The sequence below is a fragment of the Tribolium castaneum genome, chromosome 2 (genome assembly GCF_031307605.1).
Source record: "Tribolium castaneum strain GA2 chromosome 2, icTriCast1.1, whole genome shotgun sequence".
Classification (NCBI taxonomy): Eukaryota; Metazoa; Arthropoda; class Insecta; order Coleoptera; family Tenebrionidae; genus Tribolium; species Tribolium castaneum.
Window position 1 is genome coordinate 4,942,296 of NC_087395.1, and position 263,709 is coordinate 5,206,004.

At 30.6% G+C, this 263,709-nt stretch overlaps 9 protein-coding genes, 2 long non-coding RNA genes and 5 other non-coding genes across 22 annotated transcripts; 8 read left to right on the forward strand and 8 right to left on the reverse strand.

Annotated features, from left to right (window-relative positions):
* Positions 1-3,540: 3,540 nt before the first annotated feature.
* Positions 3,541-57,446, forward strand: stw (straw). Of its 2 annotated transcripts, none has more exons than XM_008200998.3 (8): positions 3,541-3,784; positions 33,851-34,154; positions 37,366-37,650; positions 43,359-43,837; positions 47,097-47,281; positions 52,433-52,628; positions 56,407-56,850; positions 56,900-57,446. In XM_008200998.3, the coding sequence occupies exons 1-8, from the start codon at positions 3,685-3,687 to the stop codon at positions 57,046-57,048; spliced, it is 2,142 nt and encodes a 713-aa protein (XP_008199220.1). In that variant the 5' UTR covers positions 3,541-3,684; the 3' UTR covers positions 57,049-57,446.
* A 5,727-nt stretch (positions 57,447-63,173) lies between these two features.
* Positions 63,174-73,330, forward strand: LOC659043 (protein cortex). Of its 2 annotated transcripts, none has more exons than XM_008201047.3 (6): positions 63,174-63,298; positions 63,343-63,688; positions 63,736-63,950; positions 70,228-70,701; positions 72,897-73,047; positions 73,106-73,330. In XM_008201047.3, the coding sequence occupies exons 1-6, from the start codon at positions 63,182-63,184 to the stop codon at positions 73,237-73,239; spliced, it is 1,437 nt and encodes a 478-aa protein (XP_008199269.3). In that variant the 5' UTR covers positions 63,174-63,181; the 3' UTR covers positions 73,240-73,330. The 2 variants fall into 2 exon arrangements, with proteins under 2 accessions (XP_008199269.3, XP_064211124.1); XM_064355054.1 differs by having other exon boundaries at positions 63,201-63,298; positions 63,372-63,688.
* Positions 73,331-78,648: 5,318 nt separating this feature from the next.
* On the reverse strand, positions 78,649-78,740 carry Mir3843 (microRNA mir-3843). The gene has a single exon (NR_038673.1). It is a non-coding gene; the product is annotated as a microRNA mir-3843 (primary transcript).
* Mir279c (microRNA mir-279c) lies at positions 78,740-78,851 on the reverse strand. The gene has a single exon (NR_038672.1). It is a non-coding gene; the product is annotated as a microRNA mir-279c (primary transcript).
* A 142-nt stretch (positions 78,852-78,993) lies between these two features.
* On the reverse strand, positions 78,994-79,100 carry Mir9c (microRNA mir-9c). The gene is given in 1 exon segment (NR_038664.1): positions 78,994-79,100. It is a non-coding gene; the product is annotated as a microRNA mir-9c (primary transcript).
* A 141-nt stretch (positions 79,101-79,241) lies between these two features.
* On the reverse strand, positions 79,242-79,336 carry Mir3841 (microRNA mir-3841). The gene has a single exon (NR_038670.1). It is a non-coding gene; the product is annotated as a microRNA mir-3841 (primary transcript).
* A 39-nt stretch (positions 79,337-79,375) lies between these two features.
* Positions 79,376-79,471, reverse strand: Mir3889 (microRNA mir-3889). Its single transcript, NR_038746.1, has one exon. It is a non-coding gene; the product is annotated as a microRNA mir-3889 (primary transcript).
* A 172-nt stretch (positions 79,472-79,643) lies between these two features.
* Positions 79,644-106,800, reverse strand: Mtr4 (Mtr4 helicase). Of its 2 annotated transcripts, none has more exons than XM_008201046.3 (14): positions 106,589-106,800; positions 106,425-106,526; positions 106,134-106,376; positions 101,911-102,085; positions 101,545-101,859; positions 101,249-101,495; positions 100,904-101,196; positions 96,786-97,062; positions 96,558-96,730; positions 89,424-89,630; positions 89,097-89,338; positions 88,809-89,045; positions 88,580-88,742; positions 79,644-79,995 (listed from the first exon to the last, which is right to left on the reverse strand). In XM_008201046.3, exons 1-14 carry the CDS (start codon positions 106,693-106,695, stop codon positions 79,675-79,677), a joined length of 3,102 nt encoding a protein of 1,033 aa, XP_008199268.1. In that variant the 5' UTR covers positions 106,696-106,800; the 3' UTR covers positions 79,644-79,674. The 2 variants fall into 2 exon arrangements, with proteins under 2 accessions (XP_008199268.1, XP_008199267.1); XM_008201045.3 differs by having other exon boundaries at positions 89,097-89,341.
* Positions 106,801-109,898: 3,098 nt separating this feature from the next.
* LOC103314607 (uncharacterized) lies at positions 109,899-111,553 on the forward strand. The gene is made up of 2 exons (XM_064354857.1): positions 109,899-110,220; positions 110,280-111,553. Exons 1-2 carry the CDS (start codon positions 110,026-110,028, stop codon positions 111,480-111,482), a joined length of 1,398 nt encoding a protein of 465 aa, XP_064210927.1. The 5' UTR covers positions 109,899-110,025; the 3' UTR covers positions 111,483-111,553.
* Positions 111,554-115,384: 3,831 nt separating this feature from the next.
* LOC658754 (MAP kinase-interacting serine/threonine-protein kinase 1) lies at positions 115,385-156,328 on the forward strand. 3 transcript variants are annotated; one of them, XM_008201042.3, is made up of 7 exons: positions 115,385-115,464; positions 130,482-130,536; positions 145,012-145,209; positions 148,889-149,130; positions 149,194-149,463; positions 151,846-152,406; positions 155,056-156,328. In XM_008201042.3, the coding sequence occupies exons 1-7, from the start codon at positions 115,435-115,437 to the stop codon at positions 155,170-155,172; spliced, it is 1,473 nt and encodes a 490-aa protein (XP_008199264.2). In that variant the 5' UTR covers positions 115,385-115,434; the 3' UTR covers positions 155,173-156,328. The 3 variants fall into 3 exon arrangements, with proteins under 3 accessions (XP_008199264.2, XP_064210691.1, XP_970209.2); XM_064354621.1 differs by lacking the exon at positions 115,385-115,464 and adding an exon at positions 121,320-121,452; XM_965116.5 differs by lacking the exons at positions 115,385-115,464; positions 130,482-130,536 and adding an exon at positions 138,147-138,470.
* On the forward strand, positions 115,471-116,856 carry LOC107397566 (uncharacterized). The gene is made up of 2 exons (XR_010332902.1): positions 115,471-116,681; positions 116,742-116,856. It is a non-coding gene; the product is annotated as an uncharacterized LOC107397566 (long non-coding RNA).
* Positions 156,329-159,915: 3,587 nt separating the features above from the next.
* Positions 159,916-166,143, reverse strand: Sec61alpha (Sec61 alpha subunit). The gene is made up of 5 exons (XM_965057.5): positions 165,989-166,143; positions 165,778-165,845; positions 165,542-165,607; positions 165,278-165,488; positions 159,916-161,359 (listed from the first exon to the last, which is right to left on the reverse strand). Exons 1-5 carry the CDS (start codon positions 165,993-165,995, stop codon positions 160,281-160,283), a joined length of 1,431 nt encoding a protein of 476 aa, XP_970150.1. The 5' UTR covers positions 165,996-166,143; the 3' UTR covers positions 159,916-160,280.
* Positions 166,144-174,280: 8,137 nt separating this feature from the next.
* LOC658613 (uncharacterized protein) lies at positions 174,281-184,207 on the forward strand. Its single transcript, XM_964989.4, has 5 exons — positions 174,281-174,510; positions 177,608-177,686; positions 177,772-178,296; positions 178,362-178,750; positions 182,214-184,207. The coding sequence occupies exons 1-5, from the start codon at positions 174,328-174,330 to the stop codon at positions 183,999-184,001; spliced, it is 2,964 nt and encodes a 987-aa protein (XP_970082.1). The 5' UTR covers positions 174,281-174,327; the 3' UTR covers positions 184,002-184,207.
* A 29,222-nt stretch (positions 184,208-213,429) lies between these two features.
* LOC103314561 (uncharacterized) lies at positions 213,430-221,485 on the forward strand. The gene is made up of 9 exons (XR_511695.3): positions 213,430-217,192; positions 218,158-218,302; positions 219,026-219,260; positions 219,320-219,594; positions 219,909-220,125; positions 220,400-220,582; positions 220,632-220,882; positions 220,934-221,006; positions 221,062-221,485. It is a non-coding gene; the product is annotated as an uncharacterized LOC103314561 (long non-coding RNA).
* An 8,395-nt stretch (positions 221,486-229,880) lies between these two features.
* On the reverse strand, positions 229,881-259,879 carry LOC103314564 (uncharacterized protein). 2 transcript variants are annotated; one of them, XM_064354851.1, is made up of 6 exons: positions 259,766-259,879; positions 257,039-257,375; positions 246,874-247,023; positions 235,474-235,845; positions 231,829-232,114; positions 229,881-231,777 (listed from the first exon to the last, which is right to left on the reverse strand). In XM_064354851.1, exons 2-6 carry the CDS (start codon positions 257,367-257,369, stop codon positions 230,163-230,165), a joined length of 2,754 nt encoding a protein of 917 aa, XP_064210921.1. In that variant the 5' UTR covers positions 257,370-257,375; positions 259,766-259,879; the 3' UTR covers positions 229,881-230,162. The 2 variants fall into 2 exon arrangements, with proteins under 2 accessions (XP_064210921.1, XP_064210922.1); XM_064354852.1 differs by lacking the exons at positions 246,874-247,023; positions 257,039-257,375; positions 259,766-259,879 and adding an exon at positions 246,600-246,833.
* On the forward strand, positions 249,968-254,729 carry LOC135265430 (uncharacterized). Its single transcript, XM_064354919.1, has 8 exons — positions 249,968-250,450; positions 251,264-251,352; positions 251,612-251,746; positions 251,806-251,856; positions 251,907-253,621; positions 253,671-254,065; positions 254,117-254,206; positions 254,398-254,729. Exons 1-8 carry the CDS (start codon positions 250,402-250,404, stop codon positions 254,598-254,600), a joined length of 2,727 nt encoding a protein of 908 aa, XP_064210989.1. The 5' UTR covers positions 249,968-250,401; the 3' UTR covers positions 254,601-254,729.
* Positions 259,880-263,709: the final 3,830 nt, after the last annotated feature.

The window sequence follows — 263,709 nt, forward strand, 5'->3', positions numbered from 1 at the left end:
ATTATCTTTTTCTATATTTTTGTTTTTATCACTAAGGTAGACAGCTAACTAATAAGTTGAGAATAATATTTTTTTATGTTGTGATTTATAATAATTTAAGATTCTATTGCTTCGTGTTGGTTTTTGGTAACAATTTGTTGTTAAGCTATCAACACTATTTCTAATAATTAGAATGTCTAAAAATGGAATTTAGTTGTTATTTTCTATTTGAATAGTAAATTGAAGTTTAGGGTGATTGGTTAAAAATATTTAAGTTGGTATAAGCTTTGTCATTTACATAAATGTAAAGAAAAGGTATTACAAAAAGCTTTTTTCTACAACCATTATTACACTAGTTTCTAAAAAAATCATCTTCTGTTACTTTTACCAAGAGATAATTATTTATACTGATTTTGTTTTCTTTTTGCTCGGTGATCACTAAAATATAATGTCACATTTGTCTATCACGTCTAAGTTTTTTAATATGTTCACCAAAGATTTTGAAAATTTGTTTCAGGTATATATAGTTCGGCGTTCGTTATTTCTGTGATAAATTAATTGTTAAACATTTTATTTGCTTTAAAATATCGTCAAGTGAATGTAGATTAACCCCAAACAACATTTGTTGTGTTTCTGGCAAAATTATCCCAATAAAACCTGGGAAAATTAAGCTATCAATATTTAAAGTCTTATGAAAAGAGATATATTAAGGTTTTTGAAATAAAAATTTACAAAAATTGAGGAGATGACAATATAGCACCAAGATTTGTCACAATAGTTCAGACATTTAAAACAATCTCTCATAGAACACCTCTTACAGTTAAGATTTTTAATCCAATCGTTCCACTTTGAGGTTTGATTATATTTTTCTTCACAGCTCGTACAGCCCACTTTTACCATCATGTTCAACTATTACTAAAATCTTGTGTCTCAAAACTGATTAAAGATTTTTCTGAATATGAATTAATTATCCATCTATTTTTTTAGATAAGTTGTCTTACATTTCGTTTTATTTGTTACATCATTCACATTTTATTTTTGCTTTTAAAATCTTATATTTTTCTTCTCTGAAGAATTCAGTTTGTTTTTTTTTTGAAAGCTTGGTCTAATTAACGATAGTAAATTTTAAACATGTGTGAAAATTTATATTAGGTATAGCTTACTCTCTGGTTGCTTTTTACACCGCATCTTCATATCGCTTTTGCTGATGATGTGATGAAGCTATTACCAGGAGCGTAATTTCATTGTTACAAAATAATTCTACAACCATTATTACACTAGATGGCCGCTGGGCCATCTCTACCGGAATTACCCTAACTATCATTACACTTTTTTAAATGCAACGCCTTATATTTTTTGCATTTTAGGATGTAGCTTTTAACAGTGACGATTTTAAGCTAAAATACTATTGGTCGATTTTGCTTGGTCTTTGATATAATTTTACATTTTTGACAAAAACATTCTTTTATACTAGAAGTCCTAAAAAAGAGGACTTTCACCAATTTAAAGAAGAAAGCTCAAACTTTGAAAATATTTTTTAACTCACTGCATTCAAGAAGATAAAAATTAAAGAAGTTTATTTCAAGTCGAATAACTTAAAAATTTAGACAAAACATCTTATCTTTAACATTATAGAGTTTGTGCATCACAAACGTTATAAACTTCGTTACATTATAAGCTTCTTGCTCGAATTTGGATTGGCTAGACTAACACGTTGAGAAGAGAAAGAGATTGTAACGTACGGTATAATCATAAAAAAAACGTTTTGCTCACTCTATATTGTTTTAAATTCTCCCTAAATTTTACGTTAACAGTTAATTCTCTCTTCTGACTGCATAAAAGATATTTAACTAACATCAAAAAAATTAAATTAATTAAAGTAAAATAAGTAGATATGTACTGAAAAATTCGAATATCCCTTTTTGAGATAACTTGATAAGAAAATTTTCAATTTAGTTTCTGCGAATTCTGCTCTGTTACAACAAAATCAAATTGCTTCCTCTCAGTACTTTTTTTTTGAAAAGCAGGAGAAGCTATGGGCTTGTTGGCTGTTATATAGGGAAAAAACTAAACTAGAATCAAATATTTTTTTAATTATTTACGTAAAAGAGTTTAAAATTTAGGACACAATAATAGTTTTCTAATTTCTAATTACAGTTACGGCTTATTCTGAGGTGGAATACAATTATAATTATTCTGAGTTTAAAATTTTAAAACTTACATCAGATTGGTATGTTTATTCCACCCTAACCCATTTTAAAAGCTAAAATTTGTAAAAAAAAATGTATCTTTTGACATCTAAAATTGAAGTTATGGTACCCAAAATGTAAAAAAGATGACTTTTTTTTTATTAATTTGTGTCTAACAAAATGATAATATTTTGAAATGAGTAAATTTTTATTATATACGTTAGTTAGCGATTGAATTAGGTAGATTGGAATTATATGCATTCCGTCTCTTGATAGAATATAAAAAAATTATTTCTCATAAACATGATTATTAACAAAACAGTAATTAGTTTAGTAATTACTATCATCGGTTTAAAAAAAATTAAATAATTAAAGCATTTTTTTCGTATCTAGTGTTTTGTGATTTTTGTATACTTGGATGCGTACATTAAGCGAAGGACGCGTAAAATTATGTGAAACAACCTGTATACTCAAAATTTAAAAAACTTGACTTCCTAAGTTTTTTTAGACTTTAGTATCAGCCTTAGAGTTAATTATTTTATGTTATCATAGCACTAATTTTTCACAAATTTGTCCAAATTGTATATAAATACACCAGAATAATAACCACAGAGTGTAATTTCGAGAAAGATGACCTACATTTATAAAGGAACAAAAAATTGTTTTTGACATGAGAAAGACTATATTTTTTGTCTAATTAAAGTAAATACATAACACCAGTTCTATTGAGTACAGGTAAATTAACATATTGTCGAAAACATTTCTTAAAAAAAAATAGGAGTTGGACCATCTGTACTGTACCATGGTGTCAGGGTACTATAGTGTAAAACATAGTAAGTGGTACCACAGTGTACCATAGTGCCCATTAACTATGATAAAATGGTCCAAAGACATTTAAACGGTTTTAAGTCGGTATTATTTTTTTTACATAAAACTAAGCCACTTTCGTCAGAAAAGCTCAGAAATTTGCGATGCAGAAGGTTAGTGTTTGGAAATTTTGTAAAAAAATATTTATTGTTTTTTACTTCAAAAGTCAATAATAAACTTCTTCAAATCGCTAGTACAACCTGAAAAATTGAAGACGAATCAAACCGTTGGGTACAAAAAAATCTAAAAATTGTTATTATTTTCAAAAATTAATTTAATCTTGCGTTTGAAAAGCTACTTAATTCACTATTTCGCTGAGAAGAGCTTTCAAAAAAAATTCAAGCGCAAAGCGTCTCCGTTTTCGGTGCAATTCCGTGTCCACCCGGAGGAAACGTCCGCCAATATCCGGATTCCGGGCAACCGGACGCGACCTTGACGCTGTCGGAGTCTAGAGACGGTCGCCTGAAACCCCCGCCACATCACCGTAGGCACTCTCTTTAAAACCAAGTGGTGGAGCACAAGGTTTTATAAAGTCCGGTGAACGCTTGCGGTTGTGGTAAACGCGCTGTGGTAAAAATAGGGCAGTGCGAAAGAGTGATTGTGCGAGAACGGACGGATTGCTGTTTGGTTAGTAGTGTTTGCTTGTAACATGGACGGAACACAACGGTACCTTCTGATCGCGACCGCGGCACTCTTCCTCTTCTTTGACCTCTGCCATGGAGTGCGAGCACCAGGCGCCAAGAAGAAAGGTGAGTGTGCTGCCAAAGGATAACACAAAGTGTGATAGTGACACAGTGATACAGTGTCGGCCCTTTTGTGCTTTTTGTGTCCCGTTATATCACATCTTTACTACTTTTCTTTGCACAGACGTTCAAACGAGCAAAATGTTGCTATTACCACCTGCTGCTCGATTTAGAATTAATTGCTTTTATGCAACAATATTAATTATTAAATTTCAAATACAGGCCACAGCTCATAATGTGCTGAAATTAAATCTCAAGTACTTGCACAAGAATTAATTTTAGAAGCTGAAATTAATAAGGACTCAAAATTCTGTAGGTACCTTTTTATCTAAGAAAATTTTTCCTTAAGTTCATTTAAATTCAGCTTTAGTTTTCTATTTCTTAGGACCCTTTTTACTTTTTCAGAGCTTCTAACATAGGAGTTATAGATTCCTTACGGTTGTAACGCAATTATTAAAAAAAATAAATTTGACTCCAATAATTTGTTATTTTTTCAAACGAGATGCAAATTTAGTTTAACATTTAAAAATTTTATTATTATTATTATTGCACAATACAAGAGGTTAGTTCAATTTAAAGACCAAAATTTTTATTGTCCAAAATGCAACTTAAGGGATTCAAAATGAAAAAAAAATTCAAATTAAAAATTACTAAAAATAAAAAATTTAAATGAGTAGATAAAAATTCGGATATATACGAACTCGTATCTTTTCCGTGATAAGTCAATTTTTCATTAAGTTCCTTCGAATTTTGCTTTATTTTACCTACAACTAAATCATATTCCTTCCTCAAAATATTTTCCTGAATACGGGAACTAGGAATTTTTTTGTCGCAGTGTAATGAAATTTTGGGTTTAAAATTCAAATATTTACATACAAATTTGGTAAGCAAGTCTATTATGTCACAGTACCTAATGTATTTTAAAGCTAACATTTGGCAAAAATCTATCGCTTGATATCGAAAATTTAGATTATAAGGGGCCCAAAATTTTTAAAATTTTTTCATTAAGTTTTTTTGAACTCTGCTTTTTTCGACCTCTTAGAAGTAGTTTTTCATTCTTCTGATTTTTGATAACAGAAGCTATACACTCCTCACGATTGTACCGTAGTTTCTGTCATTAGAAAAATTAATTTAACTTCAAATTTTTTTTTATTTCAAACAGGATGAAAATTTAGAACAATACTGAATGTGAAATATATTTAGTGAAAAAATAATAAATTACTGGTAAAACAAGTAGATATGTATTAAAAAATTCAAATATCCCTTTTTTGAAATAACTTGATAAGAAAATTTTTAATTAAGTTTCTCCGAACTCTGCTCTGTGTACAACAGAATCAAATTGCTTCCTCTCAGTACTTTTTTTAAAAAGTAAGAGCTATGGGCTTGTTAGTCGTTATATAGGCAAAAAAACTAAACTAGAATCAAAGATTTTTTTCAATTATTTACTTAATAGAAATTAAAATTTAGAACGCAATACTAGTTTTCTAATTTCTAATTCTAATTTCTAAGATGACTTTTTTCTTAGTAATTGGTGTCTAACAAAAAATAATATCTTTAAATAAGTAAATTTTTATTATATACGTTTTAAAAATAAGAAAAAAATTCATTAAGTTAGCTGCACACAATAAATAAAACATAAAATTAAGATTTTTTTTTAATTCTAAAAGCAGGAGATTGTGGTTGTAACGTAGTTTCTGTCTTTAGATTAAAAAATGGAAGTAGATCCAAGTCCTTCTGATTTGTTTAAAAATCATTATTTAAAACAAAATTTTCTAATTCAGGACTAAGCTCGTAATGTGGTGAAATAAAGTTGGTAAAATTATTCTGAATTTGAAATTTTAATAAGTTTTATTTTACAATACATGTGTTTTTTTGACGCCAAAAATGTAACTTTGGAACCCAAAATCTAAAAAAGTTGATATAAAAAATTTTCACTAGCTTTATTTTATTCTGCATTATTGTATAACAGCTTAAAAATTTTTTTCAAAAAAACATCTTCGTTTTTTTGAGTTTTTAAAACAGAATTTTTTAAAAATCGAATGTTTCTTGGTTTGTTCAAAAAACATAAAAATGCAGAACAAGAATAATTATTATTACTAAATTTCTCCTACAGACTATAACACACAATTTGTTGAAAATTTTGCACAAGTTTGGTAAGTTCATTTCAAAAATAATCCATTTTTAAAAACAAAAGATTAATTAAATTTGTCCAACACTCAATAAAATACAAAGTGTGCTATAAGTGTGATTCAAAAAAATCGTCTGTTTTTAGAGCAACTTAGTTAGTTATTCCCAAAAATGCTAACAAAATTTTACTAACAGTTCTTTAGTCTTCACAGAAATCATTTATTTATTACTTTTTTAATTATTTAATATGAGAAAAATGTTATTAATAATACGAGAGTGAAAACACAAGCTTCAAGTTTGTGGGCTTGTGTATTAAATTTTTTTGTTGAAACATTTTAATTTAAAACACGTTGCTATGGGAAGTGTGTTTTAAAATAGTGTTTATACTCTAAAATTCAGATATTAAAAAAATTTTAACAATAAAATAATGTTAAGAATAGTAAATGTTGAAAGTGTCTTAAGAGATAAGATTTCAAGAGCACAAAAATAAAAGATAAGGTGTCATATGCTTTAAATTGAGTCACCGTGTATGTATTTGGTTTAGAAAAAATTAATAACTCAAAAGCCTAAAACAACTATGTACTATTGGTTAATTTTTTGTTTAATTTTGACCAATTCTGTTTGGTTTTACAACGCGAAAATATTCAGCCTTCTTATGGTGTTAGCGTATTTGCATGTAAGTAATATCGCAAGATTTCTTTTTAAGTACTACTTACAATATTGAAAGAGATGAAAATTTTTAAGAGCGATACTTTCCATTGCATCCAAGAACTAGAAAAATTACCGAAATTCCTCCAGGCTGACTAATAACAAGCAGCCAAATGTTATTTTCTTTAATCGGATCCTTCACAATTTCTCTCGGCAAAAAGTCTAGGCTAGGCTTTTAGATAAATAAACAACCACGAGGGAAATTTGAAAGTAATCGGCCCGGGGCCGATCACAATCGACTCTTTGAATATTTAACAGGGTTTGCTAATTGTCCCAAAAATAAACCGATGTCAAGTTCAACAAGCTTTGTATTGGGCAAAAAGAGTACAAATCAATTAAAGTCTTTAATTAGCAGCATGTCAAAATAATTTCCAAATCGTAAAACTAATTAGTAAAAATCAATTCGATCCAGTTTGACTTACATAAAACGGAGGAATTTCAGTGGTAATCTCTTGGTGCTTTTGAGAAGTAGGTGCAAAGAGCCGACGACATTTAGGATTGTATAACAACGGTAACCTCGTTCCGGTGATCTCGTCCACGGTAAAGCAACGAAAGTGAATCGTTTGTTATTCAAAAATTGAAAAAATATTGCAATCTACGGGGATAACATAATTGCGAGCGAAAAGCAATCATTTCAATTATGAACTGATAGGCACGTACCTAATTAGCCATACTTCACAAGTCACAACTGATAAACATTTTTTTAAATTATAATTATTTTTTTAATGGTCGTTTTTATCAACAACCGTGCGATAGTTTACGCAATAATTAATGTATTTTTTTATTTATTATTTGTACCAAACCTTTTTCTTTTTACACCACCCTGTAAAACAATAACCCACTCAACAAAAAACAGAGAAAACTCGAAAAAACTACATAAAAAACAGAGACTTAAACAACAAAAAAATACAAAAAGCTAAAAAAATGTTAGAAAAATATGTTTTTATTTTATAACGAAAATTGTTCACCGAAAGTTTTTTAAACAAATAAATCCTTTTTTAAGGACAATTTTTAGGGCTCTACTTTAAACTAGAAACTGTAAATAAATCTGTTTTGTTAAAAATGTAAATATGTGACACAAGTTTTATTTTTCCAAACTTGACCCGTTGTATCCTAATAGGTTTTAAACATCATAAAGTTATGTTTTATGTTCTTAACTTAAAATAGAATATTTTTCAATTTTTTTACGAGAATTTACTTTTAAAATCAATAAATCTGGTTTTTCGGTTTAATGGATTTTTAATTTTACATCTAGAATTTTTTTTCTCAAACATTCAGCCTTTCAGTCTCATAGTGTTTCAATCATACAGTTTAAAGTTTCTCAGTATTTCCGATTTGTAGTGTTTCTGTTTATTTCCTAAATTTTTCAGTTTTTCGTCATTTCATTACTCTGTAATTTCAGTTTCCCTTTTTCTTAATGTTTTAACTTTGCAGTTTTATAGTTTTTTGTCTTTCATTTTTTAGTTTCTCCGTTTTTTAGTCACTTGGTTCTTTAGAATTTCAATTACACTATTTTTTAGTTTTTTTGTATCTCAGCTTTTTTTCATAAATTGAAAGTTACTTAAAATGTCAATTTTTAAATTTTTCATTTTTCTATTTTCGGTTGGAAATACTAGCTATACAGGCTGGTATATCTCAGCTACCGTATTTTATAGCTCAGTTGACTTCATACAAAAATTAAAATCGGTTCAGGGATTATTGTTAAAATAAATAAATCGAAAAAAAATTATCCCCTTTAGTTTTAAAAATTAATAAAAAAAATACAAACAGTGCTCTTTTAACAACGTTATGACTAGGTGCGTATTGAGAAAGCCGTACTTATTAATTAATCTTATTGCTGTGAATTACTACAGGGTGTTTACAAATTACTTGCAATCCTATTAAATTTTGAAGCTTTTTATTTTGTACACTCTGTAGTAATTCAGATTAATTAAAATTCATCATTAAGTCTTTTAGACGTTGTTCAACATGCGCCTACTAATAATGGTATTAAGAAAGCACAGTATATGCTTTTTAATGATTTTTAAAACTAGAGATGTAAAATTTGAACATTTTTTTAGGGATATGTAAGGAACTAAAAGGTATCCTTTTAATGGGGTACGAGAACAAAAAAATAATAACATGTTATTAAAAAAATATTATTATAACGTCATACTTCTTTGAGACACTGTATAATCAAAAAATGTTTTCCAAAAATTTGGCATAACATCTACAAAATATCAGTTCAAATATCAAATCCAAATTTAATACTAATTAAACTATAGAAGATGGGAGCTGTTCCGGACCACACTGTATATTAAATTATTTTTAAGGCTGCACTGTGTTTCAATTTTAAAAGACACATCATTATTATATTTATTTTATTTGAACCACTTTGAAAAATAACTTACTCTCTCACTTTGAAATCGTAGTAAATGGCATAAATAGTAAGCCTGTCACTTGTTGAAGCTATTGAATTCGTGAAAAAAACTGCAATCTTTTATAAAAATTGTTCTAGAATTTTTGGCAAAATTAGTGACAAACTAAGAGCACAAAAAAAATTTAGATAGAAAAATCTATTGCAAAAAAATGTTAATTGATGAAAAAAATATTGGTTATGTAGAGATTAGCATGAATTCTTACAGAAAAACGAAGTAATATTACATCAGCAAATTTAGAACAACGATTCTTTTTAGGTTTTTTGTGCAATAGAAAATTTTTAAGTGTTTTACAAAACTTATTACGTTTTATTTGTTTTTGTAACGGAACTTATTACAATAAAAATTTTGTTTTTATTTTTTATGCTGTTGGAACTAATAAAAAATTACCAGATTTTAGGTAAATTAAGGTAAACTACCAGGACTTAGATTACTACCTAATTTCTGTTTTTTAGATTTTTTGACAAGTAAATAAAGTTGTTAATCTCACAAAAATCCGGTCTCTATTAATAAAATGAGAACACCAATTTTATGTTTTTTTTTAATTGATGATATTTAGATCAATAATCTAGACATCAATAAAAAATAATAAGATCAAAGTTCAAAGAAGTTTCAAACAATTTAACTCAAGTTGACATATTCACTAAATCTCGAATCCATTATGATTCAAAAATTTTTTACTTTGTTAAAAACACCCATTTTTATTACCAATTTTCAGATTAATTTTTGAGCTTATTTTTGTGCTTCTTGAGAAAATATACAAATTAATTAATTGATGACTTGATTTGCTCACTTTTACGATCAAAATGATAAAATAGCTGCCTATCATCTGCAAATGTTTGTATATTTACATAATTTTCATATTCTATAACATATCTGCGCTGTATGTTAAAAATAGAAGTGGTCCCAAAATTGAGCATTGTGGAACACCGAATAATAATAAGAACTTTATTGCCAAAATACTAAATATGTACAAAAGGCAACTTTAAAAATTTAAAAACTTCTAAGGTGCCAAACCACTTTTATACCAAGCTCCAAATATTGACAAAAAGTAATTAACATCATCTACATTAAAGTTTTCCTGATTCCTGATTTGATATTTATATTTCTTTTTTATAGAATTTTTTACTTGTAGCAGCCAAGTAAAAGCTTTCTTTTCTTGATTTATTGTATTTGCAGTAAAATTGCGTAATTATTTATAAGCTATCTCATCGTTGGTGTTTTTGGTGTTTTATCCAATATTTAAACTGTCAATAACCAGTTTGGATCTCAAATTACTATAAAATCAATAGCAGAACTTTCTGTTTCGGGTCCTATTTACCTACATTTAGTTACGGAAGTACATATTCTCGAATTACACGCACTTGGTATGACTGCAAAAAAAATTGAGGTTGCAAGATTGAAAACCGATCGAGCTTTCGGATGAGCACGCGTTTGAATCGAATAAAATCGACCTTGTAATAAAATCGTTGCGCTTTTTGACTGTCACACTCTGAATAAAGTTGTGAAGTATTCCACACACAGTTTCAAAATCAGATGCATCTATAATACGTACACAACCAAACAAAATGGAAAGTTATTCGACTTGTGGAAAATGAATGTGTTTGTAGGAAATGAGAAAATCTTGCATAACCCGGTGCATGGTATGCACATTTCGTGTCCGACAACTGGTTGTGTTGAAAATCTGGCTCAGAGTAGCTTCCGGTCCATTTAAACAAAAATCTGTCAGTTGGATGAGGAAAACTGCAGTTACTTCCTCATTCCAAATGTGTTCCTTACTGCCTCATCACCATAAAAGTGGATTAAAATGAGTTCCTTGTCAGTTATTGATACAATTTGGATGGAGAAAGTCAATTTTTGCCGAAACATGTGCTAATGAAAAACTACTTGCATGTTTCTTTCGCCAAAACTTTTACCCACTGATTTAATAAAACCGCATTGTCTTGCTTGGACAAACTTCCTTTTGTGCATAAAATTTTAATACATGGGGAAAAAGTAGTGCAATAACAAGATCACAATGTGAAAGTACGTCTTTTGGTCAAATCAAACGGTCCACAAGATGATCCCTAATGGCAGAGAAAGTTGACGAGTGTTATCATCGGAAGATGTTGTACGTCCGTTGACAGTTGGTGTACTTGAAGCTTCAATAAATCATTGCTTTGCTTCACAATACTAATAACGGGTTAGAAGCGTAATCTCGGCATCTAGAAACCCCGCGAAAGTCGTCGACGAATGCAAAAATAAACAAAAACAACCGTTCATTACAATAATTACTAAATTAACCCGTTTAGCAAAAGTGCTTTTTGAAAGCCAAGGACAAGCAATTTCCTTGCGTTTTCTGGAGAGGGCGACCATAGGTCAAGGCAGGTGCTGAGTGATTTTCAACGTGCTTGCAAATACGAGTCAAAGTTCAAATACTGTGGCACACCCTCGCGACAGTGCTTTCTACACTTTGTAAAAAACATCTTTGTATGGCATGCTAATTTCGAAACTATTGTAGTAACTATCTTACAATTTTAATCAGTTCAGTGTGGTTAGTTTCCTTCTTCATATTTTGCCTTTTAAACCGATTGAGTTAGAAGCTTTGGTCTGAAATCATAAGTGCTTAACGATATCTAACACTACCAAATTTTTTTGTATTATTGTATTTATAAACGGAAGGTTGTCGCAATGAAAATAAATCACAATCTCAGAATGTACATTACCTGATTCATAAAATTACAAGGTGATTAGGCACATACTGTGATAGTTTATTATTGGTGTTTTACTTAAAATGCAATAATTGTTTTATAATTTGTTTTACATTAAGTCCAATTATTGTACTTACTGTAAATCATAAATTATAGAGTTTGCTCAAGATTGTGAAGTTAAGTGTTCTTAGTCTAAAGCAGTGCCGTTAGGTTTTTTTCATATAACAACAGTTAAGTAGTAGGTAGTTTTTTTGTAAACTTATATAAAAAAAATTAATACTTAGAATTCCTACCTCTTATGATTTGGAATCGATAATAATTAAATAAATTACTCAAAGTTCAAAAATCAAAATTCGATTTTTAAATAAGTTAGTAAATCATTTATTTACTCGTGAAAAAAAACAACTAGGGAAAACACTCATTCACTAATAAGTTAATTAATAAGATTTTTTATGACGATTTAATTTTTTCAAACAAATATGATTATAAAATTTTATTTTATGTGACCGACTACTGTCAGTTGTCAACAATAATAACTTTTTAATAATTTTTAACTGATGAAGGGTAATTACCCAAAACTAGTTTTCCAAAAATAAAAATATATACAAGTCTGGGAGAAAACGTGTTTTCCTTACATAAAGTGTTTTAAACTCAAAAATCAAAAACAAAAAAAATAAAATTTTATGGCAAAATAGTTTAGCTACTGAATTTATAGATTTTTACAATCATGATATTTAAAATATCAATTTATTTTAACGAAAAAAGTACCGGAATTTACGATCTGCTATGTTTGCTATGAAATTATTTAAACTAAACTACTTGTTGAATATTCTTGGCGTGGTAAGAACTAACAAAAACACTGTTTAAAAATTCAATACACTTAGGGCCGGTTTATAGAAAGCTTTGTTAAAGTTTAATTCGTTGTTAAAAGTTAACAACGCGAATGGGCTAATCACATTTGTTGAATTTGGTCACGTGATCAGTTAATCACTTATTTAAATGCGAATTAAATTAATGACGCTGTTATAACCCGGTCCTTAACGTCCATTTTAAATACAACCACAAATTAGTCATCCTCAGGTGGTAAGTAAGAATTAACCTAGTTTATATTCTCAGTATTCTCACCTGAGGATGACCACTTTATGATTGAAACGCGTTGTATTTAAAATAAAAGTTTGGTGTATCGTTTGTTTTGTTTTTGTTAATATAAACTGAATACTAACAAGACTTAGTTTTACGGAACTTGCATTTTTGTTAAAGTATTTGTGAAAGAGGAAAGGTTAAAATAAATCAACGTCACAGAAAAATAATTTAACGCGTTTTAAGGTATTCTCTGATGATTGGCTCGTGTTTAAGTAAAATGTTTTTAAAAATAAACTTATTGAGATGTCCTAAGGCAACATAACCCATTTTAAGTGACTTGTTAAATCTTTATTTATTTTAAACAACTTCAGGCCAAAATAACGCAACTTTGTTATTCTTAGATGACTTGTTTGTTTATACGAAAAAAGTTCCAAAATAAGGCAATTTGATTCATTCTTAAGCAAGAAATTCTTAAAAATCAACTCAAACTAAATAAGTACTTGTCCAAATGAAGCCATTTTTGGGATATAAAGTGATTTGAAGTAATTCCAGTCGATTGTTTGGCGAAAAATTGCTAGGAATCGACTTGTATTAAAAAAACGAAAACCTAAATGTGGTAATTTTAACTTTTCTTTACTATTTGGTCTGTTTTTAAAGGCGGAGAAGCAAAAGTAAACGTAATTAAACAAAATAAGTGCCAAAATAACATAAACTATGATATTTTTGTCGCTTTGGCTCAATTTTAGACAACATACAATAAAAAATTAAATAATTTTATAACTGTTATATATAATTAAGTTATTAAATAATAATTAAACTAAATACCTGACAAGTTTCTAAGCAAGAAATCTCCAAAAATTATATATTTGATTTAAATATAACAACTGCTACAATAGGATGATTTCACAGTTTACACACAACTTGGATTTTATTGGCGAGAATTAGTTAAAACATAAGTTATTTAAACTAAATACATGCCAGAATAAATCAAAGTTTAAACTAAAATTAAACCATTTATTAGATTGCCAAATGTATTAGATAGTTTCTAAACATAAAATCTCTAAAAATCAAACAAATTGAAGGAAAAATTACCACAATAAGAAGTTATAACTATTTCCAGGCAGCATAGATCTTTTTAAGTGGGAACTAGTTAAAAAATAAACTATTTAGACTAATCAAATGCAAAATTAGGCGATATTTTAGATTTTCTAACGAATCAAGTGCTCCAATAAGATAATCTTACTCTTTGTAAATAATTTGGCACTTTCTAAGCGGGAAATAATAAAAAATCATATATCTTAAACTAAGCACGATTTCTTGGAATCCACAAAAATTCTGAGTTGTTTCTTAGAAAGGTCTAAAAATTAAGGTAATGAAACGATACAAGTGCCAAAATAACATTTTTTGAGTTTCTAGTCATTTAGGTTGTTTCTAAAAGCAAGAAATCTACAGAAATTATTTTATTTAAACGAAACTATGTTACAATACGACAATCTCACGATTTCCAAACAACTTGGCTCTTTGTAGGTTAAAAATTAATAAGTTATTTAATGTACACACGTGCCAAAATAAGGCCAGTTTCTAAAAACTAACATTGTTAAAGGTAACATGTGTCACAAAAAGACGAGCCAACTATTTCTAGAGAAATTGACTTGTTTAAAAAAAATAAATGCGTGCCTTCTAAGCGAGGAATTTCTAAAAACCAACTTAGTTAAATGAGAAAAAATGCTAAAATAATTTATTTATCTCCATATAATTGGTTTAGTTTTAAAAGAAGATTTGCTAAAACTAACTTATTTAAACACAAGATAGGTATGTGTTAACTTGATAACAAATTGAAATGAGATATGTTTAAGCAAAATAGTTGATAAAATAACACAATTTGGAATTCTCTCAACCACTTATTTAAAGAAAAAAACAACAAATTATTGGTATGTTTTTTTAGTAAAGATTGGTCAAAGGGCGACTTCTCATAATAATAATAACAATAATAATATAAGCCGATTATCTAAACTACCTTTTTAAGGTAGAAAATCTTTGAAAATTAATATTTAAACGACACATATTTTGTGCCATATTTAAGCTAATGCAAGCATTCCTAGGCGATTTGGTGGTTCATACTATCAAGAAATTATTCTTTTTTTTTATTGTGTATACTTTTTTACACTATATGTAGATTTTACAAAAATGTTAAAAATACTCCTTAATAAAAATTTAAAAATTTTAAATGCGTCTAAAGTCAGACTTGACTTTTTTGCAAAATTGTAGAAACACTAGCTTTCACTTAAATTTCTAGCATGATTTTTCAAATTTTTATTTGGGTTTGATAATCAAGTGGACAAAATGCTAATTAGGTCATACCTGATTTTTTAATAAAATAATGGTATAAACCTTCAACAATTCTTTGCGTGTTAAGAATTTGAAAAATCAGTAATTTTTGTGCGTGTCGATTGTCTTCCTGATCGTTTAGCTGTTCAACCTTATTAACAAGAATAAAATACCGTAATTAATTCACTGATATTAATTAACAATAAACTGTCAGTTTTATTATAATAAACATTCCATTCTTTTTTACAAGTGAAAGTACAAATACCAAATAATGCTGGGATTTTCAATCAGATTCTTTCAATGAGTACAGTTCGTTACATAACTGTATTAGAACAAAGTCATGCAGATTATGGCACAAACCCCACCCTCGCCTCTCGAAAATATTTAATTCCAACTTTCAATATTGAGGACCGTGAAAGAACAATAACATCTCAAACACCTACTCGATGAAAAGGACAACTGATCGGTTTTTTTTCTAAATCAGCTTGGGTAAATAATCGTGCACTGGCTCAGGGCGAGGTTGAGTTGCTATTACTAGCTCCACACATTCAATAGAGAATGTAGAAACATTATCATTACGCCGACAAGAGCTGAGTAAAGGAGGTTGACGCCAGGTGTTTTACTCGTTCGTTGTTGTAGATTTGCAAACGGATACAGCGTGTTGCACAACAACGAAAGGTTTGACTCCAAATTTTACAACCTTCATGGCTTTAACGCAAAGTTTAGCAATTTCCACGTGGTGTTAACGTGTGTGGAGAAGACCACACAGCACCAAGGACTAGATGTTGGTTGTTTATGAAGCAGTTAGGCGCAGCGGATATTATTTAAATTATCAGCGTTAATTATTGCGAGTATTGACATTATTCGCGCGCTTAATTGAAGGTTAACTGCATTTGCTGATGAATTCGAAATTTGAAATTATGTAATTAAGAAGAAACACAGTTTCGTTGGGTCAATTATTTCTATATTATCAGTAAGTAAGTTTGGCTTAATTGTGGTACAATCATCCAATTTGCCGAAAGATGAAGGATAAAATCAGGAACTTAATTTTCTTTTAAATTATTCAATCCGTTCTAATTCATGCCGAATTAGCTTTGGGACTTGGCAAGATTTCACCGATTTTTTGCCAGGAGCTAGGTGTATTTTAATAATTACGGGCATTAAAATGGGTACTGGAGAACTAAACATGGTAGAATAGTGCAAAAGAAGCTGCACGAAATGATTGCCAAAATACAGGAAATTAAATCAAATAATATACTCGGCTACACAACAGCAAAAAAAAAACAATTATGTATTGAAAAAATAATCTAATTTCGATTTCTCTTAGAGTTCATTGTCTTTAGCTTCGAGGCTTCATTAACGTGTTGTTTTCCTTTCAATGCTGCAAAGAGTAGTTCATTGATAGCAATAATTATTACTGCAAGCTTCACAGTTGAAGTGAAACAAAAATTTAGTAGAAAAGAAAAAATAGAAAAAGAAACTAACAATTGTAGGTTTTAAAGCACATCACAATACAGTACTGTAACATAAGAAATACTATCACAATAACTATGCAAAGTGTATTTTTATAAAATTACAAACTCAGGAGTTGATCGTTCGATTAAAGTATTATTTGTAAAATATATTTTTACTTTAGCTACTTATTTGATTAAATCTATCGACTCCATAAAATACTGTAGTAAAAACGCTGTTTGATTATTATTTCTTTGGAATTTAATTTAATAATTTCAAAGTTTTTAAGTTGTCGATTAAATTTTATAAAACTTTGGAATTTTCCAAAAAAAGAAGCAATAAATGCTTATGTGAATCCTACTGACTGCACCAATTAAATTTGCATAAAGGTAGGAATTTAAGTACCACTTTTAGAAATAAAAGAAATGAAATGAAAAGAAAAGAAAACAGAAAAGATCATAAATCAGCTTTTGCCAGATCAAGATATGGCAAATGTGCGATAGATAAGATTCAAGACTAATATTTTTAAATATATCTTATATCTTAAAAACTAATGATAATACAAAAGTCAGCGTTTGCAGGTAAATACTTTAAGCATATTTTTCACTATGCATTTATTTTTTTAGATTTTTTTACATTTTTTATAATAAAAATTGAGCTTCTTAGATCGTTGCAAAAATAGTGTCAATATAAGAACATTAGGCAATTTTAAACCATTTGAATTTTTTAAACGAGAAAACGGTAAAATTTTGCGTATTTAAATGTGTAATGTGTAATAGGTGTTCTCGAATGACTGGGCATATTTTTAGGAGAAAAATTTTTAAGAACCATCTTTTCAAACGATACCAAAGCTAAATTAACTCAATTTGAGTTATTCTCAAACAGTTTGTTGCGACATAAAGTGATTTTTGAAATGTTTATAAGACTTGGATCGTTTTCAAGGAAAAATTTTAAATATATATTTCTGGTACCTCAGCAACTTGGCTTTTTTAGGCAAACAATGATTAAAATTTAATGTACGAGGAGAGTTTAATTATAAACCGTCACTTCTTTTTTGAATTAGATTTTTTTTTGACCATTTCATCATAGGTAATATTTCACTGAAAAGTCTTGCGTGTCTGGCTCGTTTTTAAGTAAAAAATAAACAAAAGTCAAACATATTTAAACTAAAATAAAAATTCACGTTTGTTTAACATAATAAGTGCCAAAATTAGGCGATTTGGTTAGTTTTAATTGAATTATTTTATTTAAACTAGACGAAAAACATTCGAAGATAAAAAAACAGCATTATTTAAAATGTGTAAAGGTTTGTATTAGGCCTTTGAATTTTTAATCAGGTTGGCCTAGACTTTAAAATGCAATGAGTGAGATTAAATAATTGTCAATTTACATGTCAATGTTACCAACTTGATGAAAAATTTAGATAAATACATGATTCACAAGGTTATACTCTATTAAAGTATATTTTTACCATAAGTATTCCAAAAACTAATAATTACACAATATTTAGCGTTTACTATTTTATATTTTATAATATTTTTCTCTATACAGCGTGCTCAAAAACTGGCGCACCAACTCAATGGTGTGTGGTAGAGAAGTGGTTACATATAAAGGTAAAAATATTTAAAAAATTCTTTATATTAAAGTTACTGATAAACAACGGATTTTAGATAAATGATATGTGGCAACGTTGCCTAACAGTCATGATCGCAATCGAATTTGAGCAACAATAAAAATAAATTATTTTTGAAACGGTTTCCTTAGAAATAATTCCCAGTGTTGGCACATCTACATATTGTGATTTTTTTGATGAATTTATTTTTTTTTAATTAAAAAAACTGCTAAAATCTGATAGTAAATTTAAAAATAATTATTTATCGTTTTGTTACGGAACGATTACCTGGTATAAAACAAAAAAACATAAAAAAATAATGAAAACTAAAGAAGTTAACACAATCAGTTTGTAGCTCCAGATTTTTTAAAATATGACTTTAGGAAATTTTTCAACATTTTTCCCGAAATATGCACTTGCTTCTCAAAAACTTACCACTGAGTTGGTGCGCCAGTTTTAGAGCACCCTGTATATACTTTTTTTCCAAATTTTTTTACAATTTCCTTTACTTATAATTAAAGTTAATTAAAACTATTCAATTATTGAATTAATTAATTAAAGTTAATCATTATAAAAATTATTGTTTCGTAAATCAATTCAAAAAAAAATTATTCAAAGAAATAATTTTGAATGCAGCAGCATTTTGTTACGTATCTTGTTCTCAAAGTATGATCAAAAATCATATTTCGATTTTTTTTACATTCTGGTTTCATTTATAAAGGTATTATAAAAAAATCAGAAAGCATTCATACGCATAGACAGGGTGGTCCAACCCAGTACACGTTTTCTGTAGGTCAATTATTATTTCAATTAAAGTTTTGATATTTTGTAAATGTTATTAATGTTCTAGGACGCATTTCAGGAAAGCATTCATGATTTTACAGAGTGTCCCAAAAAAGTATGAAGTCAACAAAATATTTTATAAAGGCATGTTATTAATTTTTCTGCCTATTAGGATGCCTTCTAGCTTCTTATGTGCCTGAAACTTTTTTTAATTAATTTAGAGATTACTGATAAAAAAGCAAAAAAATCGGTTTTACACCTTTAGTTATTATTATATATTATTATTATTATTATTATTATTATTGTGGATAGTCATAAAAAATGGAACAGACATCCAAACTTTTAAAACTTTAGAGTCTTTTATTTTTTATTTCAAATGTCAGAAAAAAAATCATTAAAAAACACCTAGTACTTTTTTGGGACACTCTTTATAATCAAAAATATTTCTTTTAAATTAACTAAAAAAGTGTATAAATAACGTCTACAAAATATCAAAAGTTCAAATTTACTAATAACTAGTAACTGATCTACAGAAGAGAGGAGCAGAGCTGGCTGGACCACTCTGTAGAAAACAATATAAAATATTTAGCAGCAAACGGTAATTTGTGAGTGACATGTTAGTAAAAAACATTTACACAGACTAATCTTGTATATTTGTTAATGATTTGAGAATTGAAGTGAAACTGAATGATTGCATATCCGAGTGTAGTATCTGGCTAATGGATAGTTTATTATTGCAAAAATCACAATCATCACGTTTGAAAGTATTTAAACGACCTTCATTGGTTTCCTTGACTGTTTTACCCTGCATTTCATTCAAAATAAAACTGAGACAACATAAGATATTTGAGCTATTTATAGACAATGTTATAAGGAAATACCTACATGTAGTCCCTTTTTTGGAAAAACGGTTCAATACAAATATATATTTTTTTAAATTATTGCAACATTGAGGGGGTGATTGTCATGATTTATCCACTTTTCTTGAAACAGCCAACTCAAATACCTGCATACATTTTTCCATATAATTACCATATTGTAAGCACATGGCATATAAATCAGAGGTATAATTAATAAACCCGAACAAGTCAAACAATTGTGATTGATTTATTAAAGTGATATTATAATTGGTGCAATTTGTTATCGTTATGTGAAAATTATATACACACGGTAGCCTTTAAGACCAACCAGGTAAACAGCAGTCTTAGCTACACACCAAGATAATGGTAATTACGATCTAGCGATCTATTACAACAACAAAAAAAACGGATTAAATAATTTCAAGCGGTGAAGCTTAACTAATATGAGAAAATGCACTTGATCGCTTTTAGAGCAAAAGTGTGTACTAGTGTGATAATGTCCAGATTAAGACTTTTCACATGCTACTGTTTAGCGTCGAAAGAAAGTACCGTAAATAGAACGTAACCAAACGTATGCATAAATCAACGTGAAATAGAGATAGATCTATTCCAGGTCAATATTTATGAGGATTTCCCGTTTCCGAAACTAATCGTAATTATGTGGCGATTGAAGGAAATAATTATGACAATAGAAATCTGATCCATCAACAGACGTAATGTTAATTAATCCAATTATTATTTACTTTCGCGTTTTATTTGCCTTAAACAAACCATGTTTCTGCATTACCATCTGTCATTATTCAATGTCGACAATTTCTCCAAACGACAAGTGGAACTTTCATCGTGCGTTACCACTTTTATGAAACAATCTTGCTCTCCTTGTGATCTAATTCCAGTAGCAGAAGAAGCTGCAAAAGCCACTTGTAAAACCTGCTTATTGGTTCAACACCCGATTAATCGTTTATTTACTTATAGTCAAAGTCAAGGCTAGATGAATCGGATAAATGCCAATGAATTTTTGTGCTTTCTCCGCTAATTGTGATACAAATCCTTAAAGCTATGCATGACGTGGTGTTATTAATTTATTTGTAAAAAAGATGCCCAAGGGCGAAGTTTCATATTTTCACTTGCGGTGTTCTAACGGAATTTTCTCCTCGGTGACAGTGGTATTAGCCACTGTTTGACCTTTTTTTCCTACGTTGTAAACCGCATTCTGCAACTGTTGGTCAAGATATATGCTATGTTGTGCTCATACACAAATAAAAAATGAATTTATTTCATTTTATGTAAGAGTATTGCAACTGGAAGTCTATTTTACATTTCTAAGAGCAGAGCAACTTGACGTTTAATGTAATTATAATAAGATAAAAATTAATCAAAAGTAAAAAATTTGAAAAGTCGCAAGGTAAACCACTACAACAAACGCCTCTATACTTATCATATCAGCTAAAGCCAACTTTTTTCGAAATGTATTCGCTAAACACTAGTACTTATAAAATAACAAATAGGATTTTCCTTCCAGCTCATTTAAAGTACTGGAAAGTAGAGAGCCCTAAGGATACAGGTTGTTTCAAGTTATTTTGGTATTTTTTTAATAAAATTTGAATTTGAAATTTTGGTTTGCGTAAGAAACAGCTCTTTGTGCAGAAATTATAACTTATATTATTTTGTCTGAATAAAAGTTCGTAATAAAAATAACAGGATAACAATGAGTGTCCAAAATTATATATTTTTGTAACATGATTATTGACGTCACAATCGAACGTATTGGCCTTCTAAACATTTACCTTGAAAGTGCTACAATTCAACTATCGGTAAAATAGTTTAAATGTAAGACATTATCCTTCAAATGAAAGTTATTTTTATTAATATCCTGTAAACAATTACTGCAGCTCAAAATGGTATGGTGAACATTTACATTTTTTATTTGATTTTTTTCCATACTTGAAGTAAATTCTGTTACACGTTTATGAATATTTTTTACATTTATTATTATTAGCTATATTTGACATTAAAACAATTTGACATTACCTTTTTTATAATTTCATGTAAAAGTGCAAGGATTTTTCAAAAATCTAATTTGAATTAAATGTTGAAGATGATTAAACGTGACAGAACTGCCTAGACTGTAATTTTATTTTTATGTTTGTTTAAATGCGAGTGGAGTCATTAATATTAATTTATCAATATTTGACACCAAACATTTTTTACATTATTTCTTTCTGTTTAATTATGCCACAACATGACATTTATTCGAAATTATTTCTGTTTTATAATAAATCTTTGAAATCTCTTTATAGTCATATGAGTCTGAGTATGTTTTACTATGTCTCAAAAATTAATAGTCGAAGAAACACTAGCATTTGCTATTAGACTTTATATTTTTCTCTCTACATGTGTATTTTTTTAGGTTTGTGCTGAAATTTTGTTATAATAAATATTAATGAATTAATAGTTATTGAAATATTAATGGATTCTAAACGATGCTGGAATTAGGTTTCGAGCAAAGATTTCTTAAAAAAAATGTAACAAGCACCAAAACTACGTTTATTTGATTTTCTATTTTTATTTATGAATTTAATTATTTTTTTTGGGGCTTGTGATATTTTTCTAACAACATTTCTATTCAAAAAAGCAAACTCTTCATTCTGTGTAATTATTAACTTTTGAGATACAGTAAAAATACACTTTCAGCAGATACTTACCATGAATGAAAAGAGATATAAAAAAACTAGCTACTCAGCAAATAATGTACCAAAACTGAAGTTCTCATAAAAAAGTGAACAAGGAGATAAATATGATATTGTTTTCAAAATTTTCAAATGAGAGCTACAGATGTTTTAGTAACAAAAAATAACATATCTAAACTATAATCAGTCATTTGAAACGTTTTGTTTTCCTTAAAATTTTTGTAATATAAAAAAATTAATCTTAACTTACAAGTTTTATTCTCCAATATCAATACCAATTAGTAGCAAATTTACAAAATTAAATTCTTTTGGTTTTAAATTCAGCTTTAACAAATGATAAAATTAAAAAACATTTCTTAATTTGTGTACCTCTTGCTTTCACAAGATGAGTCGGCTAAATATATTTTTTACTAGAACTGTATTTGGAAAACTAATCATAAGAAAACTGAGTTTGTTTAAAAATACTTAATGTTTTTCTCTGAATAAGAAATTAATAAGAGTATTAATTAAATAAAAAAATGTATGTCAATGTAATTAAAGATATTAACGTATTAATTAATCGAAAAATTCTTAAAAAAATTGCATGTAGCTCCAAAATTATCATTTGAGGCGAGCTTCCTTTTTTGCGGATTATTTTGAACAGAAGGTAACATTTATTAATGTACATACACTTTTGAAAATACATAATAAGTGAAATGTGTTCAAAAATGGGTATTCAAGTCATTTAAAATAAAACTCTAGCTTAAATTTTAGATAATGAAAAACAAAAAAATGAAAAAAAAAACAAACTTCAACTAATTTGAACAAAAATAAAAACCACTTTTTAAAAAATAACAACACATTGTCTGGAAAACTAGAAAAAAATTTATTTGATGTTTAATAGTTTTTAATACACTAATAATACACCATACAATTGTTAATAATGAATTTATTCACTAATTTATATAAACGTCCAAGGTCATTTTTTGTGGACAAAGGATCCTTTGTTTTATTAGAAGACATAAGAAATAATATTTTCTATTGTAACGATTTAATATTAAACAAATAAAATTTTTAATACTTATCAACCCATTATGCATTCAAGAAAATTTCAAAAATTATTTTCTGAAAAAAACAAACGAAATGTTTTAATAAGTTCAAAGACGTCTCTGTTTCCTACAGATTCTATATTATTTGTAAAAAAAAGAAAAAATGTAAAGAAGGGAAAGAAGTGGAAGAACTACAAAAAATCATCTTGGAAAACCTTATATCCAGAACTCAAAAGACATTAGAAAGGTAGAAGATTTTGAGAAGACAACACAAATACCTAATTAGCCATTCCGTTTTTTTTTCAGTCAAATATCTATTTAACTCAAAATTTTAATTGCCAAGCTAATTGACAAAAACTCCAAGTCGTAATACCTTAACATAAAGTTGTTAATTTCGGTCATTAAATTTATGTATGGGTATTTCAAAGCAATAATTGCGAAAATTATTGCAAGCTGGTTTAGGAAAGCACAAAATTTAGAAAGTAGGAAAAGAAGTTATCGAGTTTTTGCCAAAAATTTATCGCTCCACATTAACTGCCATTTATTTCCTGAAGTTTGGCGTGAAATTAAATTTCGGCAACACCACAATTTTTAGTTTCTGCCTCAATTAATTGCTTAATTATCTAGTTTTGCTCGATGATTCCATTTTAATTACGTTATTACGTAATTAATGTGCGTCGTATTTTGAAAATTTTCGATAGTGTGGGCACATTTTACGCTCGAGATAACACAAGAAGAAAATTCTTTATTTAATTGACTGTTTGGTTGCACTGTGTGCAACACCAAAAAATTGTTGCGGTCGTTTGAGTTTTTAAGTAATTGACGCCTTCACGGTTAATATTTCACAATTTACCTTCACTGCATTAAAAAAAAGGAAATTGAAGGCACCCCTTTCACAGTATTATTTCAAGTTAAGTAAATAAATATTGTGAAATGGTTACGTAAAACATTTGTCTCAAAAATGATTGTTATCTTTACAATAAATTCAAGAATTTATCGTTGAACCAATCAAGCATTTGATTTGTAGCCGTAACAATTATTGTCTTCCTGCTGAATGTTGCAATAAAGAAAGTGCGACAAAAGTTAAACAAATTTGGCGATTGCAGTAAATTAGACGTAATTACAAACATGAAAATGATCCGTTGCATAACAATTTCGTGTTCAAAAATTGATGATATTAGTACACCATTGTTACAATAATTTTTTATAAATATTCCAATGTTTTACGTAATACACCTTGAAATACAGTTTAATCAAATTAAAATATGTATCGTTCTGTATTGCAACACGCAAACAACACTTTCTAGCTTAAATCACGCGTTCATTTTTTACACAAATTCGCGTTCCTTGTAATATTAATTATGGCACTAGCGTATTTTAGTTGAATTCCATATCGGAACGCTTTCACTGTTCTAGACCTGATAAAGTAATTCAGTTTATTATCTTGTGTAACACTGGTAGTCTCGATTAAATTGGGACATCAAAAAAGCGATTTAATTCGTTGAATCGGAATGCTAGGAATTGGAACTCAGGAAATGAAAAAATACTCCATTTAATTTTTTACAGTTTCAAGGTTTGTACGTTGCCTGAAGACAAAGTTTCTTTGGTTTTTTCAGTTATTTTAGGGTTAGTAGGTGCCACATAAGAAAAAGTCTCGCAATTAGCTACACCAAAAAAAAAACGTCAAGTCAATTGTAGACTTTATTGTTTTCTAGAAAATGAATAAAATTTAAATATAATTTGACATTTATTGGAGATTACTACTAGTTTATTGCAGTATTAACCCACTAACAGACAGTCTATGACTAAAATTACATCAATAAAATTATTGTAGCTTATTATTTAATGTTTCAGATAATTTTTATAAAAATAAAAAAATACTGACAAAAAAATTCAATATTGCAAATTTTTGTCACAAATTAAGGATTTTTTTGTGTATTTAGTGCTTTTAAATAGAGGCTATGTTTCCCAAAAATATTTAACCAGGATTTAAATTCTTGACACAGTGATTTGAAAAAATCAATCTACGTACCTACGTATTTAGTGCGTAGGGAGAAAGTAAGGAACAAAACAATTTCTAATTAAACTGTTTACTTTGTGGAAAAACCAGCGTTCAATTGAAAAAATGCAATAAAAACATGATTGTGTTTAAGAAACTTTTTACAGAATTATTGTATTCTATTTTTTCCCTTTTTCTAAATTCTTGTCCTAGAGTACCAAAAAATTAGTATTCTTGCTTAAATTAGTAAATAAATAGTTATTAATGATACGAGTGCAAAAATACTAGCTTAGATAGTTCAAGGGCTGTCGTTATGCAACGAGTGTATGCGAGTTACATACTTAAGACACCCGACAACTTTAAGGGTTTTCGCATCAGTGTTATTCAATTTTTTTTTGTTGGAACATTTTAATTTAAAACACGTTGTTATGGGAAGCGTGTTTTAAAACAGTGAAAACACGTTGCTATCGGAAACGTGTTTTAAAACAGTGTTTATAATTTAGAATTCAGATTTAAAAAAAACGCTTAAAATGTTACCAAAAAATATACAATGTGTTTTTTAATGATTCTCATCTAGTCTAGAATTTCTCATGTAAAATCAGAAAATGCCGCTTCATATAACTAATGAAAGGTATTTAGACATCAAATATTACCATACTCCAATTGGTAAATTTGATAATAAGCTTCGATAATAAAGGTGTTCTTGCCCGATATAACAATTTTGTTGCATTTTAACGAACTTTTCAAAAGAGATTAATTGAATTTGTCAACTGACAGATGTGACATTTATTGACAGAGGATTCAATTGAGCAGAGCGGCACAAATTTCTTTACATGGAAACCAATTTCAAAGTCAACTAGATGAGAATTATTTAAAAACGCATTATATATTTTCGTTTCCACCAAGCTCTTCTCTATCCAAAATAATTTACATTTTTTTAATTTTTTCTATTTGTTTACTAGCGTCATATTGACACATGTTTAAAATTAGAATTAAATTATCTAGCAAATGGTGCAAAAATTTATACAAGGTACCTACCATTTTAAAAAAAGCTAAATTAATTATTCTTTTTAAAAGATTTTGTTATTTCATCCAAAACTATGTAAGATTTGAGTTATTTAAAAAAAAACAAAAAAGTTACAAGAGTGCAAATACAAAACTGAAACTACGTTGGATTATAACTTAGGAGACAAAACGAAATACAAATTTGCAGAATTTTCTGAACCCAAAAATATAGTACCGCAAATTAAAAATGAGGGCGCTTTCAGCGTTACACCGTCTCGTCGCAAAATCATTTCAAATTAACTTAAATTCAACCAATTCCCTAATTACTTGGAAAAAATGCAGAAATGTTGAGCTTTGCGTTCTGAACTGACTGAGGAAAAATAACAAGTAAAATTTTTATGAGAAATCTCATAAAAAAGTATTTAAAATTCAAAATTTGTGCCCCGTCTCCTATTTTTTAAGACGGTTAAAGAAACAAGAAAAATATTAAGAAAAAAATTTTTCCAAATATTTTGCTTGCATCTGTAACCGTATCCACAGCGTTTTGAAAAATATGGGGCAGTGCGCAAAGTAGTAAAAGTTTGAAATTTTATTAAATACAGTTTACGATATTTTTTTGCATTATGTTTATCTCTTACTGTGTGCTACCCCTTATACTAATACAATCATTTTTTTTTAAATTCATTCTTCTGAAAACTTAGACTGTAATGAAACAACTGCGCTCTCTGGTGGCATTAACGGAACTATAGAAGACGGAACGTTTTATTTGTACGTTGTTTCATATTCTAACCTTTAGATATCCCTAACTGAAACACACGGTATAGAGCAATGACTAGGTAAAGAAAATTAAGAAAATATAAAACACCAAAAACTCAATTCAAAGTTTGTATTTCTTGAATCCCAGGAATTCAGTAAGAAATTTTCATTAAACAAGCTGTAATTAAATTGCACAGTTTAAGAATTTTTTTGTTGCGAGGCGCAATTATCTAGATTTATTTCATGTAGCAACCCAAAGGTTATTTAATCATTCCATATTAAACATAATTCCTATTAATTAGCTACCCATATCGTACGCACAATATGTTAAATCGTTACATATTATGTAAATGTACTTTTAAGGTATGTATTCGTAATTAAATAATGAAAACAGAAATAATTTTCACGTTTTTTTTTTCTTGAGACGAAATAAATGATACATAACCGACAATAAGGAGCCAAAATTTCGAAAACAAGATTAATGATTTCCCACTCAAAAATAATCTCTCAATGTCAAGACTCAATCGATTTTCACTCCGAATAAACGATGAAAATTGGAAAGTGTTTTACAGAGAAAATTTCTCTGTTAACGAGAGTTACAGAATTAAAAATAAACGTAAATAAATGAAAAATAAAAAAACCGGAAACAAGTGATGTGTCAGTAGATGCATTAATTTGTTACAATTCCATAATCTCGGTTGTTTTTCAGAGATCAAAAGTGACCTACTCTTATTTCCGATACAACCTACTACGTATGTATTATATAAAAGTCAAACATTGCTAATTTGTAGCCGGAATTTCCGTAAACTAACGCTAATGAAATGAAGCTCCGTATAATTATTTAAAAGATAATTAACACTTAAGTCGCAGTTAAACGAAATGTGTGCCGCATGGTTGAATGGCCCTGTTTCGCAGATTATACCATATAAGGTCGCTATTTAACAGACATGGTATAGATAAGAACGTTATAAAAACTGAATCCTTATTTTTAACAACTGACACAACATCAGCCAAAAACTTACTCAAAAGTTAACTCAAAAATCCTTAAATTAACACTGTTTAAGAGTTGAGGCATATTTTTAAACGGAAAAAAATCACCTAAACAGGAGTATAAAATAACTAAATCAGCCTCTGCTTCCTTTTTAATACGTGTTTTTACGTGGCTAAGAAATCACTTAAAAGTTGTTCTCATATTATCATTATTTGACCTCCATAAATGAAATTATTTCATCAAAAAGTAATAAAGTATTGATGGTTAAAAAAGGTAATATTTTTGTTGTTTTCATCCAGATATTCAGATATTTTGCAAAATTTCTTAAGAATTAGCAGAAAAACACTAAATTGTTACTCAAAGTTGAGGCATATTTTTAAACTTGAAACTCAGTTTTATTTTGTAATCTGTTGCAGTTTTATCACATTTTAACACATTTTTCACTAAAAAGTCAAAATGTTTGATAAAATCATTTTAAAAATAAATCGACAAATCACAAAATTAGTTTCGATTAAAAACGCGTTTCTCTTGAGTTTTCCTAAACTTCACTGCAAGATATCATTAAACTGTGATAAAAATAAACATGAAAAAAATTCAAAGACTTGCCGACTCAAATTGAAACGGGTGTTAGTTTTGCTTTTTTTAAACATTGCAACACGTTTCAGCACATTTTTCAACTATCATAATTATTTCCCAAAAAAATCCTCGAATTTGGTGGAAAATCATATTACTAGTAATTGTACCTTTTTGAGCATAAATGTTGTCAAAACGAAACAAAAATTAAGTCAAAAATTGTACTATTTCCGTTCCTTATTTCAGCCATAGAAACCTAATGATTTTGGAAAAATTCAAAAATTAACCAAAAAAACAAAAACTTTGTTTGAAACTGAATACAAATCACGACCCACCGTCTGTTCTTTTTAAAGCGGTTTAACACATTTTTCAACAAATTAACAATTTTTTTGCCAAAATTTAAAAAAAACAACAAATGACCACATTAATTTTAAAATGAAATTTTTTTAATTTTTTGAGCGTTACGCACGCTCTTTAGTTAAAAACGTAAATTTTGTAAAATTTTGCTAAACCTCTGTGAATGAGGTTCGACCTCAGTCGAATGAGGTTGAAAAAAGTGCTATTTTTTTTGTACACTGAAGTGTGTTTCCGAACGTTGTTTGTCTAAACACTTAATTATTTTTGCAAAATCTATTCCGAATTAAGTTGAAAATTATACTATTGTCCACTCTTCAAAAGCATTTAAAAAGCTAAAAATTAAATTTTTTAGCGGAATTGTTTTTCGCAAATTGTTGTTCAAAGGTGGAGATTTTTTCATTTTTCGAGAGCTTAAGCACGTTTTTGAGTTAGAACCATGATTCTTAAAAAATTTGTGTAAACCTCACTAAAAAATTATTAAATTCAGTCGTCTTTGCATTAATTGGTAAGTTTTTCATTTTTAAACACAATTTATTATTTCGTAAAAAACGACAAATTGTTGAATGGTGTTGATAGAAGTGTTATTTTCGATTTTATTTAACTTTGAGCACGTTTCAGTAAGTCTTTCATCTCACACTCAATTAGTTTGCAAGATTTTAAAAAAAATATATATAAAAAAGCTTTAAATGATGTCAAAAATTTTGATATTGTGTCTTTTTCAGATGCTCAAACACGTTTTTGAGCTACAAAATAACTTTTTGGTGAGGTTGTGTTAAAATGGAAATCAGGAAATTGGCACAAAAAACTGTATTACTTCGTCTCAGTTTTTCAGCCAAAAATGTACAAATTAACCGCATCAGAAACTCAGTTTGAGCCTTGAAGCATGTTCTTAAACTTGAAACTTAAAATCTAGTTAAGTTAAACCGACAAATCGTCAAATTAGTTTCAAAGTAGATAACTTTTCATTTTTGTCTTTGAGTTTTTATCTATGAACGCAATTATTTCGTCAAAAAGCCGAACAAACAATTTTTTGCAGAATAGGATGTTGCTTTATGTATTATGCTTTAGCACTGAGACATGTTTTCAGCTAGATGCTTACGTATATCGCACAAAAATTATCCAAAAAATGTAAACTTTTTGATTTCTTAGACCATATCCACATTTATATATGAAAATGGTTCTAAATAAAAAAAGTCTATATCGAGATAACTTTTAATGACGTATGAAGAATAAAATTTCCCTTTTCTTCAAATTAAATAAGTCTAATACAGAGACTTACACAATTCAGTCTTCCTTCCACCACTTAAGTGTGTAAGTCTTTGCATTATACTTGTTTGAACTGAAGAAAAGAGAAATACCTTTGAAACAAATCTCAATATAGACTCTTTTTATTTACAACCTCTTCCACTTATCCAAAGAATGTTTAAGTTAGACACAAAGAACGTTATTTTTTAAGTCACCCAAAATTTTCGCGAGATGTTGTGAACACGGAATGATAAATCCGAGAATAAATCAGAATAATAAATCAGACAAATAAAAAACAAAAATAAAAATAAATCAGATCAATCAGAAATTATTACGTAGAAAACGTTGTTTTTCAGTTTTTCATTAAATTATTTTGAGACAATAATAATTAGGTGAAAAATCACAAATTGGTAACACATGGGTTTTATTAACTGAAAGCTGATTCTTACATTATTTTGTTATAAAATGTTTTATTTTTATTTAGCCTCACGTTGTTAAAATTTGAATTCAGTTTTAATTCGTTGGTTAAGTAGTCCCATTTTAGAAAATAAGCGTGTAATAAAAACAGACTTTTCATGATTACGAAAGAAATTTTATTTTTGGGAACCGAGTACAAGTCGTGACACCAGCATCGTAATGATATTATGTGATCACATTGTTTAACTTGCGCAAAAGTGCTGGAAAATCAGGTCCGTGATGCGATATTCCGCCCGCAAGAATTCTCGTTTTTGTTTTACCTTCATCAAGAGAAATTTCCTGTGGGTGTGACCCTATTAAAATCAAAATCCATCTAATTAGTGAATGTTATTATGCTTTCTCGATCCGTAGCTAAATATCCTTTTTGCAAAAATAATTGCATCTGATCAAGACCGGAAAAACTCTTTTCTTATTTCTAAATTCCATCATGTTCCGTTTGATTGGCGTATTAATTATTTTCAACCACTTTAATGTGAATTAAGTGTATCTGTCAGTTCGCAGTGAAAGGAGAAATTATGCTGCGTTTAAACCTTATATTCTGGCCGCCCAACACGACAATTAATTAATTTAAGAACAATGTCTAGACCAGTAAAAGTGATCAATTTACATATCGTGATTGGGCGTAAGATGCGTGATACATAAAGCATATACAGCGCTAAATATCCTTGAAGGTACGGTGTTTGTTTTCTGTTCTTACGCACCGTTGAAGTTTCCACTGAACATTCACCTGAATTCAATATTCTCGTTGATACTTGATTCTTAACAGATGTTAATGAACATATTATTGAAGTAGATTGTTGTATAAATTTCGATGGGAACGAAATTGCGAAAACTCATAAATCCAAATAACTGCACTGTTTGTTTAAATCGACAAAATCGTGTCAGCTTAATGGTCGATTTTCGAACAATCGAGAGATTCGTTGGTGATGCAATATTGTAATCTGTAATCTTCACTCAAATTTATAACGGTTTTATTGTCACGATGACGAAATGCAAATTTCTATTCAAATAAAACACTTTTTCAAGTATATAATTTGGTTTTAGTAACACAATAAAAAATGTACTGCTTTTCACTTACTTGAGTCATGAGTTGCAGTGAAACTTTTCTCAAGATTGATTTGCTTGCTGTAAAGCCTCATTGTTATTTCCAGCACTTGCTCTTACAAGTTCTTCATAATTATTGTGGTATAATTACAATTATAAACGTTACACTAAGTATTGTCCTTGAGGTATGAGATTGGTCCTTCGAGCCGGATACATCCATTCACTGGATTGAATCGAATAAGAAGAAACAACTTAAAATTTTTACTGATTCGGTGAAGGTATTATTATTTATCTTGATAAAACAAAAACTCTGTTGTCTCGTTATACAGCAATTATCTATTTTTAGGCAAGCTTAGTTTTTCATAAAACCAGTAATTATACACGTTACTTTTCAAAATAATCCATTTCTCCATCAAGTACTCGTTATTTTGTTTACCATTAAGTATTGTCGTTGAAATATAAAATTGGTCCTTCGAGCCGGATACATCCAGTCATTGGGTTGAATTGAGTATGTAGAAACAACACAAAATTTTTGCTAATTCGCTGAAGTTTTATTATTTATATTGATAATACAAAAACACCAAACGTTTGGTGTATCGGGTTTATAAACTTTGTTTTAGTTATTATGTTATACAGCAATTACTAATTTTTAAGCAAGCTTCGTTTTTTATAAACCGAAATTATAATTATTACTCTTCATAATAGTCCATTTTCATTACTCATTAGTGATTACATTACTTTGCTCAAGGGCGAAACCAAATTTCGATTTTAATTTTTTTATAAAAAAAATAAAAGCCTAACATTAACATTTATTAAAATAAATAAATTATTATTACTTTTTAAAGTATGTAGGAAGTTTCTTGAAATATAAAACAAGGAAGTTGCATTTTATGTTTAGACGTTCTTTTTACGTCCAGAAATGTTTATTACTTAAAATTACTTAAACAACTATAGGTAAACATTCCCTGTTGTATTTTATGTTGTAGGTTTTTTTTTCATATTTTTAAAAGAATGTTGTTCATCTGCTAGTAAAAAACATAATTATAATTAACCACTCTGTATATCCAAAAATGCACAAAATATAAGGTGTTTTATAAAAAAAAATATAAATGTGCCACATTATACAGGGTGTCCGTTTTTCGAGCTTCACCACGAAGCTCTCAGTTATTAGACGAGATACAAGGTTGGTTAAATGAAGGCAAAGTTACACATTTTTATGCTAAACAATTATCTCAATGAATTAAATTATTAGACAAAAAACGAAAATTTGTAATTTTTGTTTTAATTTTTTTTTCACATGCCTAAAAATTTTTGAAAGCCTCCTCTCCTCAAAACTAATTTCTGGATACGCCCCACTTTGACATTGCTTACTGTGCTGGATCACAATTATTAAGTTATTGTCCTTAAATTGGTCCTTCGAGCCGGATACATATAATATACCCCTGAGATTCTAAATTTATTGTAGTTGCATTTAATTGGTTTAAACAAAATTGACAGCATTTGCTTTCTCAGTGTTAAAAAACAAGTTAGACCACCAACTTCTTTAAACAACTGTGGAATAACGTTGCATCATTTATTTACAGCAAAAAGCTTTGATTGATCACAGGTGTGCATTGAAAAGCCGCCGTCATAACAATTGTAATTACACATTTATAACTCACATATAGTAAGTAAGGTAGTAAAAGTAACCTTATCGGAAAGCAATTAGTTATGAAAGTAAACGTTAAGCGTGAGAATAGCTGCGTTCTACTCCAAATAACTCATGGTTACATTTTTAAAGTGCGCGTATTAATCATAAGTGAAACCGTTTTATAACTACTACAAGTTTTTTCTTCTTTCTTTTGCAGTGGGACCAATAGACCAGTCTGCAGCCGCTGCGTCTTGGCATGATTTCGACAACTCAGATTTTTTCCAATCTGAACATGCTGTGATCCAAACTCACCCCTCGATAGGAGGAGGGCCCAGATTTAGTTCAGGGGGAGGGAGAAAGGCGTGGAAACATTTAGATTTTCGAAATTCGGCGACTGCTGAATTATTAAAAAATCCCTCACTGTCGTCACCTGATGAATGTGCGAGAGCTTGTCGAGAAGGAGAACCCCCAAGAATTTGCTATTATCATTTCACGCTGGAATTGTACACCGTGCTTGGAGCGTAAGTAAACATTTTCTATAATGAATAATGATAATAAAATTGGAAATACTAAATTATTTTCAAGCATACAGAAATAAGGGTAAGGAACAATAAAACTTGCGTTTTTTCAAAAAAAACATTTAAAATTTGTTACCTTGCATGAAATTTTGCTTAATTTTTCAAACAATTTATTTTGTGTAGCTGCAAAATAGATATTTTTTCTCATTGACATTGATTTCTGCAAAAATGATCGAAATAGATGCACTAAATTTTTGAAAAGAAAAAATACATTGCGCGGAAACAAATGGATTTTTGTGACGAGTTTTGGCAATTTGCGGAAGAAATTTTCCACAAAATATTTTGACAAGAGCTTAAGAATTCTTGTTAGCTGAAAGGCTTGACTTTGTTACCAATAATTAATAAAGCTTATCAAAATCAATTCACAAAATCATACTTCAAATTTGTGTCAAAAATTTTTGAAAAAAAGGAAAAGTTACTTACTTTACAATTGTTAGGAAGTACTAAAAAAGTTTTTTATTGACTTTGTTTGGTGCAAGAATTATCAAAATAATTTATGGAATCGCCCTATTTCGAAAATAAAATTCTACTAACTAGTAACTGGTGTAACTAATGGTTTCTCCCAACGAGTTTTTTGAAAATTAAAAAACTTTGTACAACATTTTGTAATATGGTTATTTAAATTTTTTATTTGCGTAGCCTTTTATAGGTTGTTAACTTGTATGAAAACTTGTATGAAGAGTTAAAAGTCATAAAATTTCGACTATTGTAATTAGTAAATTGTTTCCTTTCATGTTTTTATCAGTTAAAAGTTTTTTCAATAGAATGTAGGCATTGTTTCCTAAATGCACTGAAAGAAATTTTGGAAAGTCAGGAACTTTTTTGCAATAAATCTTACACTAGAAATAATGTTCTAGTATCCTTGTTGCTGGTAAAAATTATTACCATTAGTTCACAAAATTACACAAAAAAAATAGCTGCAGAAGACAATCTTGAAAAAAATTGCTCAACACTATAGTGTTTTCTGAATGATTTTTTCAGTAATTGTATTCTGTAAAAATAAATTTTTAAATGCAAAGGACATTTTTAAAACAAAACATACTTTAACACTCACAAATAGTGGTTGTTTTTTCAGGAATATTTGTTACATTACGTCGGATTTTTCATTAAAAAAAAATATGTTCCGAGGCAGGAAGTTTCTCTAGATTGTTTCCTCTAGATTTTTTGGCTAATAAAAATTTAGTTCATTGAGTTTACTTTTTAAAAGAATAATCGAAACAAATTTACAGAATCAATTTACGGAATTACAATGAAAAAACTTGCGATGCTGTTTGATGTTGTTAACAAACAAACAAACAAAACATATTTTTTTACGTTTTAGTGGTTATTTTCTAACGACTTTTTCACAGTTCTAAGGCCCTTCCCTATAAATCATTACTATAGTTTTGCGAAATCATTAAAAGAAATTTGAACTTCAAGTAGTATTTTTTTTAATTAAAAATAAATCAAAAACAATTATTTTTGTAAAAAATTATGGTTTTGCAAAATCGCATAAAAAATTGATCTGCATAACACGTCTTATGAGAGAAAAATCGTGTTTTTCTGAAACTACTGGCAATTTCCTAACAATTTTTTCACAGCCAAAAATTTTTACAACGACTTAAATTGATTTGTATAAAAAAGAAAAAAATAATCATCTTTAATACTATTTTAAACTCTCAACAAGAATTCTTGTAGCAATCGTCGCTATGGATTATAAAAAAATATACCTTGAGCTACAGAACGCATTTAAAAAAAAGTTTATCTGAAACCAGTAGTGATTTCCTAATATTTTTTTCACAATCTACAGGTTTTTCCAGCGATTTTGTTGTTTGTAAAAATTGTTATTTCTAACCAATTTGAGAAAACTCAAAAGGGCATTTTTTGAAAGTAAATTCTTACATCCAAACTAGTTTGTGACACTTATTAGAGATCTGTTTGTCCATAAAAATTTTAGTTTCGTAGAATCAACAATTTTTCCAATAAATTTATTGTTCCCTGTATTATCACAATCGCTTATCAAAATCAGATAAAAAACATTTTTGAACTAAAGAGTTCATTTTTGCAATAGTAAGATGTTTTACAAAGTACAGTAGTTGTTTTCTCACAATTATTTGGTATAGATGTTGCGCTAGATAAAAAAATACATAAAAGTTGTGTTGTTTCCTGTAAATTTTTTAGCAGCAAAAATTTTAATTTATTGACTTAGTTTTATGTAAAATTGGCCGAAATATATTTACAGAATTATGCTCAAATGAAGACTTTTTGAAACAATATCTTACCTCTGGAACTAATAAATGTGTTTTTTTTCACGACTTCAATTAAAAAGTTTTTCTCTTGACTTTGTGTCTTAGAAAAATTATCGAAATTTGTTGACAGAAACACACTTAAATTTAAATTGTCTTATGGCCAAGATTAGCAGTTGTTTTATTTTTATAATCAAAAAAAAACTTTTAAAGGCAACTGTCAAAAAACGGCACTTTTTTTTCTTGATTTTGAGGCGTGAAATAGTACATTTGTTCATAGCAAAATAAAGCGCTGACAACGTAAAAAAAGACTTTTTTTACCGGCCCACAAATACTTTTTTACGGGTCATGATTTTGAATAAAATTACCTTGTATTAGATGATTCGAACGTTATTTATTAATATGTGATATTGTCCTTAAAAACCACAAAAAACAGCACCTCTCAATTAAATAAGAATGACAATCCTAGATGACAATAATATACAGCAACTAAGCCCTAGTTACCATACCAAAACACACCGGTAAATTTAATTTTATGAAAAGATTCGATCGAATCTTTAATTTTGGTAATTTTTTACATTTGCACACAAAATTTTGTATGTCACATGGCCGTGAACTATCTTTTTTTATTCGAATGATTAATATTCATTCTCAAAAAAAAGTCTTAATTCACGGCCTTGTGACATAAAGAAGTATTTTTTAATTAATTTCTGAGACATCCTTGTATACCCAGAAATTGTAACTTTATTAATATTTATTTAAGAAATAAGTATAGTTTCAAAATTTCCAATGTCAAAAATCGTAATTAGAAATCCTGGTCATACCAACTATCAACATTTACACGTGTCAGACACGAAAATAATCATTACTTGTACACAATGAGCATTGATAATTTATTTCGGCTATAATAATGAATACAAATCTTTCAGAGCCTGCCAAGTGTGTACACCTAACGCCACCAACACCGTCTGGTCCCATTGTCAATGCGTCTTAGCCGATGGTGTCGAAAGAGGCATTCTAACAGCAAACCGTATGATCCCAGGACCCAGCATCCAAGTCTGCGAAGGTGACAAGGTTGTGATCGACGTCGAGAACCACATCGAAGGCAACGAAGTGACCCTCCACTGGCACGGAGTCTGGCAAAGAGGAAGTCAATACTATGATGGAGTGCCTTTCGTTACCCAATGCCCCATTCAGCAAGGAAACACCTTCAGGTAACCACCCACACTTTTAGAAAGGGGCATCCGTTCAGGAATTTTCTCAACGAACCGATTTATCAAAATAAAGCCAAGGATACATATTTTAAATTTAATGAAAAAAGCAACTATCACCACTGCAATTTCCGTTTTAAATGTCAGTCGACACATCTTTTTTTTAATAACCCTTAATTACCACAGATTTCTCGCGAAAATGTCAATATTACGATTTCTTGCTAAAATATTTTAAAAACGGAACGTAATCCAATCACAATGAAAAGAGAAAATTATAAGTTTCTTCAAATTAACCTCAAAATGTACCGTAGTAATAAGAGAATTAGGGAACGCTTGACATGCAAAGAAATAATTTTACTGTCGTGAACATATCCTACATTGTGTTCTGCTGCCACAATTTTAATAAATTAATGGAACGCAAATTACTCCGATTTCTCAGCGTTCTCGTTGACATAAAAATTACTAATTAAAAAACATCGCAAGGTTTATGAAGGTTTCAAGGTTCAAGAACTTATGTAGATGGCTTCATTTTAATTTTTATTAGTTTTAAAAAAATCTAACTTGCGTCGTTTCATATTTTGCGAGTCAAATTTGAAATGGTTCCGGTTATTATCCAAACAAGCTGCATACACACATAATCTCACATTTCAGAAATATTTACTTTGTTCTAACAATTATATTGTTATAAACAATTTTCAATATCTTGGCTCCTAACTGAAGTATAAGCTGTTGTGGTTTTTAAGGGCGCAATCAATCCCCATCTCGCACAGGATTGGAGATATTAAGAAATAAAAAATTTAAAGTTGCTATTTGGGACAGTATCTCTGTTAGCCTAATGAGCTGAAATTTTACATACATACGTAATTTCAAAAATAAAATTCCAAAATTATAGTTTCAAAATGTTTGCCAACTGAATTATCTCAGAATTAAAAAATGAGATGCTTGTTAAATTGTTAAAGTGCATTTTAAATTTGTAAAAGAAAGTACGTAAAATTTAATTAATAATAATAAGAAACACATCTCATTCATTATTATGAAAAATTTCACCACCAATCCTGATTTTTTCTATTGAAAGTTTCTATAACAGGTTAGAGAAGCATTTGATTCTTTAACAAATCAAACAACAAAGATATACAGAATGAGTAATGAGTATCTAATGAGTATCTTACTTCTCAAAAACAAATAGGAACACAAAATTCGGTATTTGTTATTTGGTACATTTTTTATATTTTTCTCTATAGGTACATGTGATGTTTTTCATAATTTTTAAATATTGTTTCGGAGAAAATGTCACTAACTCCAAAAAATAATTACAGTAGAACTTTGGCAACCCGAATAGAAGCAAAAATTACAAAAATTCATGTTAACACAAAACAAATCTGAAAAATACAAAAATTAAAAACGTTTTAATACACAGTAAGTATACGAAATATTTTTTTAACAGAATATTTTTCAACAGAAAGTGTAATTTGACTTCACTTACATAGCACGCTGCAAAAAAATTGTTTGTATTGTTTCATGTCATTCCAAGAAAAACGTTGCTTAAAACTTGTATTGGAAAAAATACGTAAAAAAAATATCAATTGTCAAAAGGGTTTAAGATATCAAGAAATTCGACTTATCTCAAAATTTACCTATTCGAATTATCGAAGTTCGAATGTAATTAAGTAAAGAAAAATCAAATAAATATAATTTTGGGGCTAGTAACATATTTAACATTTTTCCTTTTATTGATATTACCTAATATTTTTAATCAATTAATATTTATTAAAGGAATAAAAAGATTGTGAAGAACTTCACATGCACATAGAAAAATATAAATATTTTAATATTTTCCGATATAAATAGCAAACATACCTTTAGCAAGCTCATCTTGTATTTGGCCTTAATTGACTAATTGACTAATTTAAAATCTTGTGAATTCTTCTTTTACGAAAATATTTAATACATGAGTTGAAAGTAACATTTTTTCTAATTTCCTAAAAGCGTCAACTAAGTGTATAACACCTACTTTTAAGCAATAATTATTTTTTGTTCACTGTTAATATAAATAATAACAAATAATTTAGTGTAAAGACAAAGATGGAACCGGCACTTAAAAAGTGCAGAAACTACGTCTCACACGTTACATTTTATCACTTTTCAATTATCGAATTTCCACCTTTTTTCTTGCGTTCACAGTAAATTTTAAGTTGTAAAGTTCTAGTTTCGTCACCAGAACACTTTGTGGACAACGAAAAAATGTTATATTCAAGTCGTTTGTTAACGCCCGATAATTATCTCAACTATTAAATTTACACTTTAAACAGTGTAGATTATTAATCGCCTTCATTAACAAATTAATTTGTGACATACTTATTATTAAACATAATGCAAAGAAAATAAAATTATTTTTGTGTCAAATTTTTATTTTTTTGCACAAATGGCATCTACTTTTTTTCAAAAATTTAGTGTTCTAAACGGTTTAGGTATACCATATCAACATCAGTTATGTCTTTATTACACAATATTATTAAATGCTTTGAACAGAAGAGTCTATAGGTAACTTTTTTAATTAAATCTAAATCAAAATATATAATTGTGTGTCAATCTTACCCCCTAAACAAACATTCTTCTCTGATAAAAACATTACCTTGTACTGTTTATTTATTTAGTCTTTATTTATTTGTATCAAAGCTGCTCAACTTAAGCCAATACAAAAGTAAAATACAAGGAAAATAAAATAGTTTTAATAATAATTGAATAAGAAAAAAAAAGAAGTGTAATAAACAAACATAAATACAAAACAAGAAAAAAAAAGAGGAAAGTAAGTAAACGAGGAAAAAAATAAATGTTTAATTGTCTTGTTTATGTCCCTACTTAAAATTATGTGAGGAGAAAAGAGCCAATAATTTCTCTTCAAAAACTGTAGAGGTTTAAACTGAAATTAAACTGAAAGACAAAAATTAGGAAACCTTAAGTTTGAATTATGGATATTAATTTTATAATAATTATAATTATTTTTAACAAAGATAAGATGGTGTTGAAGATATTTGTATTTTGTGAACGAAAACTGATAAAAAGTACTGTAGAAACGTTTTTTTCAAATAAAAGCTTCTATTTAAATACTATTAGTACAATAAAACGTCTCAAAAATCGGACACCGACTGGGAATCTTTAATTGTCCGTTGTGAAGATGTGTCCGTTAAAGGAGGTTTCACTGTATATTATTTTGTTTGGAGTATAACTGTATAAGCGTTATCTGTTGAGGCCGATAATCCGATTAACTAAATTAACTACTCCTAAATACACGGTGTCTCAGCTAAGAATTTAGAGCTTAATATCTCAGTTATTTGTCAACGGATTGTTATGAAATTTAGAATGCACATATTTTGGGAGGTGGGCTTTCAATTAGGGGCAAAAAAATGACTTCAAGTTAAAAAATGAAATTTTAAAAAACATTTCTTTTATTTAAAATTAGGACAAATTACCGTTGGATCATTAAACCCCGAAAATTGGATGTCCACACAAAAACTTAACCAAATCGCTCGGCTAATCCAAGAAAAAAATTAAATTTTGTTGTTAAAATCTTAATCCCAATTTTGGTAGTAATTTGGGCAGTCACCTTTTGAAACAATTGATGTAGCATTTCTATGCGGCATTTTGTGTACCACTGAAAAAAACTGTCAAAAGTATGCGCGCTGTCAGAAAAGTAATATCGTTTTAATTTGGTGAAATTACTTTAAAAACCAACAACAGTGGCTGAAATTTCTGTGTTGTTGAAAAAGGAATCAATATTCGCCTATAGAAAGTGTCGTTGGACTTTTTGTGAAATGTTATTTATAAAATTTAAAGTTCAAAGAATCGTCAATAATTTGAAGACACAGGAAGCGTACCTAAACTAAATCGAGTGAGAACAAAACACGTTACTGGAAACGAAGCAATAGTTGGGTCTGTAATGCAAGCTTTGGAAAAGAATCCAATCAGCAGTATACGAAACATTTCCAAAGTTCTGAATGTTCAAGTGTCTAGAATTGTTCAGTTGTTGTTCAGTCTTTTAGTCCTTTTTGAAAGAATCAAAGCATCCAGTACCAGAAATAAGTCAAAAATATGGTTTTTTAACTTTGTATGGGTGAGAGATAATTGTGAAATGTCGCTTGCGTGACAGTTACGTTTCTGCGAGTAGGGGTGACCAAAATTCAATGGTAGTGCTCATTTGTCTCATAGAGATCTACGCTTTTGCATCTGTACCCACGTTTAACAGTTTGTTTTACATTTTTCTCGCGTAACAGGCGTCTTCCAAGAACGAGTTTTTTCTGACAGCATTTTTCACTGACGATAAATTTTTTAATATGTCTTAAAAGACTTAATATTTTAAAAAGGCATGTAAAAATTACGTTTTTAAGACTTGAGTTGCTGCATTAATGGAGTGTTATACTAAAAAATGAAAATTTTTATACGGATAGCCAACAACAAAATAGGCGACCCATATTTTTTTATTTTAACCAAAGCTCAACCGTTTTGGAGAAAAATAATTGAAAAGGTGAAAATTTCTGCCTGCCGTCAGCAATGTTCCTTTTTAAATCAGCCAGTCACAGCACTTGAGATAGAAAACTGGTCCAACAAAGATAGCTTGAAAGACGTACGTTTTTTTTTAATTCCTGCCTCTGCTGTTTTACATACGACTTCAGATGCGCTGCAGGAGCAGTCATTTTACCAAAACACAAAGTCCTGCAAAATATTAGCACACAACACAGTCACAATCGACAACGCACGGTTTTGACATTTGTATTTGACGTTTACTTTACCAACCCAAACGTAGGTCGTAGCGTTAATTGTATGCAGCGAAAGACTGACGAATCATTAGTCGAGACATTGCTACGTCACAGCGCGAATTTTCTATTATTACTAAAAACGTACCGATTTAAAAAAACTCAGACCGATATTACTAGACGTCATTTTGTGTCTACTTTCAGAATCTGCAATTTCCAAAAACTTTTACTTTCGTGTAAAACACTCCATAGGATTTTAATCTTTATTTTCTAAAATATCTGCATTTTAAATTTCATAAAAAATCCGTTGACAAATATCTGAGATATCAGGCTCGAAAGTCTTAGCTGAGACACCCTGTAGAATTGCATTGTTAGGAAGATTAGGTGTAAATGAAAAATTCCAGTTCGTTCGAAAAACAGGAACCCTCTGAAATTTGATTCAGAATATAAGAAACAGATAGGTCAAAAGATTTTTGAGAATTGTCTGACCGTAGATATGTTTTATCGTAAATTACGCATTATTTGGTGATTTGAATTTGAAGAAATCATGATGAATATCTAATTCGGGCTTAATACAACACTGATAAAAAGTTATATCTACTTTTTCCTATTTAATCAAGTTACTTGTACTTTACTTTATTACTTAAGCATGCTTGAAACTGTACCTGCTTGATCATATTAATTAAACTTCTAGTAGCCTTATTTATTACTCACCTTTAAGACATTTGGAGAAAAAATAGTATCAATTAACTATTTTACAATTAAAACACTTTCTACACAGCTTGCCAACAACGAAAAATGACTTCTTGCCAAAAATGCTTTAGGCAAATTCGAATGCAAGACCGTGTTTATTTTAATAAGCAGTTGTAAAACAACTTCAACACAGGAAGTATTACAACCCGCTGTTTCACTTCACTAATTCGCCATAAATCAGTGGTATTAAACCATAATTCGTTCCAGGTACCAATGGATAGCCGGAAACGCTGGCACTCACTTCTGGCACGCTCACACCGGTTTACAAAAAATGGACGGTCTTTACGGCAGTGTTGTGATCCGTCAACCACCAGCCAAGGACCCCAACAGTCACTTATACGACTATGATTTGACCACACACGTTATGCTTTTGAGTGACTGGATGCACGAAGACGCTACTGAAAGATTCCCCGGAAGATTGGCTGTCAACACTGGACAAGATCCCGAGAGTTTGCTCATCAACGGAAAAGGACAATTTAGAGATCCCAATACTGGCTTTATGACCAATACTCCACTTGAAGTCTTTACCATTACGCCTGGACGAAGATACAGGTTTAGGATGATTAATTCGTTCGCTTCAGTGTGTCCAGCTCAGTTGACGATTCAAGGACATGATTTGACGCTTATTGCTACCGATGGAGAGCCAGTGCATCCCGTGAGGGTTAACACAATCATCTCGTTTTCAGGTGAATTTTGGTTTTACTCATTTAATCATTAATAAGTAAATATACAAAGTAAGTATTTACAAAATAGATTTTCAATCGCTTTTTTTTCAAAAAAATTAACAACTTCCGAAAAAAAGTTTCCAAAAACAAGGCCATATTTACGAACGACAACTTTGACTTGACGAAGACGTTCTTCTTCAGTCTATTCGAAAATTAAAGACCTACAATACCTTATTTTTGAAATAAAGTTAGAAAGCTTATTAGAAAAGTAAATTGATTTTGGGCTCTCTTAAGGGATTTTAAGGTGCTAAAGGATGATAAGTATAACAAAAAACAAGAAAATTACAAAACACAAGAATTCACAAAAATGCTAAAGTAGAGCGTCAGAAAACCTTCTTCTTTAATAATAAATATGTATCAAAAGATGGGGGTCTATCGTGATAATTTAATAGTTTTAGGTAAATTTAAAAAAAGTTCTAAAAAAAAATGAGAGTCTTTATTTCTTTAGCAAATCACAAAATACCTTCATATTTTTTCTGCTTCCGAAATGTTGCTTGTGGAAAATAAAGCGATTTTTAAATAAGACAAAAGTCAAAAAGTGGGACTGCCATGACTGAAAGAAGTGTATCGCCATCTTTTCTGTAAATCCTCAAAAGGCCTTTTTTACCAATGTTTCCAAAGATTCATGATCTACATTACTATGTTTTTGAGAATAATCTGCTCAAGTTTTAACAATTTTTGATAAAATATATAAAAAAACTGAAGATGTACAATTTTCTTGATTTAGAGATATAATGTGCAGAAAATTTACAGTTTGTTGATAAATAAAAGTAAAGCGAGATCAAACAAATTTGGACGAGAGTCTTTCTTTCTTCAGTATATCTTCAGAATACTTTATGGAGAGATTAAAAATTGTTGATGTACCTAATTGGCGTAAAATTTTAACTGATTTTTCATAAAATGTAACATACAAAGCTGAAGTTCTTCTGTAAATTGGCAGATGACCTTCTTCTTCAGTGTTATCAAAAATTGAACTTGAACTACATTATTTTATTTGTCAGCTATAGTTTGCTCAAATTATAACAATTTTTGCTAACAAATAACGTATATAACAACGATGAAGCATATCATGGTCAAAATGAATTAAAAAAGTAAAAAAAAAACATGCATCAAAAAAAGGCACTGTGGAGTAAAATCTTCAAGTGTTCGGTAGATCGTCACAAGACGTGTTCATACATATCAAAAGATTAAATGAAAATCAAGTCTTTAGGGTTTTAAGATCTAATTTGCTGAAAATTTGGCAGTTTTTGATAAATTAAATTATATAAGGCAAGACTTTTAAAGTGGAAACTGCAGGGAATAATCTTTCAGTAAATTGTAAGGCCTTTATTAAAGAAAAATCTAATTAATTACGTTGTGTTTTAGATAATTGTAGTGTGTTTAAGTTTTAGTAATTCGTAATCTATTCTGTAAACAGATCTTATAATTTATTCGTTTTTAATAAAGTCTTCAGTTACTTTATTTTCGGATGTAGTGTTGAAAATTTGGCAATTTTCGATAAATAAAATTAAAATAAAACAAGATCACTAAAAAGTGCAAGCATCCTTTGACTGAAGAGAGTAGGTCTTTTCAGTAAGTGCCTTTCTTTATAAGATATTAAATAATAAGGATCGCTATATTAGTCACAGCTAGCTTGCTGTGAATATACATAGAAAGTAAGCCTCCATTGTTTTAGTAAATCGTAGATCGATGTCTTCAGATTTTCTTCCTTTTTATAATTACTAAAAAATTCATAATTTCAGTAAATCGTTTGTGTTTTTCTTTTTCTGTTTTCGAAAGTGTTAAAAATTTGGCAGTTTTCATTTAAATTAAAATAACACAAGAACCCTAAGTGGCACGTTTCTCTGTCTTTATCGCTTCAATAATTCGTCTGACTGCGTTCTTTTTTATAATATTGAAAAATAGAAAATTTCCACATTTTTTTCTTTCGAAATCTAAACTAGCAGCAGTCTTCCATCAAGCTTGAAAGTCGTTAGGTCAGAATCTCTTTCTTTTTGTAACATATTAGTCTGCTGAAAATTTAATAGTTTTCGAGACATTAAAATAAAGGAGAAATATTTTTTATTTTTTGTCAGTTTTATTGTTTTTGGGCCGGTTTACAAAAACATCAAATTAATTGTAAGTTAAAATTTTGGGAATTAAACTGGTGAAGATTTCACAATTTTTAATGAAATAAAAAAACAGTCTCAAAAAGTAGCTGATTTGTCATAACTTAATAGAATAATAGCCTTTATTTTCTTTAGTAAATCATTAAATCTATTTTCTTTAACCATTTTTTTGGTCATTTGTTATTTATTAGTTTAGAATTAATTCTTTCGTGTATTGATAGTTTGGTTGGATTTATTGCTTTTGGTTTGGAGTATATTTTTCTTCAATTAGTTGAAAGTATTTTGAAAACGCTCAAAAGTACTGGGAAACACGGAATGTTAAAGAAGAGCTATATTGAAAATTTAAATTGTTTAGAAAGTTGGTTGTTGGTTTGGTTTTACCAATAATCATTCCAATAAAAGTGAGAACATTAAAAAACATTTGGAAAAAAACAGCAAGTGCCATTTATATTAAAAAAAAATAATTTAGGTGCCAAGTTTTGACAATTTTTTCAAAATTAACGTCAAAAAATTGCAAATAATCTACAAGCAAGATGTTACAAATTTCTGAACTTTAGCCCTATATAAAGGAAATCACTTGAAACCGAAATGTTAAAAAATAAGAATACGTAATTTCTTGTAATTTCTAACTGTTACTACAATAAAGAAACAAGATAATCTATGAAAAGTGCAAAAAATGCGAAAAAATCTAGAAGAGAAAAAAATACCGTGAGGTAGTGACTCACATTTTCAGTGTATATAGTATGGCGAATGATTTGATTAATACGAGTATAAACAATGACACATACCGGAATGAAAGTAAAGAGTTTTGGTGGGAGATAAAAAAATCTCCCAGCCATCAGTTGTATTTGCTCAACATTCGGCATAACCAGCAATTAGAATGCGGTCAGCATGCAAATGTACACACATTCAGGCTCACAAATTACATACAGTCATGAATATTAATAAGAGCAAAGAGTTAGTTGTCACGTTCTCTTTCGGCTAATTCCCCACAAAATTTAAAAGACATTCTTGCATAAATCGTGCGTTAAAAATTAACCAGGTCATTCGTCACTCTATTTCTTGCACAAATACTTTTTTCATGTGCAATTAACAAAATTTTCACCAAACAGGTGAACGATACGATTTTGTAATCAACGCTGACCAAACACCCGGTGCTTATTGGATCCAACTTCGAGGCTTAGGGGAGTGTGGCATAAGAAGAGTACAACAGTTGGGTATTCTGCGGTATGCCAAAGGGCCATACCAACCCAGCCAAGCCCCGCCCACTTATGACTACGGTATTCCCCAAGGAGTGGTAAGTACATTTCTCAAATAAAACAGAATCCGCAAAACATAGAAACAACAAAACACGCTTCTGTACATATTACTTTTGCTGTTTTGTAAAGTTTGGGGCTTTGGTGGGAATAGATTATAGGTAAAAGATTTGTACAGAACAGATGTAAACAGAGCGGAGCAAACATGTACAGTGTAAATAGATGTAAAAAGCGACTCCCCACAGGTTTTAAATCCTTTGGACGCAAGATGTAATGAAATTCGACCAGACGCCATCTGTGTAAGCCAGTTAAAGAATGCCCTCAGCATTGATAAGGGTATTCTGCGCGAAAAACCAGACGTTAAAATTTTCTTACCCTTCCGTTTCCATATCTACACGCCTGAGGATCTTTTCGCCCCCAATACATACAACAGACATTTAGGTAGGTTTGAAGTAGTTTAAAAGTGGGACACTGAACGTCAGATCGAACCTATTTGGTATTATGTGGGTGAAGAAGTACCGGGTTTTCAATTTAAATTTCAATAAATAATAGATAAATCACAGGTCAAAACTTAATCAGTTTTCAATAATTCGTATATAACCTTGCAATTTGTGTTCAAAATGAATCAAAAATTTCTAAAAATGGTACGTATAATCAAAACATCGTAAAAATAGTAATTTAACTTTTAAAATTTCACTGAATGAAACACTAGGAATGATTTGAAATGCGCTGACTTTTAAAGTTACAAAATAACTGATAAGCCCAAAAGATAGCTAAACTAATTCCTGAGGATATTCGTAAAGTTACAAAAGAACTACTCTAATAACTTTCAAAAACTAGGAAAAAATGAAGAGAACAGAAGGAAAAAAGTGGAATAGTAAAAAATAAAATTTAAAAAGAAGAGATCCGGCTCTGAGAAGTTGAAGAAAACTAAATTTAACGACAAGAAACAATACAGTGTAACAAAGAAAAAAAGACCATCTTTATTTACTGATTGAATTGTTGAAAAAAAAGAAAAAAGAAAAGGAAGACATTTGATATAAGAAGGAGAAAAAAGGAGAAAAAAGTTATTAAAGAAGCAAACCAAAATTTAAAAAAACAGATACTCTAGAATACCAGATATAAAAGGAATTCCTGTACTGTACTACTGCAAGGATTCGACGACGCGAAATGTTTTAAGACAAGAGATTATAAGAAAAAACGATTAAAGAGAAAAGAAGAATTGGACCGATGACAGCGTTCGGTTGGAAGAAGAAAAGAAAGCATAAAAAAAGAAGGAAGCTGAAGAAATTGCTTTAAAAAGAGATAAAATGGTAAATGTAAAGAGAATCAATAAAGAAAAAATTCAATGAATAAAAAAATTAAAAATGTATTTGGAAGAAAACACCACAGTTAACAAAGAAAACAGAAACAGATGTAACATATGTACTTATTGGTGCAGAAAAGCAAAACAAAAAAAGAAGAAACTCAGAATTATTAAAAAAAATTAAGGTAGAAATGAAGAGAAAGAAAAGATTCAACTCAAATAAAGGAAGAAAAGTTGTAAACCGAAATTTAAAAAACACAAAAAATGTTATGTACGTGATGTGATGATTAGTGATAAGGAAATTCGTATCGACAAAAAAAACATCATAAAAAAAACTAATACAAAAAGATAAAATCGAAGAAAACTGAGAAAAACACAAGTAAGAAAAACTTTCATATAAAAAACAAAGAAAAGTTTGCAATAAGAAACAATCAAAAGTACAACAGGAAAAATATAAAGTGCGAAAAACTGAATTGACTGTTGATGGAAGATAAAAGAAGAAAGAAAAAGAAGACAAAAAAGAAAAGAAGAAAACTCTTTTAAAAATAATAAAACAGGAGAAAGCAGAGAAAATGAATGTAAAGATTTGACTAAGAAAAAAAAAACGCGAGTTAAGATAGTATAAATAAGAAAAATATATCAGGAAAGAAGACAAGAGTTGACTATAAGTCTAGAAACTGTAAGAACAGACGAAAAATATCCAAAATTAAATAGAGAAACAGATAAAAGAATGATTTAAAGAAAAGAACAAACAGCAGAAAGTATAAGTTGCTTTAAAATAGTCTAAACCACGAAGTTAGAACTAAAAAAAAATAAAGATCTAACTAAGAATTCCACAGTATTCTTCCATTTTTAGTCTTAGTTATAGTAATCGTCTTAATTAAAAAATGAACATTAAGAAGACAAAACCTCCGGACAACAACTGGAAAAAGGAGGTAAAGAATTAAAAAGAGAAATTGAACAAAAAATGTTAAGAACACAAATATGCAATTTTGAAGAAATAAAGTAGAAAAAAATTAATGATCTAATGAAAAAAGGCTTGTTCAAAAGGAAAACAGATAAATAACTGACAACTGGAAGAAGACAGGTAAATGATTTAAAAAGGACATTGTTTAAAAAAATATATACAGTGAAGATTATACACTGCGGTTTTTATTTTACCAAACATAATCCTATGTTCTATTTTAAAAAATTCTAATCAATGCATTATTAGAATTCTTAGATCTCATGTATTATATGGTGAAGAATTTATTTCGCTGAGCATTACATAACACACATAATACTATTAAAGTTTCCCAAAAGATGTGTCAACGAAGATCATATAAATGTTCAGCTGCTGATCAAATGACACGCAATCAGAACCGTACTAAAAATTTTGTACCTATTTGCAAAGCAGATTTGAATAGCATTAACGACAAGAAACAATTAGAAAATAACTTCTACTAGGTATAATGCGTTAATTTTAACACATTCTGGACTAACCAATGTAGCTGTAGCGTTTTTTAAGTGCCATCGATATTTCATTTCTCTAAATACGGTCCTGGTAAGAAACATCTTTGCATAATTTCCTGTGACGGATTTATTGAAGTGGTAGCAAACCCTGCTATAATCGATCCAAAAAGTTAAATACCCTTAAAGATCATAAAATCGGTATATCTTTTGTGAAACTTTAATTGTATAATCCTCTGCTTAGTTCTAAAAAGTCCATTGCAAACAGTTCCATAGAAACGCCTATATCCAGCAAAATACAACCTTAATGTATTTTAGTGAACATTGACTGCAAAAACTAGAAAATAAAGCAAAAGAAGTGATTATAGTATAAAATACAACGATGAAAGGTTGTAGAAAGGAAAAAAAAATAAAGTAAGAAAGAAAACAGTTACAAAATAATTACATCACAGCATTAGGTTGAAAGAAGAAATACGAACTAGTTTTTTTTATTTATATTTTATTAATATTTGTGTTATTTTTAGTTTGATGTTTTTTTAAATCCTACAAAAAATTAAAAGTAATTTCATCTACTAATACATTCCCTAAAGATATGTAGTAAAATCGTGAATGAGGTTTTCATGGCTTACTTACCCACAGTTTTTGATGAATATCAAGTCGAACTGCATTTAATTTTTCAATGAAAAGATCTCATTCAAAGACATTTTTGAAATTCTAAAGTATATAGTTTTTTGACATAAATAACGCGAGATAAAACGTGTCAGGAATGTCTCAATGCATTTAAAATAGGTGGTCAGGCAAACAAGTTTACCAAAATTTAACTTTTCTGTTCGTAAACTGACATTCCGTGTCCCAACTTTTATACCATACGTTCAGTTTGTGTGATCATTGTGGTCTTTGATTTCGAAACAAAGCCAGTCAGTGTTGCCAACCTAATTTGCAAATCATCGGCCACTTTGATCCAAAATCGACCAAATCCTAACTCGCTTCATTCCCAGTTGCACCAAATGGCGACCACGTCATAAGTTTAATCGACGAAATTTCCTACATGGCCCCACCTGCACCTCTCATATCTCAATATGACGATATCGACCCCCAACAATTCTGCAACGGTGATAACCGACCAGCCGATTGCCAACAAAACTGCATGTGCACCCACAAAGTTGACATTCCACTCAACGCCATCGTCGAAATCGTACTAGTTGACGAAGGTGAGGTCCACAAAAAAGAGGGATAATTAAAATGATAACACTCTCGTTTATTATAGTACAACAACCAAATCTAAGCCATCCATTCCACTTGCACGGCTATGCCTTCAACGTGATCGGCATTGGGCGATCTCCTGACCAAAACGTGAAGAAAATCAACTTGAAGCATGCGCTAGATCTGGACAGACAAGGGCTTCTCCACCGTCAATTCAACCTTCCGCCAGCTAAAGACACGATAGCTGTGCCAAACAACGGATACGTGGTGTTACGACTTAGGGCAAACAATCCCGGATTCTGGCTGTTCCATTGTCACTTCCTCTTCCACATTGTAATAGGAATGAATCTAGTTTTGCAAGTTGGCACCCATGCCGATCTGCCGCCGGTTCCCCCCAATTTCCCCACATGTGGAGACCACGTGCCAGAAATTAACTCGAATCCTAACCTCGTTTAAGATTTAGATCGTTCCTCTGAAACTTTGTTTCGTGGAACGAAACCAATTAAGTTACCTTCACCAAATTCGTTTGTTTTGCTGTGAAAATTGATTATTTTCGATCTTGCCATTCCAAAAATCTTCAATCTAGTGTTACTCAATTTGTAATTTATATTATTTATCTACAAATGGTTTTTATTCGCCATAATTAATTTAGGTAAGTATAAGTAGTCTTCAACCCCTTCCGATACTTCCTTAGAAATTACCATAGGTGCTGTATATATTGGCCGAATGGCGTCTGTAGACTGTAGTGTAAATACAATATGGCGCTTGCATTGCAAATTGTTACCAATCTACCGAATTTGCAATTCGAAGCGAGTCTACCTACTTATAATAATCAGTATTTGATGCTAGAGTTCTTTATTTTTTTATAAAATTTCCAGAAATTTAGGTAATAATCTAACCCAGAATTCACATTGTACAGATTTCGTCTAATGGTGTCACACTAACCCCAGTTATTTAAGATTGTCCTAGTCTTCCGCAGTCTTCAATAACTATACAGAGTTACTGTTATTTTTATAAAATACGTATTATAAAAAAGTTCAATAAAAAATGTTAATCAATTACTTGGTGGTTGCGTATTTGTACAGTTTTGCGCTTGTTGGTGAGGATCGTGTACATAGAAGGAGCACCTCTGTGTATATACAACTACAACATGTAAATAATTGTAAATATAGAAATGGTAGGTATTAGACTATGGACCCTCGTGGCAAACACTTTACGTGCGCACTTTATGCAGGTATTGAATCCACTTGACGCCATCTGTAACAAGCCCAGAAAGGATGCTGTCTGTGTAAGTCAGTTACGAAATGCAAAGAAGGTCGATGAAGCGATTTTAGAAGAACGACCAGATGTTAAAATATTCTTACCTTTCCGTTTCTTATTCTATAAACCCGAAGACATTTTCCGACCCAACACTTACAATAGATTCTTAGGTATGTTCATTTTGACAGTGCTATGGTAAGTTTTTACGAAAACAATTACACAGAAAAAGGTTAATTCATAAAATAGCAATGATGAATAAAATGGAAAACATGAAGTTTTAAGAAATATTGGTAGAAATCACGTCAAGCGGTTTACGTCATTTTCTAACAAATGTCGAAAATTATGGAAAAACCTGAAAAACCAAAATATAAAAATCAACCCAAATGATACTTCTTCAGTTACAATGAAGAATAGTTTTCAAATGATCCAACAATCTCATCCTTTTTGAGTTTTTTTTTTTGAAAATTTTAACAAAGTTCGAGTAATTGATACCTCAAAAAAGACGTACCAGGAGTAGGTAGTACCTGGTTACAGTTTCTCGTTCAATTTTAAAAGAAAACGTCACTCTGTGTTTTTTCAATAAATGTTTCTTGTTTAATTTTAATAAAATCGCTATACTTTTCGTAAATTTCTTGTTTTTTATCAAAAAAAATGTACTGTTCTTGACCAAAATTACACTTCAAAAACAAAAAAAATATGTGTTACAATGAAGTTTCTGGATATAGTTGAGAGCTTTTCAGTTTTTTTTAAAGTCGTAGGTAAAAACTTGAAAAACTTATAAACTCAAAAAATTCAAAAGATGTAAAATAAGCACATAAAGAGTAGCTTTAATAGTTTTCAAATTCTCCGACGATTTTCGATCGATTTTATTTTTTTAACTATAATGGCAACTTCTGTAAAAAAAAATTTGCAATCTGTAAAAAACACCTCGAGAAATAAATACGAGTAGTAGGTATAAGGTCTGTCACTAAATTTTGAAAAAATGTTCAGTTTTCTAATTTTTCAATCCGACGAAAACTGAAAGAATTATGACGAATCTAAAAATTCCAAAAACTCGCAATCATGACTTGAAGACGTAAAATCCTAACCAAATGACGATGTAGTATTTAAACTGCACGACAAAAAAAATTATCAAATGATTTTGTACCGTTTTTAGGATTTTTTATCTGGTTAATTTTTAGATTTTTTAGTTTTGCTTTCTCACTTAATTATGAACAAATATTGCGTTCAGATATTTTTTACAATTTATTAAAAAAAATACAAATTCACACTTTTATAATTATCCAACAAAAAATTTACTCAAATAAACTAAAAAAACATGAAATTTAAATTTATAATCACAAACAAGAAAACGAAACATAAACAACTAGGATATTCAAAATCAACATTTTTTGATAGCGATATTTTTTAATTTTTGAAAATAAATGAGAATTTTTTACTACATAAGTCCCCACGGACATATAGTTTTCGACCTACTTCTAAGTTGAAATTTTTTTTTGTTTTTTGGAATTATAAGGTCCTAATGGTCACAAAATTGCATTTGTATGTATTATTTAAAAACAAAAAACAGGAAATCGGGTTAGTCAGACGTAAAAGTGTCACATTATCATTTCGAGAAGATATTGGAAAACAAAAACTGAAAAACAAAACACAAAAATAATTGAAATATTCTAAATCACTTTTTGTATAACAATTTCTCTGCTCATTACAAAAAAAAAATTATTTTCCTAGCGCTAGTTTTACTGCAAATAAGTTCAATTTGATTTTTTAATAGTAAAACTGCAGTTAAAAAATCATTCAAAGATTGAAATTTCCTCTGACAAATAGTCTTCAAATCTGCAGTCCATTTTGGGTTCTGTTTTTTGAAAATTTTAAAATAAACGGGAGGAATTGAAAATTTCAAAATTCTTTATTCTAATTAAGTGAAGCGTTTACTCAAAATCCGTAGCCACCACAAAATATATAACCTCTCCCGTTTAAACGAAATCGTCTTTTTTCACTAAAATTATCGACAAATGAAATTACATACTTTAAGTCATTGGCAACTTAAAAAACAACTTTGTCTTAAATGAAAACGCTTATTACAGTAGTGAAAACCGTTTCTCTCTATCTAGTCTCTAACTCAAGATATTTCGATTTAAAGTTGAAATTATGACGTCCTAACCGCCTATCGAGCATTTGCCCAATATTAAGATCAAATGGTTTTTGACTTTTAAGTGAGTGATAGAATTTATCAAAACTTGACAAAATTTCTCGGATGTTTTCGCAAAATTCAAGACAAAACTTTGAACACAGAGAAGTTTAGAAAGTAATTAATTTTCGATTTTGTGGAAAATGTGTGAAAAATGTTCAAATATCTGTCAGGTCAGGTCAGAGAGGGTTCAGCGATAAGAGAATTATGTGATGAGATGAGATGTTTTTTTTCTAGAAAAATAAAAAAACAATGAAGTCTTATGAGTAATATCCGTGGTTTTCGAATTATCATATTGACAATTTTGACCTGAATTGAGCGGTTTTTTAAAAATTGGGAAAAATGTCACAGGAAAACTATTTTTTGATTCTACATATTAAAAGAATAAAATGTTTTTCATTTTCGTAAAATACAAAAACCTTTGTTTGTTGAGTTAGAAAAAAAACTACTTCTAATTTATTAAAATAGTAAAAATGGTTTAGGAACTTTTTTAATGAAAAAATCTTGAAATACGTTTTTCATTTCGGAGCAAAAAAGTTTTTACAATCCTGTAAGAGTCTTAGTCACCAGAAAAAATTTATTTACAAAAGTTTCATAAATAGTGTATGTTGGTATTTTTTAACAGTCCAAAAAATCATAAAAACTATTATCGGGAACATTTTTATTAAAAAAAAATAAGCTACGAAATTTGAAGTTGAAGACTTAGAATACACACAGACAAGACAATTCGGAAGTAAAATTACCGTTAAGGGCGCCACTGAACTAGATCTAAAACAGTAATCATAAATGTTTATTTGGATATTTAAAGCGTTGTACGAATAGGCTTCACAATTATTGCCTATACAGAATGACTATTGTATCTTTAGTGCAAGGAACAAATGTTGACAAATTAGAGATCACGAAAAAAAAACAATAAAGAATGACTGTTTGTTCACCTACTTTATTGTAAAATTATTAAAAAAACAATTTATGCTAAATGTATCAACAATTGTTAACCTTAATTGCAATTTTGTAGATTAACCGAAGTAATACATGATTTTTTAGTGGAAAATTCGCACACTTCACTAGTTTATTCGTTTTTGAGCCCAACATGTGTTCGCTATGATTACGCGATTAAATAACACTTTGTTATTAAAAATTAAATCTTTTTCACTTTTTGTCCACTTTCAAATTCCAACACAAAACACTTTATAATCATGAAAAACCGCATAACCAACACCAAGGCTAGTATTTTTTAGAACACACGTTTAAACTTATTGTCTCTAATGTAAGAAATTAACAGCAGACACGTAAAATTGGTAAATAATTCGTTAAAATGAGGAATTACAAAAATTTCGTTACTGCTTTCGGCATAGTACGAAATGTCGTCACCAGAGGACGTCTAGTTAATTTTTCCCCCGAATAGACGTCTTAAAATGTTTCAGAATGACCAGTTTCCCAATTGATTAGCCGGTTTTCAAAGGTCAATTTGAGAAGACAATTTTTTTCTTTGTAAATTATTGAAGGTCTTAGTGGCCCCAAGAATGCACATTTCACTGTAAAGTTAAATAAAAAACGAAAATGGTAAAAATGGTTTTTTTACTGCAAAAAATGGTATATACGGTTTTGTGAATGTAAACTTAACACTTTTCAAAAGAAATTTAAAACCAGGATAAATTCGGACACGTCAACATTTAAAAAAAATTTTGTGGCTAACTTTTCATCGCAAATTCAATGTTGTCACTTATAATGAAAAATTAATCGCTTGGTGTTTTTAGCCGCAACTGGTGGAGACCACGTAATCAGTTTAATCGACGAAATCTCTTTCACATTCCCTCCATCGCCTCCACTTTCTCAAATCCACGACTTATCTCCCGACCAATTCTGCAACGGCGACAATCGTCCGCCAGACTGTGGCCAAAACTGCATGTGCACCCACCAAGTGGACATTCCGCTGAACGCGATCGTGGAAGTGGTTCTGGTCGATGAGGTGCAATCTCCGAATCTAAGCCATCCGTTCCACTTGCACGGATACGCTTTCAACGTGGTCGGAATCGGCAGATCGCCTGACCAGAATGTCAAAAAGATCAACTTGAAGCACGCTCTCGACCTGGACAGACGAGGTCTCCTGCATAGGCAATTCAATCTACCACCGTCAAAAGACACAATCGCTGTGCCCAACAATGGATATGTTATATTCAGATTTCGAGCGGACAATCCAGGTTGGAGTTTAATTTTTTGGCGATTTTGTTACTTGTGTTTTTTTTGTAGGGTATTGGTTGTTCCATTGCCACTTTTTGTTCCACATAGTCATCGGAATGAATTTAATAATTCATGTAGGGACGCAAGCTGATCTACCGCCCGTTCCTCACAACTTTCCTCGATGTGGGAACCATCTGCCACCTATATCATTACATTAACAGTGATATTAAGTGCTATTTAGATAAAGAAACTTTATACAATTTAATCAAAGTTCGTATGTGTGTTATGAAATAGATCTGTTGACACGGTTGTTGAAAATTATATTTACGTTTTTATTTAATTTTATTTATTTTGTACGCTATTCTAAAGTTTGTTTTTGATTTCATGATCCACCGCTACGCCATGTTAAACAAATTAAAATTTTTCTGAGATCTATTGTACTAGTCGGTTAGTACTCACCATAGATACTATTATGTGAAGTTGGATGTGTGTTTTACCTAAGACTTAATTAACAAAAGTTGTGAGAGTTATTATTACTGTAATAGTTCTTAACGATCTTAAGCTATGTAAGTATGTACAATGTGATGTGAAGGAAACAAACTTTCATCAAAATAAATAGTGTTTTATTTCTTCCCGATTACCACTGAAAAATATATTTATCCATGAGTATGATCCAAATGTAGTTATTTAAGTCCACAAAGCTTCTCATTAAAGAAAAATCAAAACTTAAAAAATGTTTAATGTGTTAAATTTATGATTGTATCATGTCAGGTTTTTTGAAGGAACTAGAGATAAAATTGTCATTTTCGGTTACAGCAAGTCGATATGAACCATTTTAAAGGTTTTGATGCATTTCTAAACAAGGAATTGTTAGAAATTAACTTATTTCAACAAAACTAGTAGGTTTTATTTTGAGCATGAAAAACGTGGGGGAAATTATTTCATCAAAATAAAAAAATTTGGTCTTTTCTCCCTGAAAAAATAAATAAATATAGGATAATTGGGAAAAACCTTGAATGATTTTGAGGAGTATTACTTAGGCCACAGGTTCTTAAGTTACACTTCACAATTTGTTAAAAGGCACTCTTTTCAGAATGGTATAGAATTTTACAACAGCCTACCCTATTTTTTTCCAAAAAAACATCAATATTTTTTATTTCGTAAAAATCTTACAAATTTTACAAAATAGACCCCACAACACTTATATCGACAAAAAGCTCATAAAAATTTCATGCAATGGTGCAATAAATTATAGGGTGTTGCTTTAGTAAAAAACGAGTTATTGCCATTTGTAATTTACCATTTTAGGAATTCCTAGTAGGCGATGAAATATCGCTTTTATTGCAAAAGATGCGATAAAGCTTAAGGAATCAAACGAAAAAAAGGTGGTTAAGTTATTTTGAATGGTTCTGAAGTTATACATTTTTCTGTGGGTGTATGCACGACGCTATTTTCGCACATAAATTGACATAAGTCAATTATAGATAATTGATAATTCTAAAAAACCGAGTGCGTTATATCGACAATTTTGTCACGATTTGAAAAATGTAACAAAATATTGGGGTTTTAATTAAAAAAACAAAACTTAGTTGGGTATTTTATTTTGGAACAGTCTGTATACAAATTACAATACGTTTGTAATATGCCTTATTAAATTCAGATTAATAGTTTGCATAAAAAAAAGTTGTGCAGCATGAACGCACCCCTGGGTCAGCCTGCATACAGGTAAATTACAAAAACTGGTTGACAACATATTAAGAAATTTAGTACAATGTCCAGTATCCAGTCCATTTTGGTTTCGTTTTAAACGAAAAAATTTGTGATAATAGTGGATAACAGAAGTAGAATTTTAGAGAGAATACAAAATGTAAAACTAGAGGATTGAACAAAGAAGTAAGGAGAAGGAAGGAAGAGAAAAGAAGATAGAATAGAGAACAGTAATACACAAACCAAGAACAGGGAAGATAAAAGACATAAAATAGAAGTCAGAGTTTAAAAAAGTCAAATGATAGAAGATATTGGAAACCCCTTTCCAGAAAAGGACAGTGAAACTACTTGCCAGACCAGAACATATGCCATATCGGATAAAGGATACAACATAAAGTAGAGAATTGAAGATAGAGAATAAAAGATAATATACAGGGTGTCTCAGCTAAGATTTTCGAGCTTAATATTTCAGTTATTTGTCAACGGATTGTTATGAAATTTAGAATGCACATATTTTAGGAGATGGTCTTTCAATTAGGGGTAAAAAAATGACCTCAAGTTAAAAAATGAAACTTTTAAACACATTTCTTTTATTTAAAATTAAGCCAAATTACCGTTGGATCATTAAATCCCGGAAAATAAATGGTCACACAAAAAATTAACCAAATCGCTCGGCTGATCAAAAAATAACTCTTTTGTACAAAATTTTATAAGCTTTAATTTTGGTGAAAAGACAAAAATTGATAGGAGTAACAGTTTTTGAGATATAAGCAAAAAACCATAAAAACCAACAACAGTGGCTGAAATTTCTGTGTTGTTGAAAAGGGAATCAATATTCGCCTATGGAAAGTGTCGTTGGACTTTTTGTGAAATGTTATTTATGAAATTTAAAGTTCAAAGAATCGTCAATAATTTGAAGACACAAGAAGCGTACCTGAACTAAATCGAGTGAGGACAATACACGTCACTGGAAACGAAGCAACAGTTGGGGCTGTAATTCAAGCTTTTGAAGAGAATCCAATCAGCAGGTACGAAACATTTCCTAGGTCCTGAATGTTCAAGTGTCTAGAATTTTTCAGTTGTTCAGTCTTTTAGTCTTTTTTTAAAGAATTAAAGCATCCAGTACCAAAAGTAAGTCAAAAATATTGTTTTTTAACTTTGTATGGGTGAGAGATAATTGTGAAATGTCCCTTGCGTGACAGTTACGTTTCTGCGAGTAGGATTGACTTTCAAAATTTAATGGTAGTGCTCATTTGTCTCATAGAAATCTATGCTTTTGCATCTGTACCCACGTTTAACAGTTTGTTTCTCATTTTTCTCGCGAAACAGACGTTTTACACAAACGAGTTTTTTCTGACAGCATTTTTCACTGGCGATAAATTTTTTAATATAAGTCTTAAAAGGCTTAACATTGGTTTATGAATAGTATTAGTAAAAGTTAAGTTTCCTGTATTGGAACTTTGTACCAGTCAAATTGTTTGCAGCGTACAATTAGAGACACATTTTTAATATATGAAATATGAGCAGAAAAAAGAAATGCAAATTGATGACAGAGAGAACACAGAAAAACTAATATTTTTAGCGTTAAAAAATCGTTATAAAATTCTGTTCTTTTAAAAAGCACTAATTCCAACAACTATTTCAACAACATCAAGTTATTGGTTTGCAACGACGGACGAGACAACAAATGTTATAAAGATAAAAAATAATATAACTAGCCAATTTACTTACCGATCGATTTCCATTTTCTAAACTACCAGAAATTAGAAAAGCACTTACCATGTCATCATTTGAATCTACATAATTATAGAAGGCTTTATTAGTTAAAATTTAAGAAAACGCTAATTATAACTACTCTTCAAGCTAAAGAGTCAATAAAAATATTTGGGCCTAAATCTGTGAGTGCAGCCTCACACTCGGTCGAAAAATGACTTGGTTCTGATGTCACGATTAAGGAGGAATCGAAGTGAGTAGAGCAATGGTTTGTGTTAAACAGATTTTACTGTACAATTAATCCTAACTGTACAAATCTTCTTATTTGAAGTTTGGTCAGCAAGTCAGTACTTTGGCAGTCGCTGTTCTGAACGTCAACGCCTGCAAAGTGCATCAATTGCCCAATTTTTGACACAGATATTTCCACATCAGGAAATGAATTTCGTAATCCCGTCAAAAGTCGTCGACCACAATTTGCAGTATTGGCAATATTGCTGAGCTAAACACATTTGCCTCATGTGGTCAAATTGAAATGAAAAAGAAAGATGTTTATTCGAGATTAAACAGTCAAATAATAAAGTAGCGAATGATAATAACTTGTTAATTATTAAAAAATATTGACTTTTTCTTTTTTTTTAGATTATAGCTGTGTTTTTGCTGCATGTTTATAAAATATTGCGGTGTATATACAGAGTGTTCCAATATTAAAAAAACACTAAATTTATGTTTTTTCAAATGGAACATCCTAAATTTTATTGCATTTTTGGACGTAGCTTTTAATACCGATGATTTTAATCTTGGGTTGGCCGATTCTACGTAGTTTTTGAAATAACTTAATAACTTTTTGACAAAAACACGTTTTTTTTTAAATCATTACATAAAAACTAAGACTCTCAGAAAAGTATAACTTTCACCACCTTAAAAAAAAAGTTCAAACTTAAAGAATATATATTTTTATCAGCTTACTGTTATCAAGAAGATAAAAAATGGAGAGATTTGTTGCAAGTTGAATAATTTCAAAATTTTAAATAGAACACCCAATTTTTTATTTTCGCATCTAAAACAACTTTAAATTGTCTCTCTAAAAACAGTTAAGTGTCTTTTGCTGATTATTCAAATGATATTTAACAATAAACATTTAAAAAAATTATTAACAATTATTTCAGTAGTCGAAAAACGAAATCTTCTGCTAATAACAACTTTAATATTACCCTTAGGGTATTATTTGTCATTTATTACAGTGATATAACCAAAATTTTAATATTTTTGGCGAATTTTTAATTCTCGTATAAATTCCAACAAATAGTCTGTGGTGGAGTTGCTATGGTTGTGGTATGGTTTACTATGGTAATAACAATGCTCATGAATTGTTGCTAAAATTAACTTGAAAATGGAATTTCTTTTTAGTTATTAACTTCAGGCCTTTGAAACTTTATGTTTTTAGATAGAAAATGTAATAATCTTTGAACAGCAAGAACAAAAAATGGGGTGTTCCATTTAATTTTTCTAAGTTATTCAGCTTTTACTTCTTAATTTTTCTATGTTTATAATTGCATTGCCCTGAACAATTACAACAAATTTAAGTTTGAACCTTTCCCTTTAAAGTGGAGAAAGTCTTACTTTTCTATGATTCTCCGTTTTTGTGTAATAAATTTTTAAATAAAACATGTTTTCGTCAAATCGTCAATCAAATTATTTCAAAAATTAAGCAGAATTAACCAATACGAGCTTAGATTAAAATCATCAGTATTTAAAGCTACGTGCAAAAATGTAATAAAATTTAGGGTGTTCTATTTTAAAAAACAAAACTTTAGTGTTTTTTTTAAATTAGAACAGCCTGTATACATAACGCAATATTTTAGAAACATGCAGCAGAAACGCAGCTATAATCTAGAAAAAGAAAAATTTAATATCTTTAATAATAAATATGTTCTAGAGCTTTTTCAGATCCTTAACACAGTCTGTATCCTGTAGAGAAAAGTCTTTTAATGTTCTCCCCCAAAAATGAAGCTTATTGCTGCATGCAATCCAAACGACGGGGGCGTCAGTTGAAAACCGTGTTTTATGCAAATTTTTCAAAAATTGTTAAATTTTCCGGATTTTATAAAAAGGAAACAAAAAAACTCACCACTTTTTTTATAAAAATGTGAAACAATTTAAAATATTGTAATCTTATTTTCAACATACAGGGTGCTCAAAAACAAGCGCACCAACTCAGTGGTACGTTATTGAGAAGCAAGTGCAGATTACGGGAAAAATGTTTAAAAAATTCCTAAAGTTATATTTTGAAAAATCTAGAGCTACAAACTTATTGTGTTAACTTCTTTAGTTTTCATTATTTTTTTATGTATTTATGTTTCATACCAAGTAATCGTTCCGTAACAAAACGATGAATAATTATTTTCAAATTTACTATCAGATTTTAGCAGTTTTTTTAATTTAAAAAAATTAAAATTCATCCAAAAAATCGCAATGTGTAGATGTGCCAACACTGGCAATTATTTCCTAGGAAACCGTTTCAAAAGTAATTTATTTTCATTGTTGCTCAAATTCTATTGCGATCATGACTGTTAGACAACGTTGCCACATATCATTTATCTAAAATCCGTTATTTATCAATAACTTTAATACAAAGAATTTTTTTACTATTTTTACCGTTATATGTAACCAGTTCTCTACCACACACCATTGAGTTGGTGCGCCAGTTTTTGAGCACGCTGTATAGTGACTTGAAATTTCTACTATTTCATATAAAATGAACTGAAAAAACGATTTTCAACGAACAAAAATATTTTCAAATATTTTTTTAATAGTAACGTTAGTAAGTTTACAGATATTTGAGTTTAAGGCTCTGTTTTTGTTAATGTTAATTTTTTGTAATAATTACAGTACCAGTTCATTTAGCAACTAAAAAAAAATGCTTTAACTTCAATGTTTGAATCCGAAGCCTTCAACCAAAGTAAAAATAATCAGCGAAAAAATTATCTCCCTCCCAGTTATCATTTGTGTCGTGTCTCTCGTTTGAAAATTTTAAAAATGCTGCGTTTGGTGAGTTTTAATTTTCAAAACATACCATACAAGCCCAATTTCAGTCCAATTCTGCAAGAAACTCTTGTGATAGATTCATTCCGCTTCGCCTCAACGACGAAATATCACCAGACCCATCAAACTTTGATCCCTTAGACCACGAAGTAATGGAAAACACCGGCTTTATCAATTATGCCAAAATCCGATACAACCGCAACAACTACAAAAACGCGTTACGAAGCGCTTTATTACCGTACGAACCGAAAGTTTTGAATTTTTTTCCACCGAAAAAATTCAAAGCGAAGAAAACACCGGGCACGGAACATACTTGGCCGGTTAAACCGAGGGAAAAGCCGGTCATTGGCTTGCCGAAGACTGTCCTAGACATGCCCCAATTCGATTCCACTATCTGTAAACTATTTCCAAGCTATTGGATTTTTTCTGATTGGGGATTTTAGTTCACCATGTTTGTGATTGGAGCAGTGAAGGCTGTATTGCCACCATTTTCCAAAACGAGGTTCACATATGGAACCATGTTACGCAGAGAAGAATAAGAATTACGTCTACAACTCATCGAATAGAGTACTCCATCAAGTGGAAGAATGGAGGGACGCAGTTTGCGGTCGGTTTGTTCCCCAGCAGTGTCGGAATTTGGGATGTAGTAGCAAACAAGGTTGGTAAACTTTTTTTATTTTTTCATAAGTCGTAGCTGAAGAAATTAAGGCTAAAGGGGAAGACAGAGTTAAACTTAAATTTTTATATTTTTAGCAATATTTGTAATCTAGTTCTAAATCGAAAAAAGAAATTGAGTCTTTTAAACAATTAGAATTTGCGGCAACGTAACACTTTTTTGAAAAAAAAAACATTTTTTGTTAAAATTTTAATGAAGTATTTATAATATTTCAAAATACGTTTAGGGGAAAGATGCACGAATAATACGAATAGAATGCGACCAAGAAACTAGAAAAACGCGAATATTCATTTTACTTTGACAATATTTGCCGCCGAGAATCTCCCATAGTGAAGTGAAGAATAAGAGAAAGAGAGAGCAAAATAAGCCTCCATCAACTAAGACTGGAAGGTCTGTAAGATGATAATATCTGCTGGTATTCATGTACAGGGTGCTGCATTTTGGATGTCTGAAAAGAAGATCTCCGAAACTAAGAGGTTTAGAGAAAAACAAGTGACGCATTCTTGGGTCCGTTTTTTGAGAAAATGATTTTGGTCATCGCTTTTAACCATTTGTTTAGCTGTAATAACATAAAGTATTATTTTTTTTAATGGGTATCATATAGGTGGTATCTTTGAAAAGCTTATTTTTTTCTCATTTGATTTGATATGTAAATAGACATGTAATACACCTTTTTTTAGATATTTAAAAAACATAACATTTCGCTTTTTCTTTATAGTAGGCTATAAAAAATTGGATTTTCAATTAAAACTATGAAAAATGAATTACCCAACAAGTAGTTATAATTAAATAATTTTTTTAAACATTAGTTAGTTCAAAAACATCATAATAAATTAGTATTAGATCAAATTTTTGCGATTAATAAAAATTATTTGTTTTTAGATTTATAACAGCAAGCTCATTGTATTTTCTGATTAAACAGAAATGTCGTAAAAGAGGAAAAATCTTATTAATTGAATAATCTATTAATAAAATTTTATTTTACAAAAAAATGTCAATCCAAACACCAAAATCAAATCCCATCTGCGGTAAAAAAATACATAACATTATCAACGTCATCTCAGTTCCACTTCATTAAATCATAAAAAAGTGTGATTAAATGGTAGTGACACATTGCTTTCAATTTTTTGGACATTTTTTATGTAATTAAAATTTGCGACAATTGTATATTTGTTTAATTAAAAATAACTTTAATAACATTTTTTGTTTTGATAATTTCACATTTTTTACTTCTAGATTATTCACACCTATTATGTGAAATAATTTTTTCATGGCCAACTACTTTCAAATATTTTAAATATATCAATGGTGTGTGGTAGAGAATAGTTTACATGTAAAGGTAAAAATAATAAAAAAATTCTTTCTGTTAAAGTTATTGATAAATGATTAATTTTAAATAAATGATATGTGGCAACCTTGTGTAACGGTCGTGATCGCAATTGAATTTGATCAACAATAAAAATAAATTATTTTTGTAACGGTTTCCTAGGAAATAATTCCCAGTGTTGGCACATCTACAAATTGTGATTTTTTTGATAAATTTTAAATTTTTTAAATTAAAAAAACTGTTAAAGTCTGATAGTAAATTTAAAAATAATTATTCATCGTTTTATTAGGGAACGATTACTTAGTGTGAAACATAAAAACATTAAAAAATAATGAAAACTGAAGAAGTTAACAAATTAAGTTTGCAGCTCTAGATTTTTTAAAATATGACTTTAGGAATTTTTTCAAGATTTTTCCCGTAATCTACACGTGCTTCTCAACTGCGTACCACTGAGTTGGTGCGCCAGTTTTTGAGCACCCTGCATAAAAATATGAAACTGTATTTATATTGTTTTCAGTTCAGAACAAATAAGCTTTTCGAAAATATCACAGCCAACAATAATTTCTATTTAAAAAAATACAGTTTTATGTTATTACAGCTAAACGAATAATTAAAACAACCTGAAAATTCTCTGTAAAAGGGTGCCTGTTTGTTTCAGATCTCTATATTTTATAATAAAAAAGATATAAATTTTTAAAAATTGTGCTAAAATTGTAGTATTAGTTCTTTAAATACAGTGATGCATCAAACATCAGTGATGTTTTTTTCTTTTTGAGGTAATGTTTATTCGTTACTTTTGTAAGTAATTTGTATGTGTAAAAGAGTTTATATGACATCAAAATCTACTTTTAACTTTCGAAAACAATAAGTTAAAATTTAATTTAATTATTTTCGGTAAAAAATCAATTTGTAATAAAAATTTCTAATAATGCAGACAGCAAGTAATGTCAAATTACGTTCAATTCGTATTTTTGTGAAATTAAATTCTCTGAAATACATAAAATTCTCTCAGAGGATGTTGGAATTATAAGTGAAGCCCAAGTACACCTGCTTCCCATTCCAAGAGAAACTTTAAAAAAACGGAAAAGGATTGAACAAATCAACGAAACAAATAGAAACTACTCGTATAATAATCCAGAATTCAGCATTTGCTAAATTATAAATGCTTAATTTTTTTCTGTATGTTGGTACTCGTACGTAAATATCTTTCAAATTTTTTTTGCACAAAACTTCATTTAAGCATCGTTTATTTTAGAACGACAGTTTGGTTAATTAATGTTTTCAAATTTTTTTATTTTATAATTACAACTATTAATATTTTCAATTCATTAATAATAATTACTTAAAAAATTGTAGAAAAAAATCGAGTAGAGAGATACAGAAGAAAATACGTAGTTTTAAAAATTTTGCATAGCATCTGAAGGGAAATGTATAAAAGGCAAAACCTGTCCTTTACTAAATAACTTCTCGATATTAGAGGAAAATTTTTATCTACTAATAACTTTTTTTGTAATGTTTATTAATATTTTTTGTTGGTTACTAGAAATTGAATTTTTTCAATATCACTGAAAATATTTTGGTGGCGGGACTAAAGATTTTACAAAATTCGCGTTTTGCTAACTTTCCCGTTATCGAATTTTGAAACAAAAATACATTTGTGATCAGTAAGAAATGGAGATTCGTCGTCCTACCTTCGTTTTCAAAATTTTATTTTAATTTTAATGTCAAAGAATTAAAAATTATTACATTGGCGCAAATTTAATTACGATGCTATAACTAAAATTTTTTTCCGTTTCCGAAAAATTTAATGAATAATATGATAATAGAAAAATAAATTCCGCGCCATACACATTAAAACGGGTTCCCCATTACCCTTAAACCTTAAACAATCGATTATTAGTCATTATTTCATTCGAATGTTTAAAATTGCTTCAAAGACTATCTTTTTCATTCATTTGACATGAAAGAGCCTTCAAACCTTTTTCATAAAAAGTCTATTAAAATGGCTGAGGATGTTTGGAATCTTCAAGATTTGTTAGGACAAAATCATTGTTTCTTAAATTTTTCTGAAATTCCAAGTCGTAGTTAAAAAGTTGCTCGGATATGCGATCCGAGAATTCTGTCTTTGTTTCAAATGAAAGACAATGAATGAAAGATATGATTTTTTTAAGATTTCGCTAAAACGTAAACTTTTGTTTATAAGTCGAAAACAAAAGACGATAGCGGAATGCGGTTTTTACCAAAATTATTTTCTTAAAAAACGGACCTAAGGAAAATTCTCTAAACCTTTTAGTATCGGAGACTCCCCATTCGGACATCCAAAATGCAGCACCCCTACTGTACTGTTTTTGTCATTTTATAATTGTTTTTTCTAAGAATTTTTTTTAAATTTTTATCCCCATATACAAAGTTATACAGTGTCTCAACTAAGACTTTCGAGCCTGATATCTCAGATATTTGTCAACGGATTTTTATGAAATTTAAAATGTAGATATTTTAGAAGATAAAGATTAAAATCCAATTAATTCAACAACTCAGTCTTAAAAACGTAATTTTTCATGCCTTTTTAAAATATTAAGCCTTTTAAGACATATTAAAATATTGAACGTCAGTGAAAAATGCTGTCAGATAAAACTCATTCGTGAAAGACGTCTGTTTCGCGAGAAAAATGAGAAACAAAGTGTTAAACGTGGGTACAGATGCAAAAGCGTAGATCTCTATGAAACAAATGAGCATTACCATTGAATTTTGGTCAACCCTACTCGCACAAACGTAACTGTCACGCAAGGGACATTTCACAATTATCTCTCACCCATAAAAAGTTAAAAAACAATATTTTTGACTTACTTTTGGTACTGGATGCTTTAATTCTTTCAAAAAGGACTAAAAGACTGAACAACAATTGAAAAATTCTAGATACTTGAACATTCAGAACTTTGGAAATGTTTCGTACACTGCTGATTGAATTCTCTTCAAAAGCTTGAATTACAGCCCCAACTATTGCTTCGTTTCCAGTGACTTGTTTTGTTTTCACTCGATTTAGCTCAGGTACGCTTCCTGTGTCTTCAAATTATTGACGATTCTTTGAACTTTAAGTTTCATAAATAACATTTCACAAAAAGTCCAACGATACTTTCCATAGGCGAATATTGATTCCTTTTTCAACAACACAGAAACTTCAGCCAGTGTTGTTGGTTTTTAAAGTAATTTCACCAAATTAACACAATTTTACTTTTCTGACAGCGCGCACACTTTTGACAGTTTTTTTCAGTGGTACACAAAATGCAGCATAGAAATGCTTCATCAATTATTTCAAAAGGTGACTGTCCAAATTACTATCAAAATTTGGATTCAGTTTTTAATAACATAACATGCTTCAGAAGCAACATGTCCACAACTCTAGCAGCCAAATCGCTATGCGATGTTGTGTTATCAGCCTTTGAAAACAAAGATTATGCCTCAATAACATGTTTTGACCTTACAAAGGCATTTGATTGCGTGAATCATGATATACTTTTGAACAAATTGCAATATTATGCTTTAAATAATAACTTCATTTTGTTACTTAAATCGTATTTATGTAATCGTAAACAGTTTGTGTATCTGAATGGATATACTTCTGCATTAACTGAAATCGTTAATGGAGTACCGCAAGGTTCGGTTCTTGGACCGCTGCTATTTTTGATTTTTATTAATGATTTGCCTCATGCGTATTCCAATGGTCATACGGTACTTTTTGCTAATGACAGTACTGTTATTAATAGAAGTGGCGATTTAATTTCTCTTAGCTTGGCTGATAAGGTGGCTCATGAGTCTGTTTCTAACTGGTTCTCCTCTAATAAGCTTGTAATCAACACTGACAAAACTCAAACTGTTTTATGTTCGCTTAAACCTCTGGAAAACAGAGCTAAAGTTAAATTGTTAGGCATTATTATTGATTCGAAGATTACTTGGGATAGTCATGTTGATTATATTTTATATAAAGTTTCCAAACATCTCTTTTTGCTTCGTATGATGCGAATAGTCACTTCGGCAAACACGTTACTTACTCTACATCACGCACATATTATAAGTGTCATATCGTACGGTATTCTTATTTGGGGCCATTCATCACATGCTTCTGAGATTTTTATTTTTCAACGTAAGTGTGTCCGACTGATAGCGGACCTTAGTTGTAGAGACGATTGTCGTGTTGCCTTTTCCTTTCTCAAAATTCTTACTATGCCATGCCTGTACATTCTGCAAAGTTTGATTTTTATACATTCTCGCTTATCAAACTACGATATGGCAAACCATGCTTACGGCACTAGAAACTGTGAGTTACTACGACCTGCTTTTTCCCGAATTAACAAATTAAGAGGTGTAGACTACTTTGGTGTCAAGTTTTTCAACTTACTCCCTGAGGCAATAAAAAAGCTTAATGCTTCGTGTTTTAAAAAGAAAATTAAAGCATTTCTTCTAAATAATGCGTTTTATAATTTTGATGAGTGTGTTCGTCACTTGACATCTCATCATCAGGTATAAGTTCCGCTTTGACGAGTGTAAACATACTTATATGTAATAACACAATGAAAATTTTTCTTGGACCAGCTGAGCGATTTGGTTTTTTGTGTGGCCATTTATTTTTCGGGGGATCCAACAGTAATTTGGCTTCATTTTAAATAAAAGAAATGTGTTTTAAAATTTAATTTTTTAACTTGAGGTAATTTTTTTGTCCCTAATTGAAAGACCACCTCCTAAAATATGTGCATTCTAAATTTCATAACAATTCGTTGACAAATAACTGAGATATTAAGCTCGAAATTTTTAGCTGAGACACCCTGTATACTTTTAAAATTTTTCATTTATTTCCCCCCACTTCTTTTGAAAATACGAAAATACAGATCATACATTTTTCCCAATATCAAAACTCATTCTTGTACCTACTCATAGCTCATTTGTTGGGAATCCTGTGGCCACTACGCCCACAAGTGCAAAGTCTTTGCCCTCGAGTGGATAAATGCCCAACTTTTGGTCACCGGATGTTCTCTAGGATCTTTGAAAGTCTTCAATTCTGAGCTAAACAAAATCAGGGAGTCGACTTTTGCTCACACTGGTGCCATTTTAACCATCGTAAGATCTTGCGACAGCAGATTTATTGCAACGACTGGAATGGATAAAATGATGATTGTGTGGAGAATCCCAACTTTGGAGAAACATTTCACATTTGAAACGGACACAATTAGCCGGGCAGTGGCATGGCACCCCTGGCGTGGCTCTCTTCTGGCAGTAGGAGTAGGTCAAAGGAATGGACACATAGTCATTTTTAATATAAATAAGAAAAGTTCTATCGCGGAGGAGAAATTTACTTATCGCAACGCTACAGTCAATTCTCTCACCTTCAACCCAATCAGTGGGGAGCTTGTGGTGAGTTTGCAAAGATTCTTTTTTATACCGGGTAAAGAAGATCCAAAGATATACCGGCTTTACGACTTAATCCGATATTTAACTTCAATAATTTTTATGACGGTTCAACCACAAAACACCATTTTCAGCCCTCAAAAATAAATAATCCCAAACAGAACCTCTCGATGTCGTTCCAGACCCGTATTCAGAACTTTCATGTTTAGGTTTAGGTAAAAAATGCTACTTTAGTTTTATAGATTTTTTGTGTTTTTTTGGTTGGGCTAACTTAACGGTGGCCCAACCATTTTATGTGCTGGACGTTTTGTTTATGCCATTTAAAAGTCCTTTAAAAATGCTGGCAAATGCCGTATTTTAAATAAAAAGTGCTGGGAAAATAACAAAGTTTTTCAAATTTAAATAATGGTTGGACTAACTTAACGACAGCCCAACCATTCATATGCTAAACGATTTCTTTATGTCAACTAAAAGATCTTAAAAAATGCTGGCTTAATTCAAAAAGCGAGAAAATAACATTGGTTTTTAATATCGAAAATTGGTGGGCTAACTTTTTAACGGTGGCCGGACAGGCCAATCTTACACCGAGTGCTCTACGATTTATTTATACATATGAACTAAAACGTTTTCAAAAATACTGGCAAAGGCTATACGGCAAATAAAAAGAGCTGGGAAAACAACAGTTACTTTTAATTCAAAATTTATTAGGCTTAAAAAAGTTTTGAAAATCCACATAGAAATTTTAGAAGGAGTTATACCTCTAGTAAATTCAAAAAACAAGGACAGCATGTTAGTATGGAAAGGCGAAGAAAATATTTTCTCTAAATGTACTAACAAAACTGAAGATAAGTTATATTCAGCTGTACCCAAAGAAGCAGACGACCCTCTTTCTTTGCTAGAGAAAACACATAACAATTCCAAAGAAGTGGAAACAACAAACGATGACAACGACGAGACAATGAAAGATGAAGAAGATAGAGCAGTTGACAACTGGAGAGGGGAAGGTGCAACTAAACCTAAACGTCCACGGAGATCTTATTTGGAAAATCAAAAAGAATGGGAATTTATGGAACTTTCGGCACGGACGAAAACAATTCCTATATCTTTAATTAAAAATGGAAACTGTTCTACTTTAAGAACAATCACGATTAATAAAAAAAGTTTATGTTTACTAATACGTGTGGATTTGATGCACTTGTTCAAATATTGTCTTCATGTTACTGTGACTGCCCCGCATTTAAAGAGGGTGTTGTAGATGATAATTTTCTGGCCGAACTTTTATAGAATTTGGTCAAGGAAAAAATATCTAGACATTCTTACATATTAAGAGCTAAAATTTTGTCTCAAATTTTTGATGAAGTCCTCAGACCCGATGGTCTAATGGAAATTCCTTGCGTATGTACCGAACAATTATTAATAGATAGCTTAGCTAGGTGTTTTTATTAAACAATTCCAATTCATGTGAATCTACTAAAAAAAATAAACGATATATGATGTACCTAAGTAAGCACTACAGCTCCTGCATTTAAGGGGGAGAAGTTTCGATATTAAAAACCAATGTTATTTTCTCAGCACTTTTTAAATTAAGTACAGCACTCGCCAGCATTTTTTAAGGTCTTTTAGTTGACATAAAAAACTCGAAGGCACTCGGTGTGGTTGGGCTGTCGCTAAGTTAGCCCAACCATTATTTAAATAAAAAACTTGTTTTTTTTTCTCAACACTTTTTATTTAAAGTACAGCATTCGCCAGCATTTTTCAAGATCTTTTAGTTGACATAAAGAAATCGTTTAGCACATGAATGGTTGGGCTGTCGTTAAGTTAGCCCAACCGTTATTTAAATTTAAAAAACTCCGCTATTTTCCCAGTACTTTTTATTTAAAATACGGCATTTGCCAGCATTTTTAAAGGACTTTTAAATGGCATAAACAAAACGTCCAGCACATAAAATGGTTGGGCCACCGTTAAGTTAGCCCAACCAAAAAAACACAAAAAATCTATAAAACTAAAGTAGCATTCTTTAAATAAATAGCAGCATTCTTCAGCACTTTCCGAACATATTTGAATGCCGTATGTGCATTTTCAAAATTTGAAAGTGGTTGGGCCAACTTAACGCACGTGTTTTGGAGTTAGAGTAAAGATATTCCTTTTGAAGATAGGGTGACCCTTGTGTATAAAAAAACAGTCAGTTTTTTTAATTTTAGGCGAGTTATTTCGTCCGCGATGCGAGAGACAGACGCAAGGGGGTCGGAGTTGTAGTCGTTTTCTCAAATATTGACCGAATAGAAGAGGAACTGCATCTCCACGATGGTCCGATTTTGTATCTATTGTGGGGAAACAAAGGTCGGAATTTAGGTAATACTGTTTTTTATTAAATTTTCTTAAATAATTGTAAATTAATTATACATTGTAGCGTCGGCAAGTGCCGACGAGAATTTGTGTATTTGGGATTTTTTCGGAAAAATGGATGAACAAAGCCAAAACGGAAGGAAGAAGAAAGAAAAAAATACACCTACAAGTTCGGTACTACGTTCTACTATTAGATAATTTTAATGTGTTTGTTTGTGATTTTAAATTATCAAAAGCGGGTCTTAAGTACAGTTTTATAATTTTACATTTGAATAAATTTTTACAAAAGTTTGCTTTTTTGACACCCATGATAAAAATAGAGACAATGTTTCTTATAATCGAATAGTTTTGACATTCAGTGCAGATCCGAAATAATTATCGGTTTACTAATAGTTGTATATTTTCATAGTTATTTGCTAATTAAGCTCCTTCGAAATAATAGTCAGAAGGCAATCACAAATTTGAAGTGGTTTTAGACAATAATTTAGATTTTAAAAAACAAAAATATAATTTAACATTTATCAAAACTTTTGTACCAAAAATGAAAATACGAAAAAACCTTGAAACTAGAAAAGCATTTCATCGAAACTAGTAATAAAGTCATTATAATTCGTTCACATTTTTTTTTCAGTTTTGAATACTATATTCGTATTCTTTTCTTTCTAATTCTAATTCTTTTAGAGCCTACATTAGAAACTTTTCAACTTCTAATATAGCTAGAGCTTTAAAAGTTTGTATACCATCCAAATTGACTGGGTTCAACTAAATTGATTTTAAAACGGCTGAACGTCCGTTATATGCTTAAGAGTATACAAATTGTATCGTTTCAGATGTTTATTTTTCTATCTTCATTTGTTCTTCGGATACAAAGCTAACTTGATTTTTTTTAATAGCAACAAGGGTCAAATTTATTATTTTTGAAAAGAGCATTTTTTTCTGAATTCTATGGTATAACACATGCATACCTTGATTTAATCTAAATTTAAAAAAAAATAGAAAATTTCTAAAAATGTAAAATTTTATTAGCCTTGGAAATATTCATCATCTATCGTATTAACCAAAAAATAAGTAAAAGTTAAAAATAAGTGTTAAAATAACACTTTTAACTGAAAAAAACACGTTTTAATTAAGAAATTTTAAACACGGAGTACTTGATTTTTATGCTACAAACGATGTTTAAACTGATTTCCACTAACTTCTTGGCTTTCTGTCTCCATGATAAACCAACATAAGAATTTTTTTTCGCTCAGTTTTACTTAAATGTACCATTATTAAACTTATTATTGCATCCAAGTTTAATTTCTGGCTAATATACAAGTGACGGATATCGCAATTAACAGTATTTTCAAAGCTAACTTGGTATTACTATTCCAGAAAATTTTTGAATTTATATTTTTTTACATTTTAATAAAAGTAAAAGTGGGTACCATGTTACATCATTGAATTCAGAAAAAATGCTCTTTTAAAAATGATTAAATTTGATCCTTCGTGCCATTTAAAAAAATCAAGTTAGCCTTGAATTTTCAAAATAAATGACGATAAAAATTTGAAAAAGCTCTTAACTTAAACACTTTTACTGTTCCCCAAATTTTAAGGTTTTCTGTTAAACCGTTCTGAAAATATTTAACTGTATCCATACTTTTTAGCGACTCTGTATATAGATATCACAGCCTATGAATCCTTGCGATAAGTGAATATTGTTTTGCATTCAATAACCGGAGGTTTGAGGAGTCTTCTAGAATTTTCAAAATTGTCAACTGTCAAAATTCATGGCTAGTATAATTTTTCAAAATGTTTAATAAAAAACTGCTATAACTCAGTTTTTTCAAATGGAATGACCCTATTTTCTTAACGGCAATCAGAAGAACATCTATATTTTTGGTGACTTTTATCAACACGGCCTATACCTGTTACAGTTTTTGAAAAAAAAATCACAAAAAAAACGGATTTTACTTTGTAATTTTTCATAGGTAATCAAGTAGACCTTGCTAAATGGTCAACAATTATGTTAAACTTCAATATTTTATTTAGTTTTTAGCTGGTTCATTATCGAATAAGCAGCAAAACAATAATATCTAATTATGGTTTACGCTAACTTAGTGAATTATGTAAAGTAACTCAGTCAGTCTGTCAAAGAATTTTGAACTTTTGAACTGAACAAATCAAACATTTCTTTTTATTAATAGCATAATTTTATCGTATTTTTCGAAAGTTTACTTGATTAAAAATGAAATGAATGACCTAAAATTCAGTTTTTTGCAAAAACTGTAAGAGATAGATACGGAAGATGTAGTGTAAAGGGTTCACAAGCTGTGATAATTTCATTTAAAAATGAACTCATGCAAATAAAAAATGTTATAAATTAATTGACATACGTCAAAACGGTGACAAATCGTGGGTTTAGAGATAAAAATCATTAACTAACATTTTTATGTTTTTGAAATATGAACAAAATAATCACAATTAATTAGTAAAAAAAATCCAAAATAATTCAAGAAGTTATTTCTACATAAATATTAAATATTATTCTTTCATCATATTGTTTTTGTAAGCGTACTATCACCAACCATCAAATTGTAATTAAGAGGTCCCTTATGTGATTAGATTATCTTCTAAAGTGAACGAGTTGGACTGAAAATTAGATACCTAATAGCACATTTTTTCGGCTTTTCTGTCCAATAGAATGCCGTATTTGGCAACCATGAGTTTTTATAAGTGAAAAAAAGATTGACGATGACGTCATTCCTTGGATCGTGAAGGGTTATAGCAAGCTTATAGCAACCTCGGGTATTCCACATGTTTGTTTTGCGCTTAATTTTCGAAGGTCTTTTTACTAAGTTACTCAACTTTTTCAATACTATTATTTAACGCATCTAAATATTTGATTCTTTTTTTATGATTGTGGGTGAGATTAAATTTGGTTATAATGTCAAAAACAGTACTTGATGAGAAAACTTCAGCAGAACACTGTTTTTTAATTTATGCCACACAAAACTTAATTCTTTTATGATTACCTAATTGTTTTTCTTACGATAATGCATCTTACACTTGGTACCATTATCGAGTACTTATGCAAAAAATAATGACGATGCGGTCTTTTTAGTACCTAGCAGATTTTTTTCAACAATCACCTAATTAAATCTCAACTTTTTCACCCTGTATCAAAAATTTTACTTACACAATTTTTGAAAGTTTAGCTAGGTATCTAATTTTCAGTCCAACTCAATCACATTAGAAGATAATCATACTCGTATAAGGGAGCGCTTAATTATAATTTGACGGTTGCAGATATATATATAATTATATCCGGCTCAACTCCGATGTGCCCAAAATTTGTATGGAGAACAAATAAAATAAAAATCAAAATTACAGTTTCTCAAAACTATTTATTCTACTGTTACGTAGATGGCACTTTTATCGTGCAATGCCGTTTCCAAAATTTTCCACCTCACGAATTTGTCGCCAGCTGCCAATGTACGCTGAAAAAGAGGCTGTCGGGCGAATCTTCAAATGAACAAGATTGAAATTTGATTTACACCAAAAAACATTAATCACAATGGTTTTTTACAATTGTATCTTGTTCCTGAAGTGAAACACTACTTCATAGGTTGGTAATTATTTCACTTTAAATGTTTGTAACGAATTAGAAAATTCAAAAGTTTTAATTTTTTTATGAAAAAACCTAAGTGACTAAGTAACCGTTCCCTAACACAACGATGAATAACTATTTTTAAATTTCCCATCAGACTTTAGCAGTTTTTTTTTAATTAAAATTTATCAAAAAAATCACAGTTTGTAGATGTGCCAACGCTGGGAATTATTTCCTAGGAAACCGTTTCAAAAATTATTTATTTTTATTTTTACTAATATTACCTTTATATGTAAGAAATTCTTTACCACACATTGAGTTGGTGCGCCGGTTTTTGAGCACCCGGTATAGTCGATTTTTTTTATAATCAACTGTCTAAGAGCCGTCAGGTTGGCATTTTCAAAAATAGAATTTTTTTTGAATTAATGTTGATGTAATTTTTTACCTGGAAAATTCAATTTCCAAATTTTTCAAGTTGTCTCCAGTTTAAAACTCGTACAACAACACATCTAGTTATTTTAGGCTACCTTTAAACTAACGAATTAACGATTAACACTAACGTCCAATTTTCAAAAATGTCAAATCTGGTGGTCAAAGTGTCAAATACAGAATACAGTCAATTTCAAAAGTGGTTGGACATAAACTTTTAGGGTGATACAGTCTGGTCTTTATCAGAATTTTGACACTGACAGTTGATTATTTAAAAAAATGAACTATAGACCGTTTTTAAAAAACTACAACATTATGACTGTGACATCTATCTATACTTTTGAATGTGCTATATTTATTTAAAAAAATTCATGTTTTTCCGAAGAATAGCAATTCCTACACAATTACACAACACGCAACAAACATCTGCTAATTCAAGATCAAAAAAAAAAATAATAATAGTACATAAAAGCGCTAAAAATGAAATAATAAGAATATTCAACCATCTTCCGAAAATGTCTCACTCATATTGTTTTAACAAATTTAAAAACTCTTTAACTGAATTTTATAATGAAACCATCGATATGCTGTGATAATTGATAAATCAACCTGTACTGCGTTTTAAATATTTTTTAAGTGTGTTTTTCAATAGTTTATGTAGTGTTAGGTTTATATACTTAATTTTATAATTTAGATATAGGAATTAATTTTTTAAATGTATTGTTTTATTTTAATTATTTATTTCCCTGTATTATTTTATATTTTTGACTTGTTCTGTGCCATTGTGGAGTATTTTTTGAATAAAGTTTCATTCTATTCTATAACCCACAAAACATAAAGGAATATTTTTGCAGGGGAAATTTAGCAAAGTTTCAAACGAAAATATATAGATTCCTCTAGAACGCGGTCATTTTTTTAAATTAGAAAAACTATAATCAACGAAGAGGACGGTTTGTACTTTTTCATAAATTAATAGTAATTTTTAAACGAATCAAACAACTTTCATTGAAAATTGTTCTATGTAGTTGATCAAATTTGCAAAATAGCGCCACCTAGCGCACAATTTAGGAGCATGCCATCTCACTCACTTTGAAATAAATGAAGTCAGAACACCATGCTTCATATCACCACCGCTTGCGCTATAATTTTTTTTTACATAACTTCAAACTATCTATTTTTTGGCGCATATTTGCTTGTAAATAAAAATACACGGAGCAGTCAAGTACTTTATTTAATTCATATTCAGTTAATTTTAAATTTGTATTATTCGAAAAGTTAGTTTTTTAATAACATGTGTTCAGCTTCGATTCAACTAATTGCAAAACTGCGAATTTTAACTGTAATATAAAGGTTCGAGTGAAAAAATGATTTGGATTCTCGAATTCGGGTACTGTCTGTATTTTGGCAACTTTTGAATTTTGCTAATTTGGTTTACTGAAGCGCTACATGGAGACAACTTGAAGAAAAAATCGTAAATATAGAAATACAAATTTATTTAAAAATTGATTATACAAATTATTTATAAACATTATAAATTTATACAACAAAATATAAAACAAGTAGTAGTCTTCTGCGAAATTGAACCGATGAAGACCCGACATTTTTTTAATTGCTGACATAGCTTTAATTCAGTAAAATCTCCACTAAAGCCACATCAACAACTGAAAACTTGTCAGCCACAAGTCCCGCGGATTTTTCCATACTTCGAGCGAATGTTCGATCTAGTCACAAAATCAATCACAATGTGACTCGAAACGAACACCCGAAAAAAATATGAATTTAAGCGGCGAAATTCTTCTTCTTCAAACGCTAACTCCAGGTAGAAAATAGCTGGAACTGTGAAGTAACTAATGGCTGTGATATGATTAAATGAACAAATCACACCAATAGTTCCTCCACAGTTTCAGCGAGTTGTGAAAACACATCATTAAATCTCCAGTTGTTAGACACATCATCAAATCTTGGCGACTTAGACGCGTGATTTCAAAAATAATTCACACGGCTAGATCACCAAAGAAGTGATAACGCGTTCGCAAAATCACAAGTACAAGTTATGGCGTTGAAAATTGTGTAACGTTTATAGTGAGTACCGTTCGTACTACGTTAAAAAAATCGCACGTACTTACAGTACCCCCTACAAAGCATTCACTGATGTGAAAATAATAGAAAAAAAATAGTTGAAGAAAACTCCCAATATCTAATGTGAGATAATTCCGTACTACTTATCAAACAACAAGTAGGAATGGAAAGATCGCACGAAAGATAATGCGAAAAGAGCGAGCACAAAAAATTTACTCACCAAAAATTACAAAACAAAAGCGTAAACTCAAAAACAGCGACGTGTTCAATCCGTACTATGAGCAACTCCACACAATACAGAGAGAACAAGTCGCATTTTGTGAGTTTATTACAAAAAAAATACACAAATAACAGTCAAGGCAATGTTTCCAAAACCAGCACTGAACACCAACTAACTTTGGAAACACTCCCTTGCGCCCTTAAATACTACTAAAGCTCTGGAAAGAAGGAGGTAAAATGGGGTGGGGGTGGGTTGACCCTCTCAGGTAAAGTCAAAATATGCAAATTCAAAATACAGTTCATTTAATGAAAAATTGTTACAAATAAAGACTCGACGAAAAGATTATATCTCGTTTGATGACTTTGATCGCAGTGTTAAATTTATCTTCCAAATCAGTATTGCCGATAGTTTTTGACGCTTGGATCATTTGTCGCAACAATTCCTCTAATCTACGCATACATCTAACAATTGATCCTTCGAAAATTTCCGTCATTTTACACAAATCGCTAAATGAAGAACCATTGCACCAAGAAAATACCACGTCCATTAAGCCTGGTTTAAATCTTTCAACGTACGCATCTTCGTCTAATGGCAATCTTGCTTCAGTACTTACTTTTGCTATTCTTCGTGCGAGGTCCTGCAAATATATTTTTCACCGATCACAATTTAATTCGACCAAAACGCGTACTTTGTTTGCAGGGGAAATAAGTTTAAATCCAAAACTCGTCATCATAATGATAATTGTTATTGAAAAAAACATCATAAATTCATAAATGTGTAAACCAAAATTTACTATAAAAACTTTTTATTCTAATTTAATAAGATACCGTTTCTCAAGGAACTGATTAGAATTCAAAGACAATAGTTAAAAAGTATTTTTTTACAAACTGTAGACGTCTTGAAAAATGTAACAGTACAATAATATTAGAAAGTTTGAAGAAAAGAAAAACTGGATAAAGGTTTTATCAGCAGATTAACTTAGATGGTTATCACTTTATCACCTAACTTTCTAGAAACAAATTTTTGCATAAATCGCCTTATACAAATAAATCAGTATCTCAAAAACTAATAAGTAATAAGTAATAACACAGGATTCAGCGTTTTCTATTAAATACTGAAAGATTAATTAATCTAAATTTCAACTTCTACTGTCATTCTAAAATAAACGAAGCTAAAATAATATTTTTATTCTCAAAAATAAAATGTTTCGACCCCTTAATTATTTTTTCGAGATTTTGTTTCTACCAATTTTTAGCATAAAACATTTAAGCAATAATATATTATGTATCAAGTTTTATAAACATCATTTTAGTCACGAGTTTTATCAATCAGAAGCGAAGCGTAGCGGTATAAAACAAGTTTCATACTATATTTTTTCTATGACGAAAAAAATTTAGAATCTTTTTGACATTGAAAATCTACAGCTAACTTCAATCCGTTAACGAAACCATGGCTTAAAAACTAATATTTTTTGAAAGGACTTAATTAATTAAATAATTGTATGTATAAACAATTGTAGAAACATTTTGAAATCATTCAAATGTATAGGGAAAAAAATAAAGTATTTAATACCAAATGCTGAATTGTTGTGATTACTAGTTTCTGACATAAGTAGTAAAATAATAGTAAAAACACATTAGCAGACTCACAAGATACAAATACTTACGTGATTTTTAGATATAAACACACAAAAAAAAACTCCAAATAAAATGCGTTCATAAAAAAACTAAACAATATAAGACATCCTAAGAAAAATCATGCAAAGTTCCTTTAATTGAAAGATCCGTGTCACAATTAAATCAATTTATCTAGTAAAATACTTCCAAATGTTATTGTAAAATAAAAATTTGTAAATATTTATCGGTCGACTTTTGATCAATTATATCGAAAAATAGAGGTTTTCGGATTTAAATAAATGCAGCAAAAGTCATTTTTAAAACGGAGGGTCCAATAACTATTTTTAAAGACACTATAGAGTTCTTTTGTTATGCATATTGTTAGTTTTAATAAAAAACAACTACATGGGTTGCATTTTTCAATTGAATTTCTCGTAAACCAATGACTTTTTTTAAAATTTTTCCTTAAATAGAGATAATCATCAATCTTTCTTGCACAAAACGATTCAAAAGTTTAACTAAAAAAATTGCAATTAAAAACCATTTCTTATATTCATTAGCATTATGGTCTAAATAAACATTCAGTACTACATAATCAATCAGGAAGGCAATAAATTAATTTTTGTTAAAAAAATACTTCAACTAGAAGGCCGTTAAACTTTAGCGTAAAAGCCAAAATTCTTAGAAAATAAGTATTCAATTATGAGGGCTAAATCTGTTTTGACTTTCTAAGCATAATCGGACCCCCTGCATGAACATCCCTCATTAAGATAATCCCCAAATCTCTAAGTCAAAATTGTTATGAAGAATTTTAAACCAGTCCTCTTAACATTTCACATTTTTGTATAAATTAAAATGAGATTCAATTTATTTTTAATAAAATAAATAAATACTCAACAATAATAGCCGAAATACACGAGTGAGTCATACTGTTAAATTAATTAGCAAATGAGATTAATAAAAAGTTTCATTTCAATGTCGAAGCTTCGTAGATGAAAATATTTGCAATTTTTCGGAACCGTTAATAGAAAACCGTTCTTCCTTTAATATGTCTAAAACTACAAGTCACATGTGTTCAAATTCAAATTCATTATTTATTTGTTTGAGAAAAGACATCGTTGCAAGCTTTTTCTTTAATTTTTTAAGAAATAAAGTCGTGGTCACAAAAACTGTTTGTATACGGATTTCCCAATTCATTTTACATACAAATAGTGGCAATTTTATATTTCAAAAACAAAGTTAAAGTCAAAATTCAGTCAATATAAAAAATAACTAAACTAGGTTCAAGTAAATAAGACACTTTTTGCACGACTTGGCTCTATTTGATTGTTTATTACGCCTGTTTCCAAGACAAAAGGTGGTGTTTACTAGTTGCAACGTCGAAAGGTGTCGGTAAGTAAATTAGGCGTCGGTAAGTAATTTTGTCGAGACCTTGGACGTAGCAACCGGTAACCAAAACCTGCTTTAAAAAAAAATTAAGAATCGTGCAAAAAGCATCCCAAACCTTAAGGATTGCCGATCTCAGACTTGAAACATTGCCTGCGATCGGTAAAATCTCCTTACCGTTCTTGATACTTAATATACTCTTACATATTTTGTGTTTGCTTTTTCTGTTCGTAAACCAACAAGCTCTAACTTGGTTTTTACAACTAATTATGTTCACATGAAAGTATCCCAAAATAGATGTTTCTTGGAAAATTATTGGTGAGAGATTTACAGGCATTCCTGTTAAATATTCACTTATGGCAACAAATTTGACCGTACCGCCAGGGTGTCTGACTTCTTATCCTAATCCCTGAATCACACCCATAAAGTGCAAATTTCAATTACCTCCGCACAACAGGAAACTAGTTTTGGCTTTCTGACACCACATCACAGGCTCAACCAACTTAACCAATTTCATGAAAAACGTTTTTTTTTTAATAAGTACAATTTTTACGTAAACTGGCCTGAAGAGTCTAGCTTTAAAATTAATAATTACTTAAAAAACAAAAACAGCCTCTGTAAACGTAAGTCTTTTTCTAACGTAAAATGAACAGGGAAGTTTGAATCTGATGAAAAATTATGTCACGAAATATTAAAAAAAATGATTATCCTTAACTTCAAATTAACCCTCTATACAGGGTGTCCGTTTTTCAAACTCCACCATGGGGATCTTAGTTATTATAAAAGATTCGAGGTTACTTAAATTAGGGCAAAGTTGCGAATTTTTATCCTGAACAATTATCTTAAAGAAAATTTGATTATTTTAAGTTATTTTAAGTTTTTGAATTATTAAGAAACATCAAAGTTTTGTAATTTTCGTTTTTATTTTTTTAAGTGGCAATTAACATAACTAGACGTTTTTAAGTAGAACATTTTTTTACAACAAATCTAAATCGGTCTTTTCCAAGGTGTTCCTGATGTTAGAGTTACAACACTCATCTTTAGTTTTTCTTATGGACGCCATAGGTAATATGATAAAACGTCAAAAATGTTGTTTTGTTTTGCAAAGAATAAAATTCTAGCTTATCATGTCGTTTAGTTTCTAAATAAGTAAGCTTCGAGGAAATGAGGACCTTCATAACCAAATTCAATTAAAACCTCTAAAATCTAGTTTGTTTAAAAACAAAATTGTTGACGTTTTTTCAAAGCACTCTTCGCAAAAAATGCTTTTTGTTCCATTCTGATCAGCATGTAAGATTCGTTCATGTGATACATCGTTGTAATCAGGAATAAAAACGCTTTTAAAAAAATACAAAAGCGAATGTGGCTTCCATAAGAAAAACCAAAGTTGAATGTTGTAACTGACATCAAAAACGCCTTGATGGCAGATTTAGATGCCTTGTAGAAAAATGCCTGAAGAAAGTCCTACATAAAAACGATTTTTTTTGGTTTTCGCTTGAAAAAATAAAAACGAAAACTTCAAATTTCCGTTTTTTTTCCAATAATTTAAAAACTAAAATGACAAAATTTTCTTTTATATAATTGTTCAGCATAAAAATGCGCAAGTTTGCCCTTATTTGTTGTTTCAGATAATAACTGAGATCCCCATGGTGGAGCTCAAAAAACAGACACCCTAAATTTTTATGTTTTTACTGCAAAACGAGAGAGAAAAATAAAATGAGTCAAAGTCGTTTGGTGCAAAAGTTAAAACACATAGAAAATAAGTTTTCAATTAAAGAGTTACTAGAACTGTTTTGACTTTCTAATCATAATAAATCGGACCCCCTACATTAAAAACCCTAATTGCAGTAATCCTTAAATGCCTTATAAGCCTAATTTATTGTAAAGAATTTAATACAAATAATATTACATTTTCACAATTTCATAGTTTTTGTTTCAATTAATATCAGATTTAATTTAATTTGTGAAAAATAAAGTTCTACCTCTAGTTCATACGATAAAAATGTAAGTAAATAAAACGTTTTGCAAAGATTCACTTTTTTATAAACTTTGTTATAAATAACAAAAGTCTGTATAAATGAAATAAACGAATAGGTGATAAATTAAGTTGCAATTGCAATTGCTCGGTTTCAGTGTTTTTCGAATGTTATTCAAGTGTTCTTAGTAAAATTTAGTTTTTTCTAATTTTTATAAAACTTCCAAGTCACAGCAATTTCAAATCTATACGACGTTTAAGTATTATTATTTGAGAGAAATTTATTGAATCAAAGTTTATCGTCTAGCACAAAATTCAGTCTATAAAACTTTTAAATAAATTATTAAACGCTAAAAATGTAATCATATTCAGGTTAACAGGATACTTTTAGATATTTTGGAGGTAGTTTTTTTATAGTCTTATGCAGTCTCTCAGAATCACAACCGTTGCAATTTTTGCAATTATAATATTTATATGAGTATGTTCCTGTTCTTTTATTAAACAAACATATCAAAACTAGCTTTAACAACGAAAAATATTCACGTCAAAAGATCCTAAAATTGAAGACTCTTGGAAAATTACTGGTGAAAGATTTACAGGCATTTCTGTTGAATTTTCACTTATGATGAACAAATTTGACGGTACCGCCAGGTTGTCTGACTTGTTATCCTAATCCTTGAGACACCCATAAAATGCAAATTTTAAGTACCCTCATACAAAGACAGTAGTTTTGGCATACAGACCGAACTCAAACTTGTTGAAAAAACATTTAATATACATTTTTAAGCAATGACCTAAAGATCCTAATTTATAACAAAAAATTCCTTATTCAATTGGTAATTACTTTTTAAAAAGTAAAAACGACCTAGATAAAATGCGCTAAAAAACCTAGGTCACGACTTCAAAAACGTAAACGACATTTTTATGATTAAAAATCATAAGGCGAAATTGTCTCGCTTTTTGAAAAGCTACAGTTTAGGTAAGGTGAACAACTATTTCCTTATCAAAGGAATAATAAAAAAGATAATAAAATGTTACTTTCTAAGTCTAAGTTGAAAAATTAATTTAATTTAATTTAATATAAATTCTTGGTCGTAACCAGAACATGTGTAAAACTCTTACTAATTAAAAATGATAGTAAATCTTTTCTCTTCTCTTGAGTCTTCAACTCAAACATCTACGCAAAAGTTTAACATTTCTACATTAAAATCAAAATTTTGTTATTCTTACAATAAAATCCAAAACATTAAAATTTTTTAATAGGTAATAAAATCAGTCAAAAGTCAAATGAACTGTAAACTCGAATTTCAGAAAACTTTTAAGCTATTATATTTAATTTAGGACCGGTTTATAGAAGCGTAATTAATTTAATTCGCAATTAAATGCGTAATTAAATGATCACGTGACCATATTGAAAAAATGTGATTGACCCATTTAATAACGAATTAAATTTTAACAAAACTTTCTATAAACCGGCCCTTAGTTTCAAAAATATTGTCAAAATTTAAATATTCTGACACGAAAGTTTAAGATTAGAAAATATCTAAAAAAAGTGAAAAACCAAAGTCAATCCCACAATAATGACAAAACCTTGAATTTGATAAAAATTCTATTTTCAAAAGTGACCGTATGTCAAAATCACGTCAAAATTTGACGTAAAATCTGACATTTGGTAACAAAAGTAAAAAATAAGTTAAAGTAGAGATAATAAATAAATAAAAATAAATAATAACAATATAAATTATTGACCAACGTCACATTTTACCGAATCACTTTTATAAATAAGATTGATAAAATTGTAAAATAGTTATTAATGATTAGATTTCTCATTGAAACTAAAAATTCCATCAGCTATTAATTGTTCGAAGTGCATGAATAATTTATAACAGCTATTTTTTGAGACAGCTAATAGATTCTTATGTAAAATCAAAAAATAAAATAAAAACAAAGTCATTTAAGACTCTAGATAGATAACGATAAAGTTATTAAATAAAAAACTAGAAAAATCCTTAATTTCCTGTAAAGCATTAAGTTTTTTCATATGTAAAATGTGCAAAAATATTTCAATTTTATAAAAATTCCATTAAATATTGTTAAGACTTTTATGACGAAGATACAAAATTTGAAAACCAGCAGTTCAGAAGTAAGTGTAACAACTAGTTTTTCCTCATGAGCTAAAAACTCCAACAACATTCATCACGTCCTCATTTCAATGTTTTAATATCAAAAATATTCAAGTAGTGCGTAAAAAGTCAAAGTAAAAGTATAAATATTCAAATTCAAGTAGTAAATATTTTTTTCTGCTGTAAAATAAAACAATGAATTTGAATTTGACAAAAATTATTGGTTATAATTAAGGCATGCTTAAAGCCCAAAAAAAATGGAATGAAGCAATAGTATTTGGTTTCAAAAACATCATGAAAATATCAATATTTTTACACCAAACTTCAAGATCGGAAAATGTCTAAATTGTTGAAAATCAAAAGAAGTCAAATTAATATTGTCCACATTTCAATGTTTTCAAAGATAATAAAATAGTAAGTAAAAAGTCAAAGCAAAATTAAAAATATTCAAATTCAAGTAGTAACTATTTTTTTTTCTACTGTAAAATAAAATAGAGAATTTGAATTTAATAAAAACTTTTGGTTATGATTAAGACATGCCTAAAACACAAAAAAATTAAATAAAAACCAAAACTTTAGATAATTTACATCGAGTTTCAAAAGTATGGTCAAAAATTTGAATATTTTTAAAGCCAATCACCAAAAAAGTGTAAACTGTGTTTTGGTTTTACTATTATTGTAAAAATTTCAACATTTTAATGTTTGTTTATACAAAATCTTAATAAAAATGAAGATAGGCTCTTTTGTTTTAAAATTTTATACTAAAAACAAGCGCAATTATTTCTCTCTAAGTTCTCGTTTTAAAACAGACTCGGCCAATACAATAATTACTTGTGTAAAAAAAAGATGAAAAAACCGAATGTGAATGTACAACCTGTAGTTTCAAAAACTAGTAGACAGACACAAGTCCCATACGACCATTTTTACTTAAAATAGCGCATATTGTGTAATACAGCCATTAGAATTTAAAAGACGTTAATCTTTGTTTCTATAGCAATAACCAATAAAATTCCTAGATCTGTGATTTTAAGCAGCGTTAAATTCTTACAAGTTACAGAATACACCTTTCAATATTTCAATACTTGACGAATGTACGTAATAATGGTGAGTTAGCGGTTTTCATGTTCTTCCTAAAGGCTCGGTGACACAAAATGTTCGTCATTATAGCCAACAAAATGTACAGTGTGGAATTTTTAACAGGAATAAAATTCATAACTTTAATTAAGGTAATTTTGGTGAAAATTCCCGAAACAGGTCAATTTTTATTTTTCCTTGCCTACTATTTGGTGCATATTGTTTAAGTATATCTGTTGTTAGAAATGCACAGCCACCTTTAACTTTTTTAAAATGGGCACCATTCCTCTCCTAGGAAATAACATAACGATAGTAGCATGAATTTCTAACATTTTGCAATATTTCTATTGTGATTTGCCTAATTTCAACTAATAAAAATTGGTTTTTATTTTTTTATTATGTAGGCTTTGAAAATATTCAGAACACACTTGACTACCGTTATATTTGAAAAAAAAAAGTTAAAGATGGCGGTCCATTTTTGAAAACAGATAAACAAAAACCGCATGCATCAAATGATATGCAAAGAAAATCAAAAATCGACCTACCTGTTTCAGAATTTTTTACAAAAATTGCTTATATCCAAGTTACAAATTTTATTTTTGTCAATAATTCCAGACTGCTTTAATTTTTTTATCACTTGGGCATTGACAATATTTAGAAAACAAACAGTGTATTGTACTGCTTTCGAAGTGCTCTTTCAGATGAGGTGTCACACGGCATACCGTTACATTTGAAAAAAAAATGGAGGTGGCTGTGTTTTGACACCAGATAAACAAAAATCATATGAACCAAATGATGGACAAGAAAAAAGAAAGAAACGACCATTCTCTGAAATTTTTACAAATATTGCCTATGTCTAAATTATGAATTTTATTCCAGTTAAAAATTCCACACTGTATGTGAATATGTGAAAGTTTCCAACATTTTTAAAACGAAACTTCAAGATAAAAACAAAGAACTTAACTATAACTAATTATTTAAATATTAAAATTTAAACAATAAAAAAAATCCGCTAAATAAACAGATATTACAAAAAAATGCACTCACCTGCATTTGACGCAAGGGCCCCGACAATTCCTCGGACAATTTCGGCATTTCGTTGGATTTTTCATCGCACACAAATGTACTCAATAGGGCACACGCCTGTGCTGGTGACAAATTCCCAAACACTCCATTGAATATCATTTCCGTGATAAGCAATTCGTCGGCACTGCAACATTTACAAGCCAGTTAATAATATTTTGGTTCTTTAAAAAACGCCGAAACTATTTATTACCTGCTCAACTCACAAGCCACCCGGCCCTTCAATTGTATTACATCCGTATTAGTGCAATAACCGAGCCTTCTCAGTACTCTTTTACGACACTTCAACTCATCAAGCTGTAAAACCGACTTGGCCTCAAGTAATTTTTGGCGAGCCACCGCCAATTCTTCCTTGCATTTGACTTTTTGTTCGTATTTTTCGTATTCGGTATTTAGGAGCGAATGCTTATGTAAAGGATGATCGTACATTCTACGAACAATTTGTTAGATTTTGCTAACGAATGAATTATCATTTAAATACTTTTTCTCGAGTTGTTCGATTTTTTTCACAATGTCTACGAAATCAGATTCGGTGATTTTCATATCGTCTATTGGATTTAAAAGCGGCGGTCCTTCAGGAAATCGTTTTTTCACTTCCTTTATCGATTTATAAACCCCTTTTCTGGTGTCTTTCTGCCTCAGATCGTTGGGACAATACAACCGAACGGTTGATATGTGTGTTATCAATGTTGACTCAACGCTTACAATTTCGACTTCGCCTTTCTGCTAAAATAGATGTGCGTCCATAAATTTTTGCATAAATATGCAAATCCGGTTTAAAGCGAAAAGTAACGATGGGTAAAATTACCTGACCATCCAGACAAGGTTTAGGGATTACGTCTTTATTGTTGGACCCATCCTCAGACGACATGACGTGCAACAACAAATCCACCTGAACTTTCGTGGAAGTTTTGGCGGGATTTGCTTTGCCGTGTTTACGGCCAGGTATATTTTCGCTAACTTTCTTGAAATTCACCACAGCTCCCCAGTCATATTCAGTTTCACCAACTTTTATCTAAATATTGGTGAAAAAATAAGGAATTAATTTACTCGTTCAAGACTAGAAGTTACGCCCGTATAAAAATCAAAATATAAGACAATGAATGATTGAAATCGAGCGACAAACTTAACAAATAATAATAATATTGTTGTAGTATTATTATTTCACCCTGAAAGCTTCAGACTCCTAAATGTATCAAACTGTAGATACTAATGCCAAATGCAGTCAAAAAAAACGACTTAAATAACACTTTTCCAATAATACATTCAATGTATTTCGAAGCCTTCATACAGAAACGTGTCACAATAATTTTAATATTATTTAATAAGAGTGTGTGCGTTTGGAATAAAAACAAACAACCGAAACTTGGTTTCAATCAGAGATTCAGACTGATTTTTGAACTTTTTATAAGTTTTCAAATTAAATGCGGTTTTACCGAGGCTTTTGCGAATATTTTACATGGGAAATTTCCACCTGTATGAGGTGATTTAATTTCAATAGGTATTTCTTTTGAGAGAAAATACCATCTTTTAATAGTAAAAATGTTATTTCGACTGTTCACTGTTTTAAACACCCAAAAATTCGAATGTTTTTTAATTTTCATTTTTCGGTGAGTGCTCCATTATTTGAAGTGATGTAAAAATAAACAGTAAATAAACGTAACTTTTTTATCACAGACATTTAATACCATCACAAGGATGACGCTTTTTAAGTTAAAATAATATGACCATTGTCCAGTTGTTATTAAAGTCAAATGGAGAAATATTCACTTCTTTCCTACTGATTTAAGGAATCCCAGAAATCATTACAACTCATTACTTTCCAAACAACTTATACGACTATCATGTCCCATGTACTAAAAAATCAATTAAGCATTTTTTAAAATTATTTATTCTTTAGTATTTTTACATTAAAATATAGAAATATTGTTACCGTTTTATCATTATTTGTGTTTTTATAAACCATTGGTGCTTAAGTTAAATTTTGCTTTTCTACAGCAAATTTTGTCGTTTAAAAAAAATCGTCGTTTTGACGACAATTAAAGCGACTGCAGGTTTTCTGTACCAAGTTTTGTCATTTTTGAGCAGGAATCGTGCAAAATCAACCGATTTCAACAAAACTGGTAATAGAGTGTTATGCTCGAAAATAAAGATTTTTGAAAATTGCAGATTCAGAAAGATAAATTATGATTATGTCTGTAATATCGGTTTGAGTTTTTTGAAATCAGTACTTTTTTAGTAATAATAAAAAATTTGCGCTGTGACCTAAGCAATGTCTCGACTCGTGATTCGTCAGTCTTTCGCTGCATACAATTAACGCTACGACCTACGTTTGGGCTGGTAAACGCCAAATACAAACTTCAAAACTGTGCGTTGCCGATTTTCATTGTGTTGTGTGGTTGATATTTTGCAGGAGTTTGTGTTTTGGTAAAATGACTGCTCCTGTACCACATCTGAAGTCGTATGTAAAGCAACAGAGGCAGAAATAAGGAAAAAACGTACGTCTTTCAAGTTATCTTTGTTGGTAAGTTTTGTATCTCTAATTGTGTGACAGGCCAGGAGTATTCACCTTTTTAATTATTTATTTCAAAAACAGTAGAGCTTTAGTTAAGATTCAAGTGTTTTCAACAAAACTGGGTCTTAGTCATTTATGGCGTCAAACTAAAGCAATTTTAGGTTTTAGATAGCGACTTTTGAGCAAGGAATCAATAATCAAATGATTTTAACAAATCTGGTGATCTTATGTTCGGCTGGTATAAAGCGATTTTTGCTTTTGTATAGCGAGTTTTGCTATTATTAAGCAAGGAATCGTCTAAAAAATTAAGTGGTTTCAACCATATTACAACAAAAATCGTGCTTAGATCGTTGTTCAGCCAGTATACAGGATAGCGAAAAAGTATGAACACACAAAATATTATAAAGACTATTCATCAAAACTTATTGAAATTTGATATATGCTTAAGAGTAAATAAATTCCACCGTTTCAGATGTTTATCAAATTTCTATCGCCATTTGATCTGCTAAGGCTAACTTGATTGCAAAAAGGGTCAAATTTAATAGTCTTTAGGGTGGATTTTACAATCGTCAGATAAACCCCGGATAATTATTTCTAAAGTTCCTTTATTGGAAGAGTTGGGACACTGAATTTCTATCATTCCTTTCCTTTTTTATTAAAATTTGTGTTAGTAACTTATGTCAGAGGTTTATGTCGAAAATAGTTTCAAGGTTATAATTTTCGTCAAATGCATAAGATGACATAATTTTAAGTCAAATTTAACCAGGGACGTAGAAAACGTATGAATTTTGGAATTACTATTTAAAAAAAGAACATAATTGAATACCTACAAATATTAATGTTTACATTTCTGATATTTATTTTAATATTAATTAAATACGTAACTTAAAACATTCTTGAACGCTAAAAATGCTTTTCTTTCAGTCACAATTTTTAGTTAAACATCTCGTCCCTAAGTCATTAAGAACCCCCTTCATATTTTCCGTCGTCTCTTTAAATTTGCCACAAAATGATATTGAAGGTCTTCTCGTGTGCAGTGCCGAAACTAGGTATAGTTTGCCTAGAGGCGCAGCCTCAAAGGGCGCCAAAGTAGCTACCTATAGTTTTTTTTTTCAAATTGCAATTAAACAAACATTTGTGCCATCTTATAAACAATGATATTGCAGAAACGTTTGTTTTGGAAAACTCATTTTGTAAAGTTATATCTTGTTAACGTAGGTGACTTTCTTTGTTTAGCTGTTAATCAATTTCAGTTCTGATAATCCTTCAATAAGAGATTACGTACTTTTTGCTGGTTAAGGTACTCGTATAAGTCGTATACTACAAGAATTAGTTCAGTTTGCATTTCATCGGCAAAATGGCTTTCGGTCTTTTGAATCGTATCACTGAGTCTTTAGTGGTTGTGTAAAATTTGATTTCAAGTGAAAAAAAATCGAGGAAGCGGACAATTAGAGCGAGCTAGCGGTGCCAGGTTTTAACAAAATTTTGTTCAATCCGAGTCTGATCATTACTGGATGAACCCAGTAAGATAATTCATATTTTATTTTTGTTTCTGTACCAGTCTTGCAAAAAATTTTCTTCGAAATTAAAACTGATGACTCAAAATTAAAATAAGACCGTCAATGGCACGAGAACGTTTGTCAGGTTTAAACATTATAAACAAAAGTAAAATTAAAATTATGATGAAAAATAATAAATGAGTTTGCCAGTGTGAAAGGTTTCTTTAAAAAATTAAATATTTGGATTGAATTTAGCGAATTCCTACATTATTATTCAATTGTTACGTAACTAGTCTTTTTTTTTCTATTATGTATATCTTTATATTTAGCTAGACATAGAGTAAAACTCAAATTGGAAATTACCTTTTGTTTAAATAATTTTAAATATGCCTTTAATAAACTGAGACCGGGACCATTTTCTTTTTTTGCGGTTTTTATAGTTTATAATGTTTTAATTTTTATATCTCTCAAAGAGATATAAAATTATAATTTTATTATAATTATAATAGTAGCAATATAGTATTAAAAAAATTATACTTAAAGGCGCCAAACTGAAAATTTGCCTATAGTCAATTAGTACCTAGTTTCGGCACTGCTCGTGTGAAAAACATAACAAGATCGTGAATTCCAATAACTTTATAATTTGAACCAGAATCTAAAATTCAGGTATATGCTAAAGGCCGCCAAACAAGGTTCAACTTTCCTAAAAATTAGACCCAATTTTGGATTCAAGTAGTTAGTATTTTGTAAATGCCGTGACCCGACAAAAAAGCCCCGACAAAAAAGCCCCGACAAAATAGCCTAACGACAAAACAGTCCATTATAAAATAGCTCATCATTTGTGAAAACAAATAAATTAAAAATAAAAAAGACAAAAATCTGTAATTGTTCTTATTAGCTGTTTCCAAACTATGTAAACGCTAACGTCGCAGTTTCTCTCAAAATTAGTTGTTATTAGTTGTTAATTACCTAATTTATGGTTTTAATGAGTTTTAATAATCATTACTATTTTACATTTTTATTAATGTTATTTAAAAAAATAATTTGATAAAATGCGACGTTGGCGTTTACATAGTTTTGAAACAGCAAAGAGTAAGTCAAAATTTCAAACAGATAAAAAATTAGTTGAATGAAAATTCAATTCTATTACGTAATGAAATAAAAACTAAAATTTACAATTTTGATAATGACGTTTATAAAAATTATTCTTAATCACAATGTTTGAAAAGTTTGAAACATTTATAAATAAATTCATAAATAACATTTGTTAAATGTCTTAATTATTTAAAGTTAAATTCAAATGATAAACAATTATAGACAAAATATAGCACTTTTTTGTATTTTATACATATTTGACAATATTTACAGCCGGCTGTGAATGTTGACTTAAATGTTTTTGTGAACATACCAAGAAACACTACCAGGCCTAATCGTTTGTCTAAATACTTTGCAAATATTTAGACTTATTTTATTTATTTATTTTACCGTTTTAAATATTAGTGGTGGGCTGTTTTTCGCCAGGCTATTTTGTCGGTGGGTTATTTTGTCGGTGGGCTATTTTGTCGGGACTATTTTGTCGCGGGCTGTTTTGTCGGTGCGCCTGTAAATGCATAGACAAATTCCCAAAATCTCATAGATTTTGTACATAACATTATTTAGACAATCCACTTTTCCAAATGCTTGTTAATAATAAACGTAAAACTTAGCAAGAAAGGTTAAAGATAAAGTGTTTAGACGTTCTTGTACTTACAAAGAAATCTCTTTTAAAATTTGGAGTTCATATCAAGAAAAACAGTGAATGGACGACGTCTGCCAGTCTAAACCATTTTTAAGCGAATTAGTTGACAAAAAATAGAAACATTTTTTGACAATTTATTTAACTTTTCACCAAATTTGAAGTGTAACTCCACTGATTTCTATCCCAATTTGTTTTTTACACATTCAAACGAACGTATTTGAAACAAAATTTCGAAAATTACTATAGTTACAATTGTTACAACAATGTATTTTTCAAAATTTATCTCCAGGATAAAGTTATCCAATGATTGTAAAATCCACCCTCAGAGCATTTTTTTTCTGAGTTCTATAGTGTAACACATGCATACCGGATTTTATTTTAAACTAATAACATTTTGTAAAATCTAAAATTTTGTTAGCCTTGTAAATGTTGTCTTTATCTCTCGTTAGCTCTTTACCGCTTGAACTTTGACCAAATATTAAGGCGGCCCTCGAGAACTGTCAAAATCAAACTGTCAAATAACAAAATAAGTGTGTTTACCCTTTTTTATTTTTATATAGTCGATTTTTTTTATAATCAACAGTCTAAGAGCCGTCAGGTTGGCATTATCATAAATAGTAACTTTTTTGAATCAAGGTTGCCGTAATTTTTTACCTGACAAATTCAATTTCCAAATTTTTCAAGTTGTCTCCAATTTAAAACACGTACACAACACGTTTAATTATTTTAGACTAACGAATTAACCATTAACACTAACGTCCAATTTTCAAAAATGTTAAATCTGGTGTTCAAAATGTCAAATACAGAATACAGCCAGTTTCAAAAGTGTTTGGACATGAACTTTTAGGGTGACATAGTCTGGTCTTTATCAGAATTTTGACACTGACAGTTGATTATATAAAAAAATGAACTATACATATCTCAAAATCGACAACAATTTTCAACCGGAAACCATTATGACGCCTCCAACTGGCAAATAAATTTTGAAAGAGGTAAGTTTAAAAAAATCTCATTCTCAAAGAAATTTTTCTAAAGGTTGTTTTTTCCTTGCTATTGCTAGTATTGTCCAATTTTTGCATGCATATTTACAATGATGTTGTGCATGAACAGTGTATTTTTTTCCGATCTGTGCAGTATCTTGCGTTTGTCACCCAAGTCTCAGATCATCAGACCATAAAAATGGATTCAAAATAAATAAAAAATGTGTAGTTTTGTGGGAAATTAATTTCTAATCATTTTGCTTTTTGTTTGGTACTGCTCGGTGGTCTGTTTTTTGAGATATGTTTAAAAATATGAACACATTATTTTGACAGTTCTCGGGGCCGCCTTAAGTAAAAGTTAATAATTCTTAAAATATAACACATTTTAACAAAAGTGGGTATATGTTACATCACAAAATTAAAAAATATGCTCTTTTAAAAATTATTACAGTTGACTCTTCGAGTCATTAAAAAATGAAGTTAGCCTAGTATTTTCAATTAAATGATGGTAGAAAATTGAAAGATTTCAGATGATTCATTTTTTCTCAAATTTCAAAGTGGTGTTCTAAAAATATTTAGCTGCATCTTCACTTTTCACCGACCCTGTACAAAGCGATTTAATCTTTTCACAGCGAGTTTTGTTGTTTGTAAACAAGGACTCGTCCGAAATCAATTGTTTTCAGTTTTCTGTCCCAGAATAAGGCTATTATAGGTTTTCGACAGCCAATATTAACATTTTTGAGTAAGGAATCGTCTAAAATAAACTAATAAGTTTTTACATTCTTGAGGCAGGTGATTGTAGAAAAAGTTGTAGCAATGAAAGCGTCAATTTATTAAATGTTACGTATTAAATAAAAATAAATATAAAAAATATTTTCTAAAGAGGCCGTTGAAATTGAAATTGGCTCAATAATAAAAATACTAGTTTACTTAATACCTAATGTTAAGGTTTACAAAACCTCAAAAAATATATCGTGAAGTAGTATTTTATCGTACTAGTGCCGGAAGGACATTTTTTACGCATGTGTGTACTATCTGGGACACGAGGGAGGAAGAAACCAACACCAAGTTGGAAGAATTTTGATTCGTAAACCAGCGTATAAACAGAAGTGACAAAAATGTTTACTTTTTGGCACATTTTTAAATAAAATGCCATTTCTTTAAAAAAATTCAAAAATATTGATAGTAGGTAAAACAGGGTAACAGTTACCTTGACCAAACGTCCAGGTTGTAGAAAGGGTATAAGATAATTCGGCTTTGTTAAGTATGATCGAAACTGCAATCCCAATTTATCCAATTCTTGCCGGATTGTATGGTACGATGCAATCTGAGGTTCACTTTCAATTTGTAAATTATTGAATTCCTCCAATTTTTCCTTATATTCTGAATAGAAAACAATCCCATCAACTCAATTTAACTACTAAAAATAACTACTTACTATCGTACAAGCCAGGAATAGCCGTCTGATTTTGAAATTGATAAAATGACCGTTCCAACATATACTCAGGATTGATTTCTTCAACTCGTAGCAAATTTAAGACCATATTGTAAGTCAAGTGAAAAGCCGAATTGATTGGATCAGGTAAACCCTTAACAATATTTCGCCCAGCAGCAGGTGGTACCTTTTCATCAACCATCAGTATAACTATACCTTTATCATCCAAACCTCTTCGGCCAGCGCGTCCAGACATTTGAATATACTCCCCTGAAGTTATCTACAAATTGTGCCAAGTTAGTGTAAATTCCAAACTTCTAGTCAAAGTGGGATATAATCATGTTGTTAAGTTGACTACACTGAATTATAGAGTTAATGAACAAAATTGACGATTAACAAAATTCTTACACTATTTTTTAGCTTATTCTTGACAATTTTTGCGAGACAATTACGATTCTGCATTCGAAACGTTGAAAACCTTGAAAAAAGTAGAAATAAATTCCGTTTCTAAAAAATCTAGTCATTTTTCAACTTATTCTTGACAATATTTCACCCCCAAAAAATGTTTTAGATTTTAAGGTGTGTTTTGATAAGATGTTAAAAGTAAATAATTTTCGGTTTAAAAAACTAACCAAATTGAATGAAATAAAATTAAATTCGAATTTTCAGCCAGTTTTAGCGAAATTATTTGAGAAAATAAATAATTAGTGTGTTAAACACTCTGAAAAAGCAAAAATATTCTCAAAATTTTATTCGTCCGGCTTATTTTGACGAAATTTCGACCAAAAACAAGCTAAATAGAGATAAATTAACATTATTTTCCATTTATTTTGAGATTTTTAGGTGTGTTTTGATGAATTCTTGAAAAATAAATCAATCTTAACCTAAAAAAATTAGGTAACATCAACTTCGATCTAGTTCGGTAATTTTTCATCCAATTTTAGGTAAATATTTCGAAAAAACGTAGTGTATACCTCAACAAGATTTAAAGAAGGATAAAATAACACCCAATCTAGTACAACTGGGTGACTTTTTGCTCTCTTCCAGCGAAACCTCACAACAAACACTTAAATTTTAGCTTCAAAATGTGCTTAAATGCCTAAGAAAGGCAAAAATAACATCAGCTTTAAACAAAATTTGTAGACGTAAAAAGTTCATGTACAATTACTAAATCTATGATCAGAATCATCTAATTTTCTAAAAAAACTTAAGTTATATATCTGAAGAATGGGTTTAAAAATTCAAAAACACACAATTTACACAATTTTCGGTCTAACTTGGTGAAATTTCAATTTATTATTAACATAATTTTGAAAGTTAACTCCTTTACTGTTTCTAAATCGTATCAAAACATTCGGAAAAAGAAAAATAACGTTTTATTCGACCAAATTTAGTGATTTCTTACCTTTTTTTCATAAGAAACTGAAACCACGTGTTTACTGAAAAAAAGTTATTTTTCGACTAAACTTTGTAGACATTAGGTCAAAAACAAGTTAACAAATCATGAATGAAACAATTCAAATAGGTATGATTTTGCAAATAAAGTTTAAAGGCACTAAATCGCGCGAAATAAGCTAAAATATAATCAAATTGAATCAAATTTTCCAGTTAGTGTTGTTTAGTTTTGACCTCAAAAAATTTGCTTAAACTCTCGGAAAAGATAAAAACGATACAATTTTCAGCCTATTATAGTGATTTTACGGCTTACTTTTAACAAAATTTTGCCTAATAATTAGCTTTCTCAGTGGAAGTGGAAGTATTAAAATACTAGAAAATTTGTATGTAATAACACTAATAACAAACCAAAAATAATTTGGTGCTTTTTCGGTCTTCTCTAGTAAAATTTGTTATGAAAAAAGTCTGCGCCATAACTAATCGTGCTAAATCACGCAAAATAAGCTAAATAAAATAAATTCCAATATAATTTAATAATTTTCAGTTTTAAATACATAATAAAATACCACCATGTTTACCAATAACAAAATATTTTGTGTTTTTTTTGCTATAATTTTTATGAAGTTTCTTACACAAATGAACTAAAGCCAGTAAAATACCACTACATTTATATGATAAATTTTCAGTCTCTAAATGTTTTGGTTTTAAATAATAAGTTAGTATTTCTGAACAATAATCCGAGTGTGCAACAATATTATTAAAATGTAAATAATTTAATGTTATTTCTAACAATTTGCTAAAGAAAATTTACATTCGTGAATAAAAAAAAATTCAATAGTGTTAACCAATTTTAAAATATTTGAAATGTTCTTGAAAACTAAAGAAAGCTTAACATATTGTTTTAAGAATTTTGTTCTAACGATTTAACGTTTTCGGGCAAGAGACAAAATTTTATAACAAAATATTTTACTGCATTTAATTATTCACGTTATTTGCTGTGTGATACAATCATTGTAAAATGTACATACATGGTAATATAATTTTTAGATTTTTAAACAATTCTCTACAGTCACTTCTGTATTAAACCATCTTCCTAGTACTTTTTGTGCATGTTTCGTCTGTCTATTAAAACACAATTTTTTACTATTTTCTTTCAAAAAATATTGTGTATCACCCATTTCATAAATGTTTTACGCTCGGTATTTCAGTTGACGGTTAAACCAAAAATATTTTGGTTACCAATTTATTTTCTGCTTTAGCATATTTCAGTGCTTGATTATGATTAGACCAAGTTTAAAATCTTTACCGAAGGAAATGTGTAGGGTTACTAACTTTTTTCAGGGTTAGTCATACTCATGCGTAGTGTCTTTATTTCATAATTTTTTGTTGAAACAGTTTCAAACTCCAGAAGCTTTGTGTAAGTATATCTTTCACTAGTAAAAATGATCTGTTAGAAAATTTATCTATCTTTGATATTTTTAAATCTTTCTACGATTTTCAACTATTTTTACCACGTATTATTTTAGAAACGTCAGACAGAATAATATTACATCATCGTATAGTCGTTCATGCGTCTACAATACAGGGAGCTCAAAAACTGACGCACCAACTCTGTGTTACGTCGTTGAGAAGCACGTGTAGATCATGGGAAAAATCTTGAAAAAATTCTTAAACTCATATTTAAAAAAATCTGGAACTACAAACTTATTTTGTTAACTTCTTCAATTTTCATTATTTTTTAATGTTTTTATGTTTCATACCAGGTAATCGTTCCGTAACAAAACGATGAATAATTATTTTTAAATTTACTATCAGACTTTAGCAGTTTTTTAAATTTAAGAAAATTAAAATTCATTCAGTGGTACGTTAATGAAAAGCAAGTGCAGATTACGGAAAAAATGTTGAAAAAATTCATAAAGTCATATTAAAAAAAATCTGGAGTTACCAACTTATTGTGTTAACTTCTTTAGTTTTTAATATTTTTTAATGTTTTTATGTTTTACACTAGGTAATAGTTCCTTAACAAAACAATGAATAATTATTTTTAAATTTTCTATCAGACTTAGCAGTTTTTTTAATTTAAAAAAATTAAAATTCATCAAAAAATTCACTATGTGTAGATGTGCCAACACTGGGAATTATTTGCTAGGAAACCGTTTCAAAAATAATTTATTTTTATTGTTGATCAAATTCTGTTGCAATCACGACTATTTGACAACGTTGCCACATATCATTTATTTGAAATACGTTATTTACCCATAACTTTAATACAAAGAATTTTTTTACTATTTTTACCTTTAAATGGAAGCAATTCTCTACCACACCCCATTGAGTTGCTGCGCCGGTTTTTGAACACCCGGTAATTAATAAATCGTATTACTAAATAGGTATTAGCTGTTTCAAAACTATAAAAACGTCAACGTCGCATTTTCCTCTCAAAACTAGCTGTTTTAAATTATTCATGCATTACAAAAAATAATAGCTAATGTAATTTATAGTTTTGATGAGAGATCTAATCATTAATCACTATTTTACAATTTCATAAATCTTATTTAAAAAAATTATTCGGTTAAATGCGACGTTGGTGTTTTTATAGTTTTGAAACAGCTAATACTAGCGTGTAATTAAATATCATAGTGTTCTAAATACGATGAGTTTGATAATCAATATTGGCAACTTAATTTCTAAGGTATATCCCACACTGATCAGAAAGTGTTAATACAAACCCATCGATATTCATGTCCGTCAAATTTCCTCATTCCAGTAAAAAGAACCGTCCTCGCAGGCATATTAAGACCCATCGCAAACGTCTCCGTTGCAAACAAAGCCTTAATTAACCCTTCACCAAACAAAATCTCGATTGTTTCCTTCAAAATCGGAAGAAGTCCACCATGATGTATTCCAATCCCTCGACGTAACAAAGGCAACAAATTTTCGACTTGTGGCAGATGCCGGTCATCATCTGATAAAACATCCATCGCGTTATTAAAAACTTCATCCACTAAGTGTTTTTCGGCAGCTAAAAAATCATTACTTTAGTTCACACATCAGATATCAAAAAATATAATTACTTGTATTAAAATCAAGCTTCGTCATTTGCATTGCAAACACTTCGCAATCTTTTTTACTAAAACTGAAGACAATAACTGGGGCAAAATTACGCTCCATTATCATTTTGATAACTTTAAAAATGTCAGTTTGAGTTGCATCTTTATTTTTTATGCCTCCACGTCTGCCCTTTTCGTCACCTTTTGCAGCATCACCTGAATTTTGTAAAACAGCCATGGCAGCATTGTAACTGTCGTCTTTAAAAGTCCCCTAAAAAACAAATTAAACAGGTCAAAAAAATAAAACAGTAAAAATTTACAGTTTCGTCCACAACCATGTGTATGCCACTACCACCAGCAGGATAAATAAAATGTTGTAAAGGTGTTGGTCTATAATCTGTATAGACAACATGACAGGGTTGGTCGTGCAAATGTGCCACCCATTCTGCAAACTGTCGAGCGTTTGGTATCGTGGCAGAAAGGAACACAAAGTGGACGTTATGTGGTAGCAAAATGAGAGTTTCTTCCCAGACAACGCCTCTTTCCTTATCACGCATGTAATGGATCTCGTCGAAAACAACCCAGCCGACTTCGCGCATTACTTCCGATCCCCGATATAACATATTTCGTAAAATCTACAAATACGTTTCTAACGTACAAACTAATAAACTACAAGCTGTACTTACTTCAGTTGTCATAATAAGACAAGAAGCACTTGGATTTATTGTTACATCTCCGGTTATAAGACCTACATCTTTAAATTCGTCTAGAAATTCTCTGTACTTTTGATTAGATAGTGCTTTTATTGGAGTGGTGTATATAACGCGTTGCTTGTTCTTTAACGAGAGAGCTATTGCATATCTGTAACAAATATGATAGTGTTAACCTATCAGAAGCTAGATTAGTCATTGTGAGAAAACTCAAGCAATGAAATTATTTCATAACAAGAAATTTTATATCTATCACAATAACCAAACGAATAGTCTAAATAAAAACGACCAAACCGAAAGCAAAGAAATGGCTTGAACGAACCACAAATCAACAATAATACAATGTTTAAAAATGGTACGGACACTTATGTTTTAATTAAAATTAATATCGTTCGTTCTATACCAGCAGGTTCTTTTCAAAATTTAATGCGAAGGGAAATAAGCCAAATAATCGCTTCGAAAAAACGAAATCGTGACATTACAACTGCCCCTCATCACAAGATTCTCTTATCACTGAATCCTTTAAATCACCAAAAGCCTGACAGATATTTGAACATTTTTCGCACATCTTCCACAAAATAAAAAATTACTACTTTTTCGACTAATTTCTATTCCAAATTTTGTCTTAAACTTTGCAAAAACATCTGAGAAATTTTGTCAAGTTTTGATAAACTGTTACTTAAAAATAAAAAACTACTTGATCTTAAATATTGGACCAAATGCTGGGTAGGTAGTTATGACGTCATAATTTCAGCTTTAAATAACTTTAGTTAGAAAGCAGACACTGAGAAACGGTTTTCACTACTATAATAAGCGTTTTTAGTAGTTTCCCCAAAAATATAATAATTTTATAGTCTTTAAAGATATTTAACTTTTTAGCATTTATGGCAGTTTTTGTTACCACCACAATAAAGCCGTCACAGGTGATTATGCCGAGATGTTTCTTACCAGAGCCGTAATTGAAAAAATAGTCTTGAGTTACCGTGTTAAAACTAGAGCATCATACCTAGTAAAATTTAATTTCTAATTTTTTCTTTTTATTAATGTTATTCAATTCTGATTTGTTTGCAAATAATACAAAAAAAATTTAAGTACGGTCCAGGTTGCGGTACTCGTGCCACTTGATCAGCATTTTTACGATCTTGTCTGGCACATCCCTCATAAAGTGTATTTATGTATATTTTTGAAGAAACTTTACTATTATTTAAGACAATGTTATCTTTTAAGTTGCCAATGCTTTTAAAGAAATGCAATACAATAAGGATAACCGCAAAAATATAGAGACAATCGAAACATAAGAAAATTGCCACCACAATAAGGAAATGTCTATGACCAGGTTCACACTACCACTTTTTGTTATCTTACACCAATGGCTTAATAAAAATTGTTAATACTATGTTACCAATTTTAGCTATTTCCTAGTCGTTTTATTGAAGGTCTTTGAGTCATTTTATTAAAATTTGTCTGTTTTTCTGTTTTGTTACAAAATTTTCGTAATACCAGAAAAACGCAGTTATATAAAAAAACTATTTAAAACGGATTCGGTAACACAAAGCGATTAGAAACTATTTTCTTTTGGTCCATTTTTCTAAATGACAATGTCAAAAATGTAAATGTGGTTGAACCAAGGTTCGAACCAGCATTTGTTAATATTAAGAAACGCTAAATAGATAAAAACACATCACACAATGATAAAAATACTCAATTCATCATTTAATATTTGTTCCCTCTTAGCTATTCAGATAAATTACTCGTACAATTAAAAAACAAACACATTGAAACTCAAATTAACAGCTACCAACTGTCAAAAGTAAGTTAAAAATATGCTGTAACTGTCTAAAAATGATTTATTTTTAATATCTTAACATCGTTATTCACTTTTAAATCCCTTGTGTAAAATAATTTCTAAAATTATTCTAAATTTGTTCTAAAATTATCTTTAGAATTTTTTTTGTGTTCTACGTTTATCCTGAATACTTCTTAATTAAACTTTTTATTTCTAGATAACTATTTTTTGTAATTACTTACATACATTACACTTTGTAGCATTGTAAGTACCTTTATTCTAGTTTGTCGTTTTATTAGAAATCAAATTTTTAATTTCATCACATTTTGATTTATTAACCAAATTGTTGTTGCTTTATTTTTGTTAGTTTGTCTATTTTCATCACCCACTACTTTTTTATTCTTGATTGATTTTTTACATTTTACATTCTATTTTATAACATTTTCTTCTAGATCTTTCTTCAGATTTTTATGAACATCCTAAATAAATTGATTCCTAGATTTAGCAAATTTGTCTTAATTATTTTCCAGAATTAACTTTTAATATTCCGTTCGTTCTTATTTATAAATAATGCAGGGTAAAAAAATTACGTCATTTGCTTAAAACGAAAAAAGCAGAAGCTGTTAAAAAAACGTTCTTTTTTATTCCTTACTTTTCAATTTTTATTTTCTGAAATATGAGTACATGGTATTACATCTAGAATTCTAGATTCTTCTCATATTTTGTTGAATTTTTTTCATGTTAATTTTGTTAATACCTTTTCCTGTTTTTACTGTTTATTTTTCACGTATTGACTAATACAAATTGTTTACGTTTTTAATTTTCATAATTTATATTTTAGATGATGATTAATATTATTACCCCTAATTTTTTTCTATGTGCTTTAAGTTATTCCCTAATTTGTCGTAAAATGTTTGCTGAATAAATTACTTAGTACGTTTAACATTTTTTATTATACAAGTAAGGAAAAGTTGGTGATCATCTGTGAGTGATGTGTTTCTGAAACGAAAAGAATCACGAGCAGATAATGCAAAATTTTCTTTACGTCTATAATACAACGTTTTCTCTCATAGGTACAGTGAGAAATTTCTATTAATTTTTTTCACCGATAGGATAAAAAATTACCAAGTAGAATACAAAAATCAGCAAATGGTTGTGAGTGATAAATCAAATAATGTACCATAGAAACCACTTGTTGAATAAAAGTGTACTAATTCTCGTATCTATGGAATAAGCAACATCACTGTTAATAATAAGAGAAATAACTAATTTAAATTGATTTACATTTTTCACTGGTCCTATAGATGATCCGTTTGATTCATTTCTAAAACCTTTTCTAAATTTAATTGTAGCTCTTTTACATCCTTTTTTAACATTCCTGGTACTTATTAAATTTTCTACCTTCCTTCACCATAATCTGTTATTTTAAAAATAATTCTTAAATTTTTATTCTCTGAAATGTTATTGTAAGCAGATTCTTCACATTTTTTACTGAATTTTTTCAAGTTACCTTCGTTAATATCTTTTTAAGTCTTTAAGGATTTACAAAAATTTAATTAGGAATTATGTCAATACGAATTAGTTGCCATTTATTTCATATCGATAAACGTCAAGTTAATAAATTGTTTATTATGTAATTACACTCGTATTATCAGATTTTTTTAAATTTGGGTCACAGTTTCATTTAATTGTTTTCTAGGATCTGCTTTTGTTGTTTTACATTCTTCTTCTTATGGCTTTTTTATCATAAAGCTTTGCACATACATTAAAGGTAACAAAATTGCGTCATTCACTTAAAGTAATAAAATATAATTTATTTATTTTTATTGTCTAAAATGTTATTGCAGACATTTTTTTTAAATTCAAGAATCCGTTTTTCTAAATTTGTTACTGATTTTTTCTATTTTTTCACAGAATGCTGTTCTATTCATTAAAATAAAATCTTAATACAGTAACCTATGACTTCAAACAAGTTGGCAACACTTACTACCAAATTAGTCAATTGACATTCATTTATCTGACGCTAATTTCACCAATTAGATACCAAACGATTTTTAAAATTTTGATCTAGTTGCTTTATCTACCATTGCTTAATCAATCAATATGTCCAAAATGTTCACCAAAAAACATAAAAAAACTATGTTGGAATCTTATTTCCGTAATGGACATCAGGTTAATGTAACTGTCATGGGTAACTATAGATCAAAATTTTAGAAAATCGCACGGTATTAGTAATAGTAAAGTAATTTCAAGTCACTTTGACCAGAAACTTATTTGAAGGCTTGATTAATCATCAAGAGAACAAGAAATCTTTCGTGAACTGTAATGTCTACATATACAAAAATTTGCAAAAATGTAATAAATGTCAATTTTTTTTTCGTTAATAAAAATTACCAAAAAATAAGTTACTTACTCTGCAATGACTGTTTTCCCAGCCGACGTGTGTGCAGAAACCAAAACCGACTGATTATTGTCAACACACAAAATAGATTCCTTCTGAAACGAATCCAACACAAAGGGATATGTTTTTGCTGGTTCCCCTCGGCATGTCTTCAGGGGCGTATACTCCTGACCCGGAGGACATGCAACTTCGTGCGTGCACGACTCCATCGACTCAATAACATGGACAACAATTCTATTTTTCAACTCCTCTAGGCTACAAATAAAGCAATAAACACAAAACAATTCCCTACCATTCACATACTTAATGTCTTGCAAATCGACTTCTTCCTCCGTTTTGGCTTTTTTCGAAAAACTCTCAACAGCAGCATCGTCGTCATGTTCGCGTTTGGACGCTTGTGTTTTACTATAATTGCACAAAAAAGCAAGTTCAGCGTGTGTGTTTGAGGTTATAACGTAGTATTTTACCTGTCGGATGACGGTTGGATTTCTGTCGATTCATTTTTAAACGAAGCTTTTTCCGTGTCAGAATCCTCCTCGAAACACTGAAAGAGGTCATCAATGGAATCTGCCATCACGTTTTAATTTTAAAAACTGGTATTAATGTCCCGTTTTACATTAAAAAAGCACGCGCCAATCTATGCAAGCACTTGTTTTTTAGGACCGGGTGGCTAAAAGCAGGGTGGTGAAACCTAAATGCACTAAACCAAGTATAGGCGCCAAATTCAAAATCGACTGTAGTTCGGCTTGCCATCGCAGATGTCGCACACACGTATAGTCAATTTTAGCGAAGCTATCTATAATATCGGCAGAAATTAACAGTGGACCTGTGACAGTTGCCATTGTGCCAATCGCCATTTTGTGCTTGGTTTGTTTGGTGTTCGCCTTCGGCTTTGTTTTATGTGAAATTAGTACTGTTTTGTGGTTTTTTTCGTGTGTGTGCTTTTTTGAACTTTTTTATTGTGGGAATATAAATAATTTGATGGATCAATGATTAGTTTATAGTTATCGTATCGTGTATATTGGACTAGTGATAATAAATTTTTGTTACAAGTTTATTGTCTTTATTTGTTCTCATATTTTATTTTTCGTATTCTTTGTAAATATTCAGCAACAATAGTTGTCTAACATCAGAAAGTGTTATTAGCAACTATTGTTGTGAATATTTACAAACAATACGAAAAATGCAATCACTTTAAAAGAAAAGTAACTACGGGCAATTCAAATCGCCCGCGATAACACTTAGTACGCGCTGGCCACAATAGATGTGCTAGTGACATTTTCGCTCTATCGGGACAAGGATAGATGCGTTTCTGTAAAACCTGTTATTCTGTGGCTAAAAGCAGAAAAGAGGGAAAGTCAACAAGTGCAAACTACAAAGTCCCTAGTTACTGGTTGGCAAGGATAATAGCGCGCTTTTCAAAAACTAATTTACTATTTTTGTCAGCTCGCGTCAAGCAAAACTTTTTATTTTGTATTCTCATCAATGTTTTTGCTAAAAATTAATTAGTTTACAATTTTTCTTTTGCATTCTTTGCATAAACGCTTTTTTCTTAATTTTAATCAGCATGTAATATTCTGTCATGTAATACATCGTTGTAATCAGGAATAAAAAGAGTTTTCAAAAATACAAAAAGTGAATATGGCTTCTATAAAAAAAAAACAAATTTGAGTGTTGTAACTCTGACATCAAGAACGCATTGGAAAATACGATTACTGATTTATTAGCTGTTCCAAAACTATAAAAACGCCAACGTCGCACTTTCTTTCAAAATTAGCTGTTGTAAATTATTCATGCACTTCAAAAAACTAATAGCTAATCACTCAATGAGAGATCTAACCATTAATAAGAACTTTACAATTTTATCAATCTTATGTAAGAAAAATAATTCGATAAAATGCGACTTGACGTAGGCATTTTTATAGTTTTGAAGCAGCTAATAGATTACTTGTAAGAAAGGGTCCGAACAACGCCCCATTTAGAAACGTCTACTTTCTTAGTTTTCACTAAAAAAAATTAAAAACGAAAATTGTAAGAATATTTTTTTACAATAATTCAAAAACTACAAATGACACAAAATTTTCTTTCAGATAATTGTTTAGCATAAAAATGGAAAACTTTGCCCGTAATTAACTAATTTAACCGAACTGAGATCCCTATGGTGAAGCTGAAAAAAGACACTCTGTATCATATTCATATACGTTCGCCATTCCTTTCTAGAACGAAAATCATAGATACCCAACAACTTTTCTCTAAAACTACTAAACAACTAAAATTTGACATTTTATAAGATGAAACTTTTTCATTTTTTGTGTAGTTACTTTTGTAGATAATAGGTTTTTTGTTTTTTTCGACGGTTTAATTAATATGAAAGATTAGTATTAACGGCTTTACAAATTGAAATAGAATTTCTATTTAAGATATTTTTCAATTATATAAAATATAAAATTATTTAATTATGTTAAAAATGGCATTTTCTTTACTTTTTTGAAAAAATGTACACAAAAACGTTAAACGGGTGTTTAACTTGGTTTTGCAAAAGTGTTAAAATAAAGTTTTTTTTAGACACAAATGTAATTAAGTCGAGGAATTTCCTCAAAAATTAAGCCAAAAATTGTCAAAATTTATGGTGTAAATTTAGCATTTTTGATAATTAATTTAAACTTAATTTTTTTTAATAATTAAGACGAACGTAACATTTTTTACCGTTTTCCAGCATTTTAGTATAAACGCTTTTTAGATTTCGTAGTTTATGGAATAAAATCTCAGTTTCTTTGCTAATTTCATTTAAATCTAGTTAAATAATTAATTATAACTACAAATTAATGCTTTTTTAATCATCTTATTTTGTATGCTTTGAGTCGATATTAACATTTTTTATCTTTCTTGAGCTTTTAATGTTGTTGAGATAAAAACACAACTATCTGTCTTATAAATTGTAAAATTTTAAAAAGAATGTGCAGAAAAATTAAAGTTAACAATTACGTTGTTCTCGTTTTTTGGAGCGTTTATTTGGTATGAATGCTTTTTAAATATTGCAACGCAGTTGATACTTCGTAAAATTTAAACCGCGAAACTATCTATAAAGATCTTCTGTTTTGAGAAAAAATTATTAAAATGGATTAAACATTTAGAATGTTTTTTTGCAAATTTTATCATAAATGTGCCGGCTTTGTGTAAAATTAAATTGAAAATAACTTTATCCTATACTTTTTTTAGGGTTTTATCTCGTTTTTCGGCTTTATATGCAATTTCAGCTCATTCTAGAATTTTACAACAACGCATTTACATTTTTTCAGTGATTTTGGTGGGTTTTCTTAGCTCAAAATTTGTCGCTGAGAATTCGCTTAACAGAGACTTCTTTGCCTATACAGAAACTCTCAATTTGTGGTTTATTTCATTCCAAAAAATTCAAATGTGCTGTAAAAAAAATCTGCTATGAAATGAAATGGGATATAAACGCAATTGGTTGAAAGAAGTTTTAATAAAATTAGCTTAAAAATTGTCCAAAGAGTAAAATTTTGCAATTATCTTGAGCGTTGTACATATTTTTGTGAACCAAAATTTTTTTAATAAACTATCTGTATACCAAGTTGCCTAAAAACACTTTTAAATGCCACCACAAAGCAATATCACTGTTTTTTTTAGTCTTGTACGTTAATGATTGTTTAAACAAAAAGTTTTTTTGAAAAATTATTTTATAATTTTGTATAAAATCGTAAACGTTTTCAATGTTTTTATTTTTATCAATTTTTATATTAAAATTTATCTCATGTTAGGCAACTAGCAGTACACCAAGCCTCGTGCACACTAAAACCACTTTCCGCTCTCCACCGCGCGTTTCTTAATTATGACATAACCTCAATTTTGACCGTTTTTATAAAAATTAATATTTACATTTAAAATGAAAAAACGCAGACATTCTAAAGTTTCAGAAAGTGCAGAATTATCAGAAGCCGATGATGCAGAAATCATCAAAGTAAATATCCAAACGAAATCAAGCTCACTTTCACCTAACCCCTCAGACTTGGACGAAGCCCCACCATCACCCCCGCCACCAAAATCAGTAGAAAAAGCGACCCCGAGTCCGAAAAAAAAGGTAGTTTTTATAAATATATTACAAATTTGACCACACTTGGTGTGTTACACGTTTTGTAGTTGTCTTCAAGCCCTCTGAAAAACTTTATTTCGCAACACCCTGAGTTAGAGAAGGTCGCACTAGACGATGTGGTATCAGAAGATGACGATATTTGCGTACTGGAAGTTCCTAGCACTTTAGATTCGGATTGTTTCATCGGGAAATTAATTAATTTCGACAAAAAAACTAAACTCAAAATCAGTGGTAAAAAATACATAATTGAGCCAAATTTTGAAGACGTTAGACCGATTAATTTAATCAGTCGTGGCATTAAAGTAGTTAAACCTGTCGCGAATTTAAAACTTCGTGAATACCACAAAAATAAACCTGACGACAATATTGTGAATGTGGATAAATGTAAACCAACGCTTCCTGAAAAAATTAAAGTAAGACACCCACTTTTTGGGGTTGAGTACAAAAAGAAGATCGAGTTGAGTGAAGAAGTACAAAGGAAATTGGACAACTCGATCGAGAAGGCTTTGCAAAAAATTAAGAAAAAGAAGAAAAAGAATAAACACGTGGAAAAGGAAGACAGTCAAGTGAAGAATAACATAAAACCAATTAAGCAAGAAGCATTCACTTCGGGGGATGATGAACAAGATGGACCTTTCTTTGAGGCTTTGAGATCACACTGTGAAAAGAAAAACAAATCTAAACACCGAATAAAAGCTGAAGTGGACGATCAATTTTACGAGTCTTCTCTGGACGAGAAAAAGAAGAAAACGCATCAAGTATCCCCCGAATATAAAGACGAGAAAGATGAGAAGAAGAAGAAACGTAAGAGTAGCTTTAATGAGGGATCTTCTGATGAAAAACGAAGAAAACACTCAAGTCACACATTCGAAAGTAACAACAGTTTTGAAGAGAAGAAACACGGAAACAATTTGGTCAACAGTACGGTAATCCCTGGTTTACATTTACCACTTTTCGATTTTGATGTTAGTGGAATTATTAATAAAGATTCGGAAGTAAACAACGATGATTTGGAAGAGACTGAGCAAAGCGTAAAGAGCAAGAAGAAGAAGAAAACGGTGAAAGTGGAACCCGAGACGGATCATTCTGTGTCAAGTGAGGGAACGTCGCCAAAAAAGAAGAAGAAAAAGATTAAGGAAGAAAAAGTGGATGAGCAAACTAATTCGTTAATTTTTGACCTTTTGAATAAAGTGAAGAGCGAGATAGACAGTCCGGCGAAGCACAAGAAGAAGAAAAAAGCAGATGGGTAATTAACTGTAAACATGGCGACTTTTTTATTTTATCAAATGATTTAATGAAATATATTTTCTTTTAAGTCACAGTTTTTTACCTTCTTTCTTGTGCGTCAAATTGTTTAAACCTGACTGAAAAGTTACTAAATAGTTGGGACCAAAAAACATTTTTTACATTTGTCGGAAAATTTTGTCAAAATTATAATAAACAATAGTCAATTTGAATTCGAGTATGACATTTTTGTTTTCTTCGAGAGCGTTTTACAGTCTTTCAGCTAAAAACAGTAAAAACGCAATTATTTTACATTTTGTGAAAACATTGCCGAATAATTGCCAAGTTCGGTGAAAATACTGACTTTTTCAAGCGTTTTATCATGATTTTAGTGATAATAAACGCAATTAATTCGAGGAAATTCATCAAAACTAAGCCAAGACAGATTAACAATTCTGCAGTTTTCGTCTTTTTCGAGCGATTAAGCACTTTTGTGACTTAAAAGCTTAGTTGTTTTTTTTGCTAAATGTTAATTTAGTAATAGTAATTGAGACTAATTTAACATTTTATACCTTTTTCGGAATGTTTTTCTGGTTGAAACAATTTTTTTGGAACATTCTATCGGAACTAATCAGATTTAGTAAAAAATGGCATTTTTGTATTTTTTGGAGGAAGATGATGTTAAAAAAAGTAAAAAAAAACGCAAAGTATAGTTATTCCCCGAATATCAGGAGAAGAAAAATTAAAAGCAAAAGAAAACTGGTGGCATCTTCTGATTTTATCACTGAAAAAGATGATGGAACACGTAAAAAACACTCAAATTTTATGGGGAAATTAACAAATTTCGATAAAATATTAAACTGAAAATAAATCAGGGAAAAAATACATAATTAAGACAACTTTTGAAGACGTTAAATCGATTAATTTAATCATTCGAGGCATTAAAGTAATTCTAATTAAACCTCTTGCTAATTTAAAACATCGTAAATACCACAAAAATAAACGTGACGACAATATTGTGAATGTGGATAAATGTAAACTAGCGCTTCCTGAAATTAAAGTTAGACACTCACTTTTCGGAGTTGAGTACAAAAAAGTTGAGTGAAGAAGTACAAGGGAAATTGACAATTTGATCGAGAAGGCTTTGCAACAAATGAAGAAAAAGAAGACAGTCAGATGAAGAATAATAAAAATCAGATAATCACCTCGGGGGATGATGAATAAGGCTTTGAGGTCACACTGTGAAAAGAAAAACAAAACGAAACAACAATTAAAAGCTGAAGTGGATGATCAATTTTGAGATTCTTCTGGACGAAAAAAAAAAAAAAGAAAACTCACTAACTTTTCCCAGAATGTTATATGTTAGTGGAATTATTAATAAAGATTCGGAAGTGAACAACGAAGATTTGAATGAGAATGAGCAAAGCGCGAAGAGCAACATAAAGAAAACGGTGAAAGTGGAACCAGAGACCGATCATTTTGTGTCAAGGGAAAAAAGGAAAAGGAAGAAAAAGAAGATAAGGAAACAAGTTAGTTAATTTTTCACTTTTTGAAGAAAGTGGAGAATGAGATAGACAGTCCGGTGAAGCACAAGAAGAAGAAAAATGCAGATGGGTAATTGACTGTAAACATGGCGACTTTTTGTTTTATCAAATGATTTAATGAAATATTTCTTTTTAAGTCAGAATTTTTTACCTCATTTCTTGTGCTTTTAATCGCGTTAAACTTGTCAGAAAAATTAATAATTGAGACCAGTAAAACATTTTTTACAAATTTCGTGCGTTGTACATGAAACGCAATTATTTCGGAAAAATTTGTGTAAAAAGTATAATAAACAATGATCACTTTGAATCGAAATATGACATTTTTGTTCTCTTCGAGCTTTTTACCATGTCTTTTAGCTAAAAAAAGTACAATTATTTTATATTTCGTCGAATAATTACTAAGTTCGGTGAGAATACTGCTGTTTTTCAAGCATTTTATCATGTTTTTTTGTAATAATGATAATAAACGCAATTAATTTAAGGAAATTTATTAAGGCTTACGTAAAATAGCTCAACTGTGCAGTTTTCGTCTCTTTTAAGCGTTTGAGTACTTTTGTGGGCTAAAAACTTAGTTTTTTTTGCTAAGTTGCGTCAAAGCTGATAGAAAAATTACTAAGTAATTGAGACTAATTTAACATTTTTAAATCTTTTTTGGGCGTTTTTTATGAATGCTTTTTTGGTTGAAACGATTTTTTTGGAACATTATTATTAAATATCATCAAATTTAGAAGAAATGGTATTTTTTTTTGAGCAAGATGAAGTGGACGAAAAAATAAAAAACACGAAGGTAGAGGTGTATTCCTCGACCATCAGGAGGAGAAAAATTTAAAAGGAAAAAAACTTACGCATCATTTGTTTTTATCACTAAAAAAAAATGATGAAACACGAAAAAGAAAACACTCAAGTTTCAATTAAATCAATTGAATTAATAAATTTTGCCAAAAAAACTAAACTGAGCATCAATGGTAGTTTTCAAAGTGTGCAGTTTTTTTTTTGAACGTTTAAACACTTGTGTGAGTTAAGTAAGCACTCATTTTTTTGTCTGAATTGCGTCAGATTTCATAGAAAAACTGAGGCTTAGAACATTTTGTTACCTTTTTTTGCGTTTTGTATTAATGCTTCTCAGATTGAAACGCAATTATTTCGGAAAAAAAATTATCACAATAAATCATTAAATAGAATAGCATTTTAAATTAAAATTAAATGAAATAGCATTTTTGTTCTTTGCACGCGTTTTACCAGGTACTTCAGCCAAAGTTTTGTATTTTTTTACATATTTGCCAAATTGGACAAATTAATTTAATTTAAATTTAAAGTTTAAGCGCTCTATTGGTGTTAAACGAAGTTAGTTTGAGAATAATTTCTTCGAAATCAAACCAAAAATTACCAAAATAGCTTAAAAATTGTGCAATTTTTGTCTTCTGTTGTTAAATTGCGTCAAATCCGATAGAAAAATTACGAAGAAGTTGACCAACTCAACTTTTTATTACCTTTTGTAAAATTCGGTGGAGAATTTTATAGCTTTACAATATTTATTTGAGTGTAGAAAATTGTAACTTTGCCTAAATGGGTTATGTACTTTATAAAATCTTGTGTTCAACTCGTCAGGAAAATTATTTTTTTTTCACGATGTGTTTTTTAACAATCTTAATTAGGCTTACAGTGGAAATAATAATAAATCTTTCACTTCGTGTGCTTTTCGTATGAATGCTATCTGATTACAACGCAGTTTTTTGGAAAATTTCGTCGAAATTAATACAGTGTTTTTAAAGTGTGTCCTTAATGATTTTTTCTTATAATGACCATCAATTCAATGACAACGAAAGGTGTACTGATCTCACATTACATTATTTCCAATTTTTGTAAGATTAATATTAGTATTTATGATTTCTTAGTGTACCAGTAAAAAAAATTATGTAAAGTATTCGTGGATAACCGGTCTTTAAAACACTTTATTTTATTTTATTTTATTATTTTATTTTATTTCGAGTACTCCGACTACGCCGTCGTGCTCGAAAACCGCGCGTGTTTTAAGGACCTCAATATCCACGTAATTAATTTGAGGAGTTTCGTGAAAATTAACCCAAAAATTACTAACATAGCTTAAAAATCATGCAATTTTTGTCTTGTTTAAACATTTAAGCGCTTTTATGTTATGAGCCAAACATTAATGGTTTTGCTACATTGCTTCTACTAGAAAAAGTGGTAAATAATTGTGACCAAAATAATATAAAGTAATTCTGGTCAGCTGAAGAATAACGACTCTGAAGGTAAAGAAGAAGCAGAGTAAAGAAGAAAAAGAGGAATACAAAAAACTAGATGGGTAATTAACTGTACAAACCGAGACTTTTTTAACTTATGAAACGATTTTTAAATCACAAGTTTTACCTCCTTTCTTGTGCGCACGCGCCAAATGTAGTTTGTTGTGGGTAAGATGGCGGGCCTGAAAGTGTTGTCTGAGTCGGTAAGTAATTTCTTATTATTTACATAAAGACACGTGACAGCTCGTTATGTAATAATTAGCAAATTGGAGAAAAATGCAGCATCGGTAAAATTTGTAACTCGAATGATGCTATTTATAGTGAAATCGTCACGATGTGTTTTATTGAAAGCAAAAGTTCAAGTAAACCAGCGGAGTAGTGTGCAGGAATTGCCAAATGTGCAATCAGGAATTGGGCGGTCCACTGTTCTATTTATTTGACCTTGAAGGATTTTTGATAAAATATCACCTGTCCTGTTGTTGCTTTGCGATTTTAAAGGCGTAGTTTCTGTGTAACCGGCGTTTGTCAACGTGTTTTTAAAACAACACGTGGATTGATCGAATACCTTTGGTTCAGGGCCAAAAATAGTGCGCAAAAAACTATTTCTTCAGAAATTGCTTGTAAAGTAGTACTTTACGGACTGTTTTTGACACAAATTCGTCCGTAAAGTAGTGCTTTTTTATTATTGTTATGTCATTGTCATAGAAATCGCTTCAAAAGTCCATGATTGAGTAATGATATTACCTATTTCCTTTTTGTCAGAAATTTTAGCGTAAAACTCTATAGGGACACCACAACACTAAAGTTACTTTTTATTATACTCGTGGTTATTTCATTGACTTGTAGAATAGTCATTCGTTTAAGAAATTCACAAAATATTTTTTTCTTTTGAAGATCGTTGAATCGCTGATTTTTTGTTTGAATGAACAAAACTTTTTTTGCATATAAAAAATATTTAATTTTTATTTTTCCTGTCTTGGGTTTAGTGTTGCTACTTAGTAAAAATACCCAATTCCAGGTGAAAAGGTCGCCTGATTTACACAAGGTAAATAACAGATATATTGTTTTAACAAAAAACTAATGATTTAAGTTAAAAATGTACTTAATGGTTTGAAAAAGGATAATATATTTGTTTTCAGTAATTTTTCTTTTGAGTTTTACTGACGAAATTTTACTCAAAAACTTGCTAAAACGAATTAAAAACAAGCAAAATAAAAAACCAAATATTTTAAATTCGAACCAACTCAATTGGCTTGTACTAGAGCGTTTTGAGACTTGTTAAAAACAAAAAATGAAGGTAGTAAAATTCAGATATTGTAAAAAACAACCTAGCATGATAATGAAAAAAAATTTTTTTTGTTTGTAGAACGCTCGAGGGTCAAATATCATCAAATATGAGAATTTTAAAAAATGTCTGCAGGTGACTGGAAAAAAATAATTAGGTTTCAACTTGATGATTTTTACAACTTATGCTTTGTAGTTTACTAAATGAAGAGAAAAAGAATTAATTAGAGACTGGATAGAAACATTCTTCGGTAAATTAAATGTGTTGTTAAAAATAATTTGTTGTTAAATAAAAATCTTTTGTGTTGGTACTTGCATTGATATTATATTATTTTTACTTATGCATTTTTTGAATCATTGTACTTAGGAAAAATCTTTTTAAAAAGGAATAAAAAATGATTCAGAAAGTGATAAAAGACATCTCTGAGTTAAAACTTTCTATGATAAATCTATTGGAGCTTTTTTCTCCATGGTTAGATTTTTGTGTGAAGTTTTTAACACTTCAGATCATTTTTTCGTGAATTTGGGTAGCGTAAGTGGCAACTTGGGTAACATAAGCAGATACCTGTTAAAAACACCAATTTGTGTCCTATTGTGTAATATTTTTAACAAATAAATTCTACAAGACAATAGTTTCCATAATGTTGAAAATAAAAGAGCAACAATTAAGACGTTTACTAAGAAAAGTACTACGGAGGACTATAACTTAGGAGACGAAATCGCAGAATTTTCTGAACCCAAAAAAATAGTACCGTTTTATAGTTATTAATAATACATGTGCGAGAACACAAGCTTAAAGTTCGAGGGCTGTCAGGTATGCAACGAGCGTTAGCGAGTTACATACCCACCCGAGAACTTTAAGCGTTTTCGCATGAGTGTGCGCAAAGAAGTATCACATAGAATTATTAATTTGCGTTCCACTTTATATTTTTGCGAACGCTGCGAATACGCTTAATGTTAAAAAAAAAGTGTAATGGACGAAGTTGTAGAGAATTAAATTTTCTACAAAAAAGTCTGCGCCACCATATTTTTATCTTCAACTGTTTAAGTATACATACAGGGTGTTTCACATAATTTTACGAGGCATGCGCCTGTAAAATGCCACCAACAATACATATTCCGATACGAACTCGATTACAAGTTTTGAAAAATTGGATAGTCCTTTCTAACTTGTACACCCCTTCAAAAAATTACAACGTTTTTAGTTAATTAGTGATTAAGATAAATACATTAGAATCATATTTCTAACAATTATTGTCATTGGTCTTTTGTGACTTTTGTATATTTTGGTGTGTACATTAGGCACAGGCCTTGTAAAGTTATGTGAAACACCCTGTATACTTTTCTGGACTTGATCATCGGCAAAAGTAAATTCGTCGCTTGAGCGTTTTGAACGACTTTGGGTCCTAAATGGTTGAAGATAGAAATATGGCTTCGCGGACTTTTTTGTAGAAAATTTAATTCTCTACAACCTTCTTCCTAACATTTTTCTTGCATTTGTAACCCCATTCGCAGCGTTTTGGAAAATGTGGCGCAGGGGCAAATTCGTAAAAAATTGTTTTTACGATAAATTTTTTGCCTTAAGTTTATGTCTTTCTGTTGAGAATTTAATGCTCTATCTGTCTGTATTTGTTTTTGTTTGCAATGTGTGAACTTTTATACAAATACAATCATTTTTCCAAACTCTTAGCTCTGAAAACTTAGGCGGTCATGTAACAACTGTGGTCCCCGGTGACATCTAGGACGGGAACTTTTTATTTGTACGTCGTTCCATACCCTAACCTTTAGATATCCGTAGAAATTACTAAAAAGAACTAAAAAAATCAAACAAAGCTGCTTCGAAAAATATTTGAATTCATTTTTCAATGCTTTTCTTTATCATTCGAATGTTGTTGCGAGACTTTAAATTATCCTGTATAGAGAGTTGAAATGAAAAAAATGCATGCAAGCAACCAGTTAATTAAACTCAAAATAAAATGTATTTGCAGTTGATGTTTTGTAAACGGCATTTAATGAGAAAAACTGTTCTTTTTATGATTTCCTGCATTAATTTTACATGAAGAAGAACACGAATTACGAGCATTGGTTATTTTATCACAATATTACAAATTACAAAATTATTCATAAATAAAAACTCATATTTAAATTACAACAATTTGCATTCAAATACACGTACCATACACGGTAATTAATTTTTCTTAATTAATTTCATTTTTCTTGTGTATTTTATATTTACTGATAATTTTCCCTCATCTTTTTTACTCGAGTGGGGAAGGACTTTGTATATTTTTTGAAGCAAGTTTAACGAAAACTTGTATTTATCATGCACCTTTTGTATTTATTACTCGCTTGACTTAAGTAAGGAAAAACAGGAAGAATAATATTATTAGAAGTAGAAATACTCACACTATTTATCAAAAACACCAAACGTTTATTTTGAATAACCGTGTGTTTCGACCATAAAGTGATGGTCATCCTCAAATAATGTGTATTTTATTGGCAGCACTAAGGTATCCAGAGGAAAATAGAAAACTTTTAGATATTGTACCAGGTGGAGGCAATCTTATCGCGCACCTAAGAAAATTGCGATTTCTAATTAAATAAAAAATATTGCATTTACACGCCTGACTGTACGTTCGAAAGGTATCTCCCCTAATTTTTTGGTAATTTTTCACTTGCAGATAAAAATAATAATTAAAAAAAGTAATTTTTGACCAAAAAATCAAATTCTAAATTTTATACTGAACCACGCGTATTCACTTCAGATTATTCTTTACGAAATTAGCGAAGAAAAATACCAATCAGATTTTGAATTAAACACACTTTTACATTTTAACTTTAAAAATTATTTTTATTTATGATTTGCTACTTGTGGCGTCCTAAATTTAGGTGACAATGTGAGCTGTAATTGGGGTAAGATTGTAAAAGGTTTCGTTGGGATATTTCAATGCAGGCATCAGTTTTATTGCAAGACTGTAAATAAGGGGCTTCAAAAAGGTCAGTTACTGGTAACTGATCCCTTTGTTGGCAAATTATACCATCTTCTAATAAATCACGCGTCTAGTTTGCGTCTAAATAAAAAAGACCGATTATTTCACCAACCAAGTAAAAATTTATACCAGCGTTCGATGGGCTAGCAGGTAAAAACCTTGTAGTTAAATTAACAGTTAATGCCCAAAACTTCACAAAACTGCTTCGACTTCATTTATTAACAAAAAAATTAATAAAATCGGGAATGGTCTTAATCAATGTACAGGCTGGTGTGTAAAATTTTACGATTTTTATTTCATTAGAAGTCGCGATTTTCTTGGTTCGCGATAATTCATTAAAGTTGAACGATGGTTTAAGTATAAAAATATTTGTAAATGGAAACTGTAAGCAATAACACATCGTGATTTGACACTTTATTTTGTAGTGTATAACTGGTTGTCTTCTATTTGGATGAACTGATTTTTTTTAGAACTAAATAATACACTAGCTCTAAATATGCTTTAAACAGAGAGCCTCTTCTTTTTTATCAATAAATGAGCTGGCAATGGGTTGAAAATCACTTCGTGTAAAAAAATAGTCAGCAGTTATTTTTTCAAATTTTAAACATTGATAAAAGACAACGCGTTTTATACCTGCATTTGGCATCTTTCTATGTTATAAACGAGGTTATAAATAAATTGAAGCCCTATCGTAAAAATTAATAGCCCCAATTCTACTCTAAATATAGGGATTTTTTTTTCATTTGAGTGTGTGAGGTACTATCTCGTGTGACTGTAATGTTCTTGATCCGATTAAAAATTTAAATTACGTTTGCGTTGTTTTGTCTAGACGTTTTTATTTCATTGCTTTTTTTACTTGGTTTAATAATAAATTTTTAGTCAGTATTCAACAAAGCATGAATCTGGTATGATAATTTTAGGTCTGTAGTCTCACTTATTGGAAATCCCCGTTTTTGATTTATTTATTTATGAGCTGCTAACAATTTTTGATTAAAATTTTGACTTGCTAATTGTTCAAAAACCAAACCAAAATATTTTATTCATTTATCTTAATTAGACGGTAGGAAGCAAATTCATGCCTTTTGGCACCAACCCAGTCGCACATGTGGTTCGAATTAACACCACTCTTAGGGGAATCGAGTGGTTTATTTCGTTCAACCCCCTTAAAATAGAGATATTTAACCTAGAAAGCTGCTCGCATGTGTAGAATTTCCGCGTACATCGGCCAAAAACCATTATTCGGAGGTAAAATTGTATCCGTGAGGAGGTGCCGTATTATTTATAAAATTTACGGAAAATCCGTTGACCTCCGTGTTAATTTTAGGACGATTCTGAAACCGTGCCAATTCATGTTTCGTACATTTCTGTACGTTTTAGTTTTGTTCCTGCATGAAAAAAAAATGGTGATGACATCAGCGACTGCTTTAATTGCTAGAATTGGGGCTAACGAACTGAAATTTCAGTCTTCTGTCCAATTTTTATTTGTAGAAGATTATTGTTACTTTTCCTAGATTTACGTTGGTTCTTATTTGAAATATATTTTATGACGAAGGTAGAATTCATAGATAACATTTTTCAAATGTAGGTACTTTGTTTTCCAATTTTTACGAGCTTGTTGCGACACAATATGACCTTAATTGTTCGTAAAATGATTGTTGTGGAAACAATCAAAAAAAGGTTAGTCGTCTTCGATATCAGAATCAGCGGTTTTGATTTGGGTTTGGTTTCAGAGAAAAAAGAAAACTTGTATTTAGATTTTTATTTATAAAAAATTGTCATCTGTCAGTACTGTAATCCATCAAGAACATGACGTTCGACAATTTCTGCTTAAAAAGCTCTATCCAGATATTCCACTGTTACATACGATTTTGCAATGTGGCATGGTATGGAAACAAACATCGAATAACGCAAAATCAGGTACAGTTTACATCATCCACATTTTTGCTTTACAGTCATAATACTGATAATTTTATTACCATAATCTTGTATTTGGCAAACAAGTATCGCTCTACTTTTTATTCTTAACGAGTTGTGTTCAACCCATGTCTATTAATTACCACAGTTCAACAAAACAAATGTTGAAACAAGAGGTAAAATGTGTGAACGTGACGATGAACAGCTGCTCTTAAAACTTTATTTTTTGAGGGGATTGTTTCAGAAATTTGTCGCGGAAAGTTTTTCAACTATACATTTCACCTGTAGTTGATGAATAGATAATTTTGTCGTTTGTTTGTTCAAATAACACTGATTTTAAGTAAACTTGTTGATGGGGTGGTTTCAAAAATCTGTCGCACAAAGTTTTTCCAACTGTATTTTTAACCTACGGTTGAGGAACAGATAATTTTGTCTTCTGATTGTTTAAATAACTCTGATTTTAAGTAAAATGTAAGCGTGAAACTGCTCTCAACAGTATGGGTTGGTTTCAGAATTTCGAAGATAGTTTTTTCAACTATTTTCCTCCTGTAGTTGAGGATTAGATAATTTTGTTTGGTGATTGTTTAAATAACACTGATTTCAAGTGAAATGTAAACGTGACTATGAACATGTTTTTTGTTGTTTTTTTTATGGAATGGTTTCAGAAATCTGTCGCAGAAAGTTTTTCTAACTATCTTTTTCACCAGTTGTTTATGCTTAGATAGTTTTGTCTGGTAATTATTTAAATAACAATGATTTTAAGCAAAAAGGTGCAACATGATGGGGTGTTTTCATAATTTCGTCCAAGAAAGTTTTTTCATCTATTTTCACCTTGTAGTTAAAGAATAGATAATTTTATCTTGTGATTGTTAAAGTAACATTTTTTATAAAATAATGTTTTTTTTCTACTTTAGTATCACAAAATGTTCATTGTGAAACCTAAAGTACATATATCCCATTTCAGTTCATAGTACAATGCGTTTTTTTAAATGATTCTCATCTTGTTAACTTTGGTTTACATGTAAAAAAAAATTGGTGCCGCTCTGCTTAGTTGAATCCTCTGTCAATAGGTGTCATTTCTGTCATTTGAGAAATTTAATAAATTTTTTTAATTTTTTTTTAAATGCAACTAAAATGTTACATCGGGCAAGAAAACACTTTTATTATCGAAGCTTATTTCCGAATTCACCAATTGGAGTCTTAGTAAATGGAGAATTTTAATATTCGGTGTCTAAATGCCTATCATTCATTCCATGATGCGGCATTTTCTGATTTTACATGAGAAATTCACAGACGACTAGATGAGAATCATTAAAAAACACATTGTAGAATTGCAACAGCGCATTTGAATTTTTTGGAGTGAAAAATAAAGCACAAATTGAGGGTTTCTGTACAAGAAAAGAATTCTGTGTTAAACTAAATTTCAGTGACACACTTTGAGCTAAGAAAACCCACCAAAAACTCTCAATTTGTACTCGATTTCATTCAAAAAAATGCAAATGCGCTGTTGCAAAATCCTACAATGAAATGACGTGGGATATAGTTACAAAGAGAACTTTTATGCAACTAGTTTTAGTAATTTTTTAGGAGTTGTATTGGCAGTGCTGGGTTTTTTTTGGGTGTCATCAGTCATAAGTCATAACTGTAATTTATTGTATGATCTGTCTACAGCGTCAAGTCGTTTATTGATAAAGCCCGAGTAATTAAGAAAGTTAAGAGGAAATAGTTTGAACAGATTTTGATAAATTAAACTAAACAAACACAAACAAAAATAGAAAGTAGAAAAAATAGTATATTACACTTAAGACTTAATTGTGGACTCATTCTATTGGAGTACTCCTTCGTCGTGCTCTAGAACCATTCGAGCCACAATAGAACGTCTTATAAAACTCGTATAATAATATACTATTTTATTGGGTGTATGGTTTTAGAATTCTGTCACAGAAAGAAGTTTAAAAAGTTTTTTTTTATTGAAAGTTTTTTTCAAACTACTATTTTTTGACCTTGTAGTTGAACGGATAATTTTATCTTGAAATTGTTTAAATACACTCATTAAAAATAAATTGTAAACGTGACATGAACAGCTGCTCTCAAGTTTTTTTATAGTGGTTTCAGAATTTTGTCTAAAAAAGTTGTTTAACCTATTCTTCTCCTGTAGTTGAGAGTTTAATAATTTTGTCTGGTGATTGTTTAAATTACAGTGATTTCAAGTAAAATGTAAACGTGACGATAAAATGCTGCTCTCAACAGTTTTTTTTATTTAATGGGGTGGTTTCAGAATTCTACCGGAGAAAGTTTTTTCAACTAATTTTCTCGTGTTGGTGAGGAATAGATATTTTATCTTGTGATTAATTAAATAACTGATTTCAATGAAAAGCTCATCTCAAGTTTTTCATGGTGTTTCAGAATTCTGTCGAAGCAGGTTTTTCCAACTATTTTCGTCTTGTAGTTGAAGAATAGATAATTTTGTTTTGTGCTGGTTGAGATAACATGTGTTTCAAGATAATAAAAACAGTAATAGGGTGGTTCCAGAATTTCGAAGAAGGTTTTTTTCGACTATACTTTTCCTGTAGTTGAGGATTAGATAATTTTGTTTGTTGATTGTTTAAATAACACTGATTTCAAGTGAAACGTATACGTAACAATGAGCAGTTGCTCTCATGTTTTTTTTTGTTTTTTTTTGATGGGGTGGTTTCAGAAATTTGTTGAAGAAAGTTTTTCTATCTATTTTTTCCACCATTAGGCTAGGTTAGATAATTTTGTCTGGCCATTGTTTAAATAATAGTGATTTTAAGCAAAAAGGTTCACTCTCATGTTTTTTTTTGTTGGGGTGTTTTCAGAATTTCGTCGAAGAAAGTCTTTTCACTATTTTCTTTTTGTAGTTGAAGAGTAGATAATTTTCTTTTGTGATTCTTTAAATAGCTATTTTGACCATGTAGTTGAGAACAAATAATTTTGTGTTGAAATTGTTTAAATATACTGATTTAAAATAAAATGTAAACGTGACATGAACAGCTTCTCTCAAGTTTTTTTTGTGGTGGTTTCAGAATTCTGTCGAAGAAAGTTGCTTCAACTATTCTTCTCCTGTAGTTTAGATAATTAGATAATTTTATCTGGTGATTGTTTAAATATCAGTGATTTCAAGCAAAAAAGGTACACATGAAAATGAAAATCTGCTCTTAATTTTTTTTTAATAGGGTGTTTTCAGAATTTTGTTGAAGAAAGCTTTTCCAACTATTTTCTTCTTGTAGTTGAAGAATTTCAACTACAATTAATCTAAAATATAAACGTGACAATCAACAGATGCTCTCAAGTTTTTTTATTGGGTGTATGGTTTTAGATAGAGTTCTGTCGCAGAAAATTTTTTTCAACTATTTTGACCTTGTAGTTGAATGGAAAATTTTGTCGTGAAATTTTTTAATACAGTTATTTAAAATAAAATGTAAATGTGACTTGAACTGCTGCTCTGGTTGGTTTCAGAATTCTGCTGAAGAAAGTTTTTCCAACTATTTTTCTCGTGAAGTGAGGAATAGATAATTTTGTCGTGTGATTAATCAATGAAAAGCTGTTTTCAACAGTTTCTTTTTGATGAAGTCGTTTGGAAAATTCTTCCAACTATTTTCTTCAACTGAAGAATAAATGTTTAAATGACTCTGATGTAAAGTAAAATGTAAACGTGACAATGAGAAACTGCTCTCAAGTTTTTTTTTTGATTGTGTTGTTTCAAAATCCTATCGAAGAAGTTTTTTCCAACTATTTTCTTCTTGTAGTTGAAGAATAGATAATTTTGTCTTCTGATTGTTGAGATAACAGTTGTGTCGAGTTTAAATGTAAACATGACAATGAACAGCTGTTTTCGACAGTTTCTTTTTGATGGGGTGGTTTCAGAATTCTGTTGAAGTAACTTTGCTCCAATTACTTTCCTTCTGTAGTTGAGGAACCGATCATTTTGTCTTGTGATTGTTTAAATAACAGTGATTTCAAATAAAATGGAAACCTGGCAAGGAAAAGCTGCTTTTAAGTTTTTTTTTTGATGCGGTGGTTTCAGAATTTTGTTTTTCCAACTATCTAGTATCTAGTTGCATAGATAATTTTATCTTGTGATTGTTTAAAATATATATTAGTTGTCTCAAAACTATGAAAACGCCAACGTCGTATTTTACCAAATTATTTTTTTAAATAAGTTTTATTAGATCTCTTATTGAAAGTATAAATTACATTATCTATTATTTTTTTTTATTGCATGAATAATTTATAACAGCTAATTTTGAGAGAAAATACGACGTTGGCGTTTTTATTTATAGTTTTGAGACAGCTAACAGGTGACAATGAACAGCTGCTCCAGGTTTTTTTATGGGGTGGTTTCAGGATTCTGGCGAAGAAAGTTTTTTCAATTATTTTCTTTCTGTAGTTAAGGATTTCATAATTTGTCTGGTGATTGTTTAACTGATTTCAAGCAAAATGTGAACGTACTTTTTTTTGATGGGGCGGTTTTAGAATTCCGTCGAAGAAAGTTTTTCCAACTATTTTCTTCTGTAGTAGAAGAGTAGATAATTTTATCTTGTGATAGGTTAAACAACATTGATATTCAAACGTAAACGTGACGTTAAACAGCTGCTCTCAATAGTTCGTTTTTTTTGTTGATGTCTAAGAAAATTGTTCTATTTTTTCCCTGTACTTGCAGAATGTGATAATTGATAATTTTGCTTTTGATTGTTTAAAACACCAAGTTTTGTTAATGCGTAGTTGTGGCTTAAAACCGTGCAGGCGGGGCCCCTTTTGTGGTTTCCTGTTCTCGAATTGCGTTTGCGAATCATCAACAAAATAATTGTTTCACAAATTAGGACCATAAATAATGCATTTGTTTGAATTACCTTGGCCTGTTACACAACGATTTGTTGACTTTTCACCTTGAAATACACTTTGGAGTTTTATTTAGGTAAATTTCGTCAAAGTTCTTAATTTAAGAGACAGAAAGCAAAAACACGTGTAGGCCTTTGACGATGTCGATCGGTTCTTAATACGATTTTGTTCAGGTTTCTATTTTTGGGAACGAATAAAAGTCGTATTTATATACCTACAGTTGAGATGGATCCCAAACTTTTTCGCCGGATTGACGCCGAAACGATGGCCTTGTCCCTGAACTCTCTCTCCTATTAATTTGAAGACGTCAAAGCATTTCAAAATTAATGCTTTCTATCTTGAAAGACGTTCTGCTGTGATTTTAGAATGTGCGCACTACGGAAAAAAATAACATGTGTGACGAGGAATGGAAGGATGTTTTTTTTGTTGTGAATCAGATTTTTGTTATACTACAGAAGTAATAACCAATTAATCTGCAAATTTATTTGATGAAAGGGCAGAGTTGCATAAAAATACTGTTTTTATTGGTAATCTATTTTGTATGTTTAAAGTACACAACAGCGTGTATAAATTCAACTTTCAAAAACGCACGTTTTTTTAAGTGTCCAAAGCAACATCAGTGAACCAAAGAAACGTGAAGTTAAATGTCAACTTTTTAATGATTTTTTTATTATAATAAAAATCAATTCCATGACAACGAAAGGTATACTGGTCTTACATTATTTCCAATTTTTGTAATACTAGTATCAGTATTTATGACTTTAAAGTGTATCAATAAAAAAATACCATTAAGTGTTCGTGGTCAACTGGTCTTTAAAACACTTGCCCTATTTCGTGCACTCCGGCGACGCCGTCGTGCTCAAAAACTAGCGCATTTTTTAAAGACCACAATATCCACTTATACTTTAATATGGAATATACTATTCTTTTAGGCGATCTAAACAAACAATAGAAATTTTAGAACTTGAAAACGGTTAAAATTGATCATTTTTTGGCCGCGTTACAGTGGCGCTATCTGTCGACAATTTTCCACTTTACAGTCACAATTTTTTTGAATAGAACAGAGTAGATAAACTATCTTGTTTTAAACTAATAAATTATGACGTAACATATACTTCATAGTACATAGTAGTTTTTTGTAATCATGTTCAGCAAACTCGAAAATTACCCAAATTATTATGGGTACTAATAACTTATAACTTATAAAACCCTTTCCAACATATTTTCACTTTGTTTTCTTTAAACGAAAGAGGGATTACGTTGTTTTTCGGAGTTCTAAGTAGTATGTGTAAGCATTGGAAAATTGTTTTAATTAAATTAAAGGTCGATTTTATCTTTTTAAATGCTACATTTTAAAACCCTCCTGACATTCGCCATTCGTTTTTGACAAATTTAACACTTTTAATTTTTTTAATTGACAACTGACATTTTTGATTAGTGCTTTAGATAGCACATAGTATTTCAAAAGCATTTATTATCTTTCTGGTAAGTATAAAAAATTCATAAAATTACAAAAAATTATTCAAGTTATTTTTGTTCTTGCTTTATTTTATAAGGGGCGTTTTCATGCTTTTAAAATAAGCTAAGAACAAAAAGATAAAGCCTTTTATTTATATTTATATAATCAATATCTTTAATTTAATAAATTGATTTGTTTTAATTTTTTTACTTATTTGTTTTCTTATTACCAGAAAGATTAAGATTTATAATATCAAAAACAGTATATAAAAATGTCGGTTGAGATTTAAAATTAAAAATGACGTCATAAATGCTACTATGATGTCAAAATGTCACATTTAAAAATGAATGAAATAGAAATAAAATCGACTTGTTCGAGGATTTTTTTGAAAAATAACTAACAAAGATATGAAGTTTGTGCGGTACTTTCAGTTCAATTTGTATTTTCAAAAATTCAAAATGCGAAAATTTTGTTCTGAAAACCCATTTCAATATGTAACAAACTGTTTTAAAAGTCTTAGAAGATGTGCCTAAATAAAATCATTATCATAAGTTCTCTAAAAGTTTAATGAACTTATTGTCTTGCACAATAACAGCAGTAGCTGTCGGTTACTGTTAACTTTTCATTAATTTTTGAACACCTGTTTTTTTATCTAAGTTCTTTTGTCTTTTTTCACATGAAATTTTGAGGTAACTGGGTATAGGTGAAAAATAATTGTCCAGTAGGGAATTTACATACAGTGTTCTAGTACCTAGATACATCTATGTATTAGCTGTTTCTAAACTATAAAAACTCCAACGTCGCATTTTCTCTAAAAATTTGCTGTTATTAGTTATTCATGCACTTCAAAAAAATAATAGCTAATCTAATTTATACTTTGAACGAGAGATCTAAGCAGTAATAACTATTTTACAATTTTATCAATCTTATCTAAAAGAATTATTCGGTGAAGTGCGACGTTGGCGTTTTTATAGTTTTGAAACAGCTTATATGTTAGTTGATTTTGGATAGGTTTTTTTTATAAATAAATTTTTGTGAAATGCTACTTGTAAAATAGTTACATTACGAAAAAGTTACGAAACGGGTTTCAAACTTGAATTTTGCATCAAAAAGGTGAGGAATTTTTTATTTTTATTCTTCAAAATAAGAAAGTGCCAATAAAAATACTGTAACAAAAAATCACAATTAATTCCCCCAATAAAAATTACAACGATTTTGGCGTTGTTTTCAAAAGATTTACCAGTCCTTGAATTATTTCCATGGATTTTCAACCCAATGAAGTTGGTTCGACCAAAATTAAGTTGAAAATAAAATGTAGCATTCTGACCATTTGAACTTTTTTTTCGATTTATTTTACCTTTTGTGTTCATAACTTACCAAAGTTACAAAAATGTTTAAATCTCAGATCATAAAACCTTTTATTTTCTTCTCAAACTCATTACATTGTTTTCTTGCATATCTCAACTAACCCTTCTTGACCAAAATATTTGTTCGTCTCCCATGGTATATTATATTTAAAAAACACTACAATCGAATAAAACACAGTTGGAGATATTATCTGTTACGTAATAGATCTCTGGATATACTCGAGTCAACTCGTAATAAAAAACAAAATACCACAGATACTTGTGCTACAAACTTCCTTATTTTTACTTAACGTTTTAATAGTCCTTCATAACTCTAATTATCGCGATTGACATTATCTACTCACTTTGAAACAAAACTATTCAATTATGGAAGCACGTGTGCAGCTATTATAAATGTTTTTAATTTTTTACTTCAGTATTTATACAAATCATCTGAAAAATTGTTTTTAATATGTATCTATTCTAGTGTAAATTCTAACTTGATCTGTTTATCGCACTAAATTATTGTTGTTACATTATTAAATTATCATCATTTTGGTTCGGCATCATTTGTTATATAATAAAAACAAAGTTTAACAATAATAATTGTAAATACGGATCATTGGGATAAACATTGTCTACGTTTTGTTATGAAAAACTCGAAAAAATATTTTTGTTGCTTCTAAAAATCAAAATATACGTAGGTGGTAAATTAAAAAGTTGAAAATTATACGCGACATACAAGTTTATAATTAACATATTAACATAATTCCCAACCAGATTCGATTTTAATGTGACCAGTCTTCTGTTGCGTAAGCCCATCTCAGAAAAAGAAAAATGTCTCATTTCAAGGGAACGGTGAAATATGGTTTTACCCTTTTTAGTTTTTTTTGTTCCAAAGTATTTTGATTTTTTATTTCTGAATTACTGACACTTTTTGGTCATCGATTTTTTCGTTTACCTATCTATAAAAAATAGATGACATATATTTAAGTACAAATAATACGAAACGCAAACATTTTGATCTAATACACCATCCAATTGTGCTGTAAATAAATCGCTGCGTATTTTTGGCTTTCCTTTAAATATTTGATCACTCTCCGAACATCGTAAAAAACACGGCGCAATAGAATTTGCGTCTCAAAAACTCCCAAAATCAGCGTCCAAGAATACAAATTTACTGTAACAACACTTTTGTTTTGGCCAAGGACATGATATTTGTTTTTATTTGTTGTTTATACATAATAAACGTCGTGGTACCTAGCCAGCAATAAACACAGTGGAAAAAACCTTGAACTTGAATGAAATTTCCAAATTATCGTTGCGTTACAACACTGTTACTTAATAATTTTTTTATTTATCAGGAGGCAGACTGCACTAATCAAGCCAAAAGGTGTGCAGCGGCTACATCCAGGAAAGGTGAGTTTTTTTGATTACAGAGTCAAACACCTATATTCATTAGTTTAGATAACCTTTTTAAATTGCGCATTTGTCTTGTTTATTGTTAAAAATAATCTATTTTTGGCAGTTGTTGCTGTTATCTAAAGTGGTTCTGTTTAATAATATTATTGTGATATTACTGATTGTGTAAAATATAGGTGCCTCATAGTCCAATGGAATCCTCCTTTTTCGATATAAAAATTTGACGTCAGTTTCATTATCAAAATAACATTGAGTTTAAATGCAGTTGACTGAATTCTGGAAAATTCCATAGTCATTTTATGTGTTCGGACATAATAATATATTTTTGGGTTTTTTATTGGCTTTTGAACATTTATTTTGTTTATTACATTTCTTATCGATACTGATCATTCCGATTGTTTTGATTGATTTAACTTTGTACAAATTAATCGTCTTAAGCCAACCTTTTTGATAACAATTGGTGTCAATACCAAATTATTTATAACCTCTGCTTTTTATTTATAAATACTTGTCTTGAGGTTATTACTGGACTCCAGAAAAATAGAAAAATAATAGTAAAAGTAAATAGTTATATAGATAATAGTACGAGTAATAAAAAAAAGAAATAAAACAGGAGTTATTAAGATTTTTTTGTTTTTTTTTTTTCAAAAATCTGGTTCCTTTTTTCTTCAGTGTTTTTAAAAATCTGCTTTCAATCAATGCTTCGCCGTTAAGAGCTAGAAGATTTTGGTTTTAGTTTTGAACAATTATTTTTTTTTAGTTTATACAGGGTGTTCCGTTAAACCCCGCATTAGAAGTATTGAACGTTCAAATAAAGATATTTATCAGAAGGTTGAGTTCTGCTTAGTGAAAATATTTTCAAGATGGCAGCACTTCTGGTTATACCGGAAGTCGGTATTAACTTTCTTATTTTAAATGGAAAACTGTTTTTCATTGCATTTTTGAATTACTAGAATTATTTTAAGGGAGTTTTTATCAGTTTTTTTTATACCTAAGTTTATAACCGTTTTTGAGTTATTAAGGATTGTTGGAAAAAGAATTTTTTCTATTTTTTTTTTCATTAAAAAAATCGGTAACTTGCTTAGTTTTAGAGTTTTCGAAATCATATTTGGAGAATGACATAAGAAGGCTTATATCTGTTTTTATCATTATATCAGTGTGTTCAAAACTGAAAATTAAGTTAATAAACCCAAAAATTTTAAAGTTAAGTTTGGACAATTTCAAGTACCAATAACTTAGTTTTTTTTTAATGGGATGTCCCAAGTTTTATTTTACTAGATAGGGGAGAATTTTGTTCTGAATCGATCTGTATTAGTATTTCCTATACCTATCTGTGATAATTTTCAAGTTACGTTGTTTTTTTGACATTGTAGAAAATTTCTTACTAACCACAGCTGTTTTTTCATAGTTTGTCATAAAATATTTTGTTAAAAATTGTGTTACCCATTCCCTAAAAACAAAATAAATTTATTGAATGTTGGTTTAAAAAACTATAATTTCTCACATTTTTTTATTCGTTTTCATGGCAAAAGTATAGAAATAGACTTATGGCTAATAAATGTTTCAATTCCAACAAAAAAAAAGGAAAAATTCTTTATCATTTAGTGAAAAAAAACTTTTGGCATTTCGTTTGAAAAAAATTAGTTATGGGTGCTTCAAGTTCTGCAAACTTAACTTTAAAAATTTAGAATTTGTTATTCTTTTTTAGAAATTTGAAAACACCAAAGGAAAGATCTAGACTTCTTCTTTCAAATGAACTGAAAACTATTTCCAAATTTAAAAAAATGGTGGAGTTATCGATTTTTGAACTAGAAGGTGCAAATACAAAAAAAAACTAAAAACCATAAATATTTCGTAAACGGCTAAATTTAGGTATAGTTAAAACTAATGAAAACTATCTTAAAATAACTCTAGTAATTCAAAAACGCCCTAAAAATATAGCTTTCCTGTTAAAATAAGAAAGTTGATAACGACTTGGTATAACCGGAAGTGCTGCCATGGTGAAAATATTTTTTTTGAGCAGGACCTAAAAGATTATGGTTGTACACAAATTTTCAGATGACTATCATTATTGGAACTCCCAATACGTCTAATGTGGGGTTTAGACGGAACTGCCTGTATAAAAAATTAAGTTTATAGATTTTCACAACAAATCAAAACTTTAATTTTTGAACATCGATATTTGTTTTTTTTATTTTTTTTTGTCAATTGGTTTCGAAATTTCTGTTAAAACTGTACAACAAATTCTGCACTTGAGTGACACGAAAGATGTGAGCAATTAGTTGTTTTTGATATGTTTATTTTTTAGGTATGTACAAAATCTAATTATTGATAGATAACAACCTCTAATTATGGTTTTAATAACACTTCATTTTGTTTTGGCTGTATACATATGTTCTAAGTACATTGACTGGTGAAAATTACAAATTTTGATAATTTTTATCATTATTTTGCAAGTTGTATGCAAATTTTAGCGAGATTGCGTCATTGTGTCAAAATTTGGGTCAAAAATGTATTAAGAGGATCAAAGTAGCAACTGATAATAATGAGGATGTTTACAAAAAATTGTTTTGCTAAGAATCTAAAAGGGCTTTAGTTTCTTTGCAAGTTTTTGTTTTTAGTGAAGCACAGCGAAAAAATATTTTGTTTTTATAATTTCTGTATTTACCCACTATTTGCAAAAAATGTTAATTGCAGCGATATTTTCGGTGAGTCATTCAATTTTAAAAATCGTTATCAGGAGGAGGTATTATTATAAGTAGGTATTAGTCACTGTTACGTAGCTATATGCAAATTTGGTGTTTTTTGGAATAGATTTCCTTAAATAGTTAATTAAAAAAATTATAAAATATTCCATTTCACAATTTAAATAGAAATTGGCTATGTTTTACATGAAAAAATAAACTTTCAATATAAATTTTAAACTGTTTTCTGAATCTCTAAAACAACAAAACAAAAGCTAAACTAATTATTGTAAAAGTAAACAAATTGGTATAAAATATATAAATGAAAAGAGAAAGTATTATCACAAAATATAATAAAAATTACTTCCTATCAAACAAAATCAGTTGATAGTAATAATCAGTTTCACACCCCGGGCAAAATCTTTTGTCAGATTTTATTACATCATGCCGTCAGGTATTGGTGGAGTTCAAGAAACTTTGCTTTGACTGCAGATTTAACCCCAATATCGAAAATTGTAGATTGTTTTAAACAAAAATTTGTGGATTTATGAAATGAATGATCATTCTCAAGTCGATCGATTTAGATTCACAATTACACATCCTTGGCAAAAAGTTGCATCATAATCATAATACAAGGTATCAGGACAATTAATGTGAAGGGTGACGCAAACTTTTTTAAATCTACAGATTATTGTAATATCTTGAGTGCTCTTGTAGTCCTTCGCTCAATATTATGTCTAATTAAAGTTTAATAATATGTAACTTTTAGTACACATTAAGATAGAATATGTTTTTTTTTGAAGGTTCACGCAAATTTATATCAATATGTTTTAAATGTAGTGTCTACAGGTTGTCTCAAGTTATAGACTTAATCGGTTTAAAATTTTATTATTAAAGCACAAACAAATAAATACTAAACACTATTAATATTAAAAACCAGTTACAAAACATGATAGGTTTTATTTATTTCTGTTTGCTTAAATTATTGCTTTTTTTTGTTAAATATAATAAGACATCTATTAACTTCCTATTTTTGATTAAAATTAAAATTTTCAAAATATTTCAAATTTGGAAAGCTTGACTTTTTTCTTTAAGCTTATTGGAACACTTAAACAGGTAATAAGTTTTCGGCTTTTTCTTTTATACATATAGATGCCACGTTTTTGTATTTAATTTGTTGATTTAACAAAACTGGTACAAAAATCATTTACGAGACTGGTAGTAGATAAATGATTTCGGACAAAATAAGGCATTTTGAGCAATTTTAAAGCGAGTTGGCTCCTCATTTAAAGCTAGAAATCGTTTGAAAGCGATTTAAGCTGTTTTTTTTTATAAGCGAGGATTTATTTGAAAACAATTTATTTTAACACAGAACTAGTCAAAAGGTCGTTGTTTTCGGTTTAAGTAAGATGTTTTAAACCATTCACAGGTGGTAAGGGGGAATTTCATGTAATTATATTCTCTTTGGTCGTACTATAATATTTCCATAATATTTTTCGATTGTGTAAACAACCTCGGTTTAAACACTTGTTTAGGTTAGAAAGTCATTTTAGGTGGTTTTTCATCGAGAAATGAAAATTGAATAGAAAATTGCCTGTTTCAAGATTTTAATTACGTTTTTAAGCTTAAAACTCCGTTTTTTACTACAGAAAAACTGTGACTAATCAGTGTCAGGTTATGGTAAATAACAAGAAAAAAAAAACAAAATACAAGAGAGTACTACTTCCTTACTTTGTACAAAAATTTTCGTTTTCAGCCGAAATATGGCGGCTTTGGCCATTTTTAGTGTTGTATAGAGGCTGATTCATAAGTGTCAGACCAAATTTCGAATGGTGACAAAAAACGTTCATCTAAGCATAAATATGATTTCAGATTTTTTCGAAGCAACTTAACTTTTAATTTTTATTTATTTCTTTATTTTAAACTTAGTAACCTTCTAAGTCCAAATGTTAGTTAGTGAATTTAAAATTTACTGTCGAATTATCTGGTTAATGTTTTAAGATCTACTGTTTCCTCTAATTAAATTTACGAAAACATGATCTAAATGGCCAAAAATTAAATGCATTGACAAACAACTTGTTTTAACGAAACTAGTAATGAAATATATAAAAAAGTTGTTTTTTAACTTTTCTTCAAAAGATTCACTAATAAAAAGTAAAAAATAATGTCGTTTTATCAGAGAATATTTTTGCTTACAGGTTATTAGTGTTATTACTTATTATTACTTATTAGTTATTACATTTATTAGCATTCTAAAATTTATAAAGGCTTTAGGAGTGGTCAACAAAACAAAGTAGTAATTCTGTAAAGCCGTATTGTTATGGCCATTCCTATTTGATGTTTTTATAAATTTTAAATTTCTTTTCTGTAAGCAAAAATATTCTTCTCTGATACAAAAAAATATTTTTCCTTTTTAGTCGTCTTTTAAATAAAAGCTTTTTTCTTAAACATTTTTTATATATTGCTTTATAATTGTTTTTTAGTCTTTACTTATTCTAATCGTCTTTCTCTGAGTTGTAGTTTCACTGCGTACCTAGTTATCACCATTATTTTGCTGAATTTTGTAAACTTGTTTCGGGTATCTGATAGAAAACAGCTATTAGCTTTTGACAACATATTCTAACCTGTTCTGTGTCTATCATCCAAGATAAATGAATTAAAAAAAATAGCGACATTTGTTTGTAACAAAACGTAATGAAAATGATCAGGTATTAATACAGGGTGTCTCAAAATTGACACCCGTGCTTTTAGGATTTGTTTCAGGAGTCTAAAACAAATCTAAAGTTAAGAGTGAAAAATTGTGCGATTGGACTTCGTTATCGAGTTATTGATAAAAAACTAAAATTTAAAACTTAAACATTAAATTTTATTAAAAGCGAATTTAGCATATTTGTTGTCACAACTTTTCTGCATATGCCCTAGCCTCAGCAGTGGCATTGCCATCATACACACTTCTAAGTTATAAGCGAGCTTTTAACATGTTGACAAAATCTACTGAACAAAAAAACAAAAACATACAGAACCGAAAGAAAATAGTAATACTTGTCACTAGAGATAGCGATTCAAAAAATTTTAACATTGCTAACATCAACTGATGAATTATGTTGCACAAATAATTGGAATTATTTAGAATGCAGCAGCTCGTAAAAGTTGCAAAAAACGCATACTTTAATGTGGAACTTTAGAAAAAGCAGACCTGCTAACTTTGTTTTTAATTATTTATTTTCATGTTTACTTGATTTATTATCCAATTTTTCAAAAAAAATTGCAGGAAACATTTCCTTTGGTTTTTAAAATTTAAAAGTGGGGCAACATTTAGTAATATTAACATGGTAATACTTTTGGTTAATATTTTTCTCAACGTATAAAAATAGGTGTACTTGTACGGCGTTGTTATTTTTTGTTTCAGATTTCAGCCAAATGAAAGGTTTTGTGATTTTTTTATCGAAAATATTGTTCTGTATAGGTCTATCTAGATGCTCTTAAGAGCCTATCCGCGACTTTTGCACACTCGATATAAGTGAGTGAACAGTGCACTTTTTACACATACCGTGCCGTCATAATGCCCAAAATATCGGTGTCTATAACCCAAAATATCGGTATTTACAAAGCAAAAATCTTTTTTTAGTTTAATCTAAAATTTTAATTCCTCATTTGACCCTCTCAGAGGATGATTAACTAAATAGTATTGCATTGTTACGGAGATTACGTATGTATGCAAAATTCCAACTCATTCGGACAGTTTGGAACCCTTTCAAATTGATCCGGAAAATATGAAACAAACAAAGTAAATTAAATAAAAGCTTTTAAGAAGATCATCCAAAGCGATGTGCTTCTTTTATAAGGGAAGAATCATTGGAAATCATTTTATTTCAACAAAACTAATAGATCGACATTTTCGGCTTAAATAAGGCGATTTTAGCATTTTTTATGAGAAATTGTTGAGACAATAACGTGCAAAAATAGTATTTTCAGCAAAAATAATGCGTTTTTAGTCATTCACAGGCTAGCTATAAGCAAGCAACCATTGAAAATTAATTTATAAAGATAAAAAACATTTCAAAAATTATCGTTTTCAGCTAGTCTTTTGAACACATTGACATTTAGCATTCAATATAAGGTTTAATTAATTTGTGTAAAAATTCAAACCAAAGTCGATTTATAATAATTAAAGAAAATACAGGTTTGGTTTCACAATTTCACACCCTTGGCGAAGGATTGCATCATGCTATCACGCATCAAGCATCAGGACAGGACAAACGCAAAGGGTGATGCAAGATTTTTTAAATATACGGAATATTGGTGACACGTTTGTTCAAGTAATTAATGTAATAAACACTATTTCAAATGCTCTAAACTGCTTTTTTTTAACTTAAAATTGAATTGCACTGACCATACGAATAACTAAGATATATAAAATATAAAGTGTCAATATTTACAACAATTTCGCAATTTTGAAACGAGAATGACTTAGTAACACGAATTTCTCTAGAAGGTTCTGTTTGAAACGGCTATTGACCGAGTGGAATATTCTCGACGTTGTTTCAGATACTCATATTATTTGAAGTGTATGATTCGAATTAATTTTGTGGTTTTGTAAAATAAGTAGTAATGAAAAAAATTAATGCTGCTATGTCCTATGGGTGGTCCATTTCCTTAAAAAAACAAGAAAATACTAAGACACATTTCGAGAATGAGGGACAAAACTTGATGGTTTTTATTCAAAATTTGAGTGTGTTGGGCCTCAAAAAGCGGGTATTTGTGGTAGAAATTCGTTCTAGAAACCCATAATCGAGGCCCCTCCGTGTGCAATAGCCAGTGCACCCAACAACACAAACAGAAAATCATACGATCCCACGTAAGCGTTGCGATACGCACGCGTCCCACCGCGCCTACGTGACCATCGGTAGAGATGCGGTGGTTGTCGGAGCACACAATAAACCAGTCGGAATTTAACATCAGTGGAGTGTGGATTGTAAGATGGGTAGATAGAGTGATAAAAACCAATAAATCCTTTCTTTGTGCCTACTAAAAATCATTATCTGTGACACCGGCCCATCGTTGCTGCATCAGCTGCTTCGATATTATTCCCTTTTTTATCGCATCAACCAAAGGGAACTACTAGTCGGCAGAATCCCTTTGTTTCTCTTTCGGAACAACTTCATTCTTCAATTTCGTTCAGCAAACATAAGGCAAACCGAAAAATGGTCGAAAGGATATTAGAAGAAGCGGAAAACTACGATCCAGGTGTGTGTGGTAATGTAATTTTTGACGTGGAACATTTGTATTATTTGTAAACAGTAGGTTGTAAAATGGAACCTCTACTTTTTTTATTCGCTTTGTTCGCCCTCTCACTCACTCGCACGACCGACTGCTCTCCTCAATGCCTAAATTTATCGATATTTACGATAGGTTACGTCATTTTTCCAGAATATATAAACATAACCGGTTCTCTGAGGCAAGAGGCAGACTCCTGGTCTCTAAAAAGACTGTTTCTCCTCAATATCAAACTAGACACACGCAGATAAGATTAGTTCATGATTCAGATTAATCACATCTCGTACAAAGAAAATCAAGACAAATTCGCAAAATTTTTCAAAATTTTTATCAAACCATCTTCGCCTTGCCATTGTCGAAGAGTTGACAGTGCTAGATTTTCAAAAAAAAAGTCTTTTTACACGTTTTTAACCACGTTTTTGGGGCGAAAAAACACTCGTCATTTCCAGTATTCGCAAAACGAAAAATGACCCAATCTACAAAACTCACGAGTTAAAAAAGCTCATTATTCACTTTGAAAAATAATTGAAGAATAAATATTTTTTTACAAAAGCCGTAGATATCAACTCCCTATATCACCTAAGTTGTTTTCTAATCTACAGGGTACATCCTAAATTTTAGCAGTTTTGGACGTAGTTTTTAATAGTGATGTTTTTGATTTAAACTTGAATTAGTCGATTTTGCTTAGTTGAAATCATTTAATTTTTTGAAGATATTAGGCTTTTTTTAATTTATTACATAGACACTGAAGGTATAATAGAAAAGTAGAACTTAATCACTTTAAAGAGGAAAGTTTAAACTTAAATCTGTACCAATTGTTTAGCACATGACGATTAGGAAATTAAAAAAATTAAACAGTTTGTTAAAGTCGAATAACTTGAAAAAGTTGCACTTTTGCACTACTGAAATTATATATATATATATATATATATATATATATATATATATACAGAATAAAAAAAATCACCAAATGGCCACTATTCTATTGAATAAGATAAAAATATAACTAAATCAAATTATGTACCATAGTAACCACTTGCAGAATAAAGGCAACAACATTATTAATTTTAAAAGAGAAAATATATTAAGTTAAGTGAACGTTCTTTAAAGTGGTGAAATTCCTACTTTTCTTGGAATCTTAGTTTTTGTGCAATATTTTTTTTAATGCATGTTTTAGCCAAAAAAATTAAATTATAGAGGTATAGAAGATGTTGATAAAAGTCATCAGATGTTCTTTTGATTGCCATTGAAAAACATGATCATTCTATGTTTGAAAAAACTGTTATATGAACTCATTTTTTGGTTATTTTGATAAAAAACATAGTGGCCTTGCAGTTTGATAGTTGACAATCCTGTAGATTTCAGGATAGTTTTCGAACCTTTGGTTATCAAATGCAAACAGAATTTTTCACTCATTGTGAGGAGTATCTCCTGTAGATGAAAATTTGCTTAAAAAATTTCAAAAAAAAAGTTTCAAAACTATAGAAACGCCAACGTCGCATTTACTCTCAAAATTGGCTGTTATAAATTATTCATGCATTTCAAAAAAATAATAGCTAATGTAATTTATACTTTCAATGATAGATCCAGTTAGTAATAACTATTTTACAATTTTATTCATTTTATTTAAAAAAATAATTCGGTAAATTACGACGATGGCGTTTTTATAGTTTTGAAACAGCTAATACGTCCAAAACTGTGGTAGAAAAGTATTAGGGTACATTTTATTTAGTTTAAAAAGACAAATACTATTTAATTTTTGATTAGTGCTTTAGATAGTACACATTTTTAAAACATTTATTATCTTTATGGTAAGTATAAAAAAATCAAAAAATATATAATATAGTTATTTTTCAAAGAGCTTTATATTTTTGTTCTTGCTTTATTTTATAAGGGCTGGCTGCTTTTTTGTTTATTTTTTTGATTTTAGGTGTTACATAAAATCTTTTCACACTAATTATACAAAAAAAATAAAGCAGTTTGCCGTTTTTAAAATAAAAACAAATAGTTATTTTTTAACAAGTTTGAGTGTAAATCGGACCGTTTATTTCACGAGTGGTTTATCATCCACGAGGTGAAATAAATGAACCGATTTACACGAAACCGAGTTGAATACGACATTTTATTCTTCTATTTAGACTTAACAAGGCTTAAAATTGCTTTAAATCACTTCAAAATAATCTGACGTTTCGTATTGAGAAATGTCAAAGAGTTGTCAAAACTGTCTTACACAAGAGAAAAACCGGAAATTTTGTCAGTGTCGAATAAAATTTCAAAGTTGGCGCCAATTTTTCATCGCCATTTTGAAAATAATTTAGTTGAATTGGTAAATTTTAAAGCTCTACCTATATTAGAAATTAGCCCTAAAAAATCTGCCTGTATAAGTTTTCTATTTAAGGAAAACGTAAGTTTGTTTTGTACACCCTGTATATTTTAAAAATAATTTTAGATAAGTCAGGGGATTAGTATCTACGGTTTAAAAAAAATTAATTTTCTAACGTTGAAAGGTTAATTAATAATGGACTCCTTGGGACGTCCCCTGTATATTTAATATATTCTTATTCTTTTGAATTGAGATAAAAGTGCAACCATCTGATCACAATTTCTCTTATTGGAATGACAACCGTTCAGTGGGTTGTGTTCTCAGACGTGACCAAGCGCTCGATCACTGGCACCACAAACAAGGGTTAGCACCTGAATTAATGACACAAAAAGTATAAATAGATCTTGTTCCACTTAATAGAAATAGTATCATTCTTCTCCTTTGTATGTGATGCCGAGTCATAAGTAAAATTTATCTTCTTTGTCTTGTTTCTATTTTCGCACATTGGCAAGGATGTGACGAGTTCATCGTTTCATTCGAGGAAAGAGCCAAAAAGTACGAAATTGAGTTGGTTTTTGATTGACCGTGATAGGCACTGACTGCATGTCTATCTTGCGTTTTCATCGGTTTGTGTATGACCTGGAATATAACACAATAAACAATCAAGTATTGTGGTCCTTTTTGCTTTCGTTTGGATTTTTGACCCAGTTAGAACTTGTACTTGTCGTTGATTTGAAATGCTACAAAATGATGTAATATCTTGCTTAAAAAATAACAATTAGTTCGGTTGAGTCGCTTGTAAACAAATCATTAAACTAGCAGTGGCTAAGGTCATCATGTTACATAAAGTTTAGTACAAATAATCTCACCAGTCTTCATCACGTAGCATGTGAGTAAATGTTATTAAAATGCGTAGGTTTGTTGAAACCTTCCAAAGATGTGTAACATTAAAAACAAACTGGAAAAAGGTCATCGTGTGTCGATTGAAGGATTTGTAATCGTGTGAGTTTTCCAGGAACTGGTGTCGATCGAGGGCAACAAATAACATTTAAATTACAAAACCAAAAATAGTCAACATTTATCAACTGCTAATAAACTGAAGCTAGTTTATTTAAAGGAATTGTGTAGGACGAGGAATCCATAAGCTTGTAGATATGAAACAATTTATGTATTGGAGAGCTAACTCCTGGATTGCATTTTTTCATTATTCTAGTAGAATTTTTCTTTTTTTATTATTTTTAACATATTTATGTAACTACGGGAATAAAACATTTATGCGAAACTATTTATTGTCACAAGAACGAAAAGCCTGTACTAAGGACAACATTTTCAGTTTTGTAAAGGTTTCTTAATGCTTTGAATTTTTTTTGTAGTAGTTTGTTTCTTAAAATATTTTTCTTGTAAACAACGATTGTCATATTTTAACATTTAGGGGTCTGGTTCTATTTCTTTCTGGTATGTTTATAGAAAAAAATTTAATTGATTGATTTAATTATTATTTATAATTGAGTTTATAAAATAGTTCACCAGAGCGTGGATTATAATAGGGAAAAAATTATGGAATACTTTTCAATCTTTTTTGCTTCATAAATAATTAACGGTACAATTTGCGAATCAGTATTTTACATTTTATACAAATTAGATATTTTATTGTTGCGGTTTGAAAAATTGTGGTTATGTGGATATGCGTCATAGTGTAATAAATTCAAGAAATCTACTTTAATAAATATGTTATGTCATAGAATATCTAGCTCAAAATTTAATTGCTGATTTTAGAAGTACGTAATGATAGACATGAGTGGTTATGCTTATACAACGCACCTATCATACGTAATAAAATTTTGTCTCTTGTAATTGTATTTTTTTAAATCTTTTTTATTGCAAATTTAATTTTGTTTTTTTAACATCTTTTACCAAATTTGATTTTTTTAACGCTCGCGCACCAAAATGTCTTTGTAGCAGAATTAAGTTAAAACAGGTTTTAGCCATGGCTTTATTCATATCTACAGGGTGGTGTATTTCTGTTTTTTTTAGTATAACCAAAAGTATCTACTAATTACTTGATATAAATATTAAATTTAATCATAATTAGTACAACTAGAAGCATGTCTATTCGTACTTTCTCATCGTTTGAGTAGTAATAGTTTGTGTCAAGACAAAGTTGACAATAGTTATTATTAGAACAATGTTTTGTTAAAAATTACAGATCCAGTGAAAGCTGAAATGATTAGATACATATTTTTAATTGCATCTAAAATAATGTCAGAAAGGCAACAAGAAAAGTAATCAAAATTATTTTTAGAAAACTCATCTGCTGTGGGTTTCTGGCTACCTATTGTATAACAAACAGTGCTCTCTTATCTCAAATAATTTTGGCTTTTATAGTGCGTCGGTAGAAAGCCCACAAATCAATTATAAGGTCGTATAAAAAGTAGAAACAGTAAACACAATGATGAATCAGCCGAAATATAGGCATTTATTGATTAATTTAGTTCAGTAACTTATTTTTTGTATTTCTGAATGAGATAGTTACAAAGCAATAGCTCTTCGTTTAACAAAAAAAACACGAAATGGCAAATTGAATGAATAAAATTCAGTTGATAAAAATTATGTAAGTAAAGAGAAATAAGAGAACAAAGGGAGAAATAGACCGCTTTTGACTGTTTTAGAACTTGAACATTGACGATTTTTCAAAAACGCGTATTCCTAACGAGTTTGTTGTGCGATGAAACGGAAATTTCTTAATTTTTTAAATGTTGTTTGTTTTGCTGTCAAAATTTTTAAATCTTGATCATTCAGTTAATTTAGTTCTGGGTAGAAATTAGAAACTGTTCACTTTTTATCCTTAAAGAGACGTCCGGAACCAACTAATTCTTTTTCCAAGTATTTTATTTTTTCTTAATCTTTTGATTTTTTGAAACAGTTAAAGTTAAAAATTACAAAAATGTGTAAGGGGCAAAGTTGTAATGAAATATATTTTCGTCAAAAAAGGTCCTGCTAGGACACCATTTCTCCTTTTTTAATAGTTTATGTTTAAATTGCTTCTCAAAGACCCAAACACTGTCCGTAACTAAATAGTTCTGTCATTATAGCGTTTTTGACTTTCTTTAGGGACTTTTGAACCATCCACGGTTCTTGAAGAAACAATTTAGTCGGAAATTTCTTTATTCGTTCAAAAGTTTCTTTATTAGAAAAGGACACCATATCTTCTTTTATAATGATTTATATTTAAACTACTTTTCAAAAACTCAAACACTGTCCTAAACGAAATGATCTTGTCATTAGAGCGTTTTTAGCTGTTTTATGACTTGAACCATTCACCATACGACTTTGTTTCTTATATTTTTTATTGTGGGATGAACGGAAATTCCTTGATTCGTTCAAAAGTGCTGTCAAAAATTATTGAATCTTACTTTTTTATGAATTTATAGTCTTGGGAAGAGATTTAAAAAACAGTCCTGAAGCTACTAATTATTTTCCAAGCATTTTATTTTGACTGTTAACTTATTACAAGTGTAATTTTCACAAAATCAAACATATGCTCAGCAGTAAAAGAAACTTTCTTGTGTACTTTTACCAATTTTTATTATAGTTTTGTGTGTCCTGCGTTATTGTATTTAATATTAACCAAGATCGGGAAGTAAACCCTTGAGTCTTGTTCCACTTTCTGTTAATCTAAAATTAATTGAAGCAGGTTTTAGGTTGGTGTGTAGATATTGTATGGCTCCCACACTAAATAGAAAGTTGCCTCGATGACGATGACGAGACACACTGAGGCGATCAAAAGAGTTGTATATTATAATGTACATACTAATGCAAATAAAATATTGTTTTCTTCTGACGTCAGTTCCATTTCTGGTTATTAACTATTCAATAAACGATGTGTTTAATCGCCACATCACGCGTTTTCCTCTTGTATATCTACGTGCAGAAGAAGTTGGCCGTACGCCAACCGAAAAATAGATTAGTCCAATGTTTTTGTTTATAAAATAATTTCGGGAATGCGGTTATTTTCGTTGTAAAAAAATTGCGTTTTGATTTTTTTTTCTGTGATTATGAAGTGTCGCAACGGGTCGACGTCCCCTAGGTGAGGCCTCCGTTATAAACAGGCTTTCGCTGACTTATTCAATAATTCAAGTGACTGCATCACACACAAAACCTGAAAATAATGAATGCTGTTTGTTTCAGAATGCAATGGCGACGTTACCAATGGCGACAGCATCGGGGGCTGCACGGGCGGTGGTGGAGGTTCTGCCTCCGATAGTGGCGACCAGATGGACGCCGATGCCCGAGCCAAAGAACTAGCCCATCGCAAGGAGGAGGCCAAAAGGAAACGCCGCAAAAAGAAACGCACCGGCTCGTCGCTAGTTTCATCGTGTTTCCAAGGTAAACATTAACACAATTTTCCAATCAGTAAACAAGATTTTTGACATTGTTTTTAAATGGTGGAAAAACAATTTCATTAACACATGCATATTTATTATTTGCATTGGAAATTCAGATTATTGGCGCCCAGAAATACTCCATTTTGCTCCTGAAAATACAGTGCAACCTTGATAGCACGAACCGATGTAGCATGTTGTGTTCGGATATGAAATTTTTGGTGTAACTGAATTTTTTATTGTTTTGTTTATTTTCATTACGTATGACTAAAATATTATTTGAATTTTTTTCTAAAATCTTGGTTAATAAAAACTCTACAATAAGTTGTCAGGTCAGGTGATACTTAAACATTTGTTCTAATTACTACGGATGACTAAAATATTATGAAAATACTCTCCCAAAATTTTGTAGCACAACATACAGTATCATACAAAACGCTTATTTACAATCTAAAAAATTAAGATGAAAAACTTTTCACATTTTGTTAGTCAAAACGTAGCCTTTCTTTAAAAATGTTTTTCGATGAAATGATATTTCTAATACTAAGTAGGAAAAATTCAAAAATTTTGTTTAGAATCTAATTTTGCTTTATATCAAAATTAAAACTTTTGTCTCTCCCGTATCTTAACATTGCAAATTGTTGCCGGTCTATCCCATAATAATTGATAAAAAAAAATTTAATGCTTTCTTGCGAAATTTACAGTTAAGTTTATTTGAAGTTAATTTACTTCTATAGTGTTTAATAAAATTAAAAAATACAAAAAATAGTTACATACAGCTACCAAAAAAAGTCGGCATCAGGCCACTTGTTAGTTCAACATTTATTTTAATTATGGAAAACTAAAATGTTTTAAAAATTCTTTCAAAATGTCATATTTTGATATACATACTATAATAATCGAATTAATACAATCTTTAAAATTAAGAAAAATATTTTCAGGTTTTGTTACTTCAAAATTTGTTTTATAAAAAAGATTGTTTCTCGATGAAAGAATATTTTTGTTCGAGAAATCTTTACTACTCGCTTAGTGGAAAAATTTCAAAGATTTCGTTTAACACCTCCTGTTTTGCTTGATACAAAAATTAAAAAAAATTCTTTATTGTGTGTTGCATTGGAAATTATACTTTTTGTTTCCATAAATTTTTGATGGGAGTTATTTCAAATGCTCTATTTGAGGAATTTACACTTTTCTATTTTATTTTTTAATTCATCTGCATATATGAACTTATTTCAGAAGTGTTTAATAGAAATTTAACTAAAAAATTATAAAAAAGTGGACACTATCTTTCCAATAAGTGGGATACACAATTATAAAAATTTAAAACTAAGAAAATAACTCAGATTTTGTATTCAAAACCTAAATTTTCTTAAAAAATATTACTAGGTGAATATTTCTGGTTTTTTGTTCGAAAAATCTATTATTGACAGAGTTCGTAATTTCAAAAGTTTCGTTTAACAGCTTTTGATTTGCTTAATATAAAACTAAACAAAATTCTCTGATACGTTTTCACTTTGATCGAGTGTTTTTTTAATGCTTTATTTAGGAAATTTACAGTTTTGTTTGCATTTGATTAGTTTAATAAAAAAATAAAAACAAATCAACCCCCATATATACTTCTGGTTTTTTCTAGCCGGAATTCAAAATATACCTACTCATAATTCATAATAAAAAACATCTACAATTTAAAACTAAGAAAAAAAAAATAAAGATTTTGGTAATTTAAACCTAACTTTTCCTCAAAAATGTTACTCCATGTCTACTATGGTAAAGTGATTTATTTCAGAGGTTTCGTTTAACACCTTCTGATTTGCGTTAAATTAAAAAAAACTTTTATTTTACAATGGAGGTTGTTATTTTAGGATCGAATAAATCTATCATCGTTTTTTTTGTGTGCACTTTATGGAAAGTTAGTTTTTTATGTTTTTGGTCCATATGCATGTAATTAGTAATTACTTCTGAACTGTTTATTTAAAAATTAAAATGAAAAGCGAATATATACAATCATATTAAATAATAATTTAATTATTATAATAATATAATCAGTCGTTGGTTCTTTCAATTAGAGGTCAAAATGGACTCATATTTGATTTGTTATAAAAAAAAACGTATTTCGTAATTTTTGTTGCTATGAACGAAACTAAAAACTTTCTGTTGTGTCTTATATTACAGTTACTCTTTGGTCTTATAAATATTTGATAGATGATTTTTTTTAATAATTAATGCGCAATTTTGGAAAATTTTTAATTTTGTGGATGAAATCTGAGAAATCTTGAAAATGCGAAAAAGAAAATTATTTATATGATTTTTAGGCATCACGTAATGTATTCGTGAATTGTTTAATAATATAACAGTAATAAACATATTTTAAATAAAAAAATAACAAAATCAGCTATCTGTTGCAAAATTTTTGGTTCTTTCCATGTAGAACTCAAAACATACTAACAATCACGTTTTTAATTGTTTACAATTTGAATGACCGTCACGCTTTTTGGTGGTCAATGAAGATTTTTTTGGCGAAATAGCGGGAAATTTAAATGTGAATATGATTTGACTTTTAGGATCATTAATTTGTGCAGAGAAAATCGCTGTAATAAATTGATAAGTCATAATTTATTTCAAAATATGATCATGTGATCATTATCAGAAATATAAATAATAATAATAGCTTGTATATTTTATTGTTTTTTCGATCAAACTAAATAATTTTTAATCGATTTGTTAAAAATAAAAAATGACAAATTCGAAATCAAGATAGAATCTCAAAGTTATTGAGTGGTCACATGTTCGTAGTACTTTTCACATCCTTCATTTAGTGTTTTTCAAAAACTAAATATTTAAGGTTTTATACTGTGTCCACTCTATGATTAAATTTGCAAAATGGCATCCGGTATCTAATCTGACGTAATCCACGTTTTTGCCGCTGTTGTTGAACCATCACAGTCGCCAACTGGAAATAATATAGGCCTTGAATTTGCGAGTTGAATAATCAAACGGGGAAATGTTAATGAGGTCGGTGAGCGAACGGCTGTTTTTATGAATCTTTTATTATTTCCTTGTTGCATAGTCACTGTTATTAGAAATATGTATGCAAGTTTGGTGGTGGGCGATGAACAATGAAAAATTTCGCTTTTTTTTCTAAATTTCTAACCGCGATTGTTGAGTATACATTGTGCCACGTGATTAGACACGCGAAGGTAAACAAGAGATGTTATTCGCTTGATTTTTTCAAGTGGAGGTCCGTTGCCAGCACAGCGAATTGTGGATAATTGCGTATTTTTAGCGACTATTGTTGTGAAACGAACTTGGATCGCAACTAGAACTTTAACTAGGATTGTTATTTACATTAGATATTCTTTATTTATTTGTTTACAAGGTGTAAACGTTTATCAGCCTTCGAAAAAGTCCCGCCGGGTATTATTTGATATTTAAGATTGTTTACCTCTTATTAACGGATCTATCATCGTAATAACCAGTAAACTGGAATTTTGCAATCATAATAAATTCCGTCCGATTGATAAATAAGCGCTTAGTAAGCTGTCTTCGAGCTGTACGTCAGAACATCAAATGTTAACGCACTAAATTCGTCAGTACATCACTTATCACTTTGCAAATATTTTCTCAAATTGATAATAATAATGGAAAATCACCTTTCATAACATTTTTGCGCCTTTTTTTTACAGATTTGTATAAACTTTCTGGCGAAATCTTGGGTGAGGGGGCCTATGCCAGTGTTCAAACCTGCATCAATATTTACACCGATCAAGAATATGCAGTCAAAATCATCGATAAGGTACCGGGTCATGCCAGGGCTCGGGTGTTCAGAGAAGTTGAAACTTTCCATCATTGTCAAGGCCACCCCAATATCATTCAGCTCACCGAGTTTTTCGAGGATGAAGAAAAGTTTTATTTGGTTTTTGAGAAGGTATAGTTTGAGTTAGATATAAAAAGAAACTATCTACTTATTTTTCTTATTTATTTATTTTAGATAAATGGAGGACAGCTGTTGAGGAGGATTCAGGAGAATAGGTATTTCAGTGAAGCTGCAGCAGCTGAAATAGTACGAGAAGTTGCTTCAGCATTGCAATTCATGCATGCCAAAGGCATAGCCCACCGTGATCTCAAACCTGAAAACATCTTGTGTGTGAATAAGGATACTATTTGTCCAATTAAAATTTGTGATTTGGATTTGGGATCCGGGATTCGCTTCCAGTCCAGTGTTTCGAGTCCGCTGGCAACTCCACAACTTTTGACTCCGGTAAGTGTATTTCTTTGCCAGCTCAAAGACTGTTTATGACTGTATTCTTTTATTAAAACGCTTAAATTGTATTAAATTGGTGTACAGTAATTTTTTGACATGCGCCCCACGTTGGGCGCCAATTTACAACATTTTGGTTTTCTGCCCCACGTTGGGCGTCAATGCAAGGCTGCCAGGGGAAAACAAGTAATGTCTTTTTTCAAGAACTTCAAATAACAACATTATATGGTGGGAAAAACTATCGATTGTTATGTTATGTTTATTTAAAGAAGAAAATACATAAACAAAGATAAAATCATTATTATTGTTATTATTATTATTATATGATTTTTCTTGTACTCGGCCTTTTTTCTTTACGTTTCTTTCATGTTAAGTTTAACTTCATGCTGTCTAAAAAAAATTGTATGTTGCTGCTAAAAACATACTAGGAGCAATATTTTGCTAAATTAAAACGAATTTGCAAACTACTAGGAACTTGTTTTTCTCATAATGTATGGATATTTCTAGTTTTTTTCCTGAACATACTCCACGATTATACAAACTTTTTTCTCCTGCCCCATGTTGGGCGCCAATTTAAAATGGGGCTGGTAAAACATTCAGAAAAGAGTTTGCTTTGTTTTATTTAAATCGAACAGAATGATACAAGGAAAGTAGTACAAAAGGGGTTTTACCTCTCTTTGCAGCGGATCTAAAATTGTACGACTAAGATATTGTATTCTGTCATATACAGAGGTACTGCCAACATCTGTTTTCGATACTAATAACAGTCTTGTGATCTTAAAAAAATTAAACTCGTCCTTATCTTTGAGAACCAAATTTTAATGAACACCTCTAAATAACGGACACCTCTTCACAACGGACAATTAAAGATTCCCCATCGGTGTCCGTTGTTGAGAGATCTTACTGTGTTTCAAAAACTGATAGTTGTGGATGAGAAGTTAAAACTGATCGAAATTTCCAGACAATTATTCTTAAAAAGGGTTGAAATTTGAGTTGGTTTGATTGATCACTTTACCAAAAAGAATTCTTGTGCTCAAAAGAATTGGTTGGTTTTTGACAAATTAAATTTTAACTAGTTCATCAAGAAACAATAAATAAAAAGCTGAGGGCGAAATTACGTTAACAATTTTGAATACTATTGCTTGTAGACGTAAAATGAGAGCAGATAGTAAAACTTTAATAATTTTGCATATGAAAAGCTAGATCATTATTTTTTTGAACTATATAACTTTAGTAAAAAAATTAAAGTATTTTCTTCTTTTTAGTTGCAAAATGAGAATAAATCATTGATTGATACCTTAAAAACTGTGAACTGTAAATTTTTTAAATTATTTTACCGAAATGTTTTATTATTTGTTAAATTTTCTTGACGTGGAAACGATTAACAAAAACATACTTTAAAAAAAACGACATTTGAAAACGTTTTGTTTGTTTCTTTTTTTTTTTTTAAAACAAACGTTTGATATGTCGGTTTTATTAAACTAGGTTTTTGTTGTTTATTGGAATCTTTTATTATTTTCTTCTTCATGTTTGGCTCCAAATTATAAAAAAATTTTGACTTCCGCTCCACGTTGGGCGCCAATTTATAACATTTATAATGATCAGTTTGTCTTCTACTTCAAGTTGGGTTCCAATTAAAGACTAGAGGGGGAAAACAAGGATTGTATTTTCTTAATTTCAAAATTTTTAACTAATAATTTTTCTGCTGGGAAAAATTGCAAACTACTGATTGATAAGTTAGTTCAAGGAAAAAGCGCAGAGAAAACTTAGATGTAGATGAAAACTTTTAAATTTTTACCACAAATATTTTATTTCTTTGCTATTCCAAAGGTTTACTGTCATTTATTTGTTAAAATGCTTAAACTGAATACATTGTAACAAGTCTTTAGTGATTTTGCTGCTAGAAAGACCTTTAAATTTTTAGAGTTTTAGATAGCATAAATTTTTAGAAATCTAGTTGTATTTTTCTCAATAGAAGTTGTAATTATTTAAGGAGTAGCTATTTTGAAAATTTACTTGAATTATTGCATGAAGACATCTACTTTTTGTTTAAAAACTTTTTGAATTTAGCAAATAAATAAAATTAATATGCAAAATCTACAGTTAACTTTTTTATCATTATACAAATAGATGTTTTTAAAGAGTGAATTACGCTATGGTTTAAAATTGTGTAAGTCTCAACAGCACCAAACACTTTTAACTTTATAGTCTTGTGTTTTTTTACTTGAATGCAAGTTTTTTGTTTTCAACCCCACGTTGGGCGCCAAATTATATTGAGTTTTTCTCTCCTGCCCCACGTTGGGCGGCAGCTTTATACCATTGGATGTATTCATTATTACAAGTGTGTAAACTTTAATTTAAATTTTGTGGTGTGTGTTTCAGGTGGGCAGCGCTGAGTTCATGGCGCCCGAAGTTGTGGAGGCCTTCATCGGCGAGTCGGACTCGGTGGCGTACGACAAACGTTGCGATTTATGGTCGCTGGGCGTCATAACGTACATTCTTTTGTGCGGTTATCCGCCATTTTACGGCAAATGCGGTCGTGACTGCGGTTGGGAACGAGGCGACAATTGCAATGCTTGCCAAGATCTACTCTTCCACAGTATCCAAGAGGGCCGATACGACTTCCCCGAAGCCGAATGGGGTAACATATCGGACGAGGCAAAGGATCTGATATCATCCTTGCTGGTGAAAAATGCCAGCGAACGCATCAGAGCCGAGGAAGTGCTCCAACATCCGTGGTTGAAATGCGCTAGCGAATCGGCGACTTTGACCACGCCCGCCATCATCAAGAAGAACAATTCCGCGAGAGAACTATCGCAATTCGCGGAGAGCGCTATGGCTGTGAACAGGGTGGTGCAGCAACACTTCAGCATGAAGCTGGACTATCTGGAGAGGCCGAATGTCTATCCGATTGACGAGAAGGCGGCGCCTTACCACGCCAAGGTACATTACTTTTTTTACTTATTTTTTTTTATTCAGTTTATCTGAACTTTTTGCCTATACACAAAGTAATCTCTTTAATTAATAAGTTTATTAACATTCATCCTAATTGAAATATGAAAATGGAGTCCGAAATTACAAGGTTTAGGAAAAATCTTCTATTGTTTGTTTTCCATTAAAAACTCGATAGTTCAGTAAAATCAAATACCGAGTAATCATTATCCATGTGTTCTAATATTCCTGTCGTTTCCTAGGTGATGTTAAGAGCAGTTAAGCAAATTAAGAATATTCCTAATATCACCTTAGAAAATGTTCATATATTTTTTATTATTATAAAAAAGGATACCTTTCTGACAGAAAGTTACTATTGTCGAAAAGTAACTATTTTTTAAATGAAAGTCAATGTGTGTAATATTTTTGAAAATCCTATTTTTTCTGATTCGAAATGTAAATTAATCTTTTTATTCTGATTTTTGTGTGGTTAGTTTTGAAAAAATATGGGATTTTGAATTCATAGTAATTTTATGTTATTAGAAGTAAAAGTAATACTACAGGTATTTCACATTCAGCTGAATCATATGAGGCTATGAGTGCAATAGTGGACTAACCCACAAAATTTCTTATAGTCTTTTCCTTAATGATCTGAAAATAATGATCAATTTCAAAGTGGACCAAATGACTATTATTCATGTGAAATTAAATTTTTTGGTTCACTTTGAAGTTGATCATTATTTTCAAATCATTAAGGAAACGACCATAAGTTAGTTTAAGAAATTTTGTGGGTTAGTCCATTATTGCGCTCATAGTTACATATAAACTCATTTTTAACAATATAATTATTTAGACATGAATATAGCACGAGAGGAATTTTTTCAATACTACTATTTTTTCAATACTATGCTTGAATCTTGCCAACGTATAGAGTATTGGTAGATACTCATGATTGTTTGAACGCATTTCCCCCTTTTTGTATTTCACAAAAAATCGCTTATCTTCTAAGCTCTGTGGCTGAAAAGAACAACTTTTATCAGTGACATTCAGTCATAAAGGTGGTCACTTTTAAAACGTTTGTTTGTTTAAACTGACCGTTTAATACGATTGTACGTGTTTTTTAGTTTTTTTCGTCAATCTTCTCTTAAATTTTCTAGTTTTTATCAAGTAAATTTTATGTTAAATAAGGTATGTAGGCAACCTTTCATATTGATAGAACAGATCAAAAAAAATTGCAGTGAATAGGGGAAAAACGACCTCAGTTCACTTTTGTAAGAAAATGCCATTTTGTAGCATTTTGAGTGTATTCTATCAGATAGTCGGTGCGAAAAATAGCAAAACATTGCAAATGTGACTTTAGTTCAGAGAAAAGTATGTTAAAAGATTTACTATATTGGTAAAAAACGACATGAAAAAATTTGATTGTTCGTGATTTGATTTGATGCAGACTAATATCGATTTCTTCTTCATTTGACAGTGTTAAACATAAACAAGCCTTAATTTTTTTTACTAACATTATAATTGCCAGGTTGGGCGCTAATTTATAACCATTTTAGTCGTCTTCCCCACGTTGGGCACCAATTTACAACCATTTTAGTCGTTCCCCCACGTTGGGCGCCAAATTATAACCATTTTTTTTGTCTTTCCACACATATTTGGCGTAAGTAAAAGATTAGATTTTAATTTATTTAATTAAAAAAATAAATGCTTTAAATATAAACAAATATTATAAAAAAAAGTAATAAAATTAACAGAATATCTCTTATTTTATTTGTTCAGTTGAAATTTTCTTTAATAACTGTTCTCAAAACTTTTAGGTAAAATAGTTTTTTTTTCAAGGTCAGCTACTTTAAACAATAAATATGCGATTTTATTAAAAATACTATTAAAAACAAGCATAAGCACTTCAAAAAGGTTTTAATTTACATTTTTTTTATCTATTAACAGAAAACTTTATATAATTAAAGCTGAACAAATTATTAAAAAATTGCTGACTACATTATTAAATTCTCCATAAAAGGTATCTCAAATATCAAGCTTTTGTAATAACAAAGATAAGATTTCGCTAGACATGTCATTTTTTTTTTGTTTATGTTCAAAAACAAAAGTGACGAGATACGGTTATGGATAACTGGCGACGAGTACGAGTGTGAAAAATTAACACCACTGGGCGTATTGTTATCTGATAAAGCAGAAATATTGCAAGTTTTTTAGAACTTTTTTATTGTTTTTACGATCGTTAAACCATATTATATCATTACTGTGCTCAGTTGATCGCTTACAGCAAATGTGTGTTTAACCATTCATTTAAAAAATTAAAAGTTAACAAAATTTGTTTTTACACTAGCACTGGCATTTCTAACATTTTGAATAAATTCAGAAAATTTCATTAAAAAAATTACTAGCCGCAATTTTAGCTGTGTATATCAGTAACTTTCCTCTTTGAAGAAGTGTTCACCAAATTAATAATAGTACAATTAACAATTGTTAGTGCAATAAGCAATAATTTTTTAGAAAGTTATGCGAAATTGGAAAAAATTGTAAATAAATAAACATTGCACTCGGATTCGCCTCGTACACGAAACTATTTTTACAAACAACTGTTTTAAACATTTTTTTAAACTTTTTTATTGTTAATTTAACAAATCCGTTTTGTTGCAGGTGTTTGGCTTGAGTCCGCCTAGCGAGAGCAACCTAATGCAGAGGCGGATCAAAGGTCGATCGTGCCAGTTCTTGCTGCCCACTCCGGCCCCCGCCATTCCCAGTCCAAGCGGTTGAAGACGTGTTGCGCAAGCATCTCCAATATTTTTTTACAAAATAAGGAAAAAAAAGAGAAAAAGTGCACGCGCAGGAGGCGCGTGTTTTGTTACTTTCGTTCAATTTTTTCGTCAGAATATTCTTCTTCGTTTTCATCATGAGTCTTTTGACTGTGTCAGGACGTCGTCTGCGTACGCAAATACGCAGAATGTCGTCTTGGCACAGTTGTGGCGTCTCCGGCCTAGTGTTAGTCTTTTGGAGATTGTTTTCCAATTTTTTTTTCTTTTTTTTTTGTATGTGTTGAGGTGGACTGATTGCGGTCAGTCCGCATTGTGATAATTAAATAAGCATCTAAGCGTGCGAAGTAGCGCACGATAGACTGTAGACAGCGTACCTGCTTTATGTTCGGTAAGATACAGAACATTAATTCGAGGGACGGCCGTCCCACCATGTACTGACAGTCCATTGTATTTTAAGAGTCCTAGTAAGTTCGGATATTTTTTAAAAGATTTTGTAATGCTCAAGGGTAGTTTCCGGTATTCGCTAGTAAGGTGCGCAATTTTCGGTCAGTCCCAGTGAAAAAAAAAAGTTTTTGATGGCCAAAAATTCTGCATCATCTTCCAACACTCAGGGTTGTTCATTAAATGGCGAGTCATTACAAAACTTATATCAGAGAAGGGCTCGTAACGCCAGAATGAATGTCATTAGTTTGTATGTGATATAGGGTGAAAGATATCCCCAGGAGAAGATCCGACATGATTGGAGGAGTATTCGTTTTTCTATGCTTATTTTTATGGCATTTATTATGTACGAAAGTACGAAATATTGTATTTTCCAATCAGTTGATACCAAAAATATGATGAAAAATTTATAAAAATAAAATATTTAAGTCTTAATTTTCATCCAGATTTCTTTAATACCTTTATCAGCACTGCAAGTGCCATCGTTTGTTTTTCTTTATATTTGTGTGTTGTAAGTGCATCGGTATGAGAACACCGTACTTTGTTTTTCCTTCTCATGCCGGCGCAATTATAATGCAGTTTTCAGATCAATTTATAATGTTAATTAATGACGTATTTTTTTTACAACCAAGCAAGCTAGAGTTGAATAAATTAGTGATGGAAATTTATGTACCAAGTGTGCTTTAATTTCATATAATAAAGACCGATTTTTTTAATTTATTGTTTGCTTTTTTACCATGTTTTATTTCAAGAAGATGTTAGAACCTTTATTAGAAGTCACCTCCCAAGATCCTTTAACTTTTTTCCAGGAACCGAAAACCGGACCGGAACCCAAATTGAGTTGTAAAGCGGAACCGTTACGACAGAATTTTTATTTTATTTGGATCATCTTTTCAATTAATAAGAGCAGTAACATTATGGTACATTATTTTGGTTACACCAATTTGTGCAAATATAAATTGGGATTATATTCATTTATTTACTCATTTATCTTCAGAATATAAAATCTACACACCAGTTATACCTTAGACTGTTTTTAGGAGATACAATAATTAGAACAAATTTAGACTAAAGAATTAAAATTCAACATACTTATAACCAAGGTAGAATTAGAAACCAGACTGGAACCAAAACAGGAAACTGTATTCTGTTTTCAGCCATTCTATTTTAACGAATGGGACACTGCACACATTATTTTATTTTCAGTTTTTACTGTATCAGTGGAAGTGAATTTATCTTTACAGGAGCTTGGTACCAATCAAATTATTTGCAATACAATTAGTGCCACATTTTTTAAATTTGAAATACGAGCAGGAAAAATAAATACACATTGATGACGGATGGGACACAAAAAGGACCTCACTTTTTTGTCTATTCTATCTACTCTTCTATTTCTATATTCTTTCGGTGAATATTTACGTTTTTTATTTGTTCAATTATAGTTAATACCTAATATTGACGAATGTAAAATTTTGTATAAATTTTGAACATAATAAACTACTAGCATTGAACAATCGTTACAAAATTCTGTTAATTTAAAGGCCACTAATTCCAACAACTATTTTAAAGTAAAAGGTGGAACCTGTTGAAAACTTTTGAAACCACAAAACCGAAAAATAAAGCATGTGTATGAAAATAGGTCTAAAAAATGTCTTGATAAGTTTTGATTTTTAAAGACTTAAAACAATATTAAAAGTAGACAGTGAAAATTAAAAATTCTTGTTTAGAAAAATATTCAAAAAATAGGCAACAGTTGTATTTATTCAGTATTTTATATTATCGCCTAAAAGGTATAGTATCTAAATTTTAGAATCCAATGAATTACTTCAATTTAAATAATTATCTTCTCTCAACTCTTTTCTCGCATAATACATTAGATATAAACCGAATAGTGCATTTTGAAAAAAACTTAACATTACTAAAATCATTTTGAAATTTTGGGATTAGGTTGTATTTTTTTCTGGCTGTTTTAATTTTTTTTTCTATCGGGCCGGGATCAAAATGTTCTTGATCATCTAGAACCGTAACGAAACCGAAAATTTTTTATTCATCTGGCTCATCTGGAACCAGGACCGTAACAAAACCCAAAATTTTTTTCTCATTAAAACTGGAACCGTAACGGAACTCATAATTTTTATTCATCCGGCACTAGAACGGAACCTTTATTTTGTTTGGGTCCAGGTCCCTGATTTTTTCCTAAAATTGCGAAAATGGTCGCGAAAATTTAAAACGATATTTTGGCTACTACCCCACGTTGGGCGCCAATTTAATACAGTTCGGTTTCTTCTGCCAAACGTTCGCTGTTAATCTGTAACAGTTTTCTTGTTCAAATAAACACGATTTGTATTTGAATAAAGGCCAGGTTCGTATTTTTCAGTTATTAAAACTTATTGTAACTTATTGTTCAGTTGATAAAAAAGACGCATAATAATGGAATTTTAGAATAAATAATTATAATCTGTAACAAACTGTGGAAACTTTATAACAATGTCTACTGACCAACGTTAGTCAAATTATAATTGTTTTTTTGTTCTCTCTGCTCCGTTTTATGCACCAGTTCAAAGATGAATTTGAGGAATTACCATTTGTGTAAGTTAAAATAATAAAGTTAATTGATAATTGTATGGACGATAGTCTATTGTTAGCCCAGTTAAATTAGACAAAAAAATACAAAATAGATGCCTTACAGCTATTTTTGTATTTTGCCACAAGTTGGGCGCCAAATTATATTTTTTTAAGTTAATATTTTCACAAAAAATCAATTGAACTTTTATCTGATTTACTGTTTAAGTAGTTCCAACCAAGATTAATTTTGGTCCTGATAATTTATTTTTTGTGCCATTTGATCGCACAAACGACGTATTTTTTGTCACCCAATTATTTATACAGTGTGGTTCACAACTCATTCCCAGTGACCAATCCCAGATGCTTTCTCCCAGGTGTAGTGCACACAGTAGATGCGTTACTAAGGAATGAAAAATAATTATGAATGCCATCTAAGTGACATCCGTCACGAAAAAGCAAAGGACTTCGAATCAAAAAAAAAAAAAAAGAATACACAACAACAAAAAATATAAAACACAAACTTTATACTTGACTTTACCGAAAAAATGCAAAAAGTGAGTAAAAATTAGTCATTTGAACAAAGCGGCACATTAAATTTGAATTCTACAGTCGACTTGATGAACAACCATTTTTGAACAGCTTGTATTATAACTGTTTTACCTATTTATTTTTGGTTTCCTAGGAACATATTTTGTTTCCGTAACCTCCGGAGCAAAGCCTTTCGTAATTGGCCACTTTATTTCTTATCTCACAAATACAAAGACTTTGAACCTTTTTGGAAAGAAATTTTATATCCAGAATTGTCTAATTTCCGGTGGGGAGCGAGTTGTGAAACACGCTGTATAGGTACTGAATAAAAGAGAAAATAATTCTGATGAAGAGTTAAATAGTTAGAGTATGTTTAATAGTTTTCCAAGAATTCAATAATTTTTTATTTTGTTACTAAATTGAAAGATTTTCGACTACTTTGTATTATTCTATGTGCCTGTCTAAATCCCGGAATCTAGCTGCATTTTTGGGAATTTTTAAGAGAGGTTTGTTATAACCGAACAGATTTCCTACTATAGTCTAGAAGTCTAGGGCTTTAAATTCTATTCATTATATCCAAGAGTTCGTTATAACCAAGTTTCAATATAGCTAATTAGTTTGTGCATCGTTCCAAAATTATTATTTTAATTACGAGTTATCCTAATGCAAAGTTGGACTTATTCAGTTGTTTGCAAGGCACCTTGATAACACTATAGTTATCTAGCTTTTATGATAGATCGTACGTTAATAGAGTTTTAACTTAGTGGCTTCTCACCTCTGCCCCACGTTGGGCGCCAATCCAAAGCGGGTTTTTGTTTCTGTAGGTCTGAGTAACGCTTAGTCCACAAACAAAGTACAACCTACAGTACAGTTGAATGTTACTATTGCATTAACAGGAAGATAAATACCACAAAATATAGAATAACACCAATTACCAACATAAACCATACTTGTTTCCAAGAATGTAAAAAGAACTCATGTATTCGTGAGTTTAGCTTATTAACTAGGGATATTACTAAATTTTTAGAGATTTTTCAGTCTCTAGGTACCAAATGTTTGTGGTAATCATTGGATGTTTATAGGTGCGTCAGCATTCCACTTCTGCGTTTTTGTCTTTGCTCCACATTGGGCGCCAATTCATAGCTATTGTTTCTGCCGCGTGTTGGGCACTAAATTTGTGGGAAAATTGGGGTAAAATAAAAGACGCACAATTATGGAAATTAGTTGTATTTAAAATAAATTATAATCTATAACAAAATGACCAAAACACACAACCGTTTGCATGAAAATGATGCAAGTATGTAAATACCAGACGTGTCTTACGGAGCGCCATTCACAAATATCAACATCCATAAAATGCAGAGGGGAACTAAATGTGAATATACAATGAAAAAATATTTGTAATATTATCTTCTTAGTACAAAAAATTGATCACACCTGATCAAGACAAAACGTTAACTGTCGCATCCTCAATTAACTAAATCTACACCTGTAAGAATGAGCAAATGCGACAGTCAACATTTACAATTAACAATAAGAAAATCACAATATCGCACGCACGATATTTCGATTGCTTTAAAATAGAAGGGCCCCCATGCCGCCCATATCGCTCTGTTCTTTAACAAAAATTTCGAAGTACTGGTAAATAATAGTGACAGCCAGCAAAATACCGGTGCCTGAACCAATCGCACCCAAGAAATCGGCCAAAACAGACAGAGCTCCGATACAAAGCCCGCCGAAAGCTGCTGCTGTCGGAATATACCGGTTCAGTTCGTGAATCATCGAATTATCGCGATGTCCCCTCATGACCATCTGTTGCTCCTTCAACTGCTTCGCTACATCTTTTGCTGAACTTCCGGACACCTCGATCCACGTCTTGGAGAAGAAGGCACAAGAACCCAACATGAAGACAATGTACAAAAGTGCGTGAATCGGGTCTTCAAGAATATGACCGACGCTTTCAGGAGGGGAGAGGTAGTAACAGAGACCTCCGATTGGATAAGAGCGAGCTGGGCCCCCACCACCAACATCAGCCCAAACCCCTAATAAATTAATAAGGAAGTTGCCTTGGAATTTGACGGCCAACATTTGCGAAATAACGTAAAGATTCGAAACCAGAGCTGATTGCAAAATAATGGGGATATTAGAAGTGTAGAAAAGTTTGATCGGATAACTCGAGTACTGGCCACGGTATCTCGCACTTTTGATTGGGAGATCAACCCTGAACCCTTGGAAGTATATAACTATCGCAAAAACGAGAACAGTGGCTAGAAGATTCATCAAGTTGGGTAGATTTTGACGGTAGAAGGCCTCACGAAGTGCTCGGATTTTGTCCTGACGTGTGGTCAGTAGGTGGAAGAGGGCGATTACAGCGCCTTCGAATTCCGTTCCTCGGCCGGTGTTTACTGTGGCTGGTGAGAACGCCTTCCAGATGATTGTTTCACAAATGTTGGTTGCAATGAAGAGGGAAATGCCAGAACCAAGACCGTAGCCTTTTTGGAGGAGTTCGTCGAGGAGTAGAACAATGAGACCAGCAACGAACAGTTGGATGATGATTAAGAGACATACACCTGCGCCTATTTCGGCGGGGTCTCCGTACATGCCGGTCATTACGTATACGATGGCTTGGCCCACGGTGATGACCATACCGAATACTGAAAAAAAATTATTGCTTCAATTATAGTTATTAAACTCAAAACGTAAAATAAAATGTGTTATTTATAGTTGTTCCAGTCGAGTTTCACCGATTTCGTAAATAAAAAATTGCTTTATATTGCATTTTTAATTGAAAAAATTGTACCAATGATCAACTCATTGGCGTTCGATCATGAAAGTGTAGTATGGTCATAAAGGTATGAGACGGCATCTGTGATCGAACATATGGTGGTCCTTCGAGCCGGATATTGTGCGAACCAGGTACTATGTCCAAGACAAAATTGTGGACGTGTGACGGTGTTTATACGTAACAACAATTATAAGTGAACATGACAGCTTCATTAGAAACTGAAGAACAAAATATGGAAAAAAGATGGTTAAATCAATGAAGAAATAGGGAAGGGCGTAAGGAGCTACTGTGAGTACGGGTTGGTTCTAGTAAAAAAACGATAAAGATAAAATGACACCAGGGGAAGATCTACCACTATCCAAGAAATCGTGAATCGAAACAAATTCTTCAACGAATACAAGTTCAGTGTTTTCAGAATTTTAGGCAGATACTGAAGAAGTCATCAGAAATGGATTACATATTATGTATTAAGTGAGTAGTCGTATGAAGATCTATCTGACGTATACATTAACAGAGAAGTGGAGCTGTGTCGAGCAAGGATATTCAATGGGTAGCATTTGTAAAAAGTGGCAAAAGGTGTTTTATTGGAGTTTTATCTCTTTGTTTTTGATAAAAATATAAATTACGTGTATCTTTCCTGTTATAAGTAAAAACATTTATTTAGCGTTATTTTTGAAATGTTTTTTTTTTGTGTGAAAATAGCATTCACTTAATTCGAAAAAAATTAATCATGAGATATGTGTTCACAGAAAATTGTCTATTGCAAAAAGAACGATGAAGAAAACGAATCAATTAAATTCGAGAAAAAAAAATACAAAGAAGATAAAATGTGAGAAGTGGAGACAATGAAATAAGTAAAATAACTAAAGAAGACAATGAAGTTAAGGCAATTGTATTACTGCAAGAAGATAATTATCACTTATCAGCAACAAGTGATAAATCTCATAAAAAAAAAATAAGAGGAAACAAAAAGGAAACTTGAAAAGGAAGAAAAAAATAATTCCGACGTGGAAGATAGATGGAACATCAAACAACAAGGCAGAAAACTACCCTGTTTCATAAGACAGGGTAATTTTCTGTCTTGTTTTTTGATATTCAAATGGCGAGGAGAGAAGCAAGAATCCCGAAGATGTAACTCAGAAATTTGTTGGTGTTCCATACTTCAAAATTGCAAGATTTCATAGAATCCCTCTCTATCGATGGACCACAACCTGATAATTATTATAAACATAACACCTGATAAAGATGGCGACGAATCGTCTAAACGAATGTCGCCGGTCCTCCAATATCCGGCTCGAAGGACCAAAGGTTTTGTAAACATAAAATTGTTGGTGCAGTTACTGGTTAATCACCACGTTATACGATATAAAATATTCGTCTATTAATTTTAAAGAGAAAAAGAAACAACTTCTTCCAGGATTTTGATTACAAAAACTTTTTTTAACGTAAATTGTGCGTCACATACTGTTACGAATAAGGCTCACATCTTATGTATCATCGTTATTTAACGTTGACAACTTAGTTTTAAAATGATAATAAAATAAATATAAATATGCGTATGGTGGTAATGCCATCACCCAAGTGCCAGAGTTTTCAGGCCGCATCTACAGCCTCTGACCTGACCTAACGACCACTAGTAGTGACCGGGACCGACGGCTTAACGTCTCCTCTGAAAGACGAGTTAGTTGCGATGTTTTTTGGCATTACATTATCCGGTCACCCATCCAAGGAATGACCGGGGTCAGAGCTGCTTAACTTCATAGATTTATTATAATCTATGAAATCAGCTGACCTATGCAACTAACTAAAATGATAGTGAGATTAAATCATAGTTTAAGTTTTTACGGTGGTCGTTTTTACCATTATAAATATTTTTTATGTATATTATTGCATTGTTAAAATTCAAGTATTGTTAGTTCAAAGGACCGTATTATAATCAGGAAACGATAAAAAAGGAGAATCACTTTTTCACTCAATTTTTACTGATCAACAAAACTGCTCTATTCGAATCTGTAGTTAAACATAGTTTAACAACATACGGGATCTTGATACAAAAAGCGTTGACATATAAGGTAAAATTAATACATATCTTCAAAAAAAATAAAGCTCCCATCTTTAAAATTTTTACTTTTTTCTACGGATCTCAAAAATACTACATGCAAAGCAATATTCCGTCCGGTATAGTTTTAGGTCATTTTAAAGGTTTTCATTTGACTCTGCGTCATGCAAGATTAGAATATTAAATTCTCCATAGTAATGACAAAGGTAATGTAAAAATTTTACCGAAATGTACTAGGTAATTTTACCGTTCCATATTTTTCAAAACGCTACCAAGTATGGTTGAAAATCTAAAGAAATGTAAGGAACAAAGTTGGAGAGGATGAAATTTCGTACAAAAAAGGCAATTTACAACCCACTTTAAACTGCTTTAAGCAGTTTTGGATGTTTTTAGGGCTAAACAGAGACATGTCCTCGCGAACTTTTTTTCTAGGAAATGTATTTCTCTACAACTTTCTTTGTAGTTGTAGTTGTATATTAAACCAACTTCGCAGTAGTTTGAAAAACATGACACGGAGTTTAAACTTTAAATATTTTTTCTTCATATTTGTCGTGAAAACTTTTGTCGTTTTTCTCCGCTTATTAATAATTAGATGCTCAATGTTCCTGTCTTTTCTCCACGAAACTGGTGAACTAGTTAATGTTTTGTCTTTTACAAATTGAGAATAAAGATAAAAAGTAACGAGTAAGATATTACGAAACGTTACAAAAATCTTGAGAAAAATGATACTTCTGATCAAAAATTCAATTGGAGGAATGATACAAAGATATGAGTAAGTAAATAACAGATTACATAGATTAAGCATCGTATAATTTTTTTAGATCTTTCAATGAAAAACATATTTACTTAAAACAAAATTCTCAACCGTCAGTCAATACACCTACAAAAACAACAAATAATCTGCAAGTGCAGTTTAATGATTTTATACAAATTATTCCAGCTTCTTATGAATGAATAAAAAAATTTCATAAAATCATTGTAGCTTAATAAATTTTCACTTTCGAAAATTGTAAAAAACGTGTTTTTATAAATTTTAAACTGAATGAAGGACAAAAATTTTGGACTGTGTAGCAGGCATTAACGTCAAATTTGACTTTACAAAATGTCAAAATACATTAGCGACACGTTTAAAGTGAGGTTACTATGCTAGCGCTCAGCTCCGTTTGCGTGTGCGTCATCTGACATTTCTGTCACTACGTTTACACAGCAGGGGCATAGCGGTGACAAACTATCAAATATTTTTTGAGGTTACGAAGTGTTTAAATTATGAGTTGTTACAAAAAATACAGATTCACAAAACAAGAACTAATAAACGCAGAATCAAAAACCTAACGAAACGCAAATCACAAAACACAATAAACGAACGGAAAATACTTGCGATTATTAACACCGATAACACTTTCGACAACCATGCGACGACGTCTATAATTTACTGTCAATGTCAGTTTGACAAATTCGTGACACTTGACGGTGTTGTCGAAGTGCACATGTAAATTAATGTTCAAGGATACCACCCTTAGATAGCCCTTAGCTGTTTAAATTTGCATTGTTTTTGATAAATTTTTATAGCTTTGTGTTGGTAATGAAAAAATGAGATTGATGACGCACACGCAAATCGAGCTGACCGCCACTATATTTAAAGACAGTTTTACATGAAAGTTTTTCTTTTGTAAACCTGGGTATGGTTTTAACACCACGACGTGAGGTTTTGTCAGTAAAAATACTTACATTTTTGTGCGCCGTTGAACAAAGCTCGGTCTTTCGGTGTATCCCCAACTTCAATTATCTTCGCTCCTGCTAGAAGTTGCATAATCAATCCGGAAGTAACAATCGGGGAAATACCCAACTCCATCAGGGTTCCTCTGTTTGAAGCTAAAATTACACGTATCCAATAAAACGGATCGGCCGAGTCTGAACTCATAATGCCAAACAGTGGAATCTAGAAAACCATAATTATTTTTCCGAATATGACAAACTAAAATGTTAAAATACCTGACAACATACGAGAAAAATGAAAAGTGTGATCGCCGTCCATAGTACTTTCTCCCTGAATTGAATCTGTAACATCCAGAAAGTGCCACATGTTAAAGAAACAGCTGTTACAATTACATGAATGAAAAGTAGCAAAAAATTGTGATTTTTGCACGTAGGACGTTGGCTTAATTGTTAAATAACAATTCACGCGCGGAAAACTTGGAAACTTTTGCGGAATTTAAGAGAAAACTCACCTTTCTTTCAGGCTTGGCTATTTCAGGCAGGATACTGCAGAACGGTTTGATTACTTCTAAAAATTTGACTGAAAAAGAGGCACAATAGTTGGTAAAATGTGAAAAATGAAACTGGGGTCTAGGGGCGTAAACACGGACACGAGGGTTGTAATAATTACAAAAATAACAGTAAATATAAATAGAAATGAAGGTTAGTTGTATTTGTACTTACTCCCCATTTTGATGGGCACTGAATTAAACTAAAAGGATCACAGATTTACTTCGGATAAGTCTAATTTCTACGATGTCACGTCAAATAAGTGGCCAAGTCCCGATTTACGGTACTTTGTGAGAGCGATTTTGGTTACACGACAGACACGTAGCACGAAATACCGGTCACGTGACCGATGATGTTGGCGATAGTTTTCGAGAATGACGTTAGAGGCGCTCAAAATTACAAACGTCATCGATGTTGATTTTGTACACGGCCAACTGGATACTGGGCTTGCAGTTTTAGGGCGCGCTGCGTTTAAAAAATTAACATAAAACATGTTTCAAAACTAAGTAGTTGATTTGCTACTCTAGCAACTTTTGCTATGTAAATTTATTACAGTAGTTTTTACGGTTTGATGCGGAAAGGAGATATTGAGTGTTGCCTACATTTAGACGTGTTGGTTTTAGGGTTCGCAGTCGCGCTATGGAGGACTGTAAATTAGCAGACGAAACGAGATACAAAATCGCACGATTTTCGGTGTTTAAAAAATTTATAAGCTGGTCCGTCTAAACCTCACATTAGAACTATTAAAAGTTCAGAAGTTCTGATATTTATCTTGACTGATACACAACCATGACTCATGTTTGTACGGGTGTCCGGAAAGTCGCACACCTCGTTGAAAGAGAGTGATTGGATAGTCTTCCAAAGTACTGAAAAAATGTTAAAAAAAATCCCACATGCACCGTTGTTACATCCGAGCTTACACAAATTTTGAAAAAAGGCAACACTGCTCAAAGATACACATAAAAACTGAAATTAAAAATTATAATTGAAGTCTTGGATACCATTACAAGACGTTAGAGTTCCTATATTGGGAGAGTTGGGACACTGAATGTCAATTTTCGAAATTTTGTTTCATATACGTCCATTGGAATGTGTAAAAAAACAAATTGGGATAGAAATCAGTGGTGTTACACTTGAAATTTGGCGAAAAGTCAAATAAATTTGTCAAAAAATGTTTCCCTTTTTCGTCGACTAACTGCGTTTAGAAATGGTTTAGACTAGCAGTCGTCGTCAATTCACTGTTTTTCTTGATATGAACTCCAAATTTTAAAAGAGATTTTTTTTGTAAGTACAAGAATTTTACGTCTAAACTCTTCATCATAAACATTTTTCCCTTAACTTTAAGAAATGGTAATCATCGACGAAAGAGAGAGAAATTCCTTTCCTGCCAAGTTTTACGTTTATTGTTAACAAGCATTTGGAAAAGTGGATTGTCTAAACACTGTTATGTACAAAATCTATGAGATTTTAGAAATTTGTCTATGCGTTTACAAAATACCTAGGTACTTGAACCCAAAATTGAGTCTAATTTTTAGAAAAGTTGAACCTGTCGCTGTTTGGCCACCTTTAGCTTCTACGTGAACTTTAGATTCTGTTTCAAATTATAAAGTAATTGGAATTCACGATTTTGTTACTTTTTTACACGAGAAGACCTTCAATATTATTTTTTTGGGAAATTTAAAAAGACGACGGAAAATATGATGGGTTCTTGATGACCAATTTTTGGGACAAGATGTTTAACTTAAAATTGTGACCGGAAGAAAGGCATTTTTAACATTGAAGTATGTTTTATGTTTTGTATTTAATATTAAATTAAATATCGACAAATTTCAGAAATATGAACATTAATATTTGTAGGTATTCAATTATTTTCTTGTTTTAAATAGTAATCCCAAAATTTCTACGTTTTCTACGTCCCTGGTTAAATTTGATGTAAAATTATGTCATTTTATTCATTTGACAAAAATTATAAACTTGAAATTATTTTCGACATGAACCTCTGACATAAGTTGCCAACAAAAATTTTATTAAAAAAGAATAGAAATATATACCTTATCCACATAATACAAAATAGGCTCGGTTTGACGTTCAGTGTCCCAACTCTCCCAATAAAGGAACTTTAGAAATAACATATCCGGGGCTTATCTGACGATTGTAAAATCCACCCTAAAGACTATTAATAAATAAAGGAACTCTACAAGACGTTAAACACTTTTAATTTATAGTGTTCAAACCCATGGTTACGCCGTTGTAGTATTGTTGTTAGTCGGATTAGTTCGCCTATTATCGTAATTTTTATTTATGTTATTGAATGCAACAGAGCGGTGGACAGTTTTATTTATTGTAATATTTTAAACACAAATAAAGAAAATAGACAAAACTAAAACAATACACTAAAAAATTACAACAAATGCTCAAAATTTTGTACGTCTGCTTGGAGGCAAACATTTGCTCGACGAGCAATATTAGCATGCACCGTTTGTAATATTTCCGGAGTGATTGTACCACTAGCGGCACGAATTCGGTTCACCTGGAGTTTCAGGGACTCCAGGTCGGTAAACCATATTTTTTAAATGTCCCCTCAGAAAAAAATCTGATGGTGTAAGGTCAGGAGAGCGTGGCGGCCAGGCATAGGCCCACCTCTTCCGATCCAACGATTTTCAAAATTTAGGTTTAACCATTTCCTAACTTCAACCGAAAAATGTACTGGAGCTCCATCTAACTGCAACCACTGAATCGACAATAAGTTCTTCTTCTAGGGAAGTCTTCATCACGAAGCGCCTGCACTTTAGTGCATTTTTTCCGATTTTAGCACTTCGTGGACGATTGATTTGGATAGTTCGAGGTTGCGGCTAAGTTCTCTTATACTAATTGTAGGGTGGTTCTGGACTTCCTCTAAAATTGCTTCTTCTGCAGCAACGGTTTTCGTACTTCTGGGCCGACCAAGTTCTCTTGGTAAAGGCTCCAAACGACCAGTTGTTCGCATTCTATGGTCGAGTCTAAGAATAACGTTTGTGTCTGGATGCCGTCGATTTGGCTATTGTACGGCGTACTGACGAGCGGCTTCACTTGCATTTTCAGCATATTCACCAAACAAGAAATACATGAAAACATTTTAATTTTTCACTGACACTCACAGACGAAACGACAATTTTAATGATATTATAAACAAGCACCGTAACCATGGTTTTATCTGAACAACAATGGTTTGTACTAAATGTTGCCAGAATTATCATCATTGTTGACTCAAACATTTTATTAACATTTATTAAAGAATTAGGAAAAGTTTCTTCAGTTTTTATGTTATAAAGTTTTTTTATTCAATATCATTTATACCTCAAAAGAATTTGGATCCAAAAGAGTAGTGCAAACACCCACATTTTTGGCAAATAATTTTTACTCTTTGCTTCGTCATATCTTCAACAATAAAAGACTTAGATTTTTTTTAACATTTTTCTTATAGTCTAGGGCATCGCCGAATGATGTAATGTCACGGCGGTGCGCGACTTTCCGGACACCTCTACAAAGAAAATATTTTCAACATGGCTGTACTTTTGGTTATACCGGAAGTCGTTATTAACTTTCTTATTTTAAATAGAAAGCCTTATTTTTTCGCTTCTTTTATCTTTTTTGGATTACTCGAGTTATTTGAAGGGAGTTTTTATCAACTTTCCCTATACCTAAATTAAGTCGTTTCCAAAATATTTAAGGCTCTTTAGAAATTTTTGAACTTGCATCTTTGGCTTCAAAAATCGATAATTGTGTCATTTCTAAAAATTTTGAAATCCCCCTTGGCTTATTTGAAAGAAGAATTTTGAAATCTCCCTTGGCTTATTTGAAAGAAGAAGTTAAGATCTTTTTTTCTTTGGTGTTTAAGATTTGTAAAAAAGTAAGCAAATCTCAAATTTTTAAGATTAAGTTTGCAGAACTTCAAACGGTTATTAGTCATAACTCAAAATTTTGAAACAAAATGACACAATTTTTACACACACAAGTACATTAAAATTACACTGAAAACACAAACCACCACAAAATATCAGTTTGATGTGCCCATCACTCAATTAAAGACCGGTAATAGTGTCACTATCTTCCCTTTTTCAGTAAATGGCCAAAATGCCAAAATGCCAAAATGCCAAAATGCTACTGTCACTAATATCAAATTTAAAGCATTTTTGCTTTTGTTCAAATTGCGATCGGTAATAAGAATACCTTTACATCAAATTCAAAAAGCGCTATCTAATGGCCATTGTATGGAATGGTTCCCGACCTCGTCAGTTTGTTCCAGTTTAAAACAAATGAAGGGAGTCGAAGCACCATACCTTCTAACACCACCGTTATAAGGTTGAAATTCTGAAAACCTAACTAACTGAAAAAGTGAGAAACTAAGAAAACTATGGAAATGGTGAAAGAACACAAATAAATTGTAACACTTACATCGTAAATAAAAAATAAGTATACTAAGAGGCTGAAAAGATAAAAAACTTAAAAACTTTAAACCTGGAATACAAAAAAAAACTGAAAAGCAGTTAGATACAAAAATTCTGTAAAACTAAAGTTACATTCTAAAGATTTTAAATAAAAACTCAATACAAAAAACTAAAAAAAGTTGAAGTTTTGTAAAACTAAATTATAATTATAATTTGGGAAATGAATGTGAAATATGGGGAACGAAAAAATTAAAAAGCTGAAACACGAAAACACCTTGAAAAAAAAAATTAAAAGGTAGTCAGATTGAAATTCTGAAGAAACAACAAAACCAATAGACTATAGAAAACTATAGAACTGGAATAAAATAAAATAAAAATCCAATACATTAAAAAACTAAGAAGCTATAAAAAACTTAGAAACCAAAAAGCTGGAATACAAAAAAATTGAAAGGCAGAGAGGTTAAAATTCTAAAGAACTAAGTTACAGAAAGAGTAAGGATTTAAAAAACTATAGAACTAGAAAATAAAATCACAAAGAACTTAAACTCTTATATTCTAATTAAAAACTCAATGCACTAAGAAGCTGATAAGCTAGAAAATTTAGAAAGTGAAAAACTGAAATACAATAAACCAAAAAAAAAAAATGTTGAAGTTCAGTAAAACTTAAAAAGACTAAAGAGTAATAAATTAAATACCGTAGAAGTATAAAGTAAGAAAACTAAAGTTATAAACAGAATTATAATTTGGGAAATCAATATAAAATATGGGAAAACTATGAAACTAATTTATTTTATTTCAAATTTAAATTTTTAATTTAATTTAAAAAAATAAACACAAATTTACAACGTTTAAAATAATTTTTTGTAATTTGCGGCTATTTTGCTGCTTTTATCCCAGTCACATTGGACAAATCGGTGGAAAAATTTCCTAGAGAGTTGAATTTTTTTAAAAAGCTTCCTTTACACTTGAGTAAACATATATCAAAAGTCACCAAGTTTGGGGGGCGCTCGAGGAGGGGGAGGGGGTTAAGCAGTCTTTTTTTGGATTTTTGCTTATACTGACCCAGAGGTGCATAATCGGTCTATAACTTTTTTATTATTGAAAATATGGCAATTCTGTTTTTATTATCCGATAGAACGACTTAATGTCCACAAACTGAAAATGTTTTTATTATACACAGGTTGTTGTATACGGGGTGGTCAACCAAAGTTACATTTTTTTAAATGGAACACCCTATATATTTTTGCATGATTAGATTCTACGCAAAAAAATAATGTAACTTTATATAAACTATTATGGGTCTATCTCTTTTCGTTTCGGAATTATTTCACTTTTCATTATCAAAAAGACCAGTTTTTGAAAAATCGCTGCAAAGTTGCTTATGAATATTTTCCGGTAAATTTGCAACAGAAAAATTCAAAATATTCTGTAGTTTTAGGAAATAGTCGACTTTTACTTAAAACACAGGGTGTGCCAAAACGCAAAAAGTTGAATAACTCATTTTTTTAATGGAACACCGTGTATTTCTTTATATGTATCGATTGCATGTTTCATAAGCTTTTTGTTGATATGCGGTTTTTATAGCAAATTTACAATATTTCTTAGTGTTCAAAAAAATAAAAATTATATTTTTTATTTATTTTATTAATAATTCTTGATGAGTGAAATTCATTTATGTATCAGGAAATAATTAGATTACTTGTGTAATTAGTCACATTAGTACATATCAAAAAATTAATTACCAGCTGACTATTAGATTATTAGATATTGTCTTGTAACAAAATATATTTTTTTTAAAAATCTCAAAAAATATTTTAAATTTGCTATGCAAACTCTATACAGTTAGAAAGCTTATCAAAAATGCTATCGACACATTTAATAAAATACAGGGTGTTCCATTTGAAAAAAATGAGTTATTGAACTTTTTGCGTTTTGGCACACCCTGTATATTATCTGCGTGCTTTAACTAAAAGTCGTCTACTTCCTAAAACTACAAGGTATTCTAAGTTTTTCTGTTGCAAATTTATCGGAAAATATTTATAAGCGACTTTGCAGTGATTTTTCAGAAATTGGTCTTTTTTATAACGAAAAGTTAAATAATTCCGAAACAAAAAGAGATAGACCCATAATAGTTTATATAAAGTTATATTATTTTTTGCGTAGAATTGAATTATGCAAAAATATATAGGGTGTTCCATTTAAAAAAAATATAACTTTGGTTCACCACACCGTATACAACACCCTGTGTATAATAAAAATGTTTTTAGTTTGTGGACTTTCAGTCGATCTTTCTAAAAACAGAATGGTAATATTTCAAATAGTAAAAAAGTTATAAACCGATTATGCACCTCTGGGTCAGTATAAGCAAAAATCCAAAAAAAGACTGCTTAACCCCCTCCCCCTCCTCGAGCGCCCACCAAACTTGGTGACTTTTGATATATGTTTACTCAAGTGTAAAGGAAGCTTTTTAAAAAAATTCAACTTTCTAGGAAATTTTTCCACCGATTTGTCCAATGTGACTGGGCTAAAAGCAGCAAAATAGCCGCAAATTACAAAAAATTATTTTAAACGTTGTAAATTTGTGTTTATTTTTTTAAATTAAATTAAAAATTTAAATTTAAAATAAAATAAATTAGTTTCATAGTTTTCCCATATTTTATATTGATTTCCCATCAATTTTTGTCTTATAACCAAAATTAAAGCTACAAAATGGTTATATGTACTTTATTGTAAGACTAACTACAAGCGAGTTATAGGTATAGTAAAAAATAATTATTTAAAAAAATGTGCTTTAAAACAGAGTGTCTTGTGATTTGAAAAACTGACAATAAATTGAATTTATTGGATCCAACACTTTATTAGAGGAGAAAGGAAGAGACATGAGGGTCACTGAAGTCTTTAGAGTCATCTTTAGATGCTCTATTTGCGTCTTCGTCTCCAACATTGAAAATTAAATTAGTCTTCTTCAGCACAATATTAACAAATAGATGATTTAAATAAAACTTATAATAAACTGAATGCATTGGCTCATATGCATAAAAATAAGTTTTTACTATAAGTAGAAGTATTCAGTAAAAGTATGCTCTTAGAAGTAAATACTATAAGTGCCAGTATTTACTTAATTTTGTATGCATAATCTTTTACTTTTACTATCAAGTATATGCTGAGAGATTTTCCAGTAAATACTGTTTTTTTTTAACTATAAGGCGATTATGAAATAAGATTTGGCATATTATACATTTGACGGCATTTGACTACAAAAAACTTCATACAAGTGTGTATCAAGGTAAGTGACTTTCTACACAGTTTCTCCAATTTCTAAATCTAAAATTATTTATAGATCAATAATAAATAATAACAGTAACCTTAACTAAAAACTGTTTTAGATCAGTATGGAATCTGATGACGAGCTATCCATCGCTCATTCAAATTCATCTGATATTGCTAAAGACAATCCTAGTCCGAAAGAAAATCAACAAATGCAATTCGATTTATTATTAAAAAAATTCCCAGTTGTAATAAATAAATCCCAAACACCCATTATTAAAAAACAAAAAAAGAAGCTCTTACTGCAATGTCTCGAGCATACCTTACACATTACGGCGAAAATCCAACGGAAAACAAAATATTAAAGAAAATTAAGAACATGAAAACAGAATTAAAGAAGAAAGAAGACTGATTCTTTACCACGCACCATTGATTGGTGCGCCAGTTTTTGAGCACCTGGTATATAACAGTTCATTTTGAGAGAAAATGAGACGTTGGCGTTTTTATAGTTTTGAAACAGCTAATATACGACAGTAGTTAACAATAGTACGAGTAAAATTACCCAATCTGTAGATTGTCATATGAAATATTATAGAAATAAACCACTAAAAAACAGATTTTATCATCCAAGCAATCATTCTGTAACAGATGCTATTCAATATGCAAACACGTCCATTTATCACACAATTACTCCACAATTTACATAAAAATTATCTTGCTCTTATCATATTTTTGCGACCCCTGACCCCATCCATTTATATTGACAATGTGAAGTCGAAAATAATTAGTTCAGTCGAGATCGATTAATTAACTAACAAGATGTACAAAATTGTAGTCCGAACCCGCCCTTTTTTCCCCAAACTAAAAAATTTGCGATTTCTAAGTCCCGGTGCTCCAAAACCCGACGGTCCTTTATTTCCACACAAAGATGAATTCCCTAGTCGACACATCGGTCCTAGGGACAGCGACATTATCCAAATGTTGGACTCGCTCGGTTTTAAGGTAAGAACACCAATCCTTCGTAAGAGTCCAGTTAAATAAGCTGCCAAATCAAAATGTTGGGAAAAAGCTTGTATATTTTATATAAGTAAAGTTCAAGAAAACTTGTAAAATTTTTTGCTCAATTTGAATTCGAAGAACTTTTTTGGATTTGAAATTGTCTTCATTACGAAAAAGACGTTTTAGTGAAAAATTTACAAAAATCTAAAATTGGACGAATTTTACGTTTACATTCTCGTATCTTCCTTCTGGATAGAGCAAAGAACTTCATTTTTTTGCAAAATATTCCTCAATGAATAGGAAACTGAAAAATTTTCATTTTCTTCTAACGTTGCGTATTTGCGTAGTGAAATTTTCGAGATTCGAGAATGTTTTTTTATTTTAAAAGATAGACCTCTATATGAAATGAAGCTAATACTTCAAATAAGTTTTTTATGCAAGGTTTAATTCTATATCTCTAACACCCACCAAGTTATTGAAATTTACAATTACTGAAAAATGCGCTCTAGGTGAAATCTGAAGCGTCTTTGCAAACAATTGTAGGGCTACAAATTTTTTAAACATTGAAAATAATTTGGAATGACAAATTTTGTAATTCAGTTTTACTTTGTCACTTTTTTGGCTATATATTTAGAAATTTCATTAACTTTTGTGAGTTTTTAAATAAGTAGATAAAGGAGATAAAAATGTTCTTTTGACTTTTTTGATATTATTACAAGTAATAGAGGGTTGGAGCGATTTAATGAAATTATAGTGAGTTAGAACGTTGGTGAATTTTCAAGATTTTTCTTATTTTTTAAGTAATGTATTAACCTACGTTTTTTGCTATAACAAAGTTTGGACAAGCATAAGTATTGTAAAAAATAATAAAGTTTACTTTGTGTAAATTTTGTCATTAATGGATGCCTCAGTTTTATGCCCAAGTGGCAGAAAAAATGTTTTCACTGTACAAAAGCGGTTTAAGTTAAAAAAATAAAAAACAAAAACTGTCATAACTGTGTTATTGCAAAAAATTTAAGTTAATTTAAGTTCTTAGTAAATAAAAAAACATTGAAAATTGTGCATACTTATACTGAGACATATACTTTATCATTCCTTTACTTTTAGTCGCCTTACCTTTATTAGTTGTAATAACACAAACGAAGTCAAAAGAACATTTTCTTCTCCTGTACTTGCTTAAAAATTCAAAAAAGTGACAAAATACTAGAACAAAATTAAATTTAAATTTATTTCAAAGTATTTTTGACGAGACATTAATTAATCTTTTTTTTTGGTAACATATTTTGCTTTTTTAAAAGCGTGTACAAATCCAGCTTTCAAAAACGAGCGTTTTTTAAAATGTCCTTGGCAACATCACTAATTCAAGAAACGTGAAGATAAACTATTTAATGATTATTCAAATTTTTCAAACGCCCAACCAAAATACTCTTTGCCCAAGTGACTGCCCACCCTGTTATATTTAATAAAAAAAATCTCCTTTTAAAAAACGATTGCTTCAAGAATTTTACGAATCTAATTGTTAGGTTTGACAAATTTCATTTATTTACAAAGCCTTATTACACTGTTGGAATCATTTAAGAAGTTAAAATTTGCCATTTTTGTTTTTTGTTAATCAATTAAAACAATAAGAATGCCCAACTTATTATCAGTGATTTTCTTAAAGTAAAACAAACTAAAAACGTAAACAAAACACCTAACTGAGAATTTAGTCAGTGAATAAGAAACAATAGTGAACCTCGTGCCACAAGCAGCACTTCAAAAAAAAAAATTAAAACTGGATGCCGTTTCTTTACCAAAGATAGAACCAAAAGTTTTGTTGCTGAAGGTTACAAAAACTGTAAAAGAGCTTCAGAAACAACTGCTACATTCCAGCAACACAACAACCAAAAATTCTATTATTGCTTGATCATATAAAAATAGCCTATAGTGCCTATATCATCAGACAGTAGGAAATAATGCATTTTATAAAATATGAGTTTTTGGAAACAATTAATAAAAAATTTAAAAAACGTGACAGTGTTTACTTCGTCCATCTTTAAATTTTTTTGCCGTATTCCGCCCAGCCGAAAAAATTTGCAGGCGCCGCCACTGCTCACATTACATTATTTCCAATTTTTGTAATATTAATATCAGTATTTATGATTTTAAAATGTACCAAGAGAAAAAAACGTAAAGTATTCATGAATAACTGGTTTTTAAATTTCGAGAGTGTTTCAAAGATCTCAATATCCATTTATACTTTAATGTATACTATTTTGATTGTCTACTATATTTAGCCAAAACTTTTGAAGTATTAGCTTTGTTTTATCACGTTTATAAAGCGTGTTAGGGAATGGTTTTTGTCAGGACCGAGATTCAAACCTCTCGCACAATTCTGAAAAATTCTCAAATCGCCCATCTCTATTTTGTTTAATGAAAAGAATAACTGTTAATAAACTACCATAAGCCAAACAGCGGCTTTCAACAGGTGGGTTAATAGAATTTTTTGAAGAAGATACGCACTTTTTGGAAAACTGCTATGAGGATTTTTAACTCTTCTGATGAATTCATATATGAAATATTGCTAAGCCATTCGCTAACACCCTGTATAATTTCAAGAAAACGTATTTTTTTGGTTTCCTTTTATTAAAACTAAGCCTTGTGACTACGTAAAAATTTGCATTTATTGAGGAATCTTTCACAAAAAAAGTTTCTAGTTTTATCTAGAAGGATTCGAGAATGTAAACGCAAGATTTGTCAAATTTTAGGATTTTGTAAAATTTTTGCTAAAACTTCTTTTTCAAATTTCAATCCAAAAACGAATTTTGAATTTGAATTCGGTTAAAAATTTTACAGAAAAATCAAGTGGTTATGATAATTTTTTTAAAAATTGAACACACCATTTCTTTACAGTTAGATAACCATCTCACAATTGATATTTAAATTTTTTTAACTTTTGCCGATTTTGAATAATCTTTAAAAAACACTTTATTTTCGGTATTTCAAACTTTCCTTGGGGTTTGAAACAAAAATTTTTTTGACTATACTAATATAAAAATTGCAAACTTTTCCCCAACATTTATTTGACTAGACCAAAACTTAATTAATGCCGAAATTTAAGAGTTTGGACGAGTTGACGGACAAGGCCGTTCCACAAAACATTCGCTTGAATCGACAATTGGACATTGAAGAGCCCGTAGGTATGGAATATTTCAAATAGGTCAAATGTCACAAGATAGAGAGCAACAGGGGGTCTTTGATATAAATAACTTATCTTGTTTTCAGGCGAGTACGAGCTGATAAATCGAATACGAAAAATAGCGGAACGAAATCAAATTTGGAGGTCATACATTGGCATGGGGTACCACAATTGTTGCGTACCGCATACCATCATGCGAAATATTTTTGAAAATCCAGGCTGGACCACTCAGTATACTCCTTATCAGCCGGAGGTGTCGCAAGGGAGACTCGAAGGGTTGCTCAACTACCAGACAATGGTCTCTGACTTGACGGGTTTGGATGTGGCTAATGCCTCACTTTTGGACGAAGGGACAGCAGCAGCTGAAGCCCTTTCGCTTTGTTATCGACATAATAAGAGGCGAAAGATGCTTATGTCTGATAAACTTCACCCACAAACAATTTCAGTCGTTGAGACACGTTTATCGTCTTTGGGACTTCAAGTCGAAGTTGTGGACGTTTTCGAAGCTGATTTTTCGAACAGAGACGTTGCAGGAGTTCTTTTCCAATATCCAGACACTGAAGGAAACATTCTTGATTTTAGTACGGTCACAGAAGCTGCACATGAACACGGTACTAACGTAAAACATATCAAAAGTAACAATTTTATTTCATTTCTGTTTCATTTATCTATTTAGGTACTCTAGTGTGTTGCGCTACAGATCTGCTCGCGTTAACTCTTCTCCGACCACCGAGTGAGTTTGGTGCTGATATTGCTGTTGGTACTTCGCAACGGTTGGGGGTACCATTGGGTTATGGAGGGCCCCATGCTGGGTTTTTTGCTTGTAATCAGTCCTTGGTGCGACTTATGCCAGGCAGGATGATTGGAGTGACACGAGATGCTGCTGGTCGAGATGGATATCGTTTGGCATTACAGACACGTGAACAACACATCAGAAGAGATAAGGCTACAAGTAATATTTGTACCGCTCAGGCGTTACTAGCGAATATGTCGGCTATGTTTGCGGTGTACCATGGACCACAAGGGCTTAAAGATATTGGTACTAAAATACACAACATGACGTTGGTAAGTGTTTTTAGCTTTTTTATCTTTTTCCGAGGGGTAAGCATCCTAAATAAAAGATTTTTCCGAATTTTTTAAGGATTTTTTTAAAGAATTTTTATGATTTGCTTATGATTTGGGTTTTTAGTAGGTAATTTCTATTTCTTTGGAGTCTTCTTCTACCTCCGTTCTTCTTTTTTTTAACATTTTGCAATTTTTTTTAAGTTTTTCTAACACTTTGGTCATCAGAGTCTGTATGTTTCTACAACTTCAATTCATTAATTTCTTGTCTGTTTTGCTTTTTTATGTATTACCTATTTTCCTTAATAAACGAAATATATAAAGCATGTTCTGTCTAAACGCTACATTAAGGGCTGGTTTACAGAAAGCGAAATTATATTTAATTCAGAATTAAACTAATTCAAATTAAGTTGCCATTTAAAATACATTGACAAATGTCAAGTTAATCGCGATTAAAATTTAATTGCAAGTAAAATGTTCTGTAAACTGGCTCCAGAAGTATTAAAAGTTCTAATAAACATATTTATTTGAAAGTTAGTACTCAGCCATAATCCATTGTGTTTTGCTCAACGAAAATATTTTCAAGATGGCGGCACTTTTGATTATACCGGAAGTCGCTATTAACTTTCTTGTTTTAAATAGAAAGCTATGTTTTTCACCGCGTTTTTGTTTCAGTTGAGTTATTTTAAGGCCGTTTTTGTTTGCTTTCCCGAAATCTAACATTAACTGTTTTCAAGATATTTAGGATTTTTTGAAAGTTTTCTGATCTCCACCTGTCGCTTAAAAAATCGGTTACTATCTTAGTTTTGGGAGATTTCGTAATCATATTTATAGAATTAAAAGAGAAAGTCTGTATCTATTCTTCAGTGTGTTCAAAATTGGAGAATTAATAAACCTAAAAATTTTAAGGTTAAATTTGGGCAATTTCAACTACCCAAAATTTAATTTTTTCAAATAGGATGTCCCAATTTTTTTTCCTAGTTGGAGAAGAATTTTTTTCTGCATCGATCTGTATAATTTCATTTTTTTAATATTTTGTAATTACTTCAACTATTCATCATTATCTGCTGCCTGCAATTATCCAATCTGTATTTTCTGTCACGTCCATTGTCCTGCCAAATACTGCTCTTGAATAAGTAAAGCTGTATACTTCTTCTTTACGGAAAACACTTTGTAAACCATTTTCTTTTTTTATGCACCTTTCTTCTTCAAACTCCTTCCAATCTCTTTTTCCTCGCTTTTTCTTTAAGCATTTGCGTTACATTTTTTTAACTCCTGACAACAACTTCTTACGGTAACTGAGTTCTACAGACTGAAATGAAAGTAAAGCACAAAATTATTCTTATCTTTGTTATGAGGCGTTATTTAGATATCTTACAGATGTATTTTATTTCTAAATATTCTTTCGAACAGTTAAAAAACCTAATTTATCTTTGTAGCATTAAAATTTATTCAGCCACGATTAGTTTCCTAGCAAATACTGATCTTAAAAAATATGTGAACTTTTTCCCTTTTTTTAATGAGTTTTTCTTTGTATTGTATTTACTTTGTTTCTTCAAAATCTATACCTGATCACTCCACATATTTGGTTTTACCTATTTTTACTGAAAGATATGCTTTTTTTCTTATTTTCTAGTTTTTTTTTGCTTTTTGTAACATATATCGACTACTTGCTAAAGTAATCGAGTTCTGTTTTCTTGAAGAAGTTAAACATTACCTCATTACTTATCTTTTAATACTCTTTTAAAAATTTGTATTTTTGCTTTTAAATAGGTGAACCTGTTTACTTATTCAAACCAATATGTTGTTCCAAAACTAATTTTATTTTTTATATACCTTTCTTCTTCAAATCTTTGTATGACCACTTCATACGTTTACTTTTCTTCTCTTTGAAAGACAGACTTATTTTATTGCTTCTTCTTCTAGCTTTAACCACTTGTTTACTTTTTTTAACTTCTGACGATTTCTGGTTTAAATAACTTGGTTCAATTTTTTTTAACAATTTTTAAAATATGTTTTTAAATTCTTTTAGAATAGAACATACTTGTTTTTTCGGCTGCATTTAATTTCTTAGTAAATACTACTCTTAAACAAGTGAACTTGGTCCCTTCTCTAAAAAAGTTTTTAATTCTATTAATAAAATAAAATTTGTCTGATTGTTTCTTACACATATTTGGTTTTCTGATCATTGAAAAATGGGACCATTTTTCGCTCGTTCTTCTAGCCTCTTTGTTCTTTAACTCCTGACGAATTGTTGTCAAGATAAATTAGTCCTATTTCCTTGAAGCAGTTTTCGAAAAAAAACTAAAAAACTAATTTTTTATCTGTAAACAATCATTTAAATATTTGTATATTTTCTGGCAACTTCAGTTTTTAAAAAATACCAAGTGAATTTTTAAAATTTTGATCTAGTTATCCATGCCAGTTACCTCAGCAGTCAAATGTATTGCATAAATAACTTCAGCATCGCTTTAAGTGTCAGTATGTTTAAATTGTTTACCGAAGAACATAAAAAAATATGTTGGAATCTTATTTCCGTAATCGACATCGGGTTAATGTAACTATTTTGGATAACTAGATCAAAATTTTACAAAAATCACGGTACTACTCTTAGAGAAACCTGCCTTTCTTCAACCTAAAAAATTTTTTAAAAACCAGTTTCTAATGTTTCTATATTGTTATGTATTTTCTTTCGTCAAAATCTGATCGCTTCACTTAAAAATTGCAAAATTAGATTTCACCTCTTGTGTGCTTTTTCAGTAAACAAAAGTGCACATTAGATTTTTTTTTCAGTGAATGCTAGGCTTATTTTTTCCGCATGTTTTTATTGCCTTTTTGCTTCATTTTTTTGAATCTTTGCAACTTTTTATCAAGATAATTGAGTTCTATTACCTTCATGCCCAAAGGTATTTATTTATTAGGGATATTTTTTGGTATATGCCTCTCAGTCTTAATAGTTATAATCTATCAGATATTGACTGGTTCAGTTTTCCATAACTTTTTTGGATGTTTTTCTTTACTGTTTGTAAGTGCTCGTACTTAAATGGTTAGTGCTTATACTTTGTCATTTGTTTTTATAACTGATTTGGACTTTTTCATTTTTTTAAGATCTGTTCCTTCTAGATGATACAATTTTCTTGTGATTTTTTCCAGTAACATTTTTTCGTAATTGTTTAAGCTTTTTCTTTGTTTGTGGTTACCTTGAGACCCTGAGACATTTTTTCTTTATGTCTGGTTATAGCTTTTCATAGTTTTTTATGTTAGGTAGTTCTAGAGGTTAATATCTTTTTTTCACTCTGTTTATTCAATTAACCTGTTCATTGTTTCCTAATATTTCTGGTTTTCTTTGTGAATTTTTTTATTTTTGTTTAGTCGGAGTTTTACTCTTAATCTTTTCATGTCTTCACCAATGTCATCCGTTGCATAGCCTTTGCTTTTTTTGAAAATTTTTTAATTTTGTTTACAGGTATTAAGCCACGGCTTGCAGCAAGACGGTAACACCTTAACGAACGAACTCTTCTTCGACACTCTCCGAATCGAACCAAAACTCTCCACCGAAGAGATCCAACGTCGAGCCAACGCGAAAAAAATCAACCTACGATATTTCGACGACGGCTCAGTCGGAGTCTCCCTCGACGAAACAGTCACTTTCGCCGACATTAACGACCTGTTTGAAATATTCGGCAGTTCGCACAAAATCGAAGACTTGCTCAACAACCCAATGGTGCGCGAACACTCAATCACCAAAGGCGAATACAAAAGAACCTCCCCGTTTCTAACACACCCAGTATTTAACTCACACCATTCCGAAACTAGGATCGTTCGCTACATGAAAATCTTGGAGAATAAGGACATTTCTCTGGTCCATTCGATGATCCCGCTTGGTTCTTGCACAATGAAACTTAACTCAACGACAGAGATGATGCCTTGTTCCTTCAAACACTTTACTGATATTCATCCGTTTGCGCCTTTGGATCAAACTTTGGGGTATCACCAGTTGTTTGCAGAGCTTGAGAAAGATCTTTGTGCCATCACTGGGTATGACAAGATTAGTTTCCAGCCGAATAGTGGCGCCCAAGGTGAATATGCAGGTCTGAGGGCCATTCAGTGCTACCATGAAGCCCGAGGTGATAAAAATCGGGACGTTTGTTTGATTCCTGTGAGTGCCCATGGGACGAACCCAGCAAGTGCCCAAATGGCCGGGATGCGGATTGAACCAGTCAGAGTGAAACATGATGGTTCGATCGATGTCGAAGATCTTAAAGCGAAGGCCGAGAAGTTCAACAGTCGTCTCTCGTGCATGATGATCACCTACCCATCAACTAATGGACTTTTTGAGGAAACGGTCGCAGATGTGTGTGATATTATCCATAAAAACGGTGGTCAGGTCTACCTAGATGGTGCCAACATGAACGCACAAGTCGGATTGTGCCGACCTGGTGATTACGGCGGTGACGTCTCCCATCTGAACTTGCACAAAACCTTCTGCATACCGCATGGAGGTGGTGGTCCTGGTATGGGTCCAATCGGGGTCAAGTCACACCTAGCACCCTTTTTGCCGGGTCATCCCGTCGTCAACCCCTTGGGCGAAGACTCCCCAACTTATGGTGTTGTAAGTGCCGCACCTTTCGGTTCCTCTGCCATTCTCCCCATTTCGTGGGCTTATATCAAAATGATGGGCGCTCGAGGTTTGAGGAAAGCCACCCAAGTCGCGATTCTAAACGCCAATTACATGTCAAAAGTATTAGAACAACACTACACCACTTTGTTTAAGAGCCCAACGTCGGATTTGGTCGCTCACGAGTTTATTATTGACACAAGAGAGTTTAAAAAGACTGCCAATATCGAAGCTGCAGATATTGCGAAAAGACTGATGGATTATGGGTTCCATGCGCCCACCATGTCCTGGCCTGTGGCTGGGACTTTGATGATTGAACCGACGGAATCGGAGGATAAGCAGGAGTTGGACCGGTTTTGTGAATCGTTGATTTCGATTAGACAGGAGATTAAGGATATTGAGGACGGGGTTATGGATAAAAGGGTGAATCCGTTGAAGATGGCGCCGCATACGCAAGAACAGGTTATTAACAGTGCTTGGGAGAGGCCGTATACGAGGGAACAGGCGGCGTTTCCGGCTCCGTTTGTGAGGCCAGAAGTTAAAGTTTGGCCGACGGTTGCAAGGATTGATGATATTTATGGCGATAAGCATCTCGTGTGTACGTGCCCCCCCATTTTGGACGAATACAATTACTAAATGTTTGGATCAGAATGTATTATTTATTGAGTCGACGCTACAATAATTTTTAAGGAAATTGGAATTTTTTCTGAAGCTGCGCAAAATCAAATCTAGTCATCAAATTCTTATTTGCGATTATTGTACACGTAACAATGAATTCGAGTCAGACTTTGCCTAATTATATACATAATACCTAATAATAATAATAATAACATAAATACAAATTTGTGTTATTTTTTTACCTACAGTCCCCCATCTCTAGCATAAGACTGTTGGAAACCGCGGAATTTGGGTTAGTTGATCTTACAATGTGGTAATAGAAATAATTTATAGATTTTGGAAATAACGCAAGAAAAAAATGCTTAGTCTAACGTTGATAAATATTCTTCGGAGACTCGAATTTTTACGATATGTTGTTTAAAATTCTGTACAAAAATTAGTTAACACTACCTAAAAGACCTATTTTTCGAGCGGAGTCCAACAATAAAACGAAAAAATATTAATTGATCGTAGGTCTCCCGAACAGGGTTTTGAGTTAAGCTAATTTTAGGAAACGGTTGCAGTCATAATAAATTTTGCGATAATTAATAATAATTAACAATAATTTGATAATGATGAGAATACCTATAAATGATTCGATTAAAAAAAATAAATTTAGTAAAGACAAATAACTTAGCATATTGTGACGGGTGTTGTATTTAGATTCTTTTTCGATTTTTCAATGAATTTGGAACAAAACCAAAAATGACCCGAGCGGGTGCCGTCTACAGAACGAATAAATTTATTTACCCTCGGCTATGTTGCAAGAACAGCCAATTTATGAAAAAGGTGCAGTCATTGAACCTCGTCGATTACTAAACTACTTTACTGAAACATTAAAAATATTCAGTAAATTGAAAAATGTCGCTTCTGTTCTTGAATACCGTTAAAGATACAAATAGATATTTATGTAACAAGTCCGCAAAATAGTGTTTTAGCGGACGAATCGGATTAAGGACGAGGCGACGAAGAAGCCGACAAAAAATCGACAAAAAAATTGTCGAATGGGTATGCAATGAGAGAGGTTAAAACCAACATTAGTAACATTTTAACTTAAACCCTTTAGTCGCTAACCACCTTTACTTTAAAATTTGTAATAACAGCCGCAACATTTTAAAACATTTTACGTTGGTTTTGAACTCAAAAACGATTCGAAAAAAGAGTTTGCTTTTACGGTTAGATAAGATTTTTATCCCATTTCCAAGGATATTCAAAAAAGTTGAGGGTGCTATTTAAAATCTTAAACTAAGAGTGGTTAGAGACTGCGAATAACGCGAGACAACAAGTCAGTGGTGTCTTTTTAAACGAACTTAGTCCAGCCCTAGGATCCAGCCAAGTAAAGTCAACCCAGTTGAGAGCTGTGACAGCTCTCAATCTAAAACAGTAAGCAAACACTAGTTTTCAACTCGTCTGATCATTAACCCAGTCAAATTAGACAAAAATAAGACGATCGGTGAAAAAAATTTCTAGAAATTTGGAATTTTTTTAGAAGCTTCCTTTACAATTGGGTAGACAAATATCAAAAGTCCTCGAAGGTGGGGAGCGAGCTCGAGGAGGAGGAGGGGGCTAAAGCTGTCTTTTTCTGGTTTTTTGCTTATATCTCGTATACGGTCACTCCTATCAATTTTTATCTTTTTAACAAAATTAAAGCCGATAACATTTTCTACAAAATGATCCTAGCAATATTGTTGTAGGACTAATTGTAGGCGAGCTACTAGCTTTTGAAGTTTGGTGTTTACATGACACTGCATAATTAAACATTAGTATATCATAAGTATTTATATGGAAGAAGTGTGTGTAAAGCGTCCTCCAACTAAGCTAAGAGCGGGAAATAAGAGAAGAAAATACTTTCTTTCCTCGGGCTCTCCAGTTGAAGACGACAATTCAGCATGAGAGGATAACCCAGAAGATATGATAGAATGAACTATTGGACCCGATGCTTTCGATTTATTATAAGTTTTATTCAAAATATCTATATTAAATCATCTATTTCACCGATTTTTCTAATTTGACTGGGCTACATGTCACATTCAGAAAATAGCTATTCATTTACCAGGAAATTTATTATTTATTATTCATTAGCGCATATTCTGTAGCTTTTTTAACGGGCTGTTAAAATCGGAAATCTATTGGTTATTGCTATAAATATTTAAATAATAAAATCCCAACTCAATATCTCGAAAACCAAGCGCACTTCGATTTTTTAATAATGTGGACGCACAAAATTGTAAAATAAATTAAATAACTTTTGACCGGTAAAAGCAAATTGCAAAAATTAAACTGATTTATAAAGCTAAAAAAGTGCACATTTAAATACGTACAAATATACTGGGGTGCCATTTAAACAAACAATGTTAAAGACTTCGTTGTTAAAATGGAACATTTTGTATCTTTCGATATCTTTAACAGTGTAGGTGCAATCGAACACGCCCATATCAATGACTCACCCTGTATAGAGGTTTAAGCTCATGGAAATTTAAAAATCAAATAAAACAAAATTCGGGGAATTTTTGTCAGGAGTCAACAATAATTTTTATCATCAATTGTTCCTAGTATCGCCTCAAAATTTTCTCATTAACATCTGGGCGGTGAAGCCCTAATAAAAAGTTTATTATTATTCCTTTGAACCACTGAAATTAAGAATCAGAAAACACAAGTATAACCATAAAGATTTACGTACCCAAACTGAATGAATGTTTACTAATATTAACAGAAGCGGCGCCTTATAGCTTTATTTTAATCGATTCGTAGAATAAAATACTTTCTACAACTCAGATAAAAACTAGCGTCTACAATTTTATAGGGAAATATTATAATAAAAAAATATTTTATTAAGAAAAATATATCGGGTGTGTCAAAAAGGTCGGATAAACTTTTAAGTATAACTGGAGAGTAGTTCAGAGATCACAAATGTGAAGGATTTTTTTGTGCAGACATCGTGTAACCAGTGATTCTTTAAAAAGTAATGACCAAAGCGGCAACATTGTGCTATGTTACCTCAATAGCGATAGTCGAAATTAGCATCAGGTACAAATGTTTCCTTGGGAACCGGAATAGATAGATATTTTTACAACAATTAGGGAAAATTAATTTAGGAACAAAGCAATTTAATAAACAGTAAAAATAAAAACAAACAATGTATTTTATAATAAATGTTGAAATGTTCTGCCATTTACTAATAAGCAGGCTTTGAACAGAATTTGTGGTACGTTCTAACATGTCCGAAGTAACTGAGTTAAAGGCTACAAAAACTCTTTCTTGCATGTGGCTAGATTTTCCAGTACTGGTGGAGTAAATATAATGAGTGGTATGGTTAAAAAAAGTATTTGCTTTTACTTGAAGTAGAAGCATTTACTCTGTAGCATTTACTGTAGTATAAACTATTACATAAAGTAAAAACTTTCGGTGCGTAGTAAATGCTACGCATACGTTAGTGTAAATTCATTAGTCTAAAAGTGGCCTAAAATAACAAAATGTGTTGTTGTACGTGTTTTAAATTGGAGACAACTTAAAAAATTTAGAACAGAATTTGCCAGGTAAAAAATTACACCAACCTTAATTCAAAAAAATACTATTTATGATAATACCAACCTGACTGCTCTTAGACTCAGTTGATTATAAAAAAATCGACTACAGTTGTATACATTTCTTTAATTAAAGTTATAGAACAAAAATTCAATAAAATAAAGTAGCCATTTAGTAATTTTTTTTATGTTATTAAAGTTTATAAAAGCTTTGGGAACGGTCATAAATCATAACAATCCAGTGCGTTCAAAAAGTCTTTAGATCAACTTTTGCTGTGAAATTTTGAACATAGGTTAATTTCTTACGGTAACTACATACGAAAATACTGACGTTGAAGAAAATCGCAAATAGCGCGTTTGACATTTCAACAGAATAAAAAAATTCTACAGCAAGAGTTGATCTAAAGACTTTTTGAACGCACCGTAGAATTAATTTCCTAAATTGAGCACTGTTCTCAAACCTTTTATAAATTTTAAAATCTTAATTAGTAAAGAAAAATATTCTTCTCTCAGAGAAAAACATATGTTTTTCCTTTTCAGTGCATCTTTTAATAAAAAAAAATTTTTTATTTTTTTTATTTCCGTTGTCTTCACTGTGGCTTCGTTTTTCTAAAGCGCCGGCGCAGCTCGCGCCTGCGACCTTGTTACCATCGTGTGTGACTCTTTCTCAGTCTTTTTATTTCTGCTCCGTAACTTTCGATGGCTGTGGGTCTTTGTTATCAAAATAAATAGGTTTTATGTTCGGTGGTGGTTGAAATTTATGATTCGGAGGAGCAAACTTCGACTTGAACGGTTTGCCCTTGATTTTCCAATTCACCATCTCTAGATTTGAAAGACCCACGGCCACCGAGACATGAGACACTTTAAAAATGGATTCCCTGGCCTTTTTCTGCTCTTCTTTCCGTTTCTCCTTCTCTGTCTTCCATTTTTTTAGCATCTCCAGCCGTTTCTTCACTCCTGGATCTGCTGGCTCACGTCTTTCTTCTTCGTTTGCCCAAGGCGTCGTCCAAGCGGCTTTCTTTTCTTTGCGTGTTCATTTTCATGACCCGCTCTTGCAGTGTACCAATCAAGTCACTTTTCTTTTTATGAAGAAGGTAGAGATGGTTTTTTATATATTCTGATAAATCATCAAATTCTTGTTTTCGGTTCGTATTTTGCAATTTGCGTTTATTGTACACGTAACAATGAATTCGAGTCAGTCTTTGCCTAATTATATCGATAATACCTAATAATAATAATAAAAGAAATACAAATTTGTGTGTTATTTTCTTACCTACAATCCCCGATCCCTAACCTAAGGAAGTTGGAAACCGCGGAATTTGGGTTAGTTAACCTTACAATGGTACGTAATAGAAATAATTTATAGATTTTGGAAATAACACAAGAAAAAAATATTTAGTCAATCTTCGAATTTTTGACGAAGTTTTGTTTAAAATTGTGTCCTAAAATCTGTTAAAACTCTCTAAAAGACCTATTTTTAGTACGGAGCCCACCAATAAATTGAAAAAGTATTTATTTGAACGTAAGACCCTCGGAAAGGGTTTCGAGGTAAGCTAATTCTAGGAAAAAGTTACAGTCATAATAAACTTTGCGATAATTAATAATAACGTTTCGTTTTTGAGCTAAATTAGTTGCCTCATTTTTTATTTCTAAAAATTTATTACGAAATTGCTTAACCTCACTGGATGCATGGATGAAGAGTTTAAAAGCTTCTCCACTATTATGTTGTTTATTTTGAAGTAATTTTGATACGACGTCGGTACACTGTAAAATCTTTGTTTCCAGGATAATTAAAAAAATGGTTTCATAATTTTCCAAAGTTTTTTTAATTGCTTTTGCATCATCGATTTCATTTTTGACTTAAACATTAAAATTATTTTGGTTAAAACTTGTAAAATATTTATACCGTAAAGCACTCAATGCGTATTCACCTTGTAGGTACCAATTTTTTCAATTTAATATCTTTATATTTTTCTCTGAATATTAATAATATAAATGAATATAAATAAAATAAATATAAATGAATATAAATAAAAAACTATACTTTTTCAACAAAGTCAAAAAAAATTCGAATTTGTTCTACTCCTTTTACCGAATCATTTAAAATTAAGTTTAAATTATGTGCAGCGCAGTGAATGTATGGCGTATAACCAATTTTTTCCGCAATTTTTGCTTTAACCCTCATATTGGCGGCTCCGTCATATCCTTGGACTTGAAATTTATTTACCGGAAGATTTAAATTATTAATGGTGGAAATTATTTTATCACTTAATGTAGCAGCACTTTGATTTTCTACAGGTACAAATCCTAAAAAAGGATTCATTCGCTTTTATATCATTCAAAATATTATGAGAATAAATGAGTTCTTCGTAACGAATAATTAAACTCATTTGAACTACTATTAAAATATCATGGGTGGTGTCAATTATAATTGAATAAAATGAACTTGTATTAATTCTTTCAAGTATGTTTTCTTTAACTGTATTTGATAATAATTGTATTACTTCGTTCTGAATTTGGGAAATAAGGTATGTAACTGATTTTTTCGTTTTAGTTTCTAGAAGATGTTTTAACACAGGATCATATTTAGATAATAATTTTATAGTCGCCAAAAACATTCCTGGATTTGTAGACTCAATTTTTTCATCATGTCCTCGAAACGGCATATTGCATGAAGCCAATAAAAGAGCAACGTCAATAACAAGCTTTAAAACCTTCCTCCAAAATGAGATCTCTTGGCAAATTACTTCTTCATTTATATAATCGATAGTTTTATTTAAACGCCATTTGTCATATATGTATTGCACAACATTGACAATGCTCTAACTTTTCTTCATGTTTTTTAATTGTTCGATTTAAATGTATCCAGTCATCAAACCCTAAACTGAGTTTATTTTGTTGTTTAGAAAATAGCCAACATGATTGACAGTAACATTTGTTAAGCATTTTAGAGTAACATAACCACGTTCAAGTGCTTTTAAATCCCATTGCTAAAGTTTTGTGTAATAAAAAACGGAAAAACTTTTATTGCTTCCATCTTTTGGGAATGGACCAGGAGGTCTGCAAAGTCCATTGGATATTTTATATTTTCTTCCACATGTAAAGAAAAGTATTTTAAAGAAACACAAACACAATTTTGTGTACAGGTAATAGACTAACAGAGGAAAGTATTAATAAATAAAAATGCATCTTGAAAACAAGGCTTAAAATTGCTTTCTTCCCTAGCGGGAATAAAGTGAAGGTTTATTCCCTCGTTTTTGATCAAAAATAAGGTACTTTATTCCCTAGGGAATTCGAATTTTTTTATTTATTAACATTGAAGTATCTTTATTTATTAATATTGAGGTTTATATTAACACTAACAACAAATTCATTTTTTCATAGCAATAGCCAAAGGCATACTACTTTTTCTTCCATTTATGGTGTTTTCTCCCATTTTACAGTTGACAACACTACCTAGATCTTACGGTACCAGAAAATTATTTTCTTTTAGAATTATCACTTCTACCGCTTGGGAAGAAAGCTTTGTATGCATCTTGGGAATAAACCTTTGTTAATCCCTTAACTGAAGATGTCCTCGCTCCCTGCGCACAGTGATTTAAAATCGGAAAAAGGCGATCGAAACCTAAAATTTCAACATTTTTCTACAGCAATGAAATTAAGTTATGTTATTCAACAAACACAAATGTAAGTTTGCTACTATAGGTTTCGTTAATTGCATGCTTCAAATCTAAGATGCAAAAACACTTAATTGTACAATTAAAATACCTAGTTTCGGGATATGTATGCAAAAGATCCTTTGCTGTATCCTTTAAATCTTAAATCAAGGAAAAAATACTATCTTTAGAGATTCTCGCTCTGGTATCACTTCAGCCGCGGGATTAACATGGCGGATTATTCCCTTGATACATAAATAACTATCCCTTGCTAGCACACTGAAATACGGTACAAAAACAGGACCTAACAGAATACGGGAGGGAATCCTTAAATACGGTGACAGTCCCGTATATACGGGACGTATGGCAACCCTACCTATCGGTAACATTCACAATAGTAATGTCATCTTCTTGAGGACCTAGTAAAAGTCGAATCAAAATTCAAATACCCATTTAATGATAACTTACAAAAATTCAAATTTGAAGAATTTGCGCTTGATTCAGTGTCCAAGTCATCGACTTTTAAAGCTATTTTAAAATTTAAAATTATTAGCTCCAGTTTTAGTAAATAAATCGGAAAATAAACTTACTGAGGTTATATTCAATAATTGAAGTTGAGACAGCAAAACCGCTACCCTCACTTTCCGACTTTGATGTTGATGGCTGTAGTTTATTGATACTGATTCCGTCTTTCTTTTCTTTAAGAAAAAATGATCGATCTTTGGCATTTTTTTCTTCTTCTCTTCGGATGCTGCCTTTTCTTTTCGTTTTGCACAACCCGATTTGTGTTTATAAGACATTTTTAATTTGTTTTTGTAATGGATAAAATTCACAAAAATTGAACACTGCTCGATGTCAAGCTCATTTTATTAATCTGAGCTCTGCATAACGACTGAAGAAAAAAAGGTAAAAAATACGTAAAAGAAGCAACAAAGTCGTGTTTCACATTTATTTATTTTTTTATACTTTTCTTAGAAATATCTCCAGGAGAAAAATAATTCTAAAGCCAAACGAGCTAGTGTTTAGAAAACAAGAGCCAGCCATTTCTTGTAACCAACTCGTAGTTATTGTGAGTAGTTTTGTTTTGTATTTAAAATAAACATCGTAAATCGCTTCAGTGTTTTTCATGAATGGAGTGTTATACTAAAAAATGAAAATTTTTGGTATGGATAGCCAACAACAAAATAGGCGACCCCTATTTTTTTATTTTAACCAAAGCTCAACCGTTTTGGAGAAAAATAGTTGAAAGGTGAAAATTCCTGGCCTGCCGCCAGCAATGTTCCTTTTTGAATCAGCCAGTCACAGAACTAGAGATAGAAAACTTGCCAACAAAGATAGCTTGAAAGACGTACGTCTTTTCTTTATTTCTGCCTCTGTTGTTTTACATACGACTTCAGATGTGCTGCAAAATACAAACTCCTGCAAAGTATTAGCACACAATTTGACACTGACACAATTTTTTGTGTATTTTTGAAAGCCTAAATTCGCTGTAAATGACGCAACTTACAATGACAAAATTTTCAAGTTGATGCGATTTTGTTTAATATTACAAAAGTGACCGAAGCTTAGTTTAGTAGACTAGTTTTGTTTTAACAATAAAACTTTTTATTGTATTTTTAGAAATTCCAAAAAATGCAAATGCGTTGTTACAAAATTCTACAATGAACTGAAATGGTATATAGAAACCGGAGCAGTAATGCTAGCTTTTGAAGAGAATCCAATCAGCAGTTTACGAAACATTTCCAAACTCCTAAACGTTCAAGTGTCTAGAATTTTTCAGTTGTTGCTTAGTTTTTTAGTTTTTTTTTGAAAGAATTAAAGCATCCAGTACAACAACGAGTTTTTTTATAGCATTTTTCATTGACGATTATTTTTTTAATATAAGTCTTGAAAGGGTTAACATTTTAAAAATGCATGTAAAAATTACGTCTTTAAGACTTGAGTTGTTGCATTAATTGGATTTTAACCTTTATCTTCTAAACTACATATCTGCATTTTAAATTTCATAATAATCCATTGACAAATATCTAATATTCCTGGCTCGAAAGTGTTAGCTGACACACCCTGTATAGAAGTATAAGCTCATGGAAATTTGAAAATCCAATGAGGAACAATACCAGTTTGACGAATTTATATTGGTACTTAAAGGGCGACGAAGAACATAAAAGAAAATTCGGGGAAAATTTGTCAAAAGTCAACAATAATTTTTATCATCAATTGTTCCTAGTATCGCCTCAAGATTTTCTCATTAACATCTGGGCGGTAAAGCCCAAACAGAAAACTTATAATTATTTTTTTGAACCACTGAAATTAGGAATCACGAAAACACAAGTGTAACAATAAAGTTCAAAGAATGAAATGAATGAAAGTTTACTAATATCAACAGAAACAGAGCCTTATAGTTTTATTTTAATTGATTCGTAGAATAAAATGCTCTTTACAACTCAGATAAAAACTACCGTCTATAATTTTATATGTAAATGTTATAATTACGAAAAATATTTTATTAAAAAAATATATAATTTTGGGGAAAGCGCCCGCGTGAAAACCACGCATATTACGCTGGCCAGCTTCTTCTGTAATGTTCTTTGTGCCTATTGATTGACATAAAAATTATTGATTTACAATATTTGTCTGTTAAACTGTAATTCCACTTACTGATGAATTTGGATTTGAAGATGTAATAGTTATATTGTTTTCAAACAATAAATGGTCAGTTATTCTGATTTAACTTTTTCTTAGTTTTTGTGTTTTCTTCAAAAATAAAATTATTTCAAAAACTAATTAAAATCGACCAATACAAATTTATATCAAAATCAAAATCAAAGCTACGTCCAAAAATGTAATTAAATTTAGTGTTCTATTTAAAAAATTAAAAGCAGTTATTTTTGAAAGAAGATAATTTTAGGTGATACAGGAGGTCAGTATCTATGCTTTTTGAAAAAAAAATATTTATTTTTCATTTATTTAAAGGTTAATAATGGATTTTTCTAACTCGCTGGAACATCCTATATGGAAACGAAAAAAGCAATCAATGTAAACAATATTTTTCTTGTAACTCTGATTTTTTTCAAGACAAGTTGTGGGTGAATATGAAATAAAAAAAGACATACTTGTACTATGCACCCATTAAAAAGGTTCTATGACCGCGCGTGTACTGTATCAGGTGCAATTTTTGGGTTCTGTACACGGCCCTGTACTTCTGTCCTCCGTAGCCAGTCCAGCCCTGGCGAATTTTTTTTACAGATTTTATTACTGTGAGAACGTCTGACTGTCCCTTCCCGCCAATCTTTCCCACTCCCTCCCATCGCCCTTCACACCTCCCAAGTCCCACTACTTGCTCATTAGTCATTTGCAAAAGTGTAGTGATTGCAGACGAAACAAGTTAGTGTTAAAAAGTTTTTCAAAACATTTTCGGCCCTTAAATGATGGTGTTGTTTGGACGATTTTTCTTGAGTTTCAGCAATTCCTAAAGGTAGGTGGCCACTTTTGCATGATTCTTGATCATACATTTTCCGGGTACTTTTGTAATTTTTTCCAAAAATGTCGTTATTTCGACGGAAATATTAAAAAAAAACTACGATCGTCAAATTACGTCATGCTAGTAAATGTTTTAAAGAGATTTTGAAAAATTCCATTAATTAAGTTTTAACGAAAAATCATCGTAAATGGAATGACAAAAATCTTAATAAATTGTTTGGAAAATTGTACGAAAAATCGCCCTACATGAGAGTGGGACTTGCTGAGCTTAAACAATCGGCTTTAAAACTTGTTTATATCGCAAAAAACTTGTTATTCGAAACGCCTGTGTTTTGGCTGATTTAAGTTCTGAATTTTTATTTCGTATCGGATTTCAGCTGACTTTTGGGAGAATTCAATTCAGGGCAGGAGTTTTTCTTTTCCTAAATCATTAAATTGCGTCGAAAATTATTTATAATTTCCTATTTTGAGCCAAAACGGCCCTTGTTAAAAATAAACCACAAAGTACAGCAAATTAGAAAACTTTCTGAGAAACTAGGTCCCTAAAAGCTGACTTCTTTCAGGAAATTTTGTTACCGAATGAAAATTCACTAAGTGCGATTGAAAATCAACATTTTTACCCAGTTATTTCGCGAAAACATTTTAAAGACATCGTAAAATTCGTAAAATTCATTGGAATAAAAATATTAATAAATTGTGCGATTTTGGTACGCCCTGCATGAGAGTGAGGCGTGATGATAGTTTGATAAATGCTAAAACAATCGGCTTAAAAACTTGCTTACGTCGTAAAAAAATTGTTGTTTGAAACGCTGACTTTTAGAAGAATTCAATTCAGGAAATAATTTTTTTTCCAAATCCTGAAATTGCGATAAAAATTATTTATAAGTACTTATTTTGAACCAAAACCGCGCTTGTTAAAAATTAACCACAAATCACTGCAAATTGCAAAACTTTGTGAGAAGTAAGTCTTTAAAAACTCACTTCTTTTAGGAAAACTTGGTAAATCGAATGAAAATTCGCTAAGTGTGATTGAAAATCAACATTTTAACCCAGTTATTCCGCGAAAATTATTCATAAATAGTTGCCAATTTAAGTCGGAGTTATTTTATTTTCAAGTTTTTTGAACTGTTTACACAATTTCGATCTAAACATTGTTATTCCGCAATTGGAATTTGGAATAAATATGGCTTTATTTTTGCCTATACAGCAATCAGTTTATTAACTGAAAATGTTGGTTCTTTTAAGACTTTATAAATTAGTAGTATTTTGTAGGTGGATTGTATTAAATTTTCTACTTAACACAACCTTTTATGTTTCAAGTTGTGTAATGGTAACGGAAGAACCTTATGAGTGGTGTGTTATGATTACCCATTTTTGTAAAATTAGAAATAAAAACGGTCCGAAATTAATTCTGCTTCTCAGAAATAATTATTGTCAAGATATATCCTTTATTTTGTTTTTTTTTATAAGAATAATAATGCATGTTTCAGTGGTTCTTTAAACAAAGATCGGTCCATAAACACCTTCGACTTAAAATAGTACTTAAAATTCTGAAAACGACGGATTCGACCTGAAATCCTGGAAAAGGTGCAGTCAGAATCCATTAACGTCTAAATTTTGACAAAACCTAAACTTGTACATGAATTTTCATTAAATTTTGCACCATCAATAGATTTCATTGTGTTTCCCACAAGTAATTTGGCTGGCTCTTTTCAAATTCATGAAAATAAAAATTTTGATTGTAGAATATTTTTCTAATATTGCGCATTTTTTTAAATAATAATAAATTCTTAACAATTAGGCTCGAAAAATAGACGATTTTGTTGAATTTACTGGTGGACAGCAATGAAATTATGACAAGTATTCAATTTTGAAAGTGCGATTGCAATTTCGAATTTTTCAAGAATGCCGTAAAGTTATTGATAAGTTGTAGTGATTTAGCAAAATATTATTTGCATTTCTATTGTGAAATTAAAATAGCATGAGTGTCAAGATTCACCTACCAAGTATTTTCAGTATTGTTTCAATTTGTAATTTTTTTCCAAATAATTTGTTACAATTTTTAATTGATTCCAAATTACAAAACTTTCTGAGAAACCAGGAGCTTAAAAACTCATTTCTTTCAGGAAATTTTGTTAAACTGAATAAAAATGCTCAAAGTGCGATTAAAAATCAACATTTTTACCCAGTTATTTAGCGAAAATTACTCAGAAATAGTCGCCAATTTAAGTCGGAGTTGTTTTATTTTCAAGTCTTCCGAACGATTTACACAATGTTAGTTTAGTGTATTAGCGTGTAGGATGAAGTCCGAGCGGTCATAATTTTTTTTAATTTTATATTTTTAATTTAATGGTAGTTTGTTTTTTTTTTTACTTTTCGTCATAGATTAGCATGTAGATAATTAGGGTAATTAGTCAGTAAAGTTCCGAAAAGACCCCGAGACTTTTATTTCGAGAAACATAAACACTTGAGCCTAATTTATTAGCTAGTCAGGGTGACAAGCAGACCACCCCAAGTCGACCGTGAGAAAGACGCCTTCGAATATGCAATTTTGCATATGAGTTTTTAGTTTTCACCCACACTTTAGAGGGGTAGTGTGAGCTAGAGTCAGTTCCAAGTTAGAGTAATTGCTTAAGTGAATCAAGGTGAGTTATCACTGAGTAATCCCAGTTTGTTGGTGTGTGAGGTTTTTCAATCCAATAAGGTGTAGAGATTTATGATAATTACCATATCAACGGTAGGGTGAGTCGTTCAATCATTATTTTAATTGCTGCGGTGTTGATATTTATAATTATTGATAACGTTCATCAAAAACCTGCGTGAGTATTGAGTACAATATCAAACTGAAGTTGAATCAATGCGCTATTCATCAGTTGATAGTTTATTTAATTGGTTGATACTAAAGTTGGTGATATTTGATGAGAATGATATTGAATTGAGAGTTGACGAACTATGAATAAGATTGAGTTGAGCCCCGACATGTCGAGCTAAACTTTGTTAGTCTGTCTATCCTTAATTAATCCACGGTTAAGCTTGAGGCAGGGCGGCGCTCGAAAATGCCCATTGCACGCCGAGATTAACCCAACAGGGGACGCTGGAGGGTCGCGGCGTCGCGAGGCCTCCAGGTCTGGTTTATGTTTATTTGTGGACGCGGGGGATCACTAGGCAGCCGCGTTCATTGCACCCCCAGGTCTAGGTTGCAGAATAGGTCGTGGGGAGAGCGCTGGAAGGTGATCATTGCACTTGCTCGTTGGTCCGTGAGACGGCTTCGGCTATGAGGTTAAGGGACTTGTTCGCCACCTGCACTATGAAGAGGGCTTCCATTGCACGCTCAGGGCTATGTGTGATTAGCAGTTGAGCAGGTTAGCCAAAAAGGTGTTCATTGCACTGCCCGGAACCGCCCCTGAGATACGGCTGTGGCCATGAGGTTTATAGGGACTTGTTCACCACCTGCACTATGAAGAGGGCCTCCATTGCACGCTTAGGGCTATGTTTGATTAGCGGCTGAGCAGGTTGGCCAAAAAGGTGATTATTGCACTGCCCGGAACCGCCCCCTTTTTATGTTGGTCATAGGCGAGTACCATGAACATAATATCCACTGCACGCTTGGTGTTGAATGACCTGCGGGTCTCGAAGTAGACGCTGGACGGATATTATCGGGGTACTCATTGCACAACCTAAGACAAGTGGTGGATGACAAGGCAGCGTTGCCTATTGCACGTCAGAACCGCGAGGTGGTCTCTCGATTGCTGCTGATCCAGAGACAAGCGGGCTGGATGGTATCTATGAGCAAAGGGGTAACCCTTTGCCTGGTTTCCCTATGCTCCTGGAGTCCTATTGACCAGGACTGCGACTGTTAACCTTTTGAACCCCTTGGACAGAACTCAACCGATTCTATTCGAATTATATATTTTATTGATGGTAGATTTGCATAATTATTTTGGGTTAACGACTGTTACATTTATTGGTTCACAAATGGCGATTGTGGACGTCTCACTCTGATGGACTGGATTACTCACACCCCCATTTTATTTTTCAGACGTTGTCTTAACTAAAATTGATGACCTGACCCCGACACCTCGGCACCAGCTCTCCTGACAGGATTATTTAAAGTGGTTGAGTACTTTCAAAGTTAGTAAAGTAGTGAGTTGCTAAAATTGCCGCCGGTCCAAAGATTTTCCTGATATTTGATAAGCATATGTTTGTAATTTGCGATAATTACGCTTCTGTACAAAAATCGGTTCATCAAAGGCCATTGTGATGGATTTTGCACGTGTTCAAATTAGCTGTTATTTTGCGTTTCAAAAATGGCCCTACAAGCGGTAGTGATTTAGAAAAGTATCATTTCTGTTGTGAAATAACATTAGTGTCACGATTCACTTATTAAGTTTTTTCAGGATTGTTTCAATTTGTAATATTTTTCCGAATAATTTGTTAAAATTTATAATTGATTTTTGCATGACAATTTTTTAACTTCTGGTTGGTTTTTCAATGGTTCTATTATTGCTATATTGTTCGAGATCATTTTGGTGCAAAATTGGTGCTCTGTATTAGGTGCAATTTTTGGGTCCTGCACACGGGCCTGTACTTCTGTCCTCTGTAGCCAGTTCGACCCTGGCGATTTTTTTTTTACAGTTGTTACTGTGAGAACGTCTGACTGTCCCTTCCCGCCAATCTTTCCCACTCCCTCCCATCGCCCTTCACACCTCCCAAGTCCCACTACTTGCTCATTAGTCATTTGCAAAAGTGCGGTGATTGTAGACGAAACAAGTTAGTGTTAAAAGTTTTTTTGAAACATTTTCCGTTCTTAAATGATGATGTTGTTTTTGACGATTTTTAGAGTTTTCACAATTCCTAAAGGTAGGTGGCCACTTTTGCATGATTCTTGATCATAATTTTTCCGGGTAGTTTGTCATTTTTTTCGAAAATGTCGTTATTTCGCCAAAGATATTAAAAAAAATACTACGACCATCAAATTACGTCATATTAGTAAATATTTTGACATTTTGAAAAATTCTGTTGATTAAGTGTTTATGAAAAATCATCTTAAAAATCATTGGAATAATAAAAATATTAATAAATTGTGCTGAAAATTGTACGAAAAATCGCCCTGCATGAAAGTGAGTCGTGCTGGTAGTTTGATAAATACAAAAACAATCGGCTTAATAACTCGCTTATGTCGTAAAAAAATTGTTAGTCGAAGCGCCTGATGTAAGTGTTTTGGCTGGATTGGAGTTCTAAATTGCACATTAATTTTCATTTAGTCTCGCACTTTAGCTGACTTGGGAGAATTCAACTCAAGGCAGGATTTTTTCTTTTCCTAAACCTTTAAATTGCGACAATAGTTATTTATAAATTCTTATTTTGAGCCAAAACCGCCCTTATTAAAAATTAACCAAAAATCACTGCCAATTACTAAACTTTGTGAGAAAAAAGACTTTAAAAACTCACTTCTTTTAGGAGATTTGGTTAAACCGAACGAAAATTCGCTAACTGCGATTGAAAATCTACATTTTAACTCAGTTATTTTGCGAAAATTACTCAGTCGCAAATTTAAGTCGGAGTTGTTTTATTTTCAAGTTTTTCGAGCGATTTACACAATTTAGTTATTCAGCAAATAGAATAGGAATAAAAATGGCTTTATTTTTGCCTATGAAGCAATTATTTCTTTCCCTACTAACTGAAATCTGTTGTTTCTTGTAAAACTTTATAAATTGGTAGTATTTTGAAAATGCATTGCACTAAATTTTCTAGTTAACACTACCTTTTGTGTTTCAAGTTGTGTAATGGTAATGGTAGAACCTTATGAGTGGTTATGATTACCTATTTTGAAAATTGGAAAATAAACGGTTCAAAATTAATTCTGCTTCTCATAAATAATTATTGCCAAGATATGTTCTTTATTTATTCTTTTTTATGAGAAAAATAATGCAAATTTAAGCGGTTCCATAAACACCTAAAAGAACGGATTCGACCTGAAAACCCGCAAAAGATGGATTCAAAGTCCATAAACGTCGTAAATTTTGACAAAACTTCAACTTTTAATTTTAACAATCAAATTTTGCACCATAAATAGTTTTCATTGAGTTACTTACCACAAGTAATTTGGCTGGCTCTTCTCAAAGCCATTAAAATTTAAATTTAAATTCTAAAATATTTTTCCAATATTGCGTTTTTTTTAAATAATGATAAATTTTTAACAGTATCATATTTATTGGATATTGCAACTATGTTTTCAGGATTGTTTCAATTTGTAATTTTGTTCCAGTAATTTGCTAAATTTTTTAATTGTTTTTTCCATGAGTTAACGTGGGAGCGTTAACAAATTATTTTTTAAAAACTATTTATTTTCACTATTTTTATTTACACTTTATATTTATTGCTACAACTTCACTTTTACAATTATTTCACTTGTTATTAATAAATTATAACTTTTACAATTTTACGAATGGCTTGAAATTAACGACAGGCAGCACCACGACTCAAGATTATGTTCAGACTGAAAATGCGTATTTTCCTGATCTGAATTTATAATAATAATTACTGCAGGAGTTGCAAGGTTTTTGATGACCACGGTGTTGGAAAGCGCGTGTCGTCAATAGATCCTTATGGAAGGTTTCATGCTGATCCACGGCACGTGGATGGCGATAACATAACACCTCCCCCGTTATATTGGAAATTTGGGGATCGTACGAGAAGACAAATTTTCAATTGGAATTGCAGACGGCGGGGGCTGGCTTGCGGCGGCTTGTTGGTTGAGCTTTCTCGTCATATATCGAGGGTGGAGACATTTAGTCCATAGGAAATAGAGAGCAGTAGCTAACAACAAAACATAGATTAAGATTGTCCAAATATTTGTGTTGTATGAAATTGGTTCATCATCTTCTCTTCGGAGGGTTTCTTGGACTTGTTGCTTTTGATGATACACGGGTTGAAGGTTGTTTAAGTCGATTTTTTCAAGTTCGAGAGGTTCTAAGTGGAGAAAGTTTTCTTTTCCTGAATCCATTTCAGAGATTTCAATTTTCGGGAGTTAAATGGGAATCTTCGGAAAATCCGGATTTTGATAGGTTTGGAGAGTTGTCGAATTGATTTGGAGTTTGCATCCATCAGGAACGACGATTACATAACTTCCTTTTATTGACAGGGATTCTTCATCTTGATTACAAATTGATGTTACTGGTTGTTCGGTTCAAATCCACTGATTTTTGTCCACTTTTTGTATTTGTAAGTCGTTGATTTGGATGTGGAGGATTTGGCAAACTTGATATTTTTGAGTAAATTTCAGAAGTTGAATTTCACATGGAGCGTCTTGAGATATTTTTGTAGTTTGTGGTAAATTGCAAATGTAATCTCCGGGTTTCACTTCGTTATATTTTTCGTTGGTCAATGTGAAATAATACTCGTTAAGGAAAAGGAATTTGTGTGACGGAATTATGACTTGACAAGATTTTGGATTTGAGCAGATTGGAAAAGGATATAATTGGTAATAATGATAATTTTGGAATTCAGTTAAAGGAACCTCAAAAATAAACGTTAATTTTCTGTCTTTTTGATATGCTTTAATTTCAATTATTCGCTCATAGAGCAAGATGTTCTCCTTTCTGGGTTCAAAAGCTAAATTTTTATCATTAAGATTCTCCTTTACTATTTTCAACTCATGCAACAAATCTTCGGGGTTTATTATTGAATCATGCAGAGTATTGAGTTTGGCGAAACTGACTGCTGTCTCTAAATTTTCCAGAATTCTTAATATTTCTTGCGAAAATGTGATTATTTGAATGAAAATACTGTGCAAGTGTACAAGAGGATAAAGGTCAAATCCTGTGGTGACTGTTTTATTTACTATTTTTTCGATGTCAGCAATTCTTTTTGCAAAAATTAATTGATTGATTTAGAAATTGTGATGTTGAATTTTTCAATTGCAGATGTTGTTAGGGAAATTTGTTCATCAAGTAATAATTTTTGTTTATTTTGCTTTGCTTGTAATTTTGAAATCATTTCTTCATATCGTTTGCCGTCTTCATTATCTAAATTTCCTGTTATTGCTTTTATTGCACTTCCGAAAATATTAAGTATTCCTCTTTTTGTTTTCTGAAATTGTGTTGGGAAATAATTGTAAAATTCTTTCATCTATTTGGATAAATAATTCGTTTAAAATAGTTTTGTAATGTAATAGGTCTTTTTTAAAATGATCTGAGTTACTGGAATTAAATCTATTTTCTACATTTGAAAGATGATTATATACTTTGTTTCTAAGATTATTATACTCTGAGATAAGATTATCTACATCAAATATTCTTATGAAGGTCCAATGATCTATTATGTTTTTTGCTATACCCAACTTTTGTGGTAAAAGTCCGGCATTTTCCGTTATTTTTGTCAATTTCGGGGACTGGAAGGATTGGGTGATGAGGATCCAGAAGATAATCCTGGAACAGGGGGTCTTAAATTATCAAGGTGTACTTTCTTTCTTTGATTATTTTGGTTTTTTAAGATACAAGTGTTGTCGTTATTAATTGATTCAATTATGAATGGACCTAAATATCTGTTTTATGATTTGTTTCGATCGGCAAGGGGATTTCTTTCGAAAACTGTTTGTCCAATTTTAAATGTTGTTCGTTCCGGTTGTGCGTTTCTTTTGTTAATTACTTTTTCTTTTTGCATTTGCATTAATTTCGTCATTTCATTGTAAATCAGTTTCATTCGATTTTTATGGTCAACATGGTATTGTTGAAAGTATCTTACGTTATGATATAAGTCGAAAGGGTTTCGTGTTGATGTATGTCCGAAAAGTTGTTCTAAAGGTGTCAAATTAGTTACTGAATGAATTGAGTTGTTGTAGTAACCTAATATTGCATAAATCATTGTTTTATCTGGAGGGTCATTAAAGTTTTGTTTTAAAATTCGGTAGTGTTCTGTTATTGTTGAGTGAAATCTTTCGATTAAACCATTTGATTGAGGATGTCTTGGAGTTGTAAAATGAATTTTGATTTTGTGTGTTTCTAAAAGTTTTTGGACTGTATCATTTTGAAATTCTGTTCCTGAGTCAAAAGTTATTTTTTCTGGGATTCCGTAATGTGAAAAGAAAACAATTAATGTGTCGCTTATGTCGATTGCGTTTTTACTTCGAATTGGGTAGGCTTGAGCTAATTTTGTAAAAGCGTCAATTATTGTCAAAAATGTTTTTCCTTCGATTGTGAATAAATCAATGTTAAGTTGTTGGAAAGGAGAGTCAATTTTTGGTGTTACTTTTAATGGAATTTCTGGAGGGTGTCTTTCGTATTTTGTCTTTTTACAAATTTCGCATTTATTGATAAAATTTGATACGTCTAGAGTTAATTTCGGCCAATAATATAGTCTTTGAAGTCTAGTATATGTTTCTCTTATTCCGCGATGGTTGGTTTTTCCTTCATGGTGATTTTTAATTAGGTCTTGCTGTTCATCTTTGTTTGTGACAAGGGTAATTCTTTTTGTACATCGTTTTAATATTGGGGCATCATCATTGAATGTTTTCGAAAATGTTCTGCAAAAATCTTTATACATTCTTTCATTATCAAAAAAGCAATAATAATGTTTTTTGGGTTCGCAAAATTCTATTAATAAGTTTTTGATCTCTTCATTATTATTTTCTTGTGAAATTTGGGCTTTAATTATTGTCATACCGTTTTCTTTTGTAATTTTCGGTTTTTGAGGGTTTTGGAAAACTGTTGTTATAAAAATTTGTCGTTCTTTTCGATCGATTGCATCCTCACAAATGTCAATTGTTTTGGTTTTTGGTAAGTTTTCACGTCGAGATGTATTTGAAGTTGAGGTAGATGTTGAAATGTGTCTTTGAGTACCGCTAGGACCTGGTATTTGTGAATTATGACTTGAGTTTGATCTTACAGTTTCAAGTTCTGTTAATAAATTTTCTGGTGTTTGCGCTCTAATTGGGGAATTTAAATTTTGAGTTGGTAAAGATTCGGGAGTTCTTAATTCTCTGTTTTCAGATTCAATTATTTCATTGAGTAATTGTTCAAGTTCGTCATCGGGTTGTACTGCTGTTGATTTTGCGTCAATTTCGATTGGATAAATTTGAATGCGAGATAATGCGTCAGCGTTTGTGTTATATTTGCCTTTTTTATAAACAATGTCGTAGTCGTATTCTTCTAATTTTAACCTCCATCTGACTAGTTTTGAATTTGGTTCTTTTAATGAGAAAAGCCATTGAAGTGGGCGGTGATCGGTATAAATTGTAAATTTTCTTCCGTAAAGATAGGGTCTAAAATATTTTGTTGCCCAAACGATTGCTAAAAGCTCTTTTTCAATTGTGGAATATTTTTGTTCGGTTTCATTCAATGTTCTGGAGGCATATGCTATTGGTTTATCTTCTCTTAATTTTCCTTGAGATAATACAGCACCAAGCGCTACGTTTGAAGCGTCTGTTGTTAAAATGAAAGGTTGTGTAAAATCTGGATATTGCAAAATTGGATGGTTTATTAAAATTTGTTTGCATGTTTCGAAACTTTTAATGAATTGTTCGTTATGTTCAATTTTGGAATTCTTTTTCAAACATTTGGTTAAGGGTTTTGTCAAAAGAGCAAAATTTGGAATAAATCTTCGGTAATATCCAAGTAATCCTAAAAATGATTTGATTTCTTTTTGTGTTTTTGGTATTGGGTACTTTATTACAGCTTTGATTTTTTCGGGGTTCGGTTTAACTCCTTCGGGTGTTATAATATGACCTAAATATGCGACCTCTTTTCGTAAAAATTCACTTTTATCTAACTGGATTTTAAAGTTTGCATTTCGTAATCTTTCAAAAACTTCTTTGAGTCGGACAATATGTTCCTCGAGTGATGTTGAAAATATTATTATGTCATCTAAATAAACAAAACATTTTTCATTTTGAATTCCTCTTAAAATGTTATCCATAACTCTTTGAAATGTTGCGGGCGCGTTCTTTAAACCAAAAGGCATTCTTAGGTATTCATAATGACCATTTTCTGTGCTGAAGGCGGTTTTTTCTATATCATCGGGGTTCATTTGAACTTGGTGGAAACCGGATGCTAAATCGAGGGTTGTGAAATATATACTTTTTCCAAGTTTATCTAAAATGTCAGTTATGTTTGGCAAAGGGTACTTATCATTAACAGTTTTTTTGTTTAATTTTCGATAGTCTACTACTAATCTCCATTTCTTTTTTCCTGATGCATCTAATTTTTTTTTCGACAATCCAAATTGGACTGGACCAAGGTGATGTTGATGGTCTGATTATACCTTGAGTTAGCATTGAATTTATTTGTTTTCTCACTTCTTCTTTGTGAATTTCTGGGTATCGATAAGTTTTTGTAAATATTGGGTTGTTGTCTTTTGTTCGGATGTAATGTTTAATTTGATTGTTAAAAGTTAGAGGTAAGTTTTCACAATAAAATATATCTCTGTAATCAAAGCATAAATTTTTGATTTGTCTTTGTTCTTCTGAATTTAAATGTGATATTCTGATATTTTTCAAATTTTCCTTTAATTGTTGGTCAATATTTGAGTCGATTGGGGTTATTATTGGTTCTGGGTTTATATAAAAAGTGTTTATCGCCTCAATTTTTAATGGTTCGAATAGCATAAAACATAATTCTTTTTCTGTGGGGTTGATTATTGTGGTTGTCGCGATTTGATTTTTTACTGTGACGAATGATGACGGTATTTCGACTTCTTTAAATTTGATATATGATAAAATTTCTTCATTTATGTCTTTATCAACAGGGATGTTTATTATCTGTTCTGATCTTGGGGGTAAAGTGACTTTAAAAATTGGTTTTTTCTTTTTTATTTCATCTGATTCAAAATATATTGGTATTTTTACTTTATTTGTTACAAAAAGTTTCTTTCCAAAATCGAGGGATGCATTTAATTTTCTGATCAAATCTATGCCTATTAATCCATTATATTTTGGGTTAAAATCGACAAGATAATGTTTGTGTTTCAAATCTGGTCTTTCGAAAATTTTTGAAAGGGGAATTGTTGCACTTGCTTTATGACGTGTTGTTCCATGAACTGAATGTATTTCAAAAGGATCTGAGACTATTAAATTTGAATAAAAATTTTGTGCGATTTTTGGACTTAAAAGTGTTTTTGCGGAGCCTGTATCTATCATCATCTTTGCGTTAAATTCGGGTAGAATTATGTATGGTAGTTTTGAAATGTAATTCCGGTCAATATTTAATTCAATTACGTTTGATTGTTTATTGGAGGCTGTATCCAAAAATTTTGGGAAGGATTTTTATTTTCTGTTTCGGGAAAATTGTTTGTTTCAGCAAAATTATTTATGTCGTCAAATTCTTCTGTGTTTTCATTTATTTGATTTTCAGGGTTTTCTGCATCTTGATAATATAATTCTTCAAAAGTAAAATTTGGTCTTTGTTGAGAGGGTTGTCTTTGTGGTTGTTGTCTCATTTGATTGTTTCGACTGATTGTGGAAGTTTCCATTGGAACTGGTTTTGGAAATTTACGATTTGGGTTTGGTTGGAAAACGTTTTGTGTGTTGCGCGGTTGTTGATTTTGAACATTTTGAAAATTATTTTGGGGATTATTTTGGAAATTTCGTTGTTGATTGGGGAACTGGTTTTGGTATTGATTTTGGTAACTTTGCCTTGGAAAATTTTGTGAATAATTTCTCGGATAATTCTGAGAATAATTTTGTGGATTATTTTGGTAAGTTCTTCTTTGATTTTGGTTGTAATTATTCGTGTTAAATCTCGGTCTTACATTTTGTTGGCCTCGAAAATTCTGATTGCGCGATTGAGAAGTTAATAAAGGACGTTGATGCGATTGCGGTTCAGCATTTCTATTAATAAAATGAGTCGGGGTATTGTTTGACCTGTATTCTCTGGTTTTGTTTTGAATTAAATAATTTGTTCGATTTTTCACATAAAGAATATTTTCTTCGTCGAGAATTTTGGAAAGGGCTTGTTCTAGAGTTTGTGGATTTCGCGATCTTATAATTGAACCAAGTGGCTCTTTTAGTCCGCTTAAAAATGCTTTTAATGTTAACTTGTCGAACATTTCACGTTTCACAGCTCTGACAGCTTCATTCAACTCGGTTACTGCTAAATTAGACAATAATAAACTTTTTATATCTTGACAACGATGGCAGAATTGTTGCGGAGTTTCGCTTTCTTGTTTTAATAGCATTAAGTCTCTTAATAGTGAATTTTGCCTCTCCGATTAATTTTGTTTTTATTGAGGTTAATATAAATTTGTTTATGAAAGCTTCTTGATTTGGGTCTGAAAATGTGTTTATTAGAAGATCACATGCTGCGATAAAATCTGCAAGTTCTGATGGTTCTCCGTTGAATTGTGGAATTATTTTTAAATATTCTGATTGAAATTGTTGAGCCATTCTTTCTCTATGAGTCTGTGTATTTATGTTAAATTCGTCAATAATTAAGTTTTTAATTAAATTTTCGAGTTCGTTTATTTCTGAGTCTGAGCTTGAGTCTGGTGGACTTGGAATTGAGGAATCTGACATGCAATTGGTTAAGGAAACGAGTATTACTCACAGTTTTGTGCAATTCTTCATTGGGTTCAAGGAACGAAAGAATCCGGCGATTTTTGTCCTCTGAGTCTTAGGTTCCGGGAATTGAGATTGGAATTGACCTCCGGCGATGTTGTCCAGAAATACTCCAATCTTCAATATGTGGAATTAGGAGAGTCCAGCGATGTTTGTCCGGAAACTCGAAATTCGAAATCTTCAAAAATCTTCAGTAAAATCTTCAAGGGAATATCTTCAAGAAAGACCTTCAATTATCTTCAATTATGTCTTCGGTAAAATCTTCAATAATGTCTTCGTAAAAATCTTCAATATTCTTCAACTCTTGAAACTTTGGTATTTCGGCGTTGAGCGATGTTGTCTCGCGGCTCGAAAATATCCAAAAATTGTTCTTCACAATAAAGTATTAAAATACAAGGAATCCTTTGGGAATTGTCCTCTGTGAATCCTTTGTGAATCCTACTTCGACTGCGCCAGTTAACGTGGGAGCGTTAACAAATTATTTTTTAAAAAACTATTTATTTTCACTATTTTTATTTACACTTTATATTTATTGTTACAACTTCACTTTTACAATTATTTCACTTGTTATTAATTAATTATAACTTTTACAATTTTACGAATGGCTTGAAATTAACGACAGGCAGCACCACGACTCAAGATTATGTTCCAGACTGAAAATGCGTATTTTCCTGATCTGAATTTATAATAATAATAACTGCAGGAGTTGCAAGGTTTTTGATGACCACGGTGTTGGAAAGCGCGTGTCGTCAATAGATCCTTATGGAAGGTTTCATGCTGATCCACGGCACGTGGATGGCGATAACATAACACATGACAATTTTTTAACTTCTGCTTGATTCTTCAATGGTTCTATTATTACTATATCGTTCGACTTCATTTTGGTCCAAAAAGTTTTTTCATTAATGTTGAATCTAGTTCACGTAGTTGCTCCAATTTTCGTTTTTTGATTTTCAAAGATTTGGGTACAGGTTAATTTGTCTCGATGATTTTGAGAGCATATTTAAAATAAATATTTCATTAGGATTTCTGAAATGTGAACGTCTTGTATCTTGTCTTATTTGTACTTAACTTTAGAGGAATTTCGTTTAGAAGGTTCTAAATTTTTTGTTGGTTCTAATATTGGGCTGCTAGGGTTATTTGTATTTTTGTAACTGATAATTTCTAGAGTTTAATTTCTAATAATTTTTCAGTTGTTTCTTCGTTACATACTATAGAATCGAACTTAAAATGTTACGTACTATTTTGTTTTTTTAAAGGTGTTAATTTGTATTGGAGTAAGGGCGTCTGTACTAGTGTTTAATTTTCATTTTTTAGAAACGATTTCTTCTCATCTGAGTCTTCATCTAACTAATTTTGAAGTGAGATTGCCTCCAGTTGGTTTACGATCGGGGGGTGTAAATTGTGAATTTCGTCTAAAATTTTCTAATCTATTTACATGCCCAGTGATTCGTACATCGTTTTCATTTTAGTTTTTTTGGTCTAACTTTATTATTTTCTTCCATGTTTATATTATTGCTCAGTTCGCATTGTAATAAAATACTTCAACAAAAACAACATTACTGTATTTTCTTAAGGGGTAGCTTCTTCTTCTGTAATGCTCGTTGTGGTTATTGATTGACATAAAATTTCTTGGTTTACAACATTTGTCTATTAATCTATAATTCCGCTTATTGATGAAATTGGATTTGAAAATGTAACAGTTAAAATATTATTAAACATTAAATTGTCAGTTATAGTAGTTTAATTGTTGAATTTCACATAGAAGTTTTGGTTCAGCGATGGAACTATAAAAGGTGTGATTGTGACTGCGATTTTTGTCATTCATGTCGTAAATTCATCTATAAATTGTGGTGATCTGGAAAAGTATCATTTTTAGTTTTCTTTCGGGAGGACTTCAGTTTGGCATACCCTGGATTATTTGCAAATTGTTGCGATTTATTTACATTTTGGATTGATTTTTCTTTCAATAATGTTTTATCTCGTACTTGGTTGTTAAAAGCGCTTCAGTGGTTCGGCATCATTATGGTCCAAATTCTTGTGATTTGATTTTCGTCATATTCATCGGTTAAAAAGATTAGATCATGTAGAATTTGCGAGGGTTATGTTTTTTTTTAATAATATCTATCAAGACTTGCCAACTGATCAACTTGGTGGTTTTATTTAAATTGGCGTAACTAACACTCATGTCACTTCGTTCAAACTATTTCGTCATCCCTTTTTAATGGGATTTATTGAGTACTTAATTAAAGTCTTAATTTTCGTGTTGAAAGTTTCGGTTAGGGGCTGTGGTGGGCTAAAACTGCTTGTGTGGTGTTTTTAGTAGAATATTTCATTCTTAAAAATTCTGATTATAGTTTCCAAATTCGTCGATCATATATTCGAAAAAAAAAATAGGATAAAAGACAATTGGTCTTTCTGATTGTGTGTGTGTATAATGCACGATGGTCTGAAGTAAGAATTATATTATATTTTCTCTTCTCATATTTGCTCATAATCTCGACACCATTCCTTTTTAAATTTTCAGTGTTTATTTTTTTAATAAGTTTTGTTTAAGGATTTTCTGTTTATACCTAAACAATTTGGCCTTTAACCTAATGGAATTCATTATTTGTTTTATCTTCAATATTTTGTCGTGGCTGTTATGTGTTTTCGGTTTTCGTGAAATTAAGATTTTCATCTTGTCAGAAATGATGTAATCTTTTCATAAGGAACTTCTGTTAGTGTTATTTTATGATGCTCATAGGCTTGTTGAATGTTGAGTCATGTCTAATTTTGGGTAAGATGTGTATAAACTGATTGGCGACAACTTAATAATTATTTCATCTAAAATGTTACTTATTTTCGTTATTTTTGAATAATGGTAGCTATCCGAGTATTGAGAATAGAATTTCTTGTCAGATGGTCTTGTTTGTACTTCTCGTTTAGAAGGATATAGATTTTTTGATGGTTCTCATAAATTTGACTGTAAGGGTTGTTTATATTTGGAACTTGAAGTTTTGATAAGGATTTTCTGATTTCTAATAATTCTTCAGTTAATTCTTTATTATAATATCTAATATATATATATTCTTTATTTTATTATAATGCATCATACATTATCGTAAATCTTCGTACATACTCATACATCATCATTACTCATAAATCATCATACATAATCATGCGTTTTCATACTTTATCGTAAATCATCGTACATCTTCGTACATTATCATACGTCATCATAAATGATCATATATGATCATAAATTATCACACATTATCGTAATCACTATACTTCAACACACATCATCATACCTCATCATTCATCATAAGAACCTATCAACCTACATCATCACACATCATCCTACATCATAGTAAAGCATCAATCATCAGAAATTTATTCATTCTTCCTAAATCATAAACCTCATATATCATCAGGACTCATTACAAATCATACTTCACGATAAATTATACATCAGTATGCATCTTCATACATCATCATACTTCATCAATCATCAGTCATCACTCTTCATAAATTATCATATATCATCGTAACTTATCACACATCCTCACACATTATCATATATCATCACTTTTCATCGTTATACAGCTTCATACGTCACTATATCATATATAATCGTAAATCATCATACATAATAATGCATCATCGTAAATCATTGTACATTCGCATACATCATCATACGTCATCATAATTCATCATATATCATCGCAAATCATCATATTTCACTGTACTTCATCGTACATCATCATAAATCATACATAATCATAGATCTTCATACATCATAAATCAGTCATCATCAGAAATCATAAATAGTCATCAGAAATCATCAACGGAAATCATAACACATCATCGTACATCATAGTAGATCATCATTTGTCATAAATTTATTTATTTATTTATCCTAAACTATCATAATTCTCATACATAATCAGAAATCATCAATCATACATCATTATGCATCTTCATACATCATCATACATAATCATGCATCATCATACATCATCATACATAATCATGCATCATCATACATCATGAACTTCATCACACATCATAAATTATTGTATATCATCGTAACTCATCATACATCCTCACATCATATATCATCATAAATCACTATAAATTGTCATATCATACATCATCGTAAATTATCATACATTCTCATACATAATCATGCTTCATCACTTATCATAAATTATCAGAAATCATCATAAATCACACATCATACATCTTCATACATCATCACAAAGCATCGTACATCATCGTAAATCATCATACATCCTCATACATCATCTGGAATCATTATAAATTATACATCATTCTTCATCATTATACATCATTATGCATCCTCATACGTACATGCATCATCATACTTCAACATACATCATCATAAATTATTATAAATTATCATCAATCATAATCAATCATCATGAATGTCTAAAAGGGGGTTTTCTCTTTTAATTTAATTCTGTGTCGAATTTCGCTCGTACGTTTTTTTTTTCAAAGTAAGTTTGTCACGGTATTTTAAAATGATTTCTGAACGCTCGTTTTTTCTGCATTATTTGGTCGAGGCGTAAACACAGACTGTTCAATAGTTCTTACTTCTCTACCTCATACGCTTTGCCGAAGTTTTATTAGTAGTGGTCTGCGTTGTGTTTCTGCACATTACAAATCTCGGTATAAGTTTTTGCTTTTTTTTATTTCATAATTTTCTACCTCTTCGATGCGTTTTCGACGAAATGTTAGTGATGTTACCTGTTTTACTTTGTTCGTTTTTAACGTTTTGGGAATGTCCTACTTTGAAAAGGTATTTCTGGGAAAATCATGTTTGAGAAACTTCTGCTTTGTTGGAGCATTTTATTTGTCTTTCGTAAACTTGCCGATTTTTCTGAATTTTTTGTCTGTCATTGCAGTTGCTGCTATAGTGCTTAAATGAATCCTGGAATACAATTGTTGGATTGTTTCATCCTATAATACATACATTGAGGATTTTATATTATTGAACATTACCTAAAACTAAAGGTTCATGGCCCACTGATGGAACTTCTTCACTTCATTGTAGATTGGTTATGCTTCTTCCTATACCCCGAGTAATTTTCCTCTGTTGGTGTATTCCATCGTTCCAAGCATCATTTTTTATCATTATGATGGATAGGTTGAGGTTGAAATTATCTAAAAAAAAATTTTTTTATTTTCGATGTCTCGTCGCATGTGCTATTCCAAATATTCTATTATATTATTTTTGCATTTTTCGTCTGTAGGTGGTAGATTGGTTTTTGGTAAAGCAGCACATCACTGTTAGATCAGCTTCAGTTTCTTTTCAGTTCACTTTTAATGCAGTTAGTATTATTAACTCGGTGGTGAGTTTGACGATATCATTGAGTGGCGCTTAATGCTTCCAGTAGAGAATAGTGTTTAACACACAATTGTCTAGAGACAGCAATAGTGGCTCTGAAGAAGTGAAAATTCTTTGGGCCTCAAAAAAGTGTGTTGGAAATTAAAAGCACCACACTTATCTCAGATTGGCTGCCAGCTAACTCTAGTACAACTGTCGTCGCAAATTTGAACTATACATAGACTTGCCATAGAGAAGTTCCATCAGCCAATGGGTACATCAAGTAAATTGCTCAGATATTGCAAGGGTTGAATCATCGTGTTCCTACTTGAAATTTTTAGCCTCAGTATCCCCTTACCTGAAGTGAATTTAATATAAAGGGAGATTACATGGGTTACAATAATTGAAACGGAGTTCAAAACCAATTATTAGTTCATTTTCAGTCAGTTTTGGTTTGTTTTTAGTTCAGTTCAGTGCCAGATTAATGTTTTAGTTGCGTTCTAGTTTAGGTACAGGTCAGTGTTAGTTCCATTCCAGTTTTATTGTGTTTAGTTCAACTCAGTTCCAATAATTCTAGTTCAGTTAAAAGTATTGTGGTGACTTGAACAGTGAGTAGTGCCTCCAGTAAAAAATAGAGTTTGAGAGAAGTGTCTATAAACAGCCATAGTGCCACTGGAGTGTGAAAGTGTGCTATGGAATTCTTTCTGAATCCTTGTGAACCGTGTGAACGACCTGAAATCAGCGACAGTAGGGGTGGCTGTATGCGAATTTGGTGGATTACACTTATCGTCTTTGTTAAGTTGATCTTTTGGGAAACTAAATGTCACTTTTCTGCATTTCCTGCATTTTCAAAAAGAACTTAAGGAATTTTATAGATTCATTTTGCGATTGGAAGTTAAGGAAATAGGAGGGGCAAATTCATCCTTAAGGACGTGCCTCACTACCTCGGGCGGGGCGGGGCCCGGGGATTATAAGAAAAAGTAGAGGAATCGAAGAATTAATCTGACCAACGGTGTCCTTTTGTTTTTCTATGATTTTACTTTAGGAAAAGAATTGCTCTATTTTTTCTTGGTAAGTTGCCCAGACATTGCAAGAATTGCAAGGGCTGAAACATGGTAGTCCTTTATTTCCTATTTTAATTTAAAGGAAGACCACGTGCAAGGAGTTGAAAGCCAGTGTTCATTAATTTTGAGTGTCAGTTTGTTTTCATTTCAGTTTCTGTTAAGTTCAGTGTTAGTTTCATTCCTGTTTTATTGTGTCTAGTTTTACTCAGTTCCAGTTCATTTGCAGTCCAGTCAGTGATAGTTCAGCTTCACTTAAGTTTAGTTTTAATTCAGCAGACAATTTAGTGATGAACATGAACAGTGAGTTGTACCTTCAATAGAAACTAGTGTTTAAGATAAATGTCTTCTCCCGAAAAACGAATACAAAGAGAAGTGAAAAGTGCTTTGTGTCTTAGAAAATGTCTGCGAAATTAGAAGAACCAGTTTTTATCGTTTGCCTAGTTTGTATGCCAGCTAACCCTCGGTAGTAGAACTGTCATCGCAAATTTTTGAACTACACATCGATCGCTATAAAGAAGTTCCATCAGGCAATGCTTTAGGAACGAATCGTTTGAACCTCTGTAACCCTCTTCTTGAAGTTAATTTATTTTAAAGGAAGGACACGACAATTGAAGAGGAGTTCGCAACCAGTATTAATTAATTTTTAGTCAGTTTTAATTTATTTTCAGTTTAGTTCAGTTTTAGTGTCTGTTCAAATTCAGTTTTGGTTCAGTTAACAATGCAGTGGAGAGTTTTACGTAAACAGTGAACGATGCTTAAAGGTGCCTCCAGTAAAAAATAGTGTTAGTCTATAAACGGTGTTTATAGTGTCTATAAACGGAACCAAGAAAAGAAGACAAAGAGAAGTTAAATGTGCCTTGGACCTCGAGAAGTGTGCTAAATTAGAAGAACCAGTTTATAGCTTGCTCAGCTTGAATGCCATCTAACTCTAGATAGTATAAGTGTCGTCATAAATTGGGACTACAAAATGTGTTTTTGGTCATGAACTTGACACATCACTGTTCTGCTATGCAGTTCCTGTAATGGAATCGTTGGCAGCAGTGGCATTGACCTGCTTTTGCCTCATTTTCTCGGTTTCTCACTTTTGACCATCAGGCTGTAGACGATGTTCACCTTCCAGACCTTCTTCACCTAGTCTAGTGAAGCCTTCAGGAGCACCAACGGGAGTTGTTTCTTCCTGGTGTGCATTCAATGGGATTGAAAAATTGAGTGTGAATTCTTTCTGAATCCATGAACCATGTGAACGACCTGAAATCAGCAACAGTAGATGGCTGTTTGGGAATTTGGTGGATAACGCTCTTCGCCTTTGTTAAATTGATCTTTTGGGAAACCAAATGTCATTTTTCTGCATTTCCTGCATTTTCTGGAAGAACTTTAGAATTTTATAGATTTGTTTTGCAATTGAAGTTGAAGAAATAGGAGAGGCAAATTCATCCTTAAGGACGTGCCTCACTACCCCTGGCGGGGCGGGGCCCGGGGATTAAAAGAAAAGACATTGCAAGAATTGCAAGGGTTGAAACGTGGTATCTCTATTTAGACCTTTTAAGCTCTGATAGCTCTTCACTTGCAAGACCACTTGGATGACAGTTGAAGAAGAGTTGAAAGCCAGTGTTGATTAATTTTGATTGTCAGTTTATTTTCAGTTTAGTTTTTGTTGTTAAGTTCAGTGTTAGTTTTATTTCTATTTTATTGTGTTTAGTTTTACTCAGTTACAGTTCAGTGTCAGTGTTAGTTCAAGTTTTGGTTAAGTTCAGTTTTAATTCAGTTAACAATACAGTGGTGACATGAACAGTGAGTTGTATCTCCAGTAGAAAATAGTGTTTTCAAATGGAACTGAGAAAAGAAGACAAAGAGAAGTGAAAAGTGCTTTGGGCCTCAAAAAAAAAATCTGCGAAATTTGAAGAATCAGTTTATTGCCTGCCCAGTCTGCCCAGGAACAGTTTGTTTGAACCTCTAAAACTCTTTATTGGAACTCAATTTATATTAAAGGAAGAACACGTGGATGACAGTTGAAGAGGAGTTGAAAACCAATTTTCAGTCAGTTCCTGTTTATTTTAAGTTCATTTCATTTTTAGTTCAGTGTCTGTTCAAATTCACTTATAGTTTAGTTAACAATACAGTGGTGAGTTTTGACGTAAACAGTGAATAGTGCTTAGATGTGTCTTCAGTAGAAAATAGTGTTAGAATAGTGTTAGAAAGGTGTTAGAAAATAGTGTCTATAAACAAAACTAAGAAAAGAAGACAAAGAGAAGGGAAAAGTGTTTTTGACATCGAAAAGTGTGCTAAATTAGAAGAACCAGTTTATGCTTACTCAGCTTGAATTTCATCTAACTCTAGATAGTACAACCCTTGTCACAAATTGGGTCTACGCCATAAAGAAATTCCATCAGGAACAAATCATCTGAAAGTATGTATTCTGCCATATTGTCACCAACCCATTTGCTGTGCGCGCCTGCAGTCGTATAACTACTGTTCCGGAGAAAAGTTTATAGTGACTACTTACTCTTCTTGTTGCCCTTTTACTAAGACAACTAAGAGATGGCCCTTTCCTGAGCATTTATCAAGGTGAGTCTGTACATTTTTTTTCAGTAGTTTTTGTTAATAAAAAAAAAATAATTATTGTGGACGTTCAAGCAGAACCATTTAGTCCAAATTTGAATTTTCAAAATTATTTGAAGTTACTTTTTTCAATGCAAAGTTTCTGTTTCACTTATTTAACGAGTGGATAACCCATCTTGATCGTCGTGTTTAATCACAATTTTTGCTATAGCAGTTAAATTAAGTATGTTGGAATGTGTAAATTTAATTTTTCAATCCTTGCGGTTAAAGTGCTATTTTATCTACTCAAATGAAATGATAGTTTACATCTGCTATAGAAAAAAATAAACTTAATGACTTCTGTTTGAATATAGACAATACAGCGTGTCTCAAAAGTGGTGTTTTCCGAGTTCAGGGCATTGTAGAGAATCACTTCACTAGTCCAAATGTAGAAACAAAATAAACATTGAGGACTTTTCCATAAAGTTACATTAGTTTGAATGTACACTTACAGTGCACTTTGAATTTCGTTTTCTTCAAATGTAGACAAAAAATTTCAGCGTTTATTGTTATTTATGGTGTAGATGATTGTAAAAAATAATAATATAAAATAATTTCTCGAAAAACTAGCATTTTAAAGTTAAAAAATCGTAAATTTTCGTATATTTTTTTAAATCAGACGGAAATTATTGAAATTAAGATTTTTTACTAAAAAAAATTTAGTTATTATTTTCCACAATCATCTCCACCATTAATCGCAATAAACACTGAAACTTTCAGCTTGTATTCGACGAAAACGCAATTGAAACAGTGATCATCAAACCATTGTGGGGAAGCCCCCAATCTTAATTTTTTTCTATATCTGGACTACGAAAGTGTTTCTCTACAGTGCTCTGCACTCAGAATTTTCCAATTTTGAAACATCCTGTATTTGTTACTTGAATCAGTGATCTTTATAATGTTAACTGACTTTGATTTGTAATTTTTTACAGTGATTTGATGATAAATATTAGTTTGCGACGGCTCTTCAAAAACAATTCAACGCTTTGTGTCAAAGAGATCGTCTATCAACATAGTGGCAACAAGGATATATTGCAAATGAATGAAACTTTCTGCTTTAATGGAATTTTTAGTCAAGTAAGTATACTCATTGGATATTAAATTTAGTTCTTCTAGTACTTGTAAAGTATAAATAATCTTATGGTATGTTACGAACGATACACTTTTAGTATACAGCGTGTTATGGAATGGTTTAGTAAAAATTTAAAGGTAGACAGAGAATGGCAAAACAAATCGATTAAGTACAATTTTTGTAATTCAGAAATGCATGTTTTTTTCAAAAACCATGAGAACTGCTGAACTAGAATTATAAGAATTAGCGTAAATAATATTATTGACAAAACACCAAAGGTAAATTAACTTTTTGGTTCACTTCGTTATTCTTCTATTTCAATTTATGTTTTGTTATTAAATTTTTTTGCCAGGACCAGCATTCGAACCTTTCATACAAATGAACTGCTAATAAACTACCACAGTGGCTCTCAATAGTTCTGATCATGACAAATTCCCATATGAAATATTGTTTAGCCATTCCTTAATAACACCCCGTATAATAAATAAAGTTAGTAGTTTTATCCAAATTAAGAAACTACCTATGGACCTTGTCGCTACGCGCAACACTCACACTATCTAACATTCTTTTGACACTCAATTCGTTCGTGCCATTTTGTGACTCTTCTTCAACTGGTATTGCTGTTTCTTTACACAACTAAAAATTATGGCTTATAAGTTTAATTTTGCCTAATTCGAAATAATTTTCAAACATTTATTGGAGGCATACTAAAATCTTATTATTTATAGGGTAATGCATTCGTATTGTTCAGTTTAACGGTGAAGTTGCAAGTTTTCGACGACATATTGAACTGAGAAATCTCAATAGCACCTTACATGGAAACTCTGGAAATACAAATCTACAACAAAGCGTTTTACTATCGCTTTAGAACTTGCGGTTAAATTAATGACAAATATTTTTGTTGAGACTTCAGCAAAATTTATACTTCTGCCATCGATTGGATTATTTGAAACTATGCTCAAGGTAACTGTAACATTGCGTTTATTTATGTTGACTAAGTTGACTTTACTATTGTTTTGTAGTAATGGAAACAGTCTGACTCTAAAACCATTACAAGAAATACAGTACCGTTAAAAGATCACAGCTCGAAAACTTTTACTCGACCATTGGATTTACCTGAGAATTTGTCTCAAATGGAATAACAACAAATATCGCAATAAAGAAATTAGATCAAACAATGCAAACATTGTTTTATCGTCTGAAAGCTCTTGTTATACCATATAGTCAACAGTCGATCTGCCGCTTTGTCATTTAACCCGTCAATAATGAGATGTTCCTTTACGGAGCCTCTAACAAGGTGAGCCTGTCCATTTTTTTTTTCAATAGTTTTCAGTAGTTCTTAGTTCAAGCAGATTCATTAAATCCAATTTTGAAATTGAAGAAAACTACTTTTTTTTAAATTACGTTTTTGATTGCACAGTTTATGTAAAAACGTACATTTTCATTTGATACGATGATACCAAACATTGGGATCATTATTGTATTAATGACTTTTTACAACTACATTAATAAAAAAATTAACTTAATGGGTTCTGTTTGAACAGAGTTCATATTTGTAACTCTGATCTTCATAATATATACTAATTAGATTTTATTTGCAATTTTTCACAGTGGATTGCTGATAAATATTTAGTTGCGACAGACAGCTCTACAACAATTCAACGATTTGTTCATACTTTGAAACATTTTTATCAAAGATATCATCTGTCAACATACAGGTGTGATTGAGGCACTCTGCCCAGAGAGATTATGAATGAACTTTATGCAGCCATGGGATCTCCGATCAAATATATTCAGTGGATATTTAACCACATACAACATTCTAAAGGTATTTTTTTGATTGTAATTATTTTTTGTCATTTTGTAACTATTTAAGTTTAACATGAAAAATCAGCTACTAAGCAGTTTAGAAATAGCTAAAATACATATTATTACAAAAGTGTTAGTACTCATAGTACCTACCTAAAGTATAAAATAATAGTGTGTTGGATTCTCCATGATTGGATTTGTTGTGTTTTTTTTTGCTTCAAGAGACAAACACTTAGTTCATAATATATTTTTACATAATATTTTAAGAGATACTATAATTTAATTTTTTACAGGGCAATGTATACGTACTGTTTGAAGTTTTCAAAATCATACACATACAAGATACAAGAAGCAAGACATACGAGTAACACCTTACATACCTCACATTTTATTATCGCTTTAGACCCGACTAGACAGTAGCAAAATTTATGGTCCTTCAAATATCATCGGTTGGTTCATTCCAAAAAGTGCCTAAGGTAGTTGTAACATTTTGTTTGTTTGTGTTGACTTACTATTTTACCGCAGTAATGGAAAGTCTTTAGCGAAAACATTGCAAGAAAGACAGTACCGTTAAAAGGCTTCAGTCCAAAAATTTCGACTTGAATACTGGATTTGCCTGAAAACTCGTCTCAAATGAAATGTCACGATTTCCGTTTAGACATGTAGATTAACTACAGCTTGCAGTGTGATAAAGGTTTACTTAAGAATAAAACGTACAGCAGATTGGATAAACAGTCAATTTGTGATCGACTGTTCAAACCAGCAGACCATTTCATGTTAGTATTTTTTAGGATCGCTTTATTCTTATTTTAATTCAATATTTTTAGATCATTTTTGAATGCTGGTTATGTTTGCAAGTAATCTGCTCAACTTTTTAACCTTGCTTCAACGATCTTCGAGGTGAGTTTTTCAACATTTTAATTTTTTAAGATGTTAATGAAGTCTCTGTTTTTAGGGAGAACTTCAAAATAGAACATAATTACAAATTGTTTATATAAAGTTGCCAAGTTTGTAACGATTTTGTAATATGTAAAATTAATCAAGTTTTTTTGGGTTTTAAATTTATATTACCTATGTTTTTAATGAGATTATCAATTTTTTGTTTTAATTTTATTTTGTTCAAGAATCTCTATTTTCCAAATTTGACATCATTATTAATTTTCTATTCACATTGAAAACATAGTCAATTTTAAATAACATTTGTTAGATTAAGGTGGGCGAATGTGAAGCAGATTTACTGTTGTGATTTCTCTGTTTTACCAGCACAGAAATAACAGTAAATCTGTTTACAATCAGTTGTGCAGAATTCTTACTTGTTTGAAAAAAATAGAAAAAAAAGATTATAAAATACAAAAGTAAAAGAACAAATAAAAACGAAATAAAAAAATAAAAACAAAATAAAATTAAAAACAAAATAAAATTAAAAAACAAAATAAAATAAAAAACAAAAAAATGAAAAATAAAAAACAAAAGAAATAAATAAAACAAAATAAAAAGATAAAAATAACAAAATAAAAATTAAAAAAGGAAAACCAAAAACATTAAAAAAAAATAAAAATACGAGAACTACGGTTAAAAATGGTAGGCAGCTTTTCCAAACATTTATTTTAATAATTTTTGAGGTACATTTTTACAAAATTTGTTGTGACATTTTTTTCTGAGTTTGTAAAAGCTGCCCATATTTTACCTCAATTCTTGTAAATAAAAAACTTCGCAAATTGTTTACATACACCTCAGAGTGAACTGTAATGACTAATGAGATTTGGAAAACTTTTGATTTGGTTTTGTATTCGAATTTGGATTCACAATAAAATGACATTCTGTTTTCCAAATTTCAATAGTAATGTGGTGTACCTACTATTGCGTCATTTAAATAAAAATTGTTAGATTTAAGTGGCCGAATGTGAAGCAGATTTATTGTTGTGATTTCTCTGTTGTTTTACCAATATAGAAATAACAATAAATCTGTTTGTAATCAATTGTGCAAAATTTTTGGTAGTTTGAAAAAAATTAAAAAAAATGTAAAACAAAAATGCAAAAGTTGCTGTAAAAAAATTAAAAAAAAATACAGCAACGCAAAATAAAAAATACAAAAAAACCTAAAATACAACAATGCAAAATAAAAAAATATAAAAAAACAAAAATTTGAAAAGATACAATTTAAAATACTGAAGTTGTGAAATGTAAGGCAGCTTTTCCAAACATTTGATTAATTCATTTGATTTTTGACGTGCATTTTTAGCAAAATAGAAAATCATTTAAGAGAAGACCATTTTTTCGAAGTTTGTAAAAGCTACCTTGAATTTGAGTAAAAAATGCGACTTTCGCTAATTATTTAAATAAGTACCTAAAATGTAATGAGATTTGGAAAACTGTTTTGATTTTGTTTTGCATTCGGTTTGCGATTCACAGTAAGTTAACATCCAGTTTTCTAGATCTCAAAGTAATTGTGATGTAGCGATTATTGTGTTGTGTCAAAGAGCACAGTTTTGTGAACGCTTTACTTTCTGTAAACATAGAATAAGTAATTGCTCCCGGTCTTAAAAATTTTAAATGGTCACATTTTTGGGGATACATATTTGGTCTAAAAATAGTGACAAGTTTTTATGTATTTGCTTGTTTCACCTTTCGTTGTTATTGTATGGATATTTTTTTGTTAAGGGAATACGAAAAAAAATTTTTTAGAAATTTGAAAATTTAAATCTAGTTCTTTACTTTTTTGTTTTTTATAAATTAAAAATTAATTTCAATCCTTTGACAGTTCTTTTTCGTATTTCGGTTTGCTGTCTTTTGAAATTTGTTATTATTGTAATAGAATTTTGCGATATAACGTTGTAATTTTGTGTTATACTAAACCTGTTATTTAATTTATTGACATAAGTCGCAAAAAAGACCGGGAAATGTTGAATTGTTAGATTTTTGGAAACTTTATTGGCCTAAAAATCACTTGACAATTTATAATTATGTTAAGATTATGTTGTTTTAAATGCTTTGTTAAATTATTGGATTATTGGAATTGTAATAAGAAAGCTAAATTGTACTACATACATAAAGACAACGAAATATGAAAAACAGTAACGTTTTAAATTAAGTATGTCAATTTAATATTACAAAAATAGAAGTTTTTAAATTTTTTAACGTTTTTCCTCTTTCGTTGGTTATAAAAATGTTTTTTGTTGTGATTACTGATCAAAATTGTGGAATATATTGTTGTACTAACAATAAATTTGGTTTTATTTTATACCATAATTAGATACCAATACCATGATCTAAATAGTAAAACTCCATGCCAACTCAACAGTGAATTTGAGAAAGCCTAGATAAACATTTTTTTGTAGTTGGTTTCAACACCAAGACATTAACAGTACTATGAAAATGAATTCCACTCGTGTCTTATCAAACCAAGGTTTGACTACCCCAAAAATCTGTAGTACCAATTTTGTTTAAAAGAAAACTTCAAAAAAATGTTGCTCAAATTCTCGTTAAAATATCTATGTCAGCTGTTTGGAATTTACCTAAAAGAAAGTGCTGCTTGTGTAAAATTATTATTGTAGAACTTGTTGCAACAAAATTATTGAAAAAGCTCGAAATGATTTTCCATTCCAGAGTAATGAAGTTTGCAACCGTTTGTTAAAGTTTTAGTTTAGCTTCTTTAAAGCAAAACCGAAGGTAGTGGGGTGCATTTTATGATTAACTACATGTTTATATTCATTTTGTTTTGAAATGTTACTTCGTTACAAAACAAAACTTGAACAAAATTTTGCAATAATGGTAACTTTATAAGAAATTTATGCAAAATTTTGAAAAAATTACATTGTAGCGCAGGTTCTTATACAGCCTGTATCAGAACTCGCTTCTCACTGGAAAGGTGTGTATAGTTTGTGCAATGCTGAAGCTAAGATTCTTTACAAAAAAGTATTAACTCTTTGCGCTTCTGAAATAAGAACGTTTGAAAATAACCAATCACAAAAGGCCCTGCCCTAGAGGACTAGGGGAACAAAACACGTTGTTAAGAAAGCAAAAAATAGTTACGAACAATAAAAAGGGTACTTGAATTATTTTTTGTTCAAAAACTCTATAAGCGCTATATTTTATCTAATAAATATCGAAGTTTTTTATTATGAACAAAATAGCAATACGTATTTGGACCAAACTGGCTCCAGGGGAGAAACGGCATATTTTCGACTAAGGGTTGGTATACAAACGTTTTCTCACGCAATAACCTCCCTAAAGTGTGGCACCATATCTTTAAAATAGCGTTGTATATTACAATTTTCATTGTCCCGGAATTATAATCTTTTTCAAGTCACACAGACATGCATATAAATACGTATAAAATTTAAAAGTGTAATCTCCGTTACGGCGCAACCAAGTCTTTACTAACCATGAGTTTTAACATTAATTTATTGGCAGTGCATAAGCTTAAGTTATCATACAAAAATGATAATTAGTATCTGGAGCTGCGTATCATTTTAGATAATAGTTCTTTGAGAAATCATGTTTTCAAATATTTTGGATTTAGATTGTTCATAAAATTTATCAATCAAATAAATCGTTATAAAAAATTGAAACGACTTTAGTTCAGTATTGTACGAATTATAATTTATGACACAACACTTGCTACTTAAAACCTTCTTCTTTAAAATTAAAATTATTTTTTGTCTGATACACGATTCAATTTTATGCCCAAAGATTTAGAGTGTGTACGTTGTACGTACACGCAGGGTAGCTTTAAAACATGATAAAAAGAAGCTAAAATAATTTAACTTGCATCATAAGAATAGAATGGTGCCTATTATATTAGTTAAACTAGCAATAAGAATAACTAATTTCTGAGATATAAAATTCTAAAAATTCTCTGCCAGCAGCTATTCCGGACACCGTCGCCGGCAGCTGGGATGGGCGCCGTTGCTGGCAAAAGAGGAACTGCCTAATTTATTACATTAAATAAGTTTTGGAAAATCTTCTGAAGTTTGTTGTTTTCCGTGGCTAAAGTCCTACGCTCAAATAAATTACATATCTCTTGTTTGGACACTCAAACCAATTAAAGGTAAATTTAAAAAAATAACTCAAAGGTCCGCCGAAGTCTAGCAAAATTTTACGAAGAAACCGAGTCTTAAGCTCGGTTATAAGTTAGAGCAATGCCGCTACAGAAGCTAGGGCATATGCGGAAAAGTGTCTAAATAGCATTGTAGCGTATTTTGTGACAACAAATTTGGTAAATTTGCTTTTAATAAAATTAAATGTTTGAATTTTAAATTTTAGTTTTTTATCAATAACTCGATAACGAAGGGCAATCAGACAATTTTCCACTCTTAACTTTGATTTGTTTTAGTCTTCTGAAGCAAATTCTAAAAGCACGGGCGTCAATTTTATGAAATTTAAAATGCAGATACTTTAGAAGATAAAGATTAAAATCCAATTAATAGAACAACTCAAGTCTTAAAAACGTAATTTTTACATGCCTTTTTAAAATGTTAAGCCTTTTAAGACTTATATTAAAAAATTTATCGTCAGTGAAAAATTCTGTCAGAAAAAACTCGTTCGTGGAAGACGTCTGTTTTGCGAGAAAAATGAGAAACAAACTGTTAAACGTCGGTACAGATGCAAAAGCTTAGATCTCTATGAGGCAAATGAGCATTGCCATTGAATTTTGGTCAATCCGACTCGCAAAAACGTATCTGTCACGCAAGGGACATTTCACAATTACCTCTCACCCATACAAACTTAAAAAACAATATTTTTGACTTACTTTTGGTACTGGATGCTTTAATTCTTTCAAAAAGGACTAAAAGACTGAACTGAAAAATTCTAGACATTTGAACATTCAGGAGTTTGGAAATATTTCGTACACTGCTAGTTGGATTGATTCTCTTCAAAAGCTTAAATTACAGCCCCAACTATTGCTTTGTTTCCAGTGACGTGTTTTGTCCTCACTCGATTTAGTTCAGGTACGCTTCCTGTGTCTTCAAATTATTGACGATTCTTATCAAAACAAAATTTATTTTTTTTCTTGGACCAGCTGAGCGATTTGGTTAATTTTTTGTGTGGCCATTTATTTTTCGGGGTTTAATGATCCAACGGTAATTTGGCTTAATTTTAAATAAAAGGAATGTGTTTTGAAATTCTTTTTTTAACTTGAGGTCATTTTTTGCCCCTAATTGAAAGACCACCTCCTAAAATTTGTGCATTCTAAATTTCATAACAATCCGTTGACAAATAACTAAGATATTAAGCTCGAAAGTCTTAGCTGAGACACCTTGTATATTATATTATAAGTGATAGAAATGCATCATTATATATGCGACTGAGCATTTTGACTCACGAGTGCGCTTGCGCACGTGTGGGACACTTCTCCACTTCTCACGAACTTTATTTATAGTGGCATATCGATCACGTGAGATATACAACGTTTTATCTTAATGTGTATTGTAATAAATAATCCAAGAAATTCGAGTAAATATCCGCCTGTAACATTAGCATAGTGCTATGTATCAGTTTTCGTAGCGACCTGTGTTGCTATAGTTATGAAATAAACAGTTTCATTGTTTTTCTCAATTTTCCCCAGATTTACTCACTTGTGAGAGAACTTTGACTTTTCTCACCGACAACAATGGTATAATGTACTTAAAAAACTGCACCTGTAACATAAAATATATTATTTATTGAGTCGACGTTACAACATTATTTAAGGGATTTGAAAAGTATTCAGGAACCTAATTATATGAGTAATATCTAAATAATAAATGTAAAAGAAATATAAATTTGTGCGTAATTTTTTTTACATACAATCCCACATCCCTAACATTAGCATGTCAACGAGAATTTTGCAAAATGTAGAATACACGAAACTTTAAGAGTTTGGAACTTTTATCGCAATACTGTCGGATACCGCGGAATTCGGATTAGTCAATCCTACGTTGTAGAGGCTGTTCCATATCTGGTGGCGAACTGACAGTGACATAAAAGTCTCTTGAAATATACCCACTTGGTAAAGATAATGAAGAACATTGGCGTGCATTTTTTCTCTAAAATTTACTTAGTTGTCATTTTAACATTAATGAGTTTTGAGGACGAAGATACATAGAAATATTACTGTTATTATTAATAATTTGTTCATTATTTTTCATCTTAAGTATTTTATTATAATTTTTTAAAGATAAACAGTGGTTTTGAAAATCATTTTACCACGACTCCTATCAACAATTTTTTTTCAATTCGGAAGTAAAATTACCGTTGGGGGCGCCACTGAGCAAGGTCGAAAACAGTAACCATAAATGGCGGGAAAATGTTTATTCGGATATTTTGAGCGTTGTACGAATTTTGAGGCTTCACAATTATTGCATTGCCTATGCGGAATGATTATTGTATCTTTGATGCAAGAAACTTATGTTGACAAATGAGAGATGACGAGGAAAACACGAATAACGAATGACTGTTTGGTTCACTTTCTTTATTGAAAAATTACTACAAAGACATTGAAAAGCCTACCTTTTGACATAATTTACGTTTAAATGTATCAGCAGTTGTTAATCTTTATTGTTGTTTTGTAGATTTACCGCAGCATTTCATGATTTTTTCAGTGGAAAATTCTAACCTAAAATTCACACACTTCACTAATTTATTGGTCTCTTGAGCCCAACTTTGTGTTCGCTGTGATCCATTACTTATAATCTTTAATTAGACAACTGTTTGATAACACTTTGTAATCAAAATTTAAATATTTTTCACTTTTTATCCACTTTGAAGTTCCAACAATAAAACACTTTATACCACGAAAAACGACAGAACCAAAGTCAACGCTAGTTTTTACCACCACGTACTTTTAAAGTGATTCTTTCTATTGTAAGTAATTAACACTATACACGCAAAATTGTTGAACAATTCATTAAATGTCAGTTAAATGTGGAATTTTTACTGTTTTCGACATAGTTCAAAAGTCATCACCAGAGGGCGTCTAGTTAATTTTATTTCTGAATTCGGAAATAAAATTAACTAGACGCCCTCTGGTGATGACTTTGGAACTATGTCGAAAACAGTAATGAAATTTTCGTATTTTCGTAATTCCACATTTAATTGACATCTAATAAATTGTTTAACTAACAATTTTGCGTGTATAGTGTTAATTGCTTACATTAGAGAGAATCACTTTAAAAGTACGTGGTGGTAAAGCTTTGACTAATTGACTTTGGTTCTGCGGTTTTTCGTGGTATAAAGTGTTTATTGTTGGAATTTGAAAGTGGATAAAAAGTGAAAAAGATTTAAATTTTCATTACAAACAGTTGTCTGTCTAATTAAAGACTATAGTAATGGATCACAGCGAACACAAAGTTGGGCTCAAGAAACCAACAAATTAGTGAAGTTTGTGAATTTTAGGTTAGAATTTTTACACTGATAAAATCATGAAATACTTCGATAAATCAACAAAACCACAATTAAGATTAACAACTGCTAATACACTTAAACGTAAATTATGCCAAAAGGTAGGCTTTTCAATGTCTTTGTAATAATTTTCCAATAAAGAAAGTGAACCAAAAAGTCATCGTTATTCGTGTTTTCCTCTTCATCTCTAATTTGTCAACATTCGTTTTTTCCACCAAAGATCCAATAGTCATTCCGCATAGGCAATGTAATAATTGTGAAGCCTCAAAATTCGTACAACGCTCAAAATATCCGAATAAACATTTTCCCGCCATTTATGGTTACTGTTTTCGACCTAGCTCAGTGGCGCCCCCAACGGTAACTTTACTTCCGAATAGTAAACATATGTTTAATGACATTTTTGACAATGTCAGTTCGCCACCAGATTTGGAATAAGCTCTAATAATAAAAATATTTGATATATTTTGGAAATAACGAAAAAAATTACTATACAGTTAAACATTGATAAGTTAATTTCTGGGGACTTTTTCATGAAATTGTATCTAAACATGTTACTACCATCTAAAAGAACTATTTTAATAGCGGTATCACCAACAAAAAATTATTTATTTGAACGTAGGACCTTCGGAGGTATATTGCGAGGTCAGCTAACTTGAGAGGGTTGTACTCATAATAAACTTTGCGATAATTAATTAAAAATTTGGATAATAATGTATGTTTGGTTTTTATTACTAAACAGAATCGTTCCTACGTATAAATACGATGTATAAAAGATGAAGGGTTTTGTGTCTTGTACATTTCCACTACAGCACTCATAAATTGGGCTCTGTAGACCGAATAATTTATATTTAAAGTCAATATTGCTGACGCAAAATCATATTTAATTTACTTAAGACTCTAATGTTTACAAGTGAATAAGAAAGACAAATAGAATTAAAAGTTAGAGGAGACGAATAAACCCCAAAAATTTAAACAAACCAAATGACTCAAGATGAGAAAGAAGCAAGATTAGATACTTACTGCAGTCTAAGAAATGCTTTGGATTTTGCAATTGTCAAATAGTCACTGACTAGTACTGCAGAAGTAGAATTAGAAGTTAAAGTTAAAGCACGATTAAATACTTACTTCACTTGCAGACAAGCTTTAAATTTTGCAATTTTCCAATGGTTATCAAGCTTGATTTCCTTAATGTAGTCTAATATATTTTATTTTTCGTAGTTAGTTTTTTTCGAATAAATGTAAAACATGTACAAAGTTATGTAGATATCAAGTTGTGTCAACTTTGCAAATTTTTTTCGTGGAGGATTATTGAGAGGATTAAGGATTATTGCCAGTTCATGGTAAAAAACGTTGAGCACCTCGTATGTACAGGTTCAGTATAGTTACTAAAAGTTAAACAAGAATGTATTTATTGAGTCAACGCTATAACAATTTTTAAGGAAATATATTATTTGCTAAAATCTTTAGAACGGATCTGGCACAGCGCAAAATAGTATCAACAAGGTTTTATTAATAATAAATGTTTGTCACGCCATCAAATCTAGATGGTTCATACAAGTATAGTGTTAATGCGATTAAATTTTTACAACTTTGTTCATAATAACAACAAATTTGAGTGCAGTCTTTTCCTTATTATAAGCACAACAATAATAAAAATAATACAAAGTTGTTTTGTCATTTTTTGTACAATCCCAGTTTCAAAGGAACTTCCTTGTTTTGCCGCGAATTCAAAGGAATGGGGAACGGGTTGAATATTTTATTTGGTGACTTTGAACTTGGCGATTTATCACTATTATCAGAGCACGGGGACTTTAAACATTGTTTCACACTGGTGGGGTTATAGCAAGACGAAGCCTCATCAAAATTGAACGAGAAATTTTTGATTTTCTCATTTTTTGATTCTTCGTTATTCACAACACTTGGAATAATTGGGTCAGCAAGTCCTGAATCACTCACAGTTCTCAAATTCATAACACTGGCATTTAAAATCAAGTTGTTGTACTTTTCGTCCAGGTTCCGACTCTTCTCAAGTATGCTGCTATATCTGGAGCCGTATTCAGGAGTGGTTTCCTGTTTTGGTTCCCGAGTTGGCGAAGAATCGAGGTTAATACTGCTTAACGTGTCGTAGAAAGCCATTGATGTCGCTTCTTTGTCTCCTGGCGATGCTATTGTTGCTTCGGTTGCATTGTCCTGATCGACAAAGGGCGGTGGTGGTGATAATCTCGACTGGCATTGCATTATTCTGTGGAGAATTAACGAATTCTCTTGAATTATTTGTAAGGCGCGTTCGCTGTTTCTTCTCCCGTATTTAATCCTGTCGTCCTCTTCCGGCTCCTCATTTGTTGGAGTTTTAAGGCAACGGACACGATCTTCGAGAAACTTTTCAAAGTCGACGCTGTCATCGTCCGATTCTGCTACGACGTCGAATATGTCTTTCATGCTAGTTGAAGCGGAACTATCAAAAATATCACTAGTAATTTGACTATTGGAAGAATTGGCTTCGACTTCTTCAGCAGCGGCTTTATTGTCTTGATTCATAAGATTTTCGGGATTGTCTTCAACGAATTGACTTTTGATTTCTTCATCTTGCTCGTCCGAAGAACCTTCGCTTGGATCATCGCACAGTTCTGTGTCAGATGACGAAGAACTATCGCTGGTTGTTTTTGGAGCATCCTTCCACAAGAGGGTGCTAGGGGGAGTTGTTCTAGCTGGAGGTATACTTCCCTTAGGCGGTCCTAACCTTTTAGCCGGGACCAGAGCACTCTTCCCGAGTAGTAAGTGGTTCATGGCTACTGGAGCACTTGGCGGAGGTTGTCTGGAGATAGCAGCACTAAAAATAATGTGGGCCTGTCTTTGTCTCTGCTTCAATTTGGCATATTGCTTCTTCAGGGCGCTTATATCCAACACCAGTCTGTCTTTGGCATACAGTTTCATCTGCTTGTCTATACTATCCGGAAAGATAGTTGTCGGAACAGAACTACCCCACGGGTTAATGTTGTACAAATAATGTTCGCGGAGACTCTTCAGTTCGTTAAGAGGACCTATCGCAACTACTGTTTTAATTAGAGAATTTGCATCAATTAGCTCAAACTCGAGCAGTTCTCGAGTTAAAGCACCCATAATGCAGTAGAACTCGTCCGCGCTTCGAACACCCATTATTCGATCCGCCAAAGTTTGCCAGATTGCTAAAGCCGTGCGAAGAAGTATCTCGTTACCTTCGAGAAGGATCAAATCCCAAACGCGCAAAACTGTTGGTTGTGGCAGACAGTTGCAAAATAGGGTTAGAAACCTAGAATTTATTCTAGTTACTGGAATCAAACTCGAGTTTGAATTATATTACCATTGCATGGTGAAAACATTGGTCAAGGGAGGTTCGTAACTGGTCGTCCCTTCTTTGGCCGCATTTTGTAGAGCATCCAAGTGTTTTGAAAGACGTGGTAATCGGGCCCGAAGTAACTCCCTGAAAACTGCCATGTCGACGGAAAGTCCACGCAAACTATCCGCGAAATATGAGTCGGGGAGCACCCCCTCTATGAGATAAATCATGAGTTTTAGAGCGTCAGTCTCACATTTATCAGTCACTTGAAGTATTAAAGCTGCTAACATGTTAAAACCTTGACAATAACCTAAAAGAGAGAAAAGTGAAACGTTTGATTATATTTGAGAAGTTTCAACCAGTGGCGAACCTACTACTAGAGCTCAAACTCTCGCCAAAATTCCACGAGCAGTAGGATAATTAAGAAAAAACTCAATTTAACGAATTTCTGAGAAAAAAGAAGCGTCTTCGTCTGGTGTGACGAAGTAAAAAGCATTTCTTTGATATTTTTTAAAGTCATTACTTAAATTAATGGTGTAAAGAGGCGTAATTAGAGTTATTTCTTTGTAAGATTAGTAAGATTCACGTGTAAATTAAATTAATGTACTTAACAGATGCATAGTATATTCCATATCGAGCGCGATGATATCTTTAAAAGTGACAGTCTTTATGGAAATTTTCGATATAATGAGATTATTGGCCTTGAAGAGTGCAAATTGGTGCCAAAAGCTAGGTAGTAAAGATGTCATCAAATTAAATTTTGTACTCAAAAACCCGGCCATATTATATACATACGTGAAAAAACAAAATAACTTAAATTATCATTTTTTTGTGATTCTTAGGCTAGAATACATGCAATTTCGATATACAAGTACTTTAGTGATTTTAACAGATTTAGTTTTAGAACATTCTTAGCTTCGGAAATGTATCTAAGTACTCGAAAAGATTAAGTTAACAACATTTTTAGGCGAGTTTGGTAAATTTTCACTCCTAAGCTCGTTTTTAACGAAATTGTGCAAAATAGTTAAAACGTAACATTATGACCAAAAAAAAGACACCAAAAACAATGTAATTAGAAAGACCAAACATTTTAGAGCAAAGTCTGTTAATTAAATTTGAAAGGTTCTTATAAGAAGCAAAAATAATGCAATATTCGACTTGTTTGCTTAATTTTTGGTTTGTTTTAGCAAAATTTTAGAATAAGTTGCAATTTAGTACAATAATTAAATCTGCTTAAAATATAAAAAAATATAATATAAAAATTATAATATAAAAATTTCAATAATATTTTGGTCAAAAACGGCGTAATAAATCGAATAAAATGTGTAATATAAGACAAATTTGCATTTTTTGTGATTTTTGGGCAGCGTGTCTTGACTAAATTTGAACGATTTAAATTAGTTTCTAGTTCAAAAAGGAAGTTAGCCCAGAGAAACAAATTCTTTTAGATCGAATAACTTCCATATAGACCTACTTCGGTTATTTTGTAGCCACTTAAAGTCGGTTTTTGTTTCAGAAAATACTCGAAAAAGTCAGTATTGAGGTATTTATTTCCTATATTCTTAAAATTTTCATTTAGATTTTTGGTTCTAAAACATACCAAAATGACTATACTTTTGCGAAAAAGTCAAAGAGAACACCATTTTCGGTTAAAACAGTAATTTTTTTATTTTTCGACTTAACGAAATTTGTGAAATAGTCGCGTTACAAAACACAGTTTAGCAAAAGTTTAGAAAAATTGGAATTTTGGTTCAATAACGATAATTTTCAAAACAGTTTACCGAAATTTTTAAAAAAAAAAATAGTTTTCGACTAATTTATTTTGACCCATTTTAATAAACTTCTAAATTCTAACTAAAACACGTACTAAAAGGCTCTAAAAAATCAAGACATTTGTAATTTTCTACTTAATTATGTGTTTTTTTTTAAATTTACATATTTAGCAAGATTATACAATGTATTCAAGAATGGTTGTTCAAGTCACTTATGAAATTTGAACGTAGTGTGCCGCTTAATTCAAATTGTGAACGGCATCAGAGTGACAGATCCGTCAAAATAATGTAAAAGGCTTCGAATCTAAGAACGAATGGATACACAACAACAAAAATCGTGGAAATATTGAATACAAATCCAGACAAACCCTCCACTTGAAACAACTTTGTCGAAATATGCAGAAAATGAATAAAAAAGCAATTCATTGATGTGACTGACATGACACTACTTACTACAACTACAGTAGGCACTGGATGAAGCGGCACATTGAATTTGACTTTCATTGCCGGCTTGATAAACAACCATTCTTGAACACATTGTAGTTGAAAAGCATGTTTCAAAAAGTGTCATTATTGTGATTATTTTTTTGCGTTTGAGCAAAGTTAAGCGAAAAACCAAAATAACGGAAATTTTGATTTTTTTTGACATATTGTGACAACAGTCTAACAAAATAAATGTAATTAAAAAACAAGCAAAACGTGTTAAAATATCATCAGTTATTCGGTTTCATCTGATTTGGTGATTTTTCCAGTCACTTGTTGCCAAAAGATTTGAAAACAACTATATTTTTACATCAAATGCGAAAAAAAATGACCCTTAAGACTTGTTTGAATTCTGAGATTTGATTACATTTGTGACATAATACAAAATCGAAAAAGGCAAAAATAGTAGATTATGTTAGAAGTAAAAGGTATGCTTTAGGGGTTAAACTGAATATTTAGTAACCTTCAATTATTTTACCTGCAAATGTAATTATTCAAATAAATTGGTGAGGAATAAGTGAAATTTTTTAAAAACATGACGCACTTTCTGTTTTGGTATGTCAACTAAAATCATCGATTTTCGAAACCTTTATAGGGTCTAAAACACATAATGAATACTTCGCCAAACATTTTTTATCTTTTTTCCTTTAATAGTTAACGACCTCTTTTTATTTGTTTAAATATTATATACATTGGTGAAAATTGGCAAAAGTAAAAATGATTCTTAGGCATAAAGTAGAACTTTTACTCCAAGACTAAAAAAAGTTGTCACTTTTGTGACGTTTGCGAAAAAACTTCATTTTAGACTTAATTTACTATTTATACTCGAATGCTCTTTTATTTCTAAAATTTAATTATGTATCAACATCATCAGATTTATTTTCATTATTTATACCGTGCAATTATTTGAATTTGTAATTAGAGTAGGCTTTATCAATTTTTTTACTTGGATGAAAACGCTGATCGTGATAATTAATCAAGCTGATGAGTCAAATAATAATGTTTTGAACGGTAATATTCAGTTAGAATACATTTTTTCCCGCAGTTTGCACCAGTTTTTTAATCACAAAGACACAAAACCGCCGACTCTAATTATAAATTCAAATGATCGCATGGTATAAGCCCAATCCAGACTTATTTTTTCTATTTCTAAAATTAATTTAACGTAGTTGTGATATACTTAAATTTTACAAAAATGTGAGTGTTTTTACAAAATTAATTGGCGCAGTCGGTAGGTTTTAAAAGCAAAATTTGTAGGTTTTAAAAATGTTTAATTATAACAGTGAGCTACTTTTAAATTTTTTATTATCAAAAAAAACTCGACTGAAAAAAAATCAGAAACTGAATCGAGAAATGGCGAATAGGGAGCTCTCGTAATTTTCATAGACTAGATTCGCCACTGATTTCAACTTACCGACAGCTTTGTTCCATCTGGCATAAGCCAGAAGCACTCTCTTCAACAAGGCCTGGTTTTCCTTTCCATCTTTTCCGCAAAAAAGGCTACAACCAGTTCGGTGCAAATCCTTTACAATTTGAACTCCCAACTCCGAATCGGTTGGATGCGACCACTCACTGAAGCAATTTCTTTCGACATTAGGCCAATCGATGCCACGAGCTGCCAAGTGTCTATCAGCCAATGTGAGCCATAATCTTTTTCGAAATTCTGGAGGTATGCCACCGGACAATTGAGCCACCATCTTCATAGCTGCCAACCATTGAGAAAATCCTGATTCGCCAGGACCTGGTTGGATTGAAAAACGCATCTCTGGGCTGTCCGGACCACTTCCTGCGGATAGAAGCGACAATCAATTTGAGAAAATGCCAAGCAATGCATGTAATCAATATTTATGGACGGCTTGAGGCACTATGATGGATGCAGGTTGTTAAGTTTGACATAAATTGTTTTGTAAAAGAAATGTGCTTAGAAAAATCCGAGGAGAAAAACACTGTGTATTAGTGTTTATATGTCGTTATTGTATTTAATAGTTAATTATTATACTAGCGGATAAAATTTGTGTTTAACAATTCAATTATATAGCTCGAATTCGAAGTACGTAGACTTAAAAAAATGCCTCCGTTGTTTTTTTTTTTTTCGAACGAAAAACAGTTTTACTAAATTGGGAAAAATTGTAAAATAAACTCGAAAATGACAGATTTTTTCCAATTACGCACATATTGCACATTTTTTAACCTGAGAAAACAGTACAGTAATGTTTAGATAATCCGAACAGAAAGTTTGCAGACCCCGTTTAAATTACGAAAACGTTCAGATTATAGGATTCATAACAAATGATATCAATAATTCGAACACGCGTTCGGTTTACAAATACCTGAAATAACCTATTAACCAAGCACATACATATGCTCATCGCGAAAAATATACTCAGTGACCATAAAAATCTGAATGTATTTAAAAATAAAAAATAAAGAATTAAAAAAAAATGTGTTTTAAACAGCTACTGATTTAACTTCTTATTTCTACAAAATGATCAAAAGTTAAAATAAATAAGTAATGGTTCAGATTATAGAATTCAGATTCAGACGTTCGGATTATGGATACCATTTTGCACAATTCGGATTATAGGTGGTTCGGATTATCCAAACATTACTGTATTATTTTTGGAAATTTTCCTCCAAAATAAATCGACGTAATCAAACATTACTTGAAAAAAAAGTGTTTTTTTCCTTATCTCATTACCAAATGTCAGATTTTACGCCAAATTTTGACGTATTGTACAGTCACTTATTACGCAACTTGTTAATGGTCAAGGGTAACTGAGTTGTTTTATTTTTTATTTTTAATAAAATTGTGCGAATAATTTTCAATTTACGACAGAATTAGGAAAAATTTGAGAAGCTTATTGTAGTTTAACTTGCATAATAAGCAAAAAGTTCGCTGCGCAGTGCGCTCACTCGTTTGGGCAAACATTACGCTTGTTAAACAAATTCGGTTTTTTGATAAAACATGGCCGAAGAATCATTCAGGTGGGCTGAGAATGGCATCATTTTTGCTTTCTTGAGCTTGAATTTTATCAAATAATAACTTAGCTTGGATTACATAATAACTACTAGTTGTTTGAAAATGGTGTTTTTACCTATTTGTCATTATTACTAAGAATGTTTCTAGGCTTATCAAGGCTTCATAATTGTTGCATTTCTCTAGTATGTTCTATTTTTTCTGTTATTTTTTTCAAATGTTCTCCGAAAGAGAACAAATCGCCAAAAAATAAATTCAAACTAACGGTTTTTTCTTGTGGATTTAAGTGGTTTTCGAGCAAAGTTTAGTCAACAATAAACAAAATCAACCTAAAATCATAAAGAAACAAAAAATTACGAAATTAAGTCGATAATCATAAGGAACAACATTTTGTCATAAACTAGCACCGAAAGTTATAAAACAGGGCCGAAAATGTCAAACCATAAACTCAGTTAGTTTTTTATACTTTCACCCAAAATCAAGCAAATTTGCAAAGCAACGTGATTTGATTTTTTGTGAAATGTCACCAAATTAAATTAAAAATGACATTAATTTTGCTTTTAATACCTACGCTCGTTATTACCTAGAAACGCAATTATTTCATTCATATAATTTCATTAAAAGATGAAAATTTACTAGATTAAACAAAAAATTAACTTCCTCTAGCGTTCAAGCAAATTTTTTTTTAATGTTTCTAAAACTTATCAAAAGTTACATAACTACAGCGTGATTCTTAAATAGACCTACAAAATTTTCTCACAGCTTTTCAAGGATAAATAGAGACGATCTGTACCATATTTACGTTTTTATTTCGTAGAGGTAGAAATTTTTTAATCCGTGCTACTTAGGGCGCCCATGAGTTTAAATTCGTTGTATTAAAATAAAATATGCGCGTTTTCATCAAGAAAATCGATAGTACACAAACATCATTGTTGCATTGATCAAGTACATTGTCATCAAGTAATTATCATTAGTGGCGAATGGTTTATGTCCAAAATGATTAAAAAAAATTCTTTTGGAAACGGTTATCCAAAGAGTTTTTTTACTATTTTTCTCAGTATTTACTCATTTGATACTACCATGGGTAGAATTTTGTATTTAAGAACCACGCTGTATATCAAAATTGACGTTCTTATCTTAGCTTCTTTTCAGTCTGCTTATTTTACAAGATCTTACCAAGCCACGCCTAAAAATCCCAAAGTAAATCAAAACCGATATTATTTTACGTGTAAATTATACTTTTAATGAGAGACCTAATCCCTATAGATAATAACCATTTTACAATTTTCAATACAATCTTATTAAAAAAATGTTTGTTAAAATGTGAAGTTGGCGTTCTTATAGTTTTGAAACAGCTATTACATTTATAAAAAATACGGGATGAGTCTGTTAAAAGTACCTATATTTTCACTATAACTCAAAGAATTTAACGTTTAAAGTTAACTATTTAATATTTTTGTCTACAGATATGACTTTTTCAATTTTTTTTTGATTCTTTATAATTAAAATTCATTAATTAAGTAAAAAAGTGTGCTAGAAACAATTTTAGTAAGTATTTTTATTCATTAACGTTGCTTAGTAGATATCATGAAATGTCGACTGTTATAGTGTTTTTTTAACCACAACGAACATTTTTCAATCCTTGATAGTAGGAACATTTCTTTATTTTTTTAGTAAATATTAAAAGACTCTAAGGGTTTTACCTGTGTAAAACCTTTACTCTTTGCAAAATGAAGCAATAGTAGAAAGCCTATGTGTGTATCGATAATTTTTCATTTTGTTTTTTTATTTTTTATTTATTTTTTGGTAAGGTATCTACTATAAAAAACAATAAAAAATTATTTGCCATTACAAAATTAATATAATTTTTCCTTTATTCAAATAATGAGTTACATCTCATCTTAAATTGTGGAATAATTTTATTAAAATAGTATAATCTGTAATAAAAATGTTAAAACTTATGGTCTGTAAAAAAATTGTAATAATATCAGCCCTTTCCAAATTAAACTTTGGTGATAATATTTAAACAATAATTAATTGTGAACACTATCATAAAAACTATACCATCTTGAGAAAAGCACCTTTTTCCTTATCTCAATATAATTTTTTTTCATTTGTCTAAGTGGATTCTTAATAATTTAAAAAAACTTTCAGAAAAGTGCAACTATGAAAACAATCAAAAAATAGGTGTTCCATTTAACTTTTTTAAGTTATAAAAATTTTAACAAATTTCCTATTTTTTAGTGTAGTTTAGTTGTAGTCCTTAATTGCATTACGCTAAATAATTAATACAATTTAGATTTGGACTTTTATGTTTAAAGCGGTGAAAGTTTTATTTTTCTAGGATTCTTAGTTCTTGTGTAATAAATTGTTTTTTTTTTTGGTTAAAAAAATTAAATTACTGTTCTACAAACTAAGCAGATTGTATCAACAAAAGTTTAGATCTAAGTCATCAGTCTTAAAAGTTACGTCCAAAAATGCAATAAAATTTAAGGTAAATTTAGGGACATAAGTTTAAAAAAATATAAGTTTGTCCATTTCTGAAACAGTCTGTATGTTTGAAAATAATTTTAGGTGATGCAGTGAGTTAGTATCAGAAGATTTGTAAGAAAATATTTATTTTTCAGTTATACTCAATGTCATAATAATTACAACACCAAGAAGGAATTAGAATTTATTGACGAAACTTGACACAAATGGTCGACTATTAGCGAGTAATAAATGACTAAAATTTGAACGATTTTAATCAAGTGGTAAGGGAGTTTTTAAGATTTAAGTTCTTTTACCAACAAGTGTTATTCTTTTAATTTTTTGCTTTTTTGACTATCTTTTTATGTGTTTTTTTAATTCGTTTAGGTTTGAGTGTTCTAAAAGCGCAATTGGGCCTAGGGACGACAAAACCAAAATTACTAACAATTTAAACAGTTTTGAAAGTGGCAAGGTTTTTGGACTACAAATAGGGGTTTTTCAATTAGAGAAATTGCTAGTAGTTTGGATAGAAATCGAAGTACCATTAAGCAATGTTATTAGTCATAGGAGAAGGCCTAGAATAGCGCGAAAGGGAAAACATACCTTAAAAAAAAACAAATGAAGTCCAAAATGGTCGTTTTCGGAGTATAATTCAATTACAAGACAAATTTTTGCCCAATGGTTGGTTTTAAAGGTCATTTTTTATCACTTTGAACTATTTACCATAGAAATTGGTCATTTGGACTGTTTCCTTTTGTTTTTTCTTGGTATGGGAGAAATGGGCAAAAACGTATATCTAAGTCTGACCCATCAAACCTTTATTTCGAAACACAACGCGTTTCGACCATAATGTGGTCAATGTCTACAGTGTATATTCTCTTCTGAGGATAAGCACATTGTGGTTGAAACACGTTGTGTTTCCAAATAAAAGTTTTGGTGTGTCAGGTTTAAGCCGTGTTTTTGCTCATTTCTCCCATACCTAGGAAATCCAACAAAAAGCAGTTCAAATGACCTAATTCGATGGTAAACAGTCAGGAGTGAAGTACGACAACCTTCGAACTTTACCATTGGTCAAAAATTTTTTTTGTACTTGAAATATTGCCATAATCCGAAGATGGCAATTTTGGACTTTTTTTAAGTCTGCTCCTTCTGCTTTGTTCTTAACCTTCTCTAATCAATGACTGATAACATCGCATAATAGTACTTGGATTACTATTCAAACAAATAGCAATTTCTCTAAATTAAAAAACACTTATTCGTTTCTCAAAAATTGTGTTTCTTTAAAGTTTGTTTAATTGTTGGTAATTTTTTTTGTCGTACTCTAGGCATATTTTCGTTTCCATAACACTTAAAACTAAACGAATTTAAAAAAATATCACTTGTCAGAAACCCAAAAAAATTGAAGAACAGCACTTGCTGGTAAAAGAGTTTTTAACACATAAACTCTTTTACCAGCAAATTAAAAGGTTAAAATTTTAATTATTTAATACCTGCTAATAATTTTACATCTGTGCCAAGTTTCATCCAAAAATTCCTATTCCTTCTTGGTGTTACAATTTTCATGACAATGAGGATATTTAAGGGTCATTTATTATACAATTTTTTCCAACTCGCTGGGACACCTTGTTTTCTGCACAACAAAAGTTAAGGAAGTCTTTAACATCAAACAAATCCTATCACTATTATTTAAAATTACTAATAAATTCAAATGTATTTATGAAAAAGTGTACACACTTTTAAGAGTGACTTTCTCCTCAGAAATATCACTACTATAAACGTAGTAAGGTAGCATATCTAACTTGAAACAACTTAAAGTGCTTTGGGTGTTTGAGTAATCCCAGACAGACCCTGTAGACACGGAATATCTAAACCCTCGCAAGGTAGCTCATAATGGCTTAACATTTTAATTAATAAACAACCTACGTCAGGTGTTGGCTTTATTACTGAATCCTCTAATAACACAGGGAACACGAGATGTTTTATTTTCAACCGAGTTTTCAACCTTTAGCTCAACTTCCCTCAGTGAAATTAAACTGTGGGAGTCGGCGAAGATAAAGTCGATTTTCTGTTATGAATTAAACAACAAAAGTTACAAATCGATACGGAGACAATAGAGAACTCGATACGATGCTATAACTATTCAGAGACGAAAGTATAGTAAAATTTTCCATAACGTTTTGACGCTTTTGAAATAAATGTAGGTAAATTACACCAATTAGTAAGCAGCAGACAAATCGATAAACGCTTATCCTGCATTATGTATCGCTTAATCCGGAGCTTGTCCCATTTGTAATTCTAACAAGTAAACATTTTTCATGCTGGTTGGTGAACAAATTGCGTTTTTAGGAAGAGATGTTTACCTTTGTAATGATAATTAGGAAGCGGTGGCTGAAATAATAACCGTTCTCTAACTAATCAAACATCAAAGTTTCTACTTGGGCATTTATTGAACTTGATTAATGTTAATACTAGTTTGGGTAAAGACTGGGGGAAACTTTACTGCCAACATTTAACTACGTTAATTTACGATCGGAATAAACTCAATTTTAGTTTTATTCAAGCAAACAAAACGTAACTTTTTTAAATTAAACGAAACAAACACACGTTCACAGCTGTAATTGATTTTTGAACATTTGCATGGTTTCGTACCAGTCTGTTCTTTAAAATGAACACAAAAAGGCAAATCGAATAAGCACATAATACACAAAGAAAATGACTTTTTCATTTTTATCGTTAACTTATTCCCGCGGAGAGGTAAAGCCCTGAGCGAATACCAGGAGAAAACACAATTGATTTTGTTCAGGTTATTTTTGAAGACTTTAGCAGTGTTTTTTGTTAAATAAATACAAGGTGTTATTTACGTTTTTCTTCAAGTTTATAGCTATTCTTTATTCTTCTACGTGCCTTTGAAATATGGTTACGACAAATTACTTATTAGAAGAACACAATACACACTGAATAATAAAATCAGTTTATGTACTTTTTTATCAAATTCTGCAATTTCTAATCTAATGTACTGGATGGTCTACAGATTTAAAACTTTTTACCAATTTGTCGACAAAAATTACAACTCAATAAAACACAACAATCACCTTATTAACACAAAAATAAAATAAAAGAACACGCAACTAAATATATTTTTAGAAATGTATTTCTAGATAGATTACGTAATAAAAACATTCAGCTTTATTTAGTTTTATTCTTTCAATTTCAAAAGAAAGTGTGACTTTGGCTTATTTTTTTAAATTTTTGAAACACTATAGTTCTGAACAATCATTTAGATATTTTTTTGGTAAATTACCATTTTTATTCTTTTGTAAAAGAAACTAGTATTGATTCTGAATTTTTTAAATTAAGTTCTAAAATTTAGAGAATACAAAGATGTAATACAAAAAGATTTAAAATCAAATTTAAAACAACAAAATTTTAATAGACAAAAAAGCCCTGATTATGATTCTGTTATGCATTTTGATTGATTATACTGTCTAACAAACTGCTTTTTTTCTTTTTTTGACAAAAGAGGAGTATAACAATAATATTTCAAGGCGAAAATAAGAAAAAAAAAGTTTCAAAATCAAATTAGTAAGACAAATAAATTGGAAACACCTTTTAATAATAATTATTATTTTTAGAAAACATATAGGATTTTTATCTCTCTTTGATAATAATAATAATTTGCAGCTCATCTCCATGTAACTAACTTTGTATCTGTCATATGATTTAATATCCAATACTTTTTAACTTTTTTCCTACACTTACTGTTAAAAAGATATTTAATTTAGGTGTTATATGGAGTAGAACAAAACACTCTTTAACACTTGTTACACAAAAAAAGTTGTTTGTTTTTATTATATTATGTACGAAAAGACATTTATTTAAACTGATTTTTGCAAAAATAAAAATTTAAACTTAACCACAATATCTGTTCACTTGTAATATTTTTCAATATACAGTGTTTTATAACTAAAGACCTGATTTTAAGAAACTTTCCTAACACGTAATTTTTAAGAGCTTTTCTTAAAACTCGAAATTTGTTTTTTTAAAAATGAAATTATTTGACATCCTTTTTATTTTTCCTAAATTCATAAATTGAATAGTTGTATTCTAAATGAGTTTGAAAAATCATACAATTGTGCTCAACCTTCCGAATTTAAAATAAGATTTTTTTTTATTTTTTTATTAATATTTCGTTCAAAATCAGCAAATTTTTTAATATCATAATTATTTTATTTTACATCTATTGATTTTTTCTTTCTGAGGGTTCCAGTATTTCAGAGTTTAGTTTATTAATTTCATTATAATATTTCTTATTATTTATTTCTTTAATTTTTCAATGTTTCGTAGTTTTACTATCTTGTCTTATCAATGTTCTTACATAGTTTTTTAATTATCACTCTTTCAGTTACTTAGATCTGCAGAATTTTAATCTTACTGTTTTTTTATCTTTTTTATTCTAGCTTTTAAGTTTTTTTTAGCTTATCAGTCTCATAGAGTCGGTTTACAGAACATTTTAATTGCAATTAAATTTTAAGCGCGACTAACTTGATATTTGTCAATGCATTTTAAATGGCGACTTAATTGGAATTAGTTTAATTCTGAATTAAATCTTGATTTCGCTTTCTGTAAACCGGCCTTTAGTGTATTGTTTTTTATTCAGAATTTATGTTTTAGTTTCTCAGCGTTAAAGTTTCTTTGCCAGCGTTTTCAATTTTAATTTTTGAAAATATGCGTATTTTAATTCTATATTAAACATTTTTTTAATTTTAAACAATTTTTGTATTTTATAAAATGTGTATATCAGCCTTGATTTTGGAATAAAATAATTATTTACGTAGTGTGTTAAAATTGTTGTGTTCGACTATTGTTAATTTTTATTTTGAAAATTTATTTATTGTAATAATAATAATAATAATAATTACAAACCGACAGTGTAGACTTTAACTTGTTGTGTGAAAGTCCTACTTCTCTAGGATCTCTAGTTTTTGTGTAATAAATGAAAAAAGAAAAGTATATTTTCGTCAAAAAAAAATCAAATTATTTCAAAAACTAAGCAGAATCGACCATTTCATTCGCATCTAAAGCGAAATCCCATTCTGTCAGAAATACCGGCCCTAAAAGCGATTCACTGGTGTCTCATTTGTCCCAGAAATGAGTAATTGACCAATAAAAATATAAAAATCCTCCTACTTGTTTATGTGTGCACAAAAATTGCAAGACGATTGATTGGCGTTTGTCATTGAATATCGAAGGAATATTGCATTGCCAATTGTAAAACAGACCAATCATAAGGCCTTAAGACATAAATGTCGGTCAAACTGTCTGAAGTTTTGCAGTTTTCTAAGTTTTCCGTTACCCTCAGGTTCAAAAAACGTGGATAAATTGTGGATTGAAAGATTGATTCTCGCATTTGGTTCGTGTTCAAACTCAACATTTTGCGAGTTTTTTAGCAAAAACTCAGTTGATTCGCAAGATTCTCTCACTAAACTCAAAAATGTATTTAATTAGGTAATTAGGTCAAAAATATTTATATATTTTTGTTTATTAACTTGAACATTTAAAATTTAAAAGTTACGTTGTTATTTAGACAATTTAATGATCTTTGGGAAGCAAAAACAAAAATTAGGATTTGCATTTAACTTTTTCATGTTATTCAACTATTCACAAACTTCTTATTTTTTTGTGTTCTCAGGCGTCTTTTAATCTCATAGTTTCTTAGTGTTTCAGTCATACAGTTTTTGATTTTATTCTCAGTATTTCAGCTTTTTAGTTTCTCAATTTCCATTATTTCAATTCATTTCCTAAATTTCAGTTTTTTGATGTTTCACTTTCTTATAAAATTTAGTTTGCCAATTTTTTAATGTTCTTACTTTTTTAATTTATTGCTCTTTCAGTCACTTAGATCATATGAATTTTAATCTTACTTTTTTTATTATTTTGTATTGCATTTTTTTTTTTAGATTTTCAGTCTCTTGCTGCATTGATTTTTTATTCAGAATGTCATGTTTCAGTTTATTAGTATTTGTTTTCATCTGAAGATGCACAAGCCCCTTAGTCAAGCCACTTTGAAAAATGAATCTTTTTCTCACTCTGAAATCTTAGTAAATAGCACAACAAAATTAGAAACAGTAGACCTATCACTTGCTAAAGCAATTAAATTTGTAAATAGAGTGTAAATTTTTGTAAAATGTAGTCTAGGAGTTGTGGAAAAATTAGTTAGCAACAAACTATATAAAAAATTCTCAAAATAAAATTTACTAAAAACAAAAATGTTAACTGAATGAAAAAATGTTGATAATACAGAGGTGCCTGATTTTAGTACGAGTATTTCCATTCAGTGAGTTCATTTTCTAGGTAGAGATGAATTCTTACGGAAAAACAAATTAATTTTATAACAGCAAATTTTAGAACAATATTTAGTTTTAACAGTTAATTAACTCCCTTATAGCTTTTTTGTGTAACAGATAATTTTAAACGTTTTGACAAAACCTAGTTGGTGTTGTTTGTTTGTACGTTTTGGTAATGGAATTTATTGCAATAATTTTTATTTTTTCTGTAGTAGGGATTAATAAAAAATGTATCCTAAATTACCAGTTTTTAATACCTAATTTCTAACAAGGTTTTCGATTTCCTAAAAATCCGGTTTCTATTTGTAACTTTTTCCGTAAGCAAGAGAAAATTGGAAATGTAAAACAGAACGATGAGGTTACTTTGTAGTCATAATTTTGTTAGTTCACTGGAAATGAAGCCCATAAATTTTACAGTACATTGTGACAAAGGCTAGTAATTTATGTGATAAAAACTCATTTTAAACTTTTTTGGGGTCAGTGACCACATGAGAAGGGTAACCAAGGAAAACAGAAGACAAGAGGACGATAAGTCATGACTCGGAAGACTCAAATGTTCATTTAAATATTTACTTATTCTACGAATAGGTAATTACAATTCCAATTAGATTTTTTTCAAAAATAATTAAAGAAGTAGACGATATTTACAGTATAGTGCAGATGGAAAAAATTCGATTCGGTTCAAATGTCACCTCATAAATCACAATCAAATAAAAAATTCTATTCCTACTCAAAATTTGCAAAACTTACCAGTCCCCCTTTGCACCATCGAACCAGCATAAGCAGCTGTGTTTTTAATAGAGCTAAAGAACCCGCTCATGAGGACATGTTCTGCACGTATTCATCGCTATATACAAACTGCACTCTCTGGCTGATTTATCAGATGTGACCGACTCACACAGAAAAATAATACCTGCACTCAAAATTCATCCTTTTCTCAATTATCAAAAAGGATAGAGATGGAGTGATGGGAACACCACATCTAGTCTGCTTGAATCTGACTAGTATTGATTTTAGTACTCACGTTTTAGAAGTTGGCCGGTTATGACGTCAGAGTGTGCGTCTTGTTGACGACGCAAAGCGTCGCGGCGCTTCAGTTGCCGTATCAGAACACTCCCAGCGCGCCCCACGTGGTATTCCAAATAACTAATAAGAGATGATAATTCTGTGGCATCTGCAAAGAAGGTAAAGCTATTACAGGAGGACTATCCTCAGGTGTTTTGAAAAGGAACGATAAAGTTTATTCAGTGAAGTAAAACCACTTTCAAACAATAACATGGGAAAATTTAGTTTGGATAAAATAAACGTTATCATTCGGAAGAGAGTAAATAAGAAAAGTTAAAAAAAACTGGTAAATACTATTCTATAACTAAATGCGTTTTTCGATTTTTTTTATTTCAATGTCTCTGAAACACGTTGGTAATCTTAAAATTATTAGACCTTTTTTTTAATGAAAATACAAATACCGGGTCATTCAAAAGTGTCGCACCAACTTACGAATGGTGATAAAAATACTTTCAGCTAAGTGAAAAAATGAATTCAGATTTTTTCCATTCATATTAAGTTTTTATATTTTTGTATATTTTTCTCGTAACAAACGTTTTAATTGTTTCTTTTTTGTTTTCAATGATAAAAGTTTGTTAAATGTTTTGTTTATCACAAATTGGTATTTTTGATGTTGCAAGGTCTGCCCTTTACGCTAACTAAATTAAAGAAAATATGATCTAAAATGCAATAATCTTAATCCGAAGAAAAAAAGCTCTTCAGGTATATCTCGTCAAAAAAGACCTAAATATTTTTTTGTTATAGAAACTTTTGATTTAGTGATATACTTCTTAGAGACCTAAGAAAGATTTTTGAATTATCCTGTATATTTTCTTCTCATAGTGGGTTTTAAACTGTGTTCTTCTATTTTCTTAAATTAGGTATAATGACTTTGGATTTGTGTGCGAACATGAAAAATAAAAAATATTTTAGACTCTTTTTTTGAATGACCTTGAAATATAAAAAATTATAGTATTCTGTGAAACATACAAAAAAATGAATTTCAACTGTTTTTTTTAATTGTAAAGTGTGTTATTACAAGATCTGGCAAATCATGAGGATCTAATTTAAAAAAATAACTAATTTTAGACGCAGTCTTAAGAAATGTTTCAAAAAAAATTTTTTTGGTTTTTATTGGAATTTTTTTTACTTCAAAAACTTGCTACACTGGTAAAAAATAAGTATAAAAAATGTTTTTTCTACTTTGCTTTCGTACTGAGGTCATTACGATACGCTATTTGCGTATCGTAATACACAAGGGAGTGCTATAATAATTACACTAAAAACCAGAGTTATTTAGTTGGATAATGTTGCCAACCTAGTTTTTTGACAATTATTTGAGAGAACTGTCAGTGTCAATCGGCACCTGTTTCAAGTGCATAATTTAATCAAACTAATCAAATACGAACCTTTAGAGGCTTTTGTACCATCCCTGATTTAAAGCCCCTTCAAACACCTTTCCAGTAATGTGCAAACATAACTTCAAAAGCCAGTACAAGTAAATAATTTGAGATCTCATTATCCATCGGTCAATTTTCAAATTCTACGTATTTGCCACAAAGCCCGTATTTGTTAAGGAATTCATTGCAAAACTTCTTGGACGCTTTTAGAATACATTTGTACGACTAAACTAATGAAGATTCAAATTACTCATTTCATTTCATGGCCTGTGCGCAAATGATGTCAACTGCCACAAAATTCCTTAAATTTCGAAATAATTTTTTTTTTGAACAAAAAGAGCAAAGTAGAAAAAATACTGTATGATATCTTGTTTATAAGGCATTTTGGCGCACTTACTCTATTATGGCACTCCTCGCTGCGTTCGTCGTGTCCTAATCCGTGCGTGCGACAAAATGCGTCTTATAAAACTTGTATCACAATATACTATTATTTTACTTTGAAAAATTTTCAAACGTTATTCCCAAAAACAGTCCACGAAAATTTCAGTTATTAATAAAGGATTATAAAAATTCTGATTATTCCAATAATCCGTAATACTTCCAGATTAATTCCAATCTATTCTTGTAATTCCAACTAATTCCAGAATTCCGACTTAGTTTTCGCAAATACTAGTGAAATAGTTCTTGTACTTCGAAACAGAATTCCACCAATCCCAGAAAAAAATAAAAAAAAACATGTTAAAATTGCCTTTATGCAATATTTGAGTACGTTTTTAAAGTAAAAACTAACTTTTTTTAACAATATCAGATACATTGATCGAAAGTGGTGTCTTTAAATAAAATTTCTAGAAACAGACCAAAAACTCACAAAAAACTCAAAAAAAAATGGACAAAAATTACATTATTTATTGTCATTTTCAACCATTTTTGCAAATTTTTATTTAAATACGCTTAAAAATTAATAAACAAAATAAACAAATATAAAAAATGCAAAATAAAAAATAAATAATCAATATGATTCTTCTTACTTGTTTTGATGTTTTGTTTTAAAGTTTTGTAAAAATTGCCCGAAAATTGCAAAATCGTTATGTATATTTCACCCGCTTTTAATTAGTTTTTGATCGCTATTTCTTCAAAAATATACAATTTAATTTAAAATTGTGTTATTTCTACCTTTTAAACGTCTAAGAACATTCTAAAACCACATTTTCATATTTATGATTCTCTAGAATCTAGACCAAGTCAAAAAATCACCAAATCGGATGAAAAACTATTGTAAGGTCCATATAGTGTTAAAGAATATCGGAATCAACTTGAAATCTTGCACATAATTAGTAACTTTGATCATGGATATTGTAATTATAAGATTTTATCACAGATTGCGTTGAGATGACCACTCAATGTATAATTTGTATTCCCAAATCTTTAGAACTATTCGAATTTTTCTGTTAAAAGTAAAACGTATTTAGATGGCGCTACGAACAGTGGCGGCAAATTTAAATACAATTTTCGACTTGATTTGCTTTTGTTATTCAAAAATAAAATAATGAATCTGAGCAATTTCATTTTATTACTAAAATTCTAAATACAATTAAAATATAAATAAAAAGTGGCAAATATCTAATTAAACTACTTACAGATCATTTACAACAAAAGTATATATATATATATATATATATATACATACCCAGCTATCTTTATCAAGCCCAGTATGTTCTATAGACACTAAGAAGCCCGGGCTTTCCTTTGTACTTAGAGCTGTATATTCTGCACGAAAGCATTCTATAATTAAAAACTATTATGCGCAACCGCAGAGGGGTAAGTTTTTTCAATATACAGTTGAAAACATATTTCTCAGCTTTCACAAAGCCCACTATGTATTACTTACTATATGAGTCCCGTTTGTATATTCTGAGGAGGTTTTGCGCATTATACGAAGCCCGACAGTGTTGTCAATATTTACCTAGTACGCAGTTCCTTTCAATAAAATTACAAATATCCAAATCTTCAATAGGGCTGCACTTATCTGGTTTCTAGAAAATATTATGCACTTTTTTTAACATATTTGAGAGTTTACTTAGTGTAGTGTGTTGGTTTGTACTACCAGAATGGACAGAACTAAATTTCTCATAAGTTTAGCTGCTCAAAATGAAACAGGTAATTATGCATCTTTATTACCATTTTTACGCCAAAGTTTAGATAAATAATTATTAATATACAGCGTTGGGCAAGTCTGGAACCAAGCGTTTTGTGCCTAAACTATGTATTTTACGCAAAAGCTACTTAGTACATCATCAACTACTTTAAAAATGTGATCATTTTTCTAGAATAATTTTTTTCGAAATTCCTTTTAGTTTTGGAGTTATTCAAAAAAAATTTTTTTTTAAATGGCACCCTACCACGGCGATTTGTTTGGTAAAAGCTAATGTTCTAAAAATAACTTCTGTTTTAATAAATATAATTTTAAATCAATGTTTTTTTTAATAAATTATAGAACTTCCGGCCTGAAATCATTCCAAAGATTATTCTAATTTGGTCGAAGTGGTTGTATCCATTGATGCTTTTGATCCACTAATTTGATTCGCCAAAATTTTCGCAAACATAAACATCTAGGGATACAACCACTTCGGCCAAATTCGAAGCTTCGGTACGAATTTGGAAGGCAAATTTAATAATTTATTTAAGAAAAAATACTGGTTTAAAATTAATTTTATTAAATTAGAAGTTATTTTTGGAGCATAACCTTTTACCAAAAAAATCACCGTAGCAGGGTGCGATTTGACAAAAAACATTTTTTTCAATAATTCGAAAACTAAAATAGCTTCAAAAAAATTTATTCTTGAAAAATAATCACATTTTCAAAGTAGTTGGTAATGCAGTAATTGGTTCTTTCGTCGAGTACATAGTTTAGGCACAAAACGCTTGGTTTCATACTTTTGCCCAACGCTGGATAACGCAAAATTGTTGCAGCACATGTGACAGACGTGGGTGAAGTTACTCATTTACCTAAACGTCAAAGGTCTACATACTCCAGACCACCTTCTTCAGAATCAAGAAGTGTAAGTTTTTTTGGAACAATTATAGGCAGTTTTTTCAAACTTATAATCTTGTTTAATTTAAAAATTACTCAAAAATTAGCTTTTTCTATTAAATACGTGATGCTTAAATTATTTTTTATTTTTTCTGTAATATTTTTAAATAATTATTATTAATTAAACATTACCTAAAAATTGAAAAGTTTTTCTAAAAAAAATAGATTTAATCGTTGCCAGTAAATTGAAATTTTGTTGAAGGAAAAATTAAATGTTTTTTTTTAAGAGCACAAGCAGTTTTCAAGATTTTGCGAGCTCTGGTAGTGAATATGTACCTCCTGATAAACATCCAACTACTAATTTTAATTGGTCAGATTCAGATTCTGCCCAGCCTTCTCCTGATATTCCATATCTAAAGCAGGTAAATAATTATTAGATTGTGGTTTATTTCGTCATTATGACTTTGAAACTTACTTTTAGATTACCACATCTCAAGATCAAATTAAAATAGATCCTACTTCGTTACCTGGTGTAGGTTGAATTAATTATTTTAAATAGTGTTTAATTTCCATTATATTCAGTGTTCAAAAGATACGTGCAGTCCACTTGAACAAAATCCTTGTAACGAAACCGAGCCACATGCTCTTAATGATTCTCTTACCCGTATTCAAAAGCCAAACCAAGATTATATTAAGAAGCAATCTGCTAGGGAAAGGCCAACAATATGTCCTATTTGTTTTAATGATGTTAGCACCCATTTTACACGCCATCTACTTCGACACCACAAAAAGAGTAAAGAAGTGCAGCTCCTTGAAAGTCTTAAACCTCGGAGCAAAGAACGTTTAGCTCTAATTGAGTCATTAAGAAAGCAAGGATACTTTCATCTAAAGAATGAAAAAGGGATTTTGAATCCTGTCAGAACCTCAAAAAACCCAGATGTTGAGTATTTTGTTTGCACATATTGCTTAGGTTACTTTAGTAAGAAACTTTTGTATAAGCATGTCAAAGGTTGTAAAAAACGCCCTCCAGACGAAGCGACGCCTGGAAAAAATTGTCTAGCCAGATCTCAAACTTTTGCATCATTACTTGTCGTAAAAAATGATGAATTTTTGAAAAAATCTCGTCTGAAAAAGGAAGTTTTTGGAATAATGCGTCCAGACGAGATTAGTGCAGTAGCGAAAAATGATTCAATAATTTGTTTGTATGGAGAAACGCTATTAAATAAACACAAAAGACAACAAATTGCTACCGTTGTTTCAAATAAGATAAGAGAAATGGCCAGATTATTGATTGCTTTAAAATTAATGGACAGAACAATTTGTACTCTTTTTGACGCTTTAAAGCCTGAAAATTTTAGGCATTTGGTATCGGCAGCTAAAGAAATAAGTGGCTACAATGCCGAAACAAAAATGTTCAAGGCACCCTCGCTTGCGTTGCATATGGGCACTAATTTGAAAATCTTATGTGACGTAGCCTTAAAAGTTGTCATTGAGAAGAGACATTTGCCGAACTTAAGATGGGAAGATGATAGAGAAAAGAAAACAGAAATCAAGGAACTGAAAAAACTAATAAGTGGTCATTGGTGTAATGAGCTTTCAAGTTTGGCTTTGAAAAACTTAAAAGAAAAACATTGGGAAAAACCAACAGAACTACCTCTAACAAGCGACATTTTAACGTTACAAACGTTTATTAGTGAACAGGCGGACAAAGCATATAATAACTTGATAAATGAGGGAAAAACAAATATGCGACAAAATTATAAAACTTTAGCACAATGTGTTTTGGCTTTAACAATAATGTTCAATCGAAAACGTGTTGGCGATGTTCAGTATTTAAAATTGGCAACATACATTTCGGCTGACAAGAACTCGGTTATTGAAGGTGAACAAGCATTTATGCGTTCTCTCACATCGGTGGAACAAATTTTAAGTAAACGATTTAAAAGAGTGGTCACTGGTGGCAAAGGCTCTAAACCAGTTCCAATTTTATTTTCCATAAAACTACAAAAATTTATAGATTGTCTAATTAAAATCAGAACCGAAACATCTATTGTGCCAACATCAAATCCTTTCCTATTTGCAAATCCTGGATCTCAAGACAGATGGATGAATGGAAGCAACGTAATGAGAAAACTTGCTTCTAGTTGTGGAGCAAAAAATCCTAATCTTTTAACATCTACCAGATTTAGAAAACATATTGCTACGACTTTACAACTAATGAGTATGGAAGACAATGAAATGGAACAGGTTGCTACATTTATGGGTCATACTAAAAAAACACATGCAGAATTCTATCGGTAATATTTTATTTTTGAATATTTTATTTCACTTTACATATTTATGTAGATTACCGCAAGATATTTACCAGACGGCCAAAGTGGCTAAGATTCTTTTGTTATTAGAAAAAGGAAAAGGCGAACAGTTTAAAGGAAAAAGTCTAAATGAGATTGAATTAGAGCGAGATATCTACTACAGTTCGGAATCAGAAAGTGAAACAGATGAAGCAATACCACTTGCAGAAAAAGTTCTTAGAAAAGCGGCAAATGCTCCATTACAAAATAAAGAAGAAAAGAAAAACGAAAATGCAGAAAATAATACAAACACAGTCACAAAACAATTAAATCTAGAAGAGGAAGTATGTAGTAGCAACATGGAACAGGAAGCAGATGCAGAAGTAGAAGATGTTAATGGGAATTCAAAGAAAACAGAAAATACGAATAAAAGTATTGGAAAGAAAAAAGGTAATTATAATATATACAATAAGTTTTACGTTTATGGTGTTTGTTTTATAGAAAAAGAAAATAATTCAGAAATGGAAGTAGACACTAATAACAATAGAAAGAATGCAGGAGGAAAGAATAAGCCTCTTGGAAAGAAAAGTGGTATGTCCTAATCATTTAACTTTAAATAAATACCATTTGGACATTTTTATACTCGCACAAACAAAAAATATGATTATTTTAACACGAAATTTCAGTTCGAAGGTGATGATAGTTAGACTTACGCTAATCATATTTTATGTGTTTGGGGTTGAAAAAGATTACACTGTATGTTAATGATATTTGTTATGTAGAATCTTCAAACTCTGTGCGACATCGATGGTCAGAAAAAGAAAAAAGGATCGTGCTGCATCATTTTCGTGGTCACATTCTAAAGAAAGTTGCTCCGAAGAAACATGAATGCGAGGAACTTATCTCTCAACACAATGATATTCTTGGCTGTGTAAATTGGGTGCTAGTGAAAACATTAGTGTACAACACATACCGTAATCAATAATTTGTTCTTTGAGTTTTAAACTGTTATTTTGTGATAGTTGTTTGAATTGTCTGTATTTTTTTCATATTGTATGTTTGAATTTGAATTGCTGTTTTATGCTTGTGGTTTGCATTTTCTCTATTATTTGTATTTAACCAATAATTTGTACTTTGAGTTTTGTACTGCAATTTAGTTTTTGTTGTTTGAATTTCTTTTATTTTTCTTAATAAATGTTTTAATTCAATCCGTTTACTGTTTTTATGGTATATTATTCAACCTTTTCGGTAATTATAAAACAAAATAATAAAATGAAATGTAAAAAATGTGATTAATTTATTGATAATTACTACTAAGACTGTTTTATCATCTTGTTTCACCTTTATTTTATAGTGGTAAATGAGTTTTTTTTTTTAAGTTAAATGACTAACGGTTATCTCTTTATTTATTTTAAAGTGTGAGCATTGTGAGAATATTTTTTATTTGCTGAAAAAATTAGTGGCTCTGAGAAGAGCCAGTCGTCATTTCTTGTGGAATCTTCTGTCCGGGAATCACTCGTGGATGATGTTGTCATTTACTGCCTACATAATAAATTTACAGTGATTTTACAGCCTTTATATAAAGGCCTGAAGTTTTGTTGCTTTCTAAAAAAGAATTTATTTCAACAAATAATTCTAAATTAATTTATAAGTTACTTACCAATAGTCTCATAATGTTAATAGAATATAATTAAGAATTCATTAAGTTTAACTAGACAGCTAACTATAATTACATCGAGTGAGTTTAAAGTAACGCATGAAATTCGTAATTCTTATCAAAAATATGAATTTTATTATAAAAATTAAAAAAAAATTGTTTCGCGGTCGGCTCACCTACAAGTAAAATAAGTAGCACAATTGTAAAGACCTATTAGTAAATCTTCCAATTATACTAAAAAAATGATATCGTTTCATTAAAAAAAAACTATAATGACGTAATAGCGCCGCCATATTGGCCGCCATGACTAATCCAGTTAGGTCAAATTTGGGCTCAATTATAATACTAAGTTACCTGTTTTTGCATTTTTTTTATTTTTGAAAAATAAAAGAATTAAGAATTTTGTGCCTTACTTTAAACTCACTCTGTATATTAAATATAAAAATAATTAAAATAATATTATAATGCTTGTGCAAAAACTGGAAGAAATAGATTTTTTTTCGAGTCCGGGGGACTTATGCTCATTAAACCTATTGCTTGAATTTATGTTGGGATGTATTTAGTTAGCGATGCGCGTTTGCCACGTTGACGGGCTTCGGATACAGCGCCAAACGTCTCGGGGTGGTTAAAATCGGGAGAACATCTATAGTGTATATACATCAGCGATCGTACGCCCCCTATACGGCAAACCCTCGAACTAAACGTGTATGTTTTGAGATATAAACCGACTTTAGGAAGCCAAGTCGAAAATGCGCCCCTCGTGTCTGTGGATCGTACCAATGCTGGGAAAACGATTTATACACGTGAAAATTACGAAGCCCGAAGTCGGGCTTCGTAAGTAGGTGTCGGGCTTGGTATCCACCGGAGAATATGTCTTTTTGGGCTTGGTAAAGGCGGTTAATACGTCTATATATATATATATATATATATATATATATAAGTTTTCTTTAGACTTTTCTGGATGATACACCGGAGAATATTAGAATCGAAACACGCTGAAAATCTTTATTTGTGTGTCTTTTATAAACTTCTTCCGTTTCTCTTCAAAATTGACTGCTCTTTTATTTTTTGATTTCAGGTCTTATTTAGTGGTGTTTTCACTACTGCATGGTCATAGGTCATAATTGTACGGCATTACCGAATTACTTTGTTGAGTAGGCAAGCAAATATATTCTCCTTTGATAGAAAAACATTATTTTTTCTTTTTAAATGCAAGTTTTAAATAAAAATTTTGAATAACACTCATACGAAAACGCTTTTAAAGTTCTCGGGTGTCTAGGTGTGCAACTCGCATACGTTCGTTGCATAATGACAGACTTCAAACTTTAAGTTTGTGTTTTCGCACTCGTATTATTAATAATTATAAAAAATAAATTTTGGCGATGAATAAAAAAACTTGGTTAGTACTTTAATAGCGTGCTGAAACAAACAATAAAGGCTAGTGTAACATTATATTTGATTTATTAAGCTTGACAAAACAACAAAATTAATATGATTGAGTTATTATAAAAAAAAATCTTAAAAAGTTTTAAAAAAATAATAGCAAAGAAACATTTGTACAAAAATTCAAAAGCACATTTATTGATAATTACTCAAACATTCTAAAAATTACCGCAGGTGTATTTCAACTGATAAAGCGATCGATTATGTTAAATTTCATCAAGCCTTCTGCATTTAATTAAAATTCTAGCTTTGCGTGTTTCGTTGTCATTTTATTACTCCCTCTATCATTGTACCATCTGTTATTAATTTAAGTAAACACATACCTTTCCCGTGCAAATTATTAATATCAGCCACGAAACTGCGATGGGACTTGCTCGAGGTTGCAGAGTTGTAATCAGACCCGTTGATGTTGCTGTAAATGTCGACCAAAAGCTCTTCCACTAAATCGGAAGCTCGTCGTTTCTCGTAGTCCGTGTATTTGTTTGACGGTGTTTCCATCGAAGTTTTGCGCATCGTAAGTGTAACAGGTACCGCTTGGATGACTTCTCCGAAGAGCGATTGTTGAGGTGGTGGAGTTTGGTGGTGGAGGACCATATCGCCGAACATTTCGCGACTGCACGCTTCCAACTGACGAACACGCTGTTTCGTTGACATGTTGCACTGGCGGTTTTAATTTATGCGATAAATGTGTATCCGGCACTTGTAGATAATATGCAACTACTTAATTTATATTATCGCCCCGGAAATTCTGACCATTTTAATATATTCTACTACCTAGTAGTTAATGTTACCTCATTCTTGAATTTGTGTGTTTAAAAACCACAGAATCATGATTCGTAAAGTTTTACTGTTTGTACAAAGTTGCAGCTTTTATTAGATTAGTTTTTCCTGTCACTGTAAAAATGTAAGGTCGAAAGGAGCGGAACAAAGATATTGAATAATTTATAAGAACGAAAAAAGGACGTAACTCAAGAGAATTGCAGAAAGAATAACAAATATGAAACTATAAGCAAAAAGAAATCTTAAATAAACTGCTCATTTTTCAAGTGTCTATAAAACTAAAAAATAACCAAACTTTGTTTTACTAAGATTAAGGACCGGTTCATAGATGCGTCATTAATTTAATTCGTAATTAAATGCGTGATTAACTGATCACGTGACCAAATTGGAGCAATTTGATTAGTCCATCGCGTTGTTAATTTTTAACAACGAATTAAATTTAAACAGACCTTTCTATAAACCGTCCCTAAAACTCGTATTTGGCATTCAAAAAACTGTATCTACAGGTCCCAGTCCCAGTGTTGGCACATCTACACATAGTGATTTTTTGGATGAATTTTAATTTTTTTAAATTAAAAAAACTGCTAAAATCTGATAGTAAATTTAAAAATAATTATGCATCGTTTTGTTACGGAACGATTACCTGGTATGAAACATAAAAACATAAAAAATAATGAAAACTAAAGAAGTTAACACAATAAGTTTGTAGCTCCAGATTTTTTAAAATATGACTTTAGGAATTTTTTCAACATTTTTCCCGTAATCTGCACTTGCTTCTCAATAACGTACCACTGAGTTGGTGCGCCATTTTTTGAGCACCCTGTATATTCAGGAATATTTAACAAGATCTATAGCGACATATCGCATAACCTTTTGTTTTTTCTTCCAAGTGAACTGCAGAATAGCTACAACAGTTGTATTTCATTTTATATACAAGGTGTGCCATCTAGTCCTCATATTAAAGAAATTTTAATAATGTTACTCATCTGAAAATCTCCATACAACTATTATATTCTTTTAGGTCTTGTTTAAATATTTTCAACATGGTGGCACTTCCTTTTATGCCGCAAATGGCTATTAACTTTCTTATTTTAGATGGAAAGCTATATTTTTACATTATTTTTGGATTATTCGAGTTATTTTAAGGGTGTTCTTGTTAGCTTTTCCCATATCTAAATTTAGCCGTTTTACCAAAAAAGTTAGTTTTTTTAAAGTTTTTGGAATAGCATCTTTTCATTCAAAAATCAATAATTTCCCATTTTTTTAAATTTTGAAATCGTTTTTAGCTCAATTAAAAGAGAATGTTCAGATCTTCTCTTTGGTATTTTCGAATTTCTAAAAAAAGTTAGCAAACCTCAAATTTTTAAGGTTACGTTTTAATTTTAATCAATTAATCAATTTTAATTTTTATTTCGCTAAATGATAGAATGGTAAAGAATAGGAGAATTTCATTCTGCATCGATCTATCTCAAAAACAACTAATTTTGAAACATAAACTCCTCAGACATCAAACAGACATACCTACTTTTGAGACTGATTTTCGGTTATTGTAATCTTTATCATTTCAAGTTTTCCTACAAATTATTTGCACAATTTTGAGTTAATTGTAATACACTTTTTTTCAAAAATAGATAATTAGGTAATTAGTAAAAAGGCTAGGAGTTGTTTTTAAACAAGTTTATTTTTTTATTTTTTTTAAATCTACGAATCTTTTAATAGAAATAAAAACAGACTTGGAATCTCAGAAAATTTTACTTAAAAAAAGATACACTTTTGGCTTATAGATCTTTGGTTATTGTCGAGGTTATTGTGTTTTTTGACTTTTTCATTAGTAAGACGGTAAGAAAAAAAATTCATTCGGATTATTTGCACAATTTTGACTGTATTGCTTCAGAATTTTGCTCAAAAATCGATAATAATCAAGTATTGAAATGGATGAACATCTATCTATACAATTACTACCAAAATTTATTTGCAAATTCATTTGTTTACACTATCTAATTATTATAAAAATTAAGGGTATTTACAAATCTTTGCAATTCAATAACTTTGTCTTTGATTATTGATAATAGGGCACTGAAAACTTAATATAGCTACATATTAACTAAACTTTAATTACCATAATTATTATACTCATTGAATTTATAGGAGTGTAGTCTGTTACAATATTTGTACTGTCTGGGACCAAAGAAATAAAAATAAACCCAACAAAATCGTTTGTTTAGGCTGATAAGAACTTTACAAAAGAACAACAGATTTTGTATACTTACCTTCAACAATTACTATACTTACTGACGACCGCACAGAATTTAAGAAAATTGTATGACAAGTGTCAATTCAACATAATTATGACATGATTAGACAACGTTGTGTTATTTTTGAGAACTGAGCTTAATTTTAATTAGCTTTGAATCAATAATTTTCCTTCGTTATCCAATTTTATTTAATTTTCTTCATCATTTACTGCAACTGAATGATGTTTTCTTTCAGTGATTTTGAATAAATATTATTGGCAAAAAGTCATTAGGGCGTATGAATAATTTTGCAAATAAATGCTCTAAATTGTATGAGTAAAGATTTAAGTATAAGCATTTACTAAAAGTAAAAGCATATTGGGCGAGTATTTGCTTCAACGTCAAAATGACGTTGGTATATGCTTTTTTTATTGAGCATCAATTAACTATTTCTATATAAAGTAGCAAATTCTTTTAGAAAATCTGAAATTACTTTATATTTTATTTTGACTTGACTTCCGACCATTACTTGCTTAAGAAATGAAAAAGCTATTGCCGAGAGAAATCGCTAAACTTGTAAAATTGTTGAAATTGCTTTATTCTTATTGAAAACGACGATTTGAACAACAGTTTTGTCGAAATCGCTTGATTTCGGACGATTGCTTGTCTAAAAACGACAAAATTCGTTATTGGAAAGCTAAAAAAAGTAGCAAATTGCTTTAAAAAGTCTAAAATTGTATTATCCTGACAGAAAGCATCGATTTAGGCACCAGCATAGTTAAAAAGAATTGATTACTGACGATTATTTGCATAAAAAGTAGAAAATTTGTTGTCGAAAAGCTGAAATCGCTTTATTCTTGGCAAAAACGAAAATTTAAATACAATTATTTCGAAATCAATGCATTTTTGACGATTTTTTGCTTCAAAACTCGCAGAAGAAAAGGTGAAGTCACTTTTACTCAGACTAAAACGACAATTTGAGCACAATTTAGTTGACAACACTTAATTTGGAATGATTTTTTGCTCTAAAACGGCAAACAATTCTTTGCTCCAAAACGACTGAACTTGTAAAATTGCTGAAATCGCTTTTGTTTAATTGAAAACAACAACTTCAACAACAGTTTTATCAAAATCGCTTGATTTTGTACGATTACTTGCTTGAAAACGACAAAAATTTTTTATTGGAGAGCCATAAAAAAGTATCAAATTGCTTTAGAAAGTTTACAATTGCTTTATCCTGACAGAAAACATCGATTTAGGCAGCAGCTTAGTTGAAAGGAATTGATTACTGACGATTATTTGCCTAAAAAGAAGAAAATTTGTTATAGAGATGCTGGAAACACTTTATTCTTACCAAAAACGACAATCTAACACCATTTTTCGGAATTACTGGATTTCTGACGATTTTTTGCTTCAAAACTCGCTGTAGATAAGTTGAGCTCGCTTTACTCAGACTAAAACGACGATTTGAGCACAGTTTAGCTGATTCTTTGCTCTAGAACGGCAAACAATTCTTTACTTTAAAAAGACTAAACTTTTAAAATTGGTGAAATCGCTTTATTCTCGTTGAAAACGACGATTTGAACAACAGTTTTGTCGAAATCGCTTGATTTCGGACGATTACTTGTCTAAAAACGACAAAATTCGTTATTTGGGAGCTATAAAAAAGTAGCAAATTGCTTTAGAAAGCCTGAAATTGCTTTATCCTGACCGATGATATCGATTTAGGCAGCAGCTTAGTTGAAAAGAATTGATTACAGACGACTGCTTAAGTAGAAAATTTGTTGTAGAGAGGCTGAAATCGCTTTATTCTTCGAATGATTTTTTGTTCTAATTGCTTTATTCTCGTTGAAAACGACGATTTAAACAACAGTTTTGTAAAATTGTTTGATTTCGGTCGATTCCTTGCTTAAAAACGGAAAAAATCGCTATAGAAAAGCTGAAATCAAAACATTTCAAACAAAATTTTGCTTTTGTGGTTTTAGTGACTGGAATTGGTTGCTAACAAAGCACAGGAGATTATATCGATTCATGAAATAGGTAATTCCTGATGGGACCGTGACGGGTCAAGAGGTCTAAATTATGTAAGCCATAATCTGGAGGGATACTGAATTATAATCTATTGTTTATTAATTAAAATTTGGAAATAAGAAGATAATTTAATTAACTACAACTCAAAAGTAATTAATAACCGAATGCTAGAGAACATCAGAGAAAAGAACCAAGAGAAGTGAAAACCAATAAGACAGAGGGTTAGGAAAGTCTCTTTCATAAAACTTCGAACTTCGATCACATAATCGGTCGAAAGCCAACTGTAATGAGTATAAGAAGATATTCTATTACTTTTTTCTTAATATTTGACTTTCAGTAATTTTAAGACAGCAAAAACTTATGAATACTGTTCTGACCATTTTAAGTAGGGGTGACTCTGCCATTTTTTTTTTGATTCACAAACATACACACCTTGAACAAAAGAGTAAATTTAACGTTTTTAAGTAGCAAAAATTTTTTTTTGGATTGTACAGACAAAATTTTGTGTATCAACAAAACAGACCTATTAAAATATGAAGTAGTTATTCTCCAAAAAAATGACAAAAGAAAACGGTAATTTCTACCTCATACAAGAGCATCTTTTTCGACATGCGACTGACATTTTTTCTAGAGATTTTTTGTTCATATTCCTAATTTTGTTCTGTTTTTTCACAACCCTTACTCCATTAATTTTAAAGGCATTGGTAACTTAAAAAAACAACTTTGTCTTAAATGATAGTACTGAAAATGCTTATTACAGTAGTGAAAACCGTTTGTCTGTAACTACTCTCTAACTCAAGTTATTTGGATTTAAAGATAAAATTATGACGTCATAACCGCCTATCCAACATTTGGTCCAATATTAAGATTAAATGATTTTTGACTTTGTGACACTGACAGAGTTTATCAAAATTAAACAAAAGTTTTTATTAGATGTTTTCGCGAAGTTCAAGACAAGATTTAAAACAGAAATTAGTAGAAAAAGTAGTTAATTAGTTAATTTTTGATTTTGTGGAACATGTGTGAAAAATGTTCAAATATCGGTCAGGTACTTGGTGATTAAAAGGGTCCAGTGATAGAGGATTCTATGATGAGAGGCGATTGCAACGTCACGATTTCTTTTTTTATGCTCTTATCTCGCTAAATTCTCATCGCAGGAAATTAAAAAAAAAACCTACTACAACAGAACTAACGATGGGTATTTCCAATCTTCGTTAAAACATAAAACAGGTAACAAAAAAATAACATTTTTTTTCTTCTGGGGACTTGAAAAAATTTCTTTAATTCAAAGTTCTTCACAGCAATTTATATCAAAAGTATACGAAATTGTCTGCACTATGAAGTAAAAAGTTATATGAATATATTAGGTAACCCTGGAGAGAAGGGGTGGGTCATTCAGCCAGTATACAGGGTGTCTCAAAATTGACGCCCGTGCGTTGGGAATTTGACTCCGTTGGTTAATACAAATCGAAAGTTCAGAATAAAAAATATTCCAATTGCCTTTAGTTTTCGAGTTATTGATAAAAATGTAAATAATGCATAATGTAAATTATGCTGATTTCCAATTATTTGAGCAACATAACTTATTAGTTGATGTTAGCGATGTTAAAATTCTTTGAATCACTCTGTCTAGTGAGGAGTATGGAGTATTATTAATTTCCTTCGGTTTTGTATGTTTAAAATGATACGATATTACTACATTATTACATTTCAGTTTTTGTCGATTGTTAAAAGCTCGATTATAAGTTAGAGGTGTGTATGAGGCAATGCCGCTACAGAGGCTAGGGCATATGCCTAAATTGAATGTTTAAATTTTAAATTTTAGTTTCTTATCAATAACTCGATAACGAAGGACAATCGGACAATTTTCCACTCTTAACTTTCGATTTGTTTTAGTCTTCTGAAGCAAACCCTAAAAGCACGGGCGTCAATTTTGAGACACCCTGTAT

What these genes read in the sequence shown, in the direction of transcription:
- stw (XM_008200998.3), top strand. Translation starts at nt 3,685, where the DNA reads ATGGACGGAACACAACGGTACCTTCTGATCGCGACCGCGGCACTCTTC. An exon ending in ACCAGGCGCCAAGAAGAAAG is followed by an intron (nt 3,785 to 33,850) that starts GTGAGTGTGCTG and finishes TTTCTTTTGCAG; the next exon opens with TGGGACCAATAGACCAGTCT. An exon ending in CACAATCATCTCGTTTTCAG is followed by an intron (nt 43,838 to 47,096) that starts GTGAATTTTGGT and finishes TTCACCAAACAG; the next exon opens with GTGAACGATACGATTTTGTA.
- LOC659043 (XM_008201047.3), top strand. Translation starts at nt 63,182, where the DNA reads ATGTTTGAATCCGAAGCCTTCAACCAAAGTAAAAATAATCAGCGAAAA. An exon ending in CCAATTCGATTCCACTATCT is followed by an intron (nt 63,689 to 63,735) that starts GTAAACTATTTC and finishes TGGGGATTTTAG; the next exon opens with TTCACCATGTTTGTGATTGG. An exon ending in AAACAAAGGTCGGAATTTAG is followed by an intron (nt 73,048 to 73,105) that starts GTAATACTGTTT and finishes TATACATTGTAG; the next exon opens with CGTCGGCAAGTGCCGACGAG.
- Mtr4 (XM_008201045.3), bottom strand. Translation starts at nt 106,695, where the DNA reads ATGGCAGATTCCATTGATGACCTCTTTCAGTGTTTCGAGGAGGATTCT. An exon ending in TATTCCTGGCTTGTACGATA is followed by an intron (nt 96,731 to 96,785) that starts GTAAGTAGTTAT and finishes TTTTCTATTCAG; the next exon opens with AATATAAGGAAAAATTGGAG. An exon ending in GTGGCTTGTGAGTTGAGCAG is followed by an intron (nt 88,743 to 88,808) that starts GTAATAAATAGT and finishes TAAATGTTGCAG; the next exon opens with TGCCGACGAATTGCTTATCA.
- LOC103314607 (XM_064354857.1), top strand. Translation starts at nt 110,026, where the DNA reads ATGAAAAAACGCAGACATTCTAAAGTTTCAGAAAGTGCAGAATTATCA. An exon ending in CCCCGAGTCCGAAAAAAAAG is followed by an intron (nt 110,221 to 110,279) that starts GTAGTTTTTATA and finishes CACGTTTTGTAG; the next exon opens with TTGTCTTCAAGCCCTCTGAA.
- LOC658754 (XM_064354621.1), top strand. Translation starts at nt 121,342, where the DNA reads ATGACGTTCGACAATTTCTGCTTAAAAAGCTCTATCCAGATATTCCAC. An exon ending in AGTTTCATCGTGTTTCCAAG is followed by an intron (nt 145,210 to 148,888) that starts GTAAACATTAAC and finishes TTTTTTTTACAG; the next exon opens with ATTTGTATAAACTTTCTGGC. An exon ending in TTTATTTGGTTTTTGAGAAG is followed by an intron (nt 149,131 to 149,193) that starts GTATAGTTTGAG and finishes TATTTATTTTAG; the next exon opens with ATAAATGGAGGACAGCTGTT.
- Sec61alpha (XM_965057.5), bottom strand. An exon ending in TAGCCAAGCCTGAAAGAAAG is followed by an intron (nt 165,608 to 165,777) that starts GTGAGTTTTCTC and finishes TGGATGTTACAG; the next exon opens with ATTCAATTCAGGGAGAAAGT. An exon ending in TTTTTCTCGTATGTTGTCAG is followed by an intron (nt 165,489 to 165,541) that starts GTATTTTAACAT and finishes ATGGTTTTCTAG; the next exon opens with ATTCCACTGTTTGGCATTAT.
- LOC658613 (XM_964989.4), top strand. Translation starts at nt 174,328, where the DNA reads ATGTACAAAATTGTAGTCCGAACCCGCCCTTTTTTCCCCAAACTAAAA. An exon ending in TGGACTCGCTCGGTTTTAAG is followed by an intron (nt 174,511 to 177,607) that starts GTAAGAACACCA and finishes CCGAAATTTAAG; the next exon opens with AGTTTGGACGAGTTGACGGA. An exon ending in AAATACACAACATGACGTTG is followed by an intron (nt 178,751 to 182,213) that starts GTAAGTGTTTTT and finishes TTTTGTTTACAG; the next exon opens with GTATTAAGCCACGGCTTGCA.
- LOC135265430 (XM_064354919.1), top strand. Translation starts at nt 250,402, where the DNA reads ATGGACAGAACTAAATTTCTCATAAGTTTAGCTGCTCAAAATGAAACA. An exon ending in AGCTGCTCAAAATGAAACAG is followed by an intron (nt 250,451 to 251,263) that starts GTAATTATGCAT and finishes AAATTGTTGCAG; the next exon opens with CACATGTGACAGACGTGGGT. An exon ending in ACACATGCAGAATTCTATCG is followed by an intron (nt 253,622 to 253,670) that starts GTAATATTTTAT and finishes ATATTTATGTAG; the next exon opens with ATTACCGCAAGATATTTACC.
- LOC103314564 (XM_064354851.1), bottom strand. Translation starts at nt 257,369, where the DNA reads ATGTCAACGAAACAGCGTGTTCGTCAGTTGGAAGCGTGCAGTCGCGAA. An exon ending in TAATAATTTGCACGGGAAAG is followed by an intron (nt 247,024 to 257,038) that starts GTATGTGTTTAC and finishes CCTTCTTTGCAG; the next exon opens with ATGCCACAGAATTATCATCT. An exon ending in AATGTTTTCACCATGCAATG is followed by an intron (nt 231,778 to 231,828) that starts GTAATATAATTC and finishes AATAAATTCTAG; the next exon opens with GTTTCTAACCCTATTTTGCA.